Genomic DNA, 278,354 nt, shown 5'->3' with positions numbered 1-278,354 from the left:
AGATGGTTCAGATTTAATTTTTTTAATTTGTTTTAGTTTTATATAGAGCAGAAATGAGTTAAAACTGTCAGGTTTTAATGAACAAAATGTTTTGTCTGGGGTTGGGCTTTGAACTCCCTAATGGTTTCTTAAAAGGAAAGTGGACATTCATACTCCCAAGCCTAAAGTTATTTTAATTAATATTAAAATTTGGGTAAAGCAAAAGGAAGAGTAGGAACACCCAGCCGTGGGCAGAATTGGCACCAATAGTTATGATAGGTAAATGTTGCTGCTGGAGTTCCTAAGAATAAGATGACCTTTCTCTGGGGGGAACTGTTTGAGTTACGCAATTGTTTGCTATACTGACTGATTCTGATGTTGTTCTGGATTCGATTCCACTGTTACCAAAATTGGTTAAGGACTGGTTCACATCACATGCAGTCCAGGGCATTAAACGGACATGGACATACTGCCATGGACAGTAGGTTACACAGATTCCATCAGCAAAGTTCACATCATTGCAGTGTGTTCTGGTACACTCAACAAAAGTAGAACATGCTGCATTTTTTCTGCAAGGAACTGTACTGGAACATGTCAAAACATATCAAAAACTCACAGGAAAAAAACTCAAAAACCAAAAAAATGAAGAAAAATAGTTAGTAATACAGGCAGGCAGCCAAAAAAATCCAAACAAAGATCTAACCTTTCCACGTTCAGTCCAAAACTAAAACAAAATGGCTATTATATGATATTATATGATGGTATTGCTAAAGCAGCTAAATTATTTGGCTCATGACACCATAAGCTAAAAATTAACTTCAAGTTACATCTTCAAAGATATAGCCAAAGGTTTACATTTAAGCATATGTAACCACAATCGCTAAAATTTCACATAAGGTTTAACATTTTTTAATTACAGAGGTCATTGACATTACAGAGGTCATTGACAATATTTTAAAATCTTCAGTATTCAGTAAAATACAAGTAGGGCATGTAGGTCTTTGTTCAGGGATTTTCTGTTTTTAGTGTTCTAGTGTTGTCACCCTGTCACACAGGCCTGTGATGAAGACTAAATTAAATGTTTTGTATACATATGTAGCACGCTCCTAGGTAGGTGCTAGTGAGAAAGTATAGTTTGTGCTCTTTCTGCTTACCAGAAGAGCTGCAGATAAATCTATATTGTTCTCTGCCTACCAGAGAGCAGGATCGGTTAGTGAGGTCTGCTCTTTGTGCTCAGACTGCAACTCATTCTGTCTAGAGAGTGTTTCACACTGGTCCAATAGGGAGGCATGTTGGACAGTGGAAGGAAACCTGACGAATGGGTGCATGGGCTTTTGATACAGTCCTGACAATTGGCAGAGGGAAGAGGGGAGGGAGGGGGGAAGGGGAGGGAGAGGGGAAAGGAGAGAGAGAGAAAAAGGGGGGAAGGAGGGGAGGAGGAGGAAGAAGAAGAGGACGAGGAGGAAGGAGAAGAGGGAGAAGCAGAAGAAGAAGAGGAAGAAAAAGAAGAAGGGGAAGAGGGAAGGGAGAAGATTGAAGGGGAGGGGGGAGGAGGGGAAGCAGAGAGAGAGAGAGGAGGGGGGGGGAGAGGGAGGGGAGGGGGGGAGAAGAGGAGGAGGGGGGAGGAGGGGATAGGGAGGAGGGGGGATGGAGGAGGAGGGGAGGGGGGAGAGGGAAGGGAACGGGAGGAGGGGGGTAGAAGGGAAGAGAGGGACGAGAGGGGAGAGGAAAGGAGGGGGAGGAGGAGGGGGGAAGGGGGGAGTGGGTAGGGGTAGGAAGGAAGAAGGAAGGGGAGAGGGAAGCTAAAAGGGAATAGGGGGACAAGACAGGGAGGTGGGGGATGAGGAGGGGGAGATAGGAAAGATAGAGGGGGAGAGCACAAAACAATAATACTCGTAGGGAGTTGGCATACAGAATTTTGTAGTAACCTCTTGGCTAATTGCAGCAGATAAACCAGATAACTACTACCGAAACATTAGAAAGACAAGGGGTTAGGAAAATAAAGGGAAGGTCAGCTTAACCACTTTACAACCGGAGGATTTTGCTGTCTTCCGTCCAGGCCACTTTTTGCGATTCGGCGCTGTGCGACTTCAACTGACAATTGCGCGGTCGTGCGACGCCGTACCCAAACGAAATTTACGTCCTTTTTTTCCCACAAACAGAGCTTTCTTTTGGTGGTATTTGATCACCTGTGCGATTTTTACTTTTTGCGCTATAAACAAAAAAAGAGCGTTTATTTTGAAAAAATAACAATATTTTTCACATTTTTTTATATGAAATTCCCCCCAAAAAAGATGTAAAAACCAATTTTTTTAAAAGTTTTTGGCCAATTTGTTTTATGCTACATATGTTTGGTAAAAAAAATCGCAATAAGCGTATTTTGATTGGTTTGCGCAAAAGTTATTGCGTTTACTAACAAAGGGAAAGATTTCTGTCATTTTTGGTGTTTTTTTTTAACGCGTAATGGCGGCGATCTGCGATTTTTTTTGCGGGACTGCGACATTGCGGCGGACAGACCGGACCCCTGACTGACATTTTTGACACTTTTGGGGGTACCAGTGACATTACTGCAGTAATCAGTGCTGTATATATGCACTGTTACTGTAAAAATGACACTGGCAGGGAAGGGGTTAATTTTATTGGAGAGGGAGGGGTTAATGTATGCCTGGTGCTTACTGACGTGTAGGGGGGGAGGTGACTATGTGATTCATGGACAGATCGGATGTCCAGCTATGCTGAACAGTCCGATCTGTCACTCCCTGTCACTATGGAGATCCGCCCGCTGTGTTTACACACAGCGGGCGGATCTCCAGACTCGATCCCCGACGATCGGGTAAGAGCAGCGGCGATCGCCGCTGCTCCTCCCCTGGCCCGACTCCCGCTGTGAATGAAAACAGCGGGAGCGAGCCTCCGGCGGCGCGCAAGCGCCGCCCAGAAGGGGAGGAGTCCAGTCACGTTAATACTACGTGACTGGACGGGAACGAGCCACTCTGCCGCAGTAGTATTACTGTGAGCGGTACTAGAGTGGTTAATGGATGCCATAGAAATATGTATCAATAACACAAAAAGGATAACAATAACCTCAATGGTTGTTGGTCAACCATGAATACCACAATGACCATTGTTTATCAAATCCCGTTCCTCTACCTGCTTTACATGCCAGTATACCCTCGTATGCCTGATTAGTTCTGACCATGTCTAGGGCCGCAGATGCATTGGGTGCCTCATCTGCTTTCCACTGCCGGGTTATTAAGCTTCTGGCGACCAAAAATATATGTGTGACGATAGACCAACAATCCCTCGGTAAGCGGTCTATGCCCACGTTCAATATCGCCAATGCTGGAGAGGGGCAGGTAAGGACACCCGTGATCTCAGAAACAATGGAAAATATCTTATTCCAAAAGCTAGTCAGGTGCTTACAGGTCCAGAACACATGTTTGAGATGGGCCTTCTCGCCACAGCCTCTCCAGCACAGAGGCGAATAGCCTGGCCTAAATTTAGAGAGGCGGTAAGGGGTGAGATACCAGCGTAAGTTTATCTTTTGGGAAAGCTCCCAGTGATTTGTGCAGGAGGATGCCCGTCTAATAGAGCGGAGGGCAATTTGCCACTGCTCAGCAGTAAAGGTCTCCTCCAAATCCGCCTCCCATTTCTCAAAGGGAGTAGTCTTACAGTAAACTAGTTTCTGCTGCAGGCAATTGTAAAATAAGGAAGTGCCCTTAGCTGAACGCAGGGAGCCCAATAAAAACATCCAGCCCTGTGAGGGTAGGTGAATATGTGGGGATGGCATTGTACGCATGAAATTAGATATCCTTAGATACATATAGTACTCTGTCTGGGGAAGGCCAAATTCTCATTGCAGCTCAGGAAATGGTTTAAGGGAGTCCTTAAATAGGAGATCATCTATCGTGGTCATTTCTCTAGCAGCCCAACTCCGGAGAGAGGCATGAGGTAAGACAATTTCCAGAACATGGAGTGGAATGGGCACCTTCACCAGTAGAGGAGGTCTGAGTGCAAGAGAGGCAAATTCTCTCCACGCTAGGAGCGAAGCTTGGACCGACAATGGCAGGCCCCCCAGGGGAAGGGGGCACTGACCGCAGGGGCAATGGAGCATAGAGCTCCGCTTCCATGGTACTCCAAGTAGTATTGTGGCCTGGGGACACCCAGGATCGTAGTTGTGCCAAGTGTGAGGCCAACAGGTAGTCCTTCACATCCACCATGCCCATTCCCCCCGCGGACCAGTGCTTCACCAGAAGTGCGTGAGTGCTTCTAGGTCGTTTGCCCCTCCATACCAGTCCCTTAAGCGCAGCCTGTAGCAGCAACACATATTTACGTGGGATTGGGATTATTAATGTTCTAAATACGTAGAGAATTTAGGGCAGGAGGAGCATTTTAAACGAGGCAAGGCGGCCAGACCAAGTGAGTTCAGTTTTGGAGATGCGTAGGCATTCCTGTGATATTTTAGTGATTAAGGAAGGGAGGTTGGCATCCGTCAATTGGGAAACCTTGGGAGTAAGTTGGATGCCCAAATAGGGAATGCTGTGCAGCTTCCACGAATAGGGATAGGTCGACTGCAATTTATGACATAGTTTCGGGGGGAGGGCCATCAGGAGGATCAGGGACTTTAACCAGTGAAATTAACCTTGTAGTAAGATATTAAGCTAAAACGTTGTAATATCGCATGTGTGGCAGTCACTGATTTTTCAGGATCCGTCAGGAAGATGATGATATCATCCGCGAACAAATTGACCACATGATGCTGCGTGTCAGTGTGGAAGTCCCTGATGTCTCCCGATGACCGAACCGCCTCCGCTAGGGGTTCGATGAGTAAATTAAAAATAGAGGGGGATAGCAGGCAGCCTTGCCTCATGCCGTTATTTATGGGAAATGACTGAGAAAGCATATTTGAGGTGTACACTTTGGCGGAGGGATGTGAGTACAGCGCCAAAATCGCGGATACAATAGGACCACTAAAGCCAAATTTTTGCAGTACCCGAGACATATAGGTCCAGTGGACCCGGTCAAATGCCTTCTCTGCATCCAAAGAAAGCAGCAGAGAAGGCACCCGACCGGACCCCGCTCTATCGATAATGTCAATGATTCTCCTGGCCGCATCTGAGGCCTGACGACCCTGCACAAACCCGGTTTGATCTGCCTGTATCAGGTCAGGCAAGATAGGATGCAACCTCAATGCAATAACCTTAGAGTATAATTTGACATCTGTATTCAACAGTGATATGGGCCTAAATTTGGGGGGAGAGGTAGGCTCCTTCCCAGGTTTAGGCAGTGTTACAACATAAGCTTGGAGCATTTCTGTAGGCAGAGAGGTAGAGGACACGGCGGCCGCAAACACCGAGGCTAGGTGCGGGCTCAAGACACCCATAAACTTCTTATAGTAAAGGTTAGGTAGACCATCAGGGCCAGGAGATTTACCAGCGGGCAAGGTGCGTATGGCGTGCTCAATCTCCAAGTGAGAGATCGGGGCGTTCAGGTCATGAAGCTGATTTGGAGTAAGCTGCGGTAAGTTAAGGGAGGTAAAAAAATCTGAAATGGACTGTTCTGTGGGCTTAGGGGTGGTAGGGTCATCTTTTAAATTATACAAGGAACTATAATAGCTGGCAAAAGAGTCAGCAATGGCTTGTGGATTCATAATTTTGGTATTGGTGGTGGGGTCTAATAGGTACGCTATTTTGCTTTTAACCCGTCTAGCTTTCAATTTGTTAGCCAATAGTTTGCCCGCCTTGTTGCCAGAGGAATAATGGGAAAGCTTTAGGGCTCTGAAAAATGTATCTTGTTGTTCCACTAGAAATTGTCTCAGATCCGATGTAAGGTTATGGAGTTGGAGGGCCAGGGTCGGTGAGAGAGAGAATTTGTTTAATGGTTCTAAACGCTTGATCTCACTCAGGAGCTGGTCAAGCCGCTGAGCCCTCTGCCTCTTAAGTCTAGCACACAATTGAATGAGAATTCCACGTATAAATGCTTTATGAGCGCACCAGACAACCGTTGGGTCCGAAACAGACCCTGCATTGGTAGTAAAGTATTCCCTCAAGCACGTCTCAATATAGGAGGCATACTGAGGGGAATCCAAAACTTGGCTGTTCGCTCTCCACAGGTAGGCTGGGCCGGGGGAGCGTGACTCCTGTAGGACCACTGAGACCGGAGCATGATCCGACCAGGTGATTTCGTGGATTTCAGAAGTGTGAACAACTTGTAGTAAATGTTTATCAACTAAAATCATGTCGATGCAGGAATAGGAGTTCTGGCATTGCGAGTGAAAGGAGTAGTCCCGTTCACCTGGGTGGAGGCACCTTTCAGGAATCATACATGTCTACCGAGTGGAATAGAGGCTGCAGGGCGAGAACATTTGGGAGTGGAGGTGGTGTCCAACGTGGGGTCAGATGTGAGGTTGAAGTCCCCGCACACTACTGTGGGGCCTTTCCCTGTTCCGTCTAGACACTAGACGGAACATTTTCCTCCAGAAGCGCAATTGATGTGTGTTGGGGGTGTACGCGTTGACCACCGTAAGTGGCATGTTGTTCACTTCACAAAGCAATATTAGGTATCGGCCATTCGGATCTGCAATAAGATCCACTAGGGAGAATTCCACAGAGTCCCTGATTGCGATTAGTACCCCCTTACGCTCCTGTGGGGCTGATGCCATGAAAACAATTGGGAAATTCCTATGTGCGATGATACATGGAGATGGGTTTCCTGAACACACAGCAGATCACTTTGGAGTTTTAATGCCTCTTTCCACAGGGATGCCCGCTTGGCAGGGTGGTTGAGGCCATGAACATTCATAGAAGTAATTTTAATGGTCATGGGTAGGTGTCAAAGGAGCGATAGAGTTACCTGGACAAGGATGCATCAGAAGAAAGTCCAGTGGGGCCCACTTGAGATCCGTAGGAGATGTGCGACCTCTTGATCGTAGAGATTCAAAGTGATAAGTATGCTTCAAGGGTGTCCTGAAGGGAAGCTTACCAACTTGACTCAAAAAAAAAAGAGACAAAAAAGGGAAAGAAAAAGCAAAGGTAATAAACACACAAACAGTCAGTAAAAAGGAGAGAGTTAACTCGAAAGCAGTCTTACTGCACATCGTGGTGGGGGGTAAAACAGCGAACAGTGGTCTGAGTAGCCAGACGCAGGGAGAGACTTAACGATTGTTGCCTTGAGACGGCGAGCTCTTTGAGGACTTCTTCACTTTTTTCCCATAGGAAACGGTATGCCAATCTTCAGGGATTGGTGAAAAGTGGTCAGAGGGTTCAGGTGGAGTAGGGCCTTGTGTCGGGAGGATGCCCCAGGATTGCAGGAGATCCAGGCCTTCCTGTAGAGAAGTGATGACATGTGTTCGATTGTTGTAGGTCACAGTGAGTTTAACCGGGAACCCCCACCTGTAGGTGATAGTGTGATTTCTGAGCACTTTAATGAGCGGCTGAAGATTCCGCCGTTTCTGTAGGGTATGTTGTGAAAGGTCAGCAAAAAGCTGAATCCTGGCATACTTGTCCGGTATGGGGACCATCCTCCGGAACGCTGACATCAGGTGGTCCTTAACATGGTAAAAATGAACCCTCATAATGACATCTCTAGGGATATCATCAGAAAGATGGGATGGCTTGTGGAGGCAATGTATGCGGTCTAGGTCTATCACCAACTCAGAGGAAGGAGTAGAGGGAAGGACCGCTTGGATGAGGTCTCGGGCATACTGATCCAGCTCACTGGGCTGAACTGACTCAGGGACCCCCCGTATCTTGACTTTATTACGCCACGAGCGGTCCTCCATGTCAGCTATCTTGTTTTTGAGCCTGTCTATTTTCTCCTCGTGGGTGTAATGAGAGTCTATGAGTTCATTATGAGAGGCAGCAAATTCCCCCATTTTTGTTTCCACCTTGTCCATGCGTCCCCCCAGGGCCTGCACTTCCACTTTAAAGGAGCTAACACATTCCATCATGTCCGCATGCAGGGAAGCCCGCAGGGACATCATCATGTCCTTCAATTTGGTCTCTGAGACCGGTTGATCACTTGCAGGGAAAGCGTTAATATTAGTGGCAAGTTCCCTAGTGGAGTTCAAGGAGGAGGAATCTCCATGGCTTACCTCCTCCGTGGACGCATCCTCCGACAGTCTGGGCCTGCTCTTCACAGGGCTCTTGGAGAGCGGAGTTGAGGCCGAGGGAGACCGGGGTTGTCCCGCTTTCTGAGAAGGAGGAGGTGAAGGGCTGTGTGGAGAGTTGGACGTTCCGCCGGAGGAAGCCGGGGAGTTGCTGCCGGCGCCATCTTGCCCACGATGCTTCTCCTGGGCCATAAAGAAGTGCTGCAGTTGTCTCGGATGTCCGCTGTCCTTCTTCTTTTTGGCCATGGCTTCAGTGGCAGGGAGCAAGAGAGGTGCCGTAGAGGTCCGGGAATCAGTGTTGAGCGGTGTCAGGGCGCCGATGGAGTTGGATTTTCTCTCTGGTCCGGCGGAGTTGCGAGCTCAAGCGTCCATGCAGCTACGCGGCGACCACGCCCCCCCCCTCCAAGTGGAGTATTGAAGATCAAACATTGTGAATAGTTCAATTGGAGTATCCCACTATTCCCTTCTCCTATCCCAAGTTATTAATAAACAACAAAACACACAACACTCCTAGACTGTTCATTTGTGTGACGAGCCATTGGGAACAAGGAGAGATTCTGAGACATGTTCAAGTAAAGATGTGCTGGTAACCAGGGGAGCCTGCAAAGTCAATATCCAGCAGTTCCTGCGGGGCAGTGCTACACATATTATAGTGATTATACAGGCACCGTCTACTGTTGTCACTATCAAGAAACCAACCCTGAAAAAAGCCATGCAGCCAGACATGAAATGGCTGTAAAGAGGCTACGGGAGGTCAGCAACTTTGAGATACAACACATAGTGAGAAGTATAGTTAGTTAGTTGTCATTGAATGTCATTCATTTAGAATTTACATCTGGGTAGTTGGGTAATCTGTTAAAACAAAATGAACAAACAGCTATTGTGTAATAAGTAGCTGAGCAAACAGGTCTGATACCAAACACTGCAGTCCCCTTACGGGAAGCCACTAACCCTTTGTTTGCTCTTCTTTATATTACTGCCCATTTCCTGGTTCATCTGGGAATGCTGTGTTTAAATTTTTGTGGTTTGGGAATGAATATTGTGCAGTGATTAATTATTAACAAGTAAATGTTTAATATTCCCTGGACAGTCTTTATTGACATCTGTGATATGAGGGTTTTCTATGTATAAAATGACATTAAAGAAAAAGATACATTGTGCTGTGTATAGTGATCATCAATTGCTGTGCTGACCAAAAGAGCCCCCATCCAACTTTTCACCAACAAAAACAGTGCAGGCCTGCCTGAACCTGTGAGGATGTAATCGGCAGAGAAGCTAAAACACAATTTATTTTTCCTAACATGGGTGCAGCCTATAAACGTCTGCTTCTCTATAGCATTTAACCACTTGCCGACTGCTCACAGTATATTTACTGCGGCAGTCGGCCCCGGCCAGGTAGAGTGACATAGGTCTACGTCGCTCGCCTGTCACTCCTTCTAGAGCCAATAGCGGGCGAGCGCGCGCCCGCCGAGGCTCGTTCACGGAGGAGTGCGGGAGTGTGACTGGCGGACCCGATGTCCGCCGGTCACACTACGATCGCCGGTACAGCGGGAGAAAGACAGAGTGGCTTATGTAAACAAGCCGCCTGTCAGTTCTCCCTGTGTAAAAATGAAGATCAGACGGTTCTACTATGTAGAACCGTTGATCTTTTTTTTTACACCAATAGGAATGTCCCACTACAGTTAGAAGCACACCCCTAGGACACACTTAACCCCTCCCTGTCCAATACAGTTAACCCCTTCCCTGCCAGTGTCATTTTTACAGTAACAGTGCATATATATAGCACTGATTACTGCAGTAATGTCACTGGTACCCCCAAAAGTGGCAAAAATGTCAGTCAAGGGTCCGATCTGTCCGCCGCAATGTCGCAGTACCGCAAAAAAAAAATCGCAGATCGCCGCCATTACTCGTTAAAAAAAAAACACCAAAAATGACAAAAATCTTTCCCTTTGTTAGTAAACGCGATAACTTTTGCGCAAACCAATCAAAATACGCTTTTTGCGATTTTTTTTTACCAAACATAGGTAGCGTAAAATAAATTGGCCGAAAATGTTAAAAAATTTTGATTTTTACATATTTTTGGGGGGGAATTTCATATAAAAAAAAGTGAAAAATATTGTTATTTTTGCAAAAATTACACTCTTTTTTTGTTTATAGCGCGTGATCAAAAAATCGCACAGGTGATCAAATACCACCAAAAGAAAGCTCTGTTTGTGGGAAAAAAAGGACGTGAAAAGGTACAGCGTCACACGACCGCGCAATTGTCCGTTAAAGTCACGCAGTAAAAAATCGCAAAAAACCCCCTGGTCTTTTAGCAGGAAAATCCTCCGGTGGTAAAGTGGTTAAAAAACATTTATTTGAAAACTATATATATTGCTTCTTTGTAATAAAGTTCACTGTACCTATTCTCTCAGGGCTCATTTACACTTCAACTTCAATACACATTAAAGCACCTACCGCTTTAACATGCTTTTTGATGTGTCTTTTATGCTTCAATAATGCTTTGATGATGCTTTAATTATGCTTTTTGAAGCTTTAATGAAGCTTGGCAAATGGCCTATGTGTTTGTTGATTTTCTATTTGTATTAAAGGGGCCCAGTAGAACCCCAGCTCAGCAGTACCCCCACTCAGCAGATCCCCAGCTCATTAGTACCCCTGTTCAGCAATCCCCAGATTATTTCTAGGCTCATTCAGCAGACCCCCTCCTCAGTACTGTTGCAAGCTCTGTTGATGCCCCACTGAGAAGCATCCCCAGCTTTGCTGATCCCCCGCTCAGTAGTAACCCCCAGGTCTGCTAATTCCTGTCTCAATAGTAACCCCCAGCTGTGCTAATTCCCTGCTTAGTAGTAACCTCTAGCTCTGCTGATCCCAAACTCAGTAGTAACTCCCAGCTCTGCTGATCCTCTGGTTTGCTAATTCTCCTCTCTTTCTGGTCCCCACTCACCTCCCGCTATATTACTTTCACGCACCACTTGTGACTTTGCTATTTTCTCCTGCTCCAGTCCCCCAGTTCTGCTGATCCTCTGCCACTTAGTCCTCTCTCGCTCCAGTCCCCGCTCACCTTCTGCTATACCATTCCCTTGTTAATAAGTTATATGTCCTACAACGCAACACCCAGAAACAACAACAGTCTGAAATGCTAAAGTGCATAAAAAATTTGTATAAAGGAATAAATATATCAATTTATTATCCACCCTCTTAAGTGTTCTTCTAGTGTTAAAACATACAGTGTAAAAAACAAATAACCAATAAACCTCCTCTAATATGTAATGCTTGCACAAAAATTCATAAAGCATGTGACCAGTGAAAACACACCGATGATAAAATTATAAAGTGCTAATCATGTAACCTCACTTCATACATGGAAGAGTGGACAACCATGTGACCAGTGAGAGTTCCTTAGTGATCCCCAAAAAAATATTAAATTCATGCAGCAGGTGGTAAGTGAAGACTCAACATTGCTAAAAAACAGATAAATAAATATAAAGTGCTAACAGCGAAACTTCAGCCCATAAATTACCTTAGATTGTAAGCTCCTTGAGGGCAGGGACTGGTGTGAATGTACAATGTATATGTAAAGCGCTGCGTAAATTGACAGCACTATATAAGTATCCGAAATAAAATACATAAATAAATTTATAAGCATGTATCCAGTGAAAACTTACCATAATTAATGTTCCTCCAAAGTGCTATGATGGTGAAAGAATTCCAAAAGTGCTTGTGCAGTGTCCAGTGATCCACTCCCCTAAGGCAAAACACTTAGGCTGTATTGGTAAGTGGTCCACATTTTCTGGTAAGTGTGCTTTGCCTTAGGAGAGTGGATCACTGGACACTGCACAAGCACTTTTGCAATTCTTTCACTATCATAGCACTTTGGAGGAACATTCATTAAGTTTTCACTGGATACATGCTTATGAATTTATGGAGTGAAGTTGCACCATTAGCACTTTATAATTTCATCATCGGTGTGTTTTCACTGGTCACATACTTTATGCATTTTTTTGCAAGCATTACACATTAGAGGAGGTTTATTGATTATTTGTTTTTTACACTGTATGTTTTAGCACTAGAAGAACACTTAAGAGGGTAGATATGTAATTGATATATTTATTCCTTTATACTCATTTTTTATGCACTTTAGCACTTTCAAACTGTTGCTGTTTCTGGGTGGTGCGCTGTAGGCCATGTAACTTATTAATTCTTTTCACATTATGATGATCAGCAGCATACACATTATTGGTGCTCAAATGACATATTAGCGCAGGTTCATCTTTATAATTGTCATTCCCATGTTGCAAACTAGGTGTGCCATCTGCTTGTAACCCCAGTCCAGACCTGGCTCACCTTCCTGCTTCTCCTTGCTGCACACCAGATGTGACATCTACACCAGACACTTCCAGAATATATACACATGAACCAGACATGCCTGCTTATGATGTCTTTATTGTTCACTTGTTGGTTTTTCAGTGCATCCTGGGATATCCCATACCTGCAATACTTCCAAAACAAAGTGAAGCTAAAGTTTAATAAAAGCCTCTGAAAAGCTGCAGGTGCTGCTAGCAAAATTTGCCATTGATTTCTATGGAGGCTTTGGAGATGCTTTGAAGCACCAAGAAAGTGACATGGGATATCATTTAGGAAACAAGGAACAAAATGTGTAAACAGGACTGTAAGGAAAGGATTTCAGTTAGTGATAGGTGATGGCATTCAGAGTGCTTTAAAAACGTGTGTACAATGCCACATTTTAAAGCAAATATAAACAAGCCCTTAGTATTGCAAATGTGGCTACGGTATTTACAGTAATAACGCTGTAGTATAACAGGAGCAATAAAATTATAGTACTCCAATTAGATAATTGTTTTCATGCTAAGTGCATACATGCTATGTAATGTATACAAATACACCCTCCTATGTAGGTGCTAGAAGAGAGTATAGTTTTTGGGTCTTTCTGCTTACCAGGAGGATTGCTAGGTAAATTTAGAGTGCTCTCTGCCTATTAGGGAGCAGGATCGATTGATAGGGTCTGCTCATGGTGCTCAGGTGCAGCTCAGCTTGTCTGAATGTTTCACACTGGTCCAATAGGGAGGCATGTTGGACAATGGTAGCAAACCTGACAAGTGAGGGCACAGGCATTGTTACAGCCCTGGCTAGTGGCAGAAGAAAGTGCCTCGTTGCATGCTGGTTAACTGTATAAATGCCAAGGACACATGTGTGCGGCGTCTTTAGCTGAAGAGCGGGGTCCCAGAGGGAGGGGCAGCAGCCCCTCCTCTGTAGAAGTTGCCACGCTGCCTTGGGTGGTCGACCTGAGGGCCTGAGAGTCAGAGAGAAGCTGAACAGAGAGATCCTGTAGAGCTGGCTAGAAGGGAGACACCAGGAAGAATCTGATTCTGCCTACTGTGAGTGCAGATCTGTGTCATGGGGCCTGTCCTGTGAGGGCCATCCTTTCATGTAGAAGAGTCAGTGGATGGGTGTCAGTAAAGGGGATGCTAGAGAGTGTCCTGAAGATAAAGTAGTTGCATCAAGTCTACTGCTAGAAAGACCAAGAAGACTTGATTCTTCCATACAAGTGGCAGTATGGTAAAAACAGTGTATCTGCTTTCACAAGTAATATGGTGAGGCCAAGTGTGATTTGTCCTTATCTACTGTGAATAGTTCAGTCCCAATATCCCATTATTCACTTCTACTATCCAAGTTCCACAATAAATACAAAAACCAAATACCCTGTACTGTTTATTGAGTAATGAGCAAATGAGAGTAAGGAGGGATATGTGAAAACCCCCCAGCAACTGTCTGCAGGTAATCAGAGGGAGGCCTAGAAAAGTCAACACACAGCAAGCCCTACGGGGACAGTGCTACACAAGAAACACACTTATGATCTCTCAGAGAACACAGAACACCCAATGACAACGCCTTTATTATTATTATTATTATTATTATTATGATTAAGGATTAATATAGCGCAACAGTTTGTGCGACATTTTTCAAAATGGAGGGTCACAGTATAGTTGCAATAGCAATTCAATACAAGAGGGATCAGAGGGCCCTGCTCATTAGAGCTTATAATCTAAAAAGGAAGATCATGTACAAAAGGTAATAACTGTTAGGGATGAGCTGATTGATAAAGTATAAATACAATTTATTAGTTAGAGGCTAGATAGGCCTCCCTTAAAGAGGAGTTCCAGCCACCTGTCAAAAAAATAAAAGTCAGCAGCTACAAAAACTGTAGCTGCTGACTTTTAAAAAACAGCCACTCACCTGTCCCATGATCCAGCAGTGTACTCAGCCCAGCCGTCTTCATCCTTTGTCCTCCCTTGGCAGCGCCAGCATCTTCATTATGAGTCGCGCTGCACTGCGCATTGTGAATGGTGGATGCAAGTCTTCTGGGACCTGTCAGTGTCCCAGAAGACTGCAGGGGGAGGGAAGAAGTAGAACTTTCATTGCCGAGCATTACGGTGCTTGGAACGGAAGCGGGAAGCAGGTACCTGTCAAAATCAGGTACCTGCTCTCCTCCCCGCTCCACAAAAGTGGCAATTGTGCAAGAGGAGCAGGGGATGAGTCCTTAAAGCGGAACTTCCCCTTTTGAGTGGAGTTCCGCTTTAAGAGATGGGTTTCCAGGGTTTGCCTAGAGATAGGCAGATTAGGTGACAATTGGACAGATTGGGGTAGGAAGTTCCAGAGGGAAAGATGGGAGAGGCTTTGGAAAAATCCTGGAGGCAAGCATGGGAGAAGACAAGAGAGAGGAGAAAATAAAACAGTTTGGTTGGTATTTCGGGATGAGTTTGGTGATGTAGCTTGGGGCAGAGTTGCAGATGGCTTTGTAGGTTGTTGTTAATATTTTGAATTTTATTCATTGGGTGAGCGGGAGCCAATGGAGGGATTGCCAGAGAGGGGTAGTGGACACTGCACAGTTGACAAGAGTCTGGCAGCAACATTCCTAATGGCCTGAAGGGGATATATCAAAAACGAAGGGATTTCCAGTCACTACTTACCAACCAGCCAGCAACCAGCCAAATTAACCTGTCTAACAGTATGCGTTAAAAACAGGGGTTTAGTTGCACACATTTGCAAATACATGCGTAAGCTGCAGGCCGCGCCAAGGCACCCTGATATCTGCAGTCCCTAACTTTACCTTTAAAGAGTCTCCACAATGGGAGCACATGCATTCTGATGAGATAGATGGAGGACAGGTGACTGGAGGGAGCCCACCCCTCCTTAAAGGCGCAGGGTCACACTGAACACCCAGCACATAGCACAATGGCAGCGAAGGTGTCAGTGCGTTGCCTGACCAATATAAACGTTATACGATATTGCAAAAAGTGGTCACCTCCTCCACCTATAACTGGTCTAGATAGTAAGGAGCACTGGAAGGGCAAACGCAGATCAAAAACGAAGGGATTTCCAGTCACTACTTACCAACCAGCCAGCAACCAGCCAAATTAACCTGTCTAACAGTATGCGTTAAAAACAGGGGTTTAGTTGCACACATTTGCAAATACATGCGTAAGCTGCAGGCCGCGCCAAGGCACCCTGATATCTGCAGTCCCTAACTTTACCTTTAAAGAGTCTCCACAATGGGAGCACATGCATTCTGATGAGATAGATGGAGGACAGGTGACTGGAGGGAGCCCACCCCTCCTTAAAGGCGCAGGGTCACACTGAACACCCAGCACATAGCACAATGGCAGCGAAGGTGTCAGTGCGTTGCCTGACCAATATAAACGTTATACGATATTGCAAAAAGTGGTCACCTCCTCCACCTATAACTGGTCTAGATAGTAAGGAGCACTGGAAGGGCAAACGCAGATCAAAAACGAAGGGATTTCCAGTCACTACTTACCAACCAGCCAGCAACCAGCCAAATTAACCTGTCTAACAGTATGCGTTAAAAACAGGGGTTTAGTTGCACACATTTGCAAATACATGCGTAAGCTGCAGGCCGCGCCAAGGCACCCGGATATCTGCAGTCCCTAACTTTACCTTTAAAGAGTCTCCACAATGGGAGCACATGCATTCTGATGAGATAGATGGAGGACAGGTGACTGGAGGGAGCCCACCCCTCCTTAAAGGCGCAGGGTCACACTGAACACCCAGCACATAGCACAATGGCAGCGAAGGTGTCAGTGCGTTGCCTGACCAATATAAACGTTATACGATATTGCAAAAAGTGGTCACCTCCTCCACCTATAACTGGTCTAGATAGTAAGGAGCACTGGAAGGGCAAACGCAGATCAAAAACGAAGGGATTTCCAGTCACTACTTACCAACCAGCCAGCAACCAGCCAAATTAACCTGTCTAACAGTATGCGTTAAAATCAGGGGTTTAGTTGCACACATTTGCAAATACATGCGTAAGCTGCAGGCCGCGCCAAGGCACCCTGATATCTGCAGTCCCTAACTTTACCTTTAAAGAGTCTCCACAATGGGAGCACATGCAATCTGATGAGATAGATGGAGGACAGGTGACTGGAGGGAGCCCACCCCTCCTTAAAGGCGCAGGGTCACACTGAACACCCAGCACATAGCACAATGGCAGCGAAGGTGTCAGTGCGTTGCCTGACCAATATAAACGTTATACTATATTGCAAAAAGTGGTCACCTCCTCCACCTATAACTGGTCTAGATAGTAAGGAGCACTGGAAGGGCAAACGCAGATCAAAAACGAAGGGATTTCCAGTCACTACTTACCAACCAGCCAGCAACCAGCCAAATTAACCTGTCTAACAGTATGCGTTAAAAACAGGGGTTTAGTTGCACACATTTGCAAATACATGCGTAAGCTGCAGGCCGCGCCAAGGCACCCTGATATCTGCAGTCCCTAACTTTACCTTTAAAGAGTCTCCACAATGGGAGCACATGCATTCTGATGAGATAGATGGAGGACAGGTGACTGGAGGGAGCCCACCCCCCCTTAAAGGCGCAGGGTCACACTGAACACCCAGCACATAGCACAATGGCAGCGAAGGTGTCAGTGCGTTGCCTGACCAATATAAACGTTATACGATATTGCAAAAAGTGGTCACCTCCTCCACCTATAACTGGTCTAGATAGTAAGGAACACTGGAAGGGCAAACGCAGATCAAAAACGAAGGGATTTCCAGTCACTACTTACCAACCAGCCAGCAACCAGCCAAATTAACCTGTCTAACAGTATGCGTTAAAAACAGGGGTTTAGTTGCACACATTTGCAAATACATGCGTAAGCTGCAGGCCGCGCCAAGGCACCCTGATATCTGCAGTCCCTAACTTTACCTTTAAAGAGTCTCCACAATGGGAGCACATGCATTCTGATGAGATATAGCCTATGTTAAAGTAGGCTAACTAGCAGGGATATGCAATAGTTAGGGCAAGAGATAACCAGGGAATGAATTTGTAGCTTAGAGTGTCATTGGTTAAAATGGGTGTATTTTGGAGATGTTATAGAGTTTAGAGTGGCATGATTTGGACAGTGATTGGATGTGGGGCTGAAATGAGAGGTCAGCGTCCAGGATTACAGCTAGCATCCTGGCATGAGGGAAGGTACTACCGGGTGTGACATTGGTCTTGATAAAGAAGACAGGGTGGTAGGCAATGCGGGGTGCTTAGTTTTGAAAACATTCAGTTTGATTAAGTGGTGTGATATTCACACCGATAGGTCAGTTAGTAAACTATTGATGTACAATGGATGTGAGGATGGAGTGAGCAAAGGGCTAGAAATATAAATTTGAGAGTCATCATCTGCTTTTTTTCCCAGAAGGACAGACCCATCTTTGATTTGCGTCAAATTATAATAAGAAAATTTGATCACTAGCTGCCCGTAGAACACTGAAGCTCAAGCTTTTAATAAAAAAAAGGAACAGTTATTTTCTTTTGAAACTTCTTTGCTACTTTATGTTTCAGAATTTGTATGGTGAAACATTGGACTCCAAGCCTGAGGGAGGTTCTGGGTAAATCAGATGATTTCCATAGCATGGCTTACAGTAAACATAAGTAAGCGGTTTAGAGGTTTGAAGAATTAAAATCCAGGAATAACCCTGTCCAGATTCCTCTTGTAATAAATCTGAGCCACAATGAATGGGTTTGAGCAAAACCCCGCAAACACATTGGATGTCAACTCTTGACAGACCATTTTATTCTTCTTTTTCTTCTGAAAAAAAGAACTGTAGTCCATCTAGGATCCTTCATAATGCTTTATTTATTAAAAGACAAATGATCTGGAGCATCAAAACAAACTCAGAAATGTGTTTCTGCCAAAGCCCTAATCATATCCTCTTTTACTGTGATAACCATTCATATCTGGATCAAACCCTACATCTTTGAGCTCTTGATTAGAGGCCTAGGCTTTCTTTTCTCCTGCTAGGTGCTTTGATGAAAGAAGCTCCCCATCCATTGTATAGCTGCTGCCTTACATTCCTTATGGATGTCCTAGATATATATGTAGCAGTTCTGCCATAAGCAGGAGAGCTTTTAAATGTAAAATTTCCAGGCTGAATGTATTTGTATAGTCTCTGCCTTTGTTCTGTCTCCCTAAGCTCAGTCTGCCTGCTAGATTTCCCCACTGCCAGTAGGTGTCACTATAGAGTGAGAACGCACAGTGGTTTTAGGTAATGGCTATTCATACCATTCTTTAGCAAACCATTAGCAGTTTTTTGCCAGTAGTACATACTGTAGAAAGGTATAAATATTTGGTTGACTTACAATTTAAGCCATTTTCAGGAATAAAATATGCCTAACATAAAAAACAGAATTGGATCACCGAGAATGTTGATCGGAATGATCCAACTGTTGTACACTTTTCTAATGTGTATTTTGTTCAATAAAGCTTTTTGAAAAAAAAAAAAAAAAACAGCATTTTTACGCACCCGAAGAACTGCAGATGGGGCATATGATAGGGCATAGAGGGGAATAACTTTACACTTCTGTACTCGCCTGTGCTTTCTGTAAACGCCTTTGCTTCTGTGGATTGGTGTTAATCTGTACATGCACAAAGAATGTGTTTTCCGAAATGTGGAAGTGTATGAGAAGCTCAGTACATGTTGGAATGAGAAGGCTGGCTCATGCTCCTACTTATGTGCATAATTCTGAGCAAACCTCAATGCAAAACATCGCGCATTGTCACGCTCGCGTAAACATATAAGCCTGTGGAGAAAACATATGCGCACATGGACGTGTACTGGCGCCAGACGGCTTATTTAGGCTGGGCTCTGACATACTGTAAATGGATTACTGAGTGGTCTTTAGCTAGTTCCTGCTTTACGTGAGCCTTGACCTGACATACCTGTTTACCTGTGTATGACTCGGCTTGCCCTGGACCTGTCCTTGGATTTCTGTCTGCCTGCTGTGACCTTGGCTTGTATTTTGACTTTCCTTCTGTCCTGTGTTCCTGTACCTCGTTGCCCATCTGTGTAGCGATCCCGGCCTTTGTCCTGACTCTGTCTGTTGATGACTTTTTGGCTTGTGTCCTGGCAACACTCCTGCCTGCCAATCAAGTGTCACCATGTTCCAGTTCCTGGTTCCTTAGAAGAAAAAGAAATAGATCTGCGCTAAATGTGTCTGTGTTCGCTATTAGATAATAATCAGTGATACTACCAGAAAGAAATTGAAAAAAATGTCTAGAAAAAATTTTGGCTGCCGCTGTTCATCACATAGTGAAAATAGTAGACTTTTTTTAACCACAGCGCAAACCCAATATCAATAATCAAACCTCAATAATTAATAATGGTGCACCCGACGTGCCTAAATAAAACCAATGTGCTACTGTGCAACAACTAATATGATAAAATCCACATTACATAAAAAAACATATTATATTAAAGGCAACAAACATGTACATTCAATGTGCAAATAATAGTCCAACGTGTTAGAATAAGCAAATAGCCAGTGAAAGTCCTCAATTGAATTCAGAAAAGTGCTTCCGTGCCAACATTTGCCAGTATTAAACCAAGCATGTGGCAAGTGAAAGTTCTTGATAATGCTCAAATAAAGTGCTTCCGTGCCAAAGTGCTGAAATAATTAAAAATCTCATGCAGTGCTCAGTGTTCTACTCCCCAGCAGCACTTGCCCTTACCAGAAGATGTGGACCCCTTAGCAGTATAGCATGTGGGTCTATCAAACATTTTCTAGTAAGTTATAAATGGGTCACTTCTTGTACGTCCTTACAGGACCATGGCTCATAAATGGGAAACACAGGGTCCAAAAATTGTTTAATACGTCCTTTTTATTGTAAACTTAAGCAATAAAATTGACACTTACAATAATGCAGAGATCAATTTACTAAGGCTCCAAACGTATGTGAAGGAAAATGTGACGTTTTGACTATTCAAAGCCAGCGCCAGGATCTGCACTCTGTGTCTTTGAGAACGCCCTGCGGGAGGAGCGAAACGCGTCGACAGATTCTGTTATCTCAGTGTCAAATGTCTCAAATCCGGTTGTCCGTGGTACGCAAGTTGGAACGCACGCGGAGTGCAGATCCTGGCGCTGGCTTTGAATAGTCAAAACGTCACATTTGCCCTCGCATACGTTTGGAACCCTAGCAAATTGATCTCTGCATTATTGTAAGTGTAAGTTTTATTGCTTAAGTTTACAATAAAAAAGGACGTATTACACTATTTTTGGACCCTCTCTTTCCCACATATGAGCCATAGTCCTGTAAGGACGTACAAGAAGTGACCCATTTATAACTTACCAGAAAAAGCTTGATAGACCCACATGCTATACTGCTAAGGGGTCCACATCATCTGGTAAGTGCAAGCACTGCTGGGGAGTGGAACACTGAGCACTGCATGAGATTTTTAATCATTTCAGCACTTTGGCACAGAAGCACTTTATTTGAGCGTTATCAAGAATTTTCACTTGCCACATGCTTGTTATAATATTGGCAAATTTTGGCACGGAAGTACTTTTCTGAATTCAATTGAGGACTTTTACCGGCTACTTGCTTATTCTAAAATGTTGGACTATTATTTGCACATTAAATGTACATGTTTGTTGCACTTTATATAATACACAACCAAAAAAGGTTCCCCTTGGGTGGGACTTTTAAGGCACCAAATTTAGACGACAAGTAAAGTAGGTAAAATGTAGAAACTTTATTAACTTATACAGAAAGATAAAAACAATGGGCAAGCTGTAAAATACTCCACATAAAGCAGTGAAACTTAGACCACTGAACCCCCGGGTTTGACCCGACGCGTTTCGGAGTGTGAATTGAACTCCTTCCTCAGGGGTGCCCTTGGAGGGTGGTCTGTAGGTAATTGACATATAACAATTAATTGTCACATATTGAAAAAAGACATACAATGCATTGAGGGTCAACATATACAATCTATTTACATAGTTCACTGAAGTGGGAAGTATGAGTAGCCTGCCTAATGGTTAAAAGCAAAGGGTAAGCATGCCAACGTTGTCCACTAGGGGTGCCGTCTGGTTATCCTAGAAAGCAGTGGCGTACCAATAGGGGGGGCGGGGGGCGGGGGGCGGTCCGCCCCGGGTGCCACACATTAGGGGGGTGTCAGTGTGTCAGGGAAGATCAGGGTGACACCAGGGGCCGGCCGCCAGACTGCTTCCACCGCGGAGGAGGAGGAACTGTTTAAAGCAGAGAGGATGTGAGAGACTCACTGTCACTCCCGAGCCCTGAATACACAGCGATCGGCGCTGCCGCAGTTTACTATGCTGGTTAATGAGAAGGCGATTGGTTGCTAGGACCGCCTATCAACCAATCACCTGCTCATTAACCAGCATAGTAACTTCTGCAGTTCCCGCCAAGGCGCTGACCGCTGTGTATTCAGGGCTTGGGAGTGACAGTGAGTCTCTCACATCCTCTCTGCTTTAAACAGTTCCTCCTCCTCCGCTCTCCTCCAAAAAAGGTAGGGGGGGGCGGGGGGGAGGGCTTTGTATTGTAAAGGGGTTATTTTGAGGGGGGGGCTTTGTATTGTAAAGGTGTTATTTTGAGGGGGGGGCGGGGGGGCTTTGTATTGTAAAGGGGTTATTTTGAGGGGGGGGCGGGGGGGCTTTGTATTGTAAAGGGGTTATTTTGAGGGGGGGGGCTTTGTATTGTAAAGGGGTTATTTTGAGGGGGGCGGGGGGGCTTTGTATAGTAAAGGGGTTATTTTGAGGGGGGGGCGGGGGGGCTTTGTATTGTAAAGGGGTTATTTTAAGGGGGGGCGGGGGGGCTTTGTATTGTAAAGGGGTTATTTTGAGGGGGGGTGACTTTGTATTGTAAAGGGGTTCTTTTTTTGGGGGGTGGCTTTGTATTGTATAGGGGTTGTATGGGGGGGGGGGGCTTTGTATTGTATAGGGGTTCTATGGGGAAGCTTTGTATTGTATAGGGGTTCTATGGGGGGATTTATTGTAGAGGGGTTCTATTGGTGGGGGCTTTGTATTGTAAAGGGGTTATATTGGGGGGCTGTGTAATGTAAAGGGTTGTATGGGGGATGGGGCTGTGTAATGTAAAGGGTTGTATGGGGGATGGGGCTGTGTAATGTAAAGGGTTCCAATGGGGGGCTGTGTAATGTAAAGGGGTCCAGGGGTAAGGGGGCAGTGTAATGTAAAGGGGTCCAGGGGTACAGGGGCTGTGTAATGTAAAGGGGTCCAGGGGTAAGGGGGCAGTGTAATGTAAAGGGGTCCAGGGGTAAGGGGGCTGTGTAATGTAAAGGGGTCCAGGGGTAAGGGGGCTGTGTAATGTAAAGGGGTCCAGGGGTACAGGGGCAGTGTAATGTAAAGGGGTCCAGGGGTAAGGGGGCTGTGTAATGTAAAGGGGTACAGGGGCTGTGTAATGTAAAGGGGTCCAGGGGTAAGGGGGCAGTGTAATGTAAAGGGGTCCAGGGGTACAGGGGCTGTGTAATGTACAGGGGCTGTGTAATGTAAAGGGGTCCAGAGGTAAGGGGGCTGTGTAATGTAAAGGGGTCCAGGGGTACAGGGGCTGTGTAATGTAAAGGGGTCCAGGGGTAAGGGGGCTGTGTAATGTAAAGGGGTCCAGGGGTAAGGGGGCTGTGTAATGTAAAGGGGTCCAGGGGCTGTGTAATGTAAAGGGGTCCAGGGGTACGGGGGCTGTGTAATGTAAAGGGGTCCAGGGGTAAGGGTTCTGTGTAATGTAAAAGGGGGTCTCCATACATTTTACACATGACACGTCAATGTTCGTCGCCTGGGGGGGGTGCCAGATATAGGATCCGCCCCGGGTGCCAAATGCTCTAGGTACGCCCCTGCTAGAAAGTCTAGGGATCTTGAATGAACTCCTGGATCCACGTGGTCAGCAATTGCCCGCTGGCTAGTCTCGGTCAGAGGCTAGATGGGAGCAGCTGAAACCTTATCACAGCAATTCTGCTGAACAAAAATTCAAGCAATTAATCAAAATGTATACTCAAACAGAAAATATAGAAGAGTGCCCAAAAATAGCTCAAAAAAGTCCATGGGAACAGACGGCCGCCAGTGTTAAGGGGTACATGAGAGACATAATATATGGGAATGAATGCTAGACTATAGTGTCAAACACATAGAGAAAGTCCCATACAGTGAAAAAGTTTACAACATTGGCAAAATGGAGCAAAATGTCTCCTTCACTGAAAGCATTACAGTGTATCTGCTTGATACAAGTATCTGGAGGCTGTCATCATGGATAGAGCTGGGCAAAATAATGTTGGAGGGCATGCTGAATAGCTTACCTATAACCGCAACAGTTGAAATATCCCCAATGGGTGTTGGAGGATGAGAAGTCCTGCGTGTCCGGCGAGGGAGCAAGCAGCTCTCATGTCAGACAGGCAGGGCTTAAAAGGCAGCGCCATCAGCTGAAACAATCATCAGCTGGGTGACGCTGCTTGCTCAGCTGATTGCCAGTGAGGTTCCCTGAAGCGCAGCAGCCGCATACGCCCCCGACCGGAAGTGATCCGGCGGGAGCGCGGACGGCCGGTGCGTTCCACCGGCACGGAGTTGTCACGGAACCATGAACCAGACGTACAACAACAGATAAGTGAAAATAAGAAGGCTTTATTGAAAATCAAGCTGTAAAGCAAAAGTCCAAACGGATGGCAAAACCGAAGCAGAGTCTTTGCGAAGCCAGAGGTCAGGAGCCAGGAGGGTAGTCAGACGAAGCCGGGATCAGGAACCAGCAGGGTGGTCAGACGAAGCCAGGATCAGGAACCAGCAGGGTAATCAGACGAAGCCAGGATCAGGAACCAGAAGCAGCAGCAGTCTTAGAAGCATGTGAACACAGGAGGACCAAGCAAGGAACTGAAGCCACAGACCTCCTATATATATGAGCTAGGCATCCAGCTCCTCCCAGTGGGAAGGAGGAGCCGCAGAGTGGGAGGTTACAAGAAACCCAGAAACCAAGATGGCCGCCAGCACATGTCAAACGAAGGAGAACAGCAAGAAGGTAAGACCATGACAGTACCTCCCCCTCAAGGGCCCCTCCTCCGCGGAGTAAAGAACGGTTTCTGAGGGAAGCATGCGTGGAAGGCACGGAGCAAGGCAGGAGCATGGACATCTGCGGAGGGAACCCAGGAACGCTCCTCTGGACCATAACCACGCCAATGAACCAAAAACTGCACCCGACCGCGGACCAGGCGTGAGTCCAGGATATTGCTCACCTCATACTCCTCACGATTGCCCACTTGGACCGGACGAGGCCGAGGAACCGAGGAAGTGAAACGATTACACACCAGTGGCTTCAACAGGGAGACATGAAACACGTTGGAGATCCGCATGCCAGGAGGAAGCGCAAGGGCATAGGCTACCGGGTTTACCCTGCGAAGTACTCGGAAGGGACCAACAAAGCGAGGCGCCAGCTTGGGAGTGGGCACTCGAAGGTTGAGGTTGCGGGTGGACAACCATACACGGTCACCGGCCTGGTAGGAAGGAGCAGGCGCTCGTCTGCGATCAGCCTGGAATCTCTGGCGCTGCGCAGAGACCTCAAGGGACTTCTGGATCTGTACCCAAGAAGCACGTAGGACGGAAAGGTGATCCTCCACAGCCGGAATATCCTGGGGAGAGAATACCTCCGGTAACACGGCAGGTTGGAACCCATAATTGGCCATGAAGGGAGACGTCCCAGAGGAAGAGTTCACCGCCGTGTTCCTGGCAAACTCAGCCCAAGGCAGGAGGTCAACCCAATTGTCTTGGTGATCGGAGACATAGCAACGAAGGAATTGCTCCAAGGCCTGATTGGATCGTTCTGCGGCCCCATTGGACTGAGGGTGGTAGGCCGAGGAGAAGGAGAGATGAATCCCCAACTGGGAGCAAAAGGCGCGCCAGAACCTGGACACAAACTGACTCCCCCGATCCGACACAATCTCCTTGGGCAAACCGTGCAACCGGAAAACCTCCCTGGCAAAAATCGTGGCCAACTCCTGTGCAGAGGGTAACTTCTTGAGAGGAACACAGTGGCACATTTTGGAAAACCGATCCACAATCATGAGAATGACCGTATGGCCTCGGGATGCAGGGAGGTCCACAATGAAATCCATCCCCAGGTGTGACCATGGGCGCTCCCCGGTGGCTATGGGTTGCAGAAGGCCCAACGGAAGGTGCCGAGGGGACTTACTCTGGGCACAAACGGAGCATGCCGCTCCATATGCGGCGATGTCGGAACGTAGGGAAGGCCACCAGAACAGACGTGAAACAGCCCAGGACAGCTGATTCTTTCCAGGATGCCCCGCGGTCTTGGAGTTATGGTAGGTTCGCAACAACCGAGTGCGCAACTCCTCAGGCACAAAACATCTGCCGTTGGGTCTCCCAGAGGGAGCACCAGATTGAGCCGCCAAAATCTGCTCACCCAGGGGAGAGGTCAGGCTGGTGCGAATGGCGGCCAGGATCTGATTCGGAGGTATGACCGAAGTCGGAATCGACTCCTCCCTGGACAGGTCGGAGTACTGCCGTGATAAGGCATCCGCCCTGATGTTCTTGGAACCGGGCAGGTAGGAGACCACGTAATTAAAACGTGACAAGAACAGAGCCCATCTGGCCTGACGTGGTGTCAATCTCTTGGCCTCAGAAAGGTAGGTCAGATTCTTGTGGTCCGTCAGGATGAGGACCGGAACCACCGAACCCTCGAGCAAGTGCCTCCATTCTTTAAGGGCCTGCACGATGGCCAATAACTCCCTGTCACCAATCTGATAGTTGCACTCCGCGGAAGACAGTTTCCGGGAGTAAAACCCACAAGGAAGCAGAGGACCCTCTGGTGTTCTACGCTGAGACAGAAGGGCGCCTACTCCCGTCTCAGACGCGTCCACCTCGAGGACAAAGGGCAACCCAGGGTTGGGATGCGACAGAATCGGAGCCGACACAAAGGCGGACTTTAGAGCCTCAAAAGCTCGGATGGCCTCGAGCGGCCAGACCTGGGAATTACTGCCCTTCCTGGTCAGATCCGTGAGAGGCTTGGCTAGCATGGAAAAGTCCCTGATGAACTTCCGATAATAATTGGCGAAGCCCAAAAAGCGCTGCAGGGAGCGAAGACCACTGGGCTGGGGCCACTGTAAGACAGCCGAAACCTTCTCAGGATCCATGGAGAACCCCTCAGCGGAAATGATGTAACCTAAGAAGGTTACCTGGGATCGGTGAAATTCGCATTTCTCAAGCTTACCGAACAGCTTGTTCTCTCGTAACCGTTGCAACACTCGTCTGACATCCAGAATGTGGGTCACCATGGATTCAGAATATACCAAGATGTCATCCGAATAGACCACCACACACTGCTGCAACAGGTCACGGAAAACATCGTTGATGAATTCCTGAAAGACTGCGGGCGCATTGCACAACCCAAAGGGCATAACCAAGGATTCATAATGACCGGTCCTGGTGTTAAACGCGGTCTTTCACTCATCGCCCGCCTTGATCCTTACGAGGTTATATGCCGCCCTCAGGTCGAGTTTGGTAAAGACCGTGGCCCCTTTAAGGCGATCGAACAGCTCGGAAATCAAGGGTATCGGGTAAGCGTTCTTGATCGTGATGCGATTGAGACCCCTGTAATCGATGCAAGGCCTCAACTCACCGCCCTTCTTTTTCACAAAGAAAAATCCAGCCCCTGCCGGGGACGAGGATTTGCGAATGTGTCCGCGTGAAAGCGCCTCCTTCACGTACTCCTCCATGGCCTCATTCTCCGCTACCGACAGTGGATAGACCTTGCCACGAGGAGGAACGGCACCAGGTTGTAACTCGATGGCACAATCGTATGGACGGTGCGGAGGTAGGGCAACCGCGCGCACCTTATCGAATACATCCCGGTACTCCTCGTATTCAGGAGGCAACAGAGAGTCCGAGGAAGTACACAGCAACTTGACAGGCCCATGGATGCAACTAGCCCCACACTGTGGTGACCACGAGAGGATCTCGGCCGATCTCCAATCGAAAGTCGGATTATGCTTCTGGAGCCAGGGGTACCCCAAGACCACCGAGTAGTGTGGAGACGAAATAACCTGGAAGCAGACCGACTCTCTGTGAACGGCACCAATGGCTATCCCCACTGGAAGGGTCTCATGAGTCACGTGTGGCGGCAGAAGGGGTCTGCCGTCTATCGCCTCAAGAGCCAGTGGAGAACCTCGGGCCTGCAGAGGAATGGAATTGGCGGCAGCGAACACACTATCAATGAACAAACCACCAGCACCAGAGTCCACCAACGCCTGGGTCGTCACTGAGCCCCCGACCCAGGAGAGGACAACAGTGATCAGTGGTTTGTCAACACGGGAAACCGGGGACGAGGAGACTCCACCCAAGATCTGCCCCCGACAGGATCTCAGGTGCGAGCGTTTCCCGAACGGTTCGGACATGCCAACCGAAAATGCCCACCGAGACCACAGTACATGCATCGGCCCTCGCGTCTCCGGAGTACCCTCTCCCCCTCGGACAGGCGAGCAAAGCCCAGCTGCATGGGTTCATCCCCTGCCAAGTCATCCCCAGGAGGCGTGGGAGGAGAGGGAGGCACGGGTGGGACAGCAAAGGTAGGCGCCAATCTGTTAGGAGGCCTTCGCAGACTCTCCTTAAAGGAAGGTCTCTCCCTGAGTCTGGTGTCAATCAAAATCAGGGAAGAAATAAGAGACTCAAGCTCCACTGGTAGGTCCTTAGCTGCAACCTCATCCTTCAAGGCATCCGAGAGACCATGAGAGAAAGCAGCGACCAGAGCCTCATTATTCCAGCCCACCTCTGCCACCAGGGTACGAAACTCAATGGCGTATTCAGCTACGGATCGTGAACCCTGTCTGATGGACATAAGGAGCTTCGCAGCAGAGGCAGCACGAGCCGGCACATCGAATACCCTCTGAAGAGAAGCAACAAAACCGGAAAACTCGGCAACCACCGGATTGTTGTTCTCCCATAAAGGGCTGGCCCAGGCCAAGGCCTTGTCCGAGAGCAGCGAAATTAAGAAGCCCACCTTTGATCTCTCAGTAGGAAATGCATGTGGCAGCAACTCGAAATAAATGCCCACCTGGTTAAGGAAACCTCGGCACTGAGTTGGCTCTCCCCCAAAGCGCTGTGGAAGGGGGGCAGAACCGGTCATACCCCGAAACACCGCAGGTGCAACAACAGGTGTCGGGGTAGACTCTGGCGCAACAACCGGAGCGGCAGTAGGAGCGGGCCCAGGAGCGACAACCGACCCATCGGCAACGGGAGCGGAATGAGCCGTGCGTTCAAGCAGGATTTGCAACGCCACGGCGAACTGACCCAACAGGTGATCCTGCTGATCAAGTCTGGCAACCAGCGTGGGTAGCGAGGATGGCCCTGTACCGTCAGAATTCATGCCTTGGTCTTAATGTCACGGAACCATGAACCAGACGTACAACAACAGATAAGTGAAAATAAGAAGGCTTTATTGAAAATCAAGCTGTAAAGCAAAAGTCCAAACGGATGGCAAAACCGAAGCAGAGTCTTTGCGAAGCCAGAGGTCAGGAGCCAGGAGGGTAGTCAGACGAAGCCGGGATCAGGAACCAGCAGGGTGGTCAGACGAAGCCAGGATCAGGAACCAGCAGGGTAATCAGACAAAGCCAGGATCAGGAACCAGAAGCAGCAGCAGTCTTAGAAGCATGTGAACACAGGAGGACCAAGCAAGGAACTGAAGCCACAGACCTCCTATATATATGAGCTAGGCATCCAGCTCCTCCCAGTGGGAAGGAGGAGCCGCAGAGTGGGAGGTTACAAGAAACCCAGAAACCAAGATGGCCGCCAGCACATGTCAAACGAAGGAGAACAGCAAGAAGGTAAGACCATGACAGGAGTACACTCTGTCTGCGTGGAACGCAAACAGAGTGTAGTAGGCATGCGCCGCCAATCTCAGCCAGAGATCGGGATGGAATGGTGCATGCATGTCAAGCGGGCGCCACTAGGTGGCGTCCGCTGTTACCGTGCCAGGCTGCTACCAAGGCGATTCTAGAGAGTAAAGGAGAGTTCTCTCTAGGAAGCAACTACTGACCGTGTCCAGGAGTGTCCAAGGGAAGAAAAAAAGCATATCTTTTTTGTTAATAATGTAAAGAAAGGGGAATTACAATCCACTGAACCTAAATTTGTCCAGGGTTAAATGATTCTCTCATAAATAGGCATAGATATCAGCTGTATAAACATATGAATGTAACCAGAACATATTCGAGGGACTTATCCTCTAATGTGGCAAAGTAAAACATGCTATACCATTTGTTACAAATGCAGGAATATTGAGGCAGAATGCAGGTTATACACCAAAACATGTAACACAATAACCAAAAAATAATGATAATGTAGATGAAGAAAAAAAGGGATGGGGACTAAGAAAAAGGGGGAGGATGGCTGTCTGGTAAAGGGAAAAGGGGGGGGGGAGGGAAAGAAGGGGGAGGAACGAAGGGAAGGACAGAACTGGATTAGGAAACTGAAAAAGGTAGAAGAGGAGGGAAAGGAAGGAGGAAGGGAAGGGGGACAAAAGGAAATAAGAAAACAGATGAAAGAGGGAAAAAACAAGAAAAAAAGAGAGAAAGAAGGCCCACTTGTTAAGCCAGTTAGAAAGTCAATCTGGCATATGCCAGATTTGTCCACACATATAATGATGACTGTCTTGTCACTTGCCTATTTTTCCATGCCTCCAGAGGCAAACCCCTCAAGAAATGGTCTAAAGGATATTTGATCATTGAGTCCTGGTGGTTCCGTCGCTCTCAGGCGGTATATCCATCGTAACTCCATTTGGAGGAGGGTCTTGTTCCAGTCCCCTCCTCTGGGGTTAGGATGTATTCTGTCTAAGATCAAAAATTTGATCCTAGGGATTCTGTCTGGATGAACCAGGGCAGCATGGCGTCCTAGCGATAAATCAGGGTCACGTGTTGTAATACTTTTTAAGTGCCTATATGAACGTTTCGTAAATTCAAGTTTGGTCTTGCCAACATAGAAGCAGCCGCACCCACAGAGAAGTAAATATACCACTCAGTGGGTGTGGCAGTTGGCAAAGTGTTGTGGCCTGAAGACCTGTCCATTTGGTAGTATTGGGTTTTTACTCGTGTACATGTATTTACAGTACTTGCATGTTCCGCACATAAAGGTCCCTTTAAATTTACAATGATCTTTGCCTCTGTTGGCTGTAAATTCGCTTTGTACGAGTTGGTCTCTAAGGGCGGGCACTTTTTTATAGGTCAGTTGAGGATATGCCGCCACATGTTTGCCCACAATGGGATCGAGGGAAAGCATGTGCCAATATCTCGTTAGAATTTTCTTAATTTCGGGATGTTGTTCTGAGTATTTTGTGATAATTCTCAGGCTGTTATCGATAGGCTTAGAGGTCTTAGGAATCAACAGTTGTGCTCTGTCACTGGCCAGTGCTTTTTTATATGCTTTTTTCAAAGTGGATTTTGTGTAACCTCTAGATAAGAGTCTACATCGCAGATTGTCCGCCGCTTTTTGAAAGCTGGCAGAGTCAGTGCAATTTCGTCTAGCACGAAGATATTGGCCATAGGGGATTGAACGAACCAAATTTTGTGGGTGGAAGCTCGAGGCATGGAGTATGGTATTTCCAGCAGTGGGCTTTCGATAAAGCCCACTGTGGAGAACACCATCCTCGCCTTTGTAGACCTCCACGTCTAGAAAGGTGACCTGATGTATGTCGCAGTTCATGGTAAAGTTTAGGTTGAATTCGTTTTTGTTCATCCTGTCCATCCATTTTTCCAAGAGGTCCACTGGTCCATGCCAGAGCATGAACACATCATCGATGTATCGGACCCACATGATGATGTGGTCCGTATACATCGTGGTGCCGTCATCATGTAAAAGAGCGTGTTCCCACTCCCCCAGGTACAAATTGGCGTAGGATGGGGCACAACATGTGCCCATCGCTACGCCTTGCACCTGGAGGTAGTGGGAACCTTTGAACGTGAACACATTATGTGTTAGTATAAATTGTAGGATGGACAGGATGAATTCACCATAGGCATCAAAACTTTGTCCTTGTGTTAATATGCGTCTTACTGCTGCCAGACCCCGATCATGCGGAATAGAACTATATAATTCCTCGACGTCTATTGTGACCAATAGACAATTGTCGGGGACCACCACATTTTGTATCTTTTGTAGGAAATGTATTGTGTCTCGCACATAAGATGGTAATGCAACTACAAAGGGTTTTAGAAACGTGTCCACTAATTTTACTGGCGTTGTCTGTCACCGAACCTCTCCCCGAGATAATAGGACGCCCTGGTGGATTTATGGCGTCCTTGTGTATCTTGGGGAGGGCGTAAAAAGTGGGGGTAACAGGAAAGGCAGTGCGGACATATTCCCAGGTATGCTTGGGAATGATTGTATTGAGATATGCCATGTCAACAATCTTGTAGAATTCCAGCTGATATTTAGTAACAATATCAGCTGGAATTCTCCTATACCAATTAAGGTTTTTCAAAATCTTTAAACACATTGCGACATAGTCGCCATTGTTCATGACGACAACGTTGCCGCCCTTGTCAGCTTGCTTTATCGTGACCGATGAATTTTGTTTAAGTTTCTGAATCGCTAATTTTTGGTTGAAAGTAATATTAGTTTTGACTGGTTTCTTGATATTGAGTTTTTCAACTTCCTTGGTCACGAGTTTGACAAAGGTGGCAACGTGTGGATTGGAAGTTTGGGGGAATTTGTCTGACTTTTTCTTGAGAGACAGACCGTGACCCACAGATGCCGACTTGTGTGGGTCAACGCCTGCCAATAAAGAAGGCAAGTCTACCCGATCGATGAGGTCTTCATTTTCCTCAAGTAATGAAATTAATGTGTCTAGAATTGGGTCTCTTTGGGATTGCGAGGTCTCAGGAGTCTTGTTGCTGTCAAATTGGATTTTAAAGTTCAATTTCCGAGCGAAAAGGTGCAAATCTTTGATAAAATCAAACCTGTCCAATTTCATGCTAGGACAGAAACTGAGGCCTTTGGACAAGACCTCAATTTCATCAGAAGATAGAGTGTAATCTGATAGATTAATAACAGATAAGTCGGTACATACAGAACTGGAAATGGATAGGTCTGTGGACAAGGGTGCCGATGTGGCATTTAGTTGGGAGGGGTTGGGGTGAAGGTGGGGGCTCTCATGTGAATCAACTCTAAAAAAGTTTAATCCTGTAGGTTTATAGTGGAAGCCAGTGAAGTTGGTGTCGGATTGGAATTGTGAGGAAGTGTCTGTGTGGGGGTGAGACATGTTGGGAAGTGTATCAGGATGTGACTCAGGTAACAGTGTGGCAGGTGTAAACAAAGATAAATTAGTGCCATGATCGTGTTGAACGTTGGATTTTTTGGTAGATTGAGTTAGACTAGTTTCTTCTTGATATGCGCGTTTGGTTCTTGTTGATTTTTGTTTATTAGAATTCTGTGAATTATTAGTGGGAGCCCCTTTAGGGTGGGCAGTGGGGGGGAGTGAACGTTGGTCTTTATTGTTTACTGGAAACAGCAAAGGTCTGGTAGCGCTCCATCTGTATGCCTTTTTGTGGGCAAATGCAATGGTGTCACGTGCAAACTTCTGCTGCTTCTTAATTAAAATATTTTGATTGTACACCTCAAGGTGTTCTTTTAATTGTTTTTCTTTAATTGGGAAAAGTTTGTGAGATTTATATTTTTGCATTTTCTCGCAAAGAGCATTGATCTCGATATCCAATTTAGATGTACGGGTAGTGTATTCTGTGATGAGTAGCGTCATCAAAGTCGCTGAACATTGATTCAAGGTACTTTCCCAATTGGTTTTAAATTCAGCGCCCAGGTCCACCAATAATGGAAAGGCCTGCACTCTGAGACCAATGGGATTTATTTCTTTTTTCAAATAATCCTGAAATGATTTTATGTGCCAGAAATAGGCGGACTTTTTTTCCAGCGTTTTTGATAGTTCAGAAAATAGAGTAGATAAATCTGCATCAGTATATTCCTTATTCCCAAAATCCTTTAAGTATCTGGACATAAGGAGTTCCCACTCATCACCAACATACACAGACATGATGTAAGTGAGACCAAGCCAACCCCACTAGATCAAACAGGGAAAATCAATGCACAGACAAGCTATAAGATTGGGCACAGAGAAAGAAAAGTGGAGCAAAGGAGGGTAGACAAACTGCAATACTGTCAAGTGATTCCTAGCATATAAACCAAAAAACAAAATATGCTAAGCAAAAGTAGTATCTGCGTGAGTCACGATAAAATCGTGAATCGCACGCTATAATGAAGGATACGGAGGGTATGCAGCATGAGCTGAAGCGGGGAATGGTATCTGCTACCTAGTTTTATGCAAAGAAATATTGCTCATGCTGTATAATCCCCAAGGTGCCACATCCCAAAAGTGTAAATCACAACCAAAAAAGGTTCCCCTTGGGTGGGACTTTTAAGGCACCAAATTTAGACGACAAGTAAAGTAGGTAAAATGTAGAAACTTTATTAACTTATACAGAAAGATAAAAACAATGGGCAAGCTGTAAAATACTCCACATAAAGCAGTGAAACTTAGACCACTGAACCCCCGGGTTTGACCCGACGCGTTTCGGAGTGTGAATTGAACTCCTTCCTCAGGGGTGCCCTGAGGAAGGAGAAATTAAGAAAATTCTAACGAGATATTGGCACATGCTTTCCCTCGATCCCATCGTGGGCAAACATGTGGCGGCATATCCTCAACTGACCTATAAAAAAGTGCCTGCCCTTAGAGACCAACTCGTACAAAGCGAATTTACAGCCAACAGAGGCAAAGATCATTTTAAATTTAAAGGGACCTTTATGTGCGGAACATGCAAGTACTGTAAATACATGTACACGAGTAAAAACCCAATACTACCAAATGGACAGGTCTTCAGGCCACAACACTTTGCCAACTGCCGCACCCACGGAGTGGTATATTTACTTCTCTGTGGGTGCGGCTGCTTCTATGTTGGCAAGACCAAACTTGAATTTACGAAACGTGCATATAGGCACTTAAAAAGTATTACAACACGTGACCCTGATTTACCGCTAGGACGCCATGCTGCCCTGGTTCATCCAGACAGAATCCCTAGGATCAAATTTTTGATCTTAGACAGAATACATCCTAACCCCAGAGGAGGGGACTGGAACAAGACCCTCCTCCAAATGGAGTTACGATGGATATACCGCCTGAGAGCGACGGAACCACCAGGACTCAATGATCAAATATCCTTTAGACCATTTCTTGAGGGGTTTGCCTCTGGAGGCATGGAAAAATAGGCAAGTGACAAGACAGTCATCATTATATGTGTGGACAAATCTGGCATATGCCAGATTGACTTTCTAACTGGCTTAACAAGTGGGCCTTCTTTCTCTCTTTTTTTCTTGTTTTTTCCCTCTTTCATCTGTTTTCTTATTTCCTTTTGTCCCCCTTCCCTTCCTCCTTCCTTTCCCTCCTCTTCTACCTTTTTCAGTTTCCTAATCCAGTTCTGTCCTTCCCTTCGTTCCTCCCCCTTCTTTCCCTCCCCCCCCCCCTTTTCAATTTCCCAGACAGCCATCCTCCCCCTTTTTCTTAGTCCCCATCCCTTTTTCTCTTCATCTACATTATCATTATTTTTTGGTTATTGTGTTACATGTTTTTGGTGTATAACCTGCATTCTGCCTCAATATTCCTGCATTTGTAACAAATGGTATAGCATGTTTTACTTTGCCACATTAGAGGATAAGTCCCTCGAATATGTTCTGGTTACATTCATATGTTTATACAGCTGATATCTATGCCTATTTATGAGAGAATCATTTAACCCTGGACAAATTTAGGTTCAGTGGACTGTAATTCCCCTTTCTTTACATTATTAACACAAAAGATATGCTTTTTTTCTTCCCTTGGACACTCCTGGACACGGTCAGTAGTTGCTTCCTAGAGAGAACTCTCCTTTACTCTCTAGAATCGCCTTGGTAGCAGCCTGGCACGGTAACAGCGGACGCCACCTAGTGGCGCCCGCTTGACATGCATGCACCATTCCATCCCGATCTCTGGCTGAGATTGGCGGCGCATGCCTACTACACTCTGTTTGCGTTCCACGCAGACAGAGTGTACTCCGTGCCGGTGGAACGCACCGGCCGTCCGCGCTCCCGCCGGATCACTTCCGGTCGGGGTGTATGCGGCTGCTGCGCTTCAGGGAACCTCACTGGCAATCAGCTGAGCAAGCAGCGTCACCCAGCTGATGATTGTTTCAGCTGATGGCGCTGCCTTTTAAGCCCTGCCTGTCCGACATGCTTGCTCCCTCGCCGGACACGCAGGACTTCTCATGCTCCAACACCCATTGGGGATATTTCAACTGTTGCGGTTATAGGTAAGCTATTCAGCATGCCCTCCAACATTATTTTGCCCAGCTCTATCCATGATGACAGCCTCCAGATACTTGTATCAAGCAGATACACTGTAATGCTTTCAATGAAGGAGACATTTTGCTTACATGTGTTTGACACTATAGTCTAGCATTCATTCCCATATATTATGTCTCTCATGTACCCCGTAACACTGGCGGCCGTCTGTTCCCATGGACGTTTTTGAGCTATTTTTGGGCACTCTTCTATATTTTCTGTTTGAGTATACATTTTGATTAATTGCTCAAATTTTTGTTCAGCAGAATTGCTGTGATAAGGTTTCAGCTGCTCCCATCTAGCCTCTGACCGAGACTAGCCAGCGGGCAATTGCTGACCACGTGGATCCAGGAGTTCATTCAAGATCCCTAGACTTTCTAGGATAACCAGACGGCACCCCTAGTGGACAACGTTGGCATGCTTACCCTTTGCTTTTAACCATTAGGCAGGCTACTCATACTTCCCACTTCAGTGAACTATGTAAGTAGATTGTATATGTTGACCCTCAATGCATTGTATGTCTTTTTTCAATATGTGACAATTAATTGTTATATGTCAATTACCTACAGACAACCCTCCAAGGGCACCCCTGAGGAAGGAGTTCAATTCACACTCCGAAACGCGTCGGGTCAAACCCGGGGGTTCAGTGGTCTAAGTTTCACTGCTTTATGTGGAGTATTTTACAGCTTGCCCATTGTTTTTATCTTTCTGTATAAGTTAATAAAGTTTCTACATTTTACCTACTTTACTTGTCGTCTAAATTTGGTGCCTTAAAAGTCCCACCCAAGGGGAACCTTTTTTGGTTGTGATTTACACTTTTGGGATGTGGCACCTTGGGGATTATACAGCATGAGCAATATTTCTTTGCACTTTATATAATATGTATTTTTATGTAAGGTGGATTTTATCATATTAGTTGTTACACAGTAGCACACTGGTGCTATTTAGGCACGTTGGGTGCACCATTAATATTTAATATTGTTTGATTATTGATATTGGGTTTGCACTGTGTTTAAAAAAGTCTACCAGTTTCTGGTTCCTGCCTGGTGATATACAGTCATCTGCCTCCTGCAAACACCAGCTGGCACTACCTACTACACATGCCCTCGTGCCACTCTGTGCCCTCATATTTCCTGTCATCACTACCAAGGGTTTTGGACAAGAGGTGCAAGAGAAGCCCCCCCTCCAGCTCAATCTCCTCCAGGTATGTGACAGGAAGTTTCGCCCTGTTCTTTTATTTTTATGCCTATAAATATCCATGTACATGTAGCTTTAAGCAAGAGTTCCTACCTGTCCTGGAAGGATGTGTTCTCTGCCTCTTGCTTCCCTAGCCTGCTACCGGGGGAGGATTACTGTAAGAAGAAGGGCCTTGGACCCTAAAGTGATTGTAAAGTCTCCTTTTTTTTCTATTAAAATAACAAACATGTTATACTTACCTCCTCTCTCTGTGCAGTGGTTTTGCACAGGGCAGTCCGGATCCTCCTCTTCTCGGGTCCCTGGCTGGAGCTCCTGGCCCCTCCCTCCTGTTGGGGGCCCCTCACAGCAAGCAGCTTGCTATGGGGGCACTCGACCAGAGCTGCAGCTTCATGTATCTATTCAGACACAGAGCTGCTGTTCGGCCCTGCTCCCTCTCTCTCCTGATTGGCTGAGTTTGATTGACTGCAGTGGGAGCCAATGGCACCGCTGCTGTGTCTCAGCCTATCAGGAGAGAGAGTCCTGGACAGCTGAAGCACTCTATGACATAGCTCATAGAGAGGGGGCTCAGGTAAGTATTAGGGGGGCTGCTGCACACAGGCTTTTTATCTTAATGCATAGAATGCATTAAGATAAAAAACCTTCTGACTTTTTCAACCCCTTTAAGCCTGAAATTATTGCCCTCTTGGAAGGTGATTCCAGGAGGATGGGAGTAGAAGGATGGATGCCGCTTGGGAACATTCCTGTCAGGAGACTAGCCGGAGAAGAGGTTCCCATAGGTCTGGCATGGTGGCCAATTTCCAATATGGCCGCACTTGTAAATGTGCACACACGTATTGCGAACGTACGCTCACCACAGCAAAGACGTGTGTGTGCTGGCTCACGCAATGCTTGTCTGATCCTGGCGCCTTCTAGCCTTTAAAAGAGTGACCGCAGCACATGGACATTGCTGACTGATCTTCAGCTTCCTGCTTCTGTGTGTGTGCTTATGCTACTGATCACCTGTTACCGACTCGGCCTGCCATTGGATACTTCTTGGCTCTCCCCAGCTCTGACCTTGGATTGCCCACGGATCTGCTCTTGTCTCCTGTCCTGTGTATGACTTCCGCTTGCCTGACCACGTCCCTGTTCTTCTGTCTGCTGACCACTGGCTTACTGACCTCAGCATCCATGTCTTACTACGTTTCCTGCTTCACCCTGTCTGCTGTGATCTGCCCTGATGCCTACCTGCAGTACCTAGCCTGCTGTATCCACCTGCAGTACTTACCTGTTCCTCCAGCCTACAATACCTATTGCAGAGGCCTCTCAGCATTTTGGCTTTGGGATCAGGTACCTGACAATCCTGCAGAAGGAACTCGCATTGTGTGAGTCCTGGAGGGCTGGGCCCAAGCTGCTTCAGGAAGTCTGAACTGCTCACTATATATCAAGCCTTGGCTTAAAGTCTCACAATTAAATATTGCCGGGTATCACATCAAACCAGCCTGTGGGAGGGGCTGGAGTCCTTTTCTCCACAGAAAGTGTATGTAACCCCCATTCATGAAATCTTATCTGGGCACATATATCTGTAGTGTTTACTTCTCTCTCTCTTCAAAGCCCTAAGTCCCATGTCTTTCTGCTGCCCATTCCTCTGTTATCAGCATGATAACTTCTGACAAGTTCTCCAACACAGGAGATAAGGACAGCTGGAAATTTGTGTAGGGGTGGGTGCATAGAGACAGATAAGCAGAGAGGTGGTCTATTCACAGAACAGCTCTGCATGTTTCTTCCTTTCTCTGCCTGTGTGGAGGGGGTGTATGTGCCTTTCCTCCAATCAGCTGTCACATAGTATATGCCAAGACTCCATACCCAGTGTTGGAACAGGAAGAAAAAATTCTAACACGATGTTCACTTTTTAAACAGTGTAGAAAGCTAAAGACAGCAGATATACAATTAAAATGTATTTAGGGAGATGTGTTTTAATCTTTAATTTACCGAGAATGCTCGGTAAATGCTGTAAGGCATTGTGGGACAGTTACCTATAGACAGGACGCTGATGATGAGGGCCCATTAATACTTTGCGCCTCTTTAGGGAGTACATATATATATATATATATATATATATACAGGGTACAAAAGTGAGTACACCCCTCACATTTTGTATATCTTTTAATGTGACAACACTGAAGTAATGACACTTTGCTACAATGTAAAGTAGTGAGTGTACAGCTTGTATAACAGTGTAAATGTGCTGTCCCCTCAAAATAACTCAACACACAGCCATTAATGTCTAAACCTCTGGCAACAAAAGTGAATACACTGCCAAGTGACAATGACCAGATTGGGCCCAGTTAGCCATTTCCCTCCCCGGTGTCATGTGACTTGTTAGTGTTACACGGTCCCAGGTGTGAATGGGGAGCAGGTGTGTTAAATTTGGTGTTATCGCTCTCACTCTCTCATACTGGTCTCTAGAAGTTCAACATGGCATCTCATGGCAAATAATTCTCTGAGGATCTGAAAAAAAGAATTGTTGCTTTACATAAAGATGGCCAAGGCTATAAGAAGATTGCCAAGACCCAGAAACTGAGCTGCAGCACGGTGGCTAAGACCATACAGCGGTTTAACAGTACTGGTTCCACTCAGAACAGGCCTCGCCATGGTCGACCAAAGAAGTTGAGTGCACGCGCTCAGCGTCATATCCAGAGGTTGTCTTTGGGAAATAGACCTATGAGTGCTGCCAGCATTGCTGCAGAGGTTGTAGGGGTGGGGGGTCAGCCTGTTGTGCTCAGACCATAAGCTTCACACTGCATCAAATTGGTCTGCATAGTTGTTGTCCCAGAAGGAAGCCTCTTCTAAAGATGATGCACAAGAAAGCCTGCAAACAGTTTGCTGAAGACAAGCAGACTAAGAACATGGATTACTGGAGCCATGTCCTCTGGTTTGATGAGACCAAGATAAACGTATTTGGTTCAGATGGTGTCAAGCGTGTGTGGCAGCAACCAGGTGAGGAGTACAAAGACAAGTGTGTCTTGCCTACAGTCAAGCACGGTGGTGGGAGTGTGTGTCATAGTCTGGGGCTGCATGAGTGCTGCCGACACTGGGGAGCTACAGTTCATTGAGGGAACCATGAATGCCAACATGTACTGTTAAATACTGAAGCAGAGCATGATCCTCTCCCTTTGGAGACTGGGCCACAGGGCAGTATTCCAACATGATAACGACCCCAAACACACCTACAAGACGACCACTGCCTTGCTAAAGAAGCTGAGGGTAAAGGTGATGGACTGGTCAATCATGTCTCCATATCTAAATCCTATTGAGCATCTGTGGGGCATCCTCAAAGGGAAGGTGGAGGAGCCCAAGGTCTCTAACATCCAGGAATGGAAGAGGACTCCAGTGGCAACCTGTGAAGCTCTAGTGAACTCCATGCCCAAGAGGGTTAAGGCTGTTTTGGAAAATAATGGTGGCCACACAAAATATTGACACTTTTGGCCCAATTTGGACATTTGCACTTAGGGGTGTACTCACTTTTGTTGCCAGCGGTTTAGACAATAATGGCTGTGTGTTGAGTTATTTTGAGGGGACATCAAATGTACACTGTTATACAAGCTGTACACTCACTACTTTACATTGTAGCAAAGTGTAATTTCTTCAGTGTTGTCACATGAAAAGATAAAATAAAATATTTACAAAAATGTGAGGGGTGTACTCACTTTTGTGAGATACTGTAATATATAAGAGGACTATGGGGCAAAATATAATCAGATCCCGAACCTCTTTCTTAACGTTCTAATGGGTCTCCTCACATAAAACAGGCCGCAGGGGCAAGTTAGACAATAGACCACAAATTCTGTGGAACAATAGTAAAACTTGCTGATGGTATGTTTTATAAATTGCTGTTGCCCATGGGTCACATGCTTACAGGTCAGACACAGGGCTTTTCGACACTGGAACAAGCCCTCAAGTAGAATTAGACATTGTTGTTGAAGATCCGAATTCCCATCCGGAGTGATGACAGACAGGAGTTCACCACACTGTGTTTTCGCTTGTCATTCCACTCCTTTTGTGAGTAATGTTTTTATTCTAGGTTGGTTTAATGCTACACTTAGAAGGCGCTGTGTATTTCTCCCTCCCTTAAAAATGCTCAGTGTCTGCCACCTTTCTCTGCCAATCCCTAAACTGGCTTCCTATCACCCAGCAAGTTAACTACAACAGACAAAGCCATTCACAACTCTGTCCACAGCTACATCACCAATCTTGTCTCAAAATATCACCCAAACTGTCCTCTCCGCTCCTCTCAAGACCTCCTGCTCCCAAGCTCCCTTGTCTCCTCCTCCCATGCTTGTCTCCAGGACTTCTCCAGAGCCACTCCCATTCTCTAAAACTCTCTACCTCAGTCTGCCCGGCTATCTGCTACTCTGGCTGCCTTCAGGCAATCCCTAAAAACTTAGTTCTTCAGGGAAGCCTATCACGCCTCTGACTATTTATTTATCACTAATCACTTCCATAAGCTCATTTCCCACAGTTACAACCTTTTCTACCACTTGCCCCACCCTATTAGATTGTAAGCTCTTTTGAGCAGGGCCCTCTTATATTTTATTGTATTGTAACTGTATTGCACTATATAAAGCCTGTATCATAATAATAATGTTTCTGTGGACTGAAAACCATCTGACACATGTCTTCCTCTGCTTTAATGCCTCCAAAACGGCCAGAATCCTCCTCCTCTCTCTCCTCTTATGTGTTCTGTGGTGTCACAAGAATGGTGTCTGCATAAAGCGGGCCTTGAGAGGAAAGGAAGTCTTCCTCTTCTTCCCACTGCTCTGCCTCAAGTGCCCTATCCATAATGCCACACAGAGTATGCTCTAGCAGGAACACAAGAGGGATAGTGTCACTGATGCATGCATTGTCACAGCTCACTACACTTGTCGCCTCCTCAGATGGTGACAGTACAGTGCATGCATCCTTTATACGAAGCCATTGGCGTAGGGAAAAAAACTGAGCTCCCCTGAGCCTGTCCATGTGCCATACTCATACAGGTACCGGTTGATGGCCCTCTGCTGCATGTGCAGCTGCTGCAGCATTTCCAAAAGTGAGTTACACCTGGTGGGCATGTCACATCAGGTGGCTTACGGGCAGGCAGAATTCCTGCTGAGTTTCAGCCAACAGAATACTGGCTGTGTATGACCGCCTGAAGTGGCTACAGACTCTTTTGGCCTGCTTTAGAAGATCTTACAAACCTTGGGTACCTGTTTGACCAGGCATGGCACATGTGTCAACTTTCCCTGTCCAAGGGCAGAAAGAAGGTTAGTGCCATTATCGCACACCACCATTCCTGGCTTAAGCTTCCGTGGTGTGAGCCCCTTTTGGTCCTGCCCCTGGAGAGCTGAAATAATCTCTTCTCTGGTGTGGCTCCTGTCCCCTAGACAGACCAGCTAAAGCACTACATAGGATCTTTTAGCCTGACTCGTTGAATAACCCACTTGAACGCTTAGGGGGTACTGGTGGTTCATAGAATATTTCAGCAGAGGTGGGCATGGAGGACGAGAGGGTGGAGCTGACAGATCGCACATCATCACCACCAGCTCTATGAAGATGGAGCAGAAAAATGAGCTCCAGCACTGAGCGCCGTCCTGCATCCTTCCTCGATGCAAGCAGAGCTACCCAGTGTGCTGTGAACTAAATATATCATCCCTGACCATGCTTGCTGTACTACGTGACAGCAGTAAGGTGGACTTTGCTGCTGACTGTCTTGCCAAACGATGCCAAAACATTACCTTCCACATGACGGTACAGACCTACATGCACAGAAATAGCAACTGGGAACCTGCCATTGTGGTACAGCACATTCTGCAAATTCACAGAAGGTGGCAGAATCCACCAGACAGAAAGGCAGGAGTTGTAAAGCCAGCAATTTGTATAAGCTGGAATTTAGATGCTGGGCAGGTGGGTGACAAGGAGTGTATTTTTTTATGATGCAGCAGCTGGGGCAGAGAAATTTGCCTGCTATACTCTACAGCTGGTGGTGTGCTGCTGGCAGACGTGTTGCAAGGACCTGTGACACCCTTTGCTATACCATCATCTCTGTCATTTGAGGCTGCTAAAAGGTCATGAGATATAGCGGAGGTAGACATCAAAGGTGAGGAGAAGAAGAATTGTGTCCCTTTTGTGTGGCTTTCAAGTACTCTTGCCAATGGGCTGAGTGAGTGGTGGGTGGTAAATGCACTTGCAAGCATGTGGTACCCAAATGGCTGGTGTTTTTGCCACGCTTGATCTGCTTGCGGTAGGGATTGCAAATTGCAACAGTGCGTGCACATGTGCTAAAAAAGGCCCACACAGCTGAGCTGTGGGAGGTGGGTTGGGAGATAACAGCTTCATAATCTGACAGAATAGGGTGGCTGCTCTCTACTGTTCCATGATGACTGCCTCTGGAGGACATCTTGCCTTGTTAGGGATGTGCCTCCCCCTCACTTTGCTCCTCTGCTCTATCCGGCACCCAAGTCGTGTCAGTGACTTAATCATCATCACCCCCTCCATCATTATCATCCCTGGAGCCAACTTGGCAATACGCTGCGGCTGGGGGAACATGACTGCCAATTTGTTGTTTATCAGTGTTCTCCCCCTCTCTGTAGGCTCATGTTACTCCCTTCCTTGATCTCAGAACCAACATCAGAATCAAGTAATGCCTGTGCATAGTCAAGAAGCGAGTGGCTGATGCGGTGATCAAAAAATTCAGCTGACTCCTCCATTCAAGCTGGGGCTATGGCAGGCGTAGCTATGGACAAGGAGGCATAATAAGCCGCTCTGGCAGCTCCAGTGGACTGCAGTGTGCACTAGTCTCAGCTTGGGTGACAGAGGATAAGGATGGTTTAGTAAGCCAGTCAACCACCTCCTCTGAATGCTGTGGCTGAATAGCACAGGAAACATCAGTAAACAGATAAAAACGTGCCCTGCCTGAGGACAGACCACGTCCACCTTTGCCTGTGGACACAGAAGCTGCTGGCCCCCTCATAGTGGCATGGGAAAGTCTGCCTCTCCTTGTTGGCCTCCCAGATGTGATGGTGGGGGGGCTTATTAACCAAATTTAATAGATACTGGGAAATGTGAACTTTAAATTGGAGGACTGCTGCTGACAGAAATGTAAAAAATTAAAAAAGGAGAACAGTGTCACAGTCAGAAAAACTGCGGTTGACAATTTAAATGTTATGTAATGATGCACTACACTAACACTACACTCACACTACACTGACACACTACACTATACATCCTCGCAAATTCTCCGCAATCCCGCATATTTGGCTGTTCGCCGAACAGGCTAACAAGGGAACTTTTGCTCGCCCCGAACTGCTCGCCCAACTCTAGTTGTAAAACTGCCTGGAGAATTCAAAACATACATAAAATGGGACAAATGCAGGTTAGAAAGAGGTCAACCTCATGTTAAGGCCTCTTGTACACGAGAGTTAAAAAACACCACTTTTTTTTTACTAATCTGGATATAGATGCATTGTCTATGAAACACCGCTCACAGCTGTGTAAACATCAGCAATACAGTGATGGATGCGTAGTTGTAAAACAAAAATGGAAAGTGAGAGTGCAGTAATTTACACAGGCACGCATGTTTATGCACCTATGCGCATATTTAGTTGCGTATACACATGTATATTAACCACTTCCCGCAAATCAATGTACCTGTACGTTGGCTTGAAGAAGTGGCTGTACAGGGGTGATGCCTGCAGCTGGAGGCCTCATCCCGGTACCGTTTTTTAGAGCCGGCAGTCGACTTTCTGGTGACAACAACCGATGCGGCTCCCACTACCCTCCGCCGCTCTGCCCGGGTCTCCTGTCCCACTGGGAGACTCGAGCGACCAGCCGGCACGTTCACTAGCTCGTTAGAGTCCCAAACAAAGACAGATTCGGCTTCGATCGGATCTCCGATGAGGTAACCCGAAAGCGACATCATAACGTCACTTCCGGTTTACGCGGCTGCCAATGGCCCCGATTTAAAAAAAAAATTACAGTATTCAAAAATGCAGATTTTGGCGTTTTGAATACTTTTAAGTGCAAAGGAGGGATTTGGGGTCTTTTAGACACCAGATTCCTCCATAAAGAGTACCTGTCACTGTCTATTACTGTCACAGGGGATGTTTACATTCCTTGTGACAGCAATAAAAGTGATCAATTTTTTTTAAAGGAACAGTGAAAAATATAAAAAATAAAACAAAATAAATAGGAAAAACATTTTTTAAAGCGCCTCTGTGCCCAGGTACTCGAGCATCAAAGAAAAATCACCAAAGTCACGCCCGCAAATTAAAACGGTGCTCAAATCACACTTGTGAAGTATCACTGCCATTGCCAGAGTGGGAGCAATAATTCTAGCAAAAGATCTCCTCTAACTCTAAACTGGAAACTGTTAAAAAATATTAAAGCGTCGCCTATGGAGATTTTAAAGTACCATAGCTTGTCACCATTTCATGTGTGCGCAATTTTAAAAGGTAACATGTTAGGTTTTTATTTACTTGGTGTGACATCATCTTTTACAATATACAAAAAAATTAAATTAAATTTAGCGTATTTTTTCCCAAAAAAATTGTGTTTAAAAGACCGCTGTGCAAATACTGTGTGACATAATATATTGCAACGACCGCCATTTTATTCTCCAGAGTCTTTGCTAAAATATATATATATATATATATATACAATGTTTAGGGGTTCAAAGTAATTTTCTAGCAAAAAAAAATGATTTTTCTTGTAAACAACATGTGTCAGAAATAGGCCTGGTCCTTAAGTGGTTAATGTGTCTGTCAATTAGTTCTGAATAATCTCAGAATCCTCACAATCTGATTGAGAAAGTTTATGGATAATGAGAACACTACTTTAGCTTGTACCTTAGCATTGGGAAATATACTAGAACATTCCGCATAGTAATACCTTTGTAACCTTAAAGATAAGGGGATTCAGCTTTAACCAATGTTATCTAGTCACTGTTTGCTATTGTGGATGAGGGCTTTTGTTGAAATTCTAGTAAATGTTTATGTCTAGTACTGCCTATATGTGTATATAATATTCAAAGGCTTGCTCGATAGATTAAAAACTGCTTTCAAGGACATGTTGCTGTGTCTGTGTCAGTTTCTCGATTTCTTCGATTGCTTGACTTAGGTGTATCCTCTCGAGAATAACTGAAGTCTTGTATATTTTGTACTACACTGATGCAATTGAAGCAAGTTCAAAGTTTGCACAAACTCTTAAGCTTCATGCACACTGGACGTTTTTACAGCTGCTGTTTTTGGCTTTAACCACTTTATACCCGGAGGATTTGGCTGCTCAAAGACCGGGCCCTATTTTTCGATTCGGCACGGTGTTACTTTAACGGACAATTGCGCGCTCGTGCGACGCTTTACCCAAACAAAATTGACATCCTTTTTTTCCCACAAATAGAGCTTTCTTTTGGTGGTATTTGATCACCTGTGTGATTTTTATTTTTTCGCTATAAACAAAAAAGATCGACAATTTTGAAAAAATAACAATATTGTTCACATTCTTTTATATGAAATTCTCAAAAACAAAATGTAAAAATCTAAATTTTTTAACATTATAGGCCAATTTGTTTTCTGCTACATATTTTTGGTAAAAAAAAAAAATCGTAATAAGCGTACTTTGATTGGTTTGCGCAAAAGTTATTGCGTTTACTGACTACGGGACATATTTATGTCATTTTTATTGTTTTCTTTTTAACTAGTAATTGTGGCGATCTGCAATTTTTTTTGTGGGACTGTGACATAGCAGCGGACAGATCAGACCCCTAACTGACATTTTTGACACTTTTGGGGGTACCAGTGACATTACTACAGTAATCAGTGCTATAAATATGCACTGTTACTGTAAAAATGACACTGGCAGGGAAGGGGTTAACTGTATTGGTGATCAAGAGGTTAAATGTGACCCTAGTGGCGTGATTCTAACTGTCAGGGGGTGGGGCTTATTAGATTATCACAGAGACATGCAATCCTATATAGGAGGATCACATAGCCTCTGTGATCATCTAAGGGAGAATGACAGACAGCTGTGTTTACATCAGCCGTCTGTCTTTCTCTCTCAGCTGCGGGAGATCGCGAGTGGCCGGCGGACATGCACTGGCTCCCCAGCTGATGAGTGGGGGCGGGAGTGCGCCGCCGGTGGCGCGCGCTCACCCCCTAGAGTCTCCTGAGAGAGTGATGTTATATTACGTCGCTTTGCTCAGGAGCGGCTGCCTGCCGCAGTAAAACTGCGGTGGGCGGTCGTTATGTGGTTAAGCATTTTATTTTTGCAGCCAGTAAACTCCCCAGCATGTTATCCTATGCGTCCATGCACACATAGGCTGTTATCAGCATTTTGTGGCAGGGGCGTTTTTTGGTTGGATAAAAAACCCCAGAACTAGTGGGTTTTAAAGCTGGATACACACTATATAACTTTTGTTGTTCGATTTTCTTGAGGCTACATTCACACCTGAGCGTAGCGTTTTTTACCGCGATTTTACTATGATTTTTACCACGATTTTACCGCGATTTACAGGCGTTTTTACAGGCGTTTTTAGATTGAATAGAAACCAATGGAAAATGCCTGTAATCTGCCCAAAAAGAAGCTCATGTACTTTTTTGAGCGTTGGGCGTTTTGCTTACAGCGTCAAAACGCTCAGATGTGAACAGGGGCCATTGAAATGAATAGGATTTGTCTTGTTGGGCGTTTTGAGAGCTGATCCTAGAGCAGAAAAACTCCCCAAAAACGCCCCAAAACGCCTAGATGTGAACGGAGCCTTAGTATTACCTTCAACTAATGCAAGGGCCTGTAATAAAAAAACAAACAAACAAAGGGCGCACCTGCCTAGCGCATTATCCTCAATATCGGCTTTATTGTTTAAAAAATGTGTATACTCACAAACAGTAGTTGTAAAACAGAATGTCCAATCCAAACAACAGGAACAATCTGTATCTGTGCCCACTGTCCTTGATAGATGATGGTTGACGCGTTTCGAGGCCCTTCTTCAGAGCCACTTTCGTTTTAGTGCAAGGGCATGCATGACTGCATACAAATTAAAAGTGTTTAGATTTGACCTTCTATTATATGATTTTGGTAAATCCAAAGGAAAAAATCTAAAGAAAATTATATAGTGTGTATCCAGCTTTTGAGGAGTTTTTCAGCTGTAAAAAACGCTCTAACTCTTTTGGGAGTATAGTTTTGCTAAAAAGAGGCTAAAAAATGGTACAGCTAAAAAATGCTAAAAGACACTACTGCAAAAACACTGCAAATCTCATTCTACAGCTAACGCTACTGGCGTTTTTATAATGGCCAATGTGCATGAGGTCTTAAACTATTGGGGTCAATTTCTGTGCGTTACTGCACATTCATAATAGGGGGGTTTCCAATGTGCAACAGACCAACAACTTAGCTTAACTCCATTTTTCCCCAGATGCCTTCCAGGCAACAGAGGATGAGTAAGAGCTTACCAGACCACAGCCTGCAGAACTTTCCTCCCAAATGCTTGTACAGTGCCTTGAAAAAGTATTCATACCCCTTGACATTTTCCACATTTTGTCATGTTACAGCCAAAAACGTAAATGTATTTTATTGGGATTTTATGTGATTGAATGACACAATGTAGCACATAATTGTGAAGTGGAAGAAAAATGATAAATGGTTTTCAAAATTATTTACAAAGAAAAAATCTGAAAATTGTGGCGTGCATTTGTATTCAACCCCCTTTACTCTAATACCCCTAACTAAAATCTAGTGGAACCAATTGCCTTCAGAAGTCACCTAATTAGTAAAGAGTCCACCTGTGTGTAATTTAATCTTAGTATACAGTGGGTACGGAAAGTATTCAGATCCCCTTAAATTTTTCACTCTTTGTTATATTGCAGCCATTTGCTAAAATCATTTAATTTCATTCTTCTTCCTCATGAATGTACACATAGCACCCCATACTGACAGAAAAACACAGAATTGTTGACATTGTTGCAGATTTATTAAAAAAGAAAAACTGAAATATCACATGGTCCTAAGTATTCAGACCCTTTGCTCGGTATTTAGTAGAAGCCCCCTTTTGATCTAATACAGCCAGGAGTCTTTTTGGGAAAGATGCAACAAGTCTTTCACACCTGGATTTGGGGATCCTCTGCCATTCCTCCTTGCAGATCCTCTCCAGTTCTGTCAGGTTGGATGGTAAACGTTGGTGGACAGCCATTTTTAGGTCTCTCCAGAGATGCTCAATTGGGTTTAAGTCAGGGCTCTGGCTGGGCCATTCAAGAACAGTCACGGAGTTGTTGTGAAGTCACTCCTTCGTTATTTTAGCTGTGTGCTTAGGGTCATTGTATTGTTGGAAGGTAAACCTTCGGCCCAGTCTGAGGTCCAGAGCACTCTGGAGAAGGTTTTTGTCCAGGATATCCCTGTACTTGGCCGCATTCATCTTTCCCTCGATTGCAACCAGTCGTCCTGTCCCTGCAGCTGAAAAACACCCCCACAGCATGATGCTGCCACCACCATGCTTCACTGTTGGGACTGTATTGGACAGGTGATGAGCAGTGCCTGGTTTTCTCCACACATACCGCTTAGAATTAAGGCCAAAAAGTTCTATTTTGGTCTCATCAGACCAGAGAATCTTATTTCTCACCATCTTAGAGTCCTTCAGGTGTTTTTTAGCAAACTCCATGCGGGCTTTCATGTGTCTTACACTGAGGAGAGGCTTCCGTCGGGCCACTCTGCCATAAAGCCCCGACTGGTGGAGGGCTGCAGTGATGGTTGACTTTCTACAACTTTCTCCCATCTCCTGACTGCATCTCTGGAGCTCAGCCACAGTGATCTTTGGGTTCTTCTTTACCTCTATCACCAAGGCTCTTCTCCCCCGATAGCTCAGTTTGGCCGGAAGGCCAGCTCTAGGAAGGGTTCTGGTCGTCCCAAACGTCTTCCATTTGAGGATTATGGAGGCCACTGTGCTCTTAGGAACCTTAAGTGCAGCAGAAATCTTTTTGTAACCTTGGCCAGATCTGTGCCTTGCCACAATTCTGTCTCTGAGCTCTTCAGGCAGTTCCTTTGACCTCATGATTCTCATTTGCTCTGACATGCATTGTGATCTGGAAGGTCTTATATAGACAGGTGTGTGGCTTTCCTAATCAAGTCCAATCAGTATAATCAAACACAGCTGAACTCAAATGAAGGCGTAGAACCATCTCAAGGATGATCAGAAGAAATGGAAAGCACCTTTGTAAATATATGAGTGTCACAGCAAAGGGTCTGAATACTTAGGACCATGTGATATTTCAGTTTTTCTTTTTTAATAAATCTGCAACAATGTCAACAATTCTGTGTTTTTATGTCAGTATGGGGTGCTATGTGTACATTAATGAGGAAGAAGAATGAACCTAAATGATTTTAGCAAATGGCTGCAATATAACAAAGAGTGAAAAATTTAAGGGGGTCTGAATACTTTCCGTACCCACTGTAAATACAGCTGTTCTGTGAAGCCCTCTGAGGTTTGTTAGAGAACCTTAGTAAACAAACAGCATCATGAAGGCCAAGGAACACACCAGACAGATCAGGGATAGAGTTGTGGAAAAGTTTAAAGCAGGATTAGGTTATAAATAAATATCCCAAGCTTTGAATATCTCACAGGGGCACTGTTAAATCCATCATCACTAAATGGAAAGAGTATGGCACAACTGCAAACCTACTAAAACATGGCCGTCTACCTGACTGACAGGCCGGGCAAGGAGAGCATTAATCAGAGAAGTAGCCAAGAGGCCCATGGTAAAGCTGGATACACACTATCCAACTTTTGTGGTTAGATTTCCTTCAGATTTACCTTTTCTATGAAGTGCAAGGGCCTGCCAGATTGCATACAAATTGAAAGTGTTTAGGTTTGACCTCATATTATATGGTTTTGGTAAGTCTGAAGGTAAAAGTCTTCAGAAAATCTTACAGTGTGTATAGCCCATTACTCTGAGGGAGCTGCAGAGATCCACAGCTCAGGTGGGGAAATCTGTCCACAGGACAACTATTAAGCTGGATACACACTATACAACTTTTGTTGTTAGATTTTCTATAGATTTACCTTTAACTGTGTAGTGCAAGGGCCTGCCTGATTGCATACGAATTGAAAGTGTTTAGATTTGACCTCCTATTATATGGTTTTGGTAAATCTAAAGGAAAAAGTCTAAATACAATCGTATAGTGTGTATGGCCCATTAGTCCTGCACTCCACAAATCTTGCCTTTATGGAAGAGCGGCAAGAAGCAAGCAATAAGAAGTTCCGTTTACAGTTTGCGAGAAGCCATGTGGGGGACACAGCAAACATGTGGAAGAAAGTGCTCTGGTCAGATGAGACCAAAATTGAACTTTTTGCCCTCAAAGCAAAACACTGTGTGGCAGAAAACTAACATTGCACATCACCCTGAACACACCATTATCAACCGTGAAACATGGTGGTGGCACGATTATGTTGAGGGGATGTTTTTCTTCAGCAGGGACAGGTAAGCTAGTCAGGGTTCATGGGAACATGGATGAAGCCAAATAAAGGGTAATCTTAGAAGAAAACCGGTTGGAATCTGCAAAAGACATGAGACTGGGGCAGAGATATACCTTTCAGCAGGGCAACAACCCTAAGGCCTCATGCACACTGGACATTATAAAAACACCAGTAGCTTTGTAGTGAGTTTTTAGCTAAAAATCACCTCTCTGCTATTTTACTAACTCCAACTTTCCCACAATGCAATGTTTGCCAGAATTGCATTGCATGGGTGTTCACACATATGCGATAAGATTTAGGTCCAGGGAAAAAAGGGTTCTACAACATTTTGGTGCAAATGTGGACCCTTTACCATACAGAATTCTGTCAAATCGCTCCCGAAGTCGCACTGACATGTGAGTTTGAAATCGTGCGCGTTCAGCTGAATGTCTTCAAACCTGCCCTCAATGTGCACCGGTGCCCGCAATAGGCTCCGATTTGACATGCGATTCGACATGACAAATCACATTTCAAATCGGCACAATGTCAACAGGGCTTCATGTTCCATGAAGGATACCAGATTGCAAAATGAAGTGTGCTTGCCAGAACTGCATCACATGGGTGTTCACACCCATGCAATGCGATTTGGTGTGGAGAAAAAAGGGTCCTACAACATTTTGGTGCAAATGTGATGCAATTTGAGCCCTACAAAATATATGGCTCAAATTGCATCGCACAGACATCACATGTGATGTGCACAGAAATGCGGTGCGTTTTTAGGGGAAATCACATGCGGTGTTCAGCATGCACCAGTGTGAACCCAGGCTATGTTCCATGAATGACACCTCGAAACAGAACCCAGGCTTAAAAAAAAGCAAAGAATAAAGAACGTCAAAAAACGCCAGTTAGCAGCATTTTTTGGCGTTTATTGACGTTAGAGCGTTTTTACAGCTGAAAAACCCCACTCAAAACCCACTAGTTTTTGGGGTTTTTTTTACAGCCAGAAACTGCCCCTGCCAAAATCTGCTGATAACAGCCTATGTATAGTGCATGGACACAGGATAACATGCTGGGGAGTTTATTGGCTGTAATAAAAAAAAAACAGCAGCTGTAAAAATGCCAAAAACAACAGCTGTAAAAAAGTCCAGTGTGCATGAGGCCTAAACATACCGCCAGAGCTACAATGGAATGGTTTAGAATAGATCAAAGAATATTCATGTGTTAGAATGACCCAGTCAAATTTCAGACCTAAATCCAATTGAGAATCTGTGGCAAGACTTGAAATTTGCCATTCACAGACGCTCTCCATCCAGTCTGACAGAGTTTGAGCTATTTTGCAAAGAAGAATGGGCACAAATGTCACTCTCTAGATGTGCAAAGCTGGTAGAGACTTACCCAAAAAGACTTGCAGCTGTAATTGCAGAAAAAGGTGGTTCTACAAAGTATTGACTCAGGGGGGCTGAATACAAATGCACGCCACACTTTTCACATATTTATTTGTAAAAAAATTAAAAAACCATTTGTCATTGTCCTTCCACTTCAAAAATATGTGCCACTTTGTGTCAGTCTATGATATAAAATCCCAATAAAGTACATTTACGTTTTTGGTTGTAACATGACAAAATGTGGAAAATGTCAAGGGGTATGAATACTTTTTCAAGGCACTGTACTTGACTTGACAAGAGATCCAAGCAATAATACCTAAGATAGGATGAAAAGCTTGACCACATAGCTGCTTTCCATACAGGTATCTGCCGATGGGTGGCACCAGCGTTTTCTGCACAGGAGACCGACAAAACCCTTAGAGCCCATTCACATTAGCGCGACTTGTCAACCTGACAAGTCGCGGTCGGTCGCGGTCCATTGATTAGCACAGGACCCGTTCTAATAGGAGCGACACAAGTCGCTCCGACTTAGAAAAAGGGTCCTGTACTACTTTGGGGCGACCTGGAGGCGACTTGCATAGACTTCCATTATGTGAAGTCTCTGCAAGTCGCGCCGAAGTCGCGGTGCACAGCAGTGCACGCGACTTCACAGGTGGCCCCCCAAAGTTGTGTCACGCTAGTCTGAATGGGCTCTTATGTGGTGTGTGTTATTAGAAGAGTTCCTTACATAATTATTGGTATTATTATAAAGGTTTAATTTAACACCAACAGTTTGCGCAGCGCTTTACAATAAAAAGAGAGACAATACAGCAACAATACACTTCAGTGCAAGAGGGTTACGAGGACCCTGCTCCTGGGAGCTTACAATCTAATAAGGGGGTGGAACAAAAGGTAATAACTGTGATTGGATGAAATGATGGGAGCAATAAAATATTTAGTTATTAGCTGAAGGCAGCATAGTCTTCCCTGGAGAGATACGTTTTCAGGGACAGAATAGGAGATAGCTTGACAGATTGGGGTAGGGAGTTCTGGGGATTGGAGAAGCCTCTGGTGATGAGCATGGGAGGAGGAGGCAAGGGAGCTAGAGAGCAGGAGGTCTTGGGAGGAGCGGAGATGATGGTTTAGGTGATATTTGGAGACAAGGTTAGTGATGTAGCTCTCAGCAGAGTTGTAAATGGCTGTGTTTCAAATTTTATTTGTTGGGCAATGGGAAGCCAGTTGAGGGACTGGCAGAGAGGGGTAGCGCAGTGCCATCTTAAGAGCATTAAAGGGCCCCGGGCAATGCAGTGCACTGGGGCCCTGTCTACACAATCACCCACTAAATTAAAAATACAAATTATCGATAAGGCGATATTTATTGGTACATCAGTGCCTGGCTAATGACCACTTTCAAGTTCGGTGGCTGGGTCCGGTGAACACACACACAGACGGGAGTCAGATTGGACTGTCATGCATGTGCCTGTTCCTGTGGAGGCAGACAGGTATTCCTGCAGCTGTGGGCTCCCCCGCCACGACCCAAGTGGCCTGACAGCAGCGCAGGGCCAACAGGCGCTTGCCACTTGCGAAGTTCAGCAGCAGGATGCACACGGGAATTGGGACTAATGCTTGGCTAGAGGGCTGGGTCGCTGGGGCCCCCCCGGCAAGTGGGGCCCCCGGGCAAGTGCCCAGCATGCCCAATCGGTAAGATGGCCCTGGGGTAGCGGACACTGAACAATTGGTAAGGTGAATAAATCTGGCAGCAGCATTACTGAAAGACTGAAGAGGGGATAGCCTGCGAAGAGGTAGGCCAATAAGGAGGGAGTTACAATCTTATATGATTTCAAGATAGCTGATAGGGATAAGATTCAGGTTTCGATCAAGCATGGGTTTGAAGCCAACCTAACCTGTTCACAGTCTACAGATTTCATATACATGCACAATTTTGTCACCATAGCAACCAACTACCACTAATGCACTTCCAGACCTTAGGCCGGATGGATTAGAAAGGTCAGTAAGGAGGTGTTTGGATAAGCCAGATCCTCACTATAAAAATCTGAGTTCCCAGCTACCACTTTGACAACATGATCAGCTGTGATGTACATATGTTGTCCTACACTCTACAAACCCTGCACTCTATGTTGTACATTACATAGTCCTGACCACTGCACCTTATAGGCTATGTCATGTTTCATTGTCCTGACCCTTGCAATGTATAACTATTTTACTGCTGGGTCAAGTGTGTGTGATGCCACTCTTCCTTGGAACCAGCTGTCAGTTGTGGTGCTCCAATACTGGAGCATCCATGCCATGAGGAGTCTGAAGCTGCTACTCATTATCCCACCGATAACGGATCTGCCCTTCAGCCACCACTCTCATCATTTCTGGGAAAGCTGCAGCTATCTCCAATCTATGTCCCATAGTCCTGACCCCTTTCTCTCTATATTTAATAAGTTACATAGTCCTGATCCCTGCACTCTATATGAAGGATGTCCCATAGTCCTGACCCCTGCACTCTATTATTTAATAAGAAACATAGTCCTGATCCCTGCCCTCTCTATTTAGGATGTTACATTGTCCTGACCCCTGCACTCTATATTTAATAAGATATATAGTCCTGACCCCTGCCCTCTCTATTTAGGATGTTACATAGTCCTGACCCCTGCACTCTCTATTTAGGATGTTACGTAGTCCTGACCCCTGCACTCTCTATTTAGGATGTTACATAGTCCTGACCCCTGCACTCTATATTTAATAAGATACATAGTCCTGACCCCTGCCCCCTCTATTTAGGATGTTACATAGTCCTGACCCCTGCACTCTATATTTAGGATGTTACAGTCCTGGTCCCTGCACTCTCTAATTAGTATATTACATAGCCCTGACCCCTGCACTCTATATTTAATAAGTTACATAGTCCTGACCCATGAACTCTCTATTTAGGATGTTACATAGTCCTGACCCATGAACTCTCTATTTAGGATGTTACATAGTCCTGACCCCTACACTCTATATTTAGGATGTTACAGTCCTGGCCCCTGCACTCTATAATCAGTATATTACATAGCCCTGACCCCTGCACTCTATATTTATAGGATATTCCATAGTCCTGACCCCTGCACTCTATAATCAGTATATTACATAGTCCCGACCTCTGCACTCTATATTTATAGGATGTTACAGTCCTGGCCCCTGAACTCTATAATCAGTATATTACATAGTCCTGACCCCTGCACTCTATATTTGGGATGTTACAGTCCTGGCCACTGCACTCTATAATCAGTGTATTACATAGTCCTGACCCCTGCACTCTATAATCAGTATATTACATAGTCCTGACCCCTGCACTCTATATTTAGGATGTTACAGTCCTGGCCACTGCACTCTATAATCAGTGTATTACATAGTCCTGACCCCTGCACTCTATAATCAGTATATTACATAGTCCCGACCTCTGCACTCTATATTTATAGGATGTTACAGTCCTGACCCCTGAACTCTATAATCAGTATATTACATAGTCCTGACCCCTGCACTCTATATTTGGGATGTTACAGTCCTGGCCACTGCACTCTATAATCAGTGTATTACATAGTCCTGACCCCTGCACTCTATAATCAGTATATTACATAGTCCTGACCCCTGCACTCTATATTTAGGATCTTACAGTCCAGGCCCCTGAATGCTATATTTATAGCATGATCCATAGTCCTGACCCCTACAATCTATATACCATACAGTAGAATACATAATGCTGAATGTTGGAAAGTAAGGTTCTTTTCTAAGGCTTTACAGAGCAGTAACCAGACCACAGAAGGCACCAAAAAAAGAAATAGGATTCGCAGCTCCGCCCTCCTACGCCTCCACGAAAACCTGCGGATCTATCTTCCGCTTTCTACACCCTGAGGCTTGGGAAATCACTTCCTGGTACGCTGCTGGGTCACATGTGTGTGATGTCATTCCTCCCGCCCCCCGGCTGTCACACAGTTGTGGCGCTGTCTTCTCCAATATGGCGGCGCCCATGGCTCGGTAATTGCGCGGCTTCCAACTGTTCATTATTCTACCGTATCCTGCTCTGCCCTTATCGAGTCGCCGCTCTCCTCTTTTCCGGGACATCCGCTACCGGCTTGTGTGCTCCTCTGCGGGAAGAAGAAGCCGTAAAGGAACACACCTGCCACCACTAACCAAACAACGCGTCGCCATGGCAACCGCCGACCCGACTCACATCGAGAAGATCCCAACAGCTGACAGTTGATCGACACTTCCCGATGTCCAGGATTGTAAGCTGAGGGTGAGATATATCCTGTATACACTGACTGGAGGGACACTGATCCATTCTAATGTTATATATCCTGTATACACTGACTGGGGGGACACTGAGCCCCTCTAATGTTATATATCCTGTATACACTGACTGGGGGGACACTGAGCCCCTCTGTTATATATCCTGTATACACTGACTGGGGGGACACTGAGCCCTTCTAATGTTATATATCCTGTATACACTGACTGGGGAGACACTGAGCCCTTCTAATGTTATATATCCTGTATACACTGACTGGGGGGACACTGAGCCCCTCTGTTATATATCCTGTATACACTGACTGGGGAGACACTGAGCCCTTCTAATGTTATATATCCTGTATACACTGACTGGGGGGACGCTGAGCCTCTCTAATGTTATATATTCTGTTTACACTGACTGGGGGGACACTGAGCCTCTCTAATGTTATATATCCTGTATACACTGACTGGGGGGACACTGATCCATTCTAATGTTATATATCCTGTATACACTGACTGGGGGGACACTGATCCATTCTAATGTTATATATCCTGTATACACTGACTGGGGGGACACTGAGCCCCTCTAATGTTATATATCCTGTATACACTGACTGGGGGGACACTGAGCCTCTCTAATGTTATATATCCTGTATACACTGACTGGGGAGACACTGAGCCCTTCTAATGGTATATATCCTGTATACACTGACTGGGGGGACACTGAGCCCCTCTGTTATATATCCTGTATACACTGACTGGGGGGACACTGAGCCCTTCTAATGTTATATATCCTGTATACACTGACTGGGGGGACACTGAGCCCCTCTAATGTTATATATCCTGTATACACTGACTGGGGGGACACTGATCCCTTCTAATGTTATATATCCTGTATACACTGACTGGGGGGACACTGAGCCCCTCTAATGTTATATATCCTGTATACACTGACTGGGGGGACACTGAGCCCCTCTAATGTTATATATCCTGTATACACTGACTGGAGGGACACTGAGCCCTTCTAATGTTATATATCCTGTATACACTGACTGGGGGGACACTGAGCCCCTCTAATGTTATATATCCTGTATACACTGACTGGGGGGACACTGAGCCCTTCTAATGTTATATATCCTGTATACACTGACTGGGGGGACACTGAGCCCCTCTAATGTTATATATCCTGTATACACTGTCTGGGGGGACACTGATCCCTTCTAATGTTATATATCCTGTATACACTGACTGGGGGGACACTGAGCCCCTCTAATGTTATATATCCTGTATACACTGACTGGGGAGACACTGAGCCCTTCTAATGGTATATATCCTGTATACACTGACTGGGGGGACACTGAGCCCTTCTAATGTTATATATCCTGTATACACTGACTGGAGGGAAACTGAGCCCTTCTAATGATATATATCCTGTATACACTGACTGGGGGGACACTGAGCCCTTCTAATGTTATATATCCTGTATACACTGACTGGGGAGACACTGAGCCCCTCTAATGTTATATATCCTGTATACACTGACTGGGGGGGGGGACACTGAGCCCCTCTAATGTTATATATCCTGTATACACTGACTGGGGAGACACTGAGCCTCTCTAATGTTATATATCCTGTTTACACTGACTGGGGAGACACTGAGCCCTTCTAATGGTATATATCCTGTATACACTGACTGGGGGGACACTGAGCCCTTCTAATGGTATATATCCTGTATACACTGACTGGGGGGACACTGAGCCCCTCTGTTATATATCCTGTATACACTGACTGGGGGGACACTGATCCATTCTAATGTTATATATCCTGTATACACTGATGGGGGGACACTGAGCCCCTCTAATGTTATATATCCTGTATACACTGACTGGGGGGACACTGAGCCTCTCTAATGTTATATATCCTGTATACACTGACTGGGGAGACACTGAGCCCTTCTAATGGTATATATCCTGTATACACTGACTGGGGGGACACTGAGCCCCTCTGTTATATATCCTGTATACACTGACTGGGGGGACACTGAGCCCTTCTAATGTTATATATCCTGTATACACTGACTGGGGGGACACTGAGCCCTTCTAATGTTATATATCCTGTATACACTGACTGGAGGGACACTGAGCCCTTCTAATGTTATATATCCTGTATACACTGACTGGAGGGAAACTGAGCCCTTCTAATGTTATATATCCTGTATACACTGACTGGGGGGACACTGAGCCCTTCTAATGTTATATATCCTGTATACACTGACTGGGGAGACACTGAGCCCCTCTAATGTTATATATCCTGTATACACTGACTGGGGGGGGGGACACTGAGCCCCTCTAATGTTATATATCCTGTATACACTGACTGGGGAGACACTGAGCCTCTCTAATGTTATATATCCTGTTTACACTGACTGGGGAGACACTGAGCCCTTCTAATGGTATATATCCTGTATACACTGACTGGGGGGACACTGAGCCCTTCTAATGGTATATATCCTGTATACACTGACTGGGGGGACACTGAGCCCCTCTGTTATATATCCTGTATACACTGACTGGGGGGACACTGATCCATTCTAATGTTATATATCCTGTATACACTGATGGGGGGACACTGAGCCCCTCTAATGTTATATATCCTGTATACACTGACTGGGGGGACACTGAGCCTCTCTAATGTTATATATCCTGTATACACTGACTGGGGAGACACTGAGCCCTTCTAATGGTATATATCCTGTATACACTGACTGGGGGGACACTGAGCCCCTCTGTTATATATCCTGTATACACTGACTGGGGGGACACTGAGCCCTTCTAATGTTATATATCCTGTATACACTGACTGGGGGGACACTGAGCCCTTCTAATGTTATATATCCTGTATACACTGACTGGAGGGACACTGAGCCCTTCTAATGTTCTATATCCTGTATACACTGACTGGGGGGACACTGAGCCCCTCTAATGTTATATATCCTGTATACACTGACTGGGGAGACACTGAGCCCTTCTAATGGTATATATCCTGTATACACTGACTGGGGGGACACTGAGCCCTTCTAATGTTATATATCCTGTATACACTGACTGGAGGGAAACTGAGCCCTTCTAATGTTATATATCCTGTGTACACTGACTGGGGGGACACTGAGCCCTTCTAATGTTATATATCCTGTATACACTGACTGGGGGGACACTGAGCCCTTCTAATGTTATATATCCTGTATACACTGACTGGGGAGACACTGAGCCCCTCTAATGTTATATATCCTGTATACACTGACTAGGGGGGGACACTGAGCCTCTCTAATGTTATATATCCTGTGTACATTGACTAGGGAGACACTGATCCATTCTAATGTTATATATCCTGTGTACATTGACTGGGGGGACACCAAGCCTCTCTAATGTTATATATGCTGTATACAATGACTAGGGAGACACTGAGCCTCTCTGTTATATATCCTGTATACACTGACTGGGGGGACACCAAACCCCTTTAATGTTATATATCCTGTATACACTGACTAGGGAGACACTGAGCCCCTCTAATGGTATATATCCTGTATACACTGACTGGGGAGACACCGAGACCCTCTAATGTTATATATCCTGTATACACTGACTGGGGAGACACTGAGCCCTTCTAATGTTATATATCCTGTATACACTGACTGGGGAGACACTGAGCCTCTCTGTTATATATCCTGTATACACTGACTGGGGGGACACCAAGCCCCTCTAATGTTATATATCCTGTATACACTGACTGGGGAGACACTGAGCCCCTCTAATGTTATATATCCTGTGTACATTGACTGGGGGGACACCAAGCCTCTCTAATGTTATATATCCTGTATACAATGACTAGGGAGACACTGAGCCTCTCTGTTATATATCCTGTATAGGCTGACTGGGGAGACACTGAGCCCCTCTAATGTTATATATCCTGTATACACTGACTGGGGAGACACTGAGCCCCTCTAATGTTATATATCCTGTATACACTGACTGGGGGGACACTGAGCCCCTCTAATGTTATATATCCTGTGTACATTGACTGGGGGGACACCAAGCCTCTCTCTAATGTTATATATCCTGTATACAATGACTAGGGAGACACTGAGCCTCTCTGTTATATATCCTGTATAGGCTGACTGGGGAGACACTGAGCCCCTCTAATGTTATAAATCCTGTATACACTACCTTAACGGCATTTTTGGAATACTTGTTATCAAAAATACCACTAGTAAAAAGCACCCTATGCCCTCCTCAGATTCTGAGTTAGATATGACCGCCGCGGATGTATGCCATCCTTAGGGATCTGCATCATCGCACTTGGATGGCGAGGACGATGTATATCCTCGTCTGCAGCCGCGCAGGAAAGCGCGCTGGTGGAGGCACTTATAGTGTCGGTGCGGGAAACTCTAAAAATGGCAGATGATTCTGCAGCATAGGGAGGCAGGTGTCTTTTGACACCTGAAAATCCCAGAAGTCGGGCAAGGTTTTTCCTTGTCTGGAACTTTTTGCCAAAATTGTCAACGAACAGTGGGGGCGCTAAAAACAGATGTTAGTGGTGCCAAAACGTTTTAAAAGGCGCTACCCATTCGCAGACACGGTGTCCGCAAGATGAACCGTGCCTCCGAAGGTGGACAATCCAGTTTCCAGACTGAACAAATCTACTGTTGTCCCGGTCGAGGAGTCTCCAGTCTTCACAGACCCTATGGATAGACAGATTGAGTCTCTGTCCCACCATTTACACGTGATAGCGGGCTTAATACTTAAACCGATCTTTGGGATCACTTTGGTGTCCCAGACCATAACGGAATTGGCAAAGTTACTAAAAAGTGTTTTAAAACAGAACAGCTCTCTCTGGGCCTGACAGAGCTAACGGACCAAATGGCAGGACGCAGGAGAAAGGATCTAAGCCACTTAGGTCTTCTGGGGGTTCCAACAAGACCTGGTCGGGTAAGCCGAGAACAGGCCAATCCAGACCTGCAGACAAATCCTTGTCTGCATGAAGGGACGCCCTCACCCATAATTGGGGTGGGGGGATGTCTTTACTTGTTTCCGGAACCATTGGACTTCCTTGATTCAGGACAAATGGGTCCACAAACTTATCCGATCGGGTTACAAGATCGAATTCTGGTCTCGACCGTCATACAGGTTTTTCCCGTCCAATCTACACCTATCTCGAGACTGGTTACAGGATCTACAAGAGGCGGTACAAGATCTGCTGTCGCAAGGGATAATTGTGCGGGTTCCTTCTCGAGAACGCTTTCAAGGGTTCTATTCAAACCTGTTCACTGTGCCCAGGAAAAAAGGCAAAGTACGTCCAATCCTGGACCTCAAGGCTCTTAACTACTTTGTGCGGGTACAGAAGTTTCGAATGGAGTCCATTCGCACGGTAGTGGCGTCTCCACACCAATGAGACTTTTTGGCCTCCATCGATATCAAGGACGCATATCTACACATCCCTATTTACGCTGGACACCAGCGTTTTCTTCGCTTCGCTGTAGGAGAGGAGCATTATCAATTTGTGGCGTTACCCTTTGGTCTCGCCTCTGCCCCCAGGATCTTCACCAAAGTGTTGGCTTCGGTATTGGCATTACCGCGACAAGGGGGAATTGCGGTACTGGGGTTCCTGGACTCTCACTTAAGAGCAGACTCGCATTCAGCCCTGTTGGGCGACTTGACAATCACTGTATGGACTCTGCAAGAGTTTAGTTGGAACCTCAATTTAAAAAAATCTGCCCTGGTACCATTCTTAAAACTAGGTTATCTGGGCCTGACTCTGGACTCCGCTTCGGCAAGGCTATTTATTCGCCCAGACAAGCTGCAAAAGTTGCAGTGGGCGATTCATTTGCTTTTATCCAGCAATCTGTCCTCTTTGCGGACTTGCATGCGAGCCTTCGGTCTGATGGTGTCAACCGTCGAGGCGGTTACGTTTGCTCAGTTCCACACTAGACCCTTACAAAGGGAAATTCTAGTCAAATGAAACAAAGATCCAAAGTCCTTGGACACTATGTTTCGGTTGAGTCACAACACAAAGACTGCTCTTCTATGGTGGCTTCACTCATTATCACTACGCCAGGGCAAGTCCTTCCTCCCATTGTATTGGCCTGTGGTAACCACAGAAGCCAGCCTTATTCTGGAACTCAGCGGAATAAAGCTTTGCCTGAGTCACTGGACAAATAATTTACAGGGTTGTCCAGTCCGGATTTAATCCAACAATGCCACGGCCGTGGCTTACATCAATCATCAAGGGGGCACCAAGAGTGTTTTTGCGGCCCGGGAGGTGGGCGAAATCCTGAAATGGGCGGAAAATTTTGTTCAAGGCCTTTCTGCAGTGCACATCCCTGGTGTGGAAAACCTGTCAGGCGGATTACCTGAGTCGTGTTGGATCAGGGGGAATGGTCTCTGCTCCCAGAGGTGTTTCACCTTCTGTGTGTCCAGTGGTGGACACCCGACATTGACCTGTTAGCTTCTCGACTCAACAAGAAGGTTCAGAGGTTTGTAGCCAGGTTTAGGGTCCTCTGGCCGACACCACAGACGCAGTGGTGGCTCCTTGGGGTCAGTATCGGCTGATCTATGTGTTTCCTCCGCTGAAACTCCCTCCGAGGCTTCTGTGCAGGATAGAGGTGGAAGAGATTTCGGTCATTCTGGTGGCCCCAGGCTGGCCTCGCCGGTCTTGGTACGCAGATCTGGTAAGGTTTGAAAGCTGTTGAAAGCCAGGTATTGAAGGATAGAGGTCTTTCTGATTCAGTGACTCCTACACTGTTTAAGGCCAGAAAGTCTACTTCTAGGATGATCTATCATCGTACATGGAAATCGTACATCTCATTGTGTGAATCGCCGAAGGTGCATCCTCGCCTTTTTTCGGTGGCTAGGATTTTGACCTTTCTTCGAAAAGGGATTGAGCAGCGGTTGGCTTTGGGCACTATCAAAAGCCAGGTGTCGGCTTTGGCTGTGTTTTTCCATCCTCCTTTAGCTACGCATGCCTTGATTCGAACTTTTATACAAGGGGTTCGCCATATGGCTCCTCTGAGGCGTTCCCCGATACCTCAGTGGACCTTAATTTAGTATTGTCTGTTCTTCAAAAACCTCCTGTTGAGAATATTAGGGAGATTCCTCTGCTTACACTGTCTTAGAAGGTTGCCTTTATGGTGGCTATTACTTCTGCCCGCAGAGTATCTGAATTAGTGGCGCAGTTCACCTTATCTGGTGGTCCACAGAGATAAAGTGGTACTTCGACCTAATCAGTCGTTTCTTCCTAAGGTGGTTTCTGATTTCCATCTGAATGAAGACATTGTGCAGCCTTCACGCTGTCCTAAGCCCAAGTATCCCAAAGAAATTGCTTTGCATTCTTTGGATGTGGTTTGGGCAATTAGAGTTTACCTGGCGGCTACTGAATCTTTCAGGAAATCAGACTCTTTGTCCTCACTGAAGGACCTAGAAAGGGATTGGTGGCATCTGCTGCAACCATATCCAGATGGATCAGGCAAACGGTGGTTCAGGCTTATTCACTGAACGGTCAGGTTCCTCCTTTCCCGGTGAAGGCGCATTCTGCTAGGGCGCTGAATGCCTCTTGGGCTTTTCTCTATCAGGCGTCAGTAATGCAAGTTTGCAAGGAGCAACTTGGTCAACTGTGCACACTTTCACAAAATTCTACAAAGTAGATGTGTTGGCATCCTCGGGAAGCTTCTGTTGGCCGCAAGGTTTTGCAGGCTGCTGTTTGTCGACCTCCACTAGCAGTGCGAAATGGAAAAGCTAGTAGCCAAAAAAAAAAAAAAAATTTTACGCTAGGAAAGTTTAAAACTACACGGTCACGATGGCTACAGCATCCAAAATGCACTGTACTAATTTGAAACCTTCAAGTAAAATCTGTATTCCACAATCCACTCAACGATCACTTCTTGTGCCTCCCCCCCCCCCCTCCTCACCTTCCCTCCACCTACCTCCTCGGCATTCCTCCCCCAATGGTCATAAAGAATATGGAGCTGCGTCTGTCAATGAACGATAGAGAAAACTGGGTTTTTGATTTACCGTAAAATCCTCTTCTCTGAAGTTCATTGCCAGACGCAGCACCCACCCCTCTAATTATGAGTGGGATGTTTTTTTTTTTGTTTTTGTTTTTTTTTTTTGTTTTTTTCTTCTAAACACTGCTTGCAACAAAACTGAAGCCTATAGCAGAGTGTGTGGGTGTATGACTGCAGGGACTGCTCCATAGGTGTGGTAAAGAATTTTCCTGCCTAGTGTTCTCCTGTAGGGGGCAGCATAACCCAATGGTCAAGAAGAATATGGAGCTGTATCTGTCAATGAACTTCAGAGAAAAGGATTTTATGGTAAGTTAAAAATCCAGTTCTCTCAGAGCCCATTCCTGTGCCGTACCTGAAGAGCTCTGTGCTGCGGCCGTGACTCCTACGTGCCTGCGCTGGAGTGATGTCATTGCAGCTGAAGCATTAATTCGGCAGACGCCCGTCAAGATGGAAGCGCCGTGACCCTTGACAGCAACCTGCTGGAGGGTTTTATTTTCAAGTAAGTCTGTCATAATGTGCCAGTATGCAGTGCATACTAGTACATTATCACCAAAACCGGCCGGGGGCCCATTTTTTTTTTTTTTTTTTTTTACTTTGTTGTTGTCTACTACTGCTTTAAGGTAGCTGCATGTACTTTGGGGGTCTTTGAATACAAGTATTGTGTACTTTGCTGTACTCTAAGATTAGGAAATTACAGGCAAGTAAAAATTCCTATATTTTGTATCCCTTCGCTTAGTGCACTGATCACAATGCTGACAGTATGGAGTTCATTACTGTAAGTATTATGGATTTCTGCTGTTCTCAGCCAGTGTTCTCTTCTGATGAGGAAAGCAACAACCTCTGCTCATGAGTAAGATTTTGAAAGTTTATTTAAAGGGGTTGTAAAGTCAGACGTTTTTTTTATAACAATGTGCATTTTATGCATTAAGATAAAAAGCCTTCTGTGTGCAGCAGCCCCCCTAACACTTACCTGAGCCCCCTCTCTATCCAGCGATGTCCACGAGTGCCTCAGCCATCTGGGACTCTCTCTCCTTATTGGCTGACACAGCAGCAGCGCCATTGGCTCCCACTACTATTAATCAAACTCAGCCAACCAGGAGAGAGAGGGGAAGGGGCCGAATAGCTGCTCCGTGTCTGAAAGGACACACGGAGCTGTAGCTCAGCTCTGGTGCCCCAAAGCAAGCTGCTTACTGTGGGGGCACTCAACAGTAGGGAGGGGCCAGGAGCTCCAGCCGGGGACCCAAAAAGAGGAGGATCCGGGCTGCCCTGTGCAAAACTGACTGCACAGAGGAGTTAAGTGTAACATGTTTGTTATTTTAATAGAAAAAAAGAGACTTTACAATCACTTTAAAAGAGAAAAATGACAGAAAAGAATAGAAAGTAGATGGGTTAACACTTACGGAGACCTCCTTAGACATAGCAGGATCTGACTTTTTGATCAAACGTGAGGCTTTAAGGCCACATTCACACCTATGTTTTTGGCAGACACAGATTTATATGCGAAAAAATCAGTGATGGGTGCTGGCGAATAGCTGCGGGAGGCAGCCTTATTGAACGCAGTGGAAGGTTGACGGCTCCCGCAGGTAATTGCAGCCATTTGCTATGCTTGTGTGTTTTATTTTCTCTTCCATAATATATGTACACACCAACAGTGTCTGGATTGTAGTTTTCATATTATGCCTAATAATAGTCGTTGGTTGACATTTCTTCCCAGTTACATTGTCATTTTATTGGTACTGTATATTGTTATTGATTGCATTATTATGACAGCTATTTAGTCACTTGCCAGTGCAGCACTACAGTAGTGTGTATATAGGGGAGTGGAGTCAACTTTTCTAAACTGTAAGTTGTAAAAGTGATCCAAATAATGTGCTAACAGATTAGATACTGTAATGAGTGCATCATATATAGAGAGAATCCTATACTGAGAAGAGGAAGGAAGTGGGCATTAGTCAGCTCTAGTTTCCTGCTGATTAACACGGTTTTTCATAATATGTTTGTTTTTCCTGTTCAGACGTTACTAATCGTCATTGTGCGGTGAGTTTGCTGATGTTTCACCTTGCTGCACATCGTGCAGGTTTGTCAGGCAGTTGTAATTTGGTGTCCAGGCACCCTATATTGCTATATCTGTCTAAGTAAACCTAGTTGAACTTTTTTAGGCTTCTTGCACACTGCAGCTTGAAAAAACTCAGTACAGTTTTTTTTTTTTTTTTCTTTTCTGATCTAAAATTCAGCCCATTGATTACAATGTGCCTGTACACACAGAGGCATTAACAAGCGCTGCATATACTTGGGTAAAAAAAAAAAACGAAAAATCTGCTTTCCCGGTCAGTATTCTGCACTGGCATGAGCAACTGTGCATGGATACGCACATACAAGCATAAATATGAATACATTTTCCTTAGGGATGTAATGTGCGCATAAATATGCACAAAACAGACGCCTGAAAGTATGTCCAAAAAAATCAGATGTGCAAGAGGTCTTACTAGCATGTGGTTTTTGGGGTCTTGATATAGAATGAAAAAGCACTTTTTCTACCCTCTGTTGTAGAGGTGGTGTGCCTTGACATGGTATGTATCCCTTTTTATTCAGAATGTAGGCTGATGACAGCTGGTAGATTGTCATAGACTAGATAATTGTAAAGTATTTTGTTAGACATTGTGCCCATCTAATGGAAGGTAAAGGTTTAATACAGGTAGGAAAGGTGGTGGGCAACCCATGCAATGTTTCCGTTCCTATCATGGCAGTATTGAGAGCTGCCATTGTGTATTCTAGTATCTGGCTGATTTATGCATAAAAGTGAAGCTGTTACCAAAAGCTAAAGTCATCGTAAGGAATGTATTGGAGAGCGACAGTAGAAGAAAGGTGTTGTGCCTTTTTAATTTCTGACTGGTTGCTTTGGATGAGCCTTATTGTGCAGCAAATTGTATAGTTTCTGCCATTAATGTATTTTATTTGCACAAATTGACATAGGTGTGCGCAGCCTATTGCATTAGGGTGTGCACCCCAAAGCCTAAACACATATCCCTGTGTATATACTGATGGTGTCAGTAGGGTAGAGATCAGTGTCTGTAGTTCTATGGTTATTTTTTATTCTTTTTTACAATTTTTGTTTTTGTTAGCACAGTTATGGCGCTTTTCCACTGCATGGAACCGTAACGGTTCGGCATGCTTTTGTGCTTTTCCACTGCTGGTACCGCATGGTATAGGGTCGGAACGGTTCGGTACGGTACGGTATAGGTTTGCTTTTCCACTGCATGGAACCGAACGGTACGGTACGGCTCTGAAAAAACAGTACCTGCTCGATTGTGGTTCCAACAGGTACCAAACTGGTACCATATCCCACAATCCTTTGCATGCAGTCACTACTAACCACTGATTGGTCAGAGAATCCCACCCACCCCGTTGTTATCCCACCCACTTAACTTTAGTACTACTTTAGTGGAAAAGCAAACCTATACCGTACCGAACCGTTCCGACACTATACCATGCGGTACCAGCAGTGGAAAAACAAACCGGGCCAAGCAGGGCCGAGTAGAGCCGAGCCGGTACGAGCCGGTACTTGCAGTGGAAAAGTGCCATTAGGGAGCTTTGGTGAAATATCAGTTGTCTAAACAGGGGAAATCTGCACCACAATTGGTGATTAGGGTGTGCCCAGTCACACCTGGCACACCCTGTGCGCACGCCTATGCAAATTGATAATTTATACTTTACATGTTTTATAAATGTCCCATTTCATAGAGACCAACGTTTTGTGTATAATGTACGTTCTGCTTGTAGTAAACTGGCAACGTCTATGAGGCTCGTTGTATGTGTTGACGGAACAAAGACTTTATGGTTATGGAAATCGGGGCAACAAATGCACTGCTCAAAAAAAATAAAGGGAATACTTTGAAAACACAGATCTCAATGGGGAAAAAGATCATGCTGGATATCTATACTGATATGGACTGGGTAATGTGTTAATAACGAATGGGTGCCACGTGGTTTGATGGAAATGAAAATGAGCAACCTACAGAGGGCTGAATTCAAAGACACCCTGAAAACCAAAGTGAAAAAATGATGCAGCAGGCTAGTCCATTTTGCTGAAATTTCATTGCAGCAACTCAAAATGGTACTTAGTTGTTTGTATGACCCCTACGTGCTTATATGCATGCCTGCCAGCGTTGGGGCACGCTCCCAATGAGAGGACAGATGGTGTCCTGGGGTATTTCCTCTCAGATCTGGACCAGGGCATCACTGAGCTCCTTAACAGACTGAGGTGCAACCTGGCGGTGTCGGATGGACCGAAACATAATGTTCCAGAGGTATTCTATTGGATTTAGGTTAGGCGAGCATGGGGGCCATTCAATGGTATCAATTCCTTCATCATCCAGGAACTGGTTGCATACTCTCACCACATGAGGCCGGGCATTATCGCACACCAGGAGGAACCCAGGACACACTGCACCAGCGTGGAGTTTGACAATGGGTCCAAGGATTTTATCCCAATACCTAATGGCAGTCAGGGTGCCATTGTCTAGCCTGTAAAGGTCTGTGCATCCCTCTATGGATATGCCTCCCCAGACCATTACTGACCCACCACCAAACCGGCCATGCTGAACGATGTTACAGGCAGCATAACGTTATTCACGGCTCCTCCAGACCCTTTCACATCTGTCACATGTGGTCAGGGTGAACCTCCTCTCATCTGTGAAAAGCACAGTGTGCCAGTGGCAGACCTGCCAATTCTGGTGTTCAATGACAAATTCCAATCAAATTCCAAGGTGCTGGGCAGTGAGCACACGGCCCACTAGAGGGCGTCGGGCCCTCAGGCAAACCTCCATGAAGTCTGTTTCTGATTGTTCTCAATGTTGCCCATTTAGTGCCCCTGTTAATTTTATTTACACCAAAGCAGCTGAAACTAAATAGCAACCCCCTCTGCTACTTAACTGACTAGATCAATATCTCAGGAGTTTTATTGACTTGATGCGATACTTTATTTTAAAAAGTGTACCTTTTTACTCTACTGAGGCCGAGATATGGACAATTTCCCCTGGACTTCTGGTGCCATAGGCTAATGCAGGACTTTATCAGTAAATTACGCCCCCAGCTCCGTACCTCAGATCTTATGGAATTTGAGGATATGTGTGCCTATCTATTAGACAACTCCCATTTACTTTCACAGACCTATAGGATTTTATTGAGGACACAATCACAAACTACCCCTTACTTTATTCGTGAGTGGGAGACGAACTGGGAATTAAATATACTCCATCCCAATTGCAAAAAATAGTCAAGTTAGCTCATGTCTCATCTATAAATACAAAAACACAGGAGTCATGTTAAAAATTCCTTTCTCGTGGTATCGCACATCCCACCGCTTAGCAAAAACTTTTCTGCGGATGGATTTCAGATGTTGGATACAGAAGACCACCCTCTAGCCCATGGTGTTTAATCATATTCCTTATCTTTTCCACGATACCTCCTCATCACTAAAACGATATATAAACGCAGTGTAACTCCGCACTTGTTGAATGCAGCAAAGTTCCTGATTCCTCGATACTGGAGACAGAATGTCTGCCCCACTTTGGAAGATTGGCGGAGGGAGATGGAGAGATGGGTATATAAGAATCGGAACAAAGAACAACAATTCTTAGATGTATGGTCTGGGTGGATGTTCCACTCTCTGGAAATGACTGGGTCCACCAAAATCCCCACATCTTAAAAACAAACGATACTTACTAATCTGACAGATGGCCGAGCAATGCACTGCATTACAATGTGATACTTTGTCATAACTGAATGACCTCACTACCAATTAATGGATGAGAGGTCACAATCCTGGTGCTACTGAGACCTGTAGTAGGTTTAAGCCCTGTACACACGTACCGATTGTCGGCCATAAATATTCGGCCGATGACGATCGGCCGATTGTCGGCTTGTTAGTATGATGCTTCCGAGAGCCGACAGCGCATTTTCAGCCGAACAGAATCTGTCGTGCAGACTTTAAAATATTTGTTGGCTGTCACCAGAACGGCCGATTGTTCGCCAGTCAGTACAGATTTCGGCCGACAGACAGCAGATTAGCAAGACTGGGCATGCTCAGAAAAGAAAAAAGGAAAGTTAACCATTACATGACATCACTTCTGCAGTCAGCTGTTGTTGACCGACAAAATTTGTGTGCAGTCTTTTGCAGTTTTCAACAGACACGACAGCCCTGGACAAAAGACGGCCGATCGTTCGGCCGACGATCAGTACGTGTGTACGGGGCTTTAATCTATCCATTTCTTCACCCATAGATCTGGTCAGTTGAAGGACTGACCCTTTGAATCAAGCACTGGAGACTTTCAAAACATTTGATTAGGACATTGAAGAGTCCCTGAGATAAACTATTTACACCCATACAAACGCGGCTTTCGGTGGTGGGGGGGGGGGGTCCTACTGTGGCCATCTCCCGGGGACAGCTGCAAATGGGAATTGCCCTTGATACAGTCTCATACAACTATATAGTCAGTATATAGTTTAGAATGATAACGTAGATCATATTTATTTTTATTTTGTTTTGTTCCCTTCGCTCCTTTCTAATGTCATTATGTGATAACATGACATATCCTGTTTATCTTCTTCGCTGTATTACTTGTACTTGTTTGAAAAATCAAACGCTGATTACACAAAAAAAAAAATAAAATAAAAAGTGTTCCTTTTTTTTAATCAAATGCAGAGTTCTTAGGAACAGAGAGATACAATTTCAGAGATTCACACGCCTTACTTTTTCTCTACAGGTCACAATCTATGATTGGCGAAAATCCTAACCATGAAGAAAAACTCCAGAAGTCCCTTATTGACATTTTCTAATGCAAATTTACAATCTTTATCTCCATCAATGAAACCTCAAAACCCTGTATCGTATCCAAGGACTGGGGTCATTAGCCACAGCTTGGACATGACTGAGGATAGTGAAATATCAGATTATGAGATGCACCAAGGTATCTTGTACAGTATACTGTTTATATACTGATAGAAAAATTAGAAACCCGTTCCTGCAACGGCTGTGGATCCTACCTTTTTTGTTCTCCAGTATAGAACTACATTAAAAGAGGCCTAGAGCAGAAACTCTTGATGGAAACCGCTGTTCCAACCATCACATTCCATTTTCTAGTTGAATAGATGGGGGGAGGGAATATTCTAAAGTATAAGTGGTGCATATATGGAGATAAAAGGGGGTACATTGAGGGAAACCCCCTGGGGGGGGGGGGGGGATAAAACCTAAGAGTTTCCTGTCTCCTGACCCCACCTGACCTCTTCAATGACTCCATGAGCCTTATGGCAGCAGGAGTTAGGCCGGCCATAGATGGTGCGAATTTCGAAGGAAAGAAATTTGCATGATTCCCCCATCAGAGCTGACAGGGGACTTCCTCCTGCCGAGCAATAGTCTGCTCCTGGCCAACGCGGGCTGTGGAAGCCGCCCCTGCTGGGAGAAAATAGTGATTATTTCTAGCGGCTATAGCACCCGCTAACAATAATTGCATGTAAATCCAGGAGGTTGAATGTACCTAAGTTGATTGATCAACTTTGTACATTTAGCCTGCCCACACACGGTTCGAATCTTAGCCGCTTCCTGCTCAACTGGCTGAGATTCAAACAGTCTATGGCCGTCCTTGGTATTATGACCTGCGGAGATGGAGACTTTTTATAGGAACCAAGGATAACACATTTAAAGTGTTTTTTTAGTTTGTCTCTTTAAAGTGATTTGTAAAGGCAGAAGGTTTTTTATCTTACTGCATTCTTTGCAGTAAGATTAACCACTTTTGGACCAGAAGGATTTGCCTCCTTAATGACCAGGCCATTTTTTTTAGATTCGGCACTACGTTATTCTAACGGACAATTGCGCGGTCGCGCGACGCTGTACCCAAACAAAATTGATGTCCTTTTTTCACCACAAATAGAGCTTTCTTTTGGTGGTATTTGATCACCTTTGCGATTTATTTTTTGTGCTATAAACAGAGCGACAATTCTGAAAAAAAACTATTTTTCACTTTCTGCTATATAACATTCCCAAAATAAAAATGTAAAAATCTAAATTTTTTTTTAACATTTTAGGCCAATTTTTCTGCTACATGTTTTTGGTAAAAAACAAAATAGCAATAAGCGTATTTTGATTTTGGTTTGTGCAAAAGTTATTGCGTCTACTAACTACGGGATTTATGTCATTTTTATTATTATTTTTTTTAATTTTTTACTAGTAATGGCGGAAATCTGTGATTTTTAGCAGGACTGCGACATTGCGGCGGACAGATCGGACCCCTAACTGATATTTTCGACACTTTTGGGGGGACCAGGGACATTACTACACTAATCAGTGCTAAAAATATGCATTGTTACTGTAATAATGACACTGGCAGGGAAGGGGTTAACACTGTGGGTGATCAAGGGGTTAAATGGGAGCCTAGGGGAGTGGTTCTAACTTTATGGGGGCAGGGCTTGGGAAATTATCACAGAGACCTGTGATCCTATATAGAAGGATCACAGGCACTCTTTGATCATTCCGGAGAGAAGAATGGTCAGCTGTGTTTACAACAGCTGACAGTTCTTCTCTCTCAGCAGGGATCGATCGCGGGTGGCAGGCGGCAATGGGAGCTGCCTGCCCTGCGCATCAGAGTCCCGGCTGCTCTATCACAAAAGTAGACTCACAGTTTAGGAAAGTTAATTTTGAAAGAAAATAATGACAGTACCTGTAGGAGGCAGAGTTACAAACTGGGGCCACTGTGAAATGCATAAATATGTGGTCAGCCTAACACTGGGGTACTGCCGGACCCTTGTAGAGACACTGCTAAAGCATGGCAGTTGTGCTTGTTGCATAGGTGGTCCACTGGTAGTTGACGTATTATTATTATAATATTCTTGTTGGGTGTCTATGGAAATACTAAAAGTATGGGTGGTTGCCGTCATCCCTAGATAATAGAACTGTATTTGTAGGTTCCTCAAGCCAAAAGAAAATGGGATTGTGTAGGCAAAAACATAGCTTAAAAGATTATATTTATTTTTACAATTTACATACAAAGTGAAAGCAGTGAAGACAACAGTGGCGGTGACAACCGCTAGTTATTCTTATACTTTAGTCTATTGAGGTGATTCCGTTGTTTAAACTGTGGAGACATCCGGATTGGATGCGAGTCAAACAGACGGTTTTCCGACGCGTTTCGGCTGTAGAAATATAGCCTTTGTCAAGGTATCACCACAAATTATTCTAAAAGAGTGAACAATTATAGTATTAGTGATATAGAAAATTGTACATCAAAAACAAAATATAGAAAAACATATTACATTGTTATATGGTATTCATGCGTTGTTTATATAGGATTTATATAGCGCCAACAGTTTGCACAGCTCTTTACAATATGAGGGAAGACAATACAGCTTCAATACAGGAGGAATTAGAGGGCCCTGCTCGTTAGAGCTTACAATCTAGAAGTACTTAAGCTTCTTTTTTTTCTGACCACTCTGTGTATTCTGACCTGATCCGATTTTAGCTTATGTTATATATTCCTTTATGATTAATAAGAAAAGAAAATGGGTTTACACACACACACACGCATACCCTCTCCATTTTAACTAATAACCTTTTTTGTTTTTTTCTGTTTTTTGTTTGGCTAAGGTAAAGAATCTGGAATTCGCTATATCACTGAAAACCTTATTCAGAAATTGTCAAAACAGGAAAACCTTAATTTTGTAAAAGCCCTAAATCTCTGTCTATCAAAGGAAGGAGGCAAGAAATTCAAGGTAGTTTTCAGTATGAGATCACACTATAAACCCAATCACGTGTCGTACATTCAGGAAAATATGAGGGGGATTCAGCTGGGTTTATGTATTCCAATAATGACAGCAAGAACCAAATGAATGTGCTGGGGAAGAACCAAAAATCGTACCATTCTGGAAATATTTGAGAACATTGTCGAATATAAAACAGAATGTGTCTCATTGGCCTTTTAGAAAAGGAAAGGGTTCATTAGCTGTGAATGTGTTTTTATTCTGATAGATCTAGTTGGCTTTGGTAGGTCAGAGTCAGTGTAGCTGACATTCACATTAGGTCACATTGTTCACTGAAAGCTTTAGTCCCGGTTCACACTACCGCGACTTGGCCGCCTGACAAGTCGCGGTCCATTCAGTGCAATGGGAACCGTTCTAATAGGAGCGACTTAAGTCGCTCCGACTTAGAAAATAGTTCCTGCACTACTTCGGGGCGACATCGGAGCGACTTGCATTGACTTCCATTATGTGAAGTCCGTGCAAGTCGCGCCGAAGTCGCGGTGCACGGTGACTTCACTAGTCGCCCCCGAAGTCGGATCACCATAGTGTGAACCAACACTTAGTACAGTTTGCACTGCAGAAAAATAAAGGCAATGTTACTTTGTTTAGATTCTAGACCTGGCCTCCTGCTTTGTTGAGCACTGCTAATAGGCATCGTAAAAATGTGGGTTCAGAAAAAATTGCATAGCTGCAGTAGGCAGATATTTCTCAGCCATACTGTAAGGTGTACTTTTTTTCAGAGGAAAGTGTAATTTGAATTGCCTGGCTTGTAATAAAATGGTGCAGTTTTTACTTTTTATTGCACTCTATATGCTGTTAGGAGTAGATGGAGAAGGTGATGGTCTGGTTATTTATTACCTATGCTCTGTCTTACATGACCCTGACCCCCACCCTTACCCTTAGTGACCTCATTCTGAACACAGAGGATGCATTGTCCCCACACAGGCAATTCAGAGCACAGCATTTTCTCTATATCTTGCTTATATACTCTGTGATTAATTCTTGTATGTATTCCTTTAAAATCTGAATAGACTGGAGGTGGTGGTACTTATGTGTGATGTGTTAGACTGACAGTTCTGTGTTGTGTTCAGTATATAGAAAACCTGGAGAAATGCGAGAAGCTGGAAGTCTTAAATATTAGCTATAATCTCCTAGAGAAAATTGAGAAACTGGAGAAACAGATTCGACTTCGTGAGCTGAACCTGTCACATAACAGAATCAGGTACCCTCATATTAGACACTGTCACTTAATTTATTATAACCGATAAGAAAAAGGAAGACTGTGTGGAAACAATTGCATTCACACCTGAGCGTATCGTTTTTTGGGCATTTTTCGAGCGTTTGAGCGTTTTTATGAGCCTTTTTAGAGCGTTTTAAAAAAAAATGGGTGTGTTTGAAAAACGCTTGTGAAACAGCGATAGCGGCGTTTTAATGCATTCCTATGGGACCAGAACAGCTCTTGATCAGCCCAAAAAGAAGCTCCTGTACTTTTTTGAGCTACAGGAAATTTGCTTCAGGGAAAAAATGCTCACATGTGAACAGCGTTGAAATGAATGGGATTTTGATTGTTGGGCGTTTTGGATTTTCACAGATAAGCGTTTTATGGCCTGAAAAACGCTCAGGTGTGAACAGGGCCTTATTGTACTAAAAATGCATGTTCCTGGCAAACCATAAGGCCCTGTTCACACCTGAGCGTTTTTCAGCCCATAAAACACTCATCTGTGAAAATCCAAAACGTCCAACAATCAAAATCCCATTAATTTCAATGCCCCCTGTTCACATCTGAGCGTTTTGTCCCCTGAAGCAAAACGCCTGTAGCTGAAAAAAGTACAGGAGCTTCTTTTTGGGCTAATGAAGAGCTGTTCTGGTCCCATAGGAATGCATTAAAACACCGTTATCTGTGTTTCACTGGCGTTTTTTAAACACGCAGGTGGTCTCCACCCCTTTAACACACCTTTTTTTTTTTTTACATCAAAACGCCTGCAAAAAATGCTCATAAAACGCCCTAAAAACGCCTGAAAACGATATGCTCAGGTGTGAATGCAGCCTAAAAAGCTTCCACGTTTTTCAATTTGTTTCTAAACTAATTTGTATGCTTAGGTTATGATACTCCTTGTCTAACAAAATAGTGGAACACCTTTTATATACAAAGTGGGTATTTTTAGAGCACCTTACATTTTGATCATGTTATACCAAAATCTACAGTTTGCTTTTTCAGGCTAATTCTACATCTTACTAGGAGACTGATATTTTTTTACTCACTGCAGCTCTATGTTGCCTATACTGTACAATATAACCACTTACAGCTGCAAGAAAAAGTATGTGAACCCTTTGGAATGATATGGCTTTCTTTTTTTTTTTTCAAAACAGTGAGGTTTATTGAAATTTTTGGTACAATACAAAAATAAACCGTGCATTGAAACTGCAATCAGGTTCATAACACATTGGGGTACAAAAATACAAATATACAAAATGATCAGCACCGAGAGACAGAACAGACATAGTAAAAAACAAAACAGTAGTCAGTGGCTCTCCGTCGATCCAACCCTCGAACAGAAAATATTGATTTACCAGGGGCGGTCAACATAGAATAGTTACCCACTGCATTACCGAGCCGTATCAGGGCACTGCACCCATTTGTCCCAAATCTTGTTGAACTTCTGAGGGCACCCCCTATGTTTATATAAAAGTTTATGAAATGGGATGACACTATTAACCTCCTTAATCCACAAACCTAGAGTAGGAGGAGTAGGTCTCATCCACCTCCTGGCTATCAGTTTACGTACTATAAACAAAGTTTCCTGAAGAAATATGACAGTGGATTTGGGCATCTCTCCATCTGGGTAAACCCCCAGGAGACACTCCTTAGGGGAGAGTTGCAGAGGAGACCCCATCTTGTCATGGAGGAATGTGACTACTTGTTGCCATAGAGTCTGTAATTGGGGACAGCTCCACAAGAGATGAAAGAAGGAGGCGTCAGGGTCTCCACACATAGGACAAGAAGGGACCAAGTCAGGGTGATATTTGGACAGTCTAAGTGGGGTGAGATAAGCCTGGTGTATTATAAAGGTCTGAGTTAGGCGATCCGACAGTTTCGGCGACACTCTGCGGCACGTCTCCAGGGCATCCTCCCATTCCTCATTCTCCATGGCCCCCACACTGCGCTCCCAGCGGGTCTTAAGTGCAAAAGCCAAGGTGGCCGAGGAAGGTGTGTGAAGTTCAGAGTAGAACATGGAAATAAGGTGACTGGGTGCTGTACTTTTAACAATCTCAAGGGTGGTAACCGATTCTAGCTCAGGAGGGCCATCAGGGAATTGAGATCTATAGGCATGGGAGAGCTGTAAGTATCTGTAGTGCATGGGGCCCTGGATCGCAAACTGATCCTGCAAGGCCTCTTAAGACCGCAGACCAGTGGTCGTGGAGATATGGCTAAGGAGAAGAATACCCCTCCCGCTCCATATCGACAGGTCAGGGATGGAAAGGAACTCGCGTAATGCGCTGTTATGCCACAGAGGGGTGAATGTGTGAAATGGAGGGCACCGAAGCCTGGACGCTACCACCTCCCAGATCCGACAATAGTGGTATAGAAGAGATCTGGGGCACAAGGGCTCCGGTGAGCCCCTGACACCCCTAAGGATAACTAGGAGGGGGTCCCCGAGGGGATGAGCCCACCCAGGGCAGAGCAGGGTCAAAAAACGTTCTCTATCCGTTTTATCTATGTGAAAGAACTGGGACAACTGAGCTGCCAGATAGTACAGATTAAAATCCGGCAGGGCCAATCCCCCTAGGTTTGTAGGATTCTTGAGTTTGCGCCAGGAGATCTTGTGCCGGTTAGCACCCCAAACAAAGGTCTTGAGGAGTGATTCCATCTGCTTAAACAGCTTGAGTGGCAGGTAAATAGGAGAGTGCCATACAACATAAAGTATTTTGGGAAGGAGAATCATTTTAATTAAATTGACTCTACCCATCACTCCCAGAGGTAATTTGGACCATACTTGAATTTTAGCCTTAAGCAGAGGGAACAGGGGTTGAACGTTATCCGGGACATAATCTGCTGAGTTAGCTGTCACTTGAATCCCTAAGTATTTAATGCGGGATACACATTGTAGGGCTGGGCTTGCGGGGGTGATTGCCTGTGGGCTCTCGTCAAGCGGGAGAATTTGTGACTTATCCCAGTTTATCTGAAAACCGGAGAATCGTCCATACCGTTCAATTAAAGAAAGGGCCGTGAGTAGGGATTCCCGAGAGTCTTCCAAATATAACAAAGTGTCATCTGCATACATGCTGATCTTCTCCTCCAACGGTCCCTTACGTAGGCCTCGAATCCCGGGATGTGCTCTAATGGCCATCGCCAGAGGTTCCGCGGCCAGGGCATACAGCAGGGGGGAGAGGGGGCACCCCTGTCGAGTGCCACGGGATAAAGGGAAGGCGGTCGACTGCCAGCCATTTGCCAGGACCCTAGCTACCGGGGCGCTATATAGAAGTTTGACCCACTTAATAAAATTAGGTCCAAAGCCGTACCGGTCCAGACAGGTCCACAGAAACGGCCACTCTACCGAGTCAAATGCTTTAGCCGTGTCCAATGAGACCACCACCCTGCCACCCATTCCGTCGTGCCGTGCCTGGAGATTCATAAATAACCGGCGAAGGTTAAATGAGGTGTTCCTCCCAGGCATGAACCCGGCCTGGTCCGAGTGTATGAGTGAAAGGATCACCTTGTTAAGGCGGAGGGATAAAATTTTCGCAAGGATTTTAGTGTCTACTGGGAGCAAAGAGATGGGACGGTAAGACTCTGGGGCGTGTACATCCTTGCCCGGCTTGGGAATGAGCACAATTAGCGCCTCCCGCATAGAAGGGGGTAGGGTTGCATCTTTGAATAGAGATTGAAACAAAGCCAATAATTTAGGAGAAAGGAGTTCCGAATATTGGGAGAAAAATTCAATCGGGAGGCCGTCCAGGCCGGGGGCCTTAGACCTAGGGAACTTGGACACGGCTGCTGCAATCTCTTCCACAGAGATGGGTGCCTCGAGGGTCGCCAACTGGTCGGGTGTCAAAGTGGGAAAGTCAATAGAGTCCAAAAAGTCATGCATGTCAGTGCAGTCAGCGGGAGCCCTAGAGGTGTAAAGAGTACTAAAAAATGAGCGGAAACACTGTGTCACCGCAGCAGGATCAGCGATCTCATTACCCAGGTCATCCTTCAAAGTAATAACTACCGGGGGCCTATCCTCACAATGAACTAAGTATGCGAGGAGTTTCCCCGCCCGCTCACCATGTGCAAACAGATTCTGCTTCTGAAAAAACATCTTAGATTTCGCCCTCTCGTAGTCAAGTTGGGAAAGGACTTTAGAGGTCAATTTATACTGAGATTCATGTGCCGGAGTCGGGTCCCCCATAAAGGCCTGTTCAGCTTCAATTAGATTTGTCGTTGCCCTGGAGATCTCCTCGGCAGCCCGCGCTCTAACAGCCTTGATTTTGGAAATCATAGTGGATCTGGCGAACAGTTTAAACGCCTCCCACACCGCAGCCGGGGAGGCAGTGCCCTCATTGTCAGAAAAGAATTGTGTCCAGGTCCCCTCAATGTCGTTCCCATCCGACACCAAGGGGAGCCAGGCGGGATTCAGGCGCCAGGCCGGGGGAGGTCTATTGCAGGGCAAGGACAACAGTATCCAATAAGGGCAGTGATCAGACAGAGTCCGTGGGGCGAAGCCTGCCGTCAGTAACCTGGGGAGCAGGGTTCGAGACAGCAATATCAGATCAATGCGTGACATAGAGTGGTGTGCAGCCGAAAAACAGGAGTACGCGCGCTGCGCGGGGTATTTGCTGCGCCAAGAGTCGGCCAAACCAAAGCACTCCAACAATCGGGAGAACCTGGTCGGGGACGACCCCGGCGGCACCTGGGAGGCGCCACCGGACCTATCCAGACCCGAGTCCATCACATTGTTAAAGTCACCCAGCCAGATCACCGGGGCCCCTGGGCTCTGTGCCATAAACGCCAGTCCCTCCATAATAATCACAGCAGAGTAAGGGGGGGGCACATAGAAAGCCATCAGTAGCATCAATTCCCCATAGACTGACGTTTTGAGAAAAACATATCTACCCATTGGGTCGACCTGAGATCCTAGGAGCTGGAATTGTACCGATTTGGCCACCAGTAGCGCCACACCCCTGGAGTGTGAGCTATAAGCAGAGTGCTGCACCCAACCAACCCAGGGACGTTTGAGGGACTGTTGTACACGGCCCTCCAAATGTGTCTCCACCAGAACTATAATATCAGCCCGTACACGGCGTAGGACATTAAAGACAGCCGTTCGTTTAATCTTATCACGCATACCCCTGACATTCCACGTCAACAATTTCAATGCGGCCATGGCAGGGGTAGTACAGAGCGCGGAGCGGAGGCTCCCAGGATCTCAGGCAGTAAGGCCGCGGAACCAACAAGTCCACGGTCACACACCAGCGGCGATAAACGGCAGCAAAAGAGCAAATAATTATTACTTGAGGTCAATGTGCATAAAACAGAAACAGTATAGAGATTGTACCAAATATAAACCATAAACAATGGTAACACCCCAATCCCCCCTCCCTGCCCTGCACCAACCCCAACTTGTGCGGGCATGTTCCCAAACAAGTGCCTCAACCAGAACAGGCCCACATGCAACTGGGAAAGAGCAAGATCAGGAGGCCAGGGACCCCCAAGGTATGCAGCAAAAATACAGCAAAATACAAATAGAATAAACAAGGGGGCCCGGGGGCCCAGGTCCAGCAGAAGTCGCAGGGGGCAACAGGGGAGTTGGGCACAAACACACGCCTTAGCGGGTGTAGGGGGCGAAAACCAACAGGTGTATCGCTGGGTAGCAAAGCCTATGGGCAGGTGGAAGTCCATAGGAAGAGAGCAGAGAAATCAGTTCCATCTGTGGAGCTAGGGCGCTCCGCCGGTCAAACACAGGAGCAATAGTGCAGGAAAATGAGGGGGGAGGGGGGGGGAAGGGGGATGCAAAGTCTTGAGTTCCACAGGATCTACAAAACCCCTCCTCCACCCTTGCAGCAGCTTAAGGTATAGGCCATCAGGGAGAAAGTATCATGAAGTCGCCAGGGCAAGGTGGTCAGGCTCTAGCTTCCAGTCCTTCTAGCCAGGAGATGGCGGCTTCCGGATCCTCAAAGAAGTGGGCTCGGTCCTCGCCCTCCACTCTAAGACGGGCCGGATACAACATGGAGTATTTGATATTCTTGATACGCAGTCTGCGTTTGACCTCCAAAAAGCTCTTGCGGCGCCTCTGGACCTCAGCAGAGAAGTCGGGGAAAATCGCTATTTTGTGATTTCCAAATGGAATGTTCCCCTTAACCCTGGCCAGGCGCAATATGGCATCTCGGTCCCAATAGTTCAGGAATTTAGCGATGAACGTGCGGGGGGGTGCACCCTGAGGGGGGGGGCGCCCTGAGAGGCGATGTGCACGTTCCACAACAAAAGTGGGTGAAAAGGATTCTCTGCCATAAGTCTGAGTGAGCAATTGTTCCAAATATGATGAGGGGTCAGCACCTTCAGAGCCCTCCGGGAGGCCAATGAACCGCAGGTTACAGCGGCGCAGCCTATTCTCCATGTCATCTTGTTTTTGGAGGATAAGGTGAACTTGTTGCTGCAGCCTGTCTGAGGAGCTTTGCAATGGGGGGAGGGAGTCTTCCACCTCACTAATTCTGTGTTCAGCCTCACCAACTCTGTCCCTCAGCTTCTGCATATCCTGACGCATCAAAGATATATCTACCTTCACCTCCTCGATTTTAGTAGTCAGCATGGTCTGGCAAGTAGCAATCGCTTCCAAAACCTTGGATGTAGCAGGGCTCTCAGGCTCCTCCACCACGAGCGACGGGCCGGCGCCATCTTGGATCGGGGCCTCCTTCTCCAGCCTCCGGAATGCAGCCAGTTTTGCCGCAGCTTCAGAGCCTTTCTTCGGCGGAGACATGCGGAGGTCGGTGCCGCGGGTGTGCGGGAGGTGAAGGAAGGATTATCGTGCCCGAAGGGCTGCAGGATTAGCGGTGAAGGATATCGGTCCGGCGGAGCTCCTCTCACACACGTCCTCTCACATGCTGCGCCAGGCCACGCCCCAATGATATGGCTTTCTGCACAAATTGGTCATAAAATGTGATCTGATCATCATCTAAGTCACAACAATAGACAAGCACAGTCTGCTTAAACTGATAACACACAAAGAATAAAATGTTGCCATGTTTTTATTGAACACACCATGTAAACATTCACAGTGCAGGTGGAAAAAGTATGTGAACTCTTGGATTTAATAACTGGCTGAACCTCCTTTGGCAGCAATAACTTCAATTAAACATTTACTGTAGTTGCAGATTAGACGTGCACAACGGTCAGGAGTAATTCTTGACCATTCCTCTTTACAGAACTGTTTCAGTTCAGCAATATTCTTGGGATGTCTGGTGTGAATCGCTTTCTTGAGGTCATGCCACAGCATCTCAATCGGGTTGAGGTCAAGACTCTGACTGGGCCACTTCAGAAGGCGTATTTTCTTCTGTTTAAGACATTCTGTTGTTGATTTACTTCTATGCTTTGGGTCATTGTCCTGTTGCAACACCCATCTTCTGTTGAGCTTCAGCTGGAAGACAGATGGCCTTCAGTTCTCCTGCAAAATGTCTTGATAAACTTGGGAATTTTTTCCTTCGATGATAGCAATCCGTCCAGGCCTGACGCAGCAAAGCAGCCCCAAACCATGATGCCCCCACCACCATACTTCACAGTTGGGATGAGGTTTTGATGTTGGTGTGCTGTGCCTCTTTTTCACCACACATAGTGTTGTTTTGTTTGTTTCTTCCAAACAACTCAACTTTGGTTTCATCTGTCCACAGACTATTTTGCCAGTACTACTGTGGAACATCCAGCTGCTCTTGTGCAAACTGTAAATGTGCAGCAATGTTTTGTTTGGACAGCAGTGGCTTCCTCTGTGGTATCCTCCCATGAATTCCATTCTTGTTTAGTGTTTTACGTATTGTAGATTCGCTAACAGGGATGTTAGCATTTGCCAGTGACTTTTGTAAGTCTTTAGCTGACACTCTAGGATTCTTCTTCACCTCATTGAGCAGTCTGCACTGTGCTCTTGCAGTCATCTTTACAGGACGGCCGCTCCTAGGGAGAGTAGCAGCAGAGCTGAACTTTCTTCATTTACTGTATAGACAATTTGTCTTACCGTGGACTGATGAACCGCAAGGCTTTTGGAGATACTTTTATAACCCTTTCCAGCTTTATGCAAGTCAACAATTCTTAATCGTAGGTCTTCTGAGAGCTCTTTTGTGCGAGGCATCATTCACATCAGGCAATGCTTCTTGTGAAAAGCAAACCCAGAACTGGTGTGTGTGTTTTTTTTTATATATAGGGCAGGGCAGCTGTAACCAACACCTCCAATCTCATCTCATTGATTGGACTCCAGTTGGCTGACATCTCACTCCAATTAGCTCTTGGAGATGTCATTAGTCTAGGGGTTCACATACTTTTTCCACCTGCACTGTGAATGTTTACATGGTGTGTTCAATAAAAACATGGCAACATTTGATTATTTGTGTGTTATTTAAAGCGGAGTTCCGGGCACAAAATCGACCTAATCGATTTTGTGCCCATCTGCTGGATCTTCTTCACCTGAAAAGGAATTGGATAGTTAGGTATATTTTTTTTTTTTACTCACCTTGTAATTGTAGATAGAAAATACTCACCTATTCTCCACTTCCTCCCTCTGTGCCGCGGCTCCGCCGTCACTTCCTCTTTGCGATGATTCCTGGGAGCTGAACATCATCGCTCCCAGGAATCAATGCGACGGCACCGGCCCCGCTCGTCACTTCTGGGGCGACGCCGCATTCCCTGCTAAACAGCTTCTGGGCATGCCCAGAAGCTGTGGAGGAATGCCGCGCTGCACCGGAAGTGACGAGAGGGGCCGGTGCAGGCGCATTCTGGGAGAAGAAGACACGGAAGAGGACGCAGAAGAGGATCGTGCCGGCTTCAGCTGCCCACAACAGAGATGGCAACGCTGGAGAAGAAATTTTATAAGTGAGTATTTCTTCTTGCAGGTAAGTGCAAACCGGGACAGATCAGAGGCTAGCCATTGTGGAATGTACTAGCCCTGACTGTCCCGGGGGTATGTTTATTGGAAAAACTTTTTTGTGCCCGGAAATCCGCTTTAAGCAGACTGTGATTGTCTATTGTTTTGACTTAGATGATGATCAGATCACATTTTATGACCAATTTGTGCAGAAATCCATATCATTCCAAAGGGTTCACATAATTTTTCTTGCAGCTGTATATTCTGCAACATTTTTGGTAAAAATACACCACTGTTTTTGATCCTCCGTTCGGATTGTGTACTTGTTGAGGGTACCTAATGTCTGATTTCTTGTTCAGTAAAATTGAAGGGTTGGAGCACATGCACAGCCTGCAGAAGCTGATCCTGGCTGGAAATGAGATTGAGCACATACCTGCCTGGTTTGGAAAGAAGATGAAAGCACTCAGCACCCTGAATCTAAAGCAGAATAAAATATTTTCAGTAAGTAAAACTTGTTGTCATGCATGAATAAGATTGCAAGAAGAGAATTGGATTTATTTATCAGTGTCTCTCAGGGATTTAGTTAACTATTGTAGCTGTTGTATTCCTTCAACATGTTATGGGAGAACCAGTGGAAGAAATTGATTTGTTAACAGGAACTCCCTAAATTGTTCTTCCTTCATGGATAGGTTAGACTTCTGTGGCCCATATTTTGGCCTCCCATGGTTTGTGTTCCTGAATGCTTCAATGCAGTATGAATTGTGGTATTTCTATAGTTGCAGGACATCTCTCGCTTGAAGACATTAAAAGATTTAACATCGCTCTCCTTGGCGGATAATCCAATTGCTGATCTACCCCATTATCGCCTCTACATAATTTTCCATCTGCGCTCTCTGAATATCCTGGATGGTCAGCCAATCACAAACCAGGAGAGACAAGAAGCGCATGAGCGCTTTAATATAGGTATTTGTGTTTTAAATCATTTTTTTTTTTTTTTTAACTTCTGATGATCATTCTAAAATAAATCATGACTGACACATTTATCTGCTATTGAATGATTTTAATGTTTTAGTAAACTACATTAGCAAATGCATTTTCTTTAGTAAGGTATATTGTCTTAATTTTATTTTATTTTTTTTTCACTTAAGAAGAGAGCTGCTACAGTGCATTCGGGAAAGTATTTACACTACTAAACGTTTTCCACATTCTGTAATGTTGCAGCCTTATTCCAAAATGGATTAAATTCATTATTGTCCTCAAAATTCTACAAACAATACCCCATAATGACAATTATGTCAATGGAGTTTGTTTAAAATCTTTTCAAATTTATTAAAAATAAAAAATGAAAAAAATCACATATATATAAGTATTACAGACTTTGCAATGACACTCCAAATTGAGCTCAGGTGTATCCTGTTTCCACTGATCATCCTTGAGATGTTTCTACAATTTGGTTGGAGTCCACCTGTGATAAATTCAGTTGATTGGACATGATTTGGAAAGGCACACACCTGTCTATGTTAGGTCCCACAGTTAACCGTGCATGTTAGAGCACAAACCAAGCCATGAAGTCCAAGGAATTGTCTGTAGACCTCCAAGACAGGATTGTATGAAGGCACAGATCTGGGGGAAGGGTACAAAAAGTTTTCTGCAGCATTGAAGGTCCCAATGAGCACAGTGGCCTTCTTCATCCATAAATAGAAGAAGTTTGGAACCACCAGGACTCTTCCAAGAGCGGGCCGTCCGGCCAAAGTAAACGATCGGGGAGAAGGGCCTGTAAGGTTGAAAAAAGACATCAGTCCATCCAGTTCAACCTATGATGCGTGTGTGTGTTTGCTTTTAACCGTACATTGTATACCCCTGTATGTTGTGGTCTTTAAGGTGTCCATCTAATAGTTTTTTGAAACTATCGATGCTCCCTGCTGATACGACTGCTTGTGGAAGAGAATTCCACATCCTTACTGCTCTTACAGTGAAGAACCCCTTACGCACTTTAAGGTTAAACCGCCTTTCCTCTAGTTTTAGTGAGTGGCCACGTGTCTTATTGTATCTCCTTTCTCTGAATAGTTTGTTCCTTATGCTCGGGTCACCAGTACAGTATTTGTACATTGATATCATATCCCCCCTCAATCGTCTTTTCTCCAGAGAGAAAAGGTTCAGTGCTTGTAGTCTTTCCTCATAGCTGATGTCCTCCATTCCCCTAATTATTTTTGTTGCCCTTCTCTGGACTTTCTCCAATTCCAGCACATCCTTACTAAGGACCGGTGCCCAGAACTGGACAGCATACTCCAGATGTGGCCGGACCAGAGTCTTGTAGAGTGGGAGAATAATCTCTTTATTTCTGGAGTGAATCCCCTTTTTTATACATCCCAGTATTCTGTTGGCTTTGCTTGCGGCGGCTTGGCATTGCATGCCACTGCCAAGCTTGTTGTCTACCAGTACCCCCAAGTCCTTTTCCATCCTAGACTCACCCAGAGGTTCCCCCCCAGTGAGTAGCTTGCTTTCTGGTTTCTGGCCCCCAAGTGCATTACTTTACATTTATTAACATTAAACCTCATCTGCCATGTAGTTGCCCACCCCGTTATTTTGTTCAGGTCTGCTTGCAAGGTTTCCACATCCTGCATAGAAGATATTGGCATGCCTAGTTTAGTATCATCTGCAAATACTGAGATGGTCACTCTGACAGAGCCCCAGAGTTTCCTTGTGAAGAGAGGAGAACCTTTCAGAAGAACGACCATCTCTACAGCACTCCACCAATCAGGCCTGTATGGTAGAGTGGCCAGACGGAAGACACTCCTCAGTAAAAGGCACATGACAGCCCTCTTGGAGTTTGCCAAAAGGCACCTGAAGGGCTCTCAGACCATGAGAAACCATATTCCTTGGTCAGATGAAATCAAGAATGAACTCTTTGGCCTGAATTGCAAGCGTCGTGTTTGAAGGAAAACGGGCACTGATCATGGCCAATACCATATATACAGTGAAGCATGGTGTTGGCAGCATCATTTTGTGGGGATGTTTTTTAGTGGCAGGAACTGGGAGACTAGTCCGGATCCAGGGAAAGATGAATGCAGCAATATACAGAGACATCCTTGATGAAAACCTGCTTCAAAGTGCTCTGGACATTAGACTGGGGCAAAGGTTCACCTTCCAACAGGACAACAACCCTAAGTACACAGCCGAGATAACAAAGGAGTGGCTATGGGACAACTCTGTGACTGTCCTAGAGTGGCCCATCCAGAGCCCAGACTTGAACCTGATTGAATATCTCTGGAGAGATCTGAAAATGGCTTTGCATGATAAAGCGAAGCAAAGAAGAATGGGAGTAACTGCCCAAAAAAAGGTGTGCCAAGCTTGTAGCATCATACTCAAAAAGACTTGAGGCTGTAATTGGTGCCAAAGGTGCTTCAACAAAGTATTAAGCAAAGACTGTAAATACTTATGTACATGGGATTCTTATTTTTTTATTTTTAATTAATTTGCAAAGATTTCAAACCAATTTATTTTACTCCATCCTAATTATGGGGTATTGTTTGTAGAATTTTGAGGAAAGTAATGAATTTAATCCATTTTGGAATAAGGCTTTAACATAACATAATGTGGAAAAAGTGAAGCGCTGTGAATACTTTCCAGATGCACTGTATATTGGTGACAAAACTGCAGCCTCCTAAACACCAAAGATATTCTGACTGGTTATGTCACTTGAACTTATAGCTGTCTAAATGGTTTCAAATGGCTTGCTGTCTAAAATTCTATAACTAGTAATTAAAAGATATATTGCTTACAGAAGAGGTAGAGAATCTGGAAAGGGACCTGGAAAAAAAGATGAGGGAGATTGAAGAATTGCAGGGCCAGAAGGCTAAGGTGCTTAATGAGCTCCAACACCAGGATGAACTTAACAAGTCTCTGAAGCAGGAGGCTCAACAACACAAAAAGGGCTGCAAGGAGTTGGAGCAAGAGATGGACACCAAGAATGAACTGGTAAGTAGATTGACCCATACTGACCACTTTTTTCCTTTTCATTAAGGCTGTGCAGGGTGCAGTAACCCAGAATAACCAATCCTTGATTTGACTACAAACTGATGCGGTTTAAATTCACACTGTTTTTTCTATTACTATACTCTGGATTGACCCTTCTAAAATACGTTTTAAATCTTTATAACCTAGCATCTACCAGAAGCCAAATTCAGTTAAAATGTTAGATTGGGATTTGTGTAGACTTACTGAGCCTAATCTATGCATACACCAGTACTAAAATTGTGCAAATTCATTTTGATGTATTATTTCTAAATTACAGGGTGATCCATATTTATGTCCAATTTTTTATTTCGCTGCGGTAATTGAAGGAATTGGGTGAGGTGTGAAATGTCATTCCTATATGGCATGGTCATCCATGTCCTTTTTAGTACTTTCATTATTTCGTTCCTCCTTCTGTTGTGTGTGTCAGCACTTTCCCATGCAAGTCAATAATGAAGTCCAGCAGGCTGTCAGTGTATGATTGTGCTTAAATTGCTGTGGAAATGAAGATGTGGCAATCCCCTTAAGCCCCATAAAGAAGCTGCACAACAACTTGATGGCTAGCGGTTCAGTGAATTAGCAGAAGTGCACCAGGTTCGCCAAAAAAACACTTGCACAGAGGAAAGAAAAGCTGCTACAGCTGTGGCCTTCCAAAATAGCCCTAAGTAATCCCTTGCGCAATACCAGCGGAAATTGGGTATGTTGTATGGGTCAGTGCAGCGTTTAATGAAATAAATTAACTGGCAGCTATGGAAACCACACTTTGTACAAATTCTGTCATGTGAGGACTGTGATGTCGAAGTGGAGTTTGCGGAGTGAATGCCGGCATGAAATGAAGTGGAACTAAACATTTTGCAACAAATTCTTTGGTCGGACTAGGCTGTGTCCACGTTGCTGGTTTTGTAAACCGCCACAACTGCCATTTACTGGGCTCCCAGTATACAGCATCCAGACTGGACCATTGAAAAACTTCAATCAAGGCCATTGTGGTATGGCACTTGTAAAGGTACACTTGTTGGCTCATACATTTTGCAGGCAACAATGAACGCTGCGAAATATCTGAACGCTCTCAAGGAATTTGTCCATCCCATCGTAACTGCCTGGGAGGATGCTGACAATGTGCAGGACAGTGCACCAGCGCATTTTGCACTGACATGACTGGCTAGCCATTGCTTGATGCATTAGAACACCTGTCAAAAAGTGTAGCTGCTGACTTTTATTAAACACACACTCGCCTGTCCCACGATCCAGCAATGCGGCTGCACCAACCCTCGGTTCTCTCCCTCGCCTCTCCCCCTTCACAGCCGGGTGCGCACTGCCCCTCTTCAATGGCCAGGCAGTCTTCTGGGACCTGTTAGGTGACCCAGAAGATTGCAAGGAGAGAGGGGAAGAGGAGAACTTCCACTTGAGTCGCCTAGGAAGTGGGAGCTGGGCATCTGTCAAAACTTAGTACCCACTCTTCCCCCCCCCCCCCAAAAAAAAAACAAAAAAAAACAATGTTGCATGTAAAGGGTTGAGGAGTCCTTAAGTCAGAACTTCCACTATTGGCTAGAACTCAGATTTAAGGAGATTCAACCCTTCTATTCTATTTACCATTATCATCAAAAGTAAAAGAAAGTCCCCAATTTTTGGGTTGTCAGTAGAAAAGTATTACAGTGGGAAATGTTCCAGTGGGGACACTAGTTCTGGTTACCTGGGGGTCCCCCAAGAATTCCCTTAATTTGCAAGGATTTTCTCTCACTTCCTGTTTGGCTATGAGACATGAAGTGAAGGGAAATCACCACAATGGCACAAAGATGGCAAAAATAAATCTGACGGGTTACTACCCTCCCTTGTTCTATCCAAAATGAAAAAAGACAAAATAAATGTGCCTATATTTCTACTTTAACACCGCTGGACTTTTTCTTTTAGAGGTACTTTAAAGAGAGAATGTATGCCAAGAAGCCGCAAAATGTAACCAATTTTGTGAGCGGTAATTCCAGAGGAGTGTGGGAAAGTCCTAAGCAAATTGTTGCAAAGGGCCATGCAGAACATTCAACCCCACTTAGAGAAATGTGTTGCTAAAGTTGGTGCATATGTTAACCGAAAGCCCATGACTGGACTATCTTGTCGTAAGACTTAAGCCTCGTACACACGCGTCGAAAATTGGCAGGGAATTTTCGTCCAACGTCCGATCTGCCGTTTTTTGGCTTGTTAGTATGATGCTTCCGACAACCAACTCCGACTTTTCGACCGAAAAAAATCTGGTGTGCAGACTATAAAATTTTTGTTGGCCGTCAACATAACGGCCGATTTTTCGTTCAGTCAGTACAGATTTCGACGGAAAAATCTGATGAGCAAGTCTGGGCATGCTCAGTGAAGAAAGAACACAAAGAAAGCAAACCAACACATGACATCACTTCTGAAGTAGAATTTTGATGCCGAGAATTTGTGTGCAGTCTAGGCACATTCCAACCAACAAAACACAACTCTGGACAAAAGACGGACGATCGGTCGGCCGATAATCGTTGCGTGTGTACGGGGCTTTACATCCTCTCAGTTAATGTCATTGACCTTCTAATATGTGAATAAGGGTTGGCAAATTTGTGGATCACCCTGTATATCTGTTCTGGTTGTTGATGGTCATGGGATGTTACCTTTCGATTTGGATGGCTCCCTGGTTGCAGGGAATTGGGACAACACACACCATTGGCTGATATCTGTTTTCTATGTGGATACCATCAAATGTCCTGGTTTTAAAAAAAACACAAGGCAAAGTCTATCTTTTTTTTTTATATAGCAATATTGGCCACACTGAAAACCAATATTAACCACTCTTAGCTTTACCGTAGTTTTTTTTTTTTTTTTCTTTTTTTTCCTCCTATTTCTTGGGATAATTATTAAACATTCATAGTATAATGCCCCGTTTCCACTGAGCTTTCTGGTACGGTTCGGTACGGTACGCTATTTATGCCGTTTCCATTGTGAATGGTACCCTAATTCCGAACCGTACCGTACCACTTTTTTGGGACCCTTTTGTTGGGGTACAAAGCACATTAGTACCGTACCAACAGGGTGGAGCTACACTCTGCAGAACTTTGGTTGACAGAGAATCGTCTATCACAGCTTTCCTTCTACACCACGCCTATCATGAAAGGGTACTATTGGCAGTGGAAACGCAAGGTGTACCGTTCCGAACCATACCGTACTGAACCGAACCGTACCGTACCACTCAGTGGAAACGAGCCATTAGTAAACAGAGTTCCATAAGGTCACCAGATTTTATAGGATGTACCAGGTAAATCATTTAGTGTGTAGTAATGAAAATGTTACTTATTTTGTTTCTGTCTTCTCAGGATTTCATGTGATTTTGTTCAATTCAGGCAGAAAAGAGGAAATTGCTTTGCAAGTAGCATTCTCTTGGTGTGATACTTTTGCACTGACATTTACTTTTTGGGATGCACATAACCCTATATGCAGTCTAAAGCATTCAGTCCTAATATGTAAAATATCCTGTTCTCCTCTGAGGCCGAACTTTTTGTTTGGACCTGTGTCTGTGTGAAGTTAAAGGTCTTTCTCTACCCAGCCTCAACTGTCTCATTAAACAGGTCCATATTCTGCCTTCAGTCTCATTGGTGCAGTTACCAGACGGGACCACTGCTCCTTGCTTGATACTTTGCCCCCATTTTATAGTCCTTTTTGGTGTTTGTAAGGATAGGAATCCTGGCAATCACACAGCATGGACAAAGTAGATGGTGTGGCTGAGCCTCATAGCACCCCAAGAGTATTGTAGTGGCTCTCCCTCCCCCATTTAAAATATCAAGTGAGACTTTGTAACTGGGATGTTTAATTTTTGCCATTAAACCCTCCCCTTACTTTTACAATATTGTTACAACTGGAGAACACTGCCCTGCCATTACATACTGTACATGTGGAAGAGGTGTAGATATTGCCCTTCCTGCTTTCTCTTGGTGAGAATTGTAGTTGGTCTGTCTGTTCCAGTGTGACAGAAGGTTTATACCCGTTAACAATCTGTTTCTACCACTGTCTGGAGAAACTATTACATTAGTACTTATTTTTTTTCAGTAAATTGGTTTTATGCATCCCAGCCACCACATTTTACATATTCGGAATGTGTTCAATTATCTTTTATTTTGTAATGCATGGTGCATTCTTTTTTCTGCATGCCATGCATGTATTTTTGTAAATACTTTGAGATATTTGCAGATTTTAATTTAATATTATATGATTATATATACATACAGTAGAGATAATGTGCAATGGACAAAGCGTTTAGGGACATGTGCTTGACACTTTTTTGTGTGAATTGGGCCAAAGATAGGGCTGTATATGGTTTTGCTATGGGTCAGTATTAAGCATTAAAGCTGGGTATACACTAGTAGTATTTCGTTCAATATTTTTGTTGTAAGAACATTCATAAGTTTTTCTAATCATTAGTGGGGTCAGATCGCCATTCGTTTTCGGCCACAGTGACCAGAACACTTGAAGGAGGAGGCTGGAGAGTTTTTCTCCAATGGTCGCATTTTTAACAGTGTATGTGTTTTTCACTTGGTAAAGTCCATTCATTCTTAAATCGAATGTTAAAAGTCTTTTAAACAACTTTCAGATGTTCTGAGAACTTTTGTACGAATTTTCTTCAGTATTTTCGTATAAATTATTGTTTGAAATTCTACTAATGTATACCCAGCTTCGCCCATTGCACATGCCTTTTTTTTGTGCCACATGTTCCTATTGGGCAGTCAGGGGAGAACAGCCTGGAAGTGGGATCGAGGACAGGTAGATATCTTGTTGACTATTTTCTTGGGGAGACATTTTTCTGTGCATATGGAACAGATCTCTCAGTAGGAATGACCACTGATAAGGGATTTGTTCCTGCTTATTTAAACATTGCGTTGCAGTGACTTGCCGCAATGTCACCCCCAGACACACCCCCCTTCCCCCCAAAGCGGTCACTAATCTTTTGGAAATCTCTTTGTGATAATGAGTAACGCTAATAGTCACTTGTGAGAAAATGCAGCGCTATTCCAAATGATTACTGTGTGTAAAAACGCATTGGAGCTATGTGTTCAAATACAAAGTCTGCAATCCAAACTAAAACATTAAAATCAAAAATATAATCCATAAACAATATGCAATGCAATTCTCATGCACAAAATGTACAGGTAATTTAATAAGCATAATGCATACAGTGCAGTCCCACAGTCCAGATGTGTTAAAAGCTCTTCAAAATAAAATACGTGCCACCATGCATCCCAATTACCAGCTGCCTCTTCCTCCACTACATGCCAGCCTAAACACTCACCTTCAGTATAGGCCTCTTACATTACAAGACATCTAAAAGCGGTTAATGGAAACATCAGGGTTACTTTTCTCTCTATCCATTATCAGGCATCATAATGGGCCAGTATCATCCGGTTAAAAAGGACCGCCTTAATCAACTCCAGCCATGCAAGTAGCAAACAAAACAAACACACCAAAAAATAGTGCTCTCCGTACATAATACACTTACAAGATAAACTCATCAAACCGCTTTAGGAATTAAAATCATCCATCAATTCAGCTTAAGTGTATTATTTATTCACCCGATGTTGTGGCGCTCACTGTCCCCCATGTGCAGAGATTGCCAGCGAGAAGGTGCTGGTATCTGCAGAGCATGTCAGCTGGAAGGTGCCGGTATCTACAAAGATCATTAGCCGGGGCGGAACTTTGCCGATTCTGTCATCCCACTGGCACCCTCTGGCTTGTGATCTCTGTAGGTGTTCTCTCAGAGTATCCTATGAGAGCAGGGAGTGAAGAGATGCAGCCAGTTGTAAATGAATACAGCTGTGTAATCCTTAAAGCATCACTAAAACTACCTCAACTACCTCCTCCCATCAGTGAGTTGGCCAGCCTTCTACATTCTAATTTCTGATGTAAACACCAAACAGGTAGCCTGTGTGGGGGAGCAGGATTAGTGAAGTGATAGGAGAACTTAAACTTCAGTGCCTCTGCTATGAGGATTAATTGCGTCACGATGCCTTCAGCTACAGAGGTCAGTGAGGGCTTGTTCATTTACTGCTAGCTGAAAGTAAAACCGTGTCTATATTCTACATGTTCACTTTAAAGTGTTTCTAAACCCACAACAGTATATTCAGTAAAGCATGCTTGTTATACTCCCTGTGAAACCTAAGGGGTTAATCTTTTGCATTGTGTATAAAGGCGGTGTGATCCAGTCTTCTATGATCCTCCTCTTTAACTGACTCCAACCAATCTCGTGATAGAACAGACCATTAGGAGTAAGGCTGCACAATATGTTCAGTCTGGTGTGCATTGCTAGAGCGTTTTTCTTTTTCTTGGGAGAATGCATGTGATCTGCACAGGGCCAAACAGCTCTGTCTAGGCAGAAGATCAGGGGAGATCCTCCTCCTACAAGCTTCACTAGGAATTGATACAAGTCACAAGGCTGCTATATACTGCTGATGAGAAAAGGTATTTAGCAGGTTTTATATTTACTAAAATAATTGCATTTTCATGGTCTGTGTACTGTGGTAGACCAGATATAGCGAATGCAGGTTCTGAGTTTAGTAACACTTTAAAGGTTGCATGTAAATGCAGTAGAAATGCAACTCCTTGTCCCTTCTGCGTTATCCTGCCCAACCTGAACACATAATACTTATCTTGTTTCAGAGTGCATGATCACTGTTACAGCATTCACAACAGTTTTTTTTTTTTCCTGCTAACATTGAAGTGACAGTTGCCAGGTCTTAAAATATTTGCCCACAAAAGCATTTTGCTGAGCTGTGGTTATGACATTTAGACTGCACTGTCTAAAGAGTTCATGAGCTGGATTTTTATTTTGTGCCACTATCAACGTTACTGTGTAATATATACTGTGTAATATAAAAGTTGCTCATGAGATGGCAGTTTAATCAACTGTACTTTAGAACATTGGTCGCCAAACTTTCGGACCACTAAACTCACAATTTTGAATCCCGCGGACCACTAACGTGAATTTTACATGTCTTATACATACAATGCTCTGGCTCTCTGCCCACCCTTCACTCTGTATCACACTGCTGCTTTATACACCCAATGCCCTGGCTCTCTGCCCACCCTTCACTCTGCATCACACTGCTGCTTTATACACCCAATGCCCTGGCTCTCTGCCCACCCTTCACTCTGCATCACACTGCTGCCCTACACAGACTTCTGATTGGATTTCATCATCTTATCCAGCCATGTGCTTGAGCTCGTTGCTCCCTTCCACAGTCTGTGATCAGCACAGCCATTGGACGGTCCCCTCCTTCACCTCCTGCTCTCTGCACTACTCCTGGTGCTACCCTCTGAGTTCACAGAAGCGGGAACTGCAGAGGAGGTATTGGGTATCTATGCCTGCTGACAGTATTGACTGTCAACGCATTGAGAACAACACTGGAAACCACATTGGGCAGTATATATCCACCACAATGTTGATTTGCGGCAGAACCTCTGGGGATCACAACATTTTCTCATGGTCCATGGACCCCTGGTTTGCGACCGCTGCTGTATAACTCTGTGTGTGTGAAATTGAATGCTTTTCTCAGAGTATGCAGAGAATAAACTCTACTAGTGCTGCACCACATCATGAAAGCAATATCACTTGGCAGAGTTCTTTCTGTGAGATCATTGGTCAAAGAGTGTGTATGCTGACCACAGAATGAATAGACATCTTGACTGTAACAATCCAGAGTTTATGTTGGTCGGAACTGTGGGCACTCTTACTGTATTGTCTCCTTGTCCATCTTATAACAATCTGTCACCTTTTCTTCCCTACTTCACCCAGCTTGTGTCCTGATGTGTCAGTGCCTTTCTTCTTTTGAGCTTGTGCGCCTGTGTAAAGGTAGCCCCCCATGATACATTAAGGTTTAGTACGCTCTTGTTTGTGGCTTTTTCAACCTTTGGTGTTTGCATGAAATCTCATTCACATTTTCTGTCATGTTTCCTCCTGTAGCTCTGCACTGTGATTTCTGCAAGAGGGGGTCTGCATGCCATGTGTGAGGTACACCGTCACTATGCATGTGACAAGCTGTGCAATGGTGCCTTATGTGGCCAAACTGCAATCCTCAGCAGTATATAGGGCATCTCACAGCTAAAACCTTTATGTAAATTCAGTATATTTTATAGAATTGTTTGTGACTGCCCGCATTTTTGTACTTTTTACCCCTACATGTGTCATGTGTCCATATTATTTAGATGTAGTTGATAAGCTGATGAAAGCAGAGAATATAATTGCCAAAGAAGAATTCCAGTCTGTATAAAAAGTCAATTTAGGCTATTATTTCGCTGAAAATTGCTACAGTTTAAAGTGTTTTTTCGTGATTTCTATTCCGCCATTTTCACATTGTTTTTGTCATATCCTGTATAGCAGGCAAATGTTCAAACTGGGTGCATAATGGAAGTACTTAGTTACCCGCAGAAATGTGCAAGGGATAGCATGAGCATATTTCATACAAAGCAGCTCTGACCATTTCTTGTTCAATAATCACACAAAGTCGCCATGCTTATGCAGAAGGAGGCAGCATACAAAGTTTGAGCTAGAACCGGGGAAAGGATTATAACACATTTTATTTCAGTTTCAGAAAATAAAGCTTTCTATGCAGGGTAAAACAACTGTTTAACATGGGGGGGCACTGATGGGGAAGTAATGCTTGGGTTGCTAAGGGAAAAAAATAATTGGAATGTATAATGTAGTCATTAACACTGATACATTTTTGTTGCTGACTGGATTTCTTCTTTCCATTATTCTATTTTCTATAAACCATCATTTGATCTGTGCCCTCCCCGTCATCTCTACGTTGAACTCTCAGATCAGTGAGGTGTTTTCACTAAATCCAGAATATATACTTCATTGTCATGTGGCATGTCCTATGTGGTGTATGTGATGTGTTCTGCCTGCCTGTGGAGCATTTTCAAAAATTCAGTATTGTGTGTTTCCAAAAAATGATAAATAATTTTGATGTTTTCTCCTGTGCAGCTGAAGCAGAAGACCCTGGAGTTAACCCGTGCTTGCCAGAAGCAATACGAGCTGGAGCAAGAGCTTGCCTTCTACAAGATAGATGCCAAATTTGAACCGCTAGGATATCTGACAGAGGTAACGAAACATGCTTTGTAGCTGTACATGTGCTTAGATCAGGGATGTTCAACCTCCGGGCCACGGGTTGCGTGCCGCCCAAGACCCCTACAAATGCGGCCCAACACAAAATTGTAAACTTACTTTAAAGAGGAAGTAAACCCGCTTAAAAAAAATGTGAAAAAAAAACCCTGTAAAGACAAAGGCATAATGAGCTAGTATGCATCGCATACTAGCTCATTATAAAGTACTTACCGAAAAACGAAGCCCCCTCAGTGCCGACAGGACGGCCTACATGTTGGGCCCTCCTGCATCCTGGATCTCGTCCTCCGGCCGTCTGATTGGCCGGGGGCGAGATTACATCACTCCTGCGCATGCGCGCGGGAGCCGCCGTTCACGGCACTGGGATCTGAAGGAACGGCACGGGTGGCCGTTCCTTCAAAGCGCATGCGCTGATGACGTCATCTGCTGCATGCAATGTAAATATCTCCTAAACGGTGCAAGTTTAGGAGATATTTATAGCACCTATAGGTAAGCCTTAATGTAGGCTTACCTATAGGTAAATGTAAACAAAGTGGGTTTACAGCCTCTTTAAAATTGCGGATTATTTTTTATTTTTTTATTTTGTTGTCGAACTTAGCGAACACATGCAGCTGAAGAAAAATTTGACAGTGTCTCTTTATTGGACTTTTATAAGTTTTATCTTCCCAAAAAAACTTTTCCCACTCTTCGCAATCACCCCTTATTCCTGCCCTCCGCTTTCGCCAGCACTTATTATTATTATTATTATTATTCATGGTTTATACAATATAGCGCCAACAGTTTGCGTAGCGCTTTACAATATAAAGGGCACAGTACAATTACAACACAGTTCAATACAGAAGGAATAGGAGGACCCTGCTAGTGGAGCTTACAAACAAAATATTTGTGAACAACTATTTTCAAGGATGAAACACACAAAGGGCAAAATTGGAACCAAAATATCTGATGAGCACATTGAGAATTCATTGAGAATTGCTACATTCACTGAACAAGATATTGATGCGTTATACAGATGAGCCTGTGATGTATGATAATACAAAGGTACCAACATCCAAATTGCATAAGCTAGTAAGGGAAAGGGAGAAACGAGGACCTATCCTCCCAGAAAGGTCCACGGGGGAAAAGGGGAGGGGGGAGGGGGTAATGGTGGATTTTTAGGGTACCATAAATAGTATGAATAATCAGGTAAAAAGGTATTTTAAAATTTGTATTCAAAACATTAAAATCATAACAAAAGACATACATACATACATACATACATTCAGAAAATACATTTCAAACACTGGTCTTCCTAAGGTGGGTATTCAGAAATCCAGGCGTATATCCCTCAACATGTTTCACGGTAAGGACCGCTTCTTCAGGAGGATTTTTAAATAATACGCTTGTTCTCGAGCCAATAGCCACCATGGATCGCACCCACTCGGCCTAACCACCATACAGTCTCTCACCGGCGGGCATGGGAGATGTGTTAAGTAGATGAAAACAAAATTAATGATCCACCACCAGGGGCCATACGTAGAAAGATTCGGAGGACTGGACAAAATTGGAACCAAATAGTAGCAAGCTATTGCAGCTATTTATGCTCCCCCACCAGGGTTATGCTATTCGGACGACGGATCTAGTTCCTTCTTTGGGAGCATGGGATGATGTTAAGTCCCTCTGGATTCATTATAAGATATTGCTTACCAGCTTGCTACTATTTGGTTGCAATTTTGTCCAGTCCTCCGAATCTTTCTACATATGCCCCCTGGTGGTGGATCATTGATTATGTTTTTAACCTGTACCTAGTTAACACGTCTCCCATGCCCGCCGGTGAGAGGCTGTATGGTGGTTAGGCCGATTGGGTACAATCCATGGTGGCTATTGGCTCCAGAACAAGCATATTATTTAAAAAACCTCCTGAAGAAGCGGTCCTTACCGTGAAACATATTGAGGGATATATACGCCTGGATTTCTGAATTCCCACCTTGGGAAGACCAGCGTTTGAAATGTATTTTCTGTATGTATGTATGTATGTATGTATGTCTTTTTTGTTATGATTTTAATGTTTTGAATAAAAATTAAAAAATACCTTTTTATCTGATTATACATACTATTTATGGTACCCTAAAAATCCACCATTACCCCACCCCCCTCCCCTTTTCCCCCGTGGACCTTTCTGGGAGGATAGGTCCTCGTTTCTCCCTTTCCCTTACTAGCTTATATTGATGCGTTAGTTTATTAAAAACCATGTCAAAAATTGCATTCTTTTTATGCTGCCCTCTTTTACTTTTATAATAAAAAATATTCAAAAAAAATGTATTAGTCAGGTACATTATCTATATCGGTGATTTATTAACTTGTGATCTGCCTGACTTTTTCTGCTCATCAGCTGTCCTCATTGCTTGTTTTATGTGTGGCCCAAGACAATTTCTCTTCTTCCAATGTGGCCCAGGAAAGTCAAAAGGTTGGACACCCCTGGCTTAGATAATCTCTGCCAGCTGATAAGGTCTTAGTGGTCTTTATGTGTTTTCAGAACTTTTTACTAAAACACTGATTGATACGCCTTGCTCCTTTTGGGCTTCAAATTCTAGAGTCTGTATTTTGACATCCTTGTGAAATCAAAAATAATGATGATTGCAAATGGCGACTGGAACTTTTGCAATGCACTGTGGTCATTTTTGGGAGTGAAAAATTAGCTGAGGGAAGTGTTTGTTAAAAAAAAAAAAAAAAAAACACTTATGCTTAAAAACACGCAAAATCACAATCAAGCTTTTAGGCAAAGAATTAAAAGCTCAAACGCCTGGAAAAACAGCTTTTTTTTTTTTTTTTTTTTGTGCTGCAGTGTTCATGAGCTCTTAGAGCTTTATCAAGCTGTGTTTGATGCCATAGCATGAAAATGTAGTATGATGAAAATACACTATATTAACAAAAGTATTGGGGCTCCTGCCTTTACACATACATACACACACACACACATATATACACACACACACACACACATACACATACACACACACACACACACATACACACACACACATACATACACACACACACATATATATTTTAAGGGCATCCCAGTCTTAGTCCGTAGGGTGCAATATTGAGTTAGCCCACCCTTTGCAGCTGTAACTGCTTCAACTCTTCTGGGAAGGCTGTCCACAAGGTTTAGGAATGTGTCTATGGGAATGTTTGACCATTCTTGCTTGGAGAGAAGACCTGGCTCACAGTCTGTGCTCTAATTCACTCCAAAGGCGTTCTATCGGTTTGAGGTCAGGACTCAAGGCAGGCAAGTCAAGTTCCTCCACCCCAAACTCGCTCATACATGTGTTTTTTTTTGTTTTTTGTTTTTTTTACCTTGCTTTGTGCAGTGGTACGCAGTCATGTTGGAACAGTAGTTCCAAAGTTGGGAGCATGAAATTGTCTTGATATGCTGACGCCTTAAGAACTCTCTTCCTTTGAACTAAGGGGCCAAGTCCAACCCTGAAAAAAGAACCCACACCATAATCCCCCCTCCACCAAATGATTTGGACCAGTGCTCAAAGCAAGGTCCACAAAGACATGGATGAGTGAGTTTGGGGTGGAGGAACTTTACTGGCCTGTATGGAGTCCTGACCTTAACCTTATAGAACACCTTAGGATGAATTTGAGTGCAGACTGCGAGCCAGGCCTCCTTGTCCATATCAGTGCCTGACCTCACAAATGCACTTATGGTAGAATGGTCAAACATTCCCATAGACACACTCCTAAACCTTGTAGAGTTGAAGCTGTTATAGCTGCAAAGGGTGGGCAAACTCAATATTAAACCCTAAGGACTAAGACTGGGATGCTATTAAAGTTTGTGTGTCTGTGTTAAGGCAGGCCTCCCAATACTTTTGGTAATATAGTGTATAAGCAAATGGATCTGGAAGAAAAGATTGTGTTGTGGGTAAACTTAAGATACTAGAATGGAAGAACAGTCTCCCCTATCAAACATTGAGGACAGAGGGCCTTGCATATAACACGCACATACTTTTTTCAATGCTGTGTGCTCCCATTACTGTCGAGGCAGAATGAAGCCCCTTTCTCCTTCATATCTCCTAGTATGCTAAATGAAATTAAGATTTTATAAAAATATACCCTCCTTAGGGCTGAAAAGACAGGCAAATACTTCATTGTGATATTGTCCCCAGTTTTCTTTTCCATGGCCCCATAGCTTTTCAGTTTTACTTCTAGATACCACAGTAGCTAAAATGTGCAATATGCAAATGTCTATACACTTGTAGGAAATGGATGCAGAGGAGAATCCTGGTGAAAGTCCTTACATTGGAAAAGCCCGCTATAAGAGGAACCTGTATGCTCAAGAGAGTTTTATCCCTGACCGCACGCAACACATGCAAGTGGGAAAGATTGAGGTGGATGGAGATGACCAGATTAAAAATCAGCAAATCCGTGCCCGGATCCATACAACACTTGATGTAGACTTGAATGAGAAAGAGAAGAATATACAGACAGGTAACCTTCTACACAGAGGTTCCAAGCCTATTGTAACCATTAGGGGTGTCATTGTATGTCTAACCTGTACTGGAAAAGTGTTCACAATGAATATGTTCAGTTTCTCTCATTTTGTTGAAGTGAACCTTTCAATAATCTTACAAGTCTACATTTGAGCTTTGGAAATCTTCATTGTGCGGCTCTACTTGGTACCACAGAGCCTTTCAATGAAGGCCTTGAACATGCTGTGCGTGCACATAGTGACCTTACTCGTATGACTGGTCTGTAGTCCTCTAAATAGTTCTCTTTTAAATGTGGACCCGGCTATAAGAATTAATGGGGCAGTGCTTACGCAGTAGGCATGGGGCAAGGCTATGCAAGAACTCCCCCCAGTGATATCATCCATCCTGCATTGTACTTAAAATATTTACACCTTAAAATACTGCTTTAATGTGGTATAATTTGAATATCTGCCCTTCCTACGTTTGAATATAATTTGGTATAAAATTAACATTAATTGTATTTTGTGTTTTTTCAGCACAAGTAAAGTTGTCCGAACTCCAACAGGAAATAGTAAACTCAGAGCAGCAGATCCTAAAGGCAACCGAGGAACTGAAAGAACTGGAGGATGCTGTGGCTCAGCGGAAGGTGAGTGAGTCACAAACTGCTTTGTTGCCTTGTCTTTATATGTATGTTACTTTTAATATTGTTGCCTTTCTTTGAAGGAAAATGGAAAGATTTGTCTAGTACACACGTGTGTTTGTGTGTGAGATCTGAAGTTCGGTGGTTTGAGGAAAAGTTCTGCCACTCATAGGGAGTGCTCTGTAACCTTGAAGAGACTTCAAGGTTGCACAGACCAGACTAATGCCCATCCTTGTCAGAATTAGTGTAGGGGAGGATACATTTCCCTGTCAGGTGTACATTGTTTCTTGTGCCTTCTTTTAAAGGGGAAGTCCACTCTAACACTAAAATTTCTAAATCTATAGGTATCCACAATCTGAAACTAACTTCTCACCCTGTAAAAGAGAAATCTCTATACATACCTTTTTATTTTTTTAAAGTTGCTCCGGTCCCGCGCTGAGCTGTCAGTGGCAGCTTTGCTGTGTAGGCGGTTGTAGAGGAGACAGTTGACAACTGAAGTCCCATAGTAACTTTATTTTGTGTTTTCCTTAAAGCCCTACTTCAAACAAAATATATATATATTTTTTGTAGAAGAGTTAAACCCTCTCTCCTTCTGTTCTACCGCTATGTTAGTCCCCATTTTGGAAATATACAGTATGCCTGGTGACACTGAGTGCAGTGGGTGTTTTGGTAACCCTCTGTAGGGGCCCTTTCACACTGATCTGTTTTTGGTGTATTTTGGGGGTATGAAAAGCAGAAGAAAAAAGCATGAACAATGTATCCCTTTAAATCCTGTTGTACTCTTCACTCAAGCACACAGTGGGAATTGTGCCTTTTTAAAAGTTCTGTATGCTGCATCTTTGATGCATTGATTTCCACAGAATAGCTAGCCAATGTCCAACAAACAGAGCAGGCTCTTCAGAGCTTCATATGGAACCTCAGTCTGAAAAAGTTGGTACTGGACCTATCCCACAGATTGAAGTACCCGGGCCTGATGTTAGACACTGGGTGAACCTCTGTACTCTGCTGTCATACCCAAGCCCTTCAGGCCCAAGGGAAACCCTCTATTTGTGTCTGCATGAGGGTCATTGGTCCAGTGGTTGCCTCCTTTAGGGCTGTTTCATATACCCAGTTTCACTCCAGATCATTGCAATTCCCCATTCTAGCAGTATGGGACAAATCGATACAGTCCTTGAACCATCCCATACATCAGACACTCAACGCCAGGCTCTCCTGGCATGGTGGAATCAACCCAGTGCTTTAGTCAAGGAAGCCATTTTCTTCAAGAACGTAGAAGGTTCTCACGACAGATGCTGCCTGTTAGGATGGGGAAAAGTCCTGAATGCCTTATGAGTGCAGAGGAGTTTATAGGAAGAGTCATCGACAAAAACTCACCTTTATTTCCGCATTCTACAACTCAGATGAATTTGGTTGTCTCCAACAGTGGACTCCTCTTTTGCAAGGACACCCAACAAGAATCCAGTTGAACACTTCATCAAACCTCAGGGAGCCACCAAAATTTGCGCCACTCAAATTTAATTGAACTTCATCCTCTCTTAGGCAGAACAGCATGTTCTGGCCCTGACAGCTGTCCATATCCCAAGCATGGAAAATTGCAAGGTGGCCTTTCGCAATCCTCTGGATCTGAGGGAATGTGCTGAACATCCAGAGGTGTTTTCAAACCCTTTATTACAGGATGATGGCTCTGCTGCAGATTCAACAACAAACTAGATGTGTTTGTCGCCAGGACCATGGACCCTTGGGTATTTTGCAATGGATGCTCTAGTGGCTATGCAAAATCAATTCAGCCTTATCTAGGCCTTTATGCCCCTCATATTCCCCCTTGTCTACTGCAATATCAAGATGGAGGGCATTCCACTGATTCTCATTGCTCTGAATTAACCCAGGAGAATGTGGTAATTGGATTTACTGACACTCCTGGCAAAATGATCAGTGGGCCCTTTCTGATCTTCCGTATCTTCTGTCCCAAGGGCGCATACACTATCTTGCTTCTTGACTTTAACAGCTTGGCTGTTTTGAAGCCACGGTCCTGAGACACAGGAGCATATTACCCTGTCATCCCCACCTTTTTTAAGGCTAGGAAATCTACTTCTCGCTTTTTTTTTTTTTGTGTGGTACAAGCCATGGGTCAGTATCTAGTTTTGAGTACAAAGGATAAATCTCAGTCCTGGCTGTTCTGTCTCTCAATATCTAGTTAAGACCTTGTTCATGGTGTACCACACATCTTTTCCCCTATGCACTTTTCAGTTTCTCTTTGGGACTTCAAAGTATAATAACTAAAGGAAAAATTGTCATTTTTGGATATAACCCGTCAGGTTTTTTTTTTTTTTTTTTGCTGTCTGTGTCTCATTGAGGAAATTTCTCTTCACGTCCTGTCCCATAGCCAAAATAGAAAGTGAGAGGAAATCTCTCCAAAGTGGGGGAAATTCCTGACTGTCACTCCGGTCACCAGAACTAGTGTCCCCACTGGAAGATTTCCCCCCTCTATTCCTGTTCTGGAGACAATCCAAAATGTGGGATGTTTTTTACTTTCACTTTAAGTAATATGGAATAACATACCTACAAACACAGAGGTAGCTCTCGGAAATTGGAACGTGTTTGGGAACCCTGGTTGGATGACCCAGGGCTGGCCCTGGTACAGTTGGTACTAGAATTCTGGGAGGAATGTCCTCCTCAGCTCCGGGGATACTTGATTCCTCTGATCGCTAAGTAGAGGTCCACTTACTGAGAACAATTTGTACTGATGTTATGATCAATTGTCCTCACGGGGAAAGAGATGTAGGAGATAGTTTACGCAGAGGCAAATTGTTTTGGTGTTTTTGTTTGCGCTAGTTTTTAGGTGCGCAGCTTGTTGAAAATTTTGGAACAAAAAAACAGTTATACGCTATGTTATATCTATATGACGGGATGATGAAACCTACCGGATGGGTAATGTGATGACTATGCATCTATATACCTGCCTGTGAATGTAGGCTTGCTGGCTTATTGTTTGATGACCATACGTTTGATTTGTATTTATTGTACTCCTCTCGTTGTACCGCTTCTTTTTCTTCAATAAAAATTATCTGATTTAAAAAAAAATAAGAAATAACATGAGAGTGAATCTCCCTAATGGGGCGCAGACAGCAATAAAAGCCTGACAGGTATTTTAATCCCTCTCCTCTTTACTCAAAAAAACTAAAAAATAAGTTCAACCAGGTTACTGTTCGGGAGTCCTCTGATGCCTGTTTCAAGCAAAAGGTTCTACAAGCTGCTCTGAGCCTGTAGAGTATTTCTTGACTCATTTGTTGGCTTTTTTTAGATGTTTTATCACCACTTAGATGGACTGCTTTTGGGCTTTCAACTCAGGGCCACTGATAAGCCCTATTGTACTGGGCCCGGCGTCCTCGGCTCAGCAACAAAATCCTTTTTGAATTGCACCCCCGTGCTATGCTGCTCCTATCTTGGGGGTGGTTATTTTTTCCATTTTCTTTTCCCCTCCTCTCTGAGTGCACTGGTGGGAGACCTCATGATCTTGTGGCTTGGGCTTGCCTTCCCTGGCGGAGTGATCTATCTTGCTCTGCTCCCCACTCAGTAATGGAGCCTGAGAGGAGAGCAAGATTCGAGAGGCTGTGAGTTGGGCGGTGTCAGCAGGCAAAGGCAGCTCAGCTGACACCATGGCCAGGCAAAGGCAGGAACAGAGAGGAAGTGGTTTGTGGGGCTGCCTTCAACACAGATGTGTTTTGGGGGTGAATATACACTACATTGCATTGCGTGCAGGCAGCACATTATGGCATTGATGGTAATGGTATCATAACACACAGACAGCAGGGACTCTGTCATGGTTCTGTCACAGTGTGTTACATAACATGACTATTGGGTGCCGATTTTGTTAACTTATTGGTAATAAGTTAACTAAGTTAGCGCCCAAAATCCATGTTATGTAACACACCGTGACAGAGACAGCCAGAGCCATGATAGTGCCTGCTGCCTGTGTGTTATCATACTAATGACTTTAGGCAGTTGCCAACAGCCCTGTAGCAGATTCACTACTACAGGGCGGTCGCGCTGCACAGGATCACGTGTGTGTGTGTGTGTGTGTGTGTGTGTGTATATATATATATATATATATATATATATATATATATATATATATATATAATATATATATATATATATATATGTGTGTGTGTGTATATGTATATATATATATATATATATATATATATATATATGTATATATATATATATATGTGTATATATATATATATAATATATATATATAAATATAAATAAAATTATACACGTGATCCTGCATTTCCGGGTATCGGAGCCGATCAGCTGGTCTGGTGGATTCGATGTCCGTCAATATCTACTGATGATGCTGTACACAGGCAGAATGGCAGTCTGGCTATGTAAATAATGCAGATTGCTGTTCTGTCAGTATGGAAGACATTGATCCTGTGTTCCTGCCTTCAATTATTAAAAGCAAATCCCACACAGTAAGAAAATACTTGTTAGGCACATATTTAACCCTTTGATTGCCCTAGATGTTAGCCCCTTCCCAGCCAGTGTCATTAGCACAGTGACAGTGCATATTTTTAGCACTGGTCCCTGTGCAATTGTCAGTTAAAGTAACACAGTGCCGTATTGCAAAAAAATGGGCTGGTTATGAAGGGGGGTAAATCTTCTAGAGGGCAAGTGGCCTGACTTTGTTGCTGTTTGTTATCAAGGCTTCTTTCACATGGGGCATAATCCGCTTGTTCAGCGGGGGATCTGTCTGCTGATCCCCTGCTGAGTGGAGTGGGCAGATGAAAGGTCAGTGTCCGCTCAGCTTATGCAGAGCAGATACGGACACAGCCTGCTCTGCTCTAAGGGTGGCTGGTGTAAACAAACCGTCTGTCCGTTTACACCCAACAGCCCCCCATTCCAATCTGCTAGATGGAAGGGAACGGATCCCTTTCCGTTTTGTTTAGCGGATCGGATGGAAGGTAGACGGGTGTAAAGGAACACAAGTCTGTTTAGATTCATCGCTCTATAGTAGTGCATGGAGGGGTCAGATCAGGTCCACCTTAAAAATGGACAGGCGGACCTGATCAGACCTGTCATGTAAACCCACCCCCAACTTTTCCCTTTTAACTGCTTGCCACATTTACTGCGGCAGGCTGGATCATATACATGTGGGTCATCCAGCTTGTTCCAGGTTAGGGATGCACGCTCATTGCCACTTTGTTTCAAGGCGGCATCTGGGGAGAAGCCATGGGTGGGGCTGTAGGGGTCACTTCCTTGACTGCCAGACCTCTGCTTAGGGACCCTGCTCATCTGGGCAGTGCCCTTTACCTTCGGCATCAACACTATGGCTGGAGTTCCGATAGTATCCTGGAATATCCAGGGCCTCGGCTGTCTCTTGAAGAGGGCCATGGTGGCCAACCAGCTGCGTAAATACCACCCAGCAACAGTTGGCTTGCAAGAGACTCACCTTTTGGATGACTCTGTGGGGTGCTTGAGATACTCCTGGGTGGGTGGGGGGTTCCATTCTACTCACTCCTCGTATTCCAGGGGGGTGAGTGTCCTGGTGCATAGGTCCCTTACCTTTCAGGAGCTGGGGGTACGGGTGGATTCAGAGGGTCGTTTTGTATTCTTGTTTTATAAACTGTCCCCGCTATTGTTCGGCCTGACCATCGAGCCACTTGCAGCTAGCATTAGGGCACAGGCCTCCATAGTCTGCTTTCATTACGGTACCCTCCAGGAGAAGATTCTGCTCTACGCGGATGACATGCTTCTGTTGCTTGGTGACACGGGTGATTCCTTGCACGATGTCATGGCCACTATTACAGACTTTGTTTGTTTCTCCGGACTCACCATTAACTGGTCCAAATCAGCCCTTCTGCCGTTGGCTAGGGCTGCGGACCCCTCTCTTGGGTCGCTCTGCCCAGTCCCTGTGGTGTCCATGTTCAAATACCTGGGAGTGGTGGTCTCTGCAGATCCAATACTGTCAATAAAACAGAAGTCCACTCCTGGCGAAATTCCGGGACAAAATCAAACTTTGGAATAAATTATGGCTACCAGTAGCTGGCAGGGTGAACCTCATTAAGATGGTCCTGATGCCGCAGCTGCTATACTTTCTCCACAACTCCCCTGTTGTGAGTACACTGAAATTATTTTGGGTGGTGAACACACTAATTGGGTCTCTCATCTGGAGGGGGCGGGCGGTCTGAATTAGGATAGAACAACTGCAGAAGTCTCGGGATGCGGGAGGACTTTCTCTCCCCAATCCGTGGTTTTATTACCTGGCCTCTCAGCTGCTGCATCTGGTGGGTGCCGTATCTGGGACGCAGGGTGGCTCTGCGCTGGCAGTCATGCAGCAATTTACCGGTGCATGTGGGATACCGGAGGGCCTTGAGGCACAGCTATTTTTCAAGTCCACTAAGCTCTACCCTGCCTATAGGCTCCTTCAGAAGGTTTGGGATAAGACTAAACCTGTCTCTGGTTACACTTCCTATAGCCCAATCTGGAATAACCGCACATACCCTGAACTGTGTAAGGTGGATCAGGCTGGCAGCGCCACCCTTTGGGGTGACTCATCTAAAATATATTTTGTTGAATGGGTCGTTAGTGCCCTTCGAACGACTACAACTTCGATTCTCTGTCCCTGGGAATATGCTGTACTACTATATACAGCTCCAACATTCTGTACGGGCCAAAACCTCCTTACAACAATCACTAATGTCCTCCACCCCTGTATTCTCCCTTATGGAGCAATTTTCTTCCACTAAGGGATTTATATCAGCCTGTTATGCCTCCTTATTGGGAACATACTTGGAAAAATAGCCGAGCAGGGCATGTGACCACTGGAGCACGGATGTGGGGGAGATCCATGACGAGCAGTGGGAGGATGCCTTGGAACCAGTTCAAGTGTGTTCTCTTAATGTGTCACATCAAGTGTCCCAGTTCTATATTCTCCTTAAAGTTCACCACACACCGCTGAAGCTTCACTCCATGGGTCTCCGCCCCGATATTATGTGCAGTAGATGTGAGAGAGACGTGGGGGATCTAATACACTTATTGTGAAGGTGTCCGAAGCTACACCGGTATTGGTCAGGAGTGATCTCTACTGTTAACAGGGTACTGGGCTTGGAGATCCCACGGGACCCCAGGCAATAGTGTGGGATGTTTGGCTGAGCTTTCCGGGTATGGCCCCTACAGACCTGATAATGGATCTTTTGCGGATTTAGATCTCGTGGGAACTGGAGGGCTCTTAGTGCTCTTTCACGCGGTCCGCCTCCGTAGGTGGATCCGTGCTGCTCAGCGGGGATCGATCCGCGATCCCCGCTGAGCCGGTGGATGACAGCTCCGTCTCCTCTTGCAGTGCGGAGAGGGAGGTGTCACAGCCCCCCGCTGCTCTCTATGGGGAATCGGATGAGAGCGGACCGCCTGTCCGCTCTCATCCGATCCGATCCCCAGGACGGATGGAAAATAGGGTTTCCATCCATCCGGATTTCACGGACCGGATCGGATGCGGATGGCAGCGGGTGTCAGCGGACATGTCTCCACTGACATCTGCTGCCCCATAGGGATGCATGGAGGATCCGATCAGATCCGCCTAAAAAACTGACAGGCGGATCTGTTCGGACCGTCCGTGTGAAAGAGCCCTTACAGTTCGTACTGGGGTTACTGCCGGGCTTCCTTCTTAATTATTGTTTGGTTCATATGACAGTAAGATTGTGTATTTTTCTGGTGGCTTTGGCCTATTACTGCATTTCTGATGACCGATCTGTATGGCTCTGTGCAATTTACCTTACTATACTAATTACCTGTGCCATGTGTGTATTTGTGTGCGTTTTCTCAAACATTTCTCTTGATTAAAAAAAAAAAATAAATAAAAATGTAAACATAGTGTGAATTCCATTCCATTTAGATCTTGGAGACTGAAAAGGAGAAACTTCGTCAGCAGCTAAGCCATAAAATTCAGTTGCTGAATGAGTTGCGTCAGGAGGCGCAGGAACTGGAGAGGCAGATGGATCACCAGCGGAGGGAGATGGATAAGAAATACACAGAGCTGGAAGAACTGCAGAGGCATCTCGACACTCTCAGCCCCCATGATCCCCGACATGTGAGTGTTAAGTGACATACACATCGATGAACTGCTTGTCTACTGGGGCAGTTTTAATTTTTTACACGTTAAAATCCTGCATTTGCTTAGTAAAATTTACTTTTAAAGAGGTTGTAAACATTTTTTGGGAAAAACAACAAAGGTTATACTTACCTGCTCTGTAGTTTTTGACAGAGGCCCTGAACCTGGGGTCCCCTGCCGGCGCTTTTGTCTCCTCCTTGTCTGTGTGTGCGCCACCATAGCAAGCACACTTGTGTGCTTGCTCATTGACCGGGCTGTGTGTGTCCATTGACACACACAACAAGGCTCGGCCTTGCCCTCTGCTCCCTCCTCACAGGATTGGGTACATTTGTTTTAAAAGCATGAGGAAGATTCACCTCTGTCAGGCTTTATTGCTGTCTGTCTCCTCCCTCATCTCACAGACAGTGGTCGCCAATATAGAATATTGTTTTAAAATCTTTCAGGCAACAGTAACAACCTAGCTAGCACTGGCTAAACCCCGCAAAAATTGTTTTGGGCTGGAAATGGGATTATGAGTCACATATTTCTTTAGAAATGAAGAATTATTTTTGGACTTAACTCCCTAAAATGATGACTCTTCCATTTTTACGTGCCTCTTCAGCATTGTTGTGATGGCTGGACACCAGTATGGAAGGTTCCACTCTGTACATATGCTGCTAGAGATTCGCTCTTGGAAGGGTAGACCTGCTTGGAAGGGTACGCACACACCCGCCATAGTTTTAATTGTTGGCCTGCTAATATTGCTAATTGCCTGGCCATCTCTTGCTGCAGTACTTTGAGTCAGTGTCTCAACATAAGATTGTAGCTGGAGAAGATAGAACTCTTGACCTGCATATTTACAAGTTAAATAATACATATCCGTTGGTTCCGCTCGGTTATGCCTCTATCTGATATTGGGAGGAGCCAAGTGATGTCACTTTTTAGCCCAGAGCCTGATTCCAGAAGACTTCTACTAAAAATGCTAGTAATGAGTCTGTAAGTCCGATAATACATGTAAATGTATTTCATATTGTGGTTAGCATTTTTAATTAAACTAAAGACACAATTGGAGTCTCCTTTTTTATGTGGTATGCAGATTAGGCCTGACATTTAAAGGGGACCCACTGAATTTACCAAGAGAACCTGTCTCACAAGGACCTTTTTGAGCATGCATCAATTATTGTTATTTAAAGAGCGCTTTGTGACCTGTATATTTTTACAGGTCCACATGCCAGATGAGTGGGCATTTCTATTGGTGGTGGAGCATGGATTGCAATTTTTATTCATGAAAGGATTCTCAATATTTTGTTTCACAGTGGACATTCAAGCGTTAATTTTTATTAGTTATATGATTTGTGGAGTTTTTCAGTTTGGGGTGGAGCACTGCTCTAATATGTTTATTATAGCCAATAATATCACATTTTAAAAAAAAATACATCTACGCAAAAGGTTAAAAACGAATAATAACCGCAACTGTGCACAATGTCTAGACACTGGACAAATGTAAAACAAATAGTGCAGCGCTAAATAAAGCATATAGTGAACAAAAAGTCTTGATTAAAGCCTAATAAAGTCCATATAGACACAGTTCCATATCGGTCCTTCTAAGCAATCAGGATTAATCTCCTGATTTAATATCACGTATTTTTCACGAGTAATCCCATTTGTAGTTTAAATGAGTGTGCACTTTTATTTGTATTGTTTTGAGTGGTAGAACACTTTTTATTATATTGCTTATGAGATAGTTATATATGTGTTTATGTTAATTTGAGCAGCGCAACACTTCCTTAATATTACTTTTTTATGGCGTGGGAAAAATGTGATGTTTGCAGCTCTGTATTATTTTTTTTGGTTTTATTTATAGAGTTAAATTTTGGCAGCACACTAAGTCATTTTCATATGTTCTGGGTTTTTGTTTTCATTTGTCTGTATTTGGGGAATGTTTTGCATACTACTTTCTGATGAACCTCTCTCTGAATCTCTACATTTGACATGTGTTTTAATTTGCCATGCATAATTATCATTATTCTTAAAGTCGTTTAGGTTTACCTGATACTTCCCTTTTTTAATTTCTACTTCTTGATCTGTTTTATCTTACCTCAAATGTAAATTATTGTTAAATTCTTTACATTTAGGAAGCTGATTATTTGGCTCCAATTCCTTTTAAGGCCCTACTTGCAACCATCAATCTAGTGGCTATACAAATAATAAGTTGTAATCATGTATATGGCATCCGTCCCAAACTACTAGAAAATACACACCACTAGGGCCAGGAGGAGAGGTAAAGGGACTTTGACTGATGCCCAAAAGATCAAGCAATTATACAAAAGAATTAAATTAGAAAATATATTGACACAACATATTAAAAACATTCCCAACACTGGGATTTGATAGAAAAAGCAAAACCCATGCAACACAAAACGACACAGATTTTACAGTATTGAGACACATCATAGTAAATTCCAATGGTTCTCGTCTGGAACTGCGACGCCTTTTGACTTATTCAGTCTTCCTCAGGGGAATTGACGTTGGAGTCGCGCTGGATTTTCTAAAGATGTAACCCATGTTCAGAGAATATATATATATATATATATATATATATATATACACACACACACATGAAGAAAAACTTGTCCTATGGTAAAAAAAAAACATGTTATTTAAGGACAAGGCTAGTACAAGAGGACCATATTATGCTGGGGGTCCGTCCATAAGATGGAACCAGTTGGAACTACCCTATATCCACAGTACTGCATCCCGAGTACAAGGGACAAACCATAGCAACCTGGGCATTTGCACTCTCCCTTGTCTAGTAATAAGTAGATACATATAAGGAAAAGGTAAAAAAGAATTCTAACTTTATCAACAGTTCTATATGATTTCAGTTGTAAGAAATGAAAGGGCCGCACATCCAGGGATGATTCCAATTGCCTTTAATTTCCAAAGTGATGATACCAAAGACACCAACATAGGGACACGTAGACACGTTTCACACATACATCTTGCGTTTCACACATACATCTTGCGTTTCACACATACATCTTGTGCTGGGTAATGATTAAGCACAAGATGTATATGTGAAACGTGTCTATGTGACCCTATGTTGGTGTCTTTGGTGTCATCACTTTGGAAATTAAAGGCAATCAGAATCCCTGGACGTGCGGCCGTTTCTTTTCTTACAAGTTTTCCATGGAGACGGTCCGGGGCTAGCACTCTATGGGATATTCCACCTCTAAGTTACCATCACACACCTGGAGCAGCGTTTTCTCCCTTCAGTATATATGATTTGAGTGCTCAGAAAAGTCCAGAATGCTATGTGTGAGTCCAAAAATTCCACATACCTGTGTGTAGAGACCAATGATTAAATTCATAATAAAAGACTGTAAAAACACTCTAGGTGCAGTGGGTATCTCTGTAGGATCACAAAGAGAGACAGAGTCCCAGTTTGTCCTAGAAGAGGGCAGACTTTACCTAGCGTATGTAGTAAAAGAGTAGTCAAAAAATAACCCAGTCATATACACAAAATTATCATAGGTGGATTTGATGCATGAAGAAGAAATGAACAGCATAGACCCTTACCAGTATCAATGGTCGGCACACACAAGCATTAGGTACATCAGTACACTTCACTCAATAGGTATGGTACTGTCCAGTTTACAGTATTTCTGAATGTTGTACATGTGCTGTGTCACTCATGTAGAATTGGCCACTACACTCCTCTGTCCAATTGGTGGCAGCCTTCATTTCATGCTTCCATGCTCCACAAGTTGACCAGTGTACTGTATTTACAGCTTGGCAAATTAATTTAGACCCTGTTCACACCTGCGCTTTTTCAGCTTGTAAAACACTCATCTCTGAAGTCTCAAAATGCCCAACAAGCAAAATCCCACTCATTTCAATGGCCCCTGTTCACATATTTTGTTGCCTGAAGCAAAATGCCTGAAGTTCAAAAAAGTACGAGGTTTTTTTGGCAGATTACTAGCGTTTTTGTTAGATTTCAACGCCTGCCTCCAAACACCTGCAAAAAAATGCCTGAAATTATACGCTCAGGTGTGAATGGAGCGTTAGGCTACGTTCACATTTAGGCATTGCTATTTTTTTAGGCTTTTTTTTCGGGTGTTTTACAGGCGTTTTTGTGCAGGCTTTTTTAGGTTGACAAGTGACCAATGAAAAAAAATAAAAAAACGCCTTTTTTTGAGCGGCAGGGGTTTTACTTAAGGCGACAGAACGCTCAGATGTGAACAGGGGGTCATTGAAATAAATGGGATTTGTCTTGTTGGGTGTTTTAGAGCTGAGGCTTACAGCAGAAAATCGCCCAAAAACGCCTAGCTGTGAACAGAGCCTGAGAAGATTCGGTTTGTCTAGCAGAATATAATATTGTCTTTTTTTCTGACAACACAACAGGAGTTATCAGTGTAAACCTCTATAGAGTGGAATAAATGGGAATGTATTTTGTGAAGTCCAATACATTTTAGCCCTACCAGTGTCCGATTTAACGCTTTTAAGGTAAATCCTGGTTCATCTTCATAAAGAGATATCAGACATTCTCCATTACAACCCCAATTCCAACAAAGTTGGGACACTGTGTAAAATCTCCAAGAAAGCAGAATGCAATGATTTAAATATTTCATAATACCATATTTTATTCAGAATAGAAAGTAGAAATCATAAAATGTTTAAACATTGTACCATTTTAAGAAAAGAATAAGGTCATATACCACGGTGAAGCATCTCCTCGTCTTTTAACAACAGTTGCTGCAGTTCTGGGAGAGAACTTGCCTATTATTTATTATTATTATTATTATTATTAGATTCTAATTGCTCAGCAGTCCTGGGTCGTCTTTGTTGTATTTTTTCATTTCAAGATGTGCTAAAAGTGTTTTCAATAGGTGAAAGATCTGGACTACAGGCAGGCCAGTTAGGCACCCAGACTCTACTGCTACAAAGCCATGCTGTTGTCATAGATGCAGTATGCGTTTTAGCATTGTCCTGTTAAAACATGCAAGACCTTCCCTGAAAAAAGTCATCATCTGGTTGGGAGCATATGCGGCTCTAAAAGCTGGATCCAGCTTTCAGCATTGATGGTGCCTTTCCAGATGTGCAAGCTGCCCATTCCATATGCACTCATGCACCCCCATACCATCAGAGATGCAGGCTTTTGAACTTGGCACTGATAACAAGCCAGAAGGTCCCTCTCCTCTTTAGTCTGAGGGATGCTCCACCCATGGTTGCAAAATAAGAATGTCAAATTTAGATTAGTCGGACCAGAGAACAGTTTTCCACTTTGCAACGGACCATTTTAAATGGACTTTGGCCCAAAGCAGACTGCAGCATTTCTGGACCGTGTTCAGATATGGATCCTCTTTCCATGATAGAGCTTTACCTTGAATTTTTCGATTGCAAGGCGAACAGTGTTCACAGTGATTTTTGGAAGTATTCTTGAGCCCATGCAGTGATGTCCATCACAGAATCATGCCTATTTTTAATGCAGGGCTATCTTAGGGCCAGAAGATCACAGGCATCCAGTATGGCGTTTCATTCAGCCTTGTCCTTTGCGCAGAGATTTTTCCACACTCTCTTAATCTTTTGACAATATGTATTGTAGATGATATATTTTACTATTTTAATACCGCACTATAACCTATATACGTCTACAGCACGGCTCTCCCATTCTGGGGTGTGCCTGGACTTCCTTCCGGGAACTCGCCAGGGGGCGCACATCGGGAAGTGTCCATAATTGCTGCGTCCCTACCATGTGATCAAACGTGTCCAATCACAGCTGGTCACATGTAAACAGACTTGCTGGTTTACAGCTCTCCTTTCCTCACACAGACAGCGTGTGAGGGAAGGAGAGCCAATCTATCAGGGCACAGTGAGTACAGCATTTACAGTGCCCTGATTATCAGAGCAGCCTCTTCAGTGCTCCCCAGTCAAGAAGAAAAGTTACTTACTTGCAAAGTTTCATAAACTTAAGAACATTTTTTTTTTTCGTTTGCAAAAAATAAAAACCCCGGTGGTGATTAAATACCACCCCAAAAAAAGAAAGATGTAAATTGTGTAGTGTTGCATGACTGAGTAATTGTTCTTAAATTATTATTATTATTAATAATATATTACATTATTCTGAAATAGTTTGACCATCTGTGAAAAGCTGGATCGACAAATTGGTGAACATCTGCCCATCTTTACTTCTGACACACTCTGGGGTTGATATCCTAAAGGCAAATAAACTGTGCATCTTGCAAGTGCAGTTGCTCCAGTACAGTAAATGAGGGGAAGCTCTGCTGACTTTCTTCATCCAATCATGTGCAAGCAAAAATGCTTTTTTTTTTTTTTCTTTGCATGTGTTTGGGTATTTGTAAAGTAAAGCTTTACCTCATTTAATAAGCTCTGGAGCAACTGAATTTGCAAAGGTGCACAGTCTAAGGCCCCTTTCACACATACGGACCATTCATTTCATTAGTTCAGTCACTTTTTTTTGTCATCCGTTTTTTCAATCAACATCAGTTTCACATCAGTTTTTCATCCTTTGGCCCCTTTCACATGGGCTTTCTGATCTGGTCTGCCTGTCAGTTTTTTAGGCGGACCTGATCGGATGCTCCATGTACCTCTATGGAGTAGCTGATGTCAGCGAAGACATGTCTGCTGACACCCGCTGCTATCTGATCCAATCCTGTCTGTGAAATCAGGATGGATGGAAACCCTATTTTCCATCCGTCTGGAGGATTAGATGAAAACGGACAGGCGGTCCGTTTTCATCCGATCCCCCATAGAAAAGAGCGGGTCTCTGACAGCTCCGTCTCAGCACACAGAGCGGAGATGGAGCTGTCATCGGCCTGCTCAGCGGGGATTGCCGGATCAATCCCTGCTGAGAAAAACCTTTTATCATCCGTTTTTTGTCCGATCTGTTTTTTTAACTGATGAAAAATAGGGCTTTCATCCGTTCAAAAAAACAGATATTGATGGAAGCGAATGAAAACGAATGTATATTAATGATTATCCATTGGCATCTGTTTTTCCATAGGAATGCATTGTTGTCCATTTTTCATCCATCAACGGATGGATGAAAAACGGACGAACGGGGTTCGTATGTGTGAAAGGGGCCTAATTGTCTTTAGTAAACCCCTCTGACTCTCTAAGATGTCCTTCTTATACCCAGCCATGTTACTGACCTGTTGCCAATTAACCTAATTGGTTGCAATCTGTTCTTCCAGCTCTTCCTTATCAGTGGCACATATTTTGCCAACTTTTGTGGGACAAGTTGCTGCCATCACTTTCAAAATGACCTTTTTTTTTTCTCAAAATGGAACATTTTCTTGTTTTAAACATTTTGATATGGTTTCTATTGTGAATAAATTATGGGTTTATGAGATTTGCAAACATTGAATTCTCTTTTTATGTTGATTTTACACAGCATCCCAAGTTTTTTGGAATTGGGGTTGTAAGGATAAGGGCTTTTCTCCAGCTACTCTAACAAGGTTGCTTAAAGAGGTGCTCCTGCCCCCCCCCCCCCAACAAAAAAAATGAAAGTCAGCAGCTACAAATACTGTAGCTGCTGACTTTTAGTATAAGGACACTTCCTGTCCAAGGATCCAGCGATGTCCTCCCCGAACTTATTATTCAATCGGCTTTGGGTGCAGGTGCCAGAAAAGCAAGTAAGTAAGGGAAACAGGAAGTGAAGCCTTGCGACTTCAGACTGTTTCCTACTGCGCATGCCGCACTGCACCTTGCGAATGGTTCCGTAGCTTTCTGGGACCTGTCAGATTTCTGTGATGTAACAAAATGACAAAAGACAAGGATAAATAATTTCAGGAACTTTTTGCACCTTTTTAATGTGACCTATAAACTGTACAACTCAATTGAAAAACAAACTGAAATCCTGAAATTATTTATCTTTGTCTAATTTTTTTGCATTACATAAACCTTACATTTAACCAGCTTGTAGTGTTTTATCTTCATTACAGGCTATATCCCTGTGGTTATTTGCTTTGTTCCCTGCAACTTGTCATTCTATAAATCATACAGGGTGAGTGCAATAAAATCTGGATTGCATCATCATGCTGTTTGTTATCACTAGGTGTGATGATCTTGTAGAACACAAACTTTCGCAGATAATGAGCCCAGCTGGGAGCAATCAGTGTGTGTTCATTCTCTGTGCTCACATATGACTTAGAAGACATCCAGCACTGTGTATTATGATGACTAGTGGCCCTCATCCAGGGGAGGGTTATAAATGGATGCATTGTCGATGAGTGTTACAAGACAGAGAACAATTCAAGTCTGTCTTGGGGGAGGGACGCTGGGGAATGTTGGCTTCGGATTGGCTGACTGCTCAAGCTTCCTGTGTTGTGATTTCAAACCATCAGGGGTTCGGAGCTCAGGATACTAGGCGAGCAGTTTCCTCCATTTCACCATGACATGAGGAAGTTGTTGCAGTGCTGTGGTAGAGGAGACTGACACCCAGCACTAGGCTCTGTCCTCCTGCCCTGCGTACATGGAGGATCATCAGGCAGGGCTAGTCTCTCCCCCGCTGCTGTAGGCTACAACTTTGTAAGTTACTGAAACTTGTCTTGTCTTGTTGCTGTGGAGTGTGCAGTTCATTCTGCTTCCTGAGCTGCAAAAGTTGCAGAGAAATTGAAGGCAAGTTAAAATGATGTAGCAGAAGATTTTTGGTGTTGGTAACCTCACAAATGGCTAAAGGACTACAAGTCAAAGTGTGCTGCTTAGGCAGCTTTTGCAGGGAGTGGCCATAGCTGTCAATAGGTACCAGGACTTAAAGTAACTGTAGCAGCTGGTAGTCCTGACTAGAAGAGCATGCTGGTACGTGTTGTGCCTCAGGAGGGCAGCTAGGGGCGTTTCAGGCATTACTTGCTATTGTTTTTCATCGCCTGCAAGGGTATTATAGATTTATAGAATAAATTATGCCTATGGTTATATATTTATGGTATTAATCTTCCAATGTGTATGTGCACACATAAGCTATCTAGTAGTGAAAGTAATGGGAGAAGCTGATTGGTCACCAAGGACAACATGCTTTCTTTCATAGATGAGGTCTGATGCTTTCTATAATGTCTTGCAAAACAAACTGACAGATGTTGCTGCGACTAACGCAATATGTTTGAACGTAGCTTACACTGAAAGCAAATGCGACCCTGCCTATGTACAGTATGTAACTCTTTAAATATAATATCATTTTTTCTGAAGTCTTTTCATCCTTCCATGATTTTTAAAAAATGTGCAATTTCCACAGTACAAGCATGACTGACTGTGAGTGACAGATTAAGGTGATAACAGCATCCATCTTGTTGTGCGCAAATATCACCAATAGAAATCTGTAAAATGGGGGTAAAAAAAAAATCTTGGTGAGATGGGACACGGGATGATTTACTAAAACTAAGGGCTCTTTCACACAGGCGGACCGTTCAGACCATTCCACCTGTCCGTTTTTTTGGCAGATCTGAACGGTCCCCCCATGCATCCCTATGGGGCATCGGATGTCAGCGGAGACATGTCTGCTAAAATCCGATCCGTCAAATCTGGACGGATGGAAACCCTATTTTCCATCCGTCTAGCGGATCGGATGAGAACGGACCGACTGTCCGTTCCCATCTGATTCCCCCATAGAGATGTATGGGGAACTGACAGCTGTCATCCTCCTGCTCAGCGGGAGATCGGCGGATCAATCCCCCGTTGAGATAAACGGAGTCCGTTTGACAGAATCCTAAAGCATGCAAAATCTGGTGCAGCGCTGTATAGAAACCAATGGGCTTCCAGGTTTTTTTTTTGTTAAAGCTTAATTGAACAAGCTGAATTTGGAAGCTGATTGGCTATTACGCACAGCTGCGCCAGATTTTGTGTTCTTTAGTTTTACATTGTTGGTGTTTTGGGCGATTTTTCTGCTCTAAGCCTCAGCTCTAAAAACGCCCAACAAGACAAATCCCATTAATTTCAATGGCCCCTGTTCACATCTGCGTGTTCTGTCGCCTTAAGCAAAATGCCCGTCGCTCAAAAAAGTACATGAGCTTCTTTTTTGACAGATTATAGGCGTTTTTTTTTATTTTTTTCCATTGGTCTTTTGTCAACCTAAAAACACCTGTAAAACGCCTGTAAAAATAGCAACACCTAGATGTGAACGTAGTCTTAGTAAATCAACCTCTGTGAGGTAATAACAGCAAGTTCACACCAGAACACAGTGTGGAAAGTCGTATTCCTTACGCTTTTCCCGAACCACATTCAGGACGCACAACCTTTGCTATCTGCTGCGGGTGCCAATACATTGTCAACAGCACCCCAAACGCTGTGCATTTGCGGGCTTTAGCTCACAACTGCAGAAGCATGCAATTTAGTGCAGTGGGTTTTAAAAAAAAAAAAAAAAAAAAAGCATGTGGACTGCTTTATGTGCTATTTTTTGCGATTTCAGCCTATTCAAACGAATGGGCTGAAAGTTGCAGTGCAGGGAAACACACAGAATAGCTCACAGCGTTCCGGTGCGATTCTAATGTGAACCGGCCCTCCAGATTATGATTTCGGAGATTGGCTAGAAAGTAAGTTGGCACATGTGTAATAATGATGAATTTAGGCTTTAGGACCCTCCGGATGGTTCGTTTTGTGAAGTATTTGTTGAATTTGGCAAGTTATTTTTAGCAGGCTGGTAATTTAAATGATGGCTGTGTTTTAATTAGTTGCTAGCATGTGACTGCTGGCTCAATGTTAAATCCAGGAACAGGTTTTATACAATTGTGTATAGTGGGGAAAGTGCAGCTCTGGAAGGCTGGAATAGCTGGGATCTGAAGTTCCACAGCTTCTTATATTGCACGGCTTACTCTGCAGTGCAGTGACGTATATGTTTGCATAAGTATTATGATCTCCTTTTCAGCTTCTATTTGTGCAGAAATCATTTTAACATCTTCTGTGTGTCATTAATAATTAACTAGCTCTTAGCAGAGGACAGCTGGCATAAGGAATTGATTTATTCTCTTGTTTCTTTTACTGAATCTGTATATGATGATTCTTTAAATCTTTCCATTTTGCTTGTGTTACTGTTATCACATTTTTATCAGTTTCTTTTGTCTCAGACTTCAAGTTTAAGAATCTGTTTTTTGTGATCCTGACTCCATCCTCTGTGCCTTTTTTTTTTTTTAAATTCGTTTATTGAAACAAATAGAAAATAAGGCACTTTACAAGCCACCAGATAAACACAGTAAGCAATAACAATGCAAAGGTTGGAAACCGAGCTTTCGGCTCATCCAAACATCATGGAATAACAGGACAATAACATAGTGGAATAAGGGGGCGTATAGCCCCTAATACGCAAACAAAAGCATTCCGACCCCCTATAACCCAGTACATCGAAGAACATGGTAACAAGTGTAAAGTCAGGAGCTCAAGGGCCATCGCGGGGCACACCCCCGTCACCACCGGCATCCAACACATGGCCGGTATCAGGCGCGCGGGGGGCCGCCCCCCAACGGACTCCCAAGAACCCCTCAGGAGCAGGGGGGGGTCGACATCAGTGCGTCCGTCTGGGAGCAAGACGTGGATCTTGACAGATAAGCAGATACATACGCCTACAAGAGTAAACTCGACAGATTAATAAAAATAAAAAAAAAGGGGGTATAGGAGGAACAGCAAGGAGAAAGAGAAATGAGAGGAAAAAAAGAGGGGTAAGGGAGAAAGATAAGGGGGGGGGGGTGGGGGACTGCGCGGCACCCCGTCACTCACAGTTACAGAGCATTTAAAGCAACAGATCACGGTATTCCGCAGAGAATGTAAACTCGTGCCAGTAGAACCAGCGTTTCGTAAATTTCTCTCTGGTTCCCCTCTCCGTCGCCATCAGATGTTCCATTTCATTAATGCATTTGAGTTTATTAAGCCACATGGCTACGGTCGGGGGCTGGGTCTGCTTCCAAAGGGGGGGGGGATGCAACTCTTTGCCGCCGTGAACAACAACGGCAAGATGGACTTCCGATATGACGCCCTCGGGAACTCGTGATGGTGGAGCAGGAAAAGCACAGGGTCAAGTGTCAGAGGGTGGTCTGTGAATTTTTGGGCAATGAGGCATACCGACGTCCAGAATGGCTGCACCCGTTCACATGACCAGAAAATATGGAGGTACGTCCCTCGCTCCTTCCCGCACCTCCAACAAGTGTCAACACTGGTCGGGAACATCCGATTCAGCCGCACCGGGGTATAGTGCCACCTGGTCAGACACTTATACCCTACCTCCTGGTAGCGAGAGCAAATCGAGGTTTTGTATGTGAAAAAAAGTATGCGTTCCACCTGTTGATCAGTGAAGGACAAATCAAGATCCTGCTCCCAACGTGCAACGTAGGGAGGTCGGAATGACCCCTCAGGAGTGACCAGAGTCTTGTACATGAGGGAAATAGTGTGACGTAAAGGAGACGGAACAGAGCAAAGTTCCTCAAAGTAGGTGAGAGTTGGACCTGTTGCCAAAAGTTCAGTTCGGAGAAGGTGGCGTCCGAGTGAACTCTGTGCCTTTTTAGTGTACCTCACTTGTCATTCTGTATTTCTAATGTACCCCTCTGTACTTCTATTGGTCCTCAATCCCCCTTTGTACCTCTTCTGCCTACCATATGTAATTGTATTGTACTGTGTATCCCAATTCCTCCTCTGTATTTTTATTGCACATCAATTTATAACCTGATTTGTGCTCCACTTGCCCACTGAACCTTTGTTGTACTTCTAAATTCCTATGATCCCCTGTTGTACACCAATCCCCATCCTGTAACTCTGATACCCCAATCTGTCTGTCCCACTGTTTTACCCCAGACTTTCTTTTGTACCCCAGCCACTCTTTTGTACCTCATTGCCCAATTTCTAAAGCCCAAATCATTGTCCATCACTTTCTTTGCTCCTTAAATATCCATCTTTTAGGTATGAGGTATAGAACAGAAATGTCACATTTACCGGACGGAAGTCTATTGATTTTGTATCCTCTGTTGCAAATGATTGTGCTGCAGATTCTCACATAATAGTATAGAGGTAAAACAGTAATTTCTTTCTCGAAGATTGAAGGAAGCAGGAAGACCTTTTGAGTTGTACAGCTGCCAACAGGGGGATTGGACACCGGCGAACAAAAAAAAAAAACTGCATAATCCCTTCTACTACCAGCATGACTTTTCTGCCTTTTCTTATTCTTCAGGAATTGATTTTCTACAATCAAGACTCTTCTCTAGTTATAAAAATGACTCTCTTTAAAAATCAATAATAGATTGAAGGTACCACATCCCAATTACATTGAAGAATATATATTGGAGTGATGTGGGGCACAAGTCGGGACTTTATGGGGTACCGTCTATGACCAATAATAATGGTATAGTACTAAAACAGAAAATTAGGTATAAAAACTTTTATTTTTATTATATATCAATAGGCAAAAAAAGGAGACAGGAGGACAAAATATAAATACAAAAAACATTGAACGTTTGTTTTTTGTATTTATATTTTGTTCTCCTGTCTCCTTCTTTTTTTGTCTATTGATATATAATAAAAATAAAAGTTTTTATACCTAATTTTCTGTTTTAGTACTATACCATTATTATTGGTCATAGACGGTACCCCATAAAGTCCTGACTTGTGCCCCACATCACTCCAATGTATATTCTTCAAGACTCTTCTCTACATCGCTTCTAGAGCTGGTCTCTCCAATCGCAGCTCTCTATTGTGGCTGTCCACAATAGTCCACTGGACATTGTGGAGATAGCCTGGAAGTGGCCTTCCGTCCCTGGGTTTCATGTAGGGCACCATGTTCAGACACTGCTCTTGCAACAAGTTAGCCTTGGAATACTTTCCAGGGAGATATGGGGGAAGGGTTGAAAACGTGGGATGTAGGGTTATGTAGGGGTGGGGGACACTTGGGTCAGGGGACCCAGCTCACACTCTACTAATGACTCTTGTGCTTCTTGCAGCATGCCCACTCATGCAGCCACTGCATTTGCTTTTGTATACATTTGCCTTCTGCTCCCCAAATCTTTAACATCTTTGGAGTCTTCTATAGCTCTGTCATGTTTTGCCAGTTCCTCTGCCCTCCCCACTGAGGTTTATACTATATTCATGCAAGACTTTATGGCTCAAATCACCAAGCTATTTGCTGACTCTGGCCCCAGAGACCACAAGCGTGCTCCCGCACCATCACCTTCAGATTCTGGATCTGATCTACCTATTGTTACTACAGGATCAGCATGTTGCTTCTACCAGTGCTAGTTCCAGTCTTTGATCATTTAGAGCCCCTAGGACTGCCAAGACATTCCCAATGCATCCACTGGTCCATCTTCTCTGTGGATAGTAACACACTGACAAAATGTTTGCCCCCCTTAGCGCTTATTGGCCTTGTATCCTTTTGACTTTGTTAAAAAGTGGTTTGTCCCCACTGTGGATCTGGCACTATTCCCCCTTAACAAAGTGAATACTATACTGGTAGAGGATGTACTTAACTTTAAGGAACCAGCTGATAAATGGTTGGAAAAACCATTAGAACTCCCTTCTCTCTGGCAGGCTCTGTTTTTAACCCATCTTTGCTATAACCTTGCTTTGCCAAGCCTTGGCTGATTGTTCAAAGTCCCTTTTAAAGCTTTGCTTCCTAGTCCACCTGCAGGGTTTGGGGCTCATTTTAACCTAATCTTTGGACAAACCTTCCTTAGCACTTTCCAGAGTGGGGGGACATTTGTTAACTTTTGCAGATACCTGGACTGTTTGCATCCGGCCTCTGTGTACAGGAGGTGGTCACCAAGGGCTACAATCTGTAGCTTTGCTCCCTCCTCCCTTTTTCACCTCCAACCTTCCTATGTCACTACACAGCTAGACAAATCTCCATTGAGTCCTTTTAGGCCTTCTGAATCAACATTTTCAGGGGTTGAGCTCAAAAATTCAGTGTGGAATCCACCATTGCCTTCCTTCACCGTGGAGACTTTTCAGCTTTGATACACAATAGATGCATACCTACATGTCCCCATCTTTCCAGCTCATCAACTTTTCTACACTTTGCTGTGGGACCCCTACACTACTTATGTGTGGGTCTGACACAAAATTATATAAATGGGTTTTGCCTCTACAGGTTTACATCATTACACTCATGTGGTGTGGGTCAGCGTACCTAGTGAATATTGCGTTATAACGAACAATAGGGGAAGAGACTCCAAAGAGGAATAGGTACTTAATGTGACCACAAATGTAATAATTAAAAATTGTACTTTTATTATGGACTCCCAAATTTGAATAATAGCTACACAATGCCTTAAACACTTCCACCAAACACTACAAATTACAATGTTGTCTAAATATAAAACAACAGGGTCCGGATTCACAGTAGACCAAATAATACATAGGATGTATACCGTATCGAAATGAACTCCTGTCATTGTTTCCAAGCTCGAAGCTGAGCATACATAAAGATACCAATTGGTGTATAACGATAAATGGAATCGCATAGGTAGTGCAGGTAACGGTTACCGCTCTAAATAGCTCATTAGGATATCGAAGGATGATTAAGCTTCAAGGGCATAAATAACTGTAAGAGAGAGCAAAAAAGTACAGGTCTATGAATGCTCATAGCATATCTAATTAAAGTGTTGCGAGATGTAAGACCTCTGTGCTCAGTTAACCCCCCCTGGCGGTATTCCCGAGTGTGGCTGGGGGTTAACTTTCAGTATCAAAAGCGGTACCCCGAACCACACTCGGGATTACCCCAGAATGTTACTCACCTTCCCTGCGATCTCCCACTGTCCTCCCCGGCATCCTCACACTCTCTCCCAGTTCTGTGCACGGCCGATTGCTGGCACTTGCCTTCCGGTTCCCTTCCTTGTGAGCGTTGCAGGGGGGAGGAACCGGTGGCAAATTCAAAAGTGTAAATACACCAAATTACATGATACAAAGTTGTGATCCTAACGGGTTACACTGTATTATGCCATTTCAGCACAGGATTGCACCTGGTGACTTTTCCAGTGCCCTGCCTGTCCTTTTCCAGTGCTTTGTGCCTGGAAAATTTTGAACGACCTGTTCAAACGAGCGTTCTTGTTGCGCAAAAACGCTGTTAGACAAACTGGAAAACGGCAACATTAGAACGGAGTTACTTGAAGAACTGAGCGATAGAGATTCGCGGGAAAATTCTTTGACGGGTACGGAAAGTGACTACAGCGAAGATTCTGATGTCTCTTTCCAAAAAAGTTGGGACACTGTACAAATTGTGAGTAAAAAAAGGAATGACTCATTTACAAATCTCATAAACTTATATTTTATTCACAATATAATATAGATAACATATCAAATGTTGAAAGTGAGACATTTTGAAATGTCATGCCAAATATTGGCTCATTTTGGATTTCATGAGAGCTACACATTCTAAAAAAGTTGGGACAGGTAGCAATAAGAGGCCGTAAAAGTTAAATGTACATATAAGAAACAGCTGGAGGACCAATTTGCAACTTTCTAGGTCAATTTACAACATGATTGGGTATAAAAAGAGCCTCTCAGAGTGGCAGTGTCTCTCAGAAGTCAAGATGGGCACAGAGGCACGTCAATTCCCCCAATGCTGCGGCAAAAAATATTGGAGCAATTTTAAAAGGAGTTTCTCAGAGAAAAATTGCAAAGAGTTGAAGTTATCATCTACAGTGCATAATATCATCCAAAGATTCAGAGAATCTGGAGCAATCTCTGTGTGTAAGGGTCAAGGCTGGAAAACCATACTGGATGCCTGTGATTTTCGGGCCCTTAGACGGCACTGCATCACATACAGGAATGCTACTGTAATGGAAATCACAACATGGGCTCAGGAATACTTCCAGAAAACAACTCTATTGGCCAAAAAGAAGCGATATCTAAACATGATCCAGAAGCGCAGGCCAAGGCTCATTTAAAATGGACTGTAGCAAAGTGGAAAACTGTTCTGTGGTCAGACTAATCAAAATTTGAAGTTTTTTGTAAAACTGGGATGCCATGTCATCCGGACTAAAGAGGACAAGGACAACCCAAGTTTGTTCTCAGCGCCCAGTTCAGAAGCCAGCATCTCTGATGGTATGGGGTTGCATGAGTGCGTGTGGCATGGGCAGCTTACACATCTGGAAAGGCACCATCAATGCTGAAAGGTATATCCAAGTTCTAGAACAATATATGCTCCCATCCAGACGTCGTCTCTTTCAGGGAAGACCTTGCATTTTCCAACATGACAATGCCAGACCAAATACTGCATCAATTACAAAATCATGGCTGCATAGAAGAAGGATCTGGGTACTGAAATGGCCAGCCTCCTGTCCAGATCTTTCACCCATAGAAAATATTTGCCGCATCATAAAAAGGAAGCTGCGACAAAGGAGACCTAAGACAGTTGAGCAACTAGAAGCCTGTATTAGACAAGAATGGGACAACATTCCTATTCCTAAACTTGGGCAACTTGTCTCCTCAGTCCCCAGAAGTTTGCAGACTGTTCTAAAAAAAGAGGGGATGCCACACAGTGGTAAACATGGCATTGCCCCAACTTTTTTGAGATGTGTTGATGCCATGAAATTTAAAATCAACTTATTTTTCCCTTTTTAAAATGATACATTTTCTCAGTTTAAACATTTGACATGTCATCTGTTGTATTCTGAATAAAATATTGAAATTTGAAACTTCCACATCATTGCATTCTGTTTTTATTTACAATTTGTACAATGTCCCAAGTTTTTCGGCATTGGGCTTATATTCAAATAAAAAAACAAAAACAAAACCCCAGTTGCCCTGCGCAAACGCAATCCCAGGGTGCGTACGTGTATGTAAACCTCGGTCGCGGCACAAATGTGACGTATCGCCGTGAACGTCGGAGTGAGAACAATGATTCTAGCACAAGAGCTCTTAGTTAACTCTAAATTGATGAGCTGTAACATCTTTTAAATTATCACCTATGGTGATTTTTTTGGCACCATAGTTTTTGGTGGTATTACAGGCGCACGCAATTAAATAATGTTATTTCTGTTATATTTCAACCACAAATGGGTTTTGCACTAAAATTCATTTTATTATATTTTGTCCTGGAAAATGTACGTTTTAATAAACCATTGCACAAATATCACGTGAAACAAAAATTTGCAACTTTCACCTTTTTATTCTTCAGGGCCTCTGCTTTCAAAAAATATATAATGTTCTGGGGGTTTATGTAATTTTATTGCTAAAAATTAGGATTTTTCCACTTGTGTGTCAAAGAGAAAAAAATGCTCTGGAGCCGAACTGGTTAATAAATTAGCATTCTCTTTGTCCCCAGTCACCCACTCTAGATTATTTTGTAAAGGGCCTACTTGCTCATACCTGACCTTTTTACTATTCATATGTTTGAAGAATTTTTGGGGGTTTGTCCTATCTTTTTGTCCTACTATCATTCGTTTTGAATGTTTGCATCCTTGATTTCCTTTTTACATATTCTGTTATATTCTTTGTAACATTTAAACAATGATAGTGTTCCCTATTTTTATATTTTTTAAAGCTCTTATTTATAGCTTTTCTAACTTTGGTAGTGAGCCACACAGGTTTTATTTTTAACCTTTTAAACTTCTTGCCCATTGGAATATATTTTCTGTGAACTGTACCAATAAATTGTCTTGTAAAAGGTTTATACATTTTTGCCCTTTAATTGTTCCTGCGGTGCCATTACTCCAGTCAATTTCCGGGTAGTGAACCCCCCCCCCCCCCATTAGTATCACTGTCCCAGCCCTTGCAGCCCTTCCTATCTGTGCAAGGAGCTGAGTCTCCTCTTCCTCATTAACACTTGGAGGTCTATAAGAAACTCCAATAATTACTTTTGTAGTATGCACACCCATGTGCAGTTCCACCCAGAATGCTTCAGCCTCATCACACTCTCCATCAACTATGTCCTCTTTCACACCCGTTTTGACATGAATTCTCACATAGAGACAGACACCACTACTCCTCCGTTTTTACCCTGTCTTTCCAAAAGCGAGCATAGCCAGGAATATTAATAGCCCAGTCATGTGAAGAATGAAGCCAAGATTCAGCAATGCCAATTAAATAATATTTTTCTTCATGCACCAAAGCTTCAAACTCGCCTATTTTGCTTGGCAGACTTCTGGCATTGGTGAACAAACATTTAAATTTTTTGTCACATTTTGCACACTTTGATTTGCATATTTTTTTATTTTAGTACAAATAGTACAATTTAAAAAGTTTTTTTTGTAACATGGAAACCTTTATATCAACCTCAAGCAACTATTTCTCTGATTTGAAAGCATGCCACCCGGTCTTCTGTTATACCAAGTGAATGTTGTGGCCTCATATGTCTGCTTTTGGTGTAAGAACCTTCAGGCAGCTCTTTGAGCTGTAGGCAGCCAGAAGTGTGCATTGCTACAGTGGTGGCAAGCACAGAGGCAGGGATTGGTGCAGTGAGGAGTAAAGGCATGTAGAATAGGTAGTGAGAGCAGATAGGATGGGGGTCAGAGACGGTGAGAGCAGGCAGGGAGAGATTAGAGTCAAACACCGCTGTGGAAGTGGGGGTTATTGTACAGGTGTGCTGCAAGGGCGGTAGTTTACATGATGGTGTGATGATGGGTTGGGCATAGGGTTTGGAAGGGTGGGGTGCTGGCACAGTGGGGGTGAAGGGAGGTGATAACCTGGAGCGAACTCTGCAGATACTGGCAATCCACTACTGGAACAGAAACTCTCTTGTCACTGATAACTTGTTTTGCGGCTTATACTTGTCACATAATCTTCTGAAGAGAACCACAAATAAGTTATTAGTGTGGGGAGACCCCCTGTGCCATGGGCTGATTGCTAGTGTGTGCAGGGATTGCTTTAAGTTAGAGGAGATCAGCAGCATTATCAACAAATGCTACGGTCCAGGTCCTGCTGCCAGTGCATAACTCCCTAAAGATGTCTATGAGGCCAGGGGGGGCAGATCAGTCCTCATAGTTTATTCATTACAGGGTCAGCAGTGCAGATCAGAATATTGAAATCCCTTTTCACTATGCAGTTCCCTTACGCTGCATTACTGCATATTGTGAGGTCTTTTGCATGTTCTTCAAGAATGGTCTGCCCCGGCATTGCAATGGAAGCATAACCTGGAACTTTTTCTTCAATATCCCTTATTTTAAATGATGGCAGTCATTTTCTTTCGGTATATGGGTGTAATTATTGCAGATGGTTTGCTAAATGTGCTCCACCTTTAGGCCCCGTTTCCACTAGTGCGACTTGTGCGTCTTGACACATGTCAAGTCACATGACAAGTCAAAACCTATTAATTTCAATTAGCACCCTTCTAACTGCTGCGACTCAAGATGAGAAAAGGTTTTGCACCACTTTTGGACGACTTCAGTGCGACTTGTTCCTCATAGAAGGTAGTCGCACTGAAGTCCCCAGAAGTAGTCTCGCACAAGTCACACTGGAAATTGCGTGACTTTGTAGGCGCATTAGTGGAAACGTAGCCTTAGATCAAGTTATTGTTCAGTGAGATCCTGATCTTAGCCAAACTGTTCAGGTGGTGCCTGAATTGGAGATATTGGGGTAAATTCACAAAGCTTTACCACATGTGGTAAGGTTATCGTATTAACCATTTGCATAAATTATTGCATGCTGTAAATTGGGTTCCAATTCACAAAGAAAACAATTTATGCGGTAGTTACCAAAAGGAAAAAAAAAAGGGTGGCGGTGTATATCGCATAAAAAGCTCTTAAGTCCAATTCACAAACTGACAGCAGACTATGGGTCTGTTATGGATTTTAATGGAAACCCCACGCCAAAACTTTAAAAAACCCGGTTTGGCCCCCCCCCCTCCAAAATCCATACCAGACCCTTATCCGAGCATGCAACCTGGCAGGTCAGGAAAGGTGGTAGTGGCGAGCGCCCCACATTCTTTCAATCAACATGGGGGGGGGGGGGGTTGGGGGTGCTTTGGGGCACCCACCAAAAAAGTGTCAAAAAGTAATAAAGAGACAAATCCTTTATTAAAAAAAAAAATAGTATCCCTCAATGTAAATCTACAGTCAATCACACCGCCGGCGGCGCTTGTGCGGTGGATGAAGGCTGGCTGCCTACTGCAGGCTCCGCCTTTTCTTATATAGGTAAGGGGCGAGGTCACCTGGCTCATCACCTGGTGGCCCCGTCCCTTGTGGCATCAAGGGGCATCACCAACCCAGCATGCATTGGTCCGTGAAGTCACACTTCTTCCCAGCCCCCGCTCCTTAGCAACCAGCTCAACGCGTTAAATTACTGCAATAACCAATGCCATAATTACCGCTAAATCGAACAAATGCAGCATACAATATTTAATACAAAATTCTTTGTGAATTGAACACTTGCACAATTGTTACTGCATTTCATTAGCTGCTGTTTAACTCTTAGTGAAATGACCCCATTGCTTTAAAGAGGGATCGACCTGTTTGGGGATTCTTTTTAATTGTAGCAATAAATTATATTTTAGCTTTCTACTATAAGATATCAAGTTTTGTACAGTGTCGGGAACATATGGAAATGATTCTTGTCTGATGAAAAGGTAAAGGGCTCTTTCACACGGGCGGTCCGATCAGATCCGCCTGTCAGTTTTTTAGGCGGATCTGATCGGATGCCCCATTCAGCCCTATGGAGCAGCGGATGTCAGCGGTGACATGTCCGCTGACACCCGCTGCCATCCGCATCCGATCCTGTCCGTGAAATCCGGACGGATGGAAACCCTATTTTCCATTCGTCCTGGGGATCGGATGGGATCGGATGAGAGCGGACAGGCGGTCCGCTCTCCAATTCCCCATAGAGAGCAGCGGGGGCTGTGACACCTCCCTCTCCGCACTGCAAGCGGAGACGGAGCTGTCATCCGCCGGCTCAGTGGGGATCGCGAACCGTGTGAAAGAGCCCAAAGGCATAATCAAAATGAAATAATGTAATGGCTAACTAGCAGAACCATTATAGAGGAGGCTCAAAATGTAGTTTTGTAGGTTTTACAGAAGTTTTTCCAGGCAGTCTCTATGCTTCAAAGCTATAGTTGCATTTTATTTCTAGTTTTTGACTTTCAGAAAACATTACTGCTGCATATTATGCAGGTTTAAAAAAAAAAAATGAAAAGATGCATTTGATTGCTTACTGTGGATAATGAATGTTTTTTTTTTCAGGCTTGAGGCTCCTTTCTAATACACAATATGTTTTCTATGCAGGCCCATGTGCGGGCCCAGAAGGCCAGTAAAGAGCAGCAGCTGGAGATGATGGACAGACAGTACAAGCAGCTGGAAGGGCGCTTGGATGAAATGCTGTCCCGTATTGCCAGAGAAACCGAGGAGATAAAAGACTTGGAGCAACAACTGACTGAAGGTCTGTATATTGGTGATATGAGAGGACAGTGTTTAAAAAAGGTGTGACATATAGCAGTACAGAGGGCAGTGATGGCAAGGAAAGTGCACTTACCCACATCAACAAATGAGATTACACTTTGCTGCAGTGAGGTTGTAGAAAGATGAACTCTGGGTTCTGTGGGTTACTAAAAATGTAAAGCCTGTCACAAACCTGGGCAATTCAACTTCAGCATATAATGAAACCACATATCAGGAAAGTCAGTAGATGTAGAGATCTTGGCATCTAAAGTAATGCAATTTTCAACTTTGTGTAAAAATCTAACTTTAAAGTATACTTTGTAAAACAACCAGTATAAACACCTTTTTTGCCCTTAAAAAAAAAAAAGCGATCACATTTGTTCTGTTAGTTGCATATCAACTAGGAGAGAAGAAACAGCAGTGCACTGGTCTTCCTAGTAAATGGCTGTGCAGGGGGGTGAGCCAGCACCAGTCTGATCATTGAAGGAGAGCACAGCTAGAGAACGGACAGCGCTGTGCTCATGCCTAGTGTGGTCCACTTTCCTATTAAAACCTGAAGGACTGGCAGGAACACCAGGGATTTCACATAAAGGAAGCAATATAAAGAGGACAGGATACTTTTCCATACAAGTAGATGATGCAGCAGGCACATATCAGGAATATAAACAGTTGGGTAACATATATAATGTATGCTCGCTCCAAGACTCGCATAGTAGTTTGGCTGCCTTCATCTCAGCTCTGTTAAAGTGGTTGTAGAGGTAGAAGGTTTTTTGTGTGGCTTTTTATTTTTTTTATTAGCTTAATGCATTCTGTGCATTAAGGTAAAAAGCCTTCTGTGTGCAGCTCCCCCCTAGCAACCACAATACCTAACCTGAGCCCATTCTTGATCCAGTGCTGAGCTCTCTCTCTCCTCACAGGGCAGGTTGATAGCTGCAGAAGCTCCTGCTGCTGTCAATCAAATCCTATGACAAGGGAGCAGGGGGAGGCGGAGCTGAGCTGCACTGTCTGTGTCAACAGACACAGGACACACGCCTCAGTATCGATCGCAGTGGTTGCACACTGCGAAGAGGAGCCAGGAGTGCCAACGCGGTACCCGAGAAGAAGATCATGGCTGCTCTGTGCGAAACCATTGAACAGAGCAGGCAAGCATAACATGTTAGTTATTTTTCAATGGCATGTATAATCCCTTCAATGGTTTTAGCATGTGTTTGTTCGTTGAAGTTGACCTCCTGCATATGTTGTTTTTTTTTTTTTTGCATGCTTACTACATTTCTAAGGTTTAATTTCAGGTTTATTTTAAAGACCAATTAAAATCTAATACAAAACCATATAAGATAAGAGGCTGCTGAAATCTGTACAGCCAGATATTACTTTTCCTTTTGATGCAGCATGAGAGCCTCTAAAATACAAATCAATTAACCCTTTTACTGCCAAAGCCATTTTGTGTTCCATGTTTACTTTTAGGACCGTTACCTGGGGTGTGTGGAAGTGATCCAGCGGCTGCACAGCCACCAGATTGCTTCCATTTAACAGCCGTCAGTCTACTTGTCAGATGTACACACGCTCCCGGTGGTTGTAGGTGTTGGTAATGTGTGTAAACCCCCCCCCCCCCGCCCCCACTCCCCAAAGCTACCAATGTAGTTACATCAGTAGCAGTAAAAGTGTTACATTGTATCAGTTTTGTTTTTAGATAGAATAGGAAAGGTTTAACACTTTTTTTTTTTTTTTTTTGTTTTGGTGATGGCTGTCACCTAGAAAGAAAGTGAGAGGAAATCTCAGAACAGAACAAGAGTTGAGGGGAAATCTTCCAATGGAGCACATGTTCAGGCAGGGCTGGTGCAAGGATTTTTGACTTGCATTTTTGACTTTTTGACTCCCTAGGCGAAATCAGATTTTGCTGCCCACCCCCCGGCTCCACCTCTAACTCCACACCCTTTGCCCTGCCCATGAGTGCAGTATGCTTATTATGGAAGGATTCAAGAGTGCGTTTTGTACATAGTGCAAGGTTCAGGAGTGCGTTTTTATACAGGGTGCAAGGTTCAGGAGTGTGTTTCGCACAGGTTGCAAGGTTCAGAAGTATGTTGCACAGAGTGTAGGTTCGGGAATGCATTGTACAGAGTGCAAGGTTCAGGAGTGCATTTCATGATACAGAGTGTAAGGTTCAGGAGTGTGTTGTGTAGGGTGCAAGGTTCAGGAGTGGGTTTTGTACAGAGTGCAAGGTCCAGAAATGTGTTGTACAGAGTGCAGATTCAGAAATGCATTGTACAGAGTACAAAGTTTAGGAATACATTGTACAGAGTGCAAAGTTTAGGAATGCATTGTACAGAGTGCAAGGTTTGGGAATGCATTGCGCAGAGTGCAAGGTTTGGGAATGCATTGCGCAGAGTGCAAGGTTTGGGAATGCATTGCGCAGAGTGCAAGGTTTGGGAATGCATTGCGCAGAGTGCAAGGTTTGGGAATGCATTGCGCAGAGTGCAAGGTTTGGGAATGCATTGCGCAGAGTGCAAGGTTTGGGAATGCATTGCGCAGAGTGCAAGGTTTGGGAATGCATTGCGCAGAGTGCAAGGTTTGGGAATGCATTGCGCAGAGTGCAAGGTTTGGGAATGCATTGCGCAGAGAGCAAGGTTTGGGAATGCATTGCGCAGAGTGCAAGGTTTGGGAATGCATTGTGCGGAATGCATTGTGCAGAGTGCAAGGTTTGGATATGCATTGTGCAGTGTGCAAGGTTTGGGAATGCATTGTGCAGAGTGCAAGTTTTGGGAATGCATTGTGCAGAGTGCACTGTTCAGGAATTTGTTAAACTGCAAAGACACCAATGAATTAAATATAGCACACTTACATCCTAAAATCTTGATTAGCCGCATAAAGGAGCCGAGGGAAGAATGGCGGCATCAGATAGATAATAAATGAGAGCAGCCTATAGCAGGACATTCAGCAGTATAAACCTCTATTCAGCACAGCCAGGGATTGGTGGGCAAGCCAGCGGGGCATGCGGCCGCAATGAGAGTGAGTGTGAGTTCATGAGAGGAGCTGTCAAAATGAAGCTCTGATGTCGGGTAGGGCGTGGCCAAAGTGTGGGGCTCCACCTCTTTGTCCCCTGCATAGACAAGACAATCGGCATTTATACATTGGTGGGCGGGGAAGGTGGCAGGGGGCGGGGCCAACTCCTGGATGTGCTCCCACAGCTCTGTATAATCAACCTGAATTATACAGGGCTGTTTGTGCACATGCAGTAGTTGGTCCCTCCCCCTGCCACCTTCTTCCCCGCCCACCAATGTGTAAAGGCTGGCTGTTTTCTCTATAGACGGAACAAAGAGGCAGAGCCCCACATATCGGCCCCGCCCTTCCCGACATCAGAGTTTCAATTTGACAGCTCCACTCATGGATGTTGCAGTGCAGTTCCTTGCAGATGAAATGCAACATGTTCTACTTTTGTTAACGTATTGGAGCACACTGCATTGGTGTGAACTTTGCCATTGAAATCCATGTAAGCTACTTTCTACGCATTTTTGATTCAGGGAAAAAAACACTGAACTGCATGTTGTGTGAACTGCCATTTCTTTCATGGGATCACGGAGAGGTCAGCTGTGTATTTTAAGGTTTTCATTTTCAAAATCCTTAGACCTCTTTCACACAGGTGCCTCCTTGGAATGGATTGCGCTTGCTCAGAGAGGGGATCGCTCAGCTGATCCCCACTGAGCAGGCGGATGACAGGTCCTGTCTGCCCTGCTGTGCAGAGCGGACACAGACCCAGTCCCGCTCTCTATAGGGAAATCAGATGGAAATGCACCACCTGTCTGTTTCCATCTGATCCTATTCAATAGGATCAACCATGGATGGACGGATGGAAACTAGGAGCACCATCAGTCTGGATTTTGCGCACAAGATCAGATAGCGGCGGATGTCAGCGGACATGTCACCGCTTACATCCCCTGCTCCATAGAGGAGACTGCAAGGTCCGATTAGATCCACCTGAAAAGCCTACAGGCGGATCTGATCAGACAGCCCGTGTAAAAAGGCCCTTAGACAGCGGACTACTGTAAATGACTAAATGTTAGTAGAAACACCTTTCTATTGAGTGCCTTTTATGGTTCGCATCAATAGTAATTGCTGCTGGAATTGGAGGCTGGATTTATGATGGATGGGATTCAGATAAACTCTGTACTTAGATTGCCATCTTTTGCAGGAATTCATCTCCTCTAATTTCTCTAGTTACAGTTGGGTGTGGTCTATAAACACTAAAATGCCTTTGAAACCCCCACAAGCCAGTTTCCTCTGGAGCATGCATTAAAGTCTATTCTTCTGAACAAAAACACTGCATAACTGTTATTCCAAAGCTGGCTATACCAGGATCAAAATTCAGCTGGTTTAGTAGGGACCAGTTGAATTTTGATAACTGTATGGCCCTCCCTGCTCGACAGAAGTCCAATGTTTGACCACCTTTTGTAGCGGGAAACGCTGGCAAACCTTTTGTTGATCAAGACTGCAGCCAATCCGGGAATCTATTTTATGCTCTTTTTAAGCTGTACACATCTTTCTGTAAATCTGGTTACATACTCGCATTGTATGTCCAACTTACTTGTGTTACTCTGTGCCTTTTACTTTACTGTCCTTCCACAATAAGGTACATTTTGTGTTTTTTTTTTTTTTTTTTTTTTTTTTTTTTTTTTTTTAGACCTACAATGATTGCTAAACATGGCACATTCTGAGTTAGCTTATCCTGTAAATTTTCACTCAGCAGTCATTCACTGAAATCACCAATTCCTGTTTCGTCACTAGAAGAAACTCCTATAAGAGTATATGTAAAATATGGGCATGAAAACAAAATGGGAATCTAACTTTTAGGCTAAGGTTTTCAACCCAATTATACAGTACTTTTAACTTTTAGGAAAACAAAATCTGGATGGTTTTGAAATAAAATAACCAGATAAAAGAAAAATGTTTGGTAATTGATAAAAACATATGTTCCATTTTTTTTCTGTATTTTGACTGTTCTTCAATTGATGTTTTACTGTAAAACTGTTACAGCCCTGACCAGGTACATAATAAAGTGCACCAGTAATGTTGCTGAGGATCTTGTTTGCTTATTACAGCACCTCGGTTACATTAAAGTGACTGTCATGAGGGAAGTATTATGCTTGCCATTACTGGTCTCCTGAAAATGCTAGCTGCTTTCCTGTATCTAACATAAGTACTTTGACATTTTTCTGACACTCATCTATAGTAGAACTATAGGCAAAACTTTTCTCTTTGCTCATTGACGGACACAGCTCCCGATTCTTCTTAATCATTGGGGTTATACTGCCCCCTACAGGAGTAGGACACTAGGCAGGAAAAAAATTGACTACGCCATAGACTACGCTTATGGGCAGTCCCAGGGGGTATACACTCACTCTCAGCTATAGGCACTCAGTTTTTTTCTACCTAGTTCCTTGCTGGGATCTCTGGTCCTGGCAATTTTTTTTTCCTTTTTATTATTTTTGTTCCTGTGATCTACAATCAAGTCCTGAACTTGGCAACAAACTGGTTAACCTAGATCTTTAGGGTCCCCCCAGTCCGGCCAGCGAGTGCCTGCAGATAGCAGCTCTGCGCTAGGGTGGCCGTGACATAGCCCTACTGGACGAGGTCTGGCCTGCGAGTTAAACGTCTCGTGAGGGCGCATACGTACTGACTTTGGCCTGAGTCGCAGGGTTTCCTCCTGGCTGACAGCACCCACATTACGATGGAGCGGTGTCTTGTCCGGAATGGTGCCCACCTGATTCCTGGTGTGGCAAGTAGCCGTCCCCCTCTCACCACCCCTGGAGGCCCACTACCGCTGGAGGGTTTTGGGGTGGACATGGGCCCCTCCCTGGGATTTTCGGACCCCTGGGTTCCCATTTCCCCCAGCACCTCTAAAATTTTGGTCACTGTGGGTCTCTGGGCCCCCCTCAGCCCCCCCCCGGGTGAGGTTATGAGCTGGCTGCTGACACATGCTCTAAAGGGGGGCTGGTTGAAGTTCCTGCTGACCGGGTTTTCCTGGTGCGCAACGGGGGGTTGAGCAGGGTTCCCTGCCATCCTAGGGGTTGGTGACTTGGGCTGGGATGTCCTCTGGGCTCCATGCGGTGGTTGTTGGTCTGGGGAAAGGGATGGTTTAACGTCCGCAGGTACGCGCCTCACACGGCCGGATCTGGCCGAAAATGTAGGCTGCGGCTTTGCGGCCTAGTCATCGGAAACTTTGTGAGGTGGCCCCTGTGAGGGTGACTGAGACCAGTGCCTCCAGTTTGGGCATCTGCTTTCCCCTGCTGCCCCTGGGTGGCCAGCTCTGCTGGGGCTCGCGTCAAAGCGGCTGGGTGCCCACAAAAATTCAGGCTGCGGCCGAGTTGGGCTCCTCCGTTTTGGAGACGGCCCCAGTGCATTTAGCTGAAGCCCCCGCTCTTCCTTTGGGCATTTGCCAAGCTGGGGATCTGTGCACTTGCGGCTGGGCCTCCACAAAAATTTAGGCCGCGGCTTGCAGCCAGCTAGGCCATTTTGTCAGCTTGGCGCCTCCCTTTGAAGGGGTGGCGCTGTGCCTTGCCGCCATTATTGTGTGGGGCACCTGCCCCTTTTAGTGCTTCGGGACCATCAGGGTACCCTGCCTGCGCATCCTCATCCCGGGGGCGGCCCCTTTTAAGGGGGCTATTTCCTATTATGCCCTCTATGTAGGGCTCGGAGGGTGACTCCCTTGTTTTTTTTTGAGGGGTCCAGTAGGTGGTCTATTCGTGGGCCCTTGGTCGGCTTCCCCTTTGGGAGATCGCAGTGGCGGCCTCCCCTGATTGATATGTTTTCAGGGTGAGCTTGGTGTATAGTGACCCTACTGGGTCTGCGTCCATGCACCCTGAGTGCTCAGATAGTGAAGACGATTCCTCTGCTCTTCTAGCCACACATGAAAAGGTACTGGTGGATGTGCGGTTTGTGTCAGTGTGTGACACTTGGAAAATGGAGGTTGCGGCTGATGCTTTTTGGCACACACAGGCCCTCTTAAGCAGCGAGGGGGTTTCCTTTTCCGTTCACTTTGAAAACATTGCCACAAAACAGTCAGCTTGTCAAAAACGCAGTGGTTCCTAAGCGCTTTTTCGCTTGCGGTGTCCTTATGAGGATAACTGGTCTGGCAAGTCACGAACAGGCTTTTCCAGACCTGCTGACAAGGCTGCCTCTGCATGCAGGGGTTCCCTCACCCGTATCTGGGGTGGGGGGACGTCTTCGCTGGTTTCCGGATCCATGGACCTTCCTGGTACAGGAAAAGTGGGTCCACAAAGTTATTCGGTCAGGCTACCGGATCGAGTTCGGTTTTATCCTCCGGAAAGGTTCGTCCCTTCCAACTTACACTTGTCTCCAGATCGCTTACATGGTCTCTTTGGGGCAGTGCAAGACTTGTTACATCAAGGGTGATTGTTCTGGTTTCCGACTTCTGAACGTTTTCAGGGGTTTTTACTCCAAACTCTTTACAGTCCCCAAGAAGAAAGGTAAGGTACGTCCAATTCTGTACCTCAAGGCGCTAAACTGGTTTGTGTGAGTACAGAAGTTCCACATCGAGTTCATTCACACGGTAGTGGCCTCCCTACATCAGGGGGATTTATTCTTGCTTCTATGAACATGCAGGATGCCTACCTGCACATTCTAAAATTGGCCGGTCACCTGCGCTTCCTCTGTTTTGCCGTGGGCGAGGAGTATTATCAGTTGGTGTTGATCTTGGTCTCGCCTCCCGCTACTCGGGTCTTCATAAGAGTGTTGGCCCCAGTGCTGGCATTGTTTAAGTCAGTGGGAGGTCGCGGTACTGGGGTACCTGGATGATCTTCTTCTGCGAGCGGAGTCTCCGACTTCTCTGATGGCCAACTGGAGATTGCTCTGTGAACTCTGAGGGAGTTCGGTTGGATTCTGAGCCTTCAGGTGTCTGCCTTGGTTCTGTCCACAAAAACTGGACTATCTGGGTCTGACTCAGGACTCGGCCTCAGCCAGAGTGTTTCTTCCTCTGGAAGAACTCCACACATTGCAGGAGGTAATTCAGCTTCTGTTGTTCAGCAGATGGTCATCCCTCCGGGCTTGCATTCTGGTGCTGGGCCTAATGGTGTCCACCCTCGAGGCGGTCAGTTTACACAGTTCCACACAAGATCTCTGGTAAAATGGGACATGATCCATGGTCTCTAGAGGTGGCTGCGTTCGCCTGCACTTCGACAGGGAAAATCCTTTCTCCCCCTGTACTGGACTGTTGTCACCACGGATGCCAGCCTGTCCGGGTGGGAAGGCGTCCTCAGCACAGACATGCTCAAGAGGTCTGAACCCCCCGGCAGAGTACAGACTGCCAATTATTTTATTGGAACTCCTAGCGATCAGACTTTGTCTGGCTCATTGGACAATTTGTCTTCAGGGGGCACCAAGGGGGCACAAGAAGTGTCTTCGTCTTCAGGGGTGTACGGTACAAATTCATTCTGACAATGCCACGGCCGTGGTCTATATCAATCACCAAGGGGGCAAAAGAAGTGTCCTGGCGGCTCGGTAAGTAGCCAGCAATCTAAGGTGGGCAGACTGATTTAGTTCCAGCCTCTCAAACTTCTGCCACAACTCCTGTGCAGGATTAAGGCAGAAGGGATTCCGGTCATTCTAGTGGCTCCAGACTGACCTCGCCGGTCTTGGTACGCCAATCTGGTACGGTTGGTCACCGATCTTCCTTGGGGACTTCCTCTCAGGGAGGATCTGCTGTCCCAAGGACCAATCTTCCATCCTGCTTACAATCGCTGGCTTTCACGGCTTGGCTATTGAACGCCAGGTGCTGAAGGATGGAGGTTTGTCTGAGTCTGTAAATTCCAACGCTGTTAAAAGTTATGAAATCTACCTATAGAAAGATCTACCATTGTACGTGGAAGACGTACATTGCGTGGTGTGAGTCTCTCGGGGTTCATACTCGCTCCTTCTCGGTGGATCGGATCTTAACCTTCCTTCTAGGGGGGTTGAACAGAAATTGGCCTTGACTACCATCAAGGGCCAGATGTCGGTTTTTGGCGGTCTTTTTCCAACGACCTTCAGGGTGTCCGACTGGTTCCTTCAGTGCGGGCTTGCAGCCCTGGAATCTGAATGTGGTGCTTTTAGCTTTTCAGAAGCCTCCCTTTGAAAATATTCAGGGGGTTTCCCTGCCTCGCTGCCCAGAAGGTGGCCTTCTTTGGTGGCTATCACCTCTGCGTGCAGGGTATCAGAACTGTCGTCCACCTTATGGTGATTCACAAGGTTAAGGTGGTGCTTTGCCTCTGTCCGTCATTCCTTCCTAAGGTGGTCTGTGACTGTCATTTGTATGAAGACATTGTGTGGCCTCCCCTGTGTCCCCAGGCTTAAACATCCAAAGGAAATTACCTTGCATCCCTTGGATGTGGTTTGGGCAATTAGGGTGTACCTGGCAGCTTCAGAGTCAGACTCTCTATTTGTGCTCACAGACAGACCTCACACAGTTTTTTGTAAAGTGAATGTGTTGGCATCTGCGGATGCTTCTTTTGGCCGCAAGGTTTTGCTGACTGCTGTTTAGAGAACCTGGTCCTCTTTGAGGGTGTATTGTTTTTTCAGGTCAGCTCCAGTTATTTATGGTTGAGCTCCATGTTACCTGGTTGGCTATGGTTAGCCTTGGGATTTTTTTTTTCCTGCTGTTTACCACCCCTCCATGTTTTACACTGCTTTGTCCCAATGGTTAAGAAGAATCAGGAGCTTTGTCCGTCAATGAACGAAAGAGAAAATTGGATTTTTCACTTACTGTAAAATCAATTTCTCTGATGTTCATTGATGGACACAGAACCCACCCCTCTGTGGAGTTGGCTTTCTTCTGACACTGCTTGTAACAAAACTGAGTGCCTATAGCTGAAAGTGGGTGTATACCCCCTGGGACTGCTCATAGGCGTAGTCAAGCTTTTTCCTGCCTAGTGTCCTATTCCTGTAGGGGGCAATATAACCCAATGGTTAAGGAGAATCAGGAGCTGTGTCCGTCATTGAACATCAGAAAAATGGATTTTACGATAAGTCAGAAATCCAATTTTTTTTCTATTATGGATAGAGCAAGGGAGGGTTATTGCATCTGTGCCCCACTGGGAGGATTTCCCTTGACTTCCTGCCCCATAGCCAAACAGGAAGTGAGAGGAAATCCCTGCAAATACAAGTAATTCTTTGGGGACCCCCCAGGTCACCAGAACTAATGTCCCCATTGGAAGATTTCCTCTCTATTCTTTATCTGGGGACAAACCAAAATTTGGGATTTTCTTTTACTTTCAATGATTATGGTAAACATGACAAATAGAGAGGGTGAATCTTCTTAACGGCCACAGACAACACTGACAGGTGTTCTAATCCCTCTCCAATCCTATCCAAAACGAAAAAAAGTTTTGTCTTTTAGTTATACTTTAAAGCCTGCTTGTTCTAGGTCTGTTTTTCTGAGCTCCTTCTTTTCTTTACGATCTCCCAGCCTGACTTTTCCTGTCCCACTCCTTTTTATTTACAAATTTCAGTCCTTTCAGATCTCTTTTCCATCATTCCAACCCCATCTCATCTTCATGTGTTCTCTGTGGACTTATTTGCAACCCATGTTTGAACTTTATTGCTGTTTGTGTATGTGGATATAACCTATTTATTGATTAAAAGCTGCTTTATAAGGGTTTATAAAAATTGTTGATTTGTTTGATAGCATGGTAGTAGAGCATATATTATATGTAATGAAAATGGAAAGGTTTTATTTGAAAAAAAATAATTTGCATGTCGATGACATGGGGAGAAAGGAACAAGGGAAGGTAAAAAATGATGCAGATTAAACTTTTTCGTCTTTAAGATGCCCATAGACCTTAATGTAAAATCCAATGTTTCACTGATACCATAGTTTCAACAGTGTCTATGGGGACCAGCAGACACAACTGGCTCTAGTCAGTTGGAGAAGCAATTAGATACTGTATACTGAAAAACTTTGACTTATTACTTTTAATTTCCCTATTTCTGCTGCTGGAGTTGTCTTCACTATTCCTTAAAGGCTAGCCTATCCTCTTATAGGCTAGACACATCCAATCGCACAGTGTGACCTCTTGTGATTGGGTATTGGCAGTTGTCCTAAATGCTTGAAGGTGGTCAGATTGTGGCTGTGTCAGACTACCTAAAAGTCTCTATGGCAGCATTTACCAATGTCGTTGACTAATATGAGCATGGTGAACATTTGACTCTGTGCTTGCGTTTTTTGAAATATTCAAATTATGGAAGTTTGGTGAAATATTTTATTCTACTTGGGTAGGTTTCACATGATTCTACCCTCTGATAACCTTTTTTTGTGTGGTAATGAGATTGGGTGGTTAATGTAATTCCTTTTCATCTCCATCAATACACTTCTGAGGCAATGGCAAAACACTCGATGCAATGTCAGATTTGTATTCTGTATTACAAGGCCACACGGTTCCCTAACATTCAAGGGAGACAACCAATGCAGAGTATCACATATTGCTCTTAGTCAGAGTTCTACCAAATGAAGACAGAAAAGGCTCATCAAAAATTTGGTTTTGTAGACTATAGAACAGTAAAGTTTATATCATCTATCTGTTGTACACAGGCCAGATAGCAGCAAATGAGGCCTTGAAGCGAGATCTTGAAGGGATCATCTCCGGATTACAGGAGTACTTGGAGAGTGTGAAGGGTCAGGCCAAGCAAGCCCATGATGAGTGTCGAGAGCTGCAGTCTGAGCGGGAAGTCCTACTGCAGAGACTGGAAGAGCTGGGGGAAGAGCGGGAGAGGCTGCTGGCAGCGGCACAAGACACAGAAGATATGAAGAAGGTACATCATGTATCTTAATGTATTTATTTTCTTTTTTTTCCCCCCCTTGATTGGGGTTTGAGGCTACAAGACCGGGTGAACTTTGAGTGTTTCTGATTTTTCTCTTTTTAATCATCCCAAGTGACTGCACTTAAAGCGGAGTTCCACCCAAAAGTGGAACTTCCTCTTTAAGGCCTCCTGAACCCCTGACATGCCACATTTTTCATGTATTTTTTTTTGGGGGGGGGGGGAGGGAGCGGCTACCTAGATTTGAACGGTACCCGCTCCCACTTCCGCTCAGGCCTCCTTGGCGGTTCGAGTGGAAGTTCTCCTCTTCCCCCCCTCCCTGCAATCTTCTGGGACACTTCACAGGTCCCAGAAGATTGTCTGTCCACTCAGGACGCGCAGCGCGACTCGCGCATGCGCAGTGGGCACCCAGCTGTGAAGCCGCAAGCTGTCACAGCCGTGTGCCCACACTAGTGATGCCGGCACTGCGGGGAGAAGTGGGAGAGAACCAAGGTTCCCGCTGGCTGGATCATGGGACAGGTGAGTGTGTGTTTAAGTCAGCAGTTACACTTTTTGTACCTGCTGATTTTTATTAAACACAAAAACAGGTGGAACTTAGCTTTAACTTAGTTTACTCCTTTATCTCTTCTCTATTGAATAGCTGTACCCATTGAAAAATGTTAAAAATTTTGCTTGTTGCTAGAGGGAAATTGTAATGGTGAGACCGCAGGATTCCAGTGAGTACAGGGGTACATTTGGTGGAAAGTTTTGGTACGCACAGCTGGAGCAATGGAATGACTCTACTCGCACAGCTTAGGCTACAGAATGCTGCATTACTCCTGGTACAATGATTCAATATCAGTACATACTATTAGCTTTGAGGGTAACTTTTTGTTAACATCTCAATGACTGCATGCTAAGTTTGTACATTGCTGTTGGATTCAAGATTTTCCTTAAAAAGCTTCTTATAGGTGCAATCCAGGTGACCCCCCCCCAACTTCACCGGATGTAATCAACGCCATGTTTTACTAAGTGAGTCAAATGAAAGCATTGTATAACCCCCAAAGCACCGATCCTGCTGTTCTTTATGTAGGTATCCAAGGTTCACCCACCACACAGAGAAGGTATTGGCAATTGTAAAGGAGAGAAAAGGGTAACTTTTCATGGTAACGTACAGTTTATTGACTAAAAAGCATAGGTAGATGTACTTGGGTAATGACAAGAATCGCCTATACCAGGAAGTGTCGCTGTTCTGAATCCAGTGTAGATATTTGCTTATTCCAGAGTGGATGCAATGTCACTAAATGTTCTCTCCAAAACATTTGGTCATCGATGGTGGACATTTTCAGGAGAGAGTGCACTCCGCTTCACCTCCACTCATAAAAAGAATTGAGCCCTGCCCACTACACCCAGTCCAAAAACCGGACATATACCTTGCAATGCACCATTATATCTAAAGATCAGACCACCATATGCATGAGATCCAGGTGGTAAATAAATACAACATATAAGTAAATAAATAATTACATATTTTAATCAGTCAATGCTCTCTAGAGGGGAAAATCACTGCAATGCATTCTATTCCATCCCCACTATACACAATGCTAATTATAAACTCCTTCATACAAATACATTGCACAGCACCCTCCAGAGGCCCAGACATTTCAATGCAACCTTAAAAAAAAAAACGTTGAATCTAATCTAGGCTAATTGTGAATAAATACTGCTTAAACATGGTGCATAATAAAAAAAAAAATGTTAAGGTACTTAATTCAATTATTTTAAAAACCCAAAAAGAGCTGATGTACATTCATGTAGGAATAAAAATTCAACATAAAGCAGTTCAAGTCCGTGTCTATATTGAGACCCACTGGTAATAAATTCAGGGAGTCTCATTTTGGGTTATGGCTTTCCTCAAAGCAGTATCCCAAAATTAAAGAAAAAGAATATCCCGAAATGAGACTTGCTGGATTTATTATAGTCTTGTTCATCTAAAACACCACATCTTTCCCAAGTCATTCTCTAGGACAGCGCAGGAGACCTAGGACTCCTCCTACCAGGACAGGAAACAGGTTCACCCCACCAGATAAAAGGCGGTCATCTAGTCCCCTTCAGTATTAGGGTTTTCTCCGGACAGTACTCCCTTTTGGAAAAGCATGTTATAGGGAGGTTTTTCATGGCTTTCGCCAGGTCAAAACCAATGTTTGTCAGATCTTGTCCTACCTGGGACCTATCTCCTAGTCCTCCAGGCTTTAGTGACTGTTCTCTTCAAGCCCCTGAGGGATTTGTCAGTAAAATTACTTACACTGAAAACTGCGTTCCTAGTTGCAGTTATGTCAGCTCGCAGGGTCAGTGAATTGCAGGCAAGGGTAATGGAGCCTCTAAGGCCACCATAGCCAGATGAATAAAGCAGACAATTGCTGAACCTATAGTTAGGAAGGCTTCTCAGCCATTTGTCAACGCACATTCAACAAAAGCCTTGTCCGCATCCTGAACTGAAAGGGCTGGTGTCTCAACAGAACAAGTATGTAAGGCAGCCACCTGGTCTAATTTTTAGACCTTTTGTTAGACATTATTGCCTGGACCTTCTCTCTTCCCAGGAGCAGGCGTTTGGTGAAAAGGTGCTCCAGGCAGTGGTCCCTCCCTAGACTGGCAAGTTCTGGCTCATTGTCTCATGGGCTGTCCTGGAAGACGACTTGAGAAAAACTGAGTTAGACTTACCGTGAACTCCTTTTGTGAGAGTCTTCCAGGACAGTCAGATTCCCACCTGGTGATGTCTTGTGACACACAAATCTTGTGTCTTATGAAATAGATGTGTACTTATATCCTCAATTTTATGGTATGAAACAGTCTAATATTGTTCACATTGTATAAGCCCTAAGGGTTGTACTTGCCTATTTTATTGTTCATTATTTTGTTATATTCACTATATTTTTTTTGCACAAAATCTCCGTAAGGGTTGTATGCATACCAGCAAGCGCTGTAGGTAGCCTTATTATAAGGCTATTACTGATAATTCTTAGCAGCTGTCTGACACAGTGGTGGTGTCTAACTTTTAAAAGATCACTCATTGTCCCTAGCAATCAGTCAGATTCTCCTTTTGACTTGTGTAACCTGCATTGGAGAAAAATGACAACTGGTTGCTATGGGCAACTGGGCAATGTGACTGTATAAAAAATAAGCTGTATTCTGATCTATTAAAAAAAGCTTTCACCATCTCGTTTTTACATATAGCTAGATATAAATAAAACTACTGTGTGTCTGTGGGTATTCTCGTAACTCTGCAGGCGATCCTTCTTGGGGGAACAGCTGGCTGGGTTGAATTTAACTTGCTGACTTCTATTGTTTGCCCCCTGGATGAGTTGGTTATGGAAAGATCTTTTACCTGACTGCCATCTTATGTCTATAGTCACATTCATTCTTTATATTACAGGTTCTGCATTGTTTCCATCATAGTTTAGTGCTACCACTATTATTGCCATTAAATGAGGCCTAGCTTTTGTGATTCTAGGAAATCGAGGTGTTGGAACAAAGTCTGCAAGAACAACAGGAAAAGAATGAATCTCTCCGCCTGGCCCAGGGCGACCTTGATGCTTATGAAGCCCAGATGAAGGAGCAGCTCAGAGCACGAGAAGCAGAGATCAGACAGCTGAAGCAGGAGATAGAGCGGCGAAAGCGGCAAGGACATGTAAGTGGTCACATGACTCCGCTGATGATGGTTTATAAGGTTGAGGAAATGCCAATCCTGTGTGATATTTTTACAGGCGGAGAGTTCTGCGCTGAAATCTGAGCTGGAAAGAGACAGGCATGCACTAGAGAATGCGCTGACTAAGGCTCACATGTTGGAGGAGAAGGACAAAGACAGCAAAAAGCTTTTGTATCAGCTTCAGCAGCTACAGGTGGGTCATGTGGTTGCAGTATGCACAAATGGGACAGTATGCATTGATAAAAACACAGCTCTTAGGTTCATGTAGTTTCTATGACCACAGTCACTGCAGTGTTATGAAAGCAACGCAAAACCCTGAACTTTTCACCAATGTTTTATGTTGAAGAGGATCAGTAATGTTAAAGGAGTTATGATATATTAAAGTCAATTTTAACTTCCAGTTTAAATCCTTAAAATGTAATACAGGTGCATCAAACCAAAAAGTGTACAAAGTCATACAGTTTTCTGTTTTTTTTTAAAGCAGTCTCCATTTAAAAAGCTTTTCCCCTGCCAGCAGCTGTGGAGTGCGACCCTTGCTCTCTTTGTGTAAACATTAAAGCAGTGTTCTTTCTGCAGACACACCCTGCTGTGTCAGATCTATAATCCTGCAATTAGCTAAGTTCATGCTGCAAACTGATTGGAGAGCTCCAGCTCAGACTCGGCAAGGGGGCATGGCGGACTGCAGCAGAGAGACCTCTGCTCCTCAAAGAAAACAACTATCCCACTCTGCAGCTGGCTGGCAGGGGACAAACCTTTTTTTTTTATTCTGCTGCAGTGGCTGCTTTCTATAGAAATCTAATTGTAAGACTTTGAACACAGTTTGGATGCATTTGGAAAGTATTTAGCCGCTTTAATGGAGGCTGCCATTACTAAATTCTCAATTCGAGAACGTTAGAACATATATAAAGAGGATTAGTTCTGACATTCATCTACAGCATGCTTTTCCTAGGACTGTGACTGAATTTTTTTAAGTCTGACACAAATCGGCATCTAGCATTTTCAGAAGGAGGTCTACAATGGCAGCATCCATGCATTGTGGTGTTGTCACTTTATTCTTGTAATTTGTCTGTTCCTATAATTCACTCCTTGCTGCTGGCTGTCTGTGCTGTACAAATTTTGCTGCAGCACTTAGTGTTACTAAACCCACAACAGTAAAATCAGTCTGTAAATGCAGTAAAGTATGCTTGTTATTCTCACTGAGGAACCTAAGGGGTTTATCCTCTGCATTGTGTAAAAAGACTGTTAGATCCTGTCTTCTCTGTTCCTCCCCTTCTTCCACCGTCCCCAATCTATCTGCTGATAGAACAGAGGCTAGTGGACAGGCTGCACATGTTAAATTTGGTGTGTATTGCTAGAGAGTTTTTTTTTTTATTTCTTGGAAGAGTGCATGTGATAAGCACAGGGCCACAGCATTGTCCAGACAGAGGGTCAGGAGTTCATAAACAGTGATTGTTTGCAGCAGGCATAGGTACAGTATCTCACAAATGTGAGTACACCTCTCACATTTATGACAATATTTTATTATACTTTTTCATATGACAACACTGAAGAAATGACACTTTGCTACAATGAAAAGTAGTGAGTGTACAGCTTGTATAACAGTGTAAATTTCCTGTCCCCTCAAAATAACTCAACACACAGTCATTAATGTCTAAACCGCTGGCAACAAAACTGATTACAGCCCTAAGTTAAATAGTCCAAATTGGGCCCAATTAGCCATTTTTCCTCCCCGGTGTCATGTGACTTGTTAGTTGTTACAAGGTCTCAGGTGTGAATAGGCAGCATTTGTGTTAAATTTGGTGTTATCGTTCTCGCTTTCTCATACTGGTCACTGGAAGTTCCAACATGGCACCTCATGGCAAAGAACTCCCTGAGGATCTGAAAAAAATAATTTTTGCTCGACCAGTGATGGCAAACCTTGGCACCCCAGATGTTTTTTTAGAACTATGTTTCCCATAATGCTCAGCTACACTGCCGAGTGCAAGAGCATCATGGGAAATGTAGTTCCAAAACATCTGGGGTGAGAAGGGTCGCCATCACTGGCCTAGGCTATAAGAAGATTGCCAAGACCCTGAAACTGAGCTGCAGCATGGTGGTCAAGACCATACAGAGGTTTAAAAGGACAGGTTCCACTCAGAATAGGCCTCACCATGGTCGACCAAAGAAGTTGAGTGCACATGCTCCGCGTCAGATCCAGAGGTTGTCTTTAGGAAATTGACTTATGAGTGCTGCCAGCATTTCTGCAGAGGTGGAAGGGGTGGGGGGGTCAGCCTGTCAGTGCTCAGACCATACGCCGCACACTGCATCAAATCGGTCTGCATGGCTGTCGTTCCAGAAGGAAGCCTCTTCTAAAGATGATGCACAAGGAAGCCTACAAACAGTTTGCTTAAGATAAGCAGACTAAGGACATAGATTACTGGAACCATGTCCTGTGGTCTGATGAGACCAAGATAAAGTTATTTGGTTCAGATGGTGTCAAGCATGTGTGGTGGCATCCAGGTGAGGAGTACAAAGACAAGTGTGTCTTGCCTACAGTCAAGCATGGTGGTGGGAGTGTCATGGTCTGGGGCTGCATGAGTACTGCCAACACTGGGGGGCGACAGTTAATTGAGGGAACCATGAATGCCAACATGTACTGTGACATACTGAAGCAGAGCATGACTCCCTCCCTTCAGAGGCTGGGCTGCAGAGCAGTATTCCAACATAACAACCCCAAACACACCTCCACAAGGACCACTGCTTTGCTAAAGAAGCTGAGGGTGATGGACTGGCCAAGCATGTCTCCAGACCTAAACCCTATTAAGCATCTGTGGGGCATCCTCAAACAGAAGGTGGAGGAGCGCAAGGTCTTTAACATCCACCAGCTCTGTGATATCGTCATGTAGGATTGGAAGAGGACTCCAGTGGCAACCTGTGAAGCTCTGGTGAACTCCATGCACAAGAGGGTTAAGGCAGTGCTGGAAAATAATGGTGGCCACACAAAATATTGACACTTTGGACATTTCCTGTGTGTTGAGTTATTTCCTGACATAGCTGTGTGTTGAGTTATTTTGAGGGGACAGCAAATTTACACTGTTTTATACAAGCTGTACACTCACTACTTTACATTATGGCAAAGTGTAATTTCTTCAGTGTTGTCACGTGAAAAGATGTAATAAAATGTTTACAAAAAATGTGAGGGGTGTACTAACTTTTGTGAGATACTGTACATTGCTCTCAAACCTGAACGAATATCACTGAAATTCCAACTGAGAGCCAGCCAACCCTGCCTAGGGTTTTTGTCTTTCACTATCAATTGCTGTAATACACCAGGTTTCAAGCTATGAAAAATCATGTGGTCACTGGTATCCTGTTGCAATGTGACCGTGCAGGCCGAAAATTCAACAACCCTCTTATTATCTGAGCATACCGAGATTGTTCATACCCTAGGCCTTTTCCAAATATGAAAGCAAATAGGTTTCCTGAAAGAAACAGTAAAAAGGCTGTATTGCACAGAATAAAAATTAAGAGGCCCCAGTTTCATCAAGCTACACTCTGACTGCTCTGCTTAATCAAGCACATCCATATTTCCTATAACCTTGTCAGTTCACCTAATCATTTTGCTATGTAGTTGGATTTTGAATTGTTCTAATGTAGCTGGAATTGCTCAATAAACGATAAATGGTGAAAAAAAAAAAATTCACTCTTTAATTCCGTCTTGTTATGTAGATGAAATCCACAATTATAGATGTAATGGGCTGGGTCATTGAATAATTCCATTCATCATTTTCTATTCTAGCCACATTCAGCCATTTTCCCCACATCTCCTGTTTTAGTGAGAGATACTTGTGTCCTACACTCTCCTTCTCCTGGGTGATGTGCTGGTCAGTAGCAAGTCCTCAGTAAGACATTAATACAACATTATATAATTCCGTTAGAACAGAATCGGCCTTATGAATTAAAGTTCACTTTTTAAATGTACTCTCCAATCAGATTGAAAGTAAAGAAATGACAGCTGGATAAAGTACAATGTTAGTGGTTGCTTTAAGGCAACATCTGCAGTCACTTATTAAAGACACATTCGAGCCAAGTGTGCTTTGTTTAGTGGGTTTGACATATTGGTAGGTCCAATTTAAAAAAAACTGCAAAAAAAGAAAGTGTGGGTTATAAAGTGAAAGTCTCCTTGGACCTTGAGAGCTGTACCACTGTTTATTATTCATGCCTTTGGGTGTTTGTAGTCATTATTTCCCGGTCCTTTTTCCTCTGAAGAGAGAAAATGAATCACTTAAGAAGCAGCTAAAGACTGCACAGGGTGAGCTGAATGACGCCTTGCAGAACATGGTACATCCTGAACAGATCACTACCCGAGTGTCAGAACTAAAGAGGAAGCTGCAGACTGGAGTGGGAGAAGTCAGGTAAGTTACTCGGCTTTGTGACAACAACCCTATTATAACATAAAATGTTTGGCTTTGAAAGAAAACTGTAGTTTATCTTTCGTTCATTGACGGACACAGCTCTTCATCTTCTTGGCCCTAGATTATACTGCCCCCTACAGGAGTAGGACACTAGGCAGAGAAAAAGCCTGAGCGCGCCTATGGGGCAGTCCATATGGGGCAGTATACTTCCACTTCCTGCTATAGGTATTCCGTTTTTTTTTCTGCCTAGTCAGGAGTAAGGACCTAGTTCCTTGCTGGGATCTCTGGTCCTGGCAATTTTTTCTTTTTGCATGGAATTCTTTTCCTCCTTTTTATAATTTTGTTCATGTGAGAGCTACAATCAAGTGCTGGACTGGGCAATAAACTGGATAATGTAGATCCTTAGGGTCCCCCCCAGTCCAGCCAGCGAGCGCGTGCAGACCGCATCTCTGCCCTGGGTCGGCAGCGACATAGCCCCAATGGACGTGGGCTGGCCTGCGAGTTAAACGTCTCACGAGGACACTTACTAACTGGCTTCGGCCTGAGTCGCAGTGTTTCCTCCTGGCTGACAGCACCCACATTATGATGGAGCGGTGTCTTGTCCAGAGCAGTTTCCACCCTGTTCCTGGTGTGGTAAGTAGCTGTCCCCTGCTACTGCTGGAGGGTTTTGGGGTGGACATGGGCCCCTCCCTGGGATGGTCGGACCCCCGGGTCTTTTTTTTTTGTGGGGTCTGATAGGTGGTCAATTGTGGGCCCTTGGCCGGCGTCCCCTTTGTGGGATTGCAGTCGTCGGCCTCCCCTGATTGTTTTTCTGGTTTAACTTACTATAGTATATAGCGACCCTAATGGGTCTGCGTCCATGCACCCTGAGTGCTCAGATAGTGAGGATGATTCCTCTGCTCCTCTAGTCAGCTTAAATAGGCGCTGGTGGATGCACGGTTTGTGTCAGTGCGTGAAACTTTGAAAAAGGGATGCCACCTCGGGGGCACCGGTTTCTTTTGGCATCCACAGGCCATCCAAAGCGGCAAGGGTGTTCCTCTCTTCGCTTACCTTGAGAAAATTGTCACAAAACAGTGGGGTTGTCCAAAACGCAGTGGTTGCTAAGCTTTTTTGCTTGCGGTATCCTTATGCGGATTAGCTGCGTTACTGGTGGATGGTTCCATCTGTAGTGGACTCGCAGGTTTTCAGGTCAAATTGAGCTACCTTGATTACGTTTTGAGGAGTCCCCGGCCTTTACAGGTCCAGCTAATAAGAGGGCAGAGGCTCTGGCCTGCCATATGTGGCTGTGGCTGGTTCGGCTATTAGCCCGATAATTACTATTGCCCTAGAGTCGCAAACTCTGACCAAGTAGGCTAAGCTTTTACGCCGGGACCTGGAGGAGATGCAGCTTCCCCCTGCCTTGGTTGAGCTGGCGGATCAGTTGGTCCAAGGTCTACAGTTTCTGTGATGTCTCTTTGGATGCAGCTCCCCTGCTTTCTAGACTGTCTATCTCAGCAGTGGTCCTGTATAGCAATATCTGGCTGAAATGCTGGTCTGCAGACCAGGCTTCTAAGAAGGCCTTGTCTAATCTTCCGTTTGTGGGAGATCACCTGTTGGGAGCTTCCTTGAATGACATCATCAAGGGCCTCATAGGGGGAAAGAGTACTCTTCTTCCTCAGGCTTCCAGGGGTAAAGAGTCCCGCTGCAGACCCTTCTTTTCCGGCTCACAAGCGACCTTTTCGTCCCTCAGGGTCTCAAGACAAGGGATCCAAGTCCTTTCGGGCCTCTGCTGGGGGTTTCAAAAAGTCTTGGTCGGGAAAACCATGAACAGGTGCTGCCAGACCTGGGGACAGAAATTCCTCTGCATGATGGGGGGTCCTCACCCGTATCTGGGGTGGGGGGACGTCTTTGCTGCTGTTCGGATCTGTTGTCCTTCCTGATCCAGGACAAGTGGGTCCTCTAAGTCATCCACTCCAGCTACAAGATCGAGTTTCGATTATTTCCTCCGGAAAGGTTCTTCCCTCCCAACCTTCCCCTTATCCCCAGATCGCTTAAATGATCTCTATGGGGCAGTGCAAGATTTGTTAATTCAAGGGGTGATTGTTCTGGTTCCAAAGTCGGAAAGTTTTCAAGGTTTTTATTTAAACCTGTTTACAGTTCCCAGGAAGGAGGGCAAGGTGCACCCAATACTGGACCTCAAGGCGCTAAACCGATTTGTGCAGGTACAGAAGTTCTGCATGGAGTCCATTTGCACAGTGGTAGCATCCCTGCATCAGGGGGATTTCGTCGCCTCCATCGACATTAAGGATGCCTACCTTCACATCCCAATATGTGTTGCCTATCAGCATTTCCTCCGTTTTGCCGTGGACGAGGAGCATTATCAATTTGTGCTGTTACCCTTTTGGTCTTGCTTCTGCTCCTCGGGTCTTTACAAAAGTGTTGGCCCCAGTTCTAGCATTACTGCTTCAGCGGGGAATCAAGATACTGAGGGTACCTGGACGATCTACTTTTACGAGCAGAGTCTTAGTCCGCTTTGTTGGACAACTTGGAGATTACTCTGCAAATGCTAAGGGAGTTCGGTTGGGTTCTGAATCTTCAGAAGTCTGCCCTGGTTCCATCCACAAGCCTTGTCTATCTGGCTCTGACTCATCCTCAGCCAGAGTCTTTCTTTCTCGGGAGAAACTTCAAACGTTTCAGGAGGCAATTTGGCTTTTGCTGACCAGCAGACGGTCGTCTTTTCGAACTTGCATGCACCTGTCCGGATGGGGAAGGCGTCCTCCGCACAGATTGTGCTCAGGGGGGTCTGGTCTCAGGAAGGGTCCAGACTACCAATCAATGTTCTGGAGCTCGGAGTGATCAGACTTTGTCTGGATCATTGGACAAATCGTCTCCAGGGGTGTCCTGTGCGGATTTAATCAGACATTGCCACGGCCGTGGCCTATGTCAATCACCAGGGGGGCACAAGAAGTGTCCTGGCGGCTCGAGAAGTAGCTGGAATTCTAAGGTGGGCAGAAAGATTTGTTCCAGCCCTCTCTGCTGTGCACATTCCAGGGGTGGAAAATTGGCAAGCGAACTATCTCAGTCAACAGGCGTTAGACCAGGGAGAATGGTCTCTTCATCTGGAGGTGTTTCATCAGTTGTGTCTCCGGTCACATCGGGTACTCCTGATGTGGATCTGTTGGCCTCTCGCCTCAACAGGAAGGTTCAGAGGTTTGTGGCATGGTCTCGGGATCCTCCAGCCGACACTACAGACCCTTTTGTGGCTCCTTGGAGTCAGTATCGTCTGATTTATGCCTTTCCCTCCTCTCCAACTTCTGCTGAGACTACTACGCAGGATCGAGGCAGAAGGGATTCCGGTCATCCCAGTGGCTCCAGACTGGCATCGCCCGTCTTGGTACGGCTGGTCACCGATGCTCCTTGAAGACTCCCTCTCAGGGAAGATCTGCTGTCCCAAAGGCCAGTCTTCCATCCTGATTTACAGTCGCTGGCTTTAATGGCTTGGCTGCTAAAAGCCAGGTGCTGAAGGACAGAGGGTTGTCTGACTCAGTGATTCTTACGCTGTTAAAAGCTAGAAAATCTACTTTTAGGAAGATTTACTATCGTACGTGGAAGACGTACATTGCGTGGTATGACTCCCTCTGGGTTCACCCTCTGTGCTTTTTGGTGGCTTGAATCTTGGCTTTCCGCCACACACTCCATGGCGCGTACCTTTCTCCAGGCAGTGAGACACTTGGTTCATCCAGTGCGGTCTCCATTGCCGCCGCGGGACCTGAATTTTGGTCTTGTCAGTTCTCCAGAAGCCTTCCTTTGAAAATATTCAGGAGATTCCCCTGCTTACGTTGTCTCAGAAGGTGGCCTTTTTGGTGGCCATTACTTCGGTGCGCAGGGTGTTTGAACTGGCGGCGTTGTCTTGTCGTTCAACTTACCTGGTGGTTCACAGGGATAAGGTGCTTCTGTGTCCATGTTCGTTGTTCCTTCCGAAGGTCTGACTTTTTCATTTGAATGAAGACATTGTGTTGCCCTCCCTGTATCCCAAGCCTAAGCATCCTAAAGAAGTTGCCTTGCACTCCCTGGATGTGGTTCGGGCAATAAGGGTGTATCTGGCAATTTAGGAAATCGGACTCACTATTTGTCTTTACGGATGGACTTCGCAAGGGGCTAGCTGCTCCTGCTGCGACCATTTCCAGATGGATCAGCCAGACTGTGTGGTTCAGGCTTATTCTTTTAAGGGTCAGGTTCCTCCTTTCCCTATCAAGGCGCACTCTACTCAGGTGCTTAGTGCCTCCTGGGCCTTCCCTCATCAGGCGTCAGTGATGCAGGTTTGCAGGTGGCTACCTGGTCGTCTGTACACACATAAACAAAGTTTTATAAAGTGGATGTGTTGGCATCTGCGGATGCTTCTTTTGGCCACAAAGTTTTGCAGGCTGCTGTTTAGAGGACTTGTCCTCTTTTGAGGGTGTGTTTTTTTTTCAGGTGAGCTCCAGTTGGACAGTTGAGCTCCATGTTACCTGGTTGGCTATGTTTAGCCTAGGGGAAGTTTTGTTTTTCCTGCTGTTCACACCCCTCATGTTTGACACTGCTTTGGAACGTCCCTACAGTCAAGAAGATGAAGAGCTGTGTCCGTCAATGAATGAATGAAAGAGAAAATGGGATTTTTGTCTTACCGTAAAATCCATTTCTCTGATGTTCATTGACAGACGCAGCACCCACCCCTCTATGGAATTGGGTTTTTTCCTTCTGACACTGCATATTACAAAACTGAATACATATAGCAGGAAGTGGGAGTATACCCTCAGGGACTGCCCCATAGGCGTGCTCAAGCTTTTTCTCTGCCTAGTATAATCTACAGTCAAGAAGATGAAGAGCTGTGTCCAGCAATGAACATCAGAGAAATGGATTTTACGGTAAGACAAAAATCCATTTTTTTCTATCAGTTTAGTTTAATCATGCAATGTATAATGCATACCGTAACATGCTTTTGCAGAGCAGTAGATTTCCCTCTCTGTAACTGAAACTCTGTACAGAGCATAGAAGGGGAATGAGTCGCTGTGCTGACTTTTTTCCAGCCGTGTAATTTGAGTATACATTTATAAGCATTCTGGTACTCAAAGGGTTAAAATAAGCTCACAACTGCTACTGCAGCTGTGAGCTTGCCATTGGTTTTTAAAGCCGCCTCCCATCTTTTTGGTAAAAGTTATCCAGGTGGTTCTGGAGCAGCCCAATCAGTTTTACAGCACTCCACAGATGCCCTCTGCTGCCAGTGGTTCCTGGTAGGGATGCACTGATACCATTTTTTTTAACACCATGTATGCGTGCCAATACTTTAAGTACTCGCCAACACCAATTACTGCTACCTATAGCTTAGGAAGAGTAGGTAGAAGGGTGGTTTGGGAGGTGGGGAAGGCTGGGGTGAGGGCAGGGCATGGGCAGGGCATGGGGGTGTTATGGCATTTGCAAGGGTGGTGGGATAATTACGGAGTTGGTCCTTCGCACTGTAATGTACAGGGGCACTGTAATACATAGGGGACTGCACTGTAAAGGGGCACTGTAATGATTACAGTGCAGTCCTCCTTTACATTATGGTGTGCCTAGCAATCACAGCTCCCCAATCACAGTGCCCCTTTCTCTCTATAGACAGGTGAGTAAAAAGGGAGAGCTGATAAGGTGGGGAGGGGAGTCACACTCCTGACTACTGCCCTCTATTTAAAAAAAAAAAATGTATGCACTGCCACTTAGATATTAATTTAATAAATATACAGCGCTGCTGTGTCAAATTGTAATTATTTATATAGTGTTCATTCCATGAAACAAAAATTACTGGCATGGAAAAGTGAACTCCAATATCAATGCTTAAATATATCTTGGCGTGTTAATAATCTGAAAATTAGCATACATTACATAGTGTCCATGCATAAGCAAAAGTTTATATCATACATATTATTCTGAATCCCAACTTCCCACTGGTTGGTGAAACCAAAACTCTAGTGCAAACAGTCCTATTTGCTATGATTACAGCAAATAGGACTGTTTGCACTGGAGTTTTGGTTTCATGGACACTATTTATGCTAATTTTCAGATTAATAACATGCCAAGATAAACAGTATCTCACAAAAATGAGTACACCCCTCACGTTTTTGTAAATATTTTATTATATCTTTTCATGTGACAACACTGAAGAAATTACACTTTGCTACAATGTAAAGTAGTGAGTGTACAGCTTGTATAACAGTGTAAATTTGCTGTCCCCTCAAAATAACTCAGTGCACAGCCATTAATGTCTAAACCGCTGGCAATAAAAGTGAGTACACCCCTAAGTGAAAATGTCCAAATTGGGGCCAAGTAGCCATTTTCCCTCCCCGGTGTCATGTGACTCATTAGTGTTACAAGGTCTCAGGTGTGAATGGGGAGTAGGTGTGTTAAATTCGGTGTTATCGCTCTCACTCTCTCATACTGGTCACTGGAAGTTCAACATAGCACCTCATGGCAAAGAACTCTGAAGACCTAAAAAAATGATTTGCTGCTCTACATAAAGATGGCCTAGGCTATAAGAAGATTGCTAAGGCCCTGAAACTGAGCTGCAGCATGGTGGCCAAGATCATACAGCGGTTTAACAGGACAGGTTATACTCAGAACAGGCCTCGCCATGGTCGACCAAAGAAGTTGAGTGCACGTGCTCAGCATCATATCCAGAGGTTGCCTTTGGGAAATAAACCTATGAGTGCTGTGCCTGTCAGTGCTCATACCATACCCGCACACTGCATCAAATTGGTCTGCATGGCTGTCATCCCAGAAGGAAGCCTCTTCTAAAGATGATGCACAAGAAAGCCTGCAAACAGTTTGCTGAAGACAAGCAGACTAAGGACATTGATTACTGGAACCATCTCCTGTGGTCCGATAAGACCAAGATAAACTTATTTGGTTCAGATGGTGTCAAGCATGTAACATGTAAGATACGTTACTGCTGATAAAGGGATGCCTTACCATTTCTTCAATGACCCCTGGCTTCTAACTGCTGACTCCCACAGTACAGAACACGATCTTTTGGTTGACTTTCTGGGTTCAGCAGAAAATGAGTGACCATAGGGTGGTACTGTGGACACAAAGGTTGTAAACCCCTGTGTAGTTATTACTGAATAGAACTTGAAAAAATTGAAAAACAAATACATTTTTAGACACCTAAACGCAAATATATAAATTCCATAATTTTATTATCAGCTTAAAACCTCTTTTGAGAGATTTTTTTGATTGTATACATAATAAAAAAAGCATCACCCTCTACATTAGAGAGAGATATCCCTCAACTGTGATTTATGCCATAACATTTTAGTTGTCATGAATAGGGGTTCCATATTTCATTGTATCTTGGCGCGACGTGTTTTGGGATGAACTGCTTCTTCAGAAGCTTTTGGGTGCTCTTTATTATATAAAACTACATGGATGCAAACAACGCAAAGCATATTAGCATTATAACACACAAAAGAAGAAAAACATAATGTGGGTTAATCCCTGTTACCATGTACTCACTTTACACAAATGGATGGGGTGCATGCGGGTGACACAGCAAGCAAGGGAGTCCCTGGGCTGGGGTGGGAACACACTGAGAGGTGGCAATCATGTATTGTAACTGACCTGAATATTATCAAAAATAAAGTATTACATGGTGTCCAAAATAAACATGGTACCCACAACTTTACTACAAACCTAGGGTTACTTACATGATCAAATAGAATAGACCCAAGTGGTATAATTGACAAACAGGAAAAAAGTCTGAGGGGCTTACTAATTCTGTTTTAGGGCTGCAGTACAACCTGAAATAAATATATATAAAAGATAACCAAACTAAAGCACTGAAATTACCACTTAAATATAAGTCTGGGTCTGTCAATATAGTAGATGCTCACCTTTTAAGAGCACTAGTGGATTTCCCTTAACGTGCCTATATTACTTGCCTCTATTGGTTGTATTGTTTATTAATAACGACATCAATAGCCTTGGCACATCACGCCACCTACAACAAAAATAGTTATTATTAATGCATGATTTTTTTTCTTTTTTAATTTTATTCTTGCAAAGTCAACAAAAATACAAACGGTATGCATAAAAAGTAACATTGGGCAATAGGAGAACAATAGAAAATGGAGCCAACGACAACGGCCCAATACCAGAAGATTACACATCTGTTCACCGTCATTACATAAAACTTTGCAAATTATATTAAAGTTTTTAAAGACCTATCATGTAATAAGCGCAATAAACTGAGAATAAACATAGATGTGGGCCCTGGGATAAATGCTTTTTAAAGTAAACTGGGATCCTCCATATATCTGGTATTCGCTCAACTGGCTATAACGTATAACTCACAAGAAGAGGAAAACTTTTAGAAACCAGCCATATGGGGCCCAATTGATTAACACCACTACAATAGGAAACAACAATTGTCAAACCCAATTTGGCCCATGGGCCTTATGTTTGACATGTGGCCCAAAGGATAGGACTCCCCCCTTCTCTGTTAAAGGGCACTCTCAAGATTTGCAAGGGGACACAACCTGCATTAGGTTTTACTAGGTGTATGTTTAGGCCGTCTCGGATACCAGTTTTGGGTGTAAGGTGTTTACAAGCTGCTTTCCAAGTTTTGCTGAGCCCCTTTTGACAGGTGTTATGTGGGTCTGTTAGCGTTTGCTGTTCTACTCTCAATTTGACTGCTTTTCTATGTCCCATGGTTAAGGATCAAACATCTTGTGTTTGCTGTACAATGAAGTTGTATTTTTGACTTTCCAGTAAAATCTGTTTCTTGGAGTACAGTACACAGTACACAGGTCCCACCCTCTGTTGTTTGTGATCTCCCTATTGCTTTGCTACAAAACTGGGCCTAGCTGGCAGTGTGATTTAGGGGCCTAAATGGAAAGGGTGATATAGGGGATCTCCCCGCAGCTCCTTTTTTGCCATTGTCCAATTACATAAATGTAGCCGTCTATTATAGACTTACGATCATGTGTCCTGTACTGTTCTACAAAAAATTGATTTTACTGGTAAGTAAACAATCCCACTTTATTTTCAGGGTTTTTTTTTTTATACACTTAATGCCTGGAGTTTACCTTGAAGTAGGAAAAATCATTACATATATTTCACACCAAATAATGCTGAATTTCACAACTATTTTTCTTTTACACTTTAGGTCTTCTGGTCGCTCAGACATTCTTGGTCAGAATCTTGCCGAACTGCAGCAGCAGATAAATGAAGTTTTGGGGAAGGCGGAGGAGGAGAAACGAGAAGCAGAGGAGAGGCAGAGAAAGTTACAGGAGGAAATGGCAGCCCTGCAGGAGAAAGCAAAAGAGGCTCCAGGAGAATTTAAGAAAGCTTGCAACAAAGCTGCAGAAGCCAGGGTGAGAGAAACTTCTATCCAGTCCATGAGAGATCGAAACTGAAACATTTTTTGTTTTTTATTTCTTGAAAGCCTGGTATGAGTGCACTGGAAAATCTGTCAGATTCGAATATAATATATAGTAGTAACCCTGTGGGTCTGGACCTTTACGGACATTAGCATGATGGGGCGGGGCTTATGGCCATGTGACTGTCGTGATTGACTGTCACGGCAGTCACATGATTGGAAAACTTAGAATGGCAAGCAGCGATCAGGAGGTTTCCATTAGCCACTGGCCACAGCGCTGGGAGCGCACAGGGTGCATGCTCCCGGCACAGGTCTATTAGCCGCTCATGCTGCCACTCGGCACCAAGGGGATACAAAGAGATTACAGTACTTCATAATTTGATGCTCAGCAACCCTATCCAGGAGGCTCAACCTGCATCTCAGTAGCCTATCTAGGAGAGTCGAGGGCTGTCAAGGGCCCTCATCTACCATCAGCAATGCTGACATGGACTAGTTTTTGGAGGAGGTGCTGATTATATTTGTTTGTGTGTGTGTGTGTGTATGTATATATAATACACACTTGCACACAGTTTTTTAAAAGGCAGGCAGGTAGGTTGTTTGTATCCAAACACTACCAGATGTACTGCAGTGAAAATGCCAATGTGAATGTACACTGTTTTTTTTTCATCAAACTATTTTTATTCAGTGTTTCTAATGTTTGTTCTCGTTCTACAGTCTACATATCTTCTAATTTTGTGATTGCAGATTCAGCAGGAGAAAAAGCAGGGTGAGGCCAGAGTGCAGCAACTGGAGAGAGAAGTACATCAATTGAATGGCAAGCTGAAGACAATGGAAGAGTTCCAAAGTCTGGCTGACCAGCAGCTGGTGGAAGCAGATGAAGAACGCGAGAGGCTGCTCACAGCACTACATGATCTGGAGAGTGAGGTTGGAATCTCACTCTGATTTGTATGTGGGAAATTAGACACATTTATTCCATATACTGTATATCTAACACCCTGTTACTTATATTCCAGAGGAGAATGGAGGATGCCAAGGCACAGAAACACCTCTCCGGACTTGAAAACGAACTCAGGGAGTTGAAGAAGGCTGTGGCTATGTCAGACAAATTGGCCACCTCGGAGCTGACTAATGCCAAAGACCAGCTGAGGTCTCTCCATGGCACAGTGCTTCAAATCAACCGAGAGCGTTCTGAGGTATTACATGGCATGTTTAGAATAAAACCGCAATTGTGGTGGCTAATTAGTGTTTTATGACATTTTCTTCTTATCAGTGTACTTAAGTCTAAAATAAATATGGGCTCAATGAAGCTTCACAAAAATAACATTTTTATTTCAGCCATGTGACTAATTTTTAGCTAGTTTAACTAGATGAAAATAACTTCTTTAAAAAAACAAAAAACAAAAGGATCGTTATGTGTTAGCTTCATGAACTGAGCCTCTTGTCTGGTATCTACATGCACTTCTGCGTTACCTCTGAATGATAAAACTTAGACCAAATGTTACTCTCCTCATGTATTTGGGTCTTCCTGCTGTATTATAGTCCTGTTTGTCACAGCATGGTCAGTCACCACTGGGCCTTAATTACCCAGTAACTGAAAAGGGTACAGTCCTGCCCTTATTTCTCTAGAGGTCATGAATTGTAAAATGGTGTGTAGGTGCTATAGACCTAAATTGATAGAAGTCCACGCTTAAATGTTTGTACTTTACTCCAAAAGTAATAATCTGCCTAAGAGGAGACACCACATGATGCCAGAAGACCCTTTATATTTACGGTGCATAACTGTATTACATAACCAAGCCATGTAGTTATGAGGAATGTTTTAGTTTTATGACAGCTGATTCAGTGTCCTAAAAACTGTTACTGATAATGCCTACTTAGGAATTAGAAGATGGCGAGTTATCAAAATGAGTTCAGGCAATTGCCAGGGGAGCAACTGCATACATTCAGGGGGCCTCTCACCTTTGACTCTCGGTTCCAGTGCTGGCCAACACTGTAATGGGGCTCTAAGCGATGTTCCTTCCTCCTTCAGGACAGGCAGACAGCTTAACAGTTCCCACAGTTTGACTCCTTGTCTGCTCCCACTTGCTACACAGCTTGAGAGTCTCTCTTCCACTCACTTCCCTGACAAGGAAGGAAGGAACATCGCTTAGAGCCCCATTACAGTGATTGCTGAGCCTGTTTGCTGTTCATTTTGGTAAGAGGCCAGGTTTGCCTGTGTTGCACTGGGAGTTTGTTCACGTTTGAAGGTGACCTAAGTTAGAATATACGTTGTGACAAGTTGGATCATCCTTATAGCACTTGCCTTCTCCCGCCCGGTAAGGAGAAATTTCACCTGGTGGAGGGACACCTTAATCATCTTCACCTTTTTCTTGCATAATTTTGGACTCTTTTCCACTTCACGGGTTTTAGTTGATTTTTCACCTATATCCACAGCAAGAGGATTTTTCCTTTATTATGAACTGATATATGTTTTAATTAATGTTCACAGATTTATGTACTTTTATATTTTTGTACCACTAGCCATTTTGTTTTGCTCTGTAGAGCTACACATCAGAGAATTATACGTATGTGGTTTGAATCACATTGATTTTTAATCACCTATCAATTTTATGTGATTTTTACCTACACAGAATAACTGTTGATAGATTGCATTCATCCATTTTGTAATTTTTCACTTCAATACAGGGCACTTTCACCCCCTTCCTGCCCAGGCCAATTTTCAGCTTTCAGAGCCGTCACACTTTGAATGACAATTGCGCGGTCATGCAATGCGGTACCCAAATGACGTTTTTATCATTTTTTTCACACAAATAGAGCTTTCTTTTGGTGGTATTTAATCACCAATGGGGTTTTTTTTTACAAAAAAAAAAGAAAAAGACAGAAAATTTTGAGAAAAAAGAAAGTTTTTCTTAATTATGGTCAGTATATTTTGTAAATAAGTAATTTTTCTCCTTCACTGATGTGTGCTGAGGCGGCACTGATAGGCTGCACTGATGAGAAGGCACAAATATGCCATACTGATGGGCACTTATAGGTGGCACTGATGGGCACTGGCGGGCGGCACTGATGGGCAGCACAGATGAGCAGGCACTGACTGGCATTAATGGTGCGCACTGATTGAGGTCACTGGTGGGCACTAATTGGTGTCACTGATGGTCATTGGTTGGTGTCACTGATGTGCACTGTTTTTTCTTTACTGTAATCAGGGCACTGATGATCAATGCCCTGATTACCTGTCCTGGACTTCCCTTTGTGGTGGAGCCACTGATCTGCTCTCCTCGCCACACACTCTAACAGTGTGAGGTGAGGAGCACCAATAAACTACACTTCCTCATTTACATGTGACTGGCTGTGATTAGACACAGCCGATCACATGGGTAAAGAGCCACGTCATTGGCTCTTTACCAAGATCGAGGTCGTGCCGTGTCCTAGGAACACGGCGCGGCCATGTGAGAGCGACTGTTCTGGGGCGCCGTCATATGACATCCTCCCAGTATGAGAGCTGCACCGCTCCGCCGTCATTTGACGGTGGGCGAGCGGCAAGTAGTTAAAAACTGATTGCTGAGAGATTTCCCTAAAAATGGCATATTAAAGCAGAGAAATGGAATTTCTGCTTCAAGGTCTCCTGACCCCCTTACATGCCACATTTGGCATGTCATTTTTTTGGGGGGAGCGGGTAACTAGATTTGACTGGTATCCATCCGCTCCCACTTTCGCTCGGGCCGCCTAGGTGTTACAAGTGGAAGTTCTCCTCTCCCTGCAATATTCTGGGGCACATCACAGGTCCCAGAAGATTGCCTGTCCATTCAGGACACGCAGCGCGACTCGTACATGCACAGTGCGCACCCGGCTGGGAAGCCGCAAGCTGTCACAGCCGGGTGCCCACACTAGAGATGCAGGTGCCGTGGGGAAAAGAGGGAGAGAACCAAGGCTCCCGCCGGCCGCGTCGCTGGACCGTGGGACACGTGAGTGTGCGTTTATTAAAAGTCAGCAGCTACACTTTTTGTTGCTGCTGACTTTTAATAAACACAAACAGGTGGAACTCCGCTTTAATGACCATCATGAGTTATTTGCAGAAAAACGAATTCAAGTTAAGGCTGAATTCCAGATATAGATTTTTTGCAGTTACATTGGTCTACCTTGGATCAATATAGGTATGCATTTTCCATACATAATAGGGGTCCCTGTGGAAGATGGAAATCACTGTAGTAGTCGCTACCTCAGTGATGACCGCTGTCTTCCGGATCGCATGACGAGTGACGACTGCCCTGCTGCACAGTAACCACAGGGAGTGGCCGTTTGGCTTGGGAGCCATTTGCTGATTGATACAGTGAATGCAAGGTGTTCTCTGATTGGGCAAGATGGAAAAGCAGGGCAATAAACCTGAAAAATTATAACTTTTATGACTGAACGTCTCTTGAACTGTACTTATTTTGCTTTTAGTAATGGCTGACACAATGCTGTATTTATATTGGGTAGATCTAATAATGTTGTCAGTAATGAGAACAATTTTCTTTTCTCTTTATGGCAGGAGATGCGGGAAGCAGACAATTTCAGCTCCCAGGCAGCTCAAGCGGCTAGAGATTTGGCTAAAGCTGAGGCGGAAATTGATCTTCTGCAAGAACTACTACAAGATAAGGAGAGACAGGTGAGGACTGCGGGGCCCAGTCATTAGTTCTTTGTACAGAATGGTACAGATTTACTGCATGTAAAAAAGTCTTGAACTTTCAGAATCCTCATCCAACATTGTTTAATGGGGTTGTAAACACATATAAAAAAGAAAAGTGTCTAGCCTCAGATGATACACGAAGATAAAACTAATCCTCCTACATCAGTTGTACCTGTTTATCTTAAGTCTTCTCTTGTTAACAATGTGCAAAAAAGCTATCAGCGCAGTTATGTGAAATAAATAGAAAAAAAATGTTTTTGAAAAAAATATCCGGCAGCCAACACCAGATAGTGTTATCCACTTCCACAATATAAGGTCATTGAGTTTGCTTATTATTTACACATATTGTCATTATACATATAATTTTTATTTATTTTTTTTACATATTCACTATTCATTTTTCTGGCGCAGCACCTGTTTGTTTTGGATTCTCTTGTTAACAGCCTTAGACTTTTTACAGCTTGTCTGAGTTTCAGAAAGCAGGGGGTATGTATGGAGTCCTCAGAGCTCAGTAAGAGCTGATTGGAGGGAAGGGAACACAATCCTTTACATACAGCACATAGGAACAGATCCAAGGCTGTTAATCACAGGTTGTATGCTGATGCTCCTTTCCCCATCTCATTTTTAATTTTGGTATCAGGAAAACTTGTCAGAAGTGACGCAGATAGGGAAAGGAAGAAGGCAGCAGACAGAAATTACACTTAGTGCTCTGGATTGAGACCAGTACACACCATAGAGGGATGTACTTTGTTCATATTTCATATCAGAGGTTTGCTACCATGTTAATGTTTGTTTTTTCCTGCCAATTGCAGGGTCATCTTTTGTTGCAGAAGATATGACAACTGTCTTTATTCGCAAAGCAGTTCTTGCCTAATTTCTTACCTAATCAAGTTTGCATTAAAAAGGCTCAGCTCACATGACCTAATAAAACCTTTATATCCAGAGAATACTGGTGTTTGAAATGCGTTTTGCCAAACTCGTTTAGAACATTAAAATTAAAGCATTACCAATCTCAAAAACCACTGTGAATCAACATGATGTAGTAGAGCAATGATGGGCAGAGATTTGTTATTGTAGTTTGTAGGGGTGACTGCAAGTGCTCTATTCCACCTTCATCTGGAAAGGGGGTAAAATATAAGATTTTTTTTTTGTTGTACTAGCTGTAATAGTTTTCTCTGAGTCCAAGGGACCATGCTTTGATCATAGGACCTATTCTTCTGCTTACAGGAGAAATGGACACTAGGCACAAAAAAAAGAAAAAAATGTCAGCACCCTAGAGACTATACCACCTCCCCACCAGTCCTACACATTTGTAGTAAGCAGTCCAAAGAGAAGAGTAGGGAGCTGTGTCCCTCAGGTGAGGATTTTATGGTTTGTACAAAAATCCTAGTTCTTTATGGTCTATCGAGGGTCACAGAAGTTATCAGAATTCTTAGAATGTCTGGTTATACTGCTGTCTACAGGAGAATTGGACACGATTGGTCAGCACAGAATAACCCCTCCCACAAACTCAATCGCTATATACCTCAGGAGAGTAGATGTGTTTTCTCAATCGTACACCACAGGGCAGAGAGGGCTTTATTGTTAAGACTACTTGGGTTATACTGTCATCTTCAGATGAATGGGCACTGGCCAGAAATTCCTGTCCAGGCATAACCCCTCCCCAGCCAAGAGGGGACTGTCCATGGACCCTACATGCAAGAGAAGGGTCAACCTATAATGTCTACTGATTAGCGCTGGATCCTGCGTGCTGCATCCTCTGGTATACTGCATTCCCAGTGTCCTTGCTGGTAGGGTGTTCTACAGGTCCAGGACCAGTGATTCATTGAAGACAAAGAAAGTCTTTAGGACAAATGCTAACCTGTTGAGCTGAGGAGGTGTTCTGGAGAACCTTTCTGTTCAGGGAATGTCGTCATCAGAGGAGCGGAAGCTGCCTAACATCATCCTGGAACAGCCTGAAATTTTCATGCTCTTCTTCATGCTTCCTTTGGGGCCTCTTCGTCAGGGTGCTGTCATACAATGCGAAAGCTGTTGCATAAACCAGCCATTAAGATAGGACACAAAGTCATGCTGTTCAGGAAAAAGTTGACCTTCTCCTGTCTTGGGCAGAACTTTGTTCCAGCCCTTTTCACTGTACACATTCCTGGGGTGGAAAATTGTCAAGTGGGTTTTCTCCAGGAGAATGGACTTTTCAACTGGAAATATTCACAGACTTTTACCTGCGTTGGGGGTAACTGGCTGGATCACCAGATGAAAACAGAAGAAAGAGAGCCTAAAAAAAGGGAAATATTACAGCCATCACATCAAAGGATTGAAAAGCTGTAATACAGCCTTTCTCAACCTTTTCAACACAGAGGAACCCTTGAAATAAATTTCTGGTCTCTGGGTACCCCTGCTAAAAATTTTAAATCTACAACTCATGACACATTAGTGTGACAGTCAGTGGGAAGAATGCTCCTTACTCTTGTCATCTTTGGGAAGAATTACCCCCTTACAGATGGCTAAAAGGAACAATGGTGTCATTGGAAACTTATCTGAGAGGCAGAAATTGTCTGTTGTTCAAGGAACCCCTAGCAACCTCAGGAGGAACCCTATGGTTCCACGGAACCCTGGTGGAGAAACCCTGCTGTAATGCAATAAATGTTTACTTTTGGGTTTAACCACTTTACCACCGGAGGATTTTGCTGTCTTACGTCCAGGCCACTTTTTGCGATTCGGCACTGTGCGACTTTAACTGACAATTGCGCGGTCGTGAGACGCCGTACCCAAACGAAATTTACGTCCTTTTTTTCCCACAAACAGAGCTTTCTTTTGGTGGTATTTGATCACCTGTGCGATTTTTACTTTTTGCGCTATAAACAAAAAAAGAGCATAAATTTTGAAAAAAATAACAATATTTCTCTGTCGCTCATTGACAGATGTAGTCCTCCTTGATTAATATCAACTCGGGTTATACTGCCCTCTACAGGAGTAGGACTAGAAAGGAAAGAAAACGTTCTGGCCACACCCTAGGGGCAGTCCCCGAGGGTATATCCTCTCACTTCCTGCTACAGCAAATCAGTTTTTTTCTGTCTAGTTAGGAGTAAGGACCTAGATGCCTTGCTAGGATCTTCGGTCCTGGCAGGATTTTTTTCTTAGAAAGATTTTTTTTTAGACAGCTTTTTTCTCCAGTGTTCCTGTGAGATCTTCAAGCAAGAAAGCTGGAACTGGGCGACGGGCTGGATGTTGAGATCCAGTGGTCACCCCAGTTCAGCCTACGAGCGCATGCAGGCCATAGCTCCGCGCTGGGTCGGCCGCGACATAGTCCCACTGGACGGGGACTGACCCTGCGAGTTAAACGTCTCGCCTGGACGCCAATGACCAACAGAGTCACAGCGTCCGTATTGGTCGACAGCCCCCCCACCCCGGTGGAGAGGGGTTCTGTCAGGAGTTGGCGCCTCTCTCTCTCTTTCTGAGGGGTCCAAGCAGGTAGACTGAGGGGCGCTATTGCGCTGGGGGACTAAGTTAAAAAAAAAAAAAATGTTTTTTTCTTGCAATTAATTTTTTTGTGTTTGTTGGCAAGTGTCTTGTTACATGAACCCTGCCACACATGTATCCCCACCTGATCCCCTCGGGGTGGCCGCAGGACCCTCCAGTACCCCATTTTGTGATGATGCATTATCAGCAGTTTTGGAGTCTTTGGTATCCCAGGTGGAGGTAGCCTGTCAGGGACGGGGGTCAAGAAGAGCGACCCCCGCCTACCCCTAGGTCATCTGATACTTCAGATACGGATTCTGAGCTGGTCATTGCAGCCCCTTTTTCTGGGGTTGTTGTCTCAGGTACGGTCTCCTCAGACAGTGAGGAGGACGCGTCTGCCTCCGCCATAGCACAAGAAGCGTTGGTGGAAGCACTAGTTGTGTCTGTCCGGGAAACCTTAAATCTTGAGGTTACACGGGCAGAGGTAGCGGAGACTCATATTCCTTCTTTGGTACTGGCAAGCCTACCAAAATTATGAAGGGTTTCCCTTGCTCAAATGGGGTCGTCCGTAAACAAGCCTCTGCTATTTCCAAACGCATTGCTAGGCGCTATCATTTTTGAGGAATCCCTCATTACAAAGATGGACGGTACCACCAATAGTGGACTCACCGATTTCCAGACTAAAAAAAGCCACTGTTATCCCGTGGGATTGACAGAATGGACCTCACCCATCTCTAGGGTGGGGGGACGTCTTCACCGGTTTCCGTATCCAGGGCTTTCCAGAATCCCGGATAAAGGGGTTCGCAAGGTCATATGGTCGGGATACAAGATCGAGTTTCGATCACTTCCACCGGTGCGATTCTTCCCTTCCAATATTCGACATCCCCGGGTCGCTTAAAAAGCTTTGCGGGGGACAGCTTGATGCAACAAGCAGTGGTAGTTCCCATTCCTTGGAGGAGTTCTAGTCGAACCTGTTCACAATGCCCAGGAAAAAGGGCTAGGTGCGTCCAATTCTGGTCTTGGAAGAGATGGAGTCTATCCATACAGTGGTGGCCTCCCTGCATCAGGGGGATTTCCTGGCGTCCATAGACATTTAGGGTGCCTATCTTCATATCCCCATCTTCGCAGGACATCAGCGTTTTTGTTGCTTTTCCCAAAGATCATCCCTGGTTCCCACCAGGAAACTGAACTATCTGGGCCTAATTTTGGATACATCCTTGGCAAGAGTGTTTTTCCATGCAGAGAAACTCTGGAAGATTCAGTCATGATTCGGATATTACTGTCCGTCAACTGGCTGGGATTGATGGTCGCCTCTTTAGAGGCAGTACCGTTTGCCCAGTCTCATACCCGAATTCTCCATAGAGGAGATTCTTCTCATATGGAATCGGAATTTCCGATTCCCTGGACAATCGGATCCGATTGAGCGAGCGGACCAGGGAGGCTCTGGTCTGGTGGCTTCGGTCTCCGATGCTCAGCCAGGGGAAGTCATTTCTTCTGATAAATTCCAGGTCACCGATAAATGTGTTGGAACTGAGAGCGATCAGACTTTGTCTGATTTACTGGACCGAGCAGCTCCAGGGCAGCCCGGTTCGGATCCAATCGGACTATGCCTCGGTTATGACTTATGTCGATCACCAGGGGGCACCAAGAGTGCCCTGGCGGCCATAGAAGTGGCCAACATTCCTATTGGGGGAACAGTTGTTCCAGTTCTCTCCGCGATAGTTATCACGGGGGTGGACAGGCAGATTATTTCAGCCGTCAGATTCTGGATCAAGAGGAATAGTCTCTTCATCCAGAAGTATTTCTCCAGCTGTCCCTTCATTGGGGCACCCCGGAGATGGATCTGTTGGCAGGTTGGCTCAACAGGGCTCGCGCCCGCGATCCTCTAGCGGACGCAGCAGACGCGCTGAGCGCCCCGTAGGGGAAGTATCAGCTACTGTATGTCTTCCCCCTTCTCAAGTTACTGCTGAGATTTCTCCGCAGGATAGAGGTGGAGGGAACTCCAGTTATCCCGCTAATTCCGGCTAGCCTCGTCAAGCCGGGTACGCCGACTTGGGCAAGACTAGTCGCGGACGCTCCTTGGAGACTTCTTCTCAGGGAGGATCTGCCGTCTCAAGGACCGATCTTCCATCGTGCTTTACAGTCGCTGGCTTCAACGGCCTGGCCATTGAGACCCAGGTACTGAAGGACAAGGAATTGTCAGCTTCAGTTATTCCTACTCTAATTAAAGCAAGAAAAGCGACTTCCAGCAAAGTCTATTATCGCACATGGAAGGCTTACATTGCGTGGTGTGAATCGTAGGAGTTTTCCCCCACGTACCTATTCGGTGACCCGAATCTTGGTTTTTTCTGCAAAAGGGGGTTGAGCAGAAACTATCCTTGAGCACTATCAAGGGTCAGGTTTCAGCGTTAGCAATCTTCTTCCAGAAGCCTCAAGCTACTCATTCCTTGGCGGAATTTCATCCAGGAGGTGCAGCACATGGCTTCGCCAGTGCGCGCGCCCTTACCACTCTGGGATCTTAATTTGGTGTTGTCGGTTCTTCAGAAACCTCCCTTTGAAAATATCAGGGAGATTCCCTTGCTTACATTATCCCAGAAGGTGGCCTTCTTGGTGGCTATCACTTCTGCACGCAGGGTGTCAGAACTGACTGCATTATTGTGTAATTCCCATATCTGGGGATTCATAGGGAGAAGGTAGTTCTTCATCCGAAGCCATCCTTTTTTCCTAAGGTGGTTTTCAGACTTTCATCTGAATGAAGATATTGTGCTACCTTCCTTGTGTCCTAAGCCCAGTCATCCTCGGTAATGTGCGTTGCATTCCTTGGATGTGGTGCGGGCAATCAGGGTATACCTGAAGACTACGGAATCGTTCCGTAAGACGGATTCACTTTTGCGATCACGGATGGCCCCAGAAAGTGGTTGCCTGCATCTGCCGCGACTATCTCCAAATGGATTAGACAGTCGGTGGTACAGGCTTATTCTATTAAGGGTCGGAATCCTCCGTTCCTTATTAAGGCGCACTCCACTCGAGCACTCAGTACTTCCTGGACCTACCGCCATCAGGCGTCAGTGGTCCAGGTGTGCAAGGCGGCTACCTGGTAGTCGGTGCATACCTTTTACAAAATTTTATAAAGTTGATGTGATGGCATCAGTGGATGCCTCATTTGGCCGCAAGGTTTTGCAGACCACAATTTGAGGAGACCGGTGGTCTACCTCGAGGGTTTTTTTCCGTTGGAATTTCTGTTGAGTCTCATCTTTTGTTTGATGAGCCTTTTAAACTTCTAGTTGGCACCGGTTGGGCCTTCTAGATTGGATTTTGATTTCCATTTTCCCACCCCTCATTTGTGGCACTGCTTTGGGACGTCCCGAGTTGATATTAATCAAGGACTACGTCTGTCAATGAGCGACAGAGAAAAATGGATTTTTGTAAAATCTTACCGTAAAATCCTTTTCTCTTAAGCTCATTGACAGACGTAGTACCCGCCCCTCTGTTTTTGAGTTGGGTTGGGTTAAATTCTCTAAACACTGCTTTGTGACATAACTGATTTGCTAGAGCAGGAAGTGAGAGGATATACCCTCTGGGACTGCCCCTAGGGTGTGGCTAGTCCTACTCCTGTAGAGGGCAGTATAACCCGAGTTGATATTAATCAAGGAGGACTACGTCTGTCAATGAGCTTAAGAGAAAAGGATTTTACGGTAAGATTTTACAAAAATCCATTTTTTTCACATTTTTTTTATATGAAATTCCCCCCCAAAAAATTTAAAAATTGAATTTTTTTTACATTTTTGACCAATTTGTTTTCTGCTACCTATGTTTGGTAAAAAAAATCACAATAAGCGTATTTTGATTGGTTTGCGCAAAAGTTATTGTGTTTACTAACTAAGGGAAAGATTTCTGTCATTTTTGGTGTTTTTTTTTTTTTTTTTTTTTTTTTTTAACGAGTAATGGCGGCAATCTGCGATTTTTTTTTTTTTTTTTTTTTTTTTGCCGGACTGCGACATTGCAGCGGACAGATCGGACCCTTGACTGACATTTTTTACACTTTTGGGGGTACCAGTGACATTACTGCAGTAATCAGTGCTATATATATGCACTGTTACTGTAAAAATGACACTGGCAGGGAAGGGGTTAATTTTATTGGAGAGGGAGGGGTTAATGTATGCCTGGTGCTTACTAACGTGTGTGGGGGAAGGTGACTGAGTGACACAGAGACAGATCGCATGTTCAGCTATGCTGAACCCTGCAATCTGACCCTGCCTGTCACTTAGGAGATCCGCCCGCTCTGTTTACACAAGCAGGCGGATCTCCACACTCGATTCCCCGACGATCGGGGAAGAGCAGCGGCGATTGCCGCTGCTCCTCCCCTGGCCCGACTCCCGCTGTGAATGAATACAGCGGGAGCGAGCCTCCAGCGGCGTGCGCGTGCCGCCGAGAAAGGGGAGTGTCTGGCGACGTAGGTCTACTTCGCCAGACGATAACGAACCACTTTGCCGCAGTAGAGCTCTAGTGAGCAGACGGCAAGTGGTTAAAGTGGGAGTAAATTCCCATGCATGACTTTTACCTATAGGTAAGCCTATAGTAGGGCTTACCTATAGGAACAGTAAATATCTCCTAAACGTGCACTGTTTAGGAGATATTTACTTTTAATGCAGCTGGTGACATATGGAACAGCATACTGTGCCGTTCCTTCAGAGTCCTGTGCCGCACATCGTCGCAGCTCGGGCCACTCACACAGTCGGAGTCCACGAACCCAGAAGGAAAATCGGGTGAGGATGCAAGCGCTTTCAGTGGTGACAGCGCGACGCCGGAGGGCTTTGTTTTAAGGTAAGTTTCACATAATGTGCTAGTATGCGATGCACTCCTGTCCCATATTGCAAAAAGTGGTCACCTCCCCCACCTATAACTGGTCTTAACAGTAAGAAGCACTGGAAGGGCAAACGCAGATCAAAAAAGCAAGGGGATTTACAGTCACTACTTACCAACCAGCCAGTGACCAACCGAATTAACCTGTTTAACAGTATGCTTTAAAAACAGGGGTTTAGTTGCACACATTTGCAAATACATGCGTAAGCTGCAGGCCACGGCAAGGCACCCTGATATCTACAGACCCTAACTCTACCTTTAAACAGTCTCCACATTGAGAGCACATGTATTCTGATGGATAGATGGAGGACATGTGACTGGAGGGAGCCTACCCTTCCTTAAAGGTGCAGGGTCACACTGAACACCTAGCACATTGCACAATGGCAGCAAAGATGTCACTGCATTGCCTGACCACTATGCTATGCGCTCCTGTCCCATATGTAGGTTCTGCACACATGTAAACTGTGATCACACCACACGTGAGGTATTGCCATGAACATCAGAGCAAGAACAATAATTCCGTAAAGGCTTTTAAAGTGTTGCTTATGGAGATTTTTAGGTACTGCTAGTTATGCACCATTCCACGGGCGTGTTCAATTTAAAGTGCGACATGTATCGTTTTACTCAGCGTAACATATTTATATTTTACCAAAAATTAGCTACTATATTGTGTTTGTGTCTACTAAAATTCATTGAAGTGTATTTTCCTGAAAATTTGCATTTGTTAAACCGCTGCAAAAATATCGTGTGACATAAAAAATTAGCACCATTTTCTTTCTCCGGGGGCCTTTGCTTTCAGAAAATATACAGTCTTTTGGGGTTCTAAGTGATTAGTAAAAAATAAAAAGCGTCATCTTTCATTGACTGACATGGCTCTTCTTAACCATTGGGTTATACTGCCCCCTACAGGAGTAGGACACTAGGCAGAAAAAAAGTCTGGCTATGCCTATGGGCAGTCCCAGGGAGTATACATCCTTTTCCTGCTATAGTTAGTTTTTTTTCTGCCTAGTCAGGACTTAGTTCCTTGCTGGGACCTCTGGTCCTGGCAATTTTTTCTTTTTAGAAATTTTTCTCCTGTTTTTTTTTTTTTTTTCCTGTGAGATCTACAATCAACTGCCGGACTGGGCGACGGGCTGTATAATCTAGATCCAGTGGTCACCCCAATCTAGCCAGCAAGCACGCACAGACCTTAGTTCTGCGCTAGGTCGCAGCTGGCCTGCGAGTTAAACGCCTCACGAGGTCGCATACGACCGTGTCTCGGCCCGAGTTGCAGAGTTCCTCCTGGCCGACAGCCCCCCTATTAGATGGCGAGGGGTTCTGTCTGGAGCAATGCCCACCTGGTTCCTGGTATAATGAGTAGCTGTCCCCCCTCTCCCCCTGGGGTGAACGTGGGCCCCTCCTTGGGATGGTCGCACCCCCCGGTTCCCCTTCCTCCCATCCTACTCCCCCCTCCCCTCTACCTACGCTGGGGCTGTGTGGCTGGTCTGGTCCACCTCCTGCGACAGAGGCACAGGTTCCCTTGGGCACTCACAAGCCATCCAGAGCGGCAAAGGTGTTTCCTTTCCCCGCCTATTTTGACAGAATTTTTGCTAAAGAGTGGGGACAACCAAAGCGTCCCCTTGGGGTCCCTAAGTGATTTACTAGGCGGTGCTCCTGAGCTTTTTTTTTTTTTACATTTTTTCAGCTCAATGAAGCTTGTGCTTTCTGGGCTCTTTTGAACATTTTGATTGAGCGTCTTTGAGCTTCTTTAACCACTTCAATACAGGCCACTTTCACCCCCTTCCTGCCAAGGCCGATTTTCAGCTTTTAGTGCTGTCACACTTTGAATGAAAATTGCGTGGTCATGCAATGCTGTACCCAAATTAAATTATTATTTTTTTTTCAAACAAATTGAGCTTTTCTTTTGGTGGTATTTAATCACTGCTTTTTATTTTTTGCTAAAAAAAGAAATGGAAAATTTTGAAAGAAAGTTTTTTCTTAGTTTCTGTCAGTAACATTTGTAATAATTTTTTACCTTCACTGATGTGTGCTGATGAGGCTGCACTGATGGGCACTAATGAGGTGGCACTAATATGCTGCACTGATGGGCGCTGATCGGCTCTCCTCGCCACACACTGACAGTGTGAGATGAGGAGCGCGGATAAACGGCACTTCTGCATTTACATGTGACTGGTTGTGATTTGACACAGCCGATCACATGGGTAAAGAGCCAATAACGTGGCTCTTTACCAAGATCAGGATTGCGCCGTGTTATAGGAAAATGGCACGGCTGAGAGTGGCTGTTCTGGGGCATCGTCATATGTCGCCCCAGAACAAGAGCCGCACTGCTCAGCCGTCATTTCACGGTGGGTGGGCGGCAACTGGTTAAGCTTTTTTGAGCATAAGTGTTTTTTTTTTGTTTTTTTTTTTTTACAGACCCTCCCCACATTTTTTTTTGTGTGTGTTTTCGACCTTCTTTAAGCTTTTTTAATGCTTTTTTGCTCTTTTTTGCACTCTTTTTTGCACTCTTTTTTGCGCACTTAGGCCTCTTGTCTTCTGGAAAGCTCCTCTCAAAAACGTGGGTTTGGTGGGGGGGGGGGGAGAGGGGGGGGTTTCTGCCTGTAAGAGCATATGCCTTTAAACTCCTGAAAAAGCCATAGTGTGCATGGACACATTGGCTAACATGGAGAGGAGTTTTCATGCAGGAAAAGAAGAGAGCTAAAAAAAAAGCTCAAAAGCCTGCAGGAGCCGCTTCTTTGAGCTGCAGTATGCATGAGCCCTAATACAGTATGGGTTTTACTAGCCAAATCACCAGGTTATAAAAGAAAAACAGAAGGGAAAAAAACCCCTAAAACCAAAAAAAAAAAAAAATAATGCAGCCACCACATCTTATAATTGGTAACCTGCAATATATTACATTTTTGGTTTTGGGTTTAATACTGCATTAAAAAAAAAGGGTGCTAGACTAATCCCTCAGGAATACCAGTGGACCAGCTGAGCGTAAAAGCGTTAGTGTATAAGAAGCACTTTAAGGAAAGGCAGTGGGACCACTGTTAGTGCAAACGGGTTGCAATAACCAGAAAGCTGTCTGTACACCTTCGCTGGGTCCCTGAGTACAGGTTGTTGGAAGAGTAAATGTCTGTCTGTTTCACCTATAAAGTGCTAGGCACTGTGTGTAGAGAGCCATGTTGCAATGCTCCACATGAGAGGAAATCATGGTTAGGTTGAAGAGCTATGGGTTTGCATGCAAGCTCCTCCATTGAGCTGTGTCATCAAAGGTCACTGCCGAAATGTGAAGCAACTGCTCAGGCAGAAGGAATGCCTGGCCACCAAAGTACACTCAGAAGCACTTATTTACTATTGCATGGCAAAGAGGGCGAAATTGCGGACACTTATTTCTGCAGAAATTGCCCTCGGACTGAAGTACTCCCACAAATGGCTGTGATCGGTTCACAGACACAGTGTACAGAGATGAACGGAGCAGCTCTGTGCCTTGGGATTGCCATGAAGACCAACCACAGAGATCACGAATGTCAACAGACTAGTGTTCAACATGAAAATTCCCTCCTTCCTCTTTTAATGAATCATTCGTAGAAGTTTATGGGCAGCAGCAGAATTTTGATGTATACCTTCAAATATGGGATTCTTTTTAACACTTTCACCCCCCCCCCCCCCTTCTCCTGTAAATCTAAGCTCCATCCTGTCTTTGCAATGCCTGTAAATTTACCCCTTCACAAGGGAAAAACTTTCAATGAATCCTGCACTGCCAGGGACAGAAATATGTTTCTGTTCTAAGGGCGACATATGTTCTCCCGTGGCCACTTTAATCGGATCAGGTCATGTTTTCTTTACCATCTGGCTAAACTGAGTGACAGGTAATTTATTTGTTTTCCACATTCATAGTAGTAAATGTGTTTACATACATGGACTTGGAGATTCAGTGCACTGTCATGACATGGAAATGTGAAAAATGCTTCTGTCCTGTTGTGTTATCACAGCTCCGGGAAGAAATGCAGAATGCCGATACTGGAGCCACCATCTCCAACTCCCAGCAATTGGAGATTGACAAACTCAACCAGACTTTGCAAAGGCAGCGAGCTGAGATAGAGCGCCTCAGACATGTGCTGGAGCATGTCCGAGCTGGTGAGATGCTTTTTACTGATTAAATAACACATGTGACTATAGTTACAACACGCTAGGCTTTTCCCAGTTCTAGATTTCATAGTAAATGTATTTGTCTTCCAGATAACACTGGAGAGATCAACAATCTGCTGGATGAGATCGATTCCCTCAGAAATGCCCTTGGTTATCAGAATGATTATATCACCAGCATGACTGACCCATTCCGAAGGAGAGGCTACTGGTATTATGTGCCATCTTCCTCCAATGTAAGTGTATTACGCTTGGAGAACTACCATAAGGGTACAATGTAATAAAAATAGGAATATCTGTGAATAATGTGTTAAGCTGTGGTCATTGTTCAAGATATTTTGCCCTCTCAGCTACGTTTGAAGGCTCATGTATGAGAAGTAGGTTTGTTGGTAAATAACCGATTGCAAAGTGCGCTGATAGTTTTGCAGGGGCCATTATGTCACAATTTAGGAAAATAAGGAACACAGGTCTTGCTCTTGTTTTTTTTTTTCCCAACATAAGGTTTAAATTGGTTCTAAAGGCTGAAGTTTTTTTTACCTTTATGCATTCTCTGCATTGGGGTAAAAAACCTTCTTTGTGCAGCTCCCCCCCAGCGCCCACTTATGCTTATCTGCGCCCAATCTTGATTCAGTGCTGTTAACGAGAGCAGCGTCTCCCTCAGTTCCCTCTGCTGTCAATAACAGCAGTAAAGAGGCGGGGGGGGTTTGGGTCAGGACTGGGCCCGCACAAGTTCCCCCATAGCAAGCGGCTTGCTGTAGTGGGCACTCAGCGGGAGGCCCGAGAAAAAGAGGAAAAGGGCTGCTCTGTGCAGGACCAATGCAAAGAGCAGGTAAGCATGACATCTTTGTTATTTTAAAGAAAAGAAAAATGCGTGTTTACAATCACTTTTAGCCCCATTCACATTAGGTCGCTCCGACTTAGGGGGCGACCTGTGAAGTCGCGTGAAGCGCGACTTCGGTGCGACTTGCACGGACTTCACATAATGGAAGTCAATGCAAGTCGCCTCCAGGTCGCCCCCCCGAAGTAGTACAGGACCCTTTTTCTAAGTCGGAACGACTTGTGTCGCTCCTATTAGAACCGGTCCTGTACTACACTATGGGAGCGACGGTGCACGATTTGTCAGGCTGACCAAGTCGCCTGACAAGTCGTACCAGTGTGAATGGACACTAAGGGTATTTGAAAGGGGATATTATGCTCCATCTTTTGTATATTATGCTCCATTCGTTTTACTAATGGCCACGGTAAGGGGGCTGGTTGTGGAAGAGTCTTGTGCCCCTTCAATGCTATTCTTCTGTCTCCCTTAACTATCCCACAAGCTTTCTAGTGTTGCCATTGCAACAGACCAACAGCATGGTGTCACACAGATAATGCCTCATCCTTGTCTTCCCCAGAATGAAATACAACATTGTAGAATAATATCTATTGCTGCTGTACTTTGAATTTCCTTGGAACGGTCTAGATAGGACATTGTTTTGGATTTCCTAATACTTCTGTCTTTTTTCTGCTGTCCTTGTCTGTATGGCAGCAGGAAGTACAGAAACTGCATGATTGTAAAAAAAAAAAAATAGGGGTTGATTTACTAAAACTGGAGAGTGCAAAATCTGATGCAGCTCTGCATTGTAGTCAATCAGATTCTAACTTCAGCTTGTTTAATTAAGCTTTGGCAAAAAACATGGAAGCTAATTGGTTCCTATGCATAGCTGCACCAGATTTTGTACTCTGTAATTTTAGTAAATCAATCCCATAATGTCTATGAAAACCTATTCTGTTTTAGTTTTTGAGATACATTTTTTTCCTTTTGCAAAAATCAGCAATATTGCAGGATATACAACAATACTAAACTGAGTTTTATATGGCAGAACTCCGGCCGGGATTCAATAAGTACCAAAGACTCTGGTGTCAGTTTACATTACCCACTGACTTCATCTCCTGCAAGATGGAAAGATGTTCATCGCAAACACAGCAAAAAGGAGAAGCGTTTGCCTGAAGCAATGGGGCATTGGGTATACTCACCATTTCACCATAGGCATCACAGGTGCCACAAAGGTAGGTTCAGTAGCAGTACTAAGTTGTTTGCCTGTGAAACACCAAATTACTTTTCGATCTGAGAGATCTTATCATTTTTGCTGTAGCTACACAAAGCGTGACTGTGATTAGGCCTATTATAGGCCTATTAAGTCAGGAGACCTCATCATGTCTCCCCTTTTCATTTCCAGCTGGATGCTCATTTTCAGAACTAGCTATACACATGCTACTTTAAAGGCGTTGTACACTCGCATATGTTTTTGCTGTTTTAACTAGGTATTAGCACAAGTATAGTTCTATTCCTTGAGCTGTTGGTTTGCCTTCCCTTTTAATGATGGGCTCACATATTGTGGCTGCAGTTTTTAGTGTCGCGGCTGATTGTGATGAAAAATATTCTCCTGCAGCATGAGTGAGCTCTGCCTGTGTCAAATATAATTAATGTGAAGTTCTCACCTGGCACGCAATGAGATTATTGGACGCATGATCGTCCATTTTTTATTTTTTTTTTTTATGCTAGTGTCCATATCGAAAATGAAGAGGTTACTAAAGTTCGAAAATTATTGTACAACTGAATAAAAATTCAGAAGTGATGTAATGTATTGTATTTTCAGATGAAAACTGTGCTGATCAAATGAAAATTGTATGATCTGACATCGTACAAGGAAAATTTTCATGTTTGTCCCTTTGGGTAATTTTGGACGAAAGCTGTGTACTAATGATCAAATTATAATACGATCATTTGAAAAGCAGTGTTTTTTTGTATGATTTTCTAATCATGCGTACAGGCCTTCCAACTATTGAGTTATGCAGCTGCCTTCAGGTGTTTGGATATTGGCAAACAAAGCTGTAAGGACAGGCCCAACAAAACCCCTTCCTTAATGTTAGTTTGGGCACTGGATCCTGCTTGTGTGCTTACCTAGGCACATAGTGCAGTGCGGTAAACTAGCCACATGGGTTCTATACAGCTCCAGTGCCATGACCGTGACAGTACAACCTGGTGCAACCCTGTTCTTGCAGCCCCCCTTGTGTTGTATGCCACCAGGTGGATCATGAGCTAGGGACCTAGTCCCTATGTTTCAGTGGCTGCTGGGACTTGGAAGACACTGCGGAAAAGTCAGGGCTATGACCCTATCTAGGTAATCCAGGGTGCTGCCTCCTTGTTCATTGGCACAACGGGAGTTACAGCCACTTCCCAAGTTCATATTCGGTATTCATATTCGGTGCTGAGTTGTGCTGTTTTTGGCTGGAACCCACAATGGGATTTACAGCTTCTGCTCGCATTGAAACTTGGGCTCCTTTTTTCTTTTTTTTTTTCGTTGGTCTGGGGCTTACCTCTGTGTGACCTTACTCCCACCTGAACTAACTACAATAAAGAGTTTGTATGTTCTCCTTTTTTGTTTAAGGCAATTGATATTGTCCCTTACTACTTTGGAGGTCCCGTCCCTTTTCAAGTAAAAATGGTTTGCCTTTAGAACAACTTTTTTGTTCTGCTTTAAGGGTCGAGTTCCACCCTTCCCTGTCAAGATGAACTCCACGAGACCTGTGAGCACTTCCTGGGCTTTTTCATTAGGCTGTTACCCTGATTTGCAAGACTGCCAACTGGTCCTCTGCTCACACTTTCCCCAAGTTTTATCAGGTGGATGTGCATGCCTCTGCTGATCCCGGCTGCGGCATAAGGCTGCATTCACACTTGAGCGTAGCGTTTTTTACCGCGATTTTACCGCGATTTTTACTGCGATTTTTACCGCGATTTTACCGCAATTTTTTCAGGCGTTTTTCATTGACATCTATCAAAAACACTGGTAATCAGCCCAAAAAGAAGCTCATGTTCTTTTTTCAGCTACAGGCGTTTTGCAAAACGCTCAGATGTGAACAGGGGCCATTTAAATGAATGGGGTTTTACTTGTTGGGCGTTTTGGAAGCGTTTCTTTTGAGCGTTTTTGGAGCTGAAAACGCCCAGGTGTGAATGGAGCATTAGGCTCTTCAGGCTTCCCTCTGAGCTTCAGGCAGTCCCTGGTTCTATTGTTTTTTTGTGGAACTTTTTTTTTTTCTTTTTTTGTGGACTTGGTAGTGTTTTGTTGATTTTACCCATCCCTAAGGTAGACTGCTTTTGGGCTTCCTGACCGTCTCTGAATTCCTGTGTCCCATTATGAACGGGAAAAAAGACAGGATTTTTGTACTTTAAAATCCACTTCTTGGAGTTCATTGAAGGACACAGGTGTATCTATGCTCATGCTCTTGTACTGTATGTCCACCAAACTGAGGCATGCTGAGAGCAGGAAGGGTTATATTGGGCTGGCCACAATTTTTGTTTTGCCAGGGTTCAGAACCTTTAGTAGGCAGTACTATATTTCAATATTCTCTGAATTCCTGTCCCCCCCAATGAACTCCAAAAAATAGATTTACGGTAAGTACAAAAATCCAGTCATCTAAAACAGGTTCCCTTTAATGCCAGAAATGTGGTAATTGTATTTGTCTGGGTTTGCGTAAAACAATAACTGGACTGGAAAGTCAGTTGCTGTCTCATTTAGTAATCTTTTTCTTTCCTTGGCAGATGATGTTGATGGAGGCTCAAACAGTGATAGCGATGCACCACCATGTCCTTTTGTCCCTCCTCCCGGCTCAGTCATTTATACAGTGTTTCCTAATGGTACTCCAGTCCCCCAAGGAACAGTCATTTATGGACCTCCACCTTCCTCCACTGGGAGCTCTGTGGCCCCTGGGACTGTTATATATGGGCCCCCACCTCCTGGCACTCAGTTTGTTTATGGCCCTCCTCCTCCACAGTTTACTATTCCAGTCATTCCAGCTGGTGTTCTTCACTGCAATGTGTCTGCACACCACAATCTGGTGAGTCCCATTTTCCATTATGTATAATAGATAATGCAAGAATACCACCATCAGTAAAAAAAACTCTTGATTTGATGATGCCGTTACACTATCTCTGTTGCTGGATAATGTTGTACTGTTTAAAAAAAATTTAGTTTTTATAATGTATTTTAAATGAGGGAATGAGGAGAGATTTCTGTAAAGTGAATGGGATTCCCATCTTAGAGAGTTGTTACTGGAACTTCCCTTACCTATTGCTCTGATGACAACTCAATGTTTGGATTTCCCTTTCCTCTTCCCGTCATGACTTTATGTCATGATAACAATTGTCAACTAGATAAAAAGGGGGGTGCTCAAACCGCAAAAAAAACGTGACAAAGGGTCTACCTTTCTCTACTCTATCCAAAACTAAAACTAGTTTCCTTTACATACACTTGAAATTGATGATTTTATATATAGAAATGTAATATTACTATGGATTCCCATCAAACGTATGTTTTAATAGGAAAATGAAGTTACTCACCTTGAAGATGTTATTAATCATCTAAAGTCTCGACATAAAAAAGAAAATAGTACAAAAGTGCAATTATCAGGTGATATTGAAGAATTGGAACGTCGCAGACAAATGCTGAGAAGAGAGGTCGACGATTTGCATAATGCTTCCCAGAAACGTAAGCGCAAGTAAGTGTATCATGTGCAGGAATTATCTAAAAGTGTGATTAAAAGTTGTGATTTTTAGATTTCTAATGCTTATTGGTGATTTTGTCTTTGAGTATGTTTTAGCATGGCTAGCAATTTGTGCCTTTTCAGGAATTTCATGGAGGGACATCTGGACCACCTGATTACAGAGCTGGAGCTGGAGAGATCATTGCATCATCATGACAGTATTGAGAATGAGATTGAATGCATAGAAAAAACACTTCTGAAGAGAAGAGCGGAGCTCCGAGAGGCTGATCGGCTGCTGGCAGAAGCGGAAAATGAACTGAAAAACACAGAGGAAAAGGTTGGTAGTTAACAGCTCTGTATGTAATGTTGTATTACAGTACCTGCTGTAAAGACTGCACAGTGAAGAATGTGATATGTGACAGTTACTGTCATCCTGTAATTCTCTGTTTCCAGACTGCAGATTTAAAAGAAAAATACATTATAGCCAAGAAGCATTTATCCCGAACGGAGAACGATGCAGAGGAGCTGGAGAGACGAGCAGAGGAAATGGCTGTGAATCTTGTGAAAGCTGACCAACAGCTGCGGTATGTCACAATGTGCTCCAATGCACAGTTATGATCAGGACTGCACACCTTCATTTCACTATTCGCTCATACTCTTATGGAATAGATCAGGTCCAGTTTTCAATAGAGGACAAGGAAACAAACTGCCAAAATCAGTACACTTTAGGCTTGCACCCCCTGATTATAATGCCCAACAAGCTCTTGAATTTGCCCATTCGGCTCCTGAGATTTGTATTAGTTTATTTATTCCTTGTGTAATATGATACAGACTTTAATGGATGGCCGAACCTCAGTTGGTCCTAGGCATTCAAACAGGGTTACCTAAACATATAAGTTGTGTGAACATTGCCATTTGTGTTGCCTTAGTGTGCATTTTTGCAGTGGGCAGAAAGTGCTGGCCTTATTGCTAGGGAGATAAATCTAACTCCCAGAAAGATTTAATCAGGTCAGTGGACCTTTATTGTGAGCACAGGCAGCAAAAAGTGTGGGCTAGAACTCATAGATCCAATTATTGTAAATTCTAACACAATGAAAATGTGTACAGTGCATCCGAAAAGTATTCACAGCACTTCACTTTTTCCACATTTTGTTATGTTACAGCCTTATTCCAAAATGGATTTAATTCATTATTTCTCTAGCGCTCATTGACAGACGTAGTCCTCGGTGATACACCACCTTCGGGTTATGTTGCCTCCACAGGAGCAGGACTAGACAGGAAATTAAAAAGCTCTGGCCACACCCTAGGGGCAGTCCCAGAGGGTATATCCTCTCTCTCTCTGCCTCAGCAAATCAGTTATTTTCTGTCTAGTTAGGAGTAAGGACCTAGATACCTTGCTGGGATCTTAGGTCCTGGCAAGAATTTTTTCTTAAAGGATTTTTTAGACCGCTTTTTTTCTCCAGTGTTCCTGTGAGATCTTCAAGCAAGAAAGCTGAACTGGGCGACGGGCTGGATGTTGAGATCCGGTGGTCACCCCAGTTCAGCCTACGAGCGCGTGCAGGCCATAGCTCCGCGCTGGGTCGGCCGCGACAAAGTCCCATTAAAGGACTGACCCCGCGAGTTAAACGTCTCGCTGAAACGCCAAAGACCATGAGTCACGGCGTCCGTATTGGTCGACAGCCCTCTCGCCCCGGTGGAGAGGGGTACTGTCAGGAGTTGGTGCCCGCCTGGTTCCGGTATGGTGAGTAGTATGTTCCCCCTTTTCCCCTGACGGGTCTTGTGGTGAACGCGGGCCCCTCTCTGTATGGTAAGATAGAGTCCCTCTCTATCCTATAACATGACACAGATCCTCCTACTTTGAGTGTGATTTTATGTGCAAAAAGCCAGGAGGCTTGGTTTGGGAGCTAACAATCTAATTGTATACATGTTAAAAAGATGTAATCTGTGGCATTCTGGGAATCTTACGGTGATAAGAATAAGCTACCTACCAGTCAGAAGCCACGGACATGTAGACTGCCTTCCTAATCAGATCTCCAGCTATTAGCAGGCCTCCCGAATGGCCATGCGGTCCGCCAGGGCCGGTACCGCCAACCACGCCAAATCCCCATGCAGAGAGAGTGTTGTGTGCCCTGCAGCACACCGCTATTCAGTACAGGCCGCCGCCATTTTTTTTGCTGGATCGCACGAGCCGCCATTTTGGCGTAGCCTCGTGTCTCCAGCATGGGGGCGGCCATGTTTGAGGTGATCCAAACACCTCGTGGAGCTTGGGGAGGCGCCGGAAGGCGTGCAGAGGGGCGGAGCCGCCTCCTTTCTTCCTGGGCAGCCAGCCAAAAGACTTCCTGTTTGTCAAGACAGCGCTGTAACCTGTTGCAGTTAAACTCTGAGCATCAAGTGGTGAGCCTGGGGGTCTATCTCTCTCTCTCTCTCGATCGATAGGGATCCCTAGCAGGTAACACTAAGGGGCTTTTTGTGGCGCTGGGGGTCTGAAAAAAAAAAAAAAAAAAAAGTTTTTTATTTTTGAATTATATTATCCAGGAAGTGACTGGAATTATCATGGACCCTGCCACACATATTCCCCCACCTGTTTCCCTCGAGGGGGCCACGGGACCCGCCGGTGCACAGAGTGTAGAGTCATTTACAGCAATTTTGGAGTCTATGGTGGCTCGGGTGGAGGCGGCCTGTCAGGGACGGGGGTCAAGGAAGCGACCCCCGCCTACCCCTTTACTATCTGACACCTCTGACTCAGATTCAGAGATGGTCACTGCAGTTGCAGGTTCCTCTGCAAGGGCTGTTATCCCAGGTAAAGCTCCCTCAGACAGTGAGGAGGACGCTTCTTCTCCTGCTATAATTCAGGAAGAAGCATTGGTGGACGCACTAGTTGTGGCAGTGCAGGAAACCTTAAAACTTGAGGCTTTACCGGCAGAGGCAACTGAAACAGAGATTCCTTTTGGTACTAATAAGCCCATCAAAACGGTGAAGGTTTTTCCTGTACCCAAATGTTTCGGTAATCAGATTAAAGGAGAATGGGAGCATTCTAAACGTACCTTTACTATTTCCAAGCGTATTGCTAGACGCTATCCGTTTGAGGAATCCATCATTAAGAAATGGACGGTACCACCAGTGGTGGATCCACCTATTTCCAGGCTGAATAAAGCCACGGTTATCCCAGTGGAGGACACTTCGTCCTTTAAGGATCCGGTGGATCGAAAGATGGAAGCAGAGTCCCGCACCATCTTCTCTCTGATAGGGTCAGCATTTAGACCAGTAATTGTTATTGGTCTAGTTTCCCAGACACTTACGGAATGGGCGAAAATGGTACGCCAAGACCTTAGGGGAAAGGATATTCCCCAGGAGACATCTGATTTGATGGAACAGATTATACAAGGGCTACAGTTTATCTGTGACGCAGCCTTGGACACTACTCCCTTATTAGGGCATGCATCTATGTCAGCAGTGATCCTCAGACGTGTGCTGTGGTTAAAATGCTGGTCAGCTGACCTAGGTTCCAAGAAGACCTTGACAAATCTCCCTTTTCAGGGGAATCGTCTATTTGGGGCCAACCTAGATGAAATCATTAAGGATGCCACTGGGGGCAAGAGCACTTTTTTGCCACAGGCTGCAAAAGCTAAGGGACCTCGCAACAAGCGAGGACCTTTCTTTACCGCCCATAAAGGGCGCCCGGCTGGTACTAGCGGGAAAGGCAAGACTCCTCCAGGAGGGTTCAAGAAGGGCTGGTCGGACAAGCAGAGGACCAACCCAGCCAAACCCGAAGCAAAGGAGTACACAGCCTGAAGGTGCGCCCCCACCCGGTTTCAGGGTGGGGGGACGTTTTCACCGGTATTCAGGACATTAGATCGAGCATCAACCACTACTACCGGTGCGATTCTTCCCTTCCAACATTTAAGTACTACAGGAAGCGGTAGTTACCGTTCCCTGAATAGATCTTTTCCTTTACCTTTTCCTAAGATTAGTCCCTATACCTCACAGGAATCGGATCTGGTTGACCAGATAGGCCAAGTAGCCTCTAGTCGGGTGACTTCGGTCCCTGAGGTTCAACCAGAAAAGATCACCCTTCCTGATAACAATCAGGTATCTGATAAATGTGTGGGAACAGAAAACGACCAGACTTTCTCGGATGGTCGGGGCCAGATACCTCTAGGGACGCCTGGTTCAGATTCTATCAGCGCCAGTGGTCCTAGAAATTCTAGGCTGGCCTCCTCAAGCCGGCCTGGCCGACTTGGACATGCTAGTCGCAGACGTTCCGTGGGAACTTCGTCTCAGGGAGTGTCTGTGGTCTCAAGGACCAATTTACCATCATGCTTTACAGTCGCTGGGTTTAATGGCCTGGCCATTGAGACCCAAGTACTGAAGGACAGAGGTTTGTCTACTTCAGTCATTCCTACCCTTATTAAAGCAAGGAAAGCGACTTCCAGCAAGGTCTATTATCACACATGGAAGACTTATATTGCGTGGTGCGAATCTTTAGGATTTCCTCCACGTACCTATTCGGTGACTCGAATATTGGCCTTTTTGCAACAAGGGGTTGAGCAGAAGCTAGCCATGAGCACCATCAAGGGTCAAGTTTCAGCATTAGCAATCTTCTTTCAGAAACCTTTAGCTACCAAGTCCTTGGTGCGGAATTTCATCCAGGGGGTGCGGCACCTGGCTCCTCCAGTCCGCGCGCCCTTACCGCCCTGGGATCTTAATTTGGTTTTGTCGGTTCTACAGAAACCTCCCTTTGAAAACATCAGGGAGATTCCCTTGCTTACTTTATCCCAGAAGGTGGCCTTCTTGGTGGCTATTACTTCTGCTCGCAGGGTGTCAGAACTGGCTGCATTATCATGCCAGTCCCCATACCTAGTGATTCATAGGGATAAGGTAGTACTTCATCCTAAGCCATCTTTTCTTCCTAAGGTGGTTTCAGATTTTCATCTGAATGAAGATATTGTACTACCTTCCTTGTGTCCTCAGCCCAAGCATCATCGGGAACATGCGTTGCATTCCTTAGATGTGGTTCGGGCAATCAGGGTATACCTGAAAGCTACGGAATCATTCCGTAAGACGGATTCACTTTTTGTGATCACGGATGGCCCCAGAAAGGGTTTGCCTGCATCTGCCGCGACCATTGCCAAATGGATTAGACAAACGGTGGTACAGGCTTATTCTATTAAGGGTCAGAGTCCTCCGTTCCCTGTTAGGGCGCACTCCACTCGAGCGCTCAGTACTTCCTGGGCCTTTCGCCATCAGGCGTCAGTGGTCCAGGTATGTAAGGCGGCCACCTGGTCGTCGGTACATACCTTTACAAAATTCTATAAAATTGATGTGACGGCATCGGCGGATGCCTCATTTGGCCGCAAGGTTTTGCAGGCCGCAATTTGAGGAGACCGGTGGTCTACCTCGAGGGTTTTTTTCTGTTTGAAAAAAAAAAAAAAAAAAATTTTTTTCTCTTTTTTGTTGAGTCTCATCATTAAAGATGAGCATTGTAAACTTCTAGTTGGCACCGGTTGGGCCTTCTAGATTGGGATTTGATTTCATTTTCCCACCCCTCAGTTGTGATACTGCTCTGGGACGTCCCGAAGGTGGTGTATCACGAGGACTACGTCTGTCAATGAGCGCTAGAGAAAAATGGATTTTTGTAAGATCTTACCGTAAAATCCTTTTCTCTTAGCTCATTGACAGACGTAGTCCCCGCCCCTCTGTTTTTTGAGTTGGGTTGGGTTAAATCTCTAAAGACTGCTTTTTCACATAACTGATTTGCTGAGGCAGAGAGAGAGAGGATATACCCTCTGGGACTGCCCCTAGGGTGTGGCCAGAGCTTTTTAATTTCCTGTCTAGTCCTGCTCCTGTGGAGGCAACATAACCCGAAGGTGGTGTATCACCGAGGACTACGTCTGTCAATGAGCTAAGAGAAAAGGATTTTACGGTAAGATCTTACAAAAATCCATTTTTTCCTCAAAATTCTACAAACAATACCCCATAATGACAACGGGAAAGAAGTTTGTTTAGAATATTTGCAAATTTATTAGAAATAAATGAAAAAAATCACTTGTACATAATTATTCACAGCCTTTGCCATGCCACTCAAAATTGAGCTCAAGGAACATCTTGTTTCCACTGATCATGCTTGAGATGTTTCTACAATTTGATTGGAGTCCACCTGTGGTGAATTCGGTTGATTGGACATGATTTGGAAAGGCACACCCCTGTTTATAAGGTCCCACAGTTAACAGTGCATGGCAGAGCACAAACCAAGCCATGAAGTTCAAGGAATTGTATTGATGCACTGATCTAGGGAAGGGTACAGAAAAAGTTCTGCAGCTTTGAAGGTTCCAATGAGCACAGTGGCCTCCATCATCCGTAAATGGGAGAAGTTTGGAACCACCAGCACTCTTCCTAGAGCGGGCCACACGACCAAACTGAGTGATCAGTTGAGAAGGACCTTAGTCAGCAAGGTGACCAAGAACCCGATGGTGACTCTGACAGAGCTTCAGCATTCCTCCTGTGGAGAGAGCAGAACCTTCCAGAAGAACAACCATTTCTGGAGCACTCCACCAATCAGGCCTATATGGTAGAGTGGGCAGATGGAAGCAACTCAGTAAAAGGCACATGACGGCCCACCTGGAGTTTTCCAAAGGCACCTGAAGGATTCTGACCTTGAGAAACAAAATTAACTAGTCTGATAAAACAAAGATTGAACTCTTTGGCCTGAATGGCAAGCGTCATGTCTGGAGGAAACCAGACACCGCTAATTGCCTGGCCAATACCATCCCAATTGAACATCTCTAGAGAGATCTGAAAAAAGCTGTGCACCAATGCTCCTTATCCAACCTGATGGAGCTTGATAGATACTGCAAAGAAGAATGGGAGAAACTCCTAAAAATAGGTGTGCCAAGCTTGTAACATCATACTCAAAAAGACTTGAGGCTGTAATTGGTGCCAAAGGTACTTCAACCAAGTATTGAGCAAAGGCTGTAAATACTTATATACATGGCATTTTTTTTAGCTTTTATTTTTAATAAATTTGCAAAGATTTCAAACTAACTTCTTTTACGTTGTCATTTTGGGATATTGTTTGTGGAATCTTGAAGAAAATAATGAATTTAATCCATTTTGGAAAAAGGCTGTACCATTACAAAATGTGGAAAAAGTAAAGAGCTGTGAACATTTTCCGGATGCACTGTATGTGTGAAGCTTCCCAGAAACAGAATAAATGCCCTTACAGTTTTTGCATGTTTATAAATTAAATTTTATGTTCTTAGGGTTCTACAAACGAATGCCAGAAACTTGGAACAACACAGAGCAGAGCAGGAAAACATCCTGCATGAGATAAATAGTGTTGTGTCTGCAAAAGATGTTGAATTTCAGTCTCTGAACCACAAGATCCAAACCATGGCTGACAGGTAGGCATTTTATGTCCCAGGTTTATGTACTATGCAGTATACTACTTTGGTAAATTGGTGAAATATTTATTTTTTATCTTTCTCTTCCCTCTATCATTTTCTTTGAATATTTCACCCTTTTAGTCTTCAAAAGTTGCAGGATGACATTCTGATAGCGGCGGGGAAGGAAGACCACCATTTGCAGACTCTGAAGGAAGCTGAAAATCTCCTTGTGGAGAAAAAGATGGCTCTGGAGAGACTAAACAATCAGGTAAGTAAATGAATGCTTTCTGTTCCACTAGGGTAATTCTAATGTTGCTATAAGCTCCCTCTGAACTAATTATGGCTGTTCTTTTCCTCCAGATTTCAGCACAGCAGGAGGAGATTTCAGAATTGAACCGGCTCTTGGGACAAAGGAAAGAGGAGCTGCATCTCCTGCAGGACCACACTGAGCTAAAGAAGGCTGATCTGAAGGAGGTCCTGCGAGATGGGGAGATGGAGGCAGCTGAGAGAAGGCGGGAGATAAAGGTAATCCATCCAAGCAGTTGCGATACAATTAAAGCGACCACTTTTAGCATAACCCTGCTTTTATAAAACACTATTCATATATCGCCACATCCTTACATTCCCAGATAGAAAAAGTGATATAGCTTGGTTATGAAATCCTGGCTATTCCTTTCTCCTAAGCTTCACTGACAACACAGCGTATTTGTTTTATTCAACTGCCCATCTAGAACTACAGCATAGATACACTGCAAATTTAGCCATTTATGCCACTTTACATCCAAAACGGCTGGTCTGGTGCCCAGAGACAGTCTAAATACAGAGTAATTTTTCCGACTTCCAGTCCAAAACCACTTGCTTTTACTACAGATACAGCTTGAATGTAAGACCATTTATCCTTTTCCATCAACTTCCCAACCGGAGTTACTGGATTATAGCCCATATACATCCTAAATATGGAACCAGCAGTCCATCCAGAGCTGCTAGTTATTAACCCAGATAGTCTATATGTAAAACCATTTATCCAGCTGTTCATCTAGAAAAACAGTTTTTTTAGCACAGAAAGAAAAGCCAGTAGTCAGTCATCTACTGTATTTGGAGGTTTCTAGGTGATTAGTCCTCATCAGGTCAAAAACATTGAATCTATAGCTGCTATGGAGTATGGTTTTAAATTAACCTGTATGGCTTCTATGGAGTATGATTTTGAGTTTACCTGTATGGATGGACAAGTAAGGAGCTACTCAGGTGTGCCACAAAGTAAAGAAGCACATGCCTATTACAGCACAGTATTTTAAGTACAATGTAACTTATTTCATTTTTTTAAAAGCATATTTTTGGCTCCAAAAGTTGTAAAGAAAGCTCCTGCCTTGTGCCTAGAACATCCGTGTATTTGGGGCTCCTAGGCTGCTCTACAAAAAAAAAAAAAAAATGGTTCTTTTTTCGGACTAGACTACAAAGGCTAGTTTCTATCATTTCTTTTTTTTTTTTTTTTTTTAATAGCTGTAAATTAACTAAATAAAGTCCTAAATAATTTCTGATGTTACTGTCAGCCAGTTTAGAAGTACTAAACCATCTATCTTCTGCTTTGTCTTGTAGGAGGTGAAATCCTTGTTGGATGATTTAAGTGTTGAGAAAGGGGAACTAAATGCACAGCTGAATGAGAAAAGACTACTGCTCTCCAACCTTAAACAGGAAGTGATGCAGGAAGAGGACAATCTACAAAAACTCACCTCTCAGATTCACAAACAGAAAACTGGTAATATATCTAGCATGTCTTCATTCATCCAAGTAGAAAATGGAAATTTTCTGCAAACCCCTTGAATAGAATATTTCCCTCCCTCGTCTTTCAGGACAGCCATCTCTGAGAGACCTTGGCTCCTCCCTTCTACTTGTCAGCCGGTGCCCTTCAGTTCTGGTGTTTCCTCTGGTAGGGAGACATCGCCAGGAACCAGGGCTGAAACAGCTTGGGAGGCTGAGGCTGTGTCTCCTGTCAGGGGGAGGCGAAGGTCTCTCCAATGTGCAGTTAAGGGTCTGGACTAGGGAACCCGGATTACCTATTGGGCTGCCTGGCGTCACCCCAGCTTCTACTCAGGGGGGGTCCGAGGCTGTGGGGGTCTGCTCTACAGTGCTCGGAGGAGCACTGCAGAGGTGCGGCCAGTCCTCCTGCATCTTGCGGCCAGCAGTGGAGCTTCTGGCTGGACTAGGTGGCGGGTGACGTCACTTCTGGTGGAGGCGGGCACTTCCGCCAAAAGTCCTGCGGCTTCCGGTTCCGGCCACGGGGCATTTGAATAGCGGATTGGACAATAGGCTGGTGCGAGCCGAACCCTGAGGGACAGCTCGAGGCACAGCAGGCTTGTTACCACTCCTGGAAATATCAGCCACAAGGACTGCTCCAAGTGAAGCCAGCACTAGCCATTCAAAGGTAAGGAGAACCCTGGGGTGGTGTTCCCTTACTTTCCCCCACGAGCTCCATGTTGTAGTCCCCACCCCCCCCCCCCCCCTGGTGGTCTGGAGGGGGAGTGATCTGTGGTGGTGGTGGTCGGTCCTAGGTACATTCCTGAGGGGGCATGTTGTGCTTGCGTGTGCTGGGGGGCCCAGTATGGGTGCTTAGTCTTTGTCCATTTCTTTTGTGTTTTAAAGGGTAAGGCCTCAGACAAATCTAAATTGCCACATAGCTCCAAGAGAAGATGCCCATCATGCAAGGCTACTATGGGGGAATCCTGGACCAAGGCGCTTTGTAAAGAGTGTGTTGAGGGCCTAGTCAGGGAATAGTGTACTGATCGGGCTGCATCTGTCAAGGAGCTTTCCAGCACCTTTCAATCATTAAAGGATTTGTTTTCGAATTTACAGTTTAGTCAGCCCCAGACCCCCCCTCAGCTAGCACAGCAGGAGATTGCTCCACCCCCACCGGCGGTACCCTCCACTAGTGGAGAAAAACCGGGGGGCACTGAAAAAGAGGGTGAAGAGCGTGATAGTACACCTTCAGGCTCCATGGGGGAGTGGAGAAGGGGTGGATGGTTAATCCACTAGAGCTTCTAGGTACAAATTAACTCTGGAAGAGGTGGAGGATCTTTTGGGAGCTATCCACACCACTTTGGAAATCCAGGAGGAGAAGAAGACTTTATCTTTTCATGACCATATCTACCAGGGCCTAGGCAAACAAAAAAGGAGGGTATTTGCGGTACATTAAGTCCTGGTGGAAGCGGTCAAAAACAAATGGCAGGATCCCAAAAGAAAGCCTTTCTTTTCTAGGGTCCTGAAACTGAGATTTCCCTTTTCTGAGCTAGGCGCGTCAGTGTTGAACAAGTCACCGAAATTGGACGCGGCCCTCTCTCAGGTCTCAAGGCAGACAGACCTAGCCTTCGAGCATATGGGCTCTCTTTCTGATCCCATGGGTAAAAGGATGGATTCTCTCCTTAAAAAGACCTGGAATTCCTTGTTGGGGAATCTTTAAACCCGCCATGGCTCGTAATCTGGAGTACTGGCTAACCCAGATTAAGGCACACTTTTAGACTGGCACCTCGAAGGAAACAATTCAGTCTTCCTTTCCTACACTTCTACAGGGCGTGGCTTATATTTTGAACGCGTCAATAAATCCGTGGCATGTCTGCTAGATCTTCAGCCCTGGCCAATTCAGCAAGGAGGGCTCTTTGGCTTAAGACTTGGCAGGGTGATAGCTGTTCCAAGGCTAAACTGTTCGGGCCAGGCTTGGAAACAGTCATGGATCGGACGGCGGACAGTAAACAATCCTTTCCTGTCAAGCGTGGACGCAATGAACAATTTAAAAAGAGGTCTTACCCTCAGAAAAAAATTTCTGCCCCGACGACCAAGGGGCAGAAGAAATCTTGGGGCCAAAGGGGCAGAGGCCGAGGGGGAGCGATTTTTCACCCTTCTGAACAGCCCAAGAAAACTCAATGACGAGCTGACCACGGTGGGAGGAAGATTGGGGACCTTCCTCCCACAGAAGGATGCGGTCACCTCCAGTCAGTTCATTTTCGGGATCGTAAGGAGGGGGGTTATCATTTGGAGTTTTCAAGCCCCCCCAGTGCAGGATGTTCCTCACCGAATTACCAAGATGCACGGAAAAGGCGTTCACCTTACTTTCCTCCCTGGAAGAGCTGGAGGAGCAGAGGGTTGTGGTGAAGGTACCACTGAAGGAGGGTTTTATTACCACGTTTTCGTCCTACGGAAACCTTCAGACAAGTTTAGGCTTATCCTGAACCTAAAACCCTTAACCACTTAAAGACCAGTCGCCGATATACTGCGGCAGGCTTGCTCTCCTGCACAAACCGTATGGGTACATCAGCTCACGGGAGCGGGTTACGGGCGCGCGCGTCCGCTCTCTAGCCCTGCAGCTAAGCAACGGGTCCGCAACTGCCGGGAACCCGGAGATCGCTGCAGGGACTGATAGAAGGCGGTGTGCCGTTGTAAACACTGCACACCGCTCATCTGTCACTGATTGAAACAGGGCTCCTGTGTTCCTGTTATTTTTGGAACACAGGAGCCTGTTTCCATCCACCAAGTTTGCCCCCCCACACAGTTAGAATCACCCCCTAGGTACACATTTAACCCTTTGAGCGCCCCTGGTGTTAACCCCTTCCCTGCCAGTGTCATTATAACAGTAACAGTGCATATTTTTAGCACTGATTACTGTAGTAATGTCACTGGTCCCCCCAAAAGTATCAAAAATATCAGTTAGGGGTCTGATGTGTCGCAGTCCCGCTAAAAATGGCAGATAACCGTCATTACTAGTAAAAAATAAATAAATAAAAATTACATAAATCTTTCCCCTAGTTTGTAGACGCGATAACTTTTACGCAACCAATCAAAACACACTTATTGGGATTTTTTTTACCAAAAATATGTGGCAAAATACAAATTGGCAAAAAATTATGAAAAAAAATTTTTTTTTATTTTTTTTTGTGGGGAATGTTATATAGCAGAAAGGGAAAATACTGTTTTTTTTTTTTTTTTTTTTTTTTAAATTGTCGCTCTTTTTTTATGATCAAATGCCACCAAAAGAAAGCCTTGTTTGTGAGAAAAAAAAGGACGTCAATTTTATTTGGGTACAGCGTTGCACGATCGCGCAGTTGTCAGTTAAAGTAGTGCAGTGGAGAATCGCAAAAAATGGCCTGGTCATTAGGGGGCAAATCCTTTCGGCCCAGAAGTGGTTAAACGCCTCAGTTGCTTACCAAAGATTCAGTAGGATAGTATAAGGAGTACGGCGCCTCCCCTGGTAGACAATATATTGGGTAGAGCTGCCTTCAATTTAAGTGGTAATACTTAAATGTGGAACATAAGTAGTAGTGAGGCGCTGCTACTGGATAGTGTTATGTATAGGTAAATAAGCAGGATATACACTTCATGCAATTTTCTTAAAAAAGGTACATATGCATGATATATACTTCATGCAATTTTTTAAACCAGGTGACTCCAACTCCCGTGTTTGGGGTTGGCTGTGTGTTCACTTAAATATGGCCAAAATAGGTATCAATGAATAACAGTTAAAAATGAGTGATAAAGCGCTAGTGATGGACCGTGCTGTTAATCAAAACCGTGCGAGGTCCAAATTTGTGCGATAATTAAACCTATATAATACAGCAATTAGAAAAAAGGTGTCATGCACATATGGGTGCTAAATATACAATAAAGGTGCTGTATAATGTGTTTATGGCTCTATAGATAAATCAATGGTATATACGTAGTGTATCCAACGTGTGCTCAGTGCTGTCTCCAAATATTCTTAAACAGAAAGGGTTAATCTCTAAATTATAAAGCAAAGCAACAATATAAAAATAACACGTATAAATTAGGGTCCATAAATGTGGTGCCAAATCCTGTGTTATCCTTTTTCCCTTAGTGCTGTGCAGTAGTGCAACAGATCTTTGATCCTACACCTAGTAAGCAGTGGCCACTCACCAGAAGCACTCAGGCCTCTGGGACCTCAAGTGCCTGCAGTACTCCTCTTTTCTTGGGAACCACTTCCGCTTAGGTCTTGGTCAGGGTCACGTCTATCCAATAATACTTAGATCTCAGGAAATATGGGAAAACTTTTCAATGTGTAGTATATTTTATTGAAAACGTTAAAGCAGAGTAAAAATGGTAAACTCACATTTATACTGTAGGTGCCTCAAATGGCACTTGCTGTAAGCCAGAATATAAATATCCAGGAACCGCCGCTCAGCTGTGTGGCGTGCATTCCACAGTGTGTGTCACCCCCGCTCCGACCAACCGCAAAACCGGAAGTGATGTAGTGCTTGGAACCTCAATGCATTTTTCTCCAGGAAGTGGCATCATCAGGAAGTTTCAGAAGGAAGACACTACCCTGATCCACATTGACCCAGGGGACCGTGGTTTTTGGTCCTAAAGGGTCTACCTTAAGACCTGGAAGCATTTTAACAGCTGGTGCTCAGAGCGCTTATTGGATGTAGGCAGCTCAGTGGCAGTGCTGGAATTTCTGCAAAGTGGGGCACATAAAGGTTTAGCTGTCCGCACCCTAAAGAGTCAAGTCTCGGCAATAAGTGTCTGTTTAGAAGTAGCTTTAGCCAAAAACCTTTGGGTGATTCAATTCTTTAGGGCTTTAAACAGGCAGAGACCAGTGAGCAATCCCCCTTTTCCTATGTGGGATCTGTCCGTGGTTCTACAGGCTCTTAGGAGTGCCGTTTGAACCTATGAAGTCTTGTGCGGTGAACTTTTTAACCCTCAACACGTTTTTTTTTTTTTTTTTTAGTGGCGATCACTTCTGTCAGAAGGGTTAGTTGACTGGAAGCTCTTTCTGTTAGAGCTCCTTTTCAACAGGTTTTTCCAGATCGTGTTGTGTTTAGGACAGATCCGGCTTTCTTAACAAAAGTGGCCTCGAAGTTTAACAGAGACCAAGAAATCGCCAACTTTCTGTTCGAATCCTGTGCGTGAACAGGAGAGTAACAATCATAAGTTAGATGTTAGAAGGTGTGTCCTTTAGTACATGGATCGTAAGGAATTTAGGAAGTCTGATTCCTACTTTGTTCTATTTGCTGGCTCTAGTAAGGGTTCCAAAGCCTCTAAGCGTTCTTTAGCCAGATGGCTTAGGTTAGCCATTAGCCAGGCCTATGTTCCAAGCGGGAAGGAGGTCCCAGTGGGTATCAGGGTACATTCCACTAGAGCTGTGCCGACTTTACAGGCGGAGAGAGCTGGTGCTACCCCAGAGCAGATCTGTCGGGCAGCAACCTGGTCCAATTTTTCGACCTTCACCAAGCACTGCAGGCTGGATCTGTTGTCCACTAAAGATCAGGCTTTTGGGCGCAAAGTCCTTCAAGCGGTGGTCCCACGCTAAGGCTAAGTAGTCCCTTGTCCTCTCAGAGGTAGCTGTCCTGAAAGATGAGGGGGGAAAAACAGAGTTACTCTTACCAGTAACATCTTTTCCAGGAGTCTTTCAGGACAGCACCGTTACCCACCGGAAGAAGTTCTGGACATAAGACGGTCAGAAGAATGGAGGTTAGTATGAATATGTCTGTGTCTCCTCAACTGGCCAGAGGTACTCTTTGAGAATTGAAGGGCACCGGCTTGACAGGGCGTTTAAAGCGGTTGTAAACCCTAAAAAATAAAAAAAAAACCTGCAAGACAAAGGCATAATGAGCTAGTATGCATCGCATACTAGCCCATTATGTGTAACTTACCTTAGAACGAAGCCCCGACACGGACCCCCAGACATCGCTGCGGGCGCTGCCATGATCCCTCGCTGTCTCTTCCGCGATGACGACGCATGCGCGCGGGAGTGATTTTCCGGCAAGCTCCCGGCAAACTAATTGAAGGTCCCCCCGGACCTTCAGAGCGCATGCGCCGCTCGCGCGAGCGGCTGCATGCACTGTAAATATCTCCTAAACCATGCCGGTTTAGGAGATATTATTTGTACTTACAGGTAAGCCTTATTATAGGCTTACCTGTAGGTACAAGTGTCAAAAAGCGGGATACTACCGCTTTAAATCTACATGGTTGAGGCGGTGTTTCTTGATAAGGGAGGAGCCAAGGTCTTTCAGAGGTGGCCGTCCTGAAAGACTCCTGAAAAAGACGTTACCAGTAAGAGTTTTTTTTTTTTTTTTTTGCTTTATTTTTATATGTTTTCGGCAAGATACCCACTCAGAGATCATGCTTCTGAGGTGCAGATCCTCCTCCTTTCTTGGCACAGTCTGACTTATTCTACTAGATACGAAAGCAGATAAAGGGTGCACGTTATTCCAAACAGGAGGGACAAACTTTTATAGACAAATAAGCAGGCAAATTAATCTTGATCATGGGTAATTTATTTATTCATTACTTGTATAGCCAATGCGTTCTAGGACAGTTAAAGTTTCCATTCATCAGGGATATATTTACCAAATTTCTGTAGTTATAAAACTTTCAGAGTGTTCACCTTTTGGGGAAAAACAATAAATGCACATATTTCTGCAGAAATATGAGCATTTTTTATTTTTTCCCACAGATTCTCGGTATAGCTATCTGCCCATACTTCACTTATGGGCAGACAGTTCCTGAGGTGCAGGAGAACCAATGAACTATGGGGAACATTCACCAGTGTCCTTGCAGTTCATTGAGAACTACAAGCAATCTGTCGTGGTGCCAGATGGTACTTTTAGCACATTCCATCACAGAATGAATGATGTGGCTGTGTGGGCAGAGCCCCGCACAGACGCACTTTTGGTAAATTGTGACAGTGGGTGCAGGGAGAAGAACCCCACCTGCTGTGACATGGGGAGGATTGGGCGGGACTGCTGGAGCATGTTACACCCTAAATATTGGTGTAAGGTCGAACATGCTCGCAAAGGTGAACGTATCCTTAAATTTACGCAGCATTGCTTCGGAAAATCAGATGGACCAATTAATTTAAACCTGTTACATCTTCATATGCACATTTGTGTTCAAGATGGGCTTGCATCTGCACAACTTTGAAACCACTGAAATTTTGTACATACTGCACTGATGAAGGGAACCCTTTTTGCCCCAAAATGTGCTGGACATACAACATATGATCAGGAGGTCCATCTGTGATCAAGATCAGTTTTCTGCTTCTTTATTCAAGAAGTTTTCCCTTCCTACGTGAAGTGCTTGCCTTATCTGCTTTTTATCATGTTTTTCATTCTAATGTGTGGTTGTGGACTCTTACTTCTTATGGATTGTGGTTTTTGATCTAACTGGTTTCTCTTCTACTTACCTCTTGCAATGGCAGCAAAAACCTTTACTACTAGCAGTCTTTAAAGTCTTATAACTTATTATATTTGGTTTTGTAATGTTTTTGTTCTGCTGTGGCTTATCTGCTTGTAAAAGAATACTTTTCTCTTTTAGAGTTAAAGCATGTGCTAGAAATGCAGCAACTAGAAACAAGCGAGCTTCAGGGATTGAAACTGCAGCATGACCATAAAATTAATGACCTGGAGAAGACTCAGTCGCTGCTGCTGCAGGTAAGTTCTGGCAATTAGCCTCATCCCAACCCAGCATTGGCCTCATGCACATGAACTGTGAGAGCCTGAAATGTGCTGGGCTGACAATTCATCAAATTTTCTCAATTGCAGAAGTGCTGCTTTCGGAAATTAAGTTGTACACACGTGCTCAGGTAAACACAGATGCAGAGAAGCATCAGCGTTTATAAGAGTACGACTGTGTACAGGCATTGCCTTGTATAGCAGGCTGTCTGTAGCACCTGCAGCTTTCCAGGTGTGGGAAAGCACTTATGAGAGTGTTTTTTCAGCTACAATGATTGATTTGTCTCTCGCAGAGGGGAATCTGTAAAGGCACAAGTTCTTACATTTTTTTTATTTTAAAATTGTTCACATACATTTGTGTGCTAGTACTATTTGATTTGTTTATTAACCTGGCAGTGTGTGATTGCAGGGGAAACTGGAACTGGAGAACCTGCAGAGGACATTGCAGCGCATACATGGAGAGGCAGACTGGAAGAAACAGCTGCTAGAAAAAGATCACCAGGAGATAGAGCTGCTTATGACACAGATGCACACGCTGCAGGAGAAGGTGGAAATCCTGAGTAAAGAAAAGGAACAGCTGGAGGAGAGCAGAGATGACCTGGAGCACAAACTGGCTCATACTAAGAAGTAATTGCTAAATTTGTGATTTTGTCTGACATGCTGTGATGACCACTACAGAAAGCGGCTTCCCAGTACATTGTCTGGTCCATTTACTGCTGCCCAGCTTTCTTCCCTGTAATATTATCTGACTACTTCACGCACACATCCGTCGCTTGCAGTTTTACTTCTCTTTTATGTGTGTGTGCATATATGTATATTTTGTTTCTTCTCTTCTGTTATCATTCTTAATACTCTGTAAACTATTTCTTCAATTAAGACTTCAGACCAGCTGCTTAATCTAGTCTCTATACAGCAGCTATGTAGATCGGCGTTTTCTCAGAAATAGCTTTGGAAGGGCGCTTTCCAGACCCTTGTGTACTCTGTTAGTATGGGGCAGGATGCTCTCAATGTCCAAAGCAATGACACGTTCTCTGGTGTGGCCCAGTCTCCAAAGATTCACTTGTGAGTAAGCCTGTAGACATGTTGAAGATCCCCTTTAGGCACTGAACTCTACATGTGGCGCTTTCAGTAAAAACCCCTTTTTTACTCTGCCAGTTAGCAGAAGACGAGTGCCTTCCTAATTTTAAGTAGAGAGAGCCTCTGGAGTGACCCACTCTCTGAGAACTCATTTGTCAGTAAAGCCCCGTACACACGTACCGATCGTCGGCGAACGATCGGCCGTCTTTTGTCCCCGGGCTGTCGGTGTCTGTTGAAAAGTGCAAAGACTGCACAAGAATTTTGTCCGCCGACTACAGCCGACTGCAGAAGTGATGTCATGTAATGGTTAACTTTCCGTGTGTTTTTTCTTTTCTGAGCATGCCCAGTCTTGCAAATCTGCTGTCTGTCGGCCGAATTCTGTACTGACTGGCGAACAATCGGCCGCTCTGGTGTCGGCATACAAAAATTTTAATGCTTGCAAGACAGATTCTTTTCGGCCGAATGTGCGCTGACGGCTGTCGGAGGCATCATACTAACAAGCATACAATCGGCAGATCGGTCGTCGGCCGACGCTTGTCTGCCGACGATCGGTACGTGTGTACGGGCCTTTAGTCTATGAAAGTGTCCTTCGTGCATTGGACTCTGTTAATGGTGCTTTCCAGGCCTTGTTTACAGTGTCGTTAGCCGCAGAGCATCTATCTGGCCCTGAGCAGTGGCACAAGCTCTGATGTGACCCAGTCTTTGTAGAATATTTTTTGGTAAGTCTATGATGTGCCTTTCAGGCACTGATCCCTGAATTTTGAAGCTTTTTAGGCCACATGTATTGTGTCTGTTAGCCATAAAGTGTCTTCCCGACTCCGTTCTGTGGCACAGCCTCCGGTGTGATCCAGTCCCTGTAGACTCCCTTACCATGAATATCTGTGTTATGGTTAATACATTTTCATACACGCCTTTGGACTTTCAACTGTGCTAATGGCACTTTTCAGATATTGGGGTATTGTATCTCTAAGCACAGGGCAATTGTCCAGATATAGAGCCTTGGGACAGACCAAATCTCATGCTGATCAGTTATGTATAACAGGCATAGCTGTAGTGATAGGAGCTAACCCAAACCTTTTGACAGTTGGATACCCTTTTTACAATTCTGACCTTTTATTGTTCGGTGGAAACGGTCATTCTTGAAAGTACTTAGCTCTGACATCATCTGTTACTTGAATGCACTTGGATTCCAAGCCTTTTTCTTGCCTTGTGGCTTAAAAAGAAGCATCGTCCTTCTGCTTGTTTTATGACGCCTATAGTAGCTTATCCAATCTCTGGGTTGTTATTCCATTGCCTGACTCCAGTGATTTTATCTCCTTAAGCTGCCTACAACCCTCAAGCACCAACTACTTGGGTTTGTGAGTAAACAAGGCCCTGTTGCATTTTGGGCCTAGTTGCTTAATGCTCACAGTGCAACACGTACAATCCCAATTCCAAAAGAGTTGGCAGGCTGTGTAAAATCTGCATAAAAACAGAATGCATTGTTTTCCAAATCTCAAACTCATATTTTATTCATAAAAGAAACTAGGAAACATATCAAATGTTTAAACTGAGAAAATGTAATTTTGAAATTGATGGCAGAAACATGTCTCAAAGTTGGGACGAGGTAACAAAAAGCTGGAAAAGTAAGGCCCCTTTCACACGGGGCAGGATCTCTCTGCTGATCACAGCTGAGCAGGCAGATGACACGTCCTATGCAGAGTGGAAATCGCTATTCTCTATGGGGCGGTCGGATGAAAACAAGTCCATTTCCATCAGATTGTCATCCGATCCGCCGGATGGATGGCGAATGTATCCACATTCATCTGTTTTTAGCAGATCGAATGCTTGCAGGTGACAGCGGACACCCACTGCCCCATTGAGAACAATGAGTGGTTCGATCGGGTCCGCCTGAAAAAAACAGGCAGGCGGACTTGATCGGTCCACTGGTGTGAAAGGGGCCTAAGTGGTACTGACAAGGAAGAGTTGGAAAAACATTTTGCAAAGAATTAGGTTATTTGGCAACCGGTCAGTATCCTAATTGGGTATAAAAATGGCATCTTAAAGAGTCTGAGTGTCTCAGAAGTAAAGATGGGTAGAGGTTCACCAATCTGTGAAAAGCTACATCTAAAAATTGTCTAGCAATTTCAGAATAATGTTCCTCAACATGAAATTGCAATGATTTTAATTATATCATCTTCTACAATACAAAATATCGTCAAGTGTCAGCGAATCTGGAGAAATCTGTGCACAAAGGACAAGGCTAAAACACAATATTGGATGCCCATAATCAGACAGCACTGTGCATTAATAACGGGCATGATTCTGTGATGGAGATCACTGCATGGGCTCAGGAATACTTCCAAAAACCACTGTGAACACAGTTTGCAGTGCCATCCAAAAATGCATGTTAAAGCTCAATCATGCAAAGAGGAAGAGGCATGTGAGCATGATCCAGAAACACAGCTGTCTTCTCTGGGCTAGGGCTCATTAACAATGGTCTGTTGCAAATTGGAAAACTGTGCTGTGGTCAGACAAGTAGAAATTTAAATTATTTTTGGCAACCATGGGACTGTATCCTTCAGATTAAAGAGGAAAGGGACCTTCCAGCTTGTTATCAGCACTCATATCAAAAGCCTGCATCTCTGATGGTGTATGGGTGCATAAGTGCAAATGGAATGGGCAGCTTGCACATCTGGAAAGGCATCAGAAATGATGAAAGATGCATCCAGGTTTTAGAACAGCAAATGCTCAGGCAAGAATGGGGCAACATTCCTCTCCCAAAACTCCAGTAACTGGTCTCCTCAATTCTTAGACGTTTAAGTTACGTGTGTTGTTAAAAGAAGAGGGGATGGTAAACCATGGTAAACGTGGCCCTGTCCCAACTTTTTTGGAATTCGGATTGTACTTTTCCAGCTTTTTGTTGCCTTGTCTCAACTTTTTTGTAAGTTTTGTTAATAAAACCTATGTAGGAGGATTTGTTTCATCTCTGTGTATCATCTGAGGCTGTTCGCTTCACTAGGTATATGTGTGGGTTTACACAACCACTTTAAAATGGTGCATTTTCTCAGTTTTAAATGTTTGATATGTTTTCTGTTGTGAAAAAAAGGTTTATGAGATTTGCAGATCATTGCATTCTGTTTTTATGCAGATTTTACACAGCATCTCAACTTTTTTGGAATTGGGCTTGCCACCACAACAATTCATTGTCACGTCCAATCAATTCCTTAACATTTATCTGTGTTGCATCACAAATGTGGGAGTACTAATGTCATTAATTACATCTCTTCCCTTCATTGAGTTGCCTGTTTGTGGCTGTGTCAGATCTAATTACTGTTAAGTTCTCACCTGCAGAACACTAGACTAAGAGACCCAGGGATTGTAGGATATATGGTTTCTTCACATGAAATGGCAGTTCTTAGTCTACAGAAAGAGGTCATGCATGAACCTGTGCAGTGTCAAGCAGCATTCTTCTTGGTTGAACACAAAACAGAAGCCGCTGACAAAGGAATGTGAAGATTTCCTCAACTATAGGCTATCCGTATAAGGTAACAAATGACACTACGAAACTACATGATCAGTGCACATCTTATGCAGGGGAAATTAAGAGTGCAGGTATGGAAGGTTTTTAAAGCCTTTCTAGTTCTAAGAACAATGTTTCCTATCCTAACCCCATTCTCACTTTATCATTACATTTGTCGTTTTCTTCTATATCAAGGCTTACCAACCCCTATAATAGCATCCCTTGTCCAGAGAAGGCTTACATACTATACATTTTGGGGGTTTATTTCCTTCCTGTCTACTTTTCCCTGTAAACCTTTTTTCTTTACTGACATTAATGACTACGTCTATTCGTTATGTCCATGTGGTGCTAGATTATTGGCTATGTTCCCAAACCCTGGTATAACTAGTGGAACCTTCAAAGTTTTTGGCAATAGGCCTCCAAATACCTGAGTTCTGTCATCCAAAGTTTGGTGGCTGCTGTTTTCTCCAAAGGCTGTGCCTACACTCTGAGAAGTATTTATTTTCTGACCTATTGTCCAGATACGAACATCTCTTCAGACGCCCTCTTCAGCACGACAATATCGGATTCCTTAAAAAAAAAAAAAAAAATTGAGACCACCTTCTAGGCATTCTCTGTTGACCTTTATGAATTTGTTTTTTCCTCTTATGCGAATTCTCCTGAAAATAGCTCAAGGATGGTTATTTTCTCTTCAGCGACCAGTTCAAAATCCCCTCTTTTGAGGAAAGTATTTTACACAGCCTGGAACCCCACCACGTTGTTCTGCCATGATAGGACCTCCCTGGCTTAACCCTCAGGCCTTGTCCTGAGCTCCAGCACACCTTTTTTTTTTTTTCACCCCATTCCTTCCGTGGCTTCAGTTCACCAATTGCGGTTTCTGGGATAAGGAGTTTAGTCTGCCTTCACCTGCCTAGGTGTGGAATCTGATACAGGGTACACAATTGCCAAAATGTATAAATAACTGTCTAAATCCCCCTGTTCCTAGGTTTTCTTGGTTTGTTCCCCCTTCCTCTCGACCAATGGTCCAGAGCAGCTTCAGCATTGATCTACTGTACTCACCCATCCTCCTTATCCTATGGATCCGTGATAGCCTGCACAGGCTTAATATCCTTACCTTACCCCACCCCAGTCTTGTTGAACCCCTCCCTTCCCTTTGACTGTTGCTTGAGGACATCCCATGGTCTATGAATCAGTTCCTGTGTCCTGTACTGTCTGATAATGATCAGGAATTTTGACATACCTGTAAATTCCATGTCTTGGAGTTAGTATAGGGCACAGGTCCCTCCTCTCTCTTCTCTGTTATCTCTCTATTGCTTGCCAACAAAACCGGATCCTCACAAAGTGGACAAGGTTATATTACACTATGGGGCAGACCCAGTGAATCTTTTGCCAGTGCCCATGCATCTGAAGGTAGCGACATAAAACCCACAGTCTATGTATCAATTCCAGTGTCCTGTACTGTACTCCAAGATATGGAATTTACAGGTATGTTAAAAGTCCTTTGTATCACACATTGTAATTTGTAACTTTTTCCCCATGATCAGGGCACTAGCTGACACAGAAGACAGTACAAGGACAGCGAGTGGCACGCTAGACAAGCTCGAGTCTGGTATTAAAAGCCTCAAGAGTGAGCTCAGCCAGCTGAGCAAGCAGAAACAATCATTGAGACAGGAAACCACAGCCACTCAACAGACACTGCAAGGTGAGAGCTGAGACTGCATCTGTCATCTTTGACTAGCCTCTTTCTTGTCTCACACAGTTACTAACATCCTTGACAACATCTGTAATCCCTGGCTAGCCTTTTTAATGCCTCACACCGCAACTAATACCTCTGATCGCATCTGTCATCCCAGACTTATCTTTGCCCCCCTCTCCCTGCCTCACACAGCTAACCTCATCTGTAAGCCCCGACTAACCTTTGCCTCCCTCTATCCTGCCCCACAAAACAAATAACTCGTAATCACATTTGTAACCTGTGATTGACCATTCTCTCCCTCTCCCTTCCCCACCAGCTACTAATACCTCTGTGTCTGTCACCAAAGATTAACTAAAGTGCCCCTCTTTGCCCACTTAGTAATCACACCTTTGCTTGTATCTGCCAGCTCTTCTTATGCAAACCTTAGTCTGTTTCCCATAACTCCTAAATACAGCTGCACGAAAAAGTATGTGTACCCTTTGGAATGATATGGCTTTCTGCACAAATTGGTCATAAAATGTGATCTGATCATCATCTAAGTCACAGCAATAGACATTCACAGTCTGCTTAAACTAATAACACACAAAGAATAAATGTTGCCATGTTTTTATTGAACACACCATGTAAACATTCACAGTGCAGGTGGAAAAAGTATGTGAATCTTTGGATTTAATATCTGGTTGAACCTCCTTTGGCAGCAATAACTTCAACCAAACATTTCCTGTAGTTGCAGATCAGACGTGCACAACGGTCAGGAGTAATTCTTGACCATTGAAGGGGGGGGGGGGGGGGGAATCATGATCTGAAGTGTGACTAATGACAGAACCTCCATCCCTGGTATACATGTAGAAAAAGAAGCAAAGGTTATGGGACTTTGAGTGAGGTCAGTCATTAATAAATATTGGAGATAATATGAAATGTCACAGATATGAATATTTTATTACATATTTCATAAAGGGTACAATATTATAAAAATAAATATAAATATCCACATATCAAGAACTGAACATGAAGTATATAAATTCATAAAAATATATTTACATAATCAATTAATGAATAAATAAATCCGTCAATACATTGTGAATATAGTCATTCTTCAAATGGTCTATCTTCATATCTTATAGGCTCTACGCGTTTCGTGGCTCTACGTCCACTCATCAGGAGCTAATTTGAAACTTTGAGTCTGTAAATGTAGATTAACATTAAAATGTAAGATGTATGTAGGAAAAATAACCATTGCTCCAATGTAAATAAAAACAGCTACTTACTAGGGTAGCCCAAAAAGAAAAAATTATTTTCTGAGAGGGAAGGAGGTCACCACCACACAGTGACTGTCTAATCCGGGGCTGAGGCGGGTATATTGGCCGAGGTCAGAACAGGGGGAGAAGGAGATAGAGGGGTAGCTGAAATGGACCCATAGAGGGAGTAGGTAGAGACATCGCACAAATAGGCAATGGTAGAGGGAACACATCGTGACCAAGATAATCTGGAAAAGATTGTTAAAAATATATAAAATAATAATTTACCAATAATCAAGTGAGAAAAAAGGATAAAAAGAGATATGTATAATAATACAGGGCTCGACAATCCCCGGGCGCCAGGTCGCATTTGCGACTAGAATTAGCGACCTGGCGCCTGGGGGTGCCCTGCAGAAGGTGTCCTGTCATTTTTGCCCGGACTTCCGCGCACGGAGTGCACGGACTTCCGGGCCGTCCGAAAATCGAGGCCCCGGCTTTTCGGCCTACTTGAGATGACAGGCTTCCAATGGGGAACTGGCGCCCTCTTGTGGAGGCCGGGAGTAATGACTGTTTCCACTGCCTTTTTGTTCTCAATTCATTCATTACCATCTCCCTGTCCAGTTAGTTACCTTTGACAGGGAGTGTGGTTATTATTATTTAATTTATTTTTTAAATGTAAAAAAAAAAAAAATATTTTTTTCTTTTTTTTTAATTATTAAAATAAAAAAAAATTCTTTTTTTTCCAATTATTAAAAAAAAAAATATATATATATAAATATATATCTATCTATCTATCTATCTATCTATCTATCTATCTATCTATCTATCTATCTATCTATCTATATATATATATATATATATATATATATATCTCCTTTTTTTTTTTTTTTTTTTTCTCGTCGCCATGCCACAGCCGAAGGCCCCTTTCACACGGGCTGTCTGATCAGGTCCGCCTGTCAGTTTTTCAGGCAGACCTGATCGGACCCTTGATTCTCCTCTATGGAGCAGTAATCTGCCGCCATCTGATCCTGTCCACCAAAAGCAGACGGATGGATCGGATCGGATGGAAAGAGACAGACAGTCTGTTTTCATCCAATTGTGCTAGAGGAGAGTGGGGTTCTAGTCGTATTTATGTGTAAATTTTGTATCCGTTTTATTAAATAAAGCTTGGTTGTTAGTTTAAAAAAAAAAAAAAAAAAACTGGCTCCTAACTTTTTTAGCTGGCTCCTAGATTTCAGGAAAATTTGTCAAGCCCTGTAATAATAGATATAGTCCTATGTGTCCAAATAGACCAAAAGAAATGCCAGAATACCAAGGAGAGATATACATGGATACCCAAGGTGTATTAAAATAGAAATAAGGTAAGTCCAGGGAGCCAGAGCATTGATGAAACGCAGAGAGAAAATAAGGGATATTACAAAATAGATACCCATAGTGTGTCGAGTGAATATAAAGTGAGTACAGAGTGCCAGAAAAATATTAAAAACGCAGTAGACCGCAAAAAGAAAATAAGGAAGATGCAACAAAACAAATATCCAATCTGTGAATACAACAAAATGAAGGAGAGTGAAAAATGTATCAACGGACATCTTACCGACAGCTTGATAAAGTGATAGGAAATGTTGTGCATGAATTAATGAAATGAATTAATGCTTAAGGGTCCTTTCACACGATCCGCATTCCATTGCGGACTGTGCTCTGCTCAGCGGGGATTGATCCGCCGATCCCTGCTGAGCCGGCGGATGACAGCTCCGTATCCGCACTGTGTGCAGAGAGGGAGGTGTCACAGCCCCGCTGCTCTCTATGGGGAATCGGATGAGAGCGGACCAACTGTTCGCTCTCATCCGATCTGATCCCCTGGAGAAAATCGGGTTTCCATCTGTCTGGATTTCATGGACAGGATCAGATGCAGATGGCAGCGGGTGTCAGCGGACATGTCTCCGCTGACATCCGCTGCCCCATAGGGATGCATGGAGGATCCGATCAGATCCGCCTAAAAAACTGACAGGCGGATCTGATGGGACTGTCCGTGTGAAAGAACCCAAAGAGCTAAACACAATTAGCATTAACATGTGTTTAAAAGCATTTACACACGTCAAGCTTTTTTTCTGCCAAACCATTGTTGCTCCTGGACAAACTGGCTGTAGGTTTTTTCTGCCTCTAAACGCCTACGTGTGCATGGACACATAGGCTAACATGCAGGGGTGTTTTAGAGGAAGAAAAAAAAAAATGTGAGACGCTCCCAACAGCCACATTAAAAACATCCAGTGTGCATGAGGCCTAAAGTTGCATATAACATCAGGGGTTGCTTTACTGCTGAACCAGACAAACTTTGATTCATGCATAGGCTAGCTGGTTGTACACAAGTCGATCAATAGCGCTGCAAGAAGGATTCCTCCATCAGCACCAAGTGTGTTGATGGAATCCGCACATTTTTTTTCGTTCAACCCGCTGGTTGAACGTAAAAAATCTATTTTGTGTGGCCAGCCTAAGTTTGAAAAGATTTGGTCTCCTTGGTTGGTGACTTCAGAAACTGCTGTCCTACATGGAGTCTTCTTCCCCCTGATAGCTTCTAATGGGCCATACACACTATTGTCTTTAGATTTTTTCCTTCAGATTTACCAAAACCATATAATATGAGGTCAAATCTAAACACTTTTGATTTGTGTGCAATCAGGCAGGCCCTTTCACTTCATAGTTGAAGGTAAATCTAAAGGAAATCTGACCACAAAAGTTGTATAGTGTGTATCCAGCTTTACTCACCTGGTGATCCAGTGGCTGTCCAGCTCTGTTATTGGGGATAATTCTTGCATGTTTCCCAAGTCCTCCCTGTATTTGCTTCACCACTTGCCCTCCTTTATGACCAGAGCATTTTTTGCTATCCATCACTGCACTTCTTTGGCAATTGCTCAGTCATATGCAACACTGCAAGCAAATGAAATGTATATACATTTTTCTTTCTTTTGGTGGTATTTGAAAACTGGGGTTTTCTTATTTTTTATTCTAAACATTTTAGAAAAAAAAAATGTCTACAATGTTATAAAACTTATTCAATAAAAAAAATCTAATTTCTTCATAAATGTAAGCCAGAATGTATTCTGCTACAAGTCTTTGGTAAAAAAAATTAATAAATAAAAAAACTTGATACATTTTCTAATAATATGTGTGAAAGTTACAGCGTCTACAAATTATGATATATATACCGGAATTTAGGCAGCTGTGATGCTATACTGGTAATGGTGGTGATCAGCAAATTATAGTGGGACTGTGATAGTGTGGCGGACAATCTGGCACTAACAGACCATCACTGGGCGGTACACTGACAGTGACATTAACAGTGACACTAAAAATAGTGTCACTGTTAATGTGAAAATATATAATACTGTACACTGTATTAATGGCACTGGATGGGAAGGGGTCACATCAAGGGGTAATCAAGCAGTTAACTGTGTGCCTAACAACAATGTGTAAAGCTGGCCATACATGGATAGAAAATCGTTCCAAAAAACTTTTGTCTTTAATAGAGATCTGTCGAACCATTCTGTGTTAACACTATCATTGTATCAAATTGTTTTCCTTACTTGTCGACATAATAATCGACTGTTAACGACATAAATGGTACATTTTTTGTCGATTACACGACTAGTGGAACACCTGCAGTATACATCGTTCCTGTGCGCGGCATCTGTCGTTTTTAACCGTTCTGTTGGCACGTTCGTTTCTTCTAATCTAGTTATGGATGCTCAAAAGACGACGAAAGTAGCTACTGCAATGCTGGCAATAATGGCACTAGAAAAGTGGCAAATTTTCACATGCACACTATTTATGATCGATTTCTCTACTAGGTTTAGAAAATTGTTTGATTGCGCAACAAAATTCCGACATGATGGATCTTTCTTTTTGCATAAACCTTTGCATTTCGATTATCGAAGTGCGCCCACTAATGTTTCAAAAGTCGAACGATCTGGCTTATTGAATGTTTTTTTCAAACTATTTTCTATCCATGTAGCCAGCTTAATGTGTGTAATATGTGCTGCTTTTACTAACAGATCTTTGCAGATCTCTGATCTGTGTACAAAGCCCTGTGTGTTTGTAAACACAGGACTCTGTGCTGTGATTGGCTACAGCAGATCAGTAGGCTTCAGCCCTAACTTTTTGGCATGGTCCTGCTCACAAAATCCTGCTGTAGCCAGGCTAGAAGAGCCACCAGAACTCTGCTTGGCCTCCTGCTGTTTTATGCTAGAAAGGAATTATCCTTCAGTGGAAAGCTGATTCATGCGTGCACAGGCTTCTAACCTGGAACAGGCTGGATGATGTATATGTACAGTATGTGATCCAGCCTGCCCACAGTAAATGTACTATGGGTAGGAAGGAACTGGTTAATGAAGTTTTTGTTTTTCCTAGAACATCCCCTGCTGTTATTGTGTGTGGGTATTGGCTTCTCATTTATTTCAGTGGGTGTTCAGTCTGAGAGTGTACTGAATCCTACGTATCGCCTCTGCTGGCCATTACTGTCTGATAATACCTTTTTGTTACCTTCACCTGTCATGTTGAGCTTGATGTGGGTGGTGTGTACAGAAATGGAGTATAATGTGCTTCTGTATCAGCTGAGAATATGCTGATTTTTTTTCTATGTTCTGTAAATGTATTTTCTATGTTGAAAATCAAATTAAAAGAATAATAAAAAAAATTTTGAAGTACTTTCAAACAGCATTTGTCAAGTTTCTGATAGCATTATCAAATGTACAAATTAGAATTTTGTTTGAATTTTCATATGAAAATAATCAAGTGGATGGCCAGCTCAATGCGAAGCTGAAGGACCACTTTTGTCTTTTATAAAAACCAGTCTCTTAGTTAAAAGAATAATGAACTGTTTCTGTTCTGCCTATTCCCTGCAAAATTCATATTTACCTTCAGTTTCCCCTTTATGGAGTTTGTATACTGAGGATGCTTTTTAGAAAATAAAAATGGAGCTGGTGTTTACAATGTTTTCTTTCTTATAGAGAAAAAGGAAGAGGTGAAGCTTCTGCGGGATGAGCTAACTGATTTGCAGGATCAGCTGAGGGTGGTGGAGCAGGTAAATAATTTGTGCTTTGTGTTTATTAGGGTAAATCTATTCATGTTCACCCATACTAACCAGTCAGGTCTTTTTACTATAGTATGGAAGAATAGAAATGGGCAATCGTTTTTATAGGAGCTTTCATTTAGCCCTCATCATATCCTTGATTGACTATTGTAATTCTGTTCTCTTCTGTCAAGCAGCAGTTATACTGGCGCCACTCTAGTCCATCCTTCGCTCTGCTGCTTGACTCATCCAGCTTTTTTTCGCCTTCCCAGTGCTGTTCCTCTATTAATATTTCAACTGCCTGCCATTTACTCAAAAAAATAAGTTCAGATTAGGTTCACTGGTCTAGTGACAGTGAGAGCCGGGAACAACATATTAGGCAAGTTGTATTTTTGAGGATTAATTTCATTATTGAACTACAGTGCTCTCGGTCAATCCAAAATGTTATTAAACCTCAAAGCTGAATATTTAAGAAAGTAAAAGTTAGGTTTTGGCTTCCTTAGGAGAATATCTGAGCCCACAATTATTGGGCAACTATAGTATTAGTGTGCAGAACTATTTTGGAACTAAATGAAAAAAACAAAAATTTTCCCATCTCAGGGCCAGTTCACACTGGTTCCGACATACGCTCCGACTTTGAGAGCACAAGTCGCATGACATGTCAAAATCAATGGTTCCCTATGAGAGCCATCCTAACTGGCCCAACTTGTGTCAGTCCGACTTTGAAAAAGGTTCTTGCACTACTTTGGTCTGACTTGGGCACAATTTCAGCCCATTGATTTGAATGTAGGTCGCCTCCAAGTCGGATCATCATCTTAACTGATCCAACTTGTGGCATGCGACTTGTGCTTTGAGGATCTTGAATAGAAACCCCTCGCCAAAATTAAAAGAAAAAAAAAAAACCTTCAGTCCGGTATGGATTTTAAAGGGAAACCCCATGCCAAAATGGAAAAAAAAAAAAACGGCGTGGGGTCCCCCCTGGGATCCATACCAGACCCTTATCCGAGCATGCAGTCGGCAGATCAGGAAAGTGGGGGGGGGGACTAGCAAGTGCCCCCACCTCCGGGACCATACCAGGCCACATGCCCTCAACATGGGGGCGTAGGTGCTTTTGGGCAGGGGGGCTCTGTTCCCTTGTTGATGTGCACAAGGACCTCTTCCTGACAACCCCGGGTGGTGGTTGTGAAGGGTCTGAGAGCATGGGGTTTATCGGAATCTGGAGCCCCCAGATCTCACCCCCCCCATGTGAATGCGTATGGGGTACATTGTACCCCTACCATTCACCAAGAAAAGAAGTGTAGTGTTACATGTGCATATGGCCTGGTATGGTCCAGCATGCTCAGATAAGGGTCTGGTATGGATTTTGAGGGGGGACCCATGCCTTTTTTTTATGGCATCGGGTTTCCACTCAAGATCCATACCAGATTCAAAGGCCCAGTATGAATCTGGAGGGGGGGGGGCCCACGCCATTTTTAAAAAAAAATTCGGGTGTAATTGGTTACAGCTATCACATGGTACCAGGTGCCCAGCTGCTCAATCACACAATCACACCCAATTACAAATGGGGAATGACAATGGTCATGTATTTTTAGCTGACCTTCTGGATGTTTTTTTGTTTTTTTAAAAACCCAGTCTGTGTAGCCACAAAGTTTCAAAGCGTTCCTGAGATGTCTGTGTTCTTTGTTTTTTGACTGTGCTTTTGAGAATAGATTGAGCCCAATGTTGCTTTGTTTTCCAATGGGTGGTTGGTGTAAAAAAGTATATGCTGGTTGATCAGGGTGGACCTTGCCTCTTGTTTTAGGGTCCCTTGCTAGATGTAAGCTGCTATCATATTGTTTTTTATATAAGTCACCTTTGACATAGTGATGTGTGCAGAATAAATTGATTCCCTCAGGGTATGAAAGCTTCTGTGTTTGAGCTTTGAATTGTTTTAGCAAGCTTGAAGAATAGAAAGACTGTCCAAACTTCCTTTCCATGAAGTCAAAGGTTAGATATGTAAGGCTTACTTTTTTTTCCCCCTGCAGATTAATCAAACATTTGTTTTTTGTTTTTCTATTGGACTGTGGTATGTCTGTTTTGACTACGTCTAAGAGCCCATTCACATTAGCGCGACTTGTCAGGCGACTTTTCAGCCTGACAAGTCGCGGTATGTCGCGGTCCATTGAGTAGTACAGGACCGTTCTAATAGGAGCGACACAAGTCGCTCCAACTTAGAAAAAGGGTCCTGTACTACTTTGGGGCGACCTCGGAGCGACTTGCATAGACTTCCATTATGTGAAGTCTCTGCAAGTCGTGCCGAAGTCGCGGTGCACAGCGGTGCACGCAACTTCACAGGTCGCCCCCCGAAGTCGTGTTGCCTCAATGTGAATGGGCTCTAAGGGTTTTGGCTTAGCAAACATGTTCTCCTTGTTGAGAAGGTTAGTTGTTGGTCTGGTTTTGGTTAGTTTGTTATTCCTGTTTATTGATGGATGGTTGGTTGATCCTTCTCTTCGCTGGTCAAGGTCCATCTTTCCTTTTAGGTAGCAGTTTTCCCTTATTAGTAGTAATTTGTCCTGGTCTAAAACACTAGGTTGATTGTAGGTGAACCTGGTCATAGAAACGTTCATACTTGGTTTGGCCGTTTCTTTATCTAAGCCATGTATTCAGGTGTTGATTCCTTTCAGTTTCTGTTGTTTACTCTTCAGTTGTACTGCTTTTGAACTTTGGACAGTTTAGGAATTCTTTTGTCAAATCATGCACTTAAAAAAATAAATTTTTTGTACTTACTGTAAATCTTTTTTCTTGAAGTCCATTGAGAAAAACAAGTCCCTCTGCTCTGTTATTGGCTCCTGTACTGCTCAAAAAAAGCCATGATGGTTTGAGGTGGGGTTATACAGGGGCTGGCATTTTTTATTTGTTAGTGTCTTAGCCTCCTGTAGGTGGCAGTATAATACAGCTATTATGTTACCTGACTGAAATTTTGGTGTCCCTCAAGCAACTTCAGGAAAAAGATTTTACAGTAAGTATGAACAAAAAACAAAAAATCTTTTTTTTTTAACAATTTTCTACTGGTGTAATGAAAGATTGAGAAGCTTGAATGAAATGGAGAAAATTAAGCAATTGTTTGTATTTCTGTAGTCAGGCATCCTTTGTTATTAGATAAGGTCAGTTGGCAATATTTCAGTTGCTACAATTTTATTACATTAATGTTCTCATATAGGATCTGAGGAATACTACAAAGCAGCGGGATGACATGTTGCGTGAGCAGTCCACCCTGCAGGATGAACTGTTAGAAACCACAAACCGGTACAGACTGCTGCAGGAAAAGGAGAGCAGAAAGGAAGAACACCTAAAACAGCAGCAACATGCAATTGAAGGCAAGGAAAGCGAGATCAAGCAGCAAGAAACTGTAAGACCAGCACACAGCTCACTTAATGATCCCGTTCCATATATAGAATGCCATTTTGTGGAATTACAATAAAATTTAGCATAATTATAAAGTAACTATGTGAAAACTTTTTACCACAGAAGGTGTATTATTATTAATTGAAATTATTGCAACAATTCCTGACTAAGCCCCGGTTCACATTAGTGCGCATCGCACAAATGTGAACCGGGACTTAAAGCGTATCTAAACCCAAAAACAAAAATGTTAATATGTTACAGCTTACCAGTCTTTAGATGTGGTGGCTGCATGTTTACTTTTTTTTTTTTTGTTCCTTTATGTTTACTTAGTGATCCATTCAATAACAACGTTTGGGGTTTATTTACTAAAGGTAAATCCACTGTAGATCTAAGCCCCCGTTCACACTAAGGCGACCTGTGAGGCGACCTGGTCGCCTCACAGGTCGCCGCAGGTCGCCTCCCATAGGGAAGCTGCGGACCCGTTCTAATAGGAGCGACACAAGTCGCTCCGACTTAGAAAAAGGGTCCGGAGCTTCTTTGGGGCGACCAGGAGGCGACCGCCATAGACTTCAATGTTATGAAGTCCGTGGCGGCCGCTCCGAGGTCGCGGCGCGCTGCTCGCACCGCGATCACGGAGGTCGCCCCGGGAAGTAGCGTCGCTGTAGTGTGAATCGGCGCTAAGAGGATCATGCAGAGAAAATAAAAAACAGCATTTTTGCTTGCACATGATTGGATATTAGAAATCAGCAGAGCTTTCCCTCATTTCAGATCTTCCCCTCAGATCTACAGCTACTGCACTTCCAAAAGCACTTGCAGTGCACTTGTAGTGTAATGTGGATTTGCCTTTAGTAAATCAGCCCCTTTGTGTCTTAGGGTTTGCCCTGTATCTATGCAGAACCAACAGACACACAACAGACGGTAGTGTTAGATGGACTCGTAGATTTAGATGTATTTTTCATAAGTGACAAACAAATAAAAGCCTAACTCCAGCAAATAGTTTTTAAACAGATACAGAAACGGTTAATCTTGATCGTACAGTACAAGACAGCAAGTCATATGTATATAAGATAGTCTCTAAAGTATAACTCCACACAAAGCCAACTTGCACACCATGCTCATCTCAAAAACCAATTGACATTAGAGACAAAGGAAAAGGTTCTTTGAATCCCTGACATAATATTGTTCAACTGTCTCATTTCCTCTGCCTCAGAGTTGCTGTGACATCAAAACCACATTCCCACCCTTGTCACTGGCTTTGATCACTAATCCTGAACTAGTTTTAAGTTATAATTATCATATTTGCCTCCAAACATAGACCAATCAATCTGCCTAATTTTTCTTAGATTTCTTTTTAAAAGAGAAGTTTAAGAATATAAAAAAAAAAAACATACTCTCCTAGATGGCTGCAGCACTGATCCCAGCTGGATGTCCCCCGCCACCTCGAAGACTGAGAACTGAGTGATCAAACACTTCTGATTGCTCATCTCTTGGTCTTCAGCCTGCCTCTCTTCCCCTCAGGTGCTCAATAGAGCAGCTGGCTCAGGCTCTCAGCAGCTCACTAAGAGTCTGAGCCCGCTGTCACTCCAGGCTTCTGGGCAGATCCCGACTGACTGGTCAGGATCTTTTTAGAGCCTGGAACAGCTCTGGGACGTCAGCCGACAGTGGGGTTTAAACCGCTGTCAGTTAAAAAGGAGTCACAAAAGTGCAGAACTAACTGCACTCCTGTGACTCACAGGAGAAGTATGGCCAAAAAAGCTTTGGCTATATTTCACCTTCAAAGACTCAGTTTGTTTTGTCTAAGGATTTTTATATTTAATTTCCAACTTATTTCTTTCCCCTGGCCTAAAATTCTGTTCTATATCCAAATCCTTTCTTGCGTGAATCAAGTGTAGGATTATCTATCTTAAAAAAAAATAAACTAAAAAATCTTTATATACAAACTCTTTGCCACCAGACTGGGAAAATACAACCCTTTAGGCCCCGCTCACCTCTGTGTGGTGCGTTTTTAAAAGTGTTGTGTTGTAGGTGTGTTACCATTCAATGCATGAGGGTAAAGAACCTATGTGCAGTAGAACCCCAAGCCCCCCCCCCCTTACCCCCCTTACCTTACCTGAGCCCCATCTAGATCCAGAGATGTGCACGAAAGCCTCGGCTATCCTGGGTCTCTCCCTACTCATTGACTAAGACAGCAGCGGTAGCCGATAGCTCCCGCTACTGTCCATCACAACCAGTGAGCCAATGAGGAGAGAGGTGGGGCAGGGCCAAGCCGTACTCCGTATGAGAATGGACACGGGGAGCAGCGGCTCGGGAGCAAGCCTAATTTTTTTAAAAACGAACCTTTAATGTCACTTTAAGCTGTATAAAGTGTGTTTTGAAGAAAGCACATCAGAGATGTAGTAAGCAGAATTCCTTTTTTAATGAGCCACACCTACAATGTTATAAAATGCACATGTGTGAACAAGCCTTACTAAAAAACGAAAGGTGATCCTTGCTCAGCCGTATGTCTGTAAGATTGATAACCTTCATATTGGAAGCTGCTGCTGCTAAGCCAGCCATAGACAGTTCAAGACTTGGCCAGTTCAGCAGGGACCAGCCGAGATTCGAACCATATATGGGCAGGCTGAATGTACCCAAGTTGATCGATCGATTAATTTGGGTACAACCGCCTGTCGGATTTTACATGCAATTATTGCTAGCGGCTATTATAGCCACTAGCAGTAACACTGCTCCCCTTCCAGGAGAACACAATGTTGCTTATTGTAGTTGACTAGGTGTGCTTGGCTTTTAATCCATGCTTTATTTTCCAATGCGGCTTACCTTCTATGTATTTCAGGTTGAATGTTTTTAGGGTCTGATGATAAAAAAAAATAGACTTGACTGCCACTTGTAACATCCTAGTCTGCTCCTACTTTTTTCTTTCCATTTCTCTGGCATCTACAAGATTACCAACAGGGGGTTTTCATAGTCCCCTATAGGTAAATCCTGTGTCTCTTCATCTTTGTCATGCTTGAGACTTGGCACAGCTGATCTGATCCTGTACAGGTCCCGTATAAGGAGGTAGGCTTTGGGCAAACTTAAAGAAACTGTCTCAGTCAGAAACTTTGGTTCAGAGAGAGTTTAGGCATCAGAAACCAGAATGGAATTTTTTTAAACCTTTTCTAATCCTGCAGCAACTTCCTCATGTTTCCCCGTACTTCTAAACTGCGTCTTCTTATTTCACACCACTGGATGAAATTACTTTTATCTTTGATGCTTTTAACATAAAATTCACAGCAAAGTAGCCATTGTCTATGAATTGGAAAGTCCAATCACTTCTACCGATTTATTACTCTCCAGCTTACCGACAAGTTAGTATTTCAGGACCACTTCTAAGTATTAGGGATATAACATGTGTGAATGTATATGCTATCACTATGTATACTTTCTTTAAGAAAGATCGGTAATATCCCTGCTACAGCCAGCCTATTACTACATGTAGCTATTAGTATGAAACACAAGACAGACAAAAAAAAAAGATTATATAACTTTTCCTATCTTTTCCCTATGTCACTCCTCGTATACAACCCCTGGCAAAAAGTATGGAATCTCCACTCTTGGAAAATGTTCAATAAATTGTTTAATTGCGTACAACAACAAAAAAGACGAATTGGACATGCCTCAAAGCTATTTTCAGTTAACATTCCAACCTTCTGGCTTTAAGAAACACTTTAAAGAAAGAAAGAAAAAAAAAAGAAAGAAAACTGTAGTCAGTTGCAACTGTTTTTGCAGATCAAGCAGAGGAAAAAAATATGAAATAACTAAATTCTGAGGAAAATATTATGGAATCACAACGTACTTTGCAGTTCTAAAACAAACCTCTGCATCAGATTACATCTGCTAATTCGTCTACAGTTAAAAAAGAGTGCTTGCACACCTTGATGAGCTGTTGCAGCAACCTAATTGACATGAATCATGGCTCCAACACCAGACATGTCAGTTAAAGCGGAGTTCCACCCAAAAGTGGAACTTCCGCTTTAGGGAGTCCTGACCCCCCGACATGCCACATTTGGCATGTCATTTTTTGGGGGGGGGAGCGGGTACCTAGTTTTGACAGGTTCCCACTTCCGCTCGGAGCGCCGCGGTGCCCTGAGTGGAAGTTCTCCTCTCCCCCTCCCTCCCTGCAATCTTCTGGGACACGTCAGAGGTCCCAGAAGATTGCCGGCCAATCACGGCGCGCAGCGCGACTCGCGCATGCGCAGTGGGTACCCGGCTGTGAAGCCACAAACTGTAACAGCCGGGTGCCCACAGCAGTGATGCCGGCGCCGAGGGAGAGGATCGAGGCTTCCGGCGGCCGCATCGCTGGACCGTTGGACAGGTGAGTAAATGGCTGGAACTCCGCTTTAAAACAAAGGAGAGGAATATAAAACTTCTTCAAGAAGGTAAGTCATCACAAAATGTGGAAAAATATGTTGGTTGTTCCCAGTCAGCTGTGTCTAAAATCTGGACCAAGTACAAATCAAATGGGAAGGTTGTTAAAGGGAAGCGTACTGTTAGACAAAGGAAGACCTCAAAGGATCAAGATAGAAAACTTAAAACCATATGCCTTGAAAACAGAAAATGCACAACAAAACACATGAGGAACAAATGGTCAGAAACTGGGGTCAATGTCTGTGATCGAATTGTAAGACATTGCATAAATGAAATGGGATTTACATTCAGAAAAGCCAAAACGAAAACCATCATTAACACCTAAACAGAAAAAAACAAGGTTACAGTGGGCTAAAGAAAAGCAATCCTGGAGAGTGGATGACTGGATGAAAGTGTGATATTCAGTAAAGAAGCACGAATCTGCATTGGGCAGGGTGTTGATGCTGGAACTTTTGTTTGGTGCCTTTCCAATGAAACGTATGAAGGCGACTGCCTGTAGAAAACATGCAAAATTTCTGCAATCATTGATGATATGGGGTTGCATGTCAGGTAAAGGTAGGAGGGAGATGATGGCCATTAAATCTTCAATAAATGCACAAGTTTATATTGAGATTTTGGACACTTCTTATTCCATCAATTGAAAGGATGTTTGGTGATGATATCATTTTTCAGGATGATAATGCATCTTGCCATAGGGCAAAAGCCATGAAAACTTTCCTTCAAGAAAGATCTATAATGGTAATGGCATGGCCTGCAAAAAGTCCGGACTTCAATCCAGTTGAAAATCTATGGTGGAAATTAAAGAAAATGGTCCATGACAAGGCTCCAACCAGCAAAGCTGATCTGGCAACTGCAATGAGAAAAAGTTGGAGCTGGATTGATGAAGAATACTGTTTGTCGATAGTTTAAATCCATGCCTCCGATAATTCAAGCTTTTATAAAAGCCAGAGGTGGTTAAACAAAGTACTAGTGTTTTTTTCATGATTCCATAATATTTTCCTCAGAATAGAGTGATTCCATATTTTTTTCTCTTCTTGATCTGCAAAAACAATTGCAGTTGACTACAGTTTTCTCTCTTTTTTTAAATGTTTCTTAAAGCCAAAAGGTTGGAATGTTAAATGGAAATAGTTTTCGAGGCATGTCTGTGATTAGTTTTTTTTGTACACAAATAATGGAATGAACATTTTCCAAGAGTGGTAATTTCATACTTTTTGCCAGGGGTTGTAAGTGTTTAACACTGGATACCATCTCACACCAGATCAACTAGTGAGGTATCTATTCAAAGCATTTACCTGTGGTGATCAATCTCTGGCCAGTGGGCCCTCCAACCTAGACCCATGGCCCAAAGTATCTTTGGGCTTTACTGGCAATTATCTGTCACAGCAGCAGTTATGCTGGGCAGTGGAAAGGATTTAGCCTGTGACCCCCCCTTCCCACTTTGATATGACCAGCATATATAGCTAATCGTTATCTGTATTCCTCTCCAAAACTTGTAAGGCATCTTAAACCACACATTCTTCCTAGGTTGGCCCCTAACCAATATACCTCATCTACGACGCAGGTACAAATGCAGGCAGACTTTAGCAAAGCTCATTATCTGCCTAGCTCATATTGGAGCTGTTAATCACTGGCAGTCTATCCCAGGTTGATGTGGTTCAGAGAGGATTTTCAGGTACTCTGTTTTTGGGTATATCCTCTTCCCTAGCTCACCGAACTGTTGTATAATAGACATAAAAGTCAATCTACGGTAGGAAGAAATGTGTTTATCATGGTATGGCCACTTACAGTATGATGCAGCATGTCCTGCTTAAGGCATTGCTGCACAGAATAACTTGAATAATCCACTATTTTACATACAAAACTTCACCACTATACCCCAATTGGGCACTAGCATTATAAACTAACTTGTCATTTGCGAATACAATTGTATGTTACTTGAATATAATGGCATAATTGTCCAGTGAGAATACTTTATCATATTACTAATGATTATTTTCAGGAATTCTTCTAGACAGTTATCCCCTCCCCCCCCCCCCCCCCAAGGTCCTGTGGTGCAATGTCTTGCACCGCGTGCAGAGCATAAACAATTTTCAGTTTCAGTGTTATTGTTCTTACCCCATAAAAAGGCCTTCATAGCAGTGCAATAATTGTGCATACAGATGGCCATTTTGTCTTTACCCACCGTTTTTCTATAGCACTTAAGCCCCCCCCCCCCCCCTTCCATCATATTGGTGGTCATTGGCATTAAAAACCACCCTTCTCACCACAATTAACAAATACATGCCAAAGAATTTGGCACTTTAGGTCCCCCCCACCTTCACCTTCAATATGCCGAGGCCTTTTACAAACAGCCTATTCACAACAGGGGAAGGAGAACTGTCCAGTGACGGCTCAGGTCAAAGGTAGATGACAGCCATTCGTGACTGCACTGGCAGTCCCAGTTTGTTTTCTGAAGAACTGTTAGACATAAATGCACTCCAGAAATACCCATCCAACATTTTCTTTTTTTAATATAGCAGAACAAAGGTGGCTAAGGATATTTGCCACATGACACCTGACATTATTGACAGCAAAAATGTTTCCTTTCAGCGTTTAAAGCAAATTATGAAGGACATCGAGTACCGAGAAGAACAGCTCAGGGCTTCAGCTGCTAGACTGGAAGATCAGAAGCAGAAATATGAGCATGAACTATCAAACCAACAGAACACTTTGGAGAGAATAAAATCCAAAGTCCTTGCACTAGAGGAGCATGCTCATAAGCTGCAGCAGGAGAAGAGATGGTGTGGAGATCTGGAGGAGTCTCTGGCCAATGCACGTAAGTTTCCCAGTGCAGTGTATTCTCAACATGTTTGTCAAAGCGTAAATATTAAAATGTTTTATTTTAACCCCATACCATTTTCCAAGAGTTCAGTCTGCAATAGAGAACAAAACTTTGGAGCTGTGCTTTGAGTTTAAGAGTCGGTTCACACTATGGCGACACGACTTCGGGGCGACTTGAACAAGTCGCCGTGCACCGCGACTTCGGCGCGGCTTGCACTGACTTCACATAATGGAAGTCAATGCAAGTCGCTCTGACTTCGGCCAAAAGTAGTGCAGGAACCTTTTTCTAAGTCGGAGCGACTTGAGTCGCTCCTATTAGAACGGTTCCCATTGCACAGAATGGAGCGCGACTTGTCAGGCGACCAAGCCGCCTGACAAGTCGGAGTAGTGTGAACCGGCACTAAAGAGTTGTAAACAGCGACATCACCACAGTGCCCCAGATGTACTATGGTCTCAGGTTCACTCCTACACATGCTATGGCGCTGTCACAAGCTCCATCATTATTTGGAGTCTATCTTTTCGATCCTTTATTCCCTCTGTTCTACATGGGTGTCGATTTTGATGGATCCAAAAATTGCTATTTTGAGAATAATGCCTGAAAATATTCTGCCTCCTGAAACGCATTTATTGTGGATACATTCCCTATATTTAGCTTGTAAGTGGATCTCACCTTCCCCTCCGACATATAATTAGTGGCGTGATATGCGTAACGTTACTCTACAAAGAGAGGAGTTAACGTATAAACGCAAAGGGTGCCCTAAGAAATGTAAAAAATGTGGTCATTCTAACAATTCAACATATTCATTTCTACCTTAGGGGCTGGACACTATAGGCTAGTACCTTACCTTCTTACTAAGGGTGACAGTACAATATAGCATTGTAATAATAAATGCGCTATAATAGTAGTACTGGTAGTACTCTTTCCTTGGTCTATAAGGTGATGTACACTGTGAGAGAGTTATTTTTGTTATCTGATGACTGATGTTTGTGTTCACATGATCGGAGAATCTTATGTCCTGTAAAAGGTTAATTTTTCTGATACTGTTCTATTTCAATTTATGCTCTGTGATATGTGCATTACTTGTTCCAAATGACAAACTTATATGCTGTAACAGATGTTTTTTTCTTTTCTTCACTTTTATTGTTTTATTAAAAATGACCCGATGATGAAAAAAAAAAAAATTTGGAAGACCGTATGGAAATTGCTTATTCACAAAATGGTCTATCCTTGGTTATGGATATGTTTGTGAATATCCTTTCCAGCTGTCCTCCCAGTAGGTCAATATAGCTTCTATATAAGCAAATGTTCCCTTTTTATAGAATCTAAGTAGTCCTGAAAATGGGTCCCAGGTTATAGACAAAAACTCAACACACAATACAAGTTGCCAGGACAATCTTTGATCAATCTCCTTCAGATTTACCGAAACTATGGATACAAATTGACTGGATACCCGTATTACAATCAGGCAGGGCCCTTGCAGTACATAGTTGTTGAAAGATCTAAAGGAGATTGTATGATTACAGTAGTTAGTGTTGGTTTGAACATTCTCAGATGTCTGGTCTGTGACAAATATCCAGCAGTAGAGCTGCTGCTTTTATTATCATTTTTGATAGTAAAACTGTTTTTGGCAATGTTTGTATTATATGATTTTTATTTCCAATCGCGTTTGGCCTTGGCCATTCTTGAACTGGCCCACTGTTGCTAGTCTTTCTTTTATAATATCCTGATTTTAAATTACCAGATGTCTTCAAGAACAGAATGTATAACTGAACAGTGACACACCTGCTTTTGTCAGTTGTAAGGCCAGTGTGTGGGCTGATCTATGCACTTTCAAACCGCTGCTATTAAAAAAAACAGTGGAAACTTTTTGACAGTCAGTGTGATAAAGAAGTCTATTTCATGGAAAATTATGGTTTTTCCAGGCCATCTCCTGTCGGAGCACGAGGTGCAATTACGGGATAAAACCAATGAGATTTTGGAGCTGAAGAAAGAGGCTGAGTTTTACAGGAATGAAATGAACAACTTGAGAGAGCAGTTGTCTTCTGAGAAGAAGAATGATGAGAATAGAATAATGATGCTGAAAGAAGCGATTACAAAACAACGGCTGCAGTTCGAGAAATCGGCTGAGGTATTGTATTGTCTATGGCAGTACAGATCTATCAAATTCTACCGGTGCAAAACATTTATGAATAGGTATGCAATGTTCCCATAATGTGACTTTGCTGGACAGCCTATCCTGTGCTGGCTGACAATTGACATTTGGCAGTGTTCTTCTGAGGGATTACTGTACAGGAAGCCATTGCGGTGCTGGAAAATACTCTGAAGCTCCATGTATCCATATTCAATTTTGAACATATATTTATCAAATAATAATTATTGTAAAACGCATCTACATAAACCAGTAATTTATATCACCTTGTCTTAAAGGAAACCTAAAAATATGTAAAGTTGTAGGCCGATGCTAACTTTTCCATCTGAAAATGCAAGTTGCCTTGGCAGTCACTGAACCTCTGTTTTCAGTACAATCTTGGTGACCGACAACCAGTATAAGGTGGAGGAGTGTTAAATTGCATGCTTTTCTGCATGCTTGTTATAGATCAGTGACTTACAAATACTGAAACCAGAGACAAACGTACAACTAAATTTTTTAAGGAAAGAAAACTGCAAAGCACTTCTCCCTATATGTCAACAAAGGGTTTTTAAAACTATAACTGAGAGGTTCAACCATTTACTGAAAAAATGGGTTATATTATTAGATGATGGGATCCCACGTGGAATGATTAGTTGTAAATCCACACATATGTAAAAGGAAACTCCACATGAAAACTTGTCCGATGTATAAGAAGCTGTTAGAGGCTATCACAATACAGTATCACATGTGTCACAGACAGGAGGATAAGAAACTCTAATGAGCAATAATCAATAACTTTTATTGAATGAATGTACCCACTTACATTAGAATTAGGACTCCGCTACATGCCTATGAAGGAGGGTCAAGGATGGATGATACACAGTCCAACTCTTGGTTAAAGAGAGGAGAGGGCAGTAAGAGAGCCGGGATCACTGACAAGATGATACAACACTGCCAGAGGGAAGGTGTGGTGCAGTCTACACATAGAGGGAAAGCTGCTGTAGGGTGGTGTTAGATTTGTCAGCGATCCCGGCTCTGTTACTGCCTTCTCCTCTCTCTGGCCAAGAGTTGGATTGTGTATCATCCATCTGGGACCCTCGTCCGTGGGCACACAGCCGAGTTCAAATTTCAATGTAAGTGGATACATTTTTTCAATAAGTTATTGCATACTAGGCCTTGGTGTATTTTTTAATACTCCTGTTAGTGACACATAGATCATTGGGCTGCACTTGCTGAGCTACGCAGATGAGATCCTGATTAAGGTGTACTGGGCTGTGCTGTGATAGTCTCCAACAGTATATAATCCATTATTCAGTGAATGGTTGATTCTCTCTTAGGTATTGTTTTGATACCCTTTGCTGACATTTAGGAAGACGTGCTTTGCGCAATTTACCTTCCTCATTTAATTTTCAGCTACCAGGCTCCACATTGGTTGTACTGGCCTCATGCACCCTGCTAGTAGTATAGGGGGTACCATATTGGAGTTTCAGTACTGGTTTATTAGAATTTTTTTAACTAAAATTTTCACAAGACCAGACATTACAGCCAGCATATCTCTTTTGGGATGGAAGCCCTTCAAGAATACATTGGCTATGTTGTGCAGCAAATGGCACTTCAGAGTCCTTTACAAACTGTTCCTTTCATTGCAGGAACAGAAACTGGAAAACAGCAGTCTGAAGAAGCAGCTCCTGGCAGTAGAACAAGCTGCTTATGACAGTCATGAGAGGGCCAAACGTCTACTTAAAGAGCTGAAACAGTTACAGGCGGAGCATGCCATACTTCGAAACCAGGTGAAACATTTACCAACTTTAACTTACAGTTATGATAATCAGCTCTCTATATCAGAGTACAGAAGTAATATCTATATACAAACCTCTGTAGAGAAACCCCAAATATCTGGCCTCAAACACTGATTGAAAATTCTGGGGATCATCTTTGAATTTTTCTTGCCAAAGCATCTTTAATGATATAACTGGATGTCATTAAAAAAGCCGGGTGCAGAATTGGAGCAGGGCCCTATGTATACAGTGGGCAAAAGAAGTATTGAACATGTCACCATTTTTCTAAGTAAATATATTTATAAAGGTGCTATTAAAAATGAAATTTTCACCTACTTGTCGGTAACAACCCATGCAATTCCATACATACAAAGAAACCAAAACAAATAAGTTCAGAAATTTAAGTTATGTGTGATAAAATTGAATGACACAGGGAAAAAGTATTGATCAATCCAACTAAAATGTATTTAATACTTTGTACAAAATCTTTTGTTGGTAATGACAGCTTTAAGACCACTCCTGTATGGAGAAACTAGTCGCATGCATTGCTCAGGTGTGATTTTTGGCCCATTCTTGCAATCTTGACGGTTCCGTGGGTCTCTTCTATGAACTTTGATCTTTTAGTTCTTTCCATAGATTTTCTATTGGATTAAAGTCTGGGGATTGGCTGGACCATTCTAGCAGCTTTATTTTCTTTCTTTGAAACCAGTTAAGAGTTTTTCCTTGGCTTTGCGTTTGAGATCATTGTCTTGGTGAAATGTCCACCCTCGTTTCATCTTCATCATCCTTTTAGATAACAGCAGATTTTTATCATGATCGTCTTGGTACATTTTTCCATCTATCCTTTCTTAAATGTAATGAAGTTTTCCAGTACCGTATGCTGAAAAACAGCCCCACGCCTTGATGTTCCCACCTCCAAACTTCACTGTTTGTATGGTGTTTTTGGGGTGATGTGCAGTGCCATTTGACCTCCAAACATGGTGTATTTAATGTCATTCAAAGAGTTAAATTTTGGTCTCATCTGACCAGACTATATTCTCCCAGTATTTCACAGGCTTGTCTAAATGTTATGCAGCAAACTTGAAACGAGTTTCAACATGCTTTTTCTTCAGCAGTGGAGTCTTGCGTAGTGGGCGTGCATACAGGCTTTGGTGATTGAGTGCATTATTTTAGTGTTTTCTTTGAAACATTAGTACCTGCTAATTCTAGGTCTTTCTGAATCTCTCCACAAGTGGTCCTTGGCTCTTGGACAACTCTTCTGATAATTAATGTCACTCCTCTGTCAGACATCTTGCGAGGAGCACCTGGTGGTGGCCGGTTTATGATGAAATTATGTTCTTTCCATTTCAGATTATGCCCCCACAGTGCTCACTGGAACATTCAGAAATTTAGAAATCCTTCTGTAATCAATGCCATCAGTATGTTTTGCAACAATAACGTTACGAAGGTCTTGAGAGAGCTCTTTGCTTTTACCTATTATGAGATGTTTCTTGTGTGACACCTTGGTAATGAGACACCTTTTTATAGGCCATCAGTTGAGACTGAACCAGCTGATATTAATTTGCATTGCTAAGGGACAGGATTGCTTTCTAATTATTAATAGATTTCAGCTGGTGTCTTGGCTTTCCATGCTTTTTTGCATCCCCCTTTCTTTGTGTGTTCAATAATTTTTCCCTGTGCCATTCCATGTTATTACACATAACCTAATTCCTGAACTTATTTGTTTTGGTTTTTTTGTAGGTAAGGATTGCAGGGGTTGTTACTGACCTGTGATGAAAATGTTATGTCAATAGCACCTTTAGACCCGGTTCACACTAGCGCGACTTGTCAGGCGACTTGTCAGCCTGACAAGTCGCGCTCCCTCGCAGTCCATTGACTGCTACAGGACCCGTTCTAATAGGAGCGACACAAGTCGCTCCGACTTAGAAAAAGGGTCCTGTACTACTTCGGGGCGACCTCGGAGCGACTTCCATAGACTTCCATTATATGAAGTCCGTGCAAGTCGCGCCGAAGTCGCCTCACGAAGTCGTGTCGCCTCAATGTGAACCAACTCTTAGAAATATATTTACCTACCAAAATGGTGACAAAGGAGAGAGTTAATCTGTTCCTTCCTGTTAAAGTAGCTCTAAACTAACTCACTGAAAACTCATATAATCTTTACTCATGTTAATGTACTTCCTAAAATTGTTTTCAGTTTTTTTTTTTTTTGTTTAAATTTGCGGCTTTCATTATTATTTCTAGTAATCCTGCTATAATGCTCATTATTCAGTACTTTGTTTTATGGTGTGACAACTGTCTCCAGTTGTTCTACTGCATTGTCACTCTGTTATATGCTGCCCTGGCAGAGACTACAAGCACTCAAGCTGACCCACATAGCACAAATATGGTCTACTGTTGTCAGCATCAGGAAGCTGTTCCAGAGAAGTAATAGGCAGCTAACCCTGGAACAAGGGAATGTAGACAAGAAGAAACTGCAAGAAACTGGAGATCTGCAGCACTGTGATGCAAATAAGGATGAAAATGAATGCATTTTATGATTTAAAAACAAAATGGCAGTTGATTAAATGTCATTGTTAGGATCATTCAGTTAGGATTAAGATCCATTTTCAAAGTTAGAAAGTACAGGAAAGTTTCCTCCCACCACTCATCATTCAGGTTTACACCCTCCAGTTCCAAAGACTGCCTGTATAAAAATTTGATGGTCAGATCATGTGAGCATGTTTGTCCGTCTTCTAGCATCTCTGGTCGTTTTTGGTGTCCCTAAACAACTGATTAAACTTTTCTTTTTCTCTCTCTCTCTCTCTCTCTGCAGCTGAAGAGTCAGGAGGAGCTGGACAAGAGGCAGCAGGAAGTTAATGAGGCTGTGAAAGACTTAAAAGCTCAGGTTAAGTTGGAAATCCAGAGCACCCTTCAGGATCTGCACTGCTCTACGAAAGATGAGCTGGAGGAGGATGCGGAGGCTGTCCTCGAACGCAATCAAAGTTTTGGTTCTCAGCTAGAGAGTCTGAAGGAGAATTTTCCTTTCACAGCAAACTCTGCTTCAGCATCAGAATTGGCAGACAAACTTGGGAGTAGCCAGGGTCACTTATCGGTGAGTTAACTGAAACTCACACACAAAAAAAAAAAAAAAACAGCAAATACTGACTAAGGTAGTCTGCCGCCCTCCAACCTACTTTGCCTTACTGTTGAACTGTCATCCTGTGTGTGAGAATGGCTTGTAAAGGTAAGGTTGGATCTACCTTTCAGTCCCATTCCCTAATGGCTTAAGTCAAGTTAAGCCGGCCATACGTGGATCAAAATTTTAAACCATTTATGGGCAGGGTGGTGGTACAGCAGACGATCTACCGATCGACTGCTGTACCACCACCCTGTTGGATCGTTGCCGCGCAATCAACGCTGCTGGCTATAGCCGGAATCACTCCCCAAGTCTCCCCAATGTCAGAATACACAGGCTCGGCGGGAGGATTCCCACATCCATATTGAATGTGTGGATGGGGGAATCGAGTCTTTTGTTACATTCAATTTGCGGTTTGAATGAAAAAAAAAAAACGGATTAATGTATGGGCTGCTTTAACCGTTGTGTCAGGATTTCCACTCCGAGTTTCTTTTCTTGCAGTCTTTTTACTACTATACTAATTTATCTGTCCGCAAGTCTTGTGGCCCTTTTCCAGCTGTGACATCCTTAATTGGGGCTGTTTTTCATGACCTGTTTTTCCCTACAAGTCTTTTTGTACTCCCTTTTGACAATGGCACTTTAAGGTGGTATTTCTTTTATATTGCTATCGGTGGTGATAGTATTTGACAGTTGCTTCCAACTCTTTATTAAACATTTTAATGACCAAAACAAGCTGAATGATCAAACCTCATTGTTACAAATTGTTTCTCTCATTTGTGTAAATGTCACTTTAGAAGTGAACAGTCATCTATAGCGGCACACATTTTTCTTGTGGTGCTTTTTGATACATAATGGATGACTGTTGATCAAAAAAACAACGAGATTTCCAGTCACAATTTACCAACCAGCCAGTGACCAACCGAATTGACCTGTCTAACAGTATGCGTTAAAAACAGGGGTTTGGTTGCACACATTTGCAAATACATGCGTAAGCTGCAGGCCCTGACGAGGCACCCTGTGATCTGCAGTCCCTAACTCTACAATTTAAAGAGTCTCTACAATGAGAGCACATGCATTTAATGGGATAGATGGAGGACAGGTGACTAGAGGGAGCCCACCCCTCCTTAAAGGCACAGGGTCACACTGAACACCCAGCACATCGCACAATGGCGGCAAAGGTGTCAGTGCGTTGCCTGGCTCAATATAGATATCAATAATGCAAAAAGTGGTCACCGCCTCCACCTATAACTGGTCTTAGTGGTAAGGAGAACTGGAAGGTCGGACGCAGATCAAAAAAACAGAGATTTCCAGTCACAACTTACCAAACAGCCAGCGACCAACCGAATTGACCTGTCTAACAGTATGCGTTAAAAACAGGGGTTTTTGTTTTTAACTTACCACTAAGACCTTTTTGCATAATGGATGACTGTTATTGTGTGTAATATACATGTTGTAACAATTCTTGCTTTCAAGCAATAAACCTCAACCCATGTCTGCTGCACTTTTGTGAATTCCAAGATCCAGGGGTGAGGGCTTTAAAAGGAATCAAAAAGGTTGGGAATATTACCCGGAGGGTACTTTACTCTCATTTGATCAAATAAAAGCAAAATTTAATCTTCCGAACCAATATTTTTTCCGTTCTCTCCAACTATGACATGCATTTCAGTCACAGTTTCAGACCCTGGGGATAGAGACTCAGCCTTTGGTTTTGGAAAACCTACTCCAGGATCATTCTATCCAAGAGGCTGTCAATAACTTGCAAATAATTGTTTGGCACTACACCTCCTACGATGCCCAGTTGCAGAGAGCGATGGCGGAGGGAGGTCCCAAACATTGATGGAGAGGATTGGGATGATATGTAGGAGAGGCTGTTTAAACATCTGGTGTCAGCTAGAGATAGACAGATACAGTTTACATTTTTGCATAGAATCTACTATACCCCAGCCCATTTTGCAGGGATTTACACCTCATGCTCCACCATGTGCTGGAGTTGTATGTATGTCCCTGACAATTTTAAACAGATTTTTTGAAGTTCCCCGGCAATCCAAGACTTTTGGTCAAAGGTACTTGAGTGTATAACCTAAATACTTTACTATACCTATAACCCAGTACATCTCAGTGTGCCTCCTGAGTTTGGTGGATGCTGTGGTCCCGTCTAATGCCCTTAGAACCTTACTCCATGTCATACTATTCTACTCACGTAAGGCTTTTCTTCTACATTGGAAGAAGCCTGTGTCCCTCTGGAAGGGTCTGGTCAACTCTACGATCCCTTTTTATAAGACCACATATATTTCCAGAGGATGCAAAAAGAAATTTCAAAAGGTTTGGCAGGCTTGGATGGATTCTTCTTCCACCATGAGCTGACCTCACAGGTGTGGATTGAGAATTCTTGGGCAATGCTCGCACTCTTCTACAAGATAGATCAGACACATGGGCGAGAGTGGCATCTTGATAACTAATCGCCTTTTAAGTCCAATAAGCAGAATAAAAAAAAAAGCAATAAACATCAGGGCTCATGTCAGATAAAAGTTCAGGCCACACACAGCACTCTGCAATTAAGTGGTTAATGAGTGGGTAAATGAATGGGTTGGTTAATGAACTCAGAAGTGTAAAACCTCTGATTAGTCTCCTTAGTGAGCCAAGCGATTTCCTATTCAATGTTCTCCAAACACTGATAAAGTGGACAATTTCCAATATTATAAACGCCTGACAAGAAATATTGTATCTTCCTGCAGATGGAACACTGGCGTGGAGAGGCACTAAGGGAAAAGCTGCGTCAGCAGGAAGATCGGCTGAAGGTGAGCACATTTTATAACACTGAATTTGCATATTCAGTTAAGTACAGTAGTTCACAGCAACCAGTGTGAAATCAGAACCTAACTGACTGCAGTAATCTAATCCCTAAATACTCGATACTCTGCTGGGCATCATCACAGATGGCACATTTATAGATGAACTGGACAAGAACCACAAGAATCCCCCATTCCTTACAGAAGTATTGGCACCTGCGGAGTTGTATAGTCATGTGAAAAACAAAGTACACCCTATGGAAATTGTTGGCTCTTTTAAGAGGCACACATTAGATTTTTGTTTTGTTTTTTAAACCGTGCCTACAGAAAATGGTAATATAGTTGAATGAGAAAACAAGAAAAATGTGCCCTTTCAATCATTAGGCCGGCCATAGACGAAGCAAATTTTTATTTCCCTACCAACACAGACAGTGTTGAAAGGGGAATCCCTCCCACCAAGCCATTAGTTCTCCCGGCAGGAGGGTGGGGGAAGCTGCCCCTGCCAGGAGAACATAGTGATTATTGCTAGGGGCTATAACAGCTGCTTGCGATAATCGCATGTAAAATCCGGCAGGTTGGTTGTACCCAAGTTGATTGATCTATCAACGTGGGTACATTCAGCCTGCTCATACATGGTTAGAATTTCAGCCAGTTCCTGCTGAACCGGCTGAGATTCGAACAGTCTATGGCCGGCTTTCAAAAATATAAATAGATATAATGGTTCTTTCGTTTTTAGCATGACAACCCTATGGACTCCTTCAGTTACCGTGCTGTGCTGTTCTGTGCTTCTGATGTGCCCCTGGGCCTTTTATGAGGAACAGGTTACCTCCAAGTATATCCGCCCTCAAGATGGAGACTGTCCAGTGAGCCAATAAGAAGAGTTAGGGGGCAGGGCCGAGCCATGGCTACGTGTCTGAATGGACATGCAGAGCAGTGGCACAGGAACTAGCCTGCTTGGTTGCCCTTAAGAGCTCTGGAAAGGGACCCAAGAAGAGGAGGATCTGGGCTGCTCTGAGCAAAACCACTGCACAGAGCAGGCAAGTATGACGTTTGTTATTTTTAAAAGAAAAATACTTGACTTTAATATCACTTCAATTTGTATCTTTTTTTTTCAATATCTTATATACTGTGACAAGAGCAGTGCAGTGTTAACTTAGTGACGCTGTACTGTTCTGGGGAAGTGATCATGTTTTTTTTTGTTTTGTTTTTTACACACTATGACTGCTTATAACAGTGATGATCATTGTTATAAGCAATCATTCTATTCATTGTGTGCTATTGTGAAGCTGTGATTGGCCACAGCTATCACATGGTACAGATGCACTGCGATTGGCCCTGTCTGTACCATGTCATCACTGTGACCAATTACGATGGTCAACGCAACAGTACACAACAAATATCTGTCTAGAAGTGAAAGCCTTTCTGTGTGTACAACAGTCATATGATCACTGTCGTTGGTAAGAGTGATCTGATTTGGTAGTGGCACTGACCCAATAAAATGATCTGTCATCCGCTGTGTCCAGTGGGTGACCGATTGCACTGCAGCATGGCCTGACCCTGGAAGGACATCATATGACATCCTCCCAGGATGGGAGAGTTCCCGCTCAGCCGTCATTTGACAATAGGCCAGGTGGGAAGTAGTTACATTTTTAAATGTCTGTAGGTAACTCATGCCTTGAGCTATGTTTCTTGCCTCCACCCTCTTCAGATCAATCTGTGATATTCTGTGAATTGTGATCACTCTGTATTCACATTGATGTGTTTTGAAGAGAGTTGTGCACAGACCTCACAGGGAGCATACATAAGAATAATTGTGTCTGAATTACAACTGACAATTTAACTAACAATATTCTATTCCAATATGTGGTGTGCATTCCTAGGCTCAGCTCCATCAGCAGATGTGTAAGCAGGCAGATGTTCTGAGTAGAGGTCGACTGCAGACAGTTGGGTCTCTGTCCAATCTGAGGAGACAAGTGAATGCTCTGGATGAACTGGTCAGTAACATATCAGCAGATTCTTCATTCCATTCCCAGAATTCCTCTGGTGCAACACAGTTACTGAGCGAAGAGACACGCAGCCTGGTAAGTGTAACAAGAGTGAAGTGAAGTTGTATGTTTTGTATATAATGTACAACTGGGACATAAAAGCAACATCATAGCAAGGGAAAGCAACCTAACCCAATGTGCTAAGCTGAGTTTGAGAAAATACCAGCTATTCAGTTTATTTTTTTGCTTTTGGAAAGAGAAAAAGTATTTTTAAACTTAAAAAACTGGAGCAGACCCTGCTGCTGTTTAAAGCCCGAAACTCGGGAGGAGCTCGCGGTACTAACTATGCAATGTTAGTACATTGATTCCAACCCCCCCACCCGCCAGAGCACACCAGTCAGCACTCGCAGTCATTGGCTTGGAGCACTGATCTGATGCCGATCAGCAGCTGTTTTTCCAGCATGCCCGTTCAGGAGCCAGGCAGGGTGCTGTACACACGGGACGAATGTCAGCCGGTTTCCGTTGAACCGGCTGATATTCTGCTTGTAAGAAACACAAGCCTCTTAATTGTGAGCAATCTGTTTCAAGTTTCTTTGCTGCTTACTTTCTTTCACTGTCTCCCTCTCTGGAAGGCTGTTAATCCTGGATTTTCTGGGGTTAACAGCTGGGCATATAGGCAGGGAAAGGAGTTTTCCCTGTCTATATGCAGGCTCCTCTCATGTAGGGAAAATTCCTGTAGACAGTTGACATCCTGTACACCGGGTCCAATTTGGCAGGTATTGTGCCAGTTTTCTATATTAGAAACTGGGATGATCCCTTTGCCACTCTCAATCTGTTTTACTTTGAAATAAAGATGTGTGATGCAGGTGAACCTAAAACCGCTCTGCTTTGTTAATGTGGCACATGCAAATTTCACCAGTTTCCTGTGCCATTGTAATAGCACAGGAGCATTTAATTCCACCCACTATGTTCATAACCATAGCAATGGGTCATACTAGTCATGTGAGGTTGCCTTTTACCCATTGTGCTGGTTAGACGCTTGGCTCTTACCACTCTCTGTTGTCACTGCTCAAAGATGAGGATAATACTTTTAGCTCATATCTAATAATTGTTGACGTTTTTTGCTCAGCCTCATCTTACAGTCTCCCCCATACTTAGCAAAGACTGTTATCACTCTCTATACTGATGAAACCTTTTACCTGCTTGTGGTTCAAGTGTGGCCTCAATAGCAAAGGGCCAATTTGATCCATTGTGTCATGTTGACAATCCCAGCACACATCCTGAGCCCTGGTTTCATCTGTTCCTCTGACATTCAGGTTTGTCTTATTTTCCTATATTGCAGAACTGTAAAGTAAGCACTAGCCCTATCCCTGTGACCGGACTGGTGGGAACACAGCGACTGTTCGGTAGTGAATACTCGGCGACAGTCTGCCACCTGGAAAAATAGGTAAGTCTCTCTTTGTCATTTGTAAAAGTAGCAGATTGACATTCGCCAGTACAAAATCATAATGCAACTTTTTTTGTATTGTTGCTCTGAGGCAAGTATCTCATGCAGCTGTGAAACCTTGCATTGTGATTTTGTAACTAAAGTTTGTCGGCGTTGGTGTGCTGGTGATGCTCTGCTACTGTTACAGGCGGCTTGATGATAGTGCCATCCATTGAACTTTCACTACAGCACCTGTATAATTGAAATTGCGATGCTGTAAGACCTCGAGAATAGATGAAACCTTTTGTCACTATGAACAAGTCATTTTTGTTCCCACTTTTTTTTCTAAACAGTCTTCAACAGGCCAGACCAGAACTACCGCTAGTGCCACAGCCTGGATTTAAAAAAACGACTCATTAAAAATGACGTAATGCTATTAAACTCCCCATAGGGACCAAGAGCATATAACACTTCTCCCCGTTCATATCTACCGTGGTCTGTCATGGTCAGACAGAAAGCACCCTCACACTCCGACAATGCTTTCTAGAAAGGAGATTGATTTGTGATTCACAGCTCTTGTCCCTGCAGCTCTTTGCCTATCAGTGTCTGCTTATATACAAACCCAGCTGGTATCACACAGTGCTGCAGTGCTAAGTGATCGATCGGCTCTGTTTTATACACAGTACAGGCCGACATTCCACACAATTCATTCCTAAAAGTGAAAGCTCACTCAGAGCTCTGTGATCCATTGGCCAAGCTGTGTCTTTGTAAAAATAGCCTCTGATAGACACAGAGAGCCGCATTGCTGAGCGATCTGTCGCTGTTATGAATGACGATCAGCGCTGCTTGTTCATTCATAAGAGTAAAAATCACTCAGAGCTGCTGCTCTGTATAATGTATCTTTCTCTATCGCTCATTGACAGACGTAGTCTTCTTGATTCTCAAGAGCTGGGTTATGTTGTCTCCGCAGGAGTAGGACTAGGCAGAAAGACAAAACGTTCTGGCTCCACCTTAGGGGCAGTCCCTGAGGGTATATCCTCCCTCTCTCTGCTACAGGGAATCAGTTTTTTTCTGTCTAGTCAGGAGTAAGGACCTAAGTTCCTTGCTGGGATCTTTTTGGTCCTGGCAAGATTTTTTCTTTAAAAAAAAAAAAAAAAAAAAAGATTTTTTTTTAGGCAGTTTTTCTCCAGTGTTTTTTTCCTGTGAGATCTTCAAGCAAATACGCCGGACTGGGCGACACTAGTGGTCACCCCAGCCGGCCTACCAGCGCGCGCAGACCATTGCATTGCGCTTGGTCGGCCGCGACACATTCAAGTAAGTATGCGGGGCCGGGCGACGGGCTGGGTGTTGAGGCCCCCGTTCCCTGTTAAGGCGCACTCCACTCGGGCGCTTAGTGCGTCATGGGCCTTTCGCCATCAGGCGTCAGTGGTCCAGGTGTGCAAGGCGGCTACCTGGTCGTCGGTGCATACCTTTACAAAACATTATAAAGTTGATGTAATGGCATCATCTGATGCCGTGTTTGGCCGCAAGGTTTTGCAGGCCGCCATTTGAGGAGACCAGTGGTCTGCCTCGAGGGTTTTTTTCCGTTGGAAATTTTTCTTTTGAGTCTCATTCTTTGTTTATAATGAGCCTTTAAAACTTCTACTTTGGCACCGGTTGGGCCTTCTAGATTGGATTTTGATTTTTGTCAATCCCACCCCTCATTTGTGGCACTGCTTCTGGATGTCCCAGCTCTTGAGAATCAAGAAGACTACGTCTGTCAATGAGCGATAGAGAAAATCTGATTTTTGTAAGATCTTACCGTAAAATCCTTTTCTCTTAAGCTCATTGACAGACGTAGTACCCGCCCCTCTATCATTGAGTTGGGTTGGGTTAAATTCTCTGTTACTGCTTTAGAACAGAACTGATTCCCTGTAGCAGAGAGAGGGAGAATATACCCTCAGGGACTGCCCCTAAGGTGGAGCCAGAACGTTTTGTCTTTCTGCCTAGTCCTACTCCTGCGGAGACAACATAACCCAGCTCTTGAGAATCAAGAAGACTACGTCTGTCAATGAGCTTAAGAGAAAAGGATTTTACGGTAAGATCTTACAAAAATCCGATTTCGGCTGCTTTTTCTTCATACAGGGCTCCGACAGATACTTTACACAGAGCTGCAGCTCTAACTGATCTTTTACTATTCTGAATAAGCAAGCAGTGCTGATTGTTCATTCATAAAATTGACTGATCATTTTGCTTAGAGAAAGGGTGGGCCGCCTCCTCCTACCACAGGGATGGCCAAAATTTGGGCTTTAAAAATGATTGGGCTACAGCCAACAATAAGGCGTGTATTTAGTGGACAATGGGGCCACCAATCAGAACAGGACAAAGTGCTACACTTGGTCCCCTGGGGAGTCAAATACAATTTAAAAATGTTTAAGTGGCGCAAAGGTAATCACATGTGGAATTTGCCTCTCCTAGAAGCATCAATTCTTTCACCCAGGTGTTCCATACTTGTGCCAGGGTAGTGACTCCGTAAATGGGTTCAGCATCACTGACTCAGGACTGATCTATGGTACATGAATTGGAAGGGGGAACAGCTGCTTTCATCACAGCCTAATCACACTGGTGCTTTTGGACAGGTTTCCTAGAATCATGCTCAAAAATAAGGCCCCTTTCACACTTGTGCGACTTGTCCTGTAACTTGGGACAGCAAAGTCGCATGACAAGTTGTACTCCATGATTTCCAATGAGTACCATTCATATCTGTGTGCTGCAAAATCGCATGACTTTTAGGTCGCACAGATGTGAAAGGGGCCTAAAAGCTTCCTTTGTTTTCTATGTAATAATACATGATTGGTTTATTATGCATTGTTTATGTTGTTATATCTATAAATAGAATTGACTTGATGATCATGCCTATGTACCCATCCTTTCTCTAGTTCAGATTTCTCATTGACTGCAGTGCAATTGCTGAAGGTGAATAAGATTGCCTGCTAGCATTGTCATCTCTCGGAACCTAAATACTATGTATGTTGACCCATGCACATCAGACACCCTCATTCATGCTCCTGCATGTATAAACATCTCCCGAACAGCTCCTCTCCTCCTCCTAGCCTAGCTGACACTGGTTGCTCTGGAAGCCGAACTGACACGTGGGCTTGGTCACTTCCGGCAGCAGTGTTAGAGCTGTTGAATTTACGTCCACCAGCCACAGAGCTTTGGATGGCGCAAAGGATTTGTGGTCATGTGACCATGCCTTAAATGAAAAAAAGGTTCCAGTTTTAAGATTTTTGGAGGTGGAAAATTGCAACCTGTGCTCACGTTTGTAGAGATTAAACTTTACAAATACTTTGAAGCAGAATTGAACTAAATTTAAAAGCTGCTGAAAGGGTTTTTAACGATAGAAGGGACCCTATTGGTCTCTTTTGTCAAAAATGCTTGTCCCTGCCTGTCAGTAGTAATGTATATTGAGCCACGCATTGGCAGCTCAGTGTACATTTACAGCACTGCTCTTTGCCGTGATGTCGTGACTCCTGTGCCCATGCACAAGAGTGATGTCATTGCGGCCCGGCCATTTGAGTGGCTGAACAGAGTGAACCCGGAAATAAGACTGGAAGAAGATGGAGTGCTGACAGCACATCGCTGGAGGACATTGTTTAACAGGTAAGTATGCTATGCATACTAGCACATTATGGCATAGAGCTCCTGGGGGCCATTTATTTAAAAAACATAGAGGAGTCCTTAACCACATCAATAGCGGGCACTTTTACCCCCTTCCTGCCCAGTCCAACTTTCAGCGCTGTTCACTTTGAATGACATTTGCGTGGTCATGTAACACCCAAACTAAATTTTTATGATTTTGTTCACAAAAATATAGCTTTCTTTTGGTGGTATTTAATCACCACTGGGTTTTTTTTACTTTTTGCTAAACGAAATAAAGACGGAAAAATTAAAAAAACACGTTTTCTTTGTTTCTGTTATAAAATTTTGCAAATCTTTCTTTATAAATTTATGCCTAAATGTATTCTGCTACATTTCTTTAGTGAAAATAACCCAAATCAGTGTATATTTAGTCTGTAGGAAAGTTCACAAACTATGGTATATATCTGAAAATTGATCAATCCTGATGTAGTGACGGCCTATCTCATTCTTGAGGCCCAAAAATGTCAGGTCAGTACAAATACCCGGTGGCGGTGATCAGGTTCACTGACTGGTGTTTGTATTGGGGAAAAAAAATTTGTATTTATTTTAACACACTTTGACCAGAGCAATATAATGTTATTATAGATTTATCAGATTCACCCCATTCTTAGATCATGTTCCAGCCAGTGGTATTTAAGATTTTTTCTCAATCCAGGAGGCGTTTTTCCGACGGACCATCTGTACTGCTTTTTTTTTTTTTTTTGCCAGAAAGCCCAGAGCTGCAGCGCCGGAAGTTCAGAGATTAAAGCTTTCCGTGGATGGATCGAAATTCGGCCTGTTCAGCAGGCACCAGCCAATTTCGACCTATATATGGGCACTGTGATCTACTTCTGTGCAACCGCCCTGCTATAAACTTTCCTCTTTATGGGTGCTGCAGGCTGTATTGCCTGCAGCATTGATCTGTGTATTCTGATGGCGGGAATGTCTCCCGGCTGCCAGAATATTATGGGGAAGTGGGGAGGATTCCCTTATCCACCTCAAATGTGTGAATGGGAGAATCAGGTTGTTTTTTTTTTTTTTCAATTAGACCACTGGTTAAATTAAATAAACTGACACATTTGTGGCCAGCTTTACAGGTAAGTGATGTGACTAGAGCTGTAGCTGTTTTAGTTAAACCTCAGCCCTAAGAGTTTAGTTGATAGGCATTTAGAGATTTTTTTGCAGTTCTATGTAATCTTAATGGGGGCGCAGAGGGCACAACAGTAGGGGGAGGAGGGGGTCAGAGGACACTACAGTGGGGGGGGCATAGTAAATGACTGGGGGGGGGGTTAATGATGCGAAAGGGGGCAAAGGACACTGCTTTGTGGGAAGGGGGAAGAGTAATTTGAAGTGGGGCAGAAGACACTACTGTAACACATACTATGTTTTTATTGGAGGCTTTATATATTTTTTTTAAAGGCCGACAACAACGCACAACCCCTCCCCCCTGGATCTTTGATTTCCTCCATGTTGTCCAGATGTTAACCTCTGAAAGGTTGCCTACCCTTCTTTAACTACTTAAGGACTGACCCATGTACCTATACTGCGGCAGGGCGGCCCTTAAGTGCAAAATCACGTACCTGTACTTGATTTTTTTCTCTGGGTCTGGGGTGCGCACGTGCCACAGGCACCCCACTATTGTTCTCGAGGCTTCTGTCAGAGAGCAAGATGGAGATCTTGTGTTTCTGCTAAGCAGGAACACAGATCTCTATCTTCCTCTAGTCAAACCACCCCTCAAAAGTTAGAAAGCACTCCCAGGGAACACATTTAAACCTTTGATTGCCCTTGATGTTACACCCTTCCCTGCCAGTGTCATTAGTAGTACAGTGACAGTGTTTTTTTTTTTTTTTTTTTTTAAAGCACTGATCACTGTAATAATGTCACTGGTCCCCTAAAATTGTCCGATTTCTCCACCGCAATGTCGCAGTCGCGCTAAAAATCACTGATCGCCACCATTATTAGTCACTGCCATTACTAGTTAAAAAAAAAATCCATAAATTTATCTCATAGTTTGTAGACGCTATAACTTTTGCGCAAAGCAATCAATATACTCTTATTAGGATTTTTTTTTACCAAAAACATGTAGCAGAATACATATTGGCCTAAATTTATGAAATTTGATTTTTAAAATTTTTTTTATTGAATAAGTTTTATAGCCGAAAGTAAAAAAAAATGTTTTTTTCTTTTGTGTCTCTTTATGTTTATAGTGCAAAAAATAAAACCCGCAGAGGTGATCCAATACCACCAAAAGAAACTATTTGTGGGGGAAAATGCATCAGTTTTATTTGGGTACAGCATCGCACAACCACGCAATTGTCAGTTAAAGCAAGGCCGTGTCGCAAAAAATGACCTGGTTAGGAAGGGGGGTGGGGGAATGAACCTTCCGGAGCTGAAGTGGTTAAGAGAAGTCCCACAGGTCCTACATTCTGTGGAATTGACCAGAGTATGTAAGTGTTGAAGGGGTGGAAATAAACTATAGAGAGAGATCTAGGAATAAAACCTACACTTGCCTAAATGTATCATTAGATTTGAATTGCTTTGTTAGTCATTAAGATTTTAAGAACATAATATATGGTTTAGGTGAGTTATTCCTAAAACTGCAGGGATAAATATATGAAAAATAGTTATCTGCCTAATGAAATTGCCTCTTCAACAACTTTTTACGCATTTTGTTAAAATTATTATTTTTTTTTTTTGTAGCACAAAGATCATAATACAATATTTGTTTATAAAAGTCTAAATTATGTTACAAGATTGTAGAGGATCAGTGTTAGATGGTCAGTTTATTCTATGGTATAAGAGCAAGAGTATAATTTCAGCTCTGGTGATTTTCTAAGAGCCATAGCCAGTGTTACTTCAAATTATTATTATAATTATACAGGATTTATATAGCGCCAACAGTTTGCACAGCGCTTTACAATATGAGGAAGACAATACAGTTACAATACAATTCAATACAGGAGGAACTGGGGGCCCTGCTCGTTAGAGCTTACAGTCTAGAAGGGAGGGTCAAGTGAAAAAAAAAAGGCAATAACTGTGGGGGATGGGCTGATGGAGAAAATAGAAGTATGGTTGTTAGGTGTGGGTAGGATACGCTTCTCAGAAGAGGAGGGTTTTCTGTTTATGTGGATTGACTTTTTGTCCAATTTGAATCTTGGTAAGGGTATTTAATGGGAAATGAGTATGATGTCAGATGCTCCTGATGAAGGCATTACTCCAAAACGTTCCCCACCCCACATGCTGTCTACACGGTGGCCACTCAGCAGCTTTATTATAATGCTTCTGAAGGTGTTACTCAAGCACTTTTAACTCCTTCCCGCCCAGCCTATAGCAGCATGACAGCTGGGCGGGGGTTCTATTATCCTGACTGGACATCATGACATCCAACAGCATAAGCTGCTCGTTCGTGCCCTGGGGGCACACAGTGTGGCGTGTTGTTCTAGCACACCGCCTCCCTGATCCCGGTAAAGAGCCTGTGACGTAGGCTCTTTACCATGTGTACAGCTGTGTCCAGTCGCAGCTGATCACATGGTAACCAGGAAGTGCCGGTTATCGGCTTTTCCTTTATTCGTGCTGACAAAGCGCGATTAGAGGAGAGCTCTCCTGACAGGGGAGTCTGCACTGATAATCAGCACATTGATTATCAGTGCAGCCCCATCAGTGATGCCCACCAGTGCCTGCCAGCCATGCCAATCAGTGCACACCTGTGCCCATCAGTAATGCCTGCCATCAGTGCCCATCATTGCCGCCCACCAGCACTGCATATTAGTGCTGTATATTACTGCCTCCTCATCAGTGCCCATCCGTGAAGGAGAAAATTTGCTTATTTACAACAGAAACAAAGAAAAACCTTTATCTATTTATTTTTTTAATTTTCGGTCTTTCTATTTGCAGTGCAAAAATAAAAAACCCAGTGGTCAAATGGCACCAAAAGAATGCTAGATTTGTGGGGGGGGGGGGATAAAAATGTCATTTGGGTACAGTGATGCATGAATGCGCAGTTGTCATTCAAAGTGTGACAACGCTGAAAATTGGCCTGGGCTGGAAGAGGGTGAAAGTGCCCTGTATTGAAGTGGTTAAAATGGGATTTTTGAGTTATCGTAAAATCCATTTCTCTGATGTTCATTGACGGGTACAGCTCCTAATTTTCATAACCATTGGGTTAGACTGGACCCCTACAGGAGTAGGACACTAGGCAGAAAATAATTCTGGCTACCCCTATGGGCAGTCCCAGGGGGTATACTCCCTCTCTCTGCTATAGCTACTCAGTTTTGTTACAAGCAGTGTCAGGAGAATTATAACTCCACAGAGGGGTGGGTGCTGTGTCCGTCAGTGAACATTAGACGGACACAGCTCCTGATTTTCATACCCATTGGGACGTCCCAAAGCAATACTAAACATGAGGGGTGGGAACAACAAAAAAAAATTCCCAAGTCTAAACATTACCCAACCAGGCAACAGGAGCTTAACCAAACAACTGGAGCCCACCTGAAAAAAAACAACACACCCTCAAAGAGGATCAGGTCCTCTTAAACCGCAGCCTGCAAAACCTTGCGGCCAAAAGAATCTTTCGCAGATGCCAACACATCCACTTTATAAAACTTTGTAAAAGTTTATACCGACGACCAGGTGGCCTCCTTGCAAACCTGCGTCACTGATGCCTGATGACAGAAAGCCCAGGAGGAACTGAGTGCCCGAGTAGAGTGCGCCTTGACAGGGAAAGGAGGAACCTGACCAGTGATGGAATAGTCCTGAATCACCGTCTGTCTGATGCATCTGGAAATAGTCACAGATGAAGCAGACAACCCTTTTAGAGGCCCATCTGTGAGCACACAGATAGTCTGACTTCCTGAAAGACTCTGTAGCTGCCTGGTACACCCTAATTGCCTGGACCACACGCAAGGCAATTTTCATCGGATGTTTAGGCCTGGGACACAGGGAAGGCAACACAATGTCTTCCTTCAAATGAAAATTAGAGACAACCTGTGGAAGGAATGCTGACAGGGGCAAAGAACCACCTTATTCCTGTGACTCACCAGGTAACGCCGCCAGTTCCGACACCCTGCGCACAGAGGTGAGTGCCACTAAAAAAAGACCACCTTCTGGGACAGCTTAAGCAGGGGAATCTCCCAAATATTTTCAAAGGAAGGGTTCTGTAGAGCTTTAAAGCACCAAATTAAATCCCAAAGCAGCAACAGAATCCGCACTGGAGAAACCAAATATCGGACACCCTGAAGAAAGGTATGCACCAGGGAGTGTGTGGCCAAAGGTCATTGGAAGACCCCCGTTGAAGGAAGGTCAAGATCCGAGCCATCAAGGAGGAGCGAGGAAAAACCTCAAGAGACTCACACCACGCAATGTACATCTTCCATGTACGATGGTAGATCTTCCTAGAGGTAGATTTCCTAGCTTTCAACAGTGTAGGAATCACCGACTCAGATAAACCCCTATCCTTCAGCACCAAGCTATCAAAGCCAGTGACTGTAAAGCAGGGTGGAAGATCAGTCCTTGAGACAGCAGATCCTCCCTGAGACGAAGCTGCCAAGGAACGTTGGCGTACCAAGCCTGGTGAGGCCAGTCTGGAGCCACAAAGATGACCGGAATCCCTTCTGCCTCTATCCTGCGTAGAAGTCTTGGCAGAAGCTTGAGAGGAGAGAAGGCGTTAATCAGAAAATACTGACCCCTCGGGCCACCAGTGCGTCTGTGGCGTCCTCCAGAGGATCATTTGATTGAGCCACAAACCTCTGCACCTTTCTGTTAAGCCAAGACTCCAACAGATCCACCTCGGGGGTGCCCCCCTGGAGACACAGCTGATGAAGGGACCACTCCCTGTGGTCCAACACCTGCCAATTTTCCACCCCAGGAATGTGTACGGCGGAGAGGGCTGGTACGAACTGTTCTGCCCACCTTAGAATGCCGGCTACCTCCAGAGCCGCCAGGACGCTTCTTGGGCCCCCTTGGTGATCGACATAAGCCACGGCCGTGGCATTGTCTGATTGAATGCGCTCTGGACAACCCTGAAGGCGATCCATCCAATGATCCACTCACAGGCTGATGACTCGGAGTTCCAAGACATTGATCAGGAGTCTGAACTCTTCCACCGTGCAGATCCCCTGAGCAGAATGCTTGCCGAGGACGCCTCCCCACCCAGACAGGCTGGCATCCGTGGAGACCACTGTCCAATGCAAGGTAAGGAAGGATTTGCCCAGCCGGGGAACGGGGCCACCATATCAGGGACTTCTTTGTGCCCCGACTCAGCTGGATCTGATTGTCCAAAGACTGCAGTGTCTTGTCCCATTTGGTCAGAATTTCCCTTTGCAGGGACCTCGTATGGAACTCTGCAAATGGAACTGACTCGAAGGTAGACACCATCAGGCCCAGCACCCGCATGCAAGTCCAGAGGGATGACCGTTTTTTGGACGGCAGGAGGTGAATTGCTGGAGTTTTTCCACAGGAAGGAGCACTCTGGCTAAAGCCCAGTCCAGAGTCTGGCCCAGATAGTCCAGCTTTGTGGACGGAACCAGAACAGACTTCTGAAAATTCAGAATCCAGCCAAACTCCTGCAGAGTTTGTATTGTGACCTCCAGGTTCTCCACCAGAGCAGAGGGAGACTCCGCTCGCAGGAGATCATCCCAAGTAGCCCAGTACCGCAATCCCCAGTTGGCATAGCAAAGCTAGCACCAGGGCTAACAATTTTGTGAAGACCCGAGGAGCAGATGCAAGACCAAAGGGTAACGCCACAAACTGATAATGCTACTCCCCCACAGCAAAGCGGAGAAAGCGCTGGTGACTGGCACATGTTTGAATGTGAGGGTAGGCATCCTTGATATTGATAGAGGCGAGGAAATCCTCCTGATACAGGGATGCCACCACCGTTCGAATGTACTCCATTCTGAACTTCTATACCCGCACAAAGCAGTTTAGCGCCTTGAGGACCAGGATTGGAAGCACTTTGCCTTCCTTCCTAGGAACTGTGAACAGATTTGAGTAAAAACCCTGAAAACGTTCTGAGGTCGGGACCAAGACATTCGCCCCTTGAAGGAACAGGGCTTGTACCGCCCCAAACAGACCCTGTAAGCGGTCTGGGGACAGGCACAAGTTGGAAAGAAAAAGCCTTGCCGGGGGACAAGAGCGAAAGTCGATCTGGTAGCCGGACCAAATGACTTTGTGGACTTACTTGTCTTGCACCTGGGAAGTCCACGGGTCCAGAAACCAGCGAAGACTTCCCCCCACCCATGATACGGGTGAGGGTGCACCTGCATGCAGAAGGAGCCTTGTCCCCGGGTCTAGAGAAGCCTGATCTTGGCAGACCAGAAGAGGCCTTTAAAGGTTTCAAGCCCTTGTCCGTTGACCCTGAAGGATAAAAAAAACGTCTTATGTGCTGAGAAGGAAGTCCCACATCTACAACGAGGTTCCTTGCCCTTAGTAGCCTGCAAAAAAAAAAAAGTACTCTCTCCCCCCGAGACCTTTAATTATGTCATCCAAACAGGCGACCTCCTTCAAAAGGGAAATCAGTCAAGGCCTTTTTTGAAGTTTGATCTGCAGACCAGCACTTGAGGTAAAAAACACGCTGAAGGACCACTGCCAAAACGGAGGCGAGCCATAGGGGGAGCCACATCCAAACAGGCATCACAGAAAAACTGCAGCACCTTGACCAGCTGGTCTGCCAGCTCAGCAAAGGCAGGGGGGGCTATTCCCCCCCTCCAGGTCACAGTATAGGAGCTTAGCCCACTCTGTAAGAGTTTGCGACACTAGGGCAATGGTGAATACCGGCCTCATTGCCGAACCAGCCAGAGTGTACATAGTGCGGGCCACAGCCTCCGCCTTCAGGTTCAGCCAACCATTATTCCGGTTGACGAGTCCCCAGCCTTTAATCTGGAAACCGGAGGTTTCCCCACCGGTGGCACAGTCCACTTCTTAAGAAGGGACTCCTCATAGGAGGTAATGCCTAGTAAAGCACTTAAGGACCCCAAGGGGGACACTTTGGTTGCCCCCACTCTTTAGTGACAACTCTGTCAGAATAGGCAGGGAAAGAAAACGCCTTTGCTGCTTTGGATAGCTTGTGAGTGCCAAAGGGCACCTTTAGCTGCGTCCTCCATCTACAGGGTCTCACGCACAGATACGATCAGTGCATCCACCAGCGCCTTTTCGTGCGCGGTCACAGACCTAAAGGAATCATCCTCACTATCAGAGGATTCCAGGTGTGTCGTTGCATACCCAGCAGCATGACCCACGTCCATGGTGGCCAAATCCGATTCAGGATCTGATGAGGCAGGGGAAGGCGGGGGCACTTTTTGCTAGCCCGCAAGCCACCTCTACCCGGGACACAAGGTACTCCAGGACCGCCGTCAGTGCATCGATGGATGGTTGGGACCGGAGGGCCCCGAAGCCTCAGAGAGGGGATCAGGTGGTAAAATGTGCTCCAAAGACTCCATGAGTCACCAGGGGGACCCCACAAAAAGTGTAAAACACTGCTGAGGGACAACCCCCACCGCGCTGGCAGCACCACCCGGTCGCCAGGCACAAAGCGCCAAGTGATCCTCAGCAGACAGGGAGAGGATCTCACCAGACTCACCACCCACAGAAACAGACACCTGCAGCCAAAAGGAGAATTTGCACTACACGTGCGGCGATCAAGAGGTAAAGCGATCAAGGAGTCAGCACCAGGGGATGAGGAGGGGCTCCCACCACCCCCCCCCCCAGTAAGCGCCCTGCCCCCATCCCAGGAAAGTGGCTAGACCAACCAAATAGCGCCAGCATAGGGGGGCAGAATGATGGACTTGGCAAGGGGAGTGCCTGTGGGAAGGAGGGGCCCACGTCCACTCCAAAACCCTCCAGGGGGGACAGCTGCTCTCCATACAAGGAACCAGGCAGGCACTGCATCAGACAGAACCCCTCTCCATCTAAATGGGGTGCTGTCGGCCAGGGGGAATGCTGCGACTCTAGCTGAGGCCCGGTTGTATGCGACCCCGCTAGGTGTTTAATTCGCAGGCCGTCCCCTGTCCAATGAGGTATGACGCAGGCCGACCTAGCGAGGAACTGAGGTCTGCGTGTGCTTGCTGGCCAGGCTGGGGAGACTACTGGATCTAGATCAGGGGTCTCCAAACTTTGGCCCTCCAGTTGTTCAGGAACTACAATTCCCATCATGCCTAGTCATGTCTGTGAATGTCAGAGTTTTACAATGCCTCATGGGATGTGTAGTTCCGCAACAGCTGGAGGGCCGTAGTTTGGGGATCCCTGATCTAGATTATCCAGCCAGTCGCCCAGTCTGGCAGTTAATTGTAGATCCCACAGGAAAAAATCCAGGAGAAAAAAATTCTCTCTAAAAAAACGTTGCCAGGACTAAAGATCCCAGCAAGGAAATAGGTCCTTATTCCTGACTAGGCAGAAATAAACTGAGTGTGTATAGCAGAGAGAGGGAGTATACCCCCTGGACTGCCCCTGGGTGTAGCCAGAATTATTTTCTGCCTAGTGTCCTACTCCTGTAGGGGGCAGTATAACCCAACGGTTATGAATATCAGGAGCTGTGTCAGTCAATGAACGAAATGTGCGTTTTTTTTGGGGGGGGGGGGGGGTTTAAATCTTTTAATAAAATGTTGCCGGTCTCTGAGAAACCATTTTCTCTCTTTATTGGGTATCTATTTCAATATTGTGAGCTAAGATGGATTAGTACGTTTTGGGATATGAAGACTTAAACGTCTTATGTCAGGCTGTGACATATAGGCCATCCTGACCAGTTGGGCAATATATGGATGTAGCCAGGCGTCTATATTACTTATACCTTGTGTGTTCTTTTTGATCTTCCTACAACTTGGAGGTCAAATTATCTGGGGAGTGTGGTTCAATAAGGTAGCATAAGGCACATGTAGGTATTATTGGAGAAGAAAATTTCACATCCACACTCAATTAGATTGATAGTTATACTTTATAGGGCCTTTTTTCCTTTTCATTTACAGATTTCAGTGTGTGTGTGTGTGTGTGTATACACTGCACATGAAAAATATTTAAAGCGGAGTTCCAGCCTAACCGCACACTCACCTGTCCCACGGTCCAGCGATGCGCCGTCTTCTCCCTCTCTGCTCCACGGCGCCGGCATCACTGATGTGGGCACCCGGCTGTGACAGTTTGCGGCTTCACAGCCGGGTACGCACTGTGCATGCGCGAGTTGCGCTACGCGTCGTGATTGGCGGCAATCTTCTGGGACCTCTGACATGTCCCAGAAGATTGCAGGGAGGGAGGGAGAGAGAAGAACTTCCGCTCAGGGCGCCGCGGCGCTCCGAGCGGAAGTGGGAGCGGGTACCTGTCAAAACTAGGTACCCGCTCCCCCCCCCCCCCCCAAAAATGACATGCCAAATGTGGCATGTCAGGGGGTTAGGACTATTTAAAGCGGAAGTTCCACTTATGGGTGGAACTCCGCATTAAGTGCTACCTATTTGTTTTTGTTTAGTAGGTTTATTTTTTGTGTTTGGGTTTAGATAGCCTCAAAAAAAAAAAAAAACCTTGTTGAGTGGCATTACATCATCTCATGCTGATCTTCTGGTTTCAGTCACTGATCTCCCACATCTAGCTTTGTTGTGACTACCCTAGTCGGTATTTAAGGCCTTATGGGCTGCCGTTAGCAACTTCCCTATCTTACTCTCGCTGCTGGCTTTGACTGCCTTACAACATAGTCTGTATTGTGGCTTTTGTATTAGGTTTCTCTACGACAGAATATTATACAATCGGGTTTCTTAAAGATGCTGATTTTGCCAAAGTAGTTTTTTTCTACAGCTAGATTTTCTCAGATTGCTTGTTTGTATTTCAGAAGGAAGCTGTTACTGGAGACTGCAATGCACAGTGGACACAGCAGGACAGGAAATTGTTCAGCTTGTTGCCCCCTCCACCATTGGATATCCAACTTGATCATATTGACTGATTGTAAAAGCTACCTGCAGATAATCCCACAATATGGAAGCCTTTATTGTACCTTATGAGCCTTATTGTACCTGAACAACCCCCCTCCCATTCCATGTGCACTAATATGTATATAAGAATTTAATTTGTATGTTTTTGTATTTGAATATTTGTTTTTATAATGAATATTTTTCTACATAAAGACTAAAATGTACAGATTGTTTTATATTTTTAGAAAAATAAAACATTGTGCAATTTGTCAGATGTTGGACTGGAGTAAATGGTATCACTTCTCTTTACAGGTAAATGCTGGAAATCCCCACTGACCACCATTAGGTTAGCAGTGCTCTCTGGTCTGAAATATTTAGCGCTTCCTAGTTAAACATGATCCAGTATTTAAATGCTGAACATTTTTTGGGTGGGAAAAGGTTGCTCTGAGTTCACTTATATCAAAAGATCAAGTGGGTAATGCGCCCTCTCTGCAGGAGCAGGCTAGGTAGTTAAAAGGTTAACAACAAAAGCTTTTACACACAACACACCTCTAGGGGGCTGTCCCTCAGGCATTACCCATCAGCCACTAGGTGCTGCTCTTCAGTTTATTGCTGCCTAGCATCAGTAGTAGGCCTAGGTTTCCCAGCTGGGTCCTAGGTCTCAGTTTTTTTGTCTTTTTCTTTGAAAAAAGTATTTTTCTTTTTATTTCTTTGATCACTCACTATCGCTAGTTAGTCAGGGGATCCCTGGAGGACTACCAGCGACAGCAGAGCTGGGCCTCGCACTGGATAATATAGATCCTTACGGTGTCTCAGCCTGCCAACGAGCATCGTAGGTCATGTGTGCGCCCAGGCCTCACCACGACAGTGCCCCTGAGGAAGGGGACGAGCCTGCGGAAAATTCATCTTCGCCGGGATGTCTCAACTCCAGAATGCCCGTGTGTTGCTAGCATCTCTTCCTGGCTGACAGCACCCCCACTCAGGGTGGGAGGTGTTCCGTATCGGAGCGGAGCCTGCAGTCCGTGGTATGGTGAGTTACACTACCCCCCTATTCCTGGGACTGTTATCTGGGGGTGTTATGTGGGCCGACTCCTAGGGGAAGGCAGAACATGTGGTCTCTGTATTGTCCCCCTCCCTGGCTGTTTTTGGTGACCCCTACCTCCCTGCCCCCGCTGGGGACGCTATGCGGTGTACACTGCCTGAATGGGGGGGTGTGGGGGATTGTTGCATGTCTGGGGGGTGCCTCTGAGGTGTCCCCGCGGTGGCCAGTTTCCTGGGTTTGTGCTGACTAGGCGCCGTTTGTTCGGCTGCCATTTTGGGTGAGGGCAGGCTTCCTTGTGTGGGCAGCAGTCATTTTCTGACCTTCAGGCGCCGGTTTGGGCGCCATCTTTACTGTGGGCGGCCGCCTAGTAAGGGCGGAGGCCATTTTGCGAGTGCTTCCTCCCATTTACTTTTAATAGGCATTAATTATACTGTGGCTCAGGGCATGGATCGGCCTCTAGTGTGTGAGTGAGGTCACTTCCTTTTTCTCTTCTCCCTTCACTGCAGCAGCGTGTGGGAGTTGGTAATGTACACTGACACTGTGGGGCTGATTTTTGGCTGTTTTACGGCCATTCTCCTGTAAAACTGTTCTTTCTCTGTAGCTATAGCAGTTTTAAAGGGGTCTCCACTGGCGGTGCAGATTTGCGGTGTGGACAGCGGGAACCGCCGTTTTAACCACTTGCCGACCGCCCACAGTATATTTAATGTGGCAGTCAGCCCCTCCTGGGCAAAGCGACGTAGTACTACGTCGCTCGCCCAGGAGCCTGTAGGGGGCGAGCGCGCGCCGCCAGAGGCGCGCTCGTTCACGGGCATCTCTGCGCGAGTGACCAGCGGCTCCGATGTCCGCCGGCCACTCACAACGATCTTCCGCTGGAGAGGGAGAAAAGCAGGCGGCTGATTTAACCAAAGCCGCCTGTCATTCTCCCTGATGTAACTGCAGAGATCATATGATCCTACTATGTAGGATTGTATGTCTCTGTGGTTACATCTCAAGCCACGCCCCTTTACAGTTAGAATCACGCCCCTAGGGACACACTTAACCCTTTGATCACTAAGTTAACCCCTTCCCTGCCAGTGTCATTTTTACAGTAACAGTGCATATGTATAGCACTGATTACTGTAGTAATGTCACTGGTACCCCCAAAAGTGTCAAAAATGTTAGTCAGGGGTCCAATCTGTCCGCCGCAATGTCGCAGTCCCGCAAAAAAAAAATTGCAGATCGCCGCCATTACTAGTTAAAAAAAAAAAAACAATAAAAATGACATAAATCTTTCCCTTAGGCCTCTTTCACACGGTCGATCAGTTTTTTTTCTCAGCTCCGATGCTTTTTTTTTTTTTTTTTTTCACGGAGCGGATGACACTTGTGTCATCTGCTCCGTATGTCCGCATATCATCCCGTTTGCGGATGATATACGGACATAATGTATGTCTATGGGCATTGCGGATGTCAGCGGATGACACCGCTGACATCCGATTTTGTATCCGTTACGTTTTTTGAATGGAACAAAAATAGGGTTCTGTTCCGTTCCAAAAAAAAGGAACAGAACTGAAAGGATGAAAATCGGATGTCAGCGGATGGTCATCCGCTGACATCCGCAATGCCATTGACATGCATTATGCCCGTATATCATCCGCAAAAAAATAGGATGATTTGGTGACATGCGGAACGCCCGTGTGAAAGGGCCCTTAGTTAATAAACGCAATAACTTTTGTGCAAACCAAACAAAATACACTTATTGCGATTTTTTTTTTTTTTTTTTTTTTTTATCAAAAATATGTAGCAGAAAACAAATTGGCCTAAAATGTTAAAAATTTTTTGATTTTTACATTTTTTGGGGGGAATTTCATATAAAAAATGTGAAAAATATTGTTATTTTTTCAAAATTGACACTCTTTTTTTTTTGTTATAGCTCAAAAAATAAGAATCGCACAGGTGATCAAATGCCACCAAAAGAAAGCTCTGTGGGAAAAAAAGGACGTCAAATTCGTTTAGGTACAGCGTCGCACGACCGCGCAATTGTCTGTTAAAGTCACACAGTGCCGAATCGCAAAATAGGCCCTGGTCTTTGAGCAGCCAAATCCTCCTGGGGCTTAAGTGGTTAAAGGGCCAGTGTCCTCAAAAATGTTTTTAATGCTAAATGGAGTCCCCAGGATAACAAGTTTCCCACAGACTTGGTTAGGGCTTCAGGAACTCCTGAATCCTCTTCCATGGCCTCCTTATCTGGTGCGCTTGCGACCTTGGTGTCCAAGGTTGATCTGCTGATGTCTGAACACACTGCTCATAAATGGCCAATGCCCTCTCAGTCTTCTGCCTCAGAGCCTAAATTAGTTGCCACGGACAACGTCCCCCCTAAGGGGGTCCCAGTCCTCACATTCGGATGGGGAGAGGAGGTGTCCTCTGCTGCGGCACGGTAGTGGATGCAATCATTAGCTCCATCAAGGAGACTTTAAATCTTGATGATGAGCCCAGTCAGGTAAGCGGGTGTCCTTCGGGTCCCGAAAAGCCCAGAAGTCGGGTCAGGTTTTCCCTTGCCCCGAGGAGTTTTACGAAACCGTGAACGATCAATGGTGTCGCATCAAACATGCTGGCGGTGCCTAAGCGGTTTCAATACCGTTATCCGCCACATTATTTGGCTAAAAAGCTGGTCGGCTGACCACGCTTCCAAGAAGACTGTGTCTGATGTCCCTTATGTGGGTAATCGACTTTTTGGGGATACCTTAGATGAGTTGATCAAAGGGCTTTGATAGAGGTAAATCATCCCGCACTAGGCGAGGTCCTTCTTTCAAACCTCAGGGGCACAGGACAAAGGTAAATCCTTCAAGGCCTCAGGCGGTCACAAGAAGCCATGGTCCGGTAAGCCCAAGGCCAGTCAGTCCGGCGCAGTGGCCCAGCCTGAAGGGACGCCCTCAACCGTTTCATGGGTGGGGGGACGTCTGCGTTACATTCAGGAACCCTGGTTGTCCCAAATCCAGGACAGGTGGGTTCACAAACTGATTCATTCAGGGTACAAGATCGAATTTCGATCTCGCCCCACAGACAGGTTCTTTCCCTAAAATCTTCGTCTGGCTCCCGATTGTTTAAAAGATCTCAAGGGGGCAGTGCGAGATCTTATTGCCCAAGGCGTTAGTGGGTTATCAGCGGGACAGGTTTTGCGGGTTCTATTCCAACCTGTTCACGGTGCCCAGAAAAGAGGGAAAAGTGTGTCCGATTCTGGACCTCAAATCTCTGAACCGCTTTGTGTGGGTGCAGAAGTTGCGGATGGAATCCATTTGGTCGGTGGTGGCATTGTTTGAGCCCGGGGGGGTTTTCTGGCCTTCATCGACTTAAAGGATGCGTATCTGCACTTCCCTATCTACGAAGGTCATCAGCGGTATCTCCGCTTCGCAGTGGCAGAGGAGCATTTTCAATTTGTGGCATTACTCTTCATAGATTTTTGCCAGGTGGGACAGAAAAACTCCGTTTTTGGACAGGAGGATATCTTTTAGCCACCTCACGAGGACGGACCTTTCATGGGGGCTCCTGTCCCCCACTCTGACTCACTGCAAATCCTTTTGGCCTCTACTGTGGACAGTGATCACCATGGATGCCAGCCTGTCGGGCTGGGGTGGAGTTTTAGGCACACTTTGTGCCCAGGGGACGTGGTCGGCAGAGGAATCCTCCTTACCGATAAACTCTTGGAGCTCCGAGCAATCAAGCTCTGCTTGTTCCATTGGACGACTCGGCTACAGGGTCACTCGGTTCGGGTTCAGACGGACAACGCCAGGGCAGTGGCTTACGTCAATCACCAAGGGGGCACCAAGAGTGCCCGGGCGGCCAAGGAAGTGGCCGAGATCCTGTCTTGGGCCGAGACACACGTTCCAGCGATTTCGGCTGTTCACATTCCAGGAGTGGAAAGCTGGCGGGCGGACTATCTGAGTCGCCAGTCCTTGGACCAGGGTGAATGGTCCCTGCATCCGGAGGTTTTTCACCTTCTGTGTGCCCGGTGGGGGACTCTGGACGTGGCTCTGTTCATGTCCCGTCTCCTCAAAAAGGTGGGAAGGTTTGTGGCCAGTACCCGCTTTCCTCTGGTGGACGCAAAGAATGCGTTGGTGGTGCCCTGGCACCAGTATCGGCTGATTTATGCCTTCCCTCCGATTCAACCCCTGTTGAGGTTCCTCCGCCATTGGCGTCGGAACAGGTGCAGGTGCTTCTGGTGGCCCCAGACTGGCCTCATCGGTCTTGGTACACAGACCTCGTGCAGATGGTCATCGAGCCGCTTTGGCAGCTTCCGCTGGGAGACGATCTATTGTCTCAAGTGCCAATCTTCCATCCTGCTTTGCAATCTCTGGCTTTAACGGCATGGCTGTTGAAAGCCAAGTTTTGAGGGACTAGGGTCTCTCGGATGCGGTTATTCCTACCTTACTGAGGGCTCGGACAGGCTACCTCCAGGGAGATTTACCATTGTACCTGGACGGCGTATATTGCCTGGTGTGAGTGGCAAGGGTTTCATCCACGCTCCTTTTTCAGGGGCAAGGGTTTTGGCCTTCCTGCGGGAAGGTGTGGATCAGCACTTGGCACTGGGCACGATCAGAGGTCTGTTGGCAACTAATTCCTTGATTCACACCTTTTATTCAAGGGGTGCGTCATCTGGCTCCCCCCGCGGAAGGCTCCTTTGCCTCTACCTGCATTTGGTTTTGTCCATTTTACAACAGCCTTCCTTTGAGCACATCAGAGAAAAAGCTCTGTCTGGGTTGTCCCAGAAAGTTGCTTTTCTGGTGGCTATCACCTCTGCTTGCAGAGTGTCTGAATTGGTGGCTCTGGCTTGCCGTTCGCCTTATCTGGTTGTTCATAGGAATAAAGTGGTCCTGCAACCCAATCAGTCTTTTCTCTCTAAAGTGGTATCTGCTTGCCACCTACATGGAGATATTGTTTTACCTGCGCTTGTTGTGAAGCCCAAGTATCCCAAGGCGTGCCTTGCATTCATTGGATGTGGTCCAGGCAATCAGGGTTTACCTGTCTGCCACGGAGTCTTTTAGGGAGTCTGATTTCCTGTTTGTCCTTCTCGAGGGACCTCGGAAGGGTTCGGCTGCGTCCGCTGCAACCATTTCCAAATGGATCAGAGAGACTAGGTCAAGCCTATTCAATCAAGGGTCAGGTGCCTCCTTTCCCTGTGAGGGCATGTTCTTACTAGAGCTGTCAGTGCCTCTTGGGTGTTTCGCCATCAGGCTTCTGTGGCTCGGGTGTGAAAAGGGGCAGGCAACCTGGTAGTCTGTGCACATTTTCACAAAATTCTACTAACTTGATGTGAGGGCATCTTTGGATGCTTCCTTTGGCCGCAAGGTTTTGTGTGCGGCGGTTGTTTGAAGAGACGTGTTGTTCTGTCTCTTTCTGGGTTGTTATTTGTTCTGGGTTGGCTCCTGTTGCGCCTCAGTTTTTTTTTTTCTCTGGCCTGGTTGACACGTTGCATCTTACCACCCCTCACACCTGCACTGCTTTGGGACGTCCCACTCGTGAAGGAATACTGCACGGCTGCAACTGTTAGAGGACGTAAGAGAAAATAGAATTTTTGTAAGAACTTACTATAAAATTCTTTTCTCTAAGTTCTCTGACAGTCACAGCCCTGCCCCTCTATTTTTTGGGGGTTATTTGTCTTCCTGCTTACTACGAAACTGAAGAGCAGCACCTAGAGGCTGATGAGTAATGCCTGAGGGACAGCCCCTAGAGGTGTGTTGTGTGTGTAAATCTTTTGTTGTTAACTTTTTAACTACTTAGCCTGCTCCTGCAGAGAGGGCACATTACCTACTCATGAAGAAATACTGAACAGGCTGTGACTGTCAGAGGACTCAGAAAATAATTTTATGGTAAGTTCTTCCAAAAATTCTATTTTTCTAACGCCTTAATATGCTGACCTTCAATCTCCCTTACCTAGTTTTTTATTCCTTTATTGAGCTTTCAGGGAAAGAAAAAAACATAAGGGAGGTGCTGAGTAACCGAGCACATCTCTTCTGTCAGAGCTTTTGGACGAGAGTAATAGCTGTACACTCCAGGAAATATAAAAACACAAAAAAAAAACATTACCATCTAGCAAAGTAACGATAGATTTATAATATATACACATACTGCAAAGTCACTGCTTCATCCAGTAGGACTGGGTACCTCCACAACTGAAGCAGACACTGTAGGGAGAAATGAAAAACAAAACCCCAGAAGTAGCCCAAATAGGGTACTCAGGGAAGTAGCTGTAAAGGAGGACCAACAGAGGTGTAAATTGTAAAAACACTATTCTTTTTTTATTAAAATGTAAATACACATGAGGATGGGATGGACTCCCAGACCCCTATAAAAAACCACACAGACAACATTGATACGAGTCCCATTCACTCCAAAAATGCACGTCACTGGTGCACTGCCTCCAGTCCTACAATACAAGTATATAAAAATTGGACCATCACAGGGTTGGTAAAGTCCACAATATATGTGGAATTGTTTCTTGGGGTATAGCAGTCCAGGAATAGACAGAATTTGGTCAAATGCAGATCCAAGCCAGTTGAGGCAAACAAAAGATTGTGGCTGAAACTTTAAATCATTTATGACAACTAAAGTTATTCTCTGAGAGTATTCCAGCTAAAACTGCTGATAGTTCAAAGTTCTGTGTAATCTTGCTCAAGGGACTAGTCAGCAAACTTAGACCCACTAATGTCAAGAATTAAAACATTCCTGGCAACAAATGCAGTGATTAACAGTTCACGAGGATCCCCCAGGTCACATAAAAATGGATTTTTGTAAAATCTTACCGTAAAATCCTTTTCTCTTAAGCTCATTGACAGACGTAGTCCTCGTTGATTAATAACAACTCGGGTTATACTGCCCTCTACAGGAGTAGGACTAGACAGGAAAGCAAACGTTCTGGCCACACCCTAGGGGCAGTCCCAGAGGATATATCCTCTCACTTCCTGCTACAGCAAATCAGTTATGTCACAAAGCAGTGTTTAGAGAATTTAACCCAACCCAACTCAAAAACAGAGGGGCGGGTACTACGTCTGTCAATGAGCTTAAGAGAAAAGGATTTTACGGTAAGATTTTACAAAAATCCATTTTTCTCTGTCGCTCATTGACAGACGTAGTCCTCGTTGATTAATAACAACTCGGGACGTCCCAAAGCAGTACCACAAATGAGGGGGGTGGGATAACAGAAATCAAAATCCAGAAGGCCCAACCAGAGCCAACCAGAAGCATCAAGGTCTCATCGAGCAAAAAGATGAGACCTAAGTGAAAAACCCAACAAACCCTTGAGGTAGACCAACAGTCTCCTCAGATTGCGGCCTGCAGAACCTTGCAGCCAAAAGAGGCATCTGACGATGCCATCACATCAACTTTATAAAATGATGTAAAGGTATGAACCGACGATCAAGTCATCGCCTTGAAATCCTGGATCGCTGACGCCTGATGGCAGAAGACTCAGGAAACACTAGGCGCCCGAGTAGAGTGCGCCTTAACAGGGAACGGAGGATTCCGACCCTTAATAGAATAAGCCTGTACCACCGTCTGACTGGTCCATCTAGAGATATGGTCGCGGCAGACACAGGCAACCCCCTTCTAGGGCTATCCGTGATCACAAAAAGTGAGTCCGTCTTACGAAACAAGTTCATAGTAGTCAAGTGTACCCTGATTGTCTGAACCCCATCCAAGGAGTGTAATGCAAACTCCCAAGGATGGCTAGTCTTAGGACACGGGGAAGGTAACACAATATTTTTATTCAGATAAAAACTCTGAAAACCACTTTAGGAAGGAAGGATGGATTCGGAAGAACCACCTAATCCCTATGAACCACCAGATATGGGGAACGACAAGATAATGCGGCCAGTTCTGACACCCTGCGTGCAGAAGTAATGGCCACCAAGAAGGCCACCTTCTGGAATAATGTAAGCAAGGGAATCTCCCTAATATCTTCAAAGAGAAGTTTCTGAAGAACCGACCACACTAAATTAAGATCCCAGGCGGTAAGGGTGCACGCACTGGCGGAGCCAGATGTCGCACCCCCTGGATGAAATTCCGCACCAAGGAATGATTAGCAAAAGGTTTCTGAAAGAAGATTGCTAACGCTGAAACCTGACCCTTGATCGTGCTCAAGGATAGTTTCTGCTCAACCCCTTGTTGCAGACAGACCAAGATTCGGGTCACCGAATAGGTATGTGGGGGAAATCCAAGAGATTCACACCACGCAATATAAGGCTTCCATGTGCTGGAAGTCGCTTTCCTTGCTTTAACTAGAGGTAGGAATAACTGAAGCTGAAACTCCCTTGCCCTTCAGTACCTGGGTCTCAATGGCCAGGCCATTAAGCCAGCGATTGTAAAGCAAGATGGAAGATCGGTCCCTGAGACCGCAAATCCTCCCTGAGAGGAAGTCTCCAAGGAGCGTCCGCGACTAGCCTCACCAAGTCGGCGTACCAGGCTCGACGAGGTCCCCACCCCCGGAGTGAACACTGCGGGGAGATCCGGAACAAACCGTTCCGTCCAACGAAAGATGCTAGTCGTTTCGATGGCCACCAGGACACTCTAAGTGCCCTTTTCTTGACATACCCTTATTGGTAACCTGGATACTATCGGAAGGAATGACTTCCCCTGGTTGAGCATCGGAGACTCCCTGGTCCGCTCGCTCAACCGGATCCGATTGTCCAGGGAATCGGAATTCTGATTCCATTAGAAAAGAATCTCCTTCAGGAGAATTTGGGTATGAGACTGGGTATACGGTACTGCCTCTAAGAAGGCCACCATCAGTCCCAGCCAAATGACGGACAGCAACATCCGAATCGTTGACTGAACCTTGTGGAGTTTCTCCGCAAGGAGAAACTCTCTTGCCCAGGATGTATCCAACATTAGGCCCAGATAGTTCAGTCTCCTGGTGGGAACCAGGGATGATCTTTGGGAAAGCGAAGAAAACGCTGATGTCCTGCGATGATGGGGATCTAAAGATAGGCATCCTACATGTCTATGGACGCCAGGAAATCCCCCTGATGCAGGGAGGCCACCACTGTTCGGATGGACTCCATTTTTCCCCAAGTCCAGAAATTGGACGCACCTTGCCCTCTTTCTTGGGCATTGTGAACAGGTTCGAATAGAACCCCTGAAACCGTTCAATGTTAGAAGGGAAGAATCGCACCGGTGGAAGTGATCGAAACTCGATCCTGTATCCTGACCGTATGACCTCGCGAACCCCTTAGTCCGGGGTTCTGGCAAGCCATGGATCCGGAAACCGGTGAAGACATCCCCCCACCCCAGAGATGGGTAGGGGCGCATCAGGCTGTATTCTTAGGCTTGGCTGAGCCGGACTTTTTGTTTAGCCGACCAGCGCCCTTTGAAAACCCTCTGAAGGGGCTTTGGAGGGTTTCGCCTTATCGCCCGCCCTAGCGGAACGAACAAACTCTTTATGAGCAGAAAAGGAAGGTCCTCGTTGTTACGAGGTCCTTTTATCCTAACAGTCTGCGGCAAGACAGTGCTCTTGCCCCCAGTGAGATCCTTTATAATCTCAACCAAACTAAATGGCAACCACTGACCTAATGGTTGACCCTATCAGGGAAAAAATGACGCGGGATTCCACTTCCACTTTTTCGATCCACCGGATCCCTAAAGGACGCAGCGTCCTCCAACGGGATAACTGTGGCTTTATTTGGAAATTGGTGAGTCCACTACAGGTGGTACCGTCTATCCTTTAAAGAGGGATTCCTCAAACGGATAGCGCCTAGCCATGCGTTTGGAAATAGCAGGGGTTCGTTTCAAAACGACCCCATTTGGGTAAAGGAAAATCCTTCTCCCTTTTGGTAGGCTAACAAGTACCAAAAAGGAATCTCAGTCTCAGCTACCTCTGCCGGTGTAACCTCAAGACTAAAGGTTTCCCGGACGGACACAACTAGTGCATCCACCACTCTTGTGCTATGGCGGAGGCAGAAACGTTCTCCTCACTGCTGAGGAGACATTACCTGAGACAACAGCCCCATAAGAGGGACCTGCAGCTGCATTGACCAGCTTCGAATCCGTATCTGAAGTATCAGATAAAAAATAGGGGTAGGCGGTGGTCGCTTCTTGACCCCCGTCCCTGACAGGCCACCTCCACCCGGGATACCAAAGACTCCAAAACTGCCGATAATGCATTAAAAACAAGTGGGGTACTGGAGGGTCCTGCGGCCACCTTGAGGGGATCAGGTGGGAATACATATGCGGCAGGGTCAATGATTATACAAGACATTTGCCAGCGACAAAAAAAAAATGACAAAGTAAAAAACTTTTTTTTTTTTTTTTTGTAATCCCCCAGCGCAACAGCGCCCCTCAGTGTTACCTGCCTTTTTGGACCCCACAGAGAGAGAGAGACCCCAAGGCTCATCCCTGATGCACAGAAGTTTTCTATCAGCTTGCTCAGTGCTGTCCTGTTACAGACAGGAAGTCTTTGGCCCTATTTCCTGGGTAAAGGAGGCGGCTCCGCCCCTTAACACGCCTTCCAGCGCCTCCCCCTGGTTCAACGAGGTGTTTGGTCACCTCAAACATGGCCGCCCCCATGCTGGAGACACAAGGCTAAGCCAATATGGCGGCCTCGTGTGATCTGCAAGACAATGGCGGCGGCCTGTTAGGATAGCGGCGGCTAGCAGCGGGATGCTGTATTCGGCCTAGCGGCCTGCGGGAGTGCATTGGCCCCATAAACTTCACCCTGGATGGTGATAAGCCTGGCCTGCGGTACAGGACCCTGGCGGGCCGCATGCGGTCCGTGCCACAAAACAGTGCTGTACAGCCCGTGGAAGCTGGAGGAATGGCGATCTGGACTGCAGTACTCAGGCATAAGCCTGTGTGCCTCTGACAGGTAGGATACCTTATACTTCAATAGTAACGCCCTTTTAGTGCTGCCACTGACTTCAGTCATCCTTACAGTCTTACAATGACTTTAGATCGTCAGCTCCCAAACCAAGCCTCCTGGTTATTTTACACAAAAATCACACTCAAATTGGGGGATCTGTGACTTATTATAGGATAGAGGGGAGATCCATCCTACCATCCCAGAGAAGGGCCCGCGTCCACCACAAACCCGACAAGGGGAGAGGGGGAAAATACTACTCACCATACCGGAACCAGGTGGGCACCAACTCCTGACAGAACCTCTCTCCACCGGGGTGGGGGGGCTGTCGACCAATATGGATGCCGTGACTCTGTTGGTCATTGGCGTCCAGGTGAGACGTTTAACTCGCAGGGTCAGTCCCTGTCCAGTGGGACTATGTCGCGGCCGACCCAGCGCGGAGCTATGGCCTGCACGCGCTCGTAAGCTGAACTGGGGTGACCAACATCCAGCCCGTCGCCCAGTTCCAGCTTACTTGCTTGAAGATCTCACAGGAAACTGGAGAAAAGAGCTGTCTAAAAAATCTAAGAAAAAAATCCTGCCAGGACCGAAGATCCTAGCAAGGCATCTAGGTCCTTACTCCTAACTAGACAGAAAAAAAATGATTTGCTGTAGCAGGAAGTGAGAGGATATACCCTCTGGGACTGCCCCTAGGGTGTGGCCAGAACGTTTTCTTTCCTGTCTAGTCCTACTCCTGTAGAGGGCAGTATAACCCGAGTTGTTATTAATCAACGAGGACTACGTCTGTCAATGAGCGACAGAGAAATGACGATTAACTGGAGGCTTAAGCCCCGTACACACGCACAAATTGTTGGCCAACGTCCGATCTGCCGATTGTAGGCTTGTTAGTATGATGCTTCCCACAACCAACTGCAAATTTTCGGCCGAAAAAAATCTGGTGTGCATGCTATAAAATTTTTGTTGGCCGATTGTTCCTCAGTCAGTACAGATTTCGTCAGACAAAAATCAGATGAGCAAGACTGGGCATGCTCAGAGAAGAAAAAACACACGGAAAGTCAAACATCACATGACATCACTTCTGAAGTTGGTTTTTGTTGGCCAACAAAAGTCCAGTGCAAGTCTAGAGCACATTTCAACCAACAAACAACACTGGACAAAAGACGGCTGATCGGTTGGCCAACAATCTGTGCGTGTGTACGGGGCTTAAGGTAAGTTTAGTAAGCCCAAGGCATCTCACCACTCTTCTAAACACTGTGTGACTCCTTCCATCTGGTATGTATTTGAGTCACTGCTAAAATATGTGTTAAGTGAAGAAGCATATAGGGGGTGATTGTAGCAGGAACACTGATCCAAATAGCATCAAGGCTCATGTGTAGTCCATAGCCGGTGTCGGACGTAAGCCGGAACTAGCTTGAACTGCTGATGGAATGCATATTGGAGCACAGGATCCGGTGCGCTTCTGACTTCAACACGTTTCCCATACGTCATGTAAGCTTCTTCAGAAGAAGCACCCCCTGAAGAAGCATATGTGACATACGAAACGCATTGACATCAGAAGCGCACCAGACCCTGCTCTCCAATATGCGTTCCACCGGCTTACGTCAGATGCCGGCTACGGACTACACACAAGCCTTGATGCTATTTGGATCAGTGTTCCTGCTACAATCACCCCCCATATGCTTCTTCACCTGACATATTTCAGCAGTGATTCAAATACATTCTGGGATACCAAATGGAAGGAGTATACCACAGGGTTCAGAAGAGTGGGGAGATGCCTTGGGCTTCCTAAACTTACCTTATCCTCCATTTATGTGACTTGGGGGGATACTTGTGAACTGTTAATCACTGCATTTGTTGCCAGGAATGTTTCTATACTTGGCATTAGTGGGATTTTGCATAGAGTGGGTCTATGTTTGCTGACTAGTCCCTTTGAGTGAGATTACACAGAACTTTGAACCATCAGCAGTCTTAGCTGGAATACTCTGAGAATAACCTCAGTGGTCATAAATGATTTAAAGTTTCAGCCACAATCTTTTGTTTGCCACAGCTGGCTTGGAGTGCACTATTTAGCTTTCATACCGTCTGCATTTGACCAAATTGGGTCTATTCCTGGACTGCTATACCCGAGGAAACAATTCCACATATATTGTGGACTTTACCAACCCTGTGATGGTCCAATTTATCATATTTTATATACTAGTAGTGTAGGATTGGAGGCAGTGCATCGGTGACATGCATTTTTGGAGCGAATGGGGCTCATGAATGCTTTGTGTTTTTTTTTTTTTTTTTTTTTTTTTATATAGGTGTTTGGGAGTCTATCCCCCTGTCTTTGTGTATTTCCATTTTGCAAGAATAGTGTTTTTGTAATTTACGCCGTTGTTGGTTCTCCTTTACAACCATTTCTTTCCCTTGAGTACCCCTTATTTGGGCTATTTCTGGGGTTTTTTTTTCTTTCCTTTCGCCCAACCTGGAAAGAGCCTCACACTGTAGTAGTACCCAAGGGCTACATTCTGGTATTTTCCCAGCAGGGCAAAGACCTCCATCCTCCTGGACTCTAACAAAAGAAACAGGCATGCATGCTGGGGAGTGGGAAGAGGATAAAATGGGTTGGTCCCCCAAATTGTGTGCATTCAGTCCCAAGTCGATTAATTCCTGTGCCCCCTCAAGGGACACAGGTCCCCCATGCTTCTGATTGGTACTTGCTTTGCTACAAAATGCATGCTGGAGAGAATAGGAATTTTGACTGTAAAATTCCAAATCTCTGTAGTACAGGATGTAGGTTTGATATATTCATAGACCCTGCCAGACACTGGCAAGTCTTTTGGACATGCCTCTATGACCTTACACCCACTCCATAAGAATCTAGTTTCTCTCTGAAAGTGGTCAGAGCTGTCAGTCACAACCTCTAAAACTGGAGAACAATTTCTTTGGGGTTCTTTGAGCAGGGCACATAGAAGATAAATGTCCTCAATAAGGTTGAAGACTGAGACCACTTTAGGTAGAAAGGAGGGTCTTGGGTGCAAGACCACTTTTATCCATGTGAAGAATCAGGAAAGGCTCTTTGCATGTTAGAGCTATTAACACAAACATGTCTAATTGATGTGATAGAGAACACAAGGAAGCAGTGTGCTGTAATGGCGGTCTAATCCATAAGACACCTAAGAGAAAGGTTCTAACAAGGGAAAGACTTAACTTGCAATGCATGTCGTATGTTCAAATAGTGAAAGGTTAAACACAAGCTCATGGTTGCAGTAGTAGCCATACACATTTCCTCAGCCCTTGGGTTTTGTTACTATGATCAGGTTGGAATAGGATCATTCAGAGGGACCAGAAAAGCTTTCTGGAACAAGTGGTGGTTCAGGGCAGTCTGTACATCCGACTCTGGCAGATTTTGGCTGGTTTGAGAGATAAAACTGGGGGGGGGGGGGGTACACTTTGAAACACTCATTTAAAGGGCATTCATGTGAGCCATCTTTTTTACAGGCAGCTTCAGCTGTCCAGCCTTTTAGCCATTGGATTCTGTGCCTATGGACAGAAATTAGTCATCTTGGAAATAAAAGATGGCATGTTCTAGGGCACAGGTAGGCAACCTTTAAAAGATGGAGATCTACCTGGACAACATTGTAGAGATCGAAGATCACCAGGGTGCAGCACCCCCTTTTTTAAAAATAAATTAACTAGCACGTTCCCAATAAAAAGGTAAGACCGTATGAAGAAAAACCTACAAAACCAAGGTCACTGTAAAAACAAACTTAGCCTACCCTAAAAGTTAGCTTCAGTGAGAAACTCTGTACACTATATGTTACTGAAAAATGTGAATGCAAAGGGTATTAGTATGTAGGGCTGGGATCAAGGAATTAGGGGAGTCAAAGGGGGGGGGGGGAGAAAAAAAAATCCTTTGCAGGTGTAATGTTTCGCAGGTCTCTTGGTGAGACAGAGAGACTCAAGTGTAACCACAGAAGTGAACATTGTCTATATTGGCAAGTATATTGTGAGAAGCCAGAGCATCAAGTGCATAGGAGCCTAAGGGCCAAAACTTCTACAGCTGCTGCTAGCTCTGACTCTAGATCAAATCCAATCTCCCCTTGGGTTTTACTGCTTCTAGAGCAAGTGGATCCACTTCCAACACAGGCAGAGATGGAGGAGCAGCCTGGCACCTTTGCGCTCTGGCCTGGGATGCTTGTGTTAAGGCCAGTGACCGTCCAAGAAAGCCTGACATAATTGAAGAAGCTGCCTTGGTCAGATAGGCCACTTGTTGGTTGTTCATGGCTGAGGTAGAACTAGCATTGAATGCACAGACCAGGGTTAAAATAGAGTATTGCCTTTGGTGAAAGGGAGGAATCTTCCCTCTGAGCGGTTTGCAAACTTTCAGTAGAGCAAGTGTTTGCTTGAATTTCTGCACCTGGTTTCTGCCATCAGTAAGGATATTCCCCTGAGGCACTCAAAGTTCAGTCAGCAAGGTGGAAGAGGGATAAAAAAAAAAAAAAAAAAAAAAAGACAGTGAAAGTGCACGGGTAGTGTGAGAGCCAAGGCTTAGGAAGTGGACATACAAGGCCAAACCAATATCCTCCAGGGTGCTAAGGGCCAATGTTTGGCAAATCCAAACTGAAGTAGTTGCGGGATAAGGAAAAAATGGATTTTTGTAAAATCTTACCGTAAAATCCTTTTCTCTTAGCTCATCGACAGACGTAGTCCTCGGTGATACACCACCTTCGGGTTATGTTACCTCCGCAGGAGCAGGACTAGACAGGAAATTAAAAAGCTCTGGCCACACCCTAGGGGCAGTCCCAGAGGGTATATCCTCTCTCTCTCTCTCTGCCTCAGCAAATCAGTTATGTGAAAAAGCAGTGCTTAGAGAATTTAACCCAACCCAACTCCAAAACAGAGGGGCGGGGACTACGTCTGTCGATGAGCTAAGAGAAAAGGATTTTACGGTAAGATTTTACAAAAATCCATTTTTCTCTAGCGCTCATCGACAGACGTAGTCCTCGGTGATACACCACCTTCGGGACGTCCCAGAGCAGTATCACAACTGAGGGGTGGGAAAATGGAAATCAAATCCCAATCTAGAAGGCCCAACCGGTGCCAACTAGAAGTTTACAATGCTCATCCTTAATGATGAGACTCAACCAAAAAAAGAGAAAACAACAATTTTTTTTTTTTTTTTTTTTCAAACAGAAAAAAACCCTCGAGGTAGACCACCGGTCTCCTCAAATTGCGGCCTGCAAAACCTTGCGGCCAAATGAGGCATCCGCCGATGCCGTCACATCAATTTTATAGAATTTTGTAAAGGTATGTACCGACGACCAGGTGGCCGCCTTACATACCTGGACCACTGACGCCTGATGGCGAAAGGCCCAAGAAGTACTGAGCGCTCGAGTGGAGTGCGCCCTAACAGGGAACGGAGGACTCTGACCCTTAATAGAATAAGCCTGTACCACCGTTTGTCTAATCCATTTGGCAATGGTCGCGGCAGATGCAGGCAAACCCTTTCTGAGGCCATCCGTGATCACAAAAAGTGAATCCGTCTTACGGAATGATTCCGTAGCTTTCAGGTATACCCTGATTGCCCGAACCACATCTAAGGAATGCAACGCATGTTCCCGATGATGCTTGGGCTGAGGACACAAGGAAGGTAGTACAATATCTTCATTCAGATGAAAATCTGAAACCACCTTGGGAAGAAAAGATGGCTTAGGATGAAGTACTACCTTATCCCTATGAATCACTAGGTATGGTGACTGGCATGATAATGCAGCCAGTTCTGACACCCTGCGAGCAGAAGTAATAGCCACCAAGAAGGCCACCTTCTGGGATAGAGTAAGCAAGGGAATCTCCCTGATGTTTTCAAAGGGAGGTTTCTGTAGAACCGACAAAACCAAATTAAGATCCCAGGGCGGTAAGGGCGCGCGGACTGGAGGAGCCAGGTGCCGCACCCCCTGGATGAAATTCCGCACCAAGGATTTGGTAGCTAAAGGCTTCTGAAAGAAGATTGCTAATGCTGAAACTTGACCCTTGATGGTGCTCAAGGCTAGCTTCTGCTCAACCCCTTGTTGCAAGAAGGCCAATATTCGAGTCACCGAATAGGTACGTGGAGGAAATCCTAAAGATTCGCACCACGCAATATAAGTCTTCCATGTGTGATAATAGACTTTTCTGGAAGTCGCTTTCCTTGCTTTAATAAGGGTAGGAATGACTGAAGTAGACAAACCTCTGTCCTTCAGTACTTGGGTCTCAATGGCCAGGCCATTAAAACCAGCGACTGTAAAGCACGAAGGTAAATTGGTCCTTGAGACCACAGACACTCCCTGAGACGAAGTTCCCACGGAACGTCTGCGACTAACATGTCCAAGTCGGCCAGGCCGGCTTGAGGAGGCCAGCCTAGAATTTCTAGGACCCCTGGCGCTGACTGGATCTGAACCAGGCGTCCCTAGAGCTATCTGGCCCCGACCATCCGAGAAAGTCTGGTCGTTTTCTGTTCCCACACATTTATCAGATACCTGATAGTTATCAGGAAAGGTGATCTTTTCTGGTTGAACCTCAGGGACCGAAGTCACCCGACTAGAGGCTACTTGGCCTATCTGGTCAACCAGATCCGATTCCTGTGAGGTATCGGGACTAATCTTAGGAAAAGGTAAAGGAAAAGATCTTTTCAGGGAACGGTAACTACCGCTTCCTGTGGTACTTAAATGTTGGAAGGGAAGAATCGCACCGGTAGTAGTGGTTGATGCTCGATCTAATGTCCTGAATACCGGTGAAAACGTCCCCCCACCCTGAAACCGGGTGGGGGCGCACCTTCAGGCTGTGTACTCCTTTGCTTCGGGTTTGGCTGGGTTGGTCCCCTTCTTGAACCCTCCTGGAGGAGTCTTGCCTTTCCCGCTAGTACCCGCCGGGCGCCCTTTATGGGCGGTAAAGAAAGGTCCTCGCTTGTTGCGAGGTCCCTTAGCTTTTGCAGCCTGTGGCAAAAAAGTGCTCTTGCCCCCAGTGGCATCCTTAATGATTTCATCTAGGTTGGCTCCAAATAGACGATTCCCCTGAAAGGGGAGATTGGTCAAGGTCTTTTTGGAACCTAGGTCAGCTGACCAGCATTTTAACCACAGCACACGTCTGAGGATCACTGCTAACTTAGATGCATGCCCTAATAGGGGAGTAGTGTCCAAGGCTGCGTCACAGATAAACCGTAGCCCTTGTATGATCTGTTCCATCAAATCAGATGTCTCCTGGGGAATATCTTTTCCCCTAAGATCTTGGCGTACCATTTTCGCCCATTCCGTAAGTGTCTGGGAAACTAGACCAATAACGATTACTGGTCTAAATGCTGACCCTATCAGAGAAAAGATAGTGCGGGACTCTGCTTCTATCTTTCGATCCACCAGATCCTTAAAGGACGAAGTGTCCTCCACTGGAATAACCGTGGCTTTATTCAGCCTGGAAATAGGCGGATCCACGACTGGTGGTACCGTCCATTTCTTAATGATGGATTCCTCAAACGGATAGCGTCTAGCAATATGCTTGGAAATAGTAAAGGTACGTTTAGAATGCTCCCATTCTCCTTTAATCTGATTACCAAAACATTTAGGTACAGGAAAAGCCTTCGCCGTCTTGATGGGCTTATTAGTCCCAAACGGCCTCTCTGTTTCAGTTGCCTCTGCCGGTAAAGCCTCAAGTTTTAAGGTTTCTTGCACTGCCACAACTAGTGCGTCCACCAATGCTTCTTCCTGAATTATAGCAAGAGAAGAAGCGTCCTCCTCACTGTCTGAGGGGGCTTTACCTGGGATAACAGCCCTTGCAGAGGAACCTGCAACTGCCGTGACCATCTCTGAATCTGAGTCAGAGGTGTCAGATGGTATAGGGGTAGGCGGGGGTCGCTTCCTTGACCCCCGTCCCTGACAGGCCGCCTCCACCCGAGCCACCATAGACTCCAAAATTGCTGTAAATGACTCTATACTCTGTGCACCGGCGGGTCCCGAGGCCCCCTCGAGGGAAACAGGTGGGGGAATATGTGTGGCAGGGTCCATAATAACTCCAGTTACTTCCTGGATAATATAATTCAAAAGTAAAGAAAAAAACTTTTTTTTTTTTTTTTTTTTTTCTTTCTTTTCTGACCCCCAGCGCCACAAAAAGCCCCTTAGTGTTACCTGCTTAGGGATCCCTATCGATCGAGAGAGAGAGAGATAGACCCCCAGGCTCACCACTTGATGCTCAGAGTTAAACTGCAACAGCTTACAGCGCTGTCTTGACAAACAGGAAGTCTTTTGGCTGGCTGCCCAGGAAGAAAGGAGGCGGCTCCGCCTCTCTGCACGCCTTCCGGCGCCTCCCCCAAGCTCCACGAGGTGTAGGATCACCTCAAACATGGCCGCCCCTATGCTGGAGACACGAGGCTACGCCAAAATGGCGGCTCGTGCGATCCAGCAAAAAAAATGGCGGCGGCCTAAACTGAATAGCGGTGTGCTGCAGGGCACACAACACTCTCTCTGCATGGGGATATGGCGTGGTTGGCGGTACCGGCCCTGGCGGACCGCGTGGCCGTTCGGGAGGCCTGTTAATAGCTGGAGATCTGATTTGGAAGACAGTCTACATGTCCGTGGCTTCTGACTGGTAGGTAGCTTATACTTAACCCATAAGATTCCCAGAATGCCACAGATTACATCTTTAAAACATGTATACAATAGATTGTTAGCTCCCAAGCCAAGCCTCCTGGCTTTTGCACACATAAATCACACTCAAAGTAGGAGGATTTGTGACATGTTATAGGATAGAAAGGACTCTTTCTTACCATACAGAGAGGGGCCCGCGTTCACCACAAAACCCGTCAGGGAAAAAGGGGGAACATACTACTCACCATACCGGAACCAGGCGGGCACCAACTCCTGACAGTACCCCTCTCCACCGGGGCGGGAGGGCTGTCGACCGATACGGACGCCGTGACTCATGGTCTTTGGCGTTTCGGCGAGACGTTTAACTCGCGTGGACAGTCCTTTAATGGGACTTTGTCGCGGCCGACCCAGCGCGGAGCTATGGCCTGCACGCGCTCGTAGGCTGAACTGGGGTGACCACCGGATCTCAACATCCAGCCCGTCGCCCAGTTCAGCTTTCTTGCTTGAAGATCTCACAGGAACACTGGAGAAAAAAGCTGTCTAAAAAAATCCTTTAAGAAAAAATTCTTGCCAGGACCTAAGATCCCAGCAAGGTGTCTAGGTCCTTACTCCTAACTAGACAGAAAATAACTGATTTGCTGAGGCAGAGAGAGAGGATATACCCTCTGGGACTGCCCCTAGGGTGTGGCCAGAGCTTTTTAATTTCCTGTCTAGTCCTGCTCCTGCGTAGGTAACATAACCCGAAGGTGGTGTATCACCGAGGACTACGTCTGTCGATGAGCGCTAGAGAAACCTCTATAACTAAGCCCCTTCCTTACACATTAATCCCAGACTAGATAGCGTTTGGCTGCAATTTGATTTTTCCAAGTATGCTACACACTGCTGGATGGTGATATTTTTTTCAGCCAGCACCCCATGCTGGCGTACCAGCAGGACTATATACTCTCCTTTCTTTGCTTAGAGCAGCACCACAAGCATTAGGAAGATTAATGCGTTTTAAGATGGCATTTCCCATCACACAATAGATATTGATCACCAACATGATAGATTGCATAGCATAGGGGGGAAGTGATCTGAATGCTCCAAGGAAACCGGTACGGTGGACTTAGGAGGTGAAGCACCTGTCACAGAAGGATGAACCCTGCAGTCGATGTCTAGAGTGGGGAGAATAGATAGAACATATAAGGTATAGGGAGGTGTGATTGTGAATAATGGAGTAAGGACCCTTTCACACCTATGCACTTTTGCCGCACTTGAAGGCATATTTCCAGCGTGACAAAAGCGCAAAGACCCTATTTCCCTTTGAATCTTATGTGACTTTTCACACTGCTGTGCTGCATTTGCATTGCAGTTTGATAAGCCCTGCATGCAGCATCTTTGGTACACTTTTCAAATCACACCAACAATGCACTTTCCATTTAGGTCAATGGCAAATGCACCCAGGATGTGTTATTTAGGTGTGTTTTTGGAGTCATAAAGGCACAAAGATGCTAAAGCGGGCACCCACCAGCATCCCTAAAAACCAGTGAAAAGCGGATTGTCAAGGATGTGGACTTGCCAGCTCCCTAACAGTCAAGAGGATATATACACAAATACACACTGGTCAGCATGCTACAGATGCTGAAGCTCCTTTTAGCAAACGGTGCTAACTACCTCAAAAGGATTTTGGAACGATGAGCGAACCTTTAACCACTTTAGCCCCAGAGGAGTTTCCTGCTTAACAGCCAGGCCACCTTTTGCAACTTGCCACTGCGTGAATTTAACTGACAATTGCGCTGTCATGCAACGCCCTACCCAAATTAAATTTACGTCCTTTTTTTTCCCCCACAAACACAGCTTTCTTTTGGTGGCATTTAACCACTTTACCACCGGAGGATTTTGCTGTCTTCCGTCCAGGCCACTTTTTGCGATTCGGCGCTGTGCGACTTCAACTGACAATTGCGCGGTCGTGCAACGCCGTACCCAAACGAAATTTACGTCCTTTTTTCCCAACAAACAGAGCTTTCTTTTGGTGGTATTTGATCACCTGTGCGATTTTTACTTTTTGCGCTATAAACAAAAAAAGAGCGTTTATTTTGAAAAAATAATATTTTTAACATTTTTTTATAAGAAATTCCCCCCAAAAAAGATGTAAAAATCAATTTTTTAAAAATTTTTTGGCCAATTTGTTTTCTGCTACCTATGTTTGGTAAAAAAAAAAAAAAAAAAAAAAAAAAAAAAAAAAAATCGCAATAAGCGTATTTTGATTGGTTTGCGCAAAAGTTATTGAGTTTACTAACAAAGGGAAAGATCTCTGTCATTTTTGGTGTTTTTTTTTTTTTAACGCGTAATGGCGGCGATCTGCGATTTTTTTTGCGGGACTGCCACATTGCGGCGGACAGATCGGACCCTTGACTGACATTTTTGACACTTTTGGGGGTACCAGTGACATTACTGCAGTAATCAGTGCTATATATATGCACTGTTACTGTAAAAATGACACTGGCAGGGAAGGGGTTAATTTTATTGGAGAGGGAGGGGTTAATGTATGCCTGGTGCTTACTGACGTGTGGGGGGGGGGAGGTGACTGAGTGAGCCAGGGACAGATCGGATGTCCAGCTATGCTGAACAGTCCGATCTGTCACTCCCTGTCACTATGGAGATCCGCCCGCTTGCGTTTACACAGGCGGGCGGATCTCCACACTAGATCCCCGGCGATCGGGGCAGAGCAGCGGCGATCGCCGCTGCTCCTCCCCTGGCCCGACTCCCGCTGTGAATGAAAACAGCGGGAGCGAGCCTCCGGCGGCGCGCAAGCGCCGCCCAGAAGGGGGAGTGTCTGACAACGTAGTACTACGTCGTCAGACAATAACGAGCCACTCTGCCGCAGTAATATTACTGTGGGCGGTGGTAGTAATATTACTGTGGGCGGTGGTAAAGCGGTTAATCACCTCTGCGTTTTTCATTTTTTGCGATAAAAAAAAACTGCAAAAATTTTGCAAAAAAAAAATTGACATTTTCTATTCAATTTTTGACATATATTTAGGCCAAAATGTATTTCGCTACATGTCTTTGACAAAAAAATTCTCAATGAGCATATTTTTAACCGCTTTAAGACCAGAAGATTTTACCCCATTCCTGACCAGGCTATATTTTGCGATTCGGCACTGCGTTACTTTAACGGACAATTGCACGGTCGTGCGACGCTGTACCCAAAGTTCAATTGATGTCATTTTTTCCCCACAAATAGAGCTTTCTTTTGGTGGTATTTGATCACCTGTGCGATTTTTAATTTTTGAAAAAAAAGAGCGACAATTTAAAAAAAAAAAAAAACATTTTTACATTCTGATATTCCCCAAAAAAAAAAAAAAAAAAAAATGTATAAAATCAAAATTTCTTAACATTTTAGGACAATTTGTTTTCTGCTACATATTTTTGGTAAAAAAAAAAAAAAAAAATATCACAATAAGCGTATTTTGATTGGTTTGCACAAAAGTTATTGCGTTTACTAACTACGGGAAAGATTTGTCATTTTAATTGTTTATTTTTTTTTTTTTACTAGTAATGCGGCGGACAGATCGGACCACCAACTGACATTTTTTACACTTTTGGGGGTACCAGTGACATTAATACAGTAATCAGTGCTATAAATATGCACTGTTACTGTAATAATGACACTGACAGGGAAGGGGTTAACACTGTTGGTGATCAAGGGGTTAAATGTATGCCTCATGCTTACAGACGTGTGTGGGGGGGAGGGGGTTGTGTGACACAGATCGCAGGTTCAGCTATGCTGAATCCTGTAATCTGTCCCTGCCTGTCACAGAGGAGACCCGCCCGCTTTGTTTACACAAGTGGGCGGATTTCCTCACTCGATCCCGGACAATCGGGGAAGAGCGGCGGTGATCACCGCCTCTCCTCCCCTGGCCCGACTCCCGCTGTGTCTGAATACAGCGGGAGCGTGCCGCCGAGAGAGGGGAGAATCTGGTGACATAGATCTACGTTGCCAGACCTTAACGAGCCACTTTGCCGCAGTAGGCTCAATGTGAGCAGTTGGCAAGTGGTTAAAAGGTTATGTATAAAAAGCACCATTCCCCAAGCTGGATCAGTTGATAAGCTCTAACCCAAAGTCTATGCATATGTACAGAAAGTAAGTACTTTCCAGGGATGTGACAATTCACATTCTCCATGGCGTCTCCACAGAAAAGTAGAGCCAAGGGAAACAGAAGAAATCTTGCAAAAATAACTGAATTATCTAGATCAGGTTTTATGATTTTCAACACTGCGTTCTCCAGTCAAGTTTGTCGTAATGTGGGGAACTGAAAAAGTGACAAATGCTGGCTGCAGGCCTGGACCTGCCAGGGCTAAGGAGGACTTCAAAAGTCCACGTCTGTCAAGGGAATCCTTAAAGGAGGAAAACCAGAAAAGGTAAGCACCCATCCTTTGTCTCTCCCCCCCCCCCCCTTTTCCCTAACCTGGTGTTTTTTCATCTAGGTGTTAGTCACACAGTCGCAATGGGTATAGACCACGATTTAACAAACTCCCTCCCAAATGGGACCAAATTTAACACTTTCAGGTGGAGTCTCTTCAGGATGGACTTTGCCACAAAGTCTTGAGTGATACCCTGACAACATAGCAGGGAAC

The 278,354-nt window shown here is 44.4% G+C and overlaps 1 protein-coding gene across 1 annotated transcript; it reads left to right on the top strand.

The window, feature by feature from the left end:
* The first annotated feature begins 71,912 nt into the window (after nucleotides 1-71,912).
* CNTRL (centriolin) lies at nucleotides 71,913-238,789 on the top strand. The gene is made up of 42 exons (XM_082263161.1): nucleotides 71,913-72,103; nucleotides 74,773-74,897; nucleotides 76,016-76,146; nucleotides 85,330-85,471; nucleotides 85,747-85,933; nucleotides 88,755-88,948; nucleotides 97,977-98,093; nucleotides 102,362-102,590; nucleotides 103,108-103,217; nucleotides 111,109-111,303; nucleotides 133,443-133,596; nucleotides 145,171-145,391; nucleotides 148,888-149,064; nucleotides 149,141-149,275; nucleotides 153,331-153,476; nucleotides 162,631-162,838; nucleotides 163,588-163,767; nucleotides 163,857-164,036; nucleotides 167,375-167,491; nucleotides 179,809-179,953; nucleotides 180,056-180,198; nucleotides 181,822-182,008; nucleotides 184,542-184,837; nucleotides 185,322-185,497; nucleotides 185,627-185,819; nucleotides 185,936-186,066; nucleotides 192,742-192,882; nucleotides 193,006-193,132; nucleotides 193,225-193,389; nucleotides 194,461-194,620; nucleotides 202,183-202,298; nucleotides 202,729-202,946; nucleotides 208,443-208,600; nucleotides 214,836-214,909; nucleotides 218,097-218,285; nucleotides 225,278-225,503; nucleotides 227,432-227,637; nucleotides 229,290-229,430; nucleotides 232,231-232,509; nucleotides 235,269-235,331; nucleotides 237,203-237,403; nucleotides 238,650-238,789. The coding sequence occupies exons 1-42, from the start codon at nucleotides 71,932-71,934 to the stop codon at nucleotides 238,752-238,754; spliced, it is 6,960 nt and encodes a 2,319-aa protein (XP_082119287.1). The 5' UTR covers nucleotides 71,913-71,931; the 3' UTR covers nucleotides 238,755-238,789.
* The last annotated feature ends 39,565 nt before the right edge of the window (nucleotides 238,790-278,354 follow it).

Source organism: Pelophylax lessonae, assembly GCF_965119305.1.
Source record: "Pelophylax lessonae genome assembly, chromosome: 7".
Taxonomy (NCBI): domain Eukaryota; kingdom Metazoa; phylum Chordata; class Amphibia; order Anura; family Ranidae; genus Pelophylax; species Pelophylax lessonae.
The sequence above is the reverse complement of the archived record's forward strand: the minus strand, read 5'-3'. Positions and strand labels throughout refer to the sequence as shown.

What these genes read in the sequence shown, in the direction of transcription:
- CNTRL (XM_082263161.1), top strand. Translation starts at nt 71,932, where the DNA reads ATGAAGAAAAACTCCAGAAGTCCCTTATTGACATTTTCTAATGCAAAT. An exon ending in TACATGATCTGGAGAGTGAG is followed by an intron (nt 163,768 to 163,856) that starts GTTGGAATCTCA and finishes CTTATATTCCAG; the next exon opens with AGGAGAATGGAGGATGCCAA. An exon ending in AAAGCTGACCAACAGCTGCG is followed by an intron (nt 186,067 to 192,741) that starts GTATGTCACAAT and finishes TTATGTTCTTAG; the next exon opens with GGTTCTACAAACGAATGCCA.